This window comes from Panthera leo, chromosome B4 (assembly GCF_018350215.1).
Source record: "Panthera leo isolate Ple1 chromosome B4, P.leo_Ple1_pat1.1, whole genome shotgun sequence".
Taxonomy (NCBI): Eukaryota; Metazoa; Chordata; class Mammalia; order Carnivora; family Felidae; genus Panthera; species Panthera leo.
In genome coordinates, this window is record NC_056685.1 from 140,666,768 (window position 1) to 140,894,718 (window position 227,951).

The 227,951-nt window shown below is 53.6% G+C and overlaps 6 protein-coding genes across 22 annotated transcripts; 3 read left to right on the forward strand and 3 right to left on the reverse strand.

Moving 5' to 3' along the window:
• The first annotated feature begins 7,895 nt into the window (after positions 1 to 7,895).
• PIM3 (Pim-3 proto-oncogene, serine/threonine kinase) lies at positions 7,896 to 10,380 on the forward strand. The gene is made up of 6 exons (XM_042948162.1): positions 7,896 to 8,224; positions 8,339 to 8,448; positions 8,546 to 8,596; positions 8,680 to 9,049; positions 9,591 to 9,767; positions 9,852 to 10,380. The coding sequence occupies exons 1-6, from the start codon at positions 8,140 to 8,142 to the stop codon at positions 10,037 to 10,039; spliced, it is 981 nt and encodes a 326-aa protein (XP_042804096.1). The 5' UTR covers positions 7,896 to 8,139; the 3' UTR covers positions 10,040 to 10,380.
• Positions 10,381 to 34,866: 24,486 nt separating this feature from the next.
• On the reverse strand, positions 34,867 to 40,918 carry IL17REL (interleukin 17 receptor E like). Its single transcript, XM_042948173.1, has 13 exons — positions 40,722 to 40,918; positions 40,429 to 40,538; positions 40,084 to 40,198; positions 39,395 to 39,534; positions 39,136 to 39,207; positions 39,001 to 39,055; positions 38,376 to 38,539; positions 38,264 to 38,308; positions 37,927 to 37,984; positions 37,279 to 37,717; positions 37,035 to 37,092; positions 36,136 to 36,324; positions 34,867 to 35,862 (listed from the first exon to the last, which is right to left on the reverse strand). Exons 1-13 carry the CDS (start codon positions 40,828 to 40,830, stop codon positions 35,593 to 35,595), a joined length of 1,824 nt encoding a protein of 607 aa, XP_042804107.1. The 5' UTR covers positions 40,831 to 40,918; the 3' UTR covers positions 34,867 to 35,592.
• A 12,264-nt stretch (positions 40,919 to 53,182) lies between these two features.
• On the reverse strand, positions 53,183 to 120,166 carry TTLL8 (tubulin tyrosine ligase like 8). Of its 9 annotated transcripts, XM_042948165.1 has the most exons (15): positions 120,102 to 120,166; positions 119,430 to 119,540; positions 111,802 to 111,893; positions 108,355 to 108,493; positions 107,627 to 107,700; positions 105,723 to 105,851; positions 104,511 to 104,625; positions 102,971 to 103,078; positions 96,866 to 97,052; positions 86,695 to 86,843; positions 84,202 to 84,445; positions 81,767 to 82,202; positions 80,676 to 81,156; positions 53,578 to 53,605; positions 53,183 to 53,492 (listed from the first exon to the last, which is right to left on the reverse strand). In XM_042948165.1, exons 2-15 carry the CDS (start codon positions 119,494 to 119,496, stop codon positions 53,204 to 53,206), a joined length of 2,538 nt encoding a protein of 845 aa, XP_042804099.1. In that variant the 5' UTR covers positions 119,497 to 119,540; positions 120,102 to 120,166; the 3' UTR covers positions 53,183 to 53,203. The 9 variants fall into 9 exon arrangements, with proteins under 9 accessions (XP_042804099.1, XP_042804098.1, XP_042804097.1 ...); XM_042948164.1 differs by lacking the exon at positions 120,102 to 120,166 and having other exon boundaries at positions 53,183 to 53,435; positions 119,430 to 119,859; XM_042948163.1 differs by lacking the exon at positions 120,102 to 120,166 and having other exon boundaries at positions 119,430 to 119,859.
• A 1,102-nt stretch (positions 120,167 to 121,268) lies between these two features.
• On the reverse strand, positions 121,269 to 147,683 carry MLC1 (modulator of VRAC current 1). Of its 5 annotated transcripts, none has more exons than XM_042948175.1 (12): positions 144,823 to 147,683; positions 144,197 to 144,380; positions 142,820 to 142,909; positions 141,382 to 141,435; positions 140,899 to 141,000; positions 134,630 to 134,728; positions 134,057 to 134,128; positions 133,016 to 133,132; positions 129,715 to 129,771; positions 128,918 to 129,040; positions 124,877 to 125,029; positions 121,269 to 123,630 (listed from the first exon to the last, which is right to left on the reverse strand). In XM_042948175.1, the coding sequence occupies exons 2-12, from the start codon at positions 144,374 to 144,376 to the stop codon at positions 123,556 to 123,558; spliced, it is 1,122 nt and encodes a 373-aa protein (XP_042804109.1). In that variant the 5' UTR covers positions 144,377 to 144,380; positions 144,823 to 147,683; the 3' UTR covers positions 121,269 to 123,555. The 5 variants fall into 5 exon arrangements, with proteins under 5 accessions (XP_042804109.1, XP_042804108.1, XP_042804111.1 ...); XM_042948174.1 differs by having other exon boundaries at positions 144,197 to 144,441; XM_042948177.1 differs by lacking the exon at positions 144,197 to 144,380.
• A 259-nt stretch (positions 147,684 to 147,942) lies between these two features.
• On the forward strand, positions 147,943 to 220,205 carry MOV10L1 (Mov10 like RISC complex RNA helicase 1). Of its 5 annotated transcripts, none has more exons than XM_042948180.1 (26): positions 147,944 to 148,113; positions 149,603 to 149,787; positions 159,872 to 160,034; positions 166,734 to 166,846; positions 167,400 to 167,587; positions 169,924 to 170,067; positions 170,559 to 170,800; positions 171,214 to 171,346; positions 172,668 to 172,862; positions 175,426 to 175,540; positions 182,091 to 182,268; positions 182,546 to 182,616; positions 185,679 to 185,770; positions 192,775 to 192,833; positions 193,244 to 193,341; positions 204,796 to 204,904; positions 205,364 to 205,542; positions 206,771 to 206,917; positions 207,363 to 207,484; positions 208,870 to 208,969; positions 209,878 to 210,042; positions 212,776 to 212,949; positions 217,767 to 217,916; positions 218,740 to 218,847; positions 219,432 to 219,569; positions 219,660 to 220,205. In XM_042948180.1, the coding sequence occupies exons 1-26, from the start codon at positions 148,014 to 148,016 to the stop codon at positions 219,753 to 219,755; spliced, it is 3,564 nt and encodes a 1,187-aa protein (XP_042804114.1). In that variant the 5' UTR covers positions 147,944 to 148,013; the 3' UTR covers positions 219,756 to 220,205. The 5 variants fall into 5 exon arrangements, with proteins under 5 accessions (XP_042804118.1, XP_042804114.1, XP_042804115.1 ...); XM_042948181.1 differs by having other exon boundaries at positions 204,796 to 204,895; XM_042948182.1 differs by lacking the exon at positions 147,944 to 148,113 and adding an exon at positions 148,461 to 148,832.
• LOC122225283 (small nuclear ribonucleoprotein G-like) lies at positions 195,875 to 196,548 on the forward strand. The gene has a single exon (XM_042948185.1). The coding sequence runs from the start codon at positions 195,934 to 195,936 to the stop codon at positions 196,120 to 196,122; it is 189 nt and encodes a 62-aa protein (XP_042804119.1). The 5' UTR covers positions 195,875 to 195,933; the 3' UTR covers positions 196,123 to 196,548.
• Positions 220,206 to 227,951: the final 7,746 nt, after the last annotated feature.

Below are 227,951 nucleotides of genomic sequence, written 5' to 3' on the forward strand. Positions count from 1 at the left end.
CAGAATTCTTTCCATTTCTCTGTGGTGACTCAGTAGCTGTTCCCCCCCCTCCCCGCCCCCCCACCCCGGGTGACTGCGTCAGCCCCCGGAAGGCGCCTGACCTCTAGCGTGGGGTGAGCACCGCCCCCCCCCCTGCGCTGTGCTGCAGCCCAACTTCTCTTCCCAGTCAGGTGTGGCCTGGCCCAGCTCAGCCCCCTCCCTCCACCCTGCGCTGCTCTCCCCGTCCTGGTCCCCCACCCTGGCCACACCCATCTCCAACCCAGCCTGGACTCCAGCCTCCAGGCTTTTATAGGGTGCTGGGCCCTGGATCCCAGCGTGGGTGCCAGTGCCGGCGGGGGGGAGGGTCCACACAGGGTCTGCGAGGCCCTACCCGCAACCCCACGTGACTCAGTTGTCCTGCTTCGAGCCAGGGGGCTGCTCCACCTGCCAGGGTGCCTGAGCTGGCTGGGAAGGGGCTTGAGAAGACAGGGAGCACACGTGATGAGGAGCCCCCGTGCTGGAGTGCCCACCATGGACATCTGGACACCACCTGCCTGGTCCACACGGGCTGGCTGGCCTCAGGCACACAGACCCGTGTGCTCACCTGGTCACAGGGCTTACCTATCGTCCGAACCCTGGTGCAGGCTGACCAGCCGCTGGGGAGCTCTGTGCTGTCCTCCCAGCCAGACTGGGTCCCTCTAAGCTCCTGGGCCCCAGAATACCTGGGGAGCCCCGCGGTGGCCCAGTCCCATTTGGGGGTCAGCAGGAGTGAGCAGGGGGACGCGGGATGGGGGCATCTCCTCACCAGAGGCCTGTTCAGCTTCTGCGCTGGCTGGGGTCCTCCCTGGCCCTGCCCCCCCTTCCACTGTCACTTTCAGGAACAGGGGAGTGGCCTTGAGGTGGAAGCCAGCCCAGCTACTTCTTTTGAACCAGATGCTCTGTCCAGGTCACCTCCTGCCTGGGGACAGAGACAGGGCCTCGGTGGGCTCTCTGGCCGCCCCCAGTCTGGGTTGGAGCTTGGACTCGGGGTGGGGGGCAGAGCCACAGCAGCCCCAAACCCTTTCTCCTTTACCTGGCCTCCATTCCCCCTCCCCACAGAACAACATGATAAGCCGGGAAAGTCCTCTAGCCCAGGCTTGGGGCTCAGGGTGACCAGACCGTCCCCTTCCTCTCTCACGGGTGCGGCCAGCAGCCCCTGAATACTGACCTCCCACAGCGGGCCCACATCCCGAGCCCCCACACTCCTGCCGTACCTTGGGATCCGAATGCCCACGTGCCTCTCAGTGCCCAACCCCGGCCGGCACTGGGGACGCTCCCAGGAGCCAGACCTGGTCCCTCTGGCAGAACCCGCAGTGAGGAGGGTCTGGAAGGCTAGATGGGGCCTCCTGGGGCTCACCTGGCAGATGTGCTCCGCCCTGCCCAGCCCGGCTCCAGCCTGCGGCCCCCGGGATCCGGCCCCTGCGCACGGCCCGGGTCCACCCCCAGCGGGCACGGAAAGCAGGGGCCGGCTGAATCTCGGGTCCACGGATGCTTGTGCGCCACCCCAGGCCTCCAGGGTGCTGAGCACCTCACGGGCCTCAGCCAGTGCCCGTCTCGTCCTTCAGCCAGGAGCAGAACTTTGGGTCACACTGGACCTTCCTTGGAACCACTGACACGCCTGGGCATCGGGGGACTCGCTCCAGGCTGGCTATTTCCGAACCATTAAAGGAGAAGACCCACAGTGCTCCCCGGCTTACCGGCTCACAGCTGTGTGGGTGCTGCCTGGGGCCGGCAGGGAGGGGCCAGCCGAGGCCTGACCTGGAGTTCTCCCCAGGCCTCACCTGTTCTTGGGTGGAGCTCCTGCCCTCGCAGTGACACTCTCCTGTGCGCTCGGCTGGGCCAGTGGCCACCCGTGGGCTCATCCTTCCTGAGGCTTCCCCCTCAGTGTCCCCGAAGACCACTGCTGTCTCTGCTGTAGTATGAAAGCAATGCCCCCACAAGGGCTGCAGTGGGGGTATGCGAGTGACGGAGCACAGCAGGTATGCAGGAAGTGCTCGCTAAACGCACATATCCAGGCCATACCGTGTCCCGAGCTCATGTTTGCTGTGACCAGGCCCTCAGGGGGTCTGTGCTCTGGACACTCTGGGGGTCCACTTGCAGGGGACAGGTCCTCCACCACCTGAGTGTGGTCTGAGTGGCCTGGGCCAGTCCTGGGACTGGCCCAAGACTACATCATCACTGCTTGGGCCCCGGGGCCCCAAGGTCCCTGAATCCCTCTGGGACTCAGGACACCAGTGCCGTCCGCTCTAGAGAGACTCCCTGACCGGCTCCAAATGGCACAAGTCTGGTCCCCACACCTTTGGCCCCGCTGTTGCCCCAGCCTGGGCCCTGGCGGTCACAGGTGCTGAGAGCCCCCCACGCCCTCCCTCTGTTCTCTGTCAGCCTTGGAGACCCGGCTGAGTTGGGCCTCCTCCTCCAGGAAGATCCCACATGGGACCCACTGCCTGTGTGGATCCTGAACCCTGGCCAGTGGGAGCTTCATGCAAATCAGAGGCAAACTCAGGCAGAGCCAGCTTCTGGCTCCTTGGGGATCACCCTCATAGCTCCTGCCACACCTCACCCTTGTCTGCATGCTGGAGGTTGGAGTGGAGTGGGGCGACGGTCCCGTCCAGCCTGGACATCATCCACAGAGGCTGCAGGACTTTCCCTGGCTAGGTTCTCAGAGGCTGCACCCGGTCCTGGGGGGACAGGGTGTGGGGTCCCCGCAGAAGGTGGCACGGCCACCCTAGCCCCTGGGGCCCCAGGCCCCCAGGGCAAGCAGGAGGGATGTGGGACAGCCCTCCCCTAATCCAGGCAGGGCTCCTTGGCCTTGAGGTTCTCAGCATGGTGGGGGTGGAGCTGCCCGGGTGAACTGGGCCCGGTCCCACGTCTCCCGATCCCGGGGAAACCCCTGACTCTATCGATGAAATCCAGGGCCCGTGCCCAGGACAACAGACGGAGACCCCGCAGTCATGTCCATCGGAGGCCTCCTGCGTGCTGTGGGAAACACCTCACAGGCACCTCACTGGGTCCTCCTTCCGGACCCACACGAGGGTGATCAGAGTCCCCGCAGACGGGGAGGCCCAGGTGAGGAGAGGTTGGGGATGTGCCCATGGTCCTGGCATGGGCTGGTGGCAGAGCAGGGATTTGGCCTGAGGGGTGGGTGGAGACCAGCTGAGGCTACTCAGCTTGGGTCAGAGGGCGGTCCCAAGGGAGGGAGGAGACAGGCCCTAGCTAAGTGGCCGGGGAGCTGGTGCCCACCGTCCAGGCCCAGCCTGGTCCCCGTCGCTGGCCTGAGGGTCTCTGTGGGGAGAGGGTTCCTTTGGGCAGATGGTCACCGTTCCCATCACCGCCACCCTCAAGGCTGGGCTTGGGGTGTCCAGTCCAGCTGTGCTCGGGTCAGCTCTACTGGGGACCTGGCCCCTCCCCAGGTTAGGCCTGGACCCTCCCCCGGCTTCTTCGGTTTTTCAGGCCCTGCCGACCAGAAGCAGGGGCAGCCGTTGCCAGGCCTGAGGGGGCTCGCTGGCTAAAGGGTCCACGGTGGCGTGGGTGTGCCATCAAGAGGGGGCGACAGTTCTCGAACGCAGGCCGGCCTTGGCCGGGGGTCAGGCCAGACCGGGGCCCCCTGGGCAGGGAGGCCAGAGTTCACGCAGGCCACCGCCGCCCACTGGCTCCCACGCATTTTCACCCCACCCCAGCCAGGCCCTAGCCCTGGTTGCCTTTGGGAACTGTTACAAAACCCTGGCCCAGTCCTGCTGGCTCCCCTCCCTAGCGGGTGAGAGGCCACAACGGAGGTGAGGCGAGTGGAGGCCGGGGGGAAGGCCCTTCCGCCTCACCCAGACGCCCCTGCTGCGGCTTGTGCAGGCGCTGGAGGAGGGGCGGGGGTGCCGGGCTGTGTCACCGAGTTCTCAGGGCCCAGCTGGGGGCTGGGGCGGGAGCGGGTGCTGGTACAGAGCTGGGTGTTGTCTGGGAGCCAACAAGCCAGGTGTGCGGGCCCGGGAGAGGACAGACCCGGGAAGGCCAGGGGTTCCTGCAGCCAGAGCAGAGGCCAGAGGTGGCTTAGGGTGGTGGCTGTGACCGTGGGCCAAGTCACCGGGGTAACCCTGCCGGCCAGGGCAGTCCTGGTGACAGCATGCTGGCAGAAGGCAGGAGCTGGAAAGACGGGTTGCAGAGGAAGTAGAGACTGGGTTGGCGGAGGCTGGAAGCAGGGAGGGGGGTCCAAGGGGAGCATGGTGGGCTGGTGGGGGGCGGCTAGGGAGATGGGACAGAGGCATGGCCTAGGTTGAGGGGTATCTCGAGGCCAGGGCAGGGCCGAGCAAACCTGTGGGGTGTCAGGGACAGCTGGAAAGGGGCAGATTGAGGAGGACTTAGTTGTTGGTACGGGGACTGGGGTGGACAAGACCACCAGAGTGCAGGGAAGAGGGCCCGGGGGAGGCCTGAGGGGGCCTGGAGGCTTGGAGAGCAGCCCCCTGTGTGTGCCCTCCCTCCCCGCCCCCCCTTCTCCAGCTCTGTGGGCATGTTCAGAAGCGTGTGAGCGAATGTATGTTTGCACAAGTGTGTCTGTGTGGGGTTTGTGTGTGTGTAGGAGACATAGACTGTGAGTGACCCAGGCCATCTTCTGTCCACTTCCCTCTCCCTTCGTTGTCCCGGAGACGAGCCTGGCTCCAGTCACCATAGCAACAGTGCAGCCCTCCTGCCAGCAGGATAGGGTGACCCACGGGCCGGCTGTTTCCAGCACCAGGGGCAGGGACCCTCTCGCAGGGTGTGCCCTATGGAAGCCGGCTGTGGCTGCCACTCTCGGCAGGATGGTCCCGGGATGGAGACACCCTTAGCACGCTGGCCTGACCTCCGACGCCTTCAAGGGCCACGGGAGGCCAAGGGACAGGGCCTGGCTCTCCGTGGTCGGTGGGACAGCAGGATGAGGACCCGGCACCTCAACCCCAGTCAAGCCCACCATCTGGTGGCCTCTCCTGTCTGTGAGCAGAGTTGTCCCCAGCTCTGCTGCTCATGGAGGTCCTCGCCTGGGCCACACCTGCCTGTGGGTTCCAGAGCTATTTTTAAGGCCCACCGGGTAGGCCTTCAAGAAACCAGGAGAAAAAAAACAGCGGGGACTGACATTCTACATTGCTGGTGGTGTGGTGGGAACCAGACCTGCAGGGATGGGATGGCCTGGGGTCATCTCCAAGAGCCACACCCAGGGCAGAAGGGCAAAAGCTCCTTGACTCTGATCTGGCTTTGCACCACCCCTACCAAGGAGGACAGAGACTCCGCAACTGGGAGAATCTCTCAGAGCCTCCGTCTGCCAAGCTGAGAAAGGGGTAGGTGGTGCCCCACTGCAGGGAGGGGCGGGGAGAGGTCCCCGGCACCCTGCCAGAGTGGACCTGGGGCCCTGGGTGGCTGCACAGGCAGAAATACCGGCCCCCTGCCCACTCCTCAGGCCAGAGGGAGGCTGAAAGAGACCTTGACAGCCACGGACAGGCCCTGGTGGAGGGTCCGGGTCCAGCACGATCCCTCGCAGAGCTCCCAGTCGGGGAAGGCTACGCACACACTGGCCCACACGTGCACACACACACAGGCTCGCACGACAGCACACGGGCAACACACAGGGTGGTCTACAACGGATAAGGGCTCTGAGAAAATCCCCACCTCAGAAAAAAGGCTGCTTCCTGCTCCATCCTCTATCTCCCAGACCAGGCCAGCAACCCCTTCCCCACTCCTGGAGCCTTCCAGAGGCTTCCGCAGATGGCCCAGACCCCCCTCAGAGCTTGAGGGGCTGTAGACAGAACACACACTCATGCCACCGCTTTCTGAAGAAGTATGAGTGAACCCTGCTCTGAGTTTGGGGACACTCGAGGTTTTCAGACCAAGACCCGGGAGCTGGGGGTGGTTCTCCGCCCCTGGGATGCTGGCCTCCCAAGGCTAACTCCCAAGATGAGGGACCCACAGGGCACACGGGGCCAGGGCACGTGAGGAGGACTGGCCTGGAGATTCACACGATGGACTGGGGGCACACCAGAGAGGCCACCGGAGACATCAGCTCCTGTTGGTGGAACCGGGGCTATCTCAGAACCACACCTTGCCGTGGTTATCACCTACTCCCAGGACACCCTCCATCATTCCCACCCTCCCCAGCCCAGCGCAGGCAGAGGCCGGGTCCAGGAACCCATTACAGCCTGACCTGAGGTTTACTACGCTCTGGCGGACGGGTCCTGGGACCCTCTGCTGGTCCTCGGGAGGACCCACAAGTGGACGATAGCCCCACAACAGGTGCTGTGTGGATTTGGCTGAAGGGGAGGGCTCCTGCCCTCTACCTTGGATCTGACCCTGTGGGGCCCCCTGCCCTCACAGGCCCATGCTGCAGGAGGACGGTGGACAGAGTTCCTGCAGCAAGAATCTGAGAGCTGGATCAGTGAAGGGCCTACTTTCTGCCCTGGGGCAGTAACAGTGGCAGCGAATGGCAGTGAAGGGGGTGGCTTGGGGGAGGTTGGGTGTGCTTCAGGAGCCAGCGGGCCAGCCCAGGCCCCTGAGGCCCTTGAGTGTGCATCCTTGGGGGGCACACCTGAAGGGGACCCCAAATGGGCCCAGGGATGTGCCTGCAATGGTTAGACCCCAGGCTGGATGGCAGGGTCCACAGAGAACACCTGCAATGCCAGCGCCTCGGCCCCTTGGCTCCCCCAACCCTCAACCCTCTTCCAGACAGCGGGGTGGGGGAGTGGGAGAGGGTGGGGGTGGGGGGAGACTGCGCTACTGCTACTGTGACTGGCAGACAGCAGCTCACATGCGAGTCCTGAGCAGCTCAGGCTGGTGACCTTGGGCAGAGGTCAGCAACCTTCAAGGTTTGACCACTCCACACAGGTGATTCTGTGTGGTACTGAGGTCAGGGAACAGGCTCGGGTCCAGACTACAGCCATGTGTAGTGGTCAAGGTGGAGTCCCTCGGAAAGGTGGTCAGCAGCTGGGCCTGGAGAACAGCCAGGTGGGCGGAGGGCAGAAAAGGGTGCTCTAGGCATGGGGACAGCAGAGCAAAGGTTCCAAGCAGGGGATGCGTGGTCAGGGACCTCAGGCTGCGGGCTCGAGGTCAAATCCCGGTCAGAACAACGGCCCCGGGGTGAACCAGGGACGGGGGGGGGGGGGTGAACCGGGGACGCCGGAGACGGTCAGCGCTTCGCCCGCGCCACGGGCTGCGATCTCCCGAGCGCAGCCGCTGAGCGGGGGTCCCCGAGAGGGCGGCACTGCCTCCTCGGGCTGGGCGCGGAATGCCGGACACCTATTCGCACGGTCCGGGGCCCACGGGGGTCGCCTCCAGGACTCCCGCCTCTGCTCGGAACACTGAACCTACAGCAGCCCGCGTGGTCTAGCTGTCCGCTGGGGACGCGGCGGAGGGGGGGCGCGCGTTCTGCCGGTGACCTTCCTCGGCAAGGCCTGGGGCGGGGCTGGTGAGTCCCTGCTCCGCCCACACACCACCATTGGCCGGGGCTTCGGGGCCCTTTGAAAACCCCGACTTCTATTGGCTCCCGCGGCCCCGCCCCACACGTCTCGGCCGCCGCCCGCGCAGGAGCTGCGCGTGCGCGGTGTGTGTGTGTGTGCGCGCGCGCGCCGGAGGGGGGTGACGTGTACCGCCACGCCACTCTGTGCGCCTCCGCGGCTCCACTATAGCGAGCTAGTTCCGGGCGTCTCTCCGCGCACCCCGGCCCACCAGACCTCGCCAACCCCGAGTGGAGGCGCCCGGCCCGGCCAGGCCGTCGTCTCAGCCGCCCGCGCGCGCCCCCGGGAGCGCCCCAGGTGCTCAGACTCCGCGGAAGGGGGCGGGGTTCCGATCGCCCCGCCCCCGCGGAGGGATACGGTCGCCGCGGCCCAAAACCCCGGGGCGAGGCGGCCGGGGCGTGTGAGCCGCTCGCTGCTGCGCGCGCACGCGGTCCACGCGCGGCTCGGCCCGGGGCCCCTACGCCGCGCGGACTGCCTCGCCCGAGCGGGTCCCCGCGCTTCCCGCCTCGCCGCCGCGGCCGCCTCCGTCCGAGGCTCGGGGCTCCGCGCGGCGCCGGGAGGCCGCCCTCTCGCGTCTGCTGCCGCGCGGGGAGCCGGGCCGGGTGAGAGGCGGCGGAGAGCCCGGGGGCCGCGGGCCCGCGCCCCGCTGCCGCCCGCGATGCTGCTCTCCAAGTTCGGTTCCCTGGCGCACCTCTGCGGGCCAGGCGGCGTGGACCACCTCCCGGTGAAGATCCTACAGCCAGGTGCGCGCGGGGCCGGGGGGCGCCGGGGGCGGAGGAGCCGGGGCGCCCGGGCCGGGGGAGGGGGACCGGGACGCGCCGGGCCGCACCAACCCCACCCGCGCGCGGTCCCCACAGTTAAGGCGGACAAGGAGAGCTTCGAGAAGGTGTACCAGGTGGGCGCCGTGTTGGGCAGCGGAGGCTTCGGAACAGTCTACGCGGGCAGCCGCATCGCCGACGGACTCCCGGTGAGTCGGGCCGCCGGGCGGGTTCTCGCCCACCGCGCGCGTCGTCGCGTGTCTTCGGGCCTGACCACTCGCGTCCTCCCCCCACCCCCGTCCCCAGGTGGCCGTGAAGCACGTGGTGAAGGAGCGGGTGACCGAGTGGGGCACCATCGTAAGTGCGGGCGCCGTGGGGCGGGCCGGGGCCGGGGTCGGGGCCGCTGCGGCGCGGCGCGCGCTGACCACCGTGTCCCGCAGGGCGGCGCGGCCGTGCCCCTGGAGGTGGTGCTGCTGCGCAAGGTGGGCGCGGCGGGCGGCGCGCGCGGCGTCATCCGCCTGCTGGACTGGTTCGAACGGCCCGACGGCTTCCTGCTGGTGCTCGAGCGGCCCGAGCCGGCCCAGGACCTCTTCGACTTCATCACGGAGCGCGGCGCCCTGGACGAGCCCCTGGCGCGCCGCTTCTTCGCTCAGGTGCTGGCCGCCGTGCGCCACTGCCACGGCTGCGGGGTCGTGCACCGCGACATCAAGGACGAGAACCTGCTGGTGGACCTGCGCTCCGGCGAGCTGAAGCTCATCGACTTCGGCTCGGGCGCGCTGCTCAAGGACACGGTCTACACCGACTTCGACGGTGAGCGCGCCGGCGGCGGCGGGCGGGGGCGCCCGGAGGGGCCGGTGACTGTTGGAGGCCGCGCGCGCCGGGAGCGGGCTCGCGGCGGGCGGGGGCGGGGCGCGCGCGCGGGGGTGCGCCGGGAGTGCCGGGGCCTCCCCCTGCGCGGGGGCGGGGGCCGCGTGCGTGCCGCGCGGGGGCGGGGGCGGCGCCGCAGAAATCCCCGCATTGCGGAGCGCGGGGAAGCCGGGGCCGCCCGCCCCGCCCGCCTCCCGAGCCTCGGCTCGCATCTGTTTGTTGTGAAACCCGAGCCCTCGCTCATGTGACCCGCTCCTCCCCCGGCCGGGCGGGCCAGCTGGGGAGGCCGCGCGCCGGGTTTTTCCAGGGTGATGACGGGCAGGATTTCGAGGCCGGCTGCCTCCCTGCCTCCCGCGGCCCGGGCCTCGGAGGTGACTGGGTAGAGCGTAGAGCGCAGGGTGTCGATGCTCGTTTGGTGGGGCGCTGGCCCCCCTCCCCCCTCCCGCCCCCCGGCGGACGTCCTAACCCGCGTGCGTCCCCCCAGGCACCCGGGTGTACAGCCCCCCGGAGTGGATCCGCTACCACCGTTACCACGGGCGCTCGGCCACGGTGTGGTCCCTGGGCGTGCTGCTCTACGACATGGTGTGTGGGGACATTCCCTTCGAGCAGGACGAGGAGATCCTGCGAGGCCGCCTCTTCTTCCGGAGGAGGGTCTCCCCAGGTGCGTCCCGGCTGCGGGGAGCGCGGGCAGCCCCAGAGCCCGAGGAGCCCGCCCCCTCCTGACCGTCCTGCCTCCTCTCCGCAGAGTGCCAGCAGCTCATTCAGTGGTGTCTGTCCCTGCGGCCCTCGGAGCGGCCGTCGCTGGACCAGATCTCCGCACACCCCTGGATGCTGGGGGCGGAGGGTGGCCCCGCAGAGAGCTGTGACCTGCGGCTGCGCACGCTGGACGTGGACGACGGGGCCAGCACCACCTCCAGCAGCGAGAGCTTGTGAGGAGGGGCCCGGGCCTGGCTTGTGGAGCCAGAGGGACCCACCCCACCCGGGCTGTCTGCTTCCTGCACAGGCAGTGACCTCTGACTCCTGGTGACCTTTGCCTTCGGCACCGGGCTGTTTCCTTCGCTTTGAGTGCCTTTTCGAACGCTGCTCTCGCGGGACTCCGTCTTTTCAAGCTCTGTCTGTCCAAAGACGCTCCGGTCCAGGCGGGGTCCCGACCGGCCCGGCCTGGGCAGGTGCGGGGCCCCGAGACCGTCCCTCTCTTGTGCTGCTCCGGGAGGCAGGCCTGTTGGACTGTGTCGGACCAGGAGCATGTCCTGTGGCCTCAGCTCAAGGCGGGGGGAGGGGGGGGGGCACGAGGCCTCTGGTGCCCGCCCGCCCCCCCCCCCCCTTCCGCGCCCGCCTGTCCTCAGTGTTCGTCCGGGCACGTCTGTGCACTAGCAATGCAACGTTGGGGCCTCCGCCGCCTGTGCGCGCGCACGTCTATTTATGGTCTGACCCTGAGGAGGGCTATTTATTGTTTAATTTATTTGCGGGCGTTCCCTCCTCCCGGCGCCCCCACCTTCTGCAGGCCCCGGGGTGGGGGTGGTGGCCGTGTGTGTGGACCCCAGGTCCCGGTCCTACCTGTGTCTGTCGGAAGGTGGACTTGTACAGTGGCTGATTTGGGGGGAGAGGGTGCCTCCGCCACCTCGTGGCTCTGCGCCTCGGGCGTGGGGGGGGGTGGGGGGGGTTAAATTATTGACCTTGTACAGTCCGCTTGTTGGCTCTGGAGGCTGGGGGGGTGGGGGGACAGAGTCTCAAGCCTTTAATTTATTGTAGCAGCGGTGTCTCTGCAGTCCGGGTGCACGCGCACCGTGGGTGGGGTTTCTTTGGGTTCAAAAGTGAGATGTCTGGAGATCTTATTTTTTATACAGGTGTTTCAATTAAATCGTTTTTGTATATAACAGTCACTCCGTGTTTATGAGGCAGGGAGGCTGCGGGGAGGTTGGGAGGAAGGGGCCTGGGGTCTCTGGGCAGCCCCCTCCTCGTTCTGTGGGGAGGTAGCGCATGGTGGGCACCTAGGCTCTTTCCTTGGCCTCCTTGCCACCCCATTCTCGCCCCCCACTCCCCAGAGGGCAGGAGGCTGTGCTGTCAGGGTCTTCTGGGAGGGGGCAGGGAGCCCCGGCCTGGGATGACGCTGCCACCGCTAGTCTGGAGGCTGTGTCTGGGGGTGGCCACAAGGGGTCCTCCGGTTTCCGTTCCCGGGGATGCCTAGTCAGCCGTGGGAGGAGGAAACGGCCCTTGCTCAGGCCACGTGGGCAGAAGCGTCCAGGGAGAGCGACCGTGCTGTTCCATAGATGGAGGGAAGGGGTTCTGAAGGATAAATAGAAGTTTGTTGGGTGGAGGGTGTAAGAAGACATTCCAAGCCCAGAGCGCAGGGGTGGGTGGGGTCAGGGGGCAAGTGCTGGCTGGTTGGGCCTTGGCCTGACGGTTGAACGGTTAGGGTAGAAGCCGCGGCCAGATTCAGATGCGGAAACACGGCGAGACAACCACGCAGGGCAAGCTGAGGAGCAGGGGTCTGGTCACGTCCCGCCCCTCTGTGGGGCCATCCGCTCAGCAGCCCCTGGTGATGGGACAGCGGGGCACCTGCCGGGTGACTGTCTTGTGTCCCGGGTCCCCACACACAGCTGGAGGCCTGTCCCTGTGTCCCACAGCCCAGGTGCCAGCCATGTGCCTGTCCTCAGAGCACGCACACCGTTGCGTGCCTGCCAGTGCGTCCCTGGGAGCACAGAGTGGGATGAAGGAAGCATCTTGAGACCACAGGCAAGAGCAGACAGGAAGTTTTAGAAAGCAGAGCTAGAGAAAGTGAAGGGGGGGCGGGGGCTGTGGTGGGGCCTGGGCCCTGCAGGGATTCAGTGGGTGCTTGGGGCCTGCTGGGGCCTGGCCAGCCTTTCCTGAGGAATCATTAAGGCTCAGGGGTCCCCAGGGACCCCCGAGCAGCTGCATGAGGCAGTGGGGCGGCGTGGGGAGACCGTGCACCTGTTCCCTGGCCCTGGCGACCCCCTGACTCGCTGGGGCTCTCCGTGCTTCCCCCCACCCTCCGCGAGGACAGGGCCCCTCAGACAGCCTTGCCCGTGTGGGCTGGAGCTTGTCGGGGGAACACTCGGAGAGTTGAGCGTGGTGTCTCTGCGGCATTTGGGCCTCCGCCCTCTACTCTGGTGACAGTGACTCATGCATCCCTGTGATCCCAGCCCCCCACTTGCCAGCTGAGGATGCTGGGCCGGTCTGGGGCACCACCCCTCGCCCCTCGTCCACCCATCCTCCTCTGTCCATCCGGCCACCCAGCTAAAGCTCCAGTAATCCTTCACTGAGCTCATCTTTGTGGGGGACCCCGAGTCGAGCCCTCGTAGAGGGCCGGGGCGCTGAGTGCAGCCTGTGGGGAAGACGTAAGGTCTGGACGGCCCGAGGAAGGCCGGTCCCTGGTACAGCGGGCATCCTGCCCACAGGAGGCACCTTGTGAGGATGCTCAGGGACACGGGGTCAGAGGCACGTGTGGGTGAGTGGGGGAGGCTTGCGCTGCTTGGTGAGCGCGGAAGCCCCCGCAGGCCGGGCCCGTGCCAGGGGGACACACTGTTCTACGTCCCCGATCCCACGTGGTGAGGCTGTGCCGCTGGCCCAAGGCCACCGCCCCCTTATCTGCAAGGCCTGAACGTCCCAAGTCTCCAGGACATTCAGGAGGGGCCTGGGGGACAGTGTGTCCCTGAGTTTGCCCCTGGGACAGAGGGCACAGCGCCGTGCTGAGTTTGGGCAACGCTGCCCTCCTCAGGGTCCCTGGCGGCCAGGGGCTCTGCCAGCCTCACCCGAGGCTCCTCAGCCCTGCGGCCTGTGTGCCCAGTGACACCTCTGAAGGTGTGGCAGGCTCAGGCTGGTGCTGGGCAGACGGCCCGGAGGGTGGCCATCGATGGGCTCATGGGTGTGGCCACATGGGACGCGGCCACCTGCCTGCGGCGGGGAGGCCCCTCTGATAGAGGGGAGAGTAGGCAGGGAGAGGGTGCTGGCCTGCGTGTGTCAAGGCCAATAGGGAACGTGGCCTCGGTCTGGGGCCCGACGGTGGGCAGAAGGTGGGGGGCTGACGCCGCCCATGCGGGGCCACCCCCACTTCCTTGGCCCAGCCCTGCACCCCTCTGCCTCAGTGCTGACTGAACAAGCCCGGGCACCCCCAAAGCACCCTCCCCCCGACCTGGCCCGCCCAGTCCAGGGCTAGATGCTGTCTGTACTCCCAGTTCCCAGCTCCAGCAGGCAAGGGCTCAGCCAGGTCGTGCCTGGAGAAACTGAGGCCCAAGTGGCAGGGACCTCCTGTAGGTGCTGGAGTAGGACGCTGGCCCCACTGTTGTGTCCCTGCATGTGGTCGCCGCTGAGAGCCAGGCTGGAGGCTGGGGGGTGGGGGGGACGGTGGGCCTGGCTGCATCTGGGCCCCCAGGACCCCGGAGAGGCGGAGGGTGCAGCACTGTCTGGGGGGCTTTCCCAGCCCCTTCCCGAGATTTCCGAGAATCCACCGTGGGCAGAGCTCCGGGTCTGAGGCTCAGGCAGAAGCTCAGAGCTGCGGCTGAGGCAGGCCCTGCCCTGCCCCAACCCTGCCATCGGACCCCCGCTCTCTGTGTGGGCCCCTCACCCTCCTCCCTGCTCCTAGACACAAGCCTGGAGCTCGTCAGGACCCGAGGGGGGCCGGCCTGCCCCCTGCCCCTCCACCCCCCAGGCCCTGCACTCCTGGCCTCTCCCTGCAGAGGGAAGCGTGGCCAGTTCCCTCTGAACTGAAATGCCAGTTCCCTCTGCCCAGGGGCTTGACTGTCCTGTACTGGGCTGGTGCCCATCTTGCCGTCTTTTCATATCTTGGGTCCATTTAATGTGGAGGGTTCTTTAGAGCCACTGGGTTGAGTTCCCAGGTTCCATACTTCAGGGACTCCGCTAGGGGTGGCGTGGAACCCAGAACCCAGAAGTCCTCATGGAAGGAATGGAAACCCCGAGCGGCCACCCACCAGGTTCTGCCTTCCGCTCCTCCAGGCCCTTCCCTCCTGGAGCGCTCCCTGTGCTCTATTTGCGGGTGGCTTTGATTGGTTTGCTCATGGCCAGGCCCTCAGAGGGCGGGTGGGTGCTGGCTGTGCCCACAGGGTCGGGGGGGAGGCGTCGGAGGCCGCCCCTCCTGGCCCCTCACCCACTGGCCTGAGACCGGCCCGGCTCCCGGACGAGAGCGGCTGGGATGCAGACCCGGGTCAGAGCCGTGTTAAGTTTCTTTTCTCCGGTGCAGCCCCCCAAAACGAAACCTTCACGTGGCTTTGGTGCCAAAGCTTCACAGAAAAGGAAGTGATTCCTGGCAGGGGCCCCAGAGCCCCACCTGCCCCTTCTGGGCATGCAGACCCCAGCTGGCATGCTAACGTGGGAGTCCCCATGCTAACGGAAGCCGTGCCAGGAGGAAACGTGAAGGGGGCAGTTGGGCCTGGGGCCGGCGGTGGAGGCCTGGACGGCCACGGGCCGTGGGGCCCGGTGGCCAGGAGAGACACCCAGATCAGGGGATGCCCGCACCACACGGGGCCCCAGAGGAGGGGGCAGGGCCGTGCGCCCCCTCTGCAGGCGCCCTGGCCGCTCTGGAGGGGCCCAGCGCTGGGCATGGGCAGGCCTGAGGTCCTGGGCAAGCCGCAGGGAGGGTGTCGGCCAGGCCTGGCTCCTGTCCATGGAGCTAAGGGATGGGCCCCCGTTCATCTCCTGACGCCTGGCTGTGGGTGAGGGGGTGCAGGATGCACGGGGAAGTGCTAGCCCTGGGGTTTCTCGGTGGGCCCTTCTCCCCTCCGGAGGCCTCCGATTAGGGGGGCCGGGGGGCTCTGCCTTAGCCTCTGGCACATGACTTCCAGGCCGGCCGGCTTTCCAGGCAACCTTGGCAAAACCCCGGGCTTCGGTTACACAACTGACCCCTGGAGTTCCTGGCAGTCAGGCCTGCCGGGCAGGGTGGGGGCAGGGCCTGCCCCTCCAGCACTGGTCACTGCCCTCCTCCTGGCCTGCTCCCTGCAGGAAAGCTCTTCCCTGGAGGCTGGGCCCCAGATAGTGGCCAGGAGAAGGTGGGGAGGGTTGGGAGGTCCAGTCCTGGATCGACGAATAGGGGCCTCCTTGCGGGGTGGGTCACCCGTACCCAACACCGAATGAGCCAGGTGGGGGAAACTGGGGCTCAGGGTGGTCAGGAACCCCCAGGTGGAGGAAACCGGGGTTCAGGAGGGTTAGGAACCCCCCAAAGGCCACAAGCAGCTAAGTGGACCCATTTCATCCAGGAAGGAGGAAGAGGTCACCCTGGGGCACAACCTCGTCTTCCCAGCACGGGACTCGAAGGCGAGCGCCCTCTGATCTGGCCTCTGGCCCTGTCAGCTGTCCTGCTAGGAGGTCGCCAGCCCTGATCTGAGGCTCAGGCCAATGTCATGGGTCCCGGCCACCTGGCGGGAAGCACCCTCAGGTTTCCCTGCCTTGCCCACCCGTGCTGCCCTGAGCTCCTCACCCAGAAACGCTGTGCACAGTGACCCCACCCCACTGGCCACCTCAGTAGGGGGGAGGGGTGGAAAGCAGAGGGGCCGGTGCCCACGGCCAGGCCCAGCCCAGTGGCCTGGCTCTCCTGCTCCTGGGGCCCCTGGGGCCTCTGCCAGGGCCTGGGCTGCTGGCCCAGGGCTGGACCTTGAGGATGAGAAGGTGCTATGTCTTGCAGGTGGCGGGGTCTCTCTGGGTCGCAGATACCCCTGGTCCTGGGACCCAGAGTCCAGGAAGGGCTGGGAAGCCCCACCTACTGGGCCAGGCCAGCCAGGAGTCAGGGATCCCGGGCCCCTGGGTGCTGCTCCGGGGAGGGGGGGCGGGTAGTGTGATCCTCCACTGTCTGGGGGCCAGGAGCCCGGGAGGCCCACATCAGCACTTAGGCCACGGTGCGGCCTGCCCAGCAGACACCCCACATCCTAGGGAGCACGTGTGCTGGGGTCCACACCCTCACCCCGAGGTGCGCTCCAGAGGTGTGGTCTACCCCAGGGCTCCCGGCCTCCCCGCGTCGTCTGGTTTCTGCTCACCAGGCCTCTCCCACATGAGCTCAAAGGGACATTTTCACTCCAGAGAGAACCAGACAGTCCAGATTCCTGGGGGCTCACCTCTGCCAGAGGGGCAGTGACCCAGGCACGTGGGCATGATAGGTTTAGGATGTGACAGGGCGGTGAGTTTCTCAGGGGTCACCATCAGCTTCTCTGCAGAGATCAGGGAGAGGGGCTCTGGGAGCGGGTACAGCAGGTGCAAAGGCCCAAAGGCAGAGAGAGGAGCCCAGACCCGTTTTGCTCCACGAAGGAGCAGGAGGGCAGGCGTGGGAGGGGCTGCAGAGTTTCCTTGGGGCGCACGCGGCTCAGGGCTCCTCCCCAGGCCCGCTCCGCAGCCTGCATCCCCCCCAACAACCCGCTACAGCGGGGCCAGCTCCGGACCAGAGTCCGGGGCCAGCTGGCCCTCCTGCCGCAGCTCTGCCCCCCTCACTCCTCCCGCGGAGAGGCGGGCGCCGGCACAGAGCAGGGGTGGCAATCCTGCACGTGGGGTGCCGAGGACCCCGGCACCAGGGCCCAGAACGGCAGAGAGGGCATCCCACACCCGGGGCCCAGAGGAGGCCCCTCGGCCAGCCCGGTGACCTGGGCTAACCCGGAAGCAGGTCGGGGGCTGCTGCGGGGTCCCCGAGTCCAGTTCGGGGCAGCCCCCTCAGTCTCCCCTCTAGAAAGGGCCAGGAGCACCCATCGGGCCCCAAAAATGGTACGTGTATGCCCACGAGGGTGCGTGCAACGTGCCTGCCGTGTGCACCTGTGAGTACGCTCGTAGGTGTGTGTGCGCGTGGGTGTGGAGAGGGGGGCGCCCGTGTGTCTGTACGCGCACGTGTATGTGATGTGGCACGGTTTGTGCGCACGTGTGTCCACGTGCGTGTGCACCGGGGCGGAGCCTGCTGCCGGGACTTGGGGCGCTCTCCACCCCTAGTGACCCACACACCCCTCAGAGGCGTGGCAGCACGTGGGGGTGGGGATGCGGCGGGGGAAGGGAGGAGACAGACCAAGGGGCCAGGCCCTGCCCCCCAGGCCCCCCCTCCCCCCCCCCGCCCAGCTTTGGGTGGCAGTGCTGTCACCTGTGAACCAGGCTCCTCGACCGCCTGGAGCCCCGAAGTGTGTTCAAGAACATCCCTGGGCCCCTGCTGGGCCTCACAGAGTTCACGGCCAGGGAGCCACCGTGAGGGCATTGGGGTCATAGGAAGCAGGGGTTCCCAGAGGGCTGAGATCTGAGGAGGAGGTGGGGTCTAGGGGCCCAGGGGAGCTGCAGGGTGAGGAGGTGGGGAGTGCAGGTTTTGGGGGTGGGGCAGACCGGGCCAAGTCGCCTCGGAGGTGGGGGGGGATCTTCAGCAGCCGGGCCGCCAGTGCTCGGAGACCAAGTTGGGGTGGATTCGGGTGCTTTGGAAGGTACAAGGTCGGTGGCACCCAAGGAGGGATGGAGGCCTGAGAGGACCCCGTCCGCGCACCCAGGCAGCCCCCGCCAGCCCACAAAGGCCCGCTCTGGCTCAGGCCAGTGCAAGAGACCCGGCCCGGCCCGAGGGGGCCTCTTGCCCGTGGTGAGCAGGGACTCGAGGCCCAGGGGCAATCGGGGACTCAGAGCTATGCCCCACTGACCTCCCCACCCCCGTGCTGGTTCGTCTCTGGGACATTCTGTCCCTGTTCTCACCTCACGCGGCCACCCCGCCCGGCACCTGACCCCCATGCCTGGCTGCGGCCCGCAGCTATCAAGAGCTGATGGGCGGATTAGCCGTGGGCGCCCCGAGCCGGCCGGGGCGCTGGAACCAACAGCGGCAGCCCAGGGAAACCGGGGTCCTGCCACCACCCCGGTGTGGGGGGAGGGGGGAAACCAGGCCAGGTGTCGGAGGAGGACCAGCTGGCACACCGTCTCCGGGACCACGAACCCAGCCCCCACGAGGGCCTCCCTGGCCCCGCGACCCACAGAAAGCCTGGCTCTGGGTGCGCTGGGTTCCCCCGCCTGACTCCCGCCTGGGCAGAAAAGGGCTGGAGATGGGGAACCCCGGGGCGGGTGGGGCCCGCCAGGTTCCAGGAAGGCAGGGGCCGGCGCGCAGTAGGTTCGCGTGGCCACGCGGCCAGGATGTCTGTCGCCTCGCTCCCCGGCCCACCGCAGCGGTCCCGTCTCTGGAGGCCACGGGGCAGGAGGGGGTGAGCCCCGGCTTGGAGGCAGGCGTCCTGGGAGGGCAGAGCCCAAGGCAGCTGGGGGGGTGAGGGGGCACTTGTGGCCCAGGCCTCGGGGCCACATCCACCGCGGCCTGTGCTGCTCACCCAGCCCCACCGTGGACGATGTGCCTGGCGCCTCCCTGGGGCCACACCCCCTGGGCCCTGCTCCCCACTCCCCGCGGGCCCCCGGTTTCTGCTCCCCTCACGCCCGCCACTCAGCTGTGGCCGTCCGGGTGGGTAGCTGCCGGCAGGACCCGGTCAGACGGCCCCGACCTCCTCTGCCATCAGAGCCCAGGTGACGAGACACGGGCCCTGCCCACCGGCCGCGACCTGGGGGCCCCCCAACTTCTCTCGCCCCTCTGGTCCCACACGGGGCGGCAGGCAGGGAGCAACGGCCCAGGTCTCCATGTCTCTGAAGGCGGGCACGTCCTGGGCCTGGGGCCTTCTGCTCCCTCCAGCCGGGCCTGGCCAGCCCTGTCCTCCGCCCCTCCCCCCCTCCCCCGCGGCCTCCAAACTGGCCAAGCTCTGCGAGGTCCCTACAGAAGGAGGCCCAGTGTGCACGACAGTAGACGCACCATGTGGTGTGCATGTGTGTTTGTGTGTGTGTGTACACGGTGTCTGGTGTGCGGTGAGTGTGGTGTGTGTGGCGGGGCGGGGCGGGGTGGGGAGTGCTAAGAGGTGGTGTTGGAGCTGTGATCCAGGAGGGCCTCCCGGAGGAGGAGGTGGTGGTCCTGAAGCGGGTGGGGAGGGGCAGGAGGGCCCGCAGTCCTGGGAAAGGCGGGTGGGGAGTGCTCAGCGCTTGGTGGCCCCGCGGTGCACAGGGGGGTGGACAGGGTGCTGGGGTGGCCGCCCTGCCGGGGCGGGGGGGGGGGGGGGGGGGGGCGGGGGGGAACGTGGGAGGGACGGTCGTGGCACAGACCTCCACCAGGGCATGGCCCCAGGAGCAGGGTCCAGGTCAGGCTCTTGCTTTCAGCTAAATTTTTAATGAAAAACAAACTCCTTAAACGCATGCTCTGAGCCACTTTAAACATTGCTCAGAGAATCAAATGGAAATCTAAAAAAGAAAAACCCTGAGAAGTATTTTTAAAACAGCTTTATTGAGGTGTAATTTACATGCCATAAAATCCACCCACTTTCAACAGTTTCAATGATCCACCCCCAATCCAGTGATTTTAGTAAATTTACCCAGTTGTGCAACCACCGCCACAGTCCAACTTTAGAACGCTGCCCTCACCTCCCAGGTCTCCTGGACCATCCGCAGCCACGCCCTCTCTGTCCTCACAGACTTGCCTCTTCCGAACGTTCCACGCACACGGAATTGCGCCACGTGGAGTATATGTGCCGTCTGGCTGCTCTCACCGAGCACCATCGTCCCCAAGTTCGCCCGTGTTGGTTCCCGTCACGGTGCTTCATGGCGTGGAGACACCACACGTGGTTTGTTCACCGGTTGGCGGGTATTCGGGTCGTTTCCACAATTTGACTATTGCGAATGTAGCTGCTACGAACCTTCCTGTACGAGCTCTTGTGTGCACATATGTTGTCGTTTCTCTTGGGTAAACACCTGGGAGTGGAATCCTGGGTCGTGTGGTAAATTTATGTTCACTTTGGAAGAAATTGGCCGCGCGTTTTACGCTCCCACCAGCGACGTAGGAGGGTCCCGGTGTTTCCGTAGCTTTGTCAACACGTGAGTCGGGCCTTCCTCGTGGTACAGCCACCCTGGTGTGTGCGAGGTGGTGACGCGTTCGCTTTCAGTTTGGATTTTCGTAATAACTCCCGGTGCCGAGCATCTTTTCAAATTGGATTAGACATTTCACCAAAGAAGATACCCAGCGTTCCTCCTCCTTCCTTGATGAAACGTCTAATAACATTTTTTTTTGCCTGTTTTTTTACTTGCTTGGTTGTCTTATGATTACTGTTTTAAATTTTATATTTGGTTTCAATTGCTGTAAAATACACCTAATAACCTAGAGCGTATGTTTGTCTTATATTTGAGCTGCAAGTGTCCTAAAGACAAATCCCTTATTACATCTCACCCGCAAACATTTTATCCCAGTTTCGTTATCTTACCGTCACTTGAAGCACAGAATCTGCACTGTTGATCAACTCGGATTCATCCTTCATGGATTCCTGCTTTTGGCGTTGCACCTAAGAACGCTGCCTGTCTCAAGGTCACGAAGATTTTCTCTTCTGTGTCCTTTCAAAAATCTTACAGCTTCAGATCTTACACTCGGGTTTATGGTTGATCTCGAGTTAACTTTTGTGCAGCGTAAGGTAGGGTCCAAATTCTGTTTTTACATGGGTTTCCAATTGTCATAGCACCACTTGCTGAAAAGAGCATTTTCCCCCTCGAAAGCCGTGGCACTTTCGTCAAAAATCAATTGGCGATAAATCTATGAATCTATTTCTGGACTCTCAACGCGGTTCCATTGATCCATATGTCAGTCCTTATGCCAGAAGACACTGTGTTTATTGCTGTTACCGTGTAGTAAGTTTTCAAATTGGAACGTGTAAATTCTCCAACTTTGTTTCCTTTCAGCATTGTTCGGCTGTCCTGTGTCCTCTGCGTGTCCATGCAAGTTTTACGATCAGATTGCTGATTTTGCTCCCCAAACCCCAAAACACTCTCATTTTGACAAGGATTGCATTCAATCTATTAATCAATTTGGCGAATATTGCCACTTGAACAATAGTGAGTTCTCCAGCCCATTAACAGTGGGTGTCTCTGTATTTATCTAGATCTTCTTTAATATCACTTAGAAATGCTGTGGAGACGCCTAGGTGGCTCAGTTAACCGTCTGACTTCGGCTCAGGTGGTGATCTCATAGTCTGTGGGTTCGAGCCCTGCGTCGGGCTCTATGCTGATAGCTCGGGGCCTGGAGGCTGCCGCGGATTCTGGGTCTCCCTCCCTCTTGTTGCCCCTCCCTTGATTGTGCTCTCTCTCTCTCTCTCTCTCAAAAATAAGCAACAAAAAAAGAGAGACACTTGAGTGGCTCAGTCAACCGTCCGACTTTGGATCAGGTCATGATCTCCTGGTTCGTGGGTTCGAGCTCCACGTCGGGCTCTGTGCTGACAGCTCGGAGCCTGGAGCCTGCATCTGATTCTGTGTCCCCCTCTCTCTCTGCCCCTCCTCTCCTCTCGCTCTGTCTCTCTCAAAAATAGATCATTACAAAAAAAAAAAATGCTGCATAGTGTTCAAGTCTTACACTCCGTTTGTTAAACTGACTCCTAGTTACTTTCTTTTCAATGCTGTTGTGAATGGAATTTTTTCTCAATTTTGTCGCTGGATTGCTCATTGCTAACATAAAGAAATGTGGCTGGTTTTTGTATATTGCTCTTGGATTCTGGAACCGTGCTGAACTTGATAATTAGCAGAAGTTTTTCCTCTAAGTCCTGCCACTTGGCCCCAAATGCGTCACAAATGCAGAAGTGGACAGTTTCTGGTGGAGGAAAAAGGAACCTCAGGTAACTGGAAAGTACCAGGAAAATAATGGAGAGAAAGAAACTTAGGGAAATTAGCCCATGAGATTAAGTTTTGGAAAAACATGAAAATGTCAATTCACGTGGGTAAAGACAACAGACACCGATGATGTGATACCACCGATGTTTGAATGATCTGACAGGGACTTTCAAGCGGCTATTAAAATGCTTTAATCAGAAACTGCAAAAAGTCTTGACACAAATTGAAATAGAACGGCTCAGCAAAGGGAAAGACATAAAAAAAAAAAAAGAGGCAAATGGAAATTTTGGAATTGAAAAGTAGAATAACCTAAAGGGAAAAAGACCCTCATGGAGGGATTGAATACCAGAACTGAGATGACAAGAGAGTCAATGAACTTTGAAGACACAGCAACAGAAATTCATCTGAGCAAGAGAGAAGATTTAAAAAAATGAACCGTCTCAGGGACCCACGGGACGACAGAGCTAATGTTTGTTTCATTAGAGTCCCAGAAAGAGAGGAGAAAGACCGTGAGACTCAAAAAATATTTAAGGAGATTATGGCTGAAAGCTTCACAAGTTTGGTGAAAGACATCAACTTATAATTTAAAAAAACAGAACAAATCCCACCCAGGAAAAACTGAAAAAAATCCACACCAAGTCACTTAAAAAATTTTTTTTATGTTTATTTACTTTTGAGAGAGAAACAAAGCACAAGCAAGGAAGGGGCAGAGAGAGAGGGAGACACAGAATCCGAAGCAGGCTCCAGGCTCTGAGCTGTCAGCGCAGAGCCCGATGCGGGGCTCGAACTCGCGAACCGTGAGATCATGACCTGAGCCGAAGTCGGACGCTTACCTGATTGAGCCACCCAGGCGCCCCCACACCAAGACACTTTATACTCAAATTGCTGGAAACTAAAAACAGAGAAAAAAATCTTAAAAGCAGCCAGAGAAAAATGTGTTACCTATAGAAGAACGATGATTTGAATGCCAGACTTTGTTATCGGTAATACAGTATCTTTTTGGTGCTGAAAGAAAAGAATCATTGTTCAGATTTCTATATCCGGCAAACTTCCTTAACCTGACAAAGGGCATTGATAAAAGTCCTACAGCTAAATCGTACTTCATGTGAAAGCCTGAATGCTTCCACCTGGGAGTAGGATCACGGCAAGGGTGCCCTCCCTCAGCACTCTTACTTCACGCAGTGCTGGAAAGTCCAGCCAGTGCAATGGGGCAAGAAAAGGAAATAAAAGGCATATTGATTGGGAAGGAAGAATAAAGCCATCCTTATCTGTAGACAACGCAGCGATCTGTGTAGAAAATCCCAGGGAATCTATTTTTTAAACAGAACCAAACTCTTAGAACCAGTAAGTGAGTTTAAGCAAGGTTGCAGGATAGGAGATTGACACATCAAAATCAACTGTATGCCCAGATAGATACAAGCAATGAATAATTGGAGACCACAATTTTCAGACTATCACTTTTTGCCAAAGCTTCCCAAAACGTCCAGGTGCAAATCTAGCAAAATACGAAAAGGTTCTGAGAACTGAAAACGACAAAATGCTGTTGAAAGAAATCAGATACGATCTACATAAATAGAAAGGCTTACCATGTTCATGAATTTGAAGGCTGAGCATAGCAAAGACGTCAGTTCTCCTCAAAGTGATCTATAGACTTCACACATCACGAGGCAAAATTCCAGCAAGATTTTTTTTTTTTTTGTAGACAGAGATGGGCAAATTCTAAAATGCACACGTAAGAGCAATGGAACTAGACGTAAAACAACTGGAAAGAGAACAAAACTGCTGGAAGCCACCTGATTGGAACACTGACCACCCAGCTGCGTGAGCAACACAGGGTGGGACTGGTGTTAGAGGGACCCGGGCGCCGACCAGATGGGTGGTCCAGAAACAGAGCCACGGAAAACTCTGGCAGCCGTGTGAGCGCGGCTCAGCGTAGGACAAGCAGCTGTCTCAGCAAACGGAACTGGGCCGGTGTCAGCCACGCGCGAGGGGGGAGCCCGTACCTCCAGTCCACACCTCAGGCGAAGGTAAGCTCAAAGGGAGTCCCGGGTTTAAGTGCACAACATACACAACTTACGTAGGAGATCACGGGACGCGATCTTCACGACACGGGCTTGCTCAGTTTGGAGAGACGCCATCGGAGAAGAAACTGATAAACTGGACTTCATCCCCACGCAGACTTTTGCTCCCCCAGAGACACTGTCAAGGGAACGACAGGAAACAGGTGCTGTGAACCCCGTGTCGGAGGAGGGACGCAGAGTGTCCACACTGAGACAGCACTATCTGCAGGTAGGAAAGGTCTTCATCCAAAGCGGATGCGGGGACGACGAAGAGGCCACGAGAAGACCTCGGTGTCATTAGACGCCAGATACCCCCCCCCCCAGCCCCGACGAGGCGCCCCCAGGGCCTTCGGGAGGCCAGGGAGCAGCTGTGGAGGGAGCAGGCGGGCAGCGGCCCCCGGGCGACGGTCTCGGCTCCCGCTTCCCACCCGACACGGGATGTGGCAATCCCAGCCCTGGCCGGTCACCCGGACACGGGATGCACGTTCACACAAAAACCGGGCACGAACGTGGTAGGAGGCTTTGTGTGCAACAGGAGGCAACAACCGAACGTTCTTCAGTGCGTGAACGGCCACCCGTCTACACCGCGGGACGCCGAGGCACCGAGAGGAACAAGCTGTGGATTCACACACAAGCGCCCGGGTGAATCCCAGGCCTGCTGCTGCGGCCACCGCTTGGAGGGCGGGGCCAGGGCCCAGGGCAGACCAAGCCACCGCCGGGGGGGGGGGGGGGGGGGGGGGGGGGGGGGGGGGGACCAGAGCAGGGCTTCAGGGCGAAGGGGGTGGGGGGGTGAGGGGGGGTGAAAGGGGCGAAGGGGGTGGGGGTGGGGGTTAGGGGGGGTGAAAGGGGTGAGGGAGAGGTGAAGGAGGGATGAGGGGGTGAGGGGTGAAGGGAGAGTGAAAAAGGGGCGAAGGGTGGTAAAGAGGGGTGTGAAGGGGTGTGAAGGGGGGTGAGGGGGTGAAGGGGGTGAGGCGGAGGTGAAGGGGGGATGACGGGGGGTGAGGGAGGTGAAGGGGGGGTGAGGGGGGCGGAGCGGGGGTGGAGGGGGGCTGGGGGGGGTCTACCTGCCACAGCAGGAGGCGGTCCTTGGGGTGACGGAACTGCTCCGACCCCGGTGGAGCGACGACTCTCCAAACAGTCCACGAAACCGTCCACGCAAATAGAAGCGGCAATTTTTCAGAATGATAATTAAAAATCAGCCGAACAAAAGATTTTTCAAAGATACATTTCAGGCCTCGTTTGCGCGCGCCGGGCTTTCTCTTTGGAGCGGGTTCTCCCGGAGGGGGACGGGCGGTCACCTCCTCGGGGACCCCCTCCGCCAGGGGATCCCACCAGGGCGCAGCCGTGCGCCTGCGCCCCGCAGCTGCAACGGGGCGCGCCCGCACCCTGGGGCGGGGGCTCCCTCGCGGGTCAGGGCCGGCGCTGCGAGGGGGGGGGGGGGGGGGGCGCCGAGAGCCATTTGCGGGGGGATCCGGGGGCCGAGAAAAGCGAGACGTCCTCAAAGACGTTTCCCCGGGAAAGGCCAAAGCGGGGCTGGGGGGCAGGGGGAACCTGGAGCCACCTCCCTGGCCCCCGAGGCCCGCCCCCACAGGACTCGGGAGGGCTCACAGGGCCGCCCCCTCCCCGCGACACACGGGGCGCACGGCTCTCGCCCTCCCCGGGGCCGGAAGCCGAGCCCCAGCCCCCTCCCCCGGGACAGCTCCCTCCCCCCCCACAGCCGCTCGGGGGGCGTCCGAGGTCGCCGGGCCCAACCCCCGCAGCTGCTCCCTCGCCCCGCCCCGCCCGCGCCGGCTGCCTCCCCCGCGCCGCGCGGCGACCCTCCCCAGCCTGCCCCCGAGACCCGGGCTCAAACCGGCCCTCGGAATCGCGTTGGGGGATGGGGGGTTGGGGGGGGGCGGATGACCACGAGGTCGCCTGGCTCCGTCCCCTTCCCCGACCCAGGGACCTGAGCCCGCGCCCCACCCCCTTCCCCGGATCTGAGGCCCCCCCCCCCCACCCCCCATCTCAGCCCCCGGGCTCCGAGCACACGCCCCGCCCCCGGACCCCGATCCGAGGACACGCCCCGCCCCTGCCCCACTCCTTCCCCCCCCTCCCCCGGGTCCGCCCCGCCCCCGGACCCCGATCCGAGGACACGCCCGCCCCCGCCCCGAACCCCTCGTGCGTCCCCATCTGCAGGGCGACCCCCTGGCCTCTCGCTCCGGGTGTTGCAGCGGCTCGCATCGGCTCTGCTCTCCACGCTTCTGCGTGCCCCGCACCCCTGCTCGCGGAGTCCGAGGCCCCTCCCACAGCCTTCACGGGGGAAGAAAGCCCACTGCTTCTCAGGGGGAAGCCCGCTCTGCCCCTCCTCCTCCCCGCCCTCCTCCCTCCCTTCGGGTCCTGTGACTCTTTCCGTGTCCACCCCGGGCCTTTGCACTGACTCTTCCCTCTCCCCTAACGTTTTTCCTCTACGTGTCGTGAGCAGAATTACAAATCAAACTTGAATTTTCCTTGCTGTCAACATGGAAAAAGACTTCCCACTCCCTTCTCTTAGAGCATTTCCTATAGAAAACTAGTAAGTTCTTTCTGTCCCTTTGAGATGGATGCAAACTTTTTGAAAAGCTATAAACAAGCCTCGGGCCAGTTTTGCCTTCCAGGAACGTTTTTCTTGAGAGTCTCAGAGCGATCTCTTTGAAATGGAAACAACAGGGAAGGTACCCCTCCCCTCGGGACTTAGAAGCCTGGCCCCAAGTGGATACCAGCTGTCACAGAAATAGGGTCATTTAAAATTTGCTTGGAATGAAAGGGGACAGCCGCCGCAATGACCACCCAATCACCAGGTAAACTTACAGTGAACTGTGCCGCACAGGGCGCCAAGTCCTTTAAAGAGAGGCTTTATGGCTCTCAGTCAGGAGAGCGCGCAACTCTTGATCCCTGGGTTGGAAGGTGGAGGCCCACGCTGGGTTTAGAGAACACGTAAAAAAACAAGCCTTTGGGGGGAAAAAGTCTTATTGTGGTAAAATATACCTAAGGTAAGGTTTTCCGTTTGAACAATGTTGAAGCGGTACAACCCAGTAGCATCGGGTACGCTCACATTGTTGTGCACCCGTTACCACCATTTGTGTTTTGAGAGCGTGCACGAGTGGGGGAGGGGCGGGGGGGGGGGGGGAGAGAGAGAATCACAAGCAGAGCGCCTGCTCAGTGCAGAGCCCAACGTGATGCTCTATCCCACGACCCCGGGATCATGACCTGAGCTGAAATCAAGAGTCGGAGACTTAACGACTGAGCCACCCAGGCGCTCCTATTTCCAGAACTTTTTAATCATCCCAAACAAAAACTCTGTACCTATGAAACTCCCCACCCCTCGTCCCTCAGGCCACGGTGATCTGTGGTCTTCACGTGCCTATCTGTGCAGCTGTTACGAGTGGAATCACAGCCTGTGGCCGTTTGTGTCTGGTTTATTTCGCTGAGGGTAGTGTTTTCGAGGCTCATCCTGTTGTAGTTGTAGGCAGGTGTCAGCACCTCGTTCCTTCCAGTGCTAATATTCCACTGTGTGGATATGCAACGTTTGGTTCATCCGTCGATGGGCACACGGGGAGGGTACAACTTTACAACTTCACTCCTTTGCCTGTGGAGATCCAGTTTTCCCAGCACCGTTTGTTCAAAAGACACCCTTTCTCCCTTGAAATGGTCTTTTCACCTGTTGAAAATCAATTGACCACATATACGAGAGTTTATTTCTGGACACTCGATTCTATCCCATTGGTCTGTGTGTCTGTCCTTGAGCCAATACCACACTCCTGATTGCTGAAGCTTCGTAGTAAGTTTTGAAGTCAGGACGTGTGAGACCAACTTTGGTCTTTTTCAGTATATATTTTGTCTATTCAGTTCCCTTGTGATTCCATATGAATTTTATCTATTATTATTATCTTAAAATATTTATTTATTTTTGAAGCGCAAGTGAGGGGAGGGCAGAGAGAAAGAGAGCGAGACACAGAACCCGAAGCAGGCTCCTGGCTCTGAGCCGTCAGCACAGAGATCGACATGGGGCTCGAACTCATGAACCGGGAGATCATGACCCGAGCCTTAGTCGGACACCTAACCAACTGAGCCACCCAGGCGCCCCTTATTATTATTATTATTATTTTTAAAAGATTTGTTTTATTTAAGTAGTCTCTACACCCAGCATGGGGCTTGAACTCACAACCCTGAGATCGAGAGTCACGTGCTTTACCAGCTGAACCAGCCAGGTGCCCCTCCATATGAATTTTAAGATAGATTTTTCTGTTTCTTCAAAAACACCATGGAAGACATTGCTTCGAATCTGTAGATCACTTAGGGTAGTACTGACATCGTAACAGTATTAAACCTTCCAATCCATGAACACAGATGCCTTTCCACAGAGGCTGAAACACACTTGTAGTTTACATCGTAGGAGTCGTCCTCCTCCTTGGCTGAAGTTATTTCTAAGTATTCTTCTCTGATGCTATCGTAGATGGAATTGTTTCCTTAATTTCCCTTTGCCAGTGTTCTTTGTGAATGCATATAGATCCAACTGACTTTTTTAAAAAAGTGTTTAGTTATTTTTGAGGGGGGGAGGGGCAGAGAGAAAGAGGGGGACAGAGGATCTGAAGCAGGCTCAGTGCAGACAGCAGAGAGCCCATCGTGGGGCTTGAACTCCTGAACCATGAGATCGTGACCTGAGCCGAAGTCGGATGCTCAAACGACTGAGCCACCCAGGTCCCAAGTTGCAACTGACTTTAGTGTGTTGGTTTTGTGTCCGATTTTGAATTCATTTGTCAGTCCTAGAAGTGTTCTGGGGGGAATCTTTAGGGTTTTCTACATATCAGATCATGTCATCTGCAAATAGAGATAATTTAATTCTCCAATTTGCATGACTTTTATATCTATTTCTTGCTTAATTGCTCTGGCTAGCACTCTCGGTGCCGAGTTGAATGTTGAGAGTGAGTGTCTTTGTCTTGTTCCGGAGTAAAGTTTCCAGCCCTTCACCATTGAGTGTGATGTTAGCTGTGAACTTGTCATAGGTGACCTTTATCATGTCAAGGAAGTTCCTGTCTATTCCTAGTTTATTAAGCATTTTTATCACGAAAGAAGGATGCTTTTTCTGCACCAATTGAGATGATCGTGTGTGGTTTTTTTCCTTCATTCTGTAAATGTGGTGTATTACATTGATTGATTTCTGGATATTGAATCACCCTTGTGTTCCAGGAGTAAATCCCAATTGGTCATGGTGTGTAATCCTTTCAAGATGCTTCTGAATTCAGTTTGCTGGTATTTTGTTGAGGATTTCGACACCTATACTCACAAGGGTATTGAACTGTAGTTTTCTTTTTTTTTTTAATTTTTTTAATGTTTTTATTTATTTTTGAGACAGAGAGAGACAGAGCATAAATGGGGGAGGGGCAGAGAGAGAGGGAGACACAGAATCAGAAGTAGGCTCCAGGCTCTGAGCCATCAGCCCAGAGCCCGACGCGGGGCTCGAACTCACGGACCACGAGATCGTGACCTGGCTGAAGTCGGACGCTTAACCGACTGCGCCACCCAGGCGCCCCTGTAGTTTTCTTTTTTAAGTTTATTTGTCTTGAGAGAGAGAGAGAGTGTGAGTGGGGGAGGGGAGAGAGAGAGAGAGAGAGAGAGGGAGAGAGAATTCCAACCAGGCTCCACCTGCAGTGTGGAACCCAACACAGGGCTTGATCTCATGACCCTGAGATCATCACCTGAGCCAAAATGAGAGTCAGATGCGAAACCGACTGAGCCCCCCAGGCGCCCCTGAACTGTAGTTTTCTTATAGTGTCTTTCTGGCTTTGAAATTGGTAATGAGTTAGGATATTTCCCCTTCTATTTTTTTGGAAGAGTTGGGAAGTTAATTCTTCTTAAAATGTTTAATTGAATTCACCAGCGAAGCCCTCTCTCCTGGCCTTTTCTTTGTTGGGAGGTTTTCCATAACTGATTCAATCGCTTGCTTTTTGTCTAGTCAGATTTTCTATTTCTTCTTGACTCGGTTTTGGTAGCTTGCGTGCTGGGAGTTTGTCCATTGCATTTAGGTTACCCTGTATTTGTTGCTGTACAGTTGCCTTTAGGATGCTTTTGAAATCCTTTTCATTTCTGTAAAATTAATAGTAATATCCTCAGTTGACTTGTGATTTTAGTAATCTGAGTCTTCTCTCTTTTTTCTTAGTCAATCTGACTAAAAAGAGGTGCGTTCATTCTGTTGATGCTTTTAATGAACTAACTTTTGATTTCACCCATTTTCTCGGTTTCTGTAGTCTCCATTTCACTTATTTCCATGCTAACCTTTATTTTCCTTCCTCCTACTAGTTCTGAGTGTAGTTTTCTGGGTTTTGCCTTTTGTTCCCAATTGTGGCATCTACTGGAGGATACACATATTCACATTTAAGGAAATTTCTGTTAAGTCACCGAATGATCACAGAAATAATGGAACCAGAAATCCAATGACCACATGTAACAAGAAATAAAGACTTTGCATAAACAGTTTGGAAAAGTCACTAAACAAATGGAAGATTAGCCTTCAATATGCAAAACTCAGCAATTCATGAGGAGCGGGAGAGTGTGGTCTTTTTTTTTTTTTAAGATTTTTTATTTTTAAGTAGTCTCTGTACCCAATGTGGGACTTGAACTCACAACCCTGAGATCAAGAGTTGTGTGCTCCACTGACTGAGCCCACCAGACGCCCAGGAGAATGTGATCTGCAGAGTTACATTACGCTCAGAACGTTCAGTGTTCAACAAAAAAGTACAAAGTATTCCAAAAATAGAAAATATGGCCCGTTCTTAGGGGAAAAAGAGATTTATACAGAAACCAGCTCTGAAGAAGTCCACACACTGGAATTAATAGACACAGATGTTAAATCAACATCTTTAATTTGTGTAACAAGTTAAAGGAAATCAGGGGAACAAGGTACAAAGAGGGAATTCCAGTAAAGAGACAGAAATTGTGAAAAGCGACCAAATAGAAAATCTGGAGCTGGAAAGTACAGTGGCTGAAATGAAGAATTCACCAGGGAGATCCTACAACACGTTTAAGCACACTGGAAGATGAAGCCATTGAAATCACCCAGTTTGAGAAGCAAAAATAAAAAGAATAAAGAAAAAGGGAAGGGAGACCTAGGGAACACCATCAGGACTACTCACATGCACATCGTGGGCATCCCAGAAGGAGAAGAGAGAGAATGGGACGTACACATATTTGAAGGAATAATGGCCCCAAACTCCCCAAATGTGATGAACGATATGAATCTGTATATCCAGGAGTCTCAGCAAATTCCAAGCAGGATAAACTCAGAGGTCCCCACTAGGACACATTATAATCAAACTATCAAGGGCCAAGGTCAGAGAAAATCTTTAAAGCAGCGAGAGAGATACCGACTTGTCACATACAAGAGATCCTCAAAAAGGTTTTAGGCAGATTTCTCATTAGAAGACATGGAGACCAGAAGGCAGTAGGATGACATACTTAAAGTCATGAAAGACAAAAACAAAACCCTGTCAACCAAGAATTCTGTATCCAGAAAAACTGTCTTCCAAAAACAAAGGGGAAAGTGAGATACTTCCTGATAAGTAAGACCTGAGAGAGTTGATCGCAAGTAGATATCCTGTATGAGAAACGCTAAAGGGCCAAAATGACAGGACCCTAGACACTAACTCAAAGCTGCATGAAGAAAGACAGAACAGGTGACTACACAGAAAGATATACAAGCTGGCATTACTGCATTTTGGTTTGTAAGTCGTCCTTTTCCCCCCCTATATGATTTAGAAATGCAGGAAGCAATCTGTCAGTGGGCACACAGTTCATATCTGTGACAACAACGGGGGATAGGAGCTGAATGTCTGTACACTATTGAGACTCAATTGGTATTCTTCAAACTATGGTGTTCTAATTCTAAGATTTCAATTGTAACTTTCAAGGCAACCACTGGGAGAATACCGAAAAGAATATACAGAAAAGGAAAGGAGAAGGAACTCAAAATGGTACCATACAGAAATCAACTAAATACCAAAAACAGGCAGTAGTGGGGGAAATGAGGAAGAAAAACCATATGAGACACACAGCAAAGAAATGACTAACTGGTGGAAGTAAATCCTTTCTTTTCAGGAATCTCTTTAAACGTAAATGGATTAAACTCTCCAATTAAAAGGCAGGGATTGGCAGAGTGCATAAAACAACATGATCCATCTGCGACATGCTGTACAAGAGACTCACTTTAGATAAAAAGACACACAGAGGTGGAAAGTCAAAGGATGGAATAAGGTGCTCCATGCAGGGGCACCTGAGGGGCTCAGTTGGTTAGGCATCTGACTTCAGCTCAGGTCATGATCTCACAGTTGTGAGTTGGAGCCCCGCATCCATTCTCAGTGCAGAGCCCACTCTGGGTCCTTGTCTCCCTCCCTCTGCCCTCCCCCGCCCATGCTCTCTCTGTCAAAAATAAGTAAACATTAAAAAAAAAAGATATCCCATGCAAACTGTAATCAAAGAGAGCTGGGGTGCCTGTATTATTATCACATGAAATAGGCTGTATGTCAGGTGCCCTTTGGACAAGTTGTCATTTCTCACGATCGTGTATAGAAAGGGTTGTACCTGCCCAGCTCATGTGAGAGGGTGAGTTTTCTGCCTTGCAATCTCTTAACACTTATTCAATAGCAAAACTGTTCAATTCTTCCCAGCCTTTGTAGAGAGGACTCACCGGGTTGGCAGGAGACTGTTTTTAACCGTTGGTCCCAATGGTGTCCTCTAACTCCCTTATCTCCTTTTTGTCTTTGCATGAGACCCACCTGCCACTATGCCCCCAGGACCAGCTCCTTCCCTTATCCAGCTCTGCCTTTTCTTTCTTTTTTTAATGTCTATTTAGTTTTGAGAGACAGAGAGAGACAGTGAAAGAGCAGGGGAGGAACAGAGAGAGGGAGACACAGAATCAGAAGCAGGCTCCAGGCTCCAAGCTGTCGGCACAGAGCCCGACGCGGGGCTCGAACCCACGAACTGCGGAGATCATGACCTGAGCTGAAGTCGGTTGCTTAACCGACTGAGCCACCAGGCACCCCTCTGCCTTTTCTGAATGCCCTTTTCACATCCCAGATAATGTACTCACTGTTTTATGGGTTTTTTTTGCCTTGCTCCTCTGCCTCGGGCAGGGGCCTGTGTCTATGTTGTTCACTGAGGGAGTAGGCACACAGCAGTCACTACATAAGTCCTGGTAAATGAATGAATGTCCAATAGGCAGCTCAAACTCACCAGGGCCAAACACTATAGCTGCTGTGTCCCCTGTTCAGCCCATGGAGCTCTGCCTTCCAGTCACTGAGGCCGAAATGTTGGTCATTTTTGCTCATACCCATGGTGTCCATGCTGGACGTCCCATGGCCCCACCTGCCTGCCTGTCAGATCCCATCTCTCACCTGTCAGATCCCGTTAGAACCAGGCAGCTCATGGCCCTTCGCCTCTGCAGTCTCAGCTCACAAGGCGCCCTCTCCCATACTTCCTGTCTGCTTTCCCGCCTCGTTCTCCCCAGCCTCAGCCTGGCGCGGGGCACCCCATATAATGTATGCATTTAGTCGTCTGTCTCCCGCACGCAAAACTCAGCTCCTGGCAGGGTGATGAACGGTCCCCGTTTGCCTGGGCTTCAGGACTGAGAATCCTGACCCAATCAGGCCCTCGGTCCAGGGCAGACCCAGGCTTGGTCCCCAGTTGCAAGGGCGGGGATCTTTGTCAATGTTACTTCCTGATGCTGGGTCAGTGGGGCACCCAGTGGTACTCAGCACCTGCTTGAGAAATGGGTGAATGAATGCGTGAATGAATGAGGCACACAGATGTCCCAAAGACTCCCTGTGGGTCAAGTGAGAGCCCCGGCGGGGGTGACCTAGCCACCTGCCTTTAGCCCTTCCCATCCTGGGGCCTGAGTTCCTCGCGTCTTTCTCCTGGACAGGAGTGGCCTGGGATGGGGGAGGGTGTTACGGGTCAAAGCGGGCCTGCCAGGCCAGGGGGCGCTGGGTGTGGCCTAAGATCTTGGCTTGGAGGTTGATCCCTGAGCGCCACTGCCACTTGGTGGCAGCACACACGCGGACAGCCGGGAAGCCGTGCCCGAGGAGGCCCCTCCTCACCCCAGTCCCTACAGCCCCGAATGTCCTCGACAGGCTCGCAGTCAGAGCCTGTTTGGGCCTCGGTCTCCCCCACCCGTGGAAGGCCAGGGCTCCCGCAAGTCCTGAAGGCGCCCGCCTCTGGTCTGCTCCCGCACCCCCTCCCTGCTCCACCTCCCGGCAGGTGAGGATTTTCGGGGGTAGCCCTGGGTCCGAGCCCGGATGGTCCAGGTGAGGGGAGCAGGAACGCAGGGCAGGGGCGGCACAGCCGTAGCCAGCGCTCAGTCCCCCTCCCTGCCCTGCGCCTTGACGGGGAGGGGGCACCGCGGGCAGACGGTGTTGGGGGGGGGGGGGGTAAGAGGACCCCTCGCCTCCAAGGGCCGGGCAATGCGAAAACGTGGTGAGCGCAGACCACAGCCCGCCACCCCCGAAACCCTGACCTGGGATGGGGGTGGGTGGTCTGGGACCCGAGGGTGAGGCCTCTCTGCCCCTCCGCCCACCCCCCTTTCACCCTCCTTTCAGCTCCTGTTTGACCCGGCCTCTCACGGCCCCTTTCGGGGACCAGACGCTGGAGGGGGTTGCAGGAAAGGGCGCCCCCTTGCTCCGCCCCTTCAGTGTGGGGGGCGGATCTCCGGGCTGAGCGCCAGCAGGGGTGAACCAGCGGCACACCCCTCTCCTCCCACTGTCCCTCCCATACATGGCCCCGGGCAGGCCGCCGAGGTATTGGCATCTCCAGCCTATGGGGTGTTCTCGGGGGACAGCCTGGGGCTCGTACGTGGTGGGGGTCGCCGGGGGAGGGCAGCAGGCTCTGTCTGCGACCTGTGGTTCCGCCCTCGCCTCCTCGGCAATCCCGCCCCCCCCCCCCATTTTAACAGGTACAGCTGGGCGCCATAACCCTCCCCCACCCCACCTGCCGCAGGGCTTCCGTCGCCCTGCAGACCCCGCGTCTATCCTCAAGCGAAGAGGCGAGCTAGGCGCACAAGTGTTTACTGGTTTTGCCCACTCCTGGTCTGCTGTAGCCACCGCCCCCCACCCCCTGCAGGGCGGGAAGGGGGCCAGGCCCCGGGTGCCTGGTGGGGGGCCACTGTGGTCAGGTGGACACGAGCGGGGACTCCAGATGCAGGAGGGACAGCCTGGCAGTGCCTGTGAGCAAGCAGGACAGTTCTGTGGGGGCACATCTGCCGGGCCGGCCGCTGGGCGACCCCTGGCCTGGGTGTGGAAATCACGCTGCAGGGCCAAGGGTCCCTCTGTGGTCCTTGAGCACAGATGGCACACAGTGGCCCTTAATGACACTTCTGAGAAGGGCACATCCCTTTGGGTGGCTCCTGAGGCCACAGGAAGTGGCCAGCCTTGACCCGACTGGCTGTGCAAGGTGACCTGAGCTCTGGGAGGGTAGGTGCAGGGGGCCGGGCGGAGGCCCCGCCTGGGCAGTGGGGGGCCGCCCTGCTAGCATGTGGACAGTCAGTATGGGAGCGCTCTGGGCAGGGGCTGGGGGTGGTCCTGGGCCAACGGAGCCTGGTCAGCCGTAGCAAGTGTGGGGTCGCACTCTGCTTTCCAGCGCTCAGGCAGGGGCCAGGGATGGTGGCCGTGACCCCGGGTGGTCCGGAGGGAGCCTGCACCAAGCTGAGACAGGACAGGTCGGAGGCCAGGCCATCCAGGAGAGAGGGCAGCCCACCCAGCCATTCCGTGGCCTTCAGCAGGGGGTTCAGGGAGGGGCTGAGGGCCCTTCATCTGACCCAAAGCTCCCCGCCCAGCTTGAGGGCCCCCAGGGAGCTGTGCGCGGCTGGGGAGACGCAAGGTGGCCGGCCCCACAGCCCGTGTGCAGGCGAGCCGCCTCTAAGTTCTGAGGCCTGGCTTTTGCTGCCAGAGGCTCGGAGCCCCAGATGTGAGCCCTCTGCACCCCAGCATTCAGCCAGGGCATCTGCTTGTGCTCCGTGAGGCTCCTGGCCTCAGTCCGCTGTCCCCTGGGTGGCAGCTGGAAAGAGAGGGACGGGAGTGCTGCTTCAGTCTACACAATACCAACCTTGTCTGGGGGCACAGCCTCCTCCAGCTCACCCCCAGCTGTGTGGCCGGGGGAAGGAGAGGGAGCCGTGGGCTCCAAATGCTCCGGGCTCATTGGGCAGGCCCTTCTAGGCCCTTCCAGGCCTTTCCAGGCTGCCCGTCCTTTCTTCGGGGGCAGTCCACTTAGACCCCCAAAGCAGCCCGGTCTCTCTGCTCACAGGCCGGTCCCTGGGACCCTGGGACTCACCCGGTGTGGCATGGAGGTTCTGGCAGTGGCTGGGGTCAGCTCCCAGGTCACCTGGCTGGCAGGCGGTGGAGCCCCGCCCCAGATACGGGCCCTCAGGGGTGACCGTCGCCCCTTTGGCCTGTGATGTGCTGGAGGGGATCTTGGCTGAGGAATGGGGGCCCAGACTTGACTGAAAAGCTCCTCTGGGGGCTGGGAGGGGTTGGAAGACACGGGTGTAAGAGGCCCTGGCCAGGCCACCAGCTTTGGAAAGGGTGCGAGCCGCCCGGAGGCCTGGGTGCGAGCCCCTTCCCATCTCCCTCTCCCTCCAGGGCTCCTGCCGTCCACTCTCCGTCAGCAGCCAGAGGGCTTCCACACATGCAGGTGGCGATGCCCACTCCCACTTAACAGCCCGGTGCCCTTCTCAGGCCCCGCAGGCAGAGGCCACCCTCCTGGGCCACACCCAGGACCTACACGGTTCGCTCTGCCTCTTGCTAAGCCCGAGATCCCAGGAGTCTGGGCCTAAGTGGCTTGGGTGGGTGAAGGCGGGCTGATGGACGTCCCGAGGCCCCCGACAGTTGGAACCAGAACCCCGGCCAGGGGTGGTGGACACGCAGGGAGGAGGAAGCTGCACCGCGGGTGCCCAAGGATGGACCTCGGGGGTGGGGGTGGGGCCGGGCCCCTACCTTCCGTCCGGCCTGGCTTCGCCCTGGCTCAGAAGCCTGGCCTGACTCCAAGGCAGGTGGCCCCTCTGTCCCCCACTGGCGCCCGGTCTCCCGAGCGGCGCACACTACCCCCGCCCTGAGAGTGAGAGCCAGCGACCGGCTCTGAGCTGAGGATGGGGTCCAGCCCCGGCCTCCTGCGGCCCGTGAGCGTCCACTGCCCCCGCACCCCCGGGGTCGAGGCCCAGGCCCGGCACTCACTGCATTGAAGATCACACAGCTGCTGGGGGGTGGAGAAGTGCACATCGGTCCTCCAGCCCTGCAGGCGGAGGGGGGGCAGCTCGGTCAGCCCGCGGCCCCCTCCCTGCACCCCAACCGTGTCCCCCAGAGCGACAGCCTGGAGAGGAGCTTTGGGGGGCAGGAGTTCCCCTGTGGGCTGATGGCAGGGAAACAGGTCTGGGACTGGAGCAGGTGGGTGGGGGCGGGGTGGGGCGGCACCACCCACCTGGATGCAGGTGCTGGGGGCACAAGCCTCGTCCCTGGGGATGTCCACGAAGGCAACCGCGGAGTCAGCCATGAAGCCACCCTGGGTTGGGAGAGGGGCAGGTCGCGGGAAGTGGGGGTGGGGGGCAAGACCGGCCGTAGTGTGTCGCTGTGGCACAGGGACACAGGTGTCACACACAGCAGAGCAGCCCTGCACCCCTCCACACCGGGCGGTCTCCAGGGAAGCCAAGGGGTCAACCACCTTCCCCAGGAAGGCGCCCACCCCGCCTGGCTCACTGAGGCTGGAGGGAGAGGCGTGGCCTGGATCGCTGGGTGGCAGGCAGGGGGCCACATCTTCCTTTGGTGACACAGGTGCACCTTGAAGCTGGCAGTGCCGGGCGAGAAGAAGGTGACTCGGAGGTGGCCCTGAGACGCGGCTGGCCGGACAGTCATCTTCCAGGCTGTGGGGTGGAGCGTTGAGGCCCAGCAGCCCCCCCCTCCCCCGCCCCCCGCCACTTCCACTCCCCTTCTCACTGACCCGGCACCCTGTCATCCTGCCTGCCTGGCCACGAGGCACCTCTCGGAGCGCAGAAAAGGGCGTTATTTGCTGCAACCGCACAGCAAAAGGCGCAGGCCCCCTCCCTGCCCTGCGGCCCCATGGAGAGCTCACCTGGGAAGCCTAGTCGTTCGAAAGGGCACCTCACCCAGAAGCCCCGGCCGGTGGAGAACTGCAGAGAGGACACGAGGGGTGAGCTGTGGCAGGTGGGGGGTGGCCGGGGGCTCGGGCAGGCTGGGGCTCCTTCCCGCAGAGCCATTCAGCTGCACCCGCTGTCAGACCAGGGTTGGGGGCAGAGGGGTCACTGGGAGGCTGGGCCCCAGGGCCGGGCAAGGTCTGGAGTGAGTGTGGCTGCACGTCCCCGCCCCCACGCCCCGATCCCTCTGCCGACCCCTCTGCCGGCCTCCCTGCTGCCTCTCCCTAAGCTCCAGGCTGGCGCCGGCCCACTCACCTTCAGGCAGAGCTGGGGCTGTCTGTCCACCAGCGGGTACTGCACCTGTGGGGGGCTCGGGTCAGGCCCTGGCCGTCCGTGCCCACCCCCACCCCGCCTGGTGGCCACTCACCCTGCCCCGTGCCGACCGGCCGGAGTGCTCCAGCTCGTGGCAGAGGGCCCCTGGCTCCGGGCGCCAGCACAGGCTCACGTGGCCGCTCACGGGACAGGCGGGCTCCCAGCTCAGTGCCTGGCTTCCGGGGTGGTAGCGGATGGCGTCCCACAGTGCCTCTGTGTCTGCAGGGACCCTCCCCAGGGGCTCCAGTCAGCTGAGCCCAGCACCTGCTTCAGGGACTGCTGGGCCACGGCGAGACTCAGGTGCAGTTTCCCTGCGGGTCTCTGGGCCCTGGCCAAGTGTGTGTGTGTGTGTGTGTCCGTGTGCCTGTGCGGTGTCAGGGAGCAGAGCCCAGCGCAGGGTAACACTCCTCCACCCCCCAGAGAGCCGCTCTCGACAACACTTGCTTCTTCTTCCGGGTGAGCAGGGCCGGGGCTCGTGCACACGTGTACGCTGGGCGCGCGCACGCGGGCACACCCGTGTCTGCAGATTCTGCCACTGAAAGGGCTTGCTTGGGACACCCCTTCGGCTACGTGTTGCCCGAGGCACGCTCAAGGACCTGGGCCGGCCCGGCCCCACCCTGCCAGGCACCTTGGACGCGCTCACCTTTCCCGCCCCCTACTCCACACCACGGGGCACTTGCCATTTTCGAAGGGACAGGCCTGCATCCGCACTGCGTCAGGGGTCGCAGACCAGCCCTGCGGGAGGGGCCGGGGTCAGCGCAGGTCCTGCCCTTCCCTCGTCTCCTCCCAGCAGTGAAGGCCACACGCTCACTGACCTCAAGGCACAGGCACGGCAGCTCTCGGCTGTAGGGCAGAGAGACGGCGCGGGAGACCCTGTTCACCGTCACCTGCAGCGGAGTGGAGGGCTCAGGGGCTGGGGGCCCGGTGGGTGGGCGTGGCCTGGGCTGGGACGGGGCGGGGCGTGACGGCCCGGGGTGGGTGGGGCCTGGGGCTTGTGGGGCGGGTGGAGCCCGGGCTCGGGTGTGGGGCGGAACTTGGTCTGGGCCCGGAGGCGGTGTCCGGGGCCGGGCTCACCCGCACTGGGGCACCCACGTCCTCACAGGTGAACCACTTGAGGCAGAGCCGCACGTAGTAGTCGGAGTCCGCGCGAGCCTCGGGCACCTGTACCAGAATGACCTTGCGGCCGCGGTCTACCCAGTAGGAGAACTTCCCGGCTACAAAAAGGCGGGCGGGCGGCAGGTGGAGGCCACGCTGGGACTAGAGGTCACTGGACACAGGTCCCCACCTGTCCCGAGAGCCTCGAGGTGGTGACCCCTGCCAGCCCTAGGCACCTGGGGACCCATCGTGATCTCCCAAGTGGGGCGGGCAGAAGATCCCGGTGGGAGGGCGGTGGGTGCCCGCAGCAACCTGCGGGGCTTCCCAGGGGCTGCGGGGCTGTGGTCCCACCCGGGGAGGGGGCCTCACCAAAGCAGAAGGGCAGGTTCCTCCCCACGTCTTGGTCTCTGCAGTCTGCAAACGCATAGGCAATGGTGGGCCCAGCCACTCTGTCCCCAGGAGCCGCACACCCCGGTGGGCCTCTGCCCATGTGCTCCACAGAAAGAAGTCCCGCCTCTCCAGGGAGGCCGTGACCCCGGAGCTAAGCCAAGGCGCTTGCTGGGAGCTGTGCAGCATGGGGCCCTGCCCCCTTCCTCGCGTGTCCCACCCCGAGTCGGTCCCTAGACGCCAGGGGCAGCCGTGCCGGGGCTCGCCCCAGGGGCTCTCACCTTCCACGTGGTATTGTTGGTCCAGCCGGACCCCACAGAAGTGGGGCACTGTCCTCAGGGTGACGTAGAGGCTCTGGGCCACGCTTACTTCGAAGCATTCAAAGTGCACCTGGAGCTGGGCAGGTGCAGGTGTGAGCCAGGCGCACCTGGGGTCTCCACCTACCCACCCCCAGCCAGGCCAGCCCCGCCGGGCACAGCCGGAGCTCCGCAGAGGGGGTGCCCGTTCCTCGGGCATCGGGTCGGTCAGGTGTCGAGGAAGGGGGGGCAGCCCCGGGACAGCTGCCCCTGCCTGACAAAGGCTTGGGCTGGGTGGCCCGGCAGGTGTGGGTCAGGCCCTGGCCTCACCTGCTGCCCCACATGTAGTCGGCGGGAGGCCCTTGAGACCCGCACGCTCTGACACTGGGTCTCCTGGGTGTCGAGGCTCATGGAGCAGGCCTCCAGGCCCCGCAGGCTCTCTGGGTGAAGGGAGGGACCGGGCAGGGCTTGTCAGATGGGGCAGTGAATCCTGTCCTCCTCTCCTCTCTCCGCGATGTGCGGCTAGTGGGGCCGCCCTGCCCCACCGGGCCCGTCGGATGGTGGGGGCTAAAGGAGCCCGGAGCCCACCCCCCTCACAGTCAGCACACCCCGAGGCCTCTCACCGTGCAGCGTGAGGGAGGCCTGCACACGCAGGAGCAGGGAGCAACCGTCGTGGGGGGCACACCTCATGGCAGTGGAGAGCGTCAGGGCCTCCAGGATGGACCTGGACATGGACGAAGGGGACTGCCGGCAGAAGCTGCTAAGAATATTCCCTGAGGAGGGGAGATGAGGGTGAGTGCCACGGGGCTCTCCCCCAGCACCCCGGTTAGGCCGTGTGGGTGGCCCGGCCTGGGGGGAGCCCTCGGGCTGCATGTCTGGGGAGGGGTCCTCACCATCTCGCCCCAGAGCCATCAGGGAGCTGGCCCCCCCTGAGTAGTGGACCCGCCCCTGAGCCAACTGTCTGTTGGGGATCAGGAGTGGGGCCAGGCCCGGGAGCAGGCCACACCTGAGTGTGGGTAGCTGCTGCCCTGCCTGGGGTGCAGGGGTGAATGGAGCCTGCCTTCCCATAAGCTGGCAAGCCCCATCGCCCGTCTTCAAAGATGAGCAACAGAAAAGGCCTGCTAGGGGCCCCTGGGTCATGACCCCAATGTCATGCAGCCTCGGGCTCTGTTCACAGGCCAGCGGCTGCCCTAGTGCAGGCAGGACTGGCCCGGAGGCCTTGGCGGGGCTGGGGCTGGGGCAGGCCCTAGGGCTGAGCAGCAGTCGTGGCCTTCACTTGGCCGGGCTTGCAGCTGGGGACTTGGGGGACAGTGGAGTTGGTTCCACACGAGCCGTGGAGCGCTGGGGAGGCCTGTGCCCCCCAGAGTCAGCGGCCCGGGTGCCCTCCTGCGTGCAGGGCTGTGGCTCGTCTGCAGGCATGAGAAGTGGCGTTCAGGCCTGGTGCCACGTGAGGTGGAGGGAGCAACCCCGCGGTGGGACCATGTGTCCAGGGAGGGGAAGGTGCACGTGCTCGGTGGGTGCTTCGGGGGCTCAGAACCCCCAGGGTCCCCACGGGGCATATGAGGAGGACGTCACTGGGGACAGAACTCAGGGGAAGTGCAGGCACCACAGCCTGTCAGACCAGGCTGAGGCGCTGACATGCAAATCAAGGGGGAGGCAGAGGAAGATGGCGACCAGACGCCTCTGCGGTGAGACCGAGGCGGGAACGGACGCTCCTCAAAGGCCCTAGCGCTCGAGGCCTGAGGCGCTGACCTGAAGGCACAGAGCAGCCATCTGTCCCCAAGCCTGGGGCCACAGGCTGCTTCTGCTCAGGGACCTTCTCCAGATGGAATGCAAGCAGATGGTCTATGGAGAAGGCAGGTCTTTGCAGGAGGGCAGTGGCCCGACCACGGGGGCACGGACAAACATGCTGTGGTAGCCTGTCACTCAACAGGGCCCATACTGACTGGCTTCAGAAACAGACTCCATGAGATCTGAATACGTTCATGGGAAAGAAGTCCGGCTCCGTGGATCCCACTGTGGCCAAGATGGAGTCACGGTGGTGAGGTTTACCCTCCTGCCCGACACAGCCTGGAAAACCAGACGAAATATGTGGAGCGGTGGTTTCACGACATGACACGAGGAAGAGAAGGAGAGCGATGTCCTTGGCACAGGGGACACATACGTGAGTTCCGCACGTGCGCCAGTGTCTCGAGAGCGTTTTCAGGCTGTGGTGGAGGGAGGGGATCCAGAGGAGCCCGGCACTCTCCCTGAGTCGAGGAAACGGGCAGAGAGCCTGGGCCGACCAAAGCACCAGCACTAGCAGGACGGAGTGTGAGACAGGAGAGAAGGCTTCGGAGAGAACCGCGAAGAACGTCCACCCTGCCAGGCACAGGTCAGCACACGCACGTGAGGGAACTACCGGAGGCAGGGGAGGAACCGGCCCAGAGGATCTGAGGGAAGAGTGTCCTGCACTCGTACGGGGCCGAGAATAGTTCCCGTTCTCAGCCGGGCACTGGGTAGGTGCCACCCACGCGAGTCTTGCCTCAGTAGGGGATAATTAGCCTCAGACTGATTGCTGCTCTCATCCCGCCCAACGTGTCTTAAAAGCGAGACCCCAGAAAGTTTAAGCTGTTTGCAAGTAACTTAACTGTATTCCAGGAAAGCCTCAACAATATTTGTACGAACAAAAATACATATCCAGAACATAACGGGGTAAAATTCATGGTGTCTGCCATCCAATAAAAAATTACAAGACATGCAAGGAACCAGGAAAATACAGTCTATAATGAGAAGAATCGATTAATTGAAACTGATACAGGTATTAGAATTGTTAGTCAAGAACATTAAAACAATTATTATAATTGTATTCCGTATGTTTGAAAAGTTCATTATAGATATGGAAAATTAGATAGATGGGTAGATAGATCTCAAATCCAACTTCTAGAGAAAGACTATAATGTCTGAGATGAAAAAATACATCAAATGGGATTAATAGCGGATGAGATATTAAAAGAAAAGAAGACCGGGGAAGCTAACATGGCAATAGAAAGCATCCAAAAGTAAATGGAAAGAGATAACGATGATGATGGTATAACAGTAGAAGCTTTGGCAGGACAACTTCAGTGACTTAATGCATGTGTAATTAGAATCCCCAGAGGAAGGGGGGATGAAACAAAATCTTGAAGAAGTGATAGATATCTCCCCAACTTGATGAAAACTGTAAACTCGCAGATCCAGGAAGCTTGGTGAGTGCCAAGTGTAAGAAAGATGAAAAAAATCATGAGGGGGAGAAGGTGTGACTACAACAGCACAAATGCCCAGAGGGCAGAAGTGGAGCTGCCAAGGGTAGGATCGTAGGCTATTTGTGAGGTGCTGCGTTACCACTTGAAGGGAGACTCGAAGGAGTTAAAGATGTATATTATAAATGCCAAAAAAAAAAAAAAAAATCCAAAAAGCAAAACAAAAAAAACACCAAAGCAATCACTAAAATAACAGTTTGAACTAATAAGTCAACTAAGAAGATAAAATGAAATCACACACACACACACACACACACAGAGAAATAACTAATAAGGCAGAACAAGAAAAGGTTAATGAAGAAGAGATGGAACAAAACACAAATAGGAAGAAGATCAGTTAAACCTAACCGTCTCGGGGCACCTGGGTGGCTCAGTCAGTTGAGCATCCGACTTCAGCTCAGGTCATGATCTCGCGGTGAGTTCGAGCCCCGCATAGGGCTGTGCGCTGACAGCTCGGAGACTGGAGCCCGCTTCGGATTCTGTGTCTCCCTCTCTCTCCGCCCCTCCCCTGCTCATGCTCTGTCTCTCTCTGTCTCAAAAATAAATAAAAACATTTAAAAAATTTAAAAAACCTAACCATCTCAATAATCATATTAAGCGTAAATGTTTAATACCACAGTTAGGCAAAGATTTTCAGACTGTACAGAAAAGCAACACCCAACTGTAAACTGCTTATAAGGCATACACTTTAAATAGAAAGACACAAATGCAAAAAGACACAACATGCTAAGGCTAATCAAAAGAAAGCTGGAGTAGCTGTTACCAGACAACATGGATTTCATGGCAAAGAATGGGATATTATCAGGGATACGGATATTCATTTCACAGTAACAGAGGGAACCATTCATCAGGAGGACACAACATCCAGAACTGATATTATGCACATAATATCATAGTTTCACAGTGCGTAAAACGAAACTGATAAAAATATAGGGGGGAAGAGACGAGCCCACAACTATAGTTGGCTGCAATAGTCTTTCCTCTATACTTGACAGAACTAGCAGGTGGAAAACCGGAAAGAATAGAGTGACCTTGTATAACACAACCTACCAGCTTGACTTGATTGGCATTTACAGAACACCCCACCAATGACAGCAGAGTCTGCATGCTTTTCAAATGGAACATTTATCAAGAGAGACTATATTCTGGCACATAAAAGTCTCAGTAAATTCACAAGGATTCAGATCAAACAAACCATCTTCTCTGATCAAAATGGAATTAGAAATCAATAAAATATTCCTGGAAAATTTCCCAACATTTGAAAACTAAACAATACACTTCTACATAACCCTTGGGACAAAGAAGACACGAAAAGGGAAATAAGAAATTACTTTGAACTGAATGAAAATGAAAAAACAACGTGTAAAAACATTTGGATGCCTGCCAAAGATTCATCTTTGAAAGATGCTGGTAAGAGAATGAAAAGACGAGTCACAGACTGAGGGAAAATACTTGCAGATCATATACCTGGTAAGGAACTTGTATTCAGAACGTGTGAAGAGCTCTCCAAATTTAATAACAAGGAAACCAACAACCCAGTAAAGAGTAATATTGAACAGATTCTTCACCACGGAAGATAAAAGTGGGAGAGAAGCCCGTGAGGAAAGGCTCAACATCGACAGACGTTAGGGAAATGCAAACTTAAGCCACAATGAGCTAGTGTTACCTTGTAGAACGGCTCAGATGGAAAGGACCGACCACACCAAGTGTAGACAAGGATGTCCAGGCATAAGAATCCTCGCACACTGCTGGCGGGAACAGAAAATGTCACAACCACTTTACAAAACGATTTGGCAATTTTTTAGAAGGTAAGTATACACCTGCTGTACGATGCAGACATTCCATGCCTTGATATTCACCCCAGAGTGATGAGAAAGGCTTGCCCATGAATGTTGATTGTGGTTTCGTTTTTAGAAGCCAAAACCTGGAGACAGCCCAAATGTTCATCAGCAGGTGAGTGGGCAAACAGACCGTGGCATAGCCATCCAGTGCGACGGGCTTTTGACACACGCCACACGCGGATGAATCCAGATATGATTATGCCGAGCGAAAGAATGCAGACACAAGAGTACCCACTGCCTGATTCCATGCATCTAAAGTTTGAGAAAATGTGAGCTAATCGCTATGGAAAGAAAGCAGATATGTGGTTGTCCACTATCCTGACGGAGGTAATGGTTTCACAGGTTTCACGTAAAACCTTAGCAAACTGGATATTTAAAATATATACAGTTTGTTTTAGGTCGGCCGTATGTCAATAATGCCATAAAGCAATTTCCTCCTTCCTGCTCGTCTACAATGTGCACAAGAGGCAGGTGGTGTCCTTGGCGAGATGCGGTGCTGAGCTTGCCCCAGAGGAGCGGGTTTCTCCCAGCCCAGTTTAAAGTTGTACAAGACCATGGGGCGCCTGGGTGGCTCAGTCAGCTAGGTGTCCGACTTCCGCTCAGGTCATGATCTTGCAGTTCGTGGGTTTGAGCCCCATGTCGGGCTCTGTGCTGACAGCTCGGGGCTCAGAGCCTGGAGCCTGCTTTGGATTCTGTGTGTGTGTGTCTCTCTCTCTCCCTCCCCCACTCACTCTCTCTCTCAAAAATAAATAAACATTTAAAAAATTTTTAATTTATACAAGACCAGAAGTGGGAAAAATAAAGCAATAATTTTTTTTTTTAATTTTTTTTTTCAACGTTTATTTTATTTTTGGGACAGAGAGAGACAGAGCATGAACGGGGGAGGGACAGAGAGAGAGGGAGACACAGAATCGGAAACAGGCCCCAGGCTCCGAGCCATCAGCCCAGAGCCCAACGCGGGGCTCGAACTCACGGACCGTGAGATCATGACCTGGCTGAAGTCGGACGCTTAACCGACTGCGCCACCCAGGCGCCCCAAAGCAATAATTTTTTTAAAAAGGCTTGGGGCGCCTGGCTGGCTCAGTTGGAGGAGCGCGTGACTCTTGATCTGGGGGTTGGGAGTTCGAATCCCACGCTGGGTGTAGAGATTACTGAAAAATAAAATCTTAAAAAAAAAAAGGTAGAGCCATTGAAAAGAAAGGCTCGTGGTCAGCGTGGAAAATAGTGAACTATATGGATGGAAATCTGCTTATTTAAAAAAAATTTTTTTTACATATATTCATTTTTGAGAGACAGAGCACAAGTGGGGGAAGGGCAGAGAGAGGAGACACAGAATCCGAAGCAGGCTCCAGGCTCCGAGCCATCAGCACAGAGCCCGATGTGGGTCTCGAACCCACGAACTTTGAGATCATGACCCGAGCAGAAGTCGGACGCTTAACTGACCGAGCCACCCAGGCACCCCGGACAGCTGCTTATTTAAAATAAAATGTCTAAGAGTAGGCTCTTGTCCCAAATTAGCTGACAAAATGGGGAGAGAGTATGTAGAGGAAAGGCGAAGAGATCCAGGCATGCTCGACTATTTGTGGTGCAAAACCGGAAAACAAGACACTGTCGTTCTGTGGATTTCATCGTGAACCCCAAGTCTGTCACGAAGACCCAGGGAGAAGTAAACACACTTGGTCTCTAAACGGTTTTCAGAACTGCCGCAAGGCCTTACTAGAAGAAGGCCTAACAGATGTATTTTAAAAAGCAGAAATAGGACCCCAAAAGGAAGAAGTAGGTTACAAAAGGGAACAGGGAACACAGGAGTTGGTCAAACACGATGGTGAATTCAAATGCATATTGACAAAGGAAGAGGGGGAGAAAGAAAGCTTCTGTGTGTTTAAAAACAAGCGGAGGTTCGCTTCCCGCGACGCGGTGGACCCGGCCCTTTGGGCCAGCCTGCTGCTGAAGACAGCGACCGCTGGACGAAAAGCCGTACATATAAAAAGCCTCCCCAAAGCTTGTGGAAGGTGATGAAAGAATCAGGATCCTCAGGCCACAGTCTGAGAAAGGGCAGAGGGATGCAGTGCACAGGAAGCCACGTCTGCTGAGGGCATCACAGAGCTGCCCCCGTGTCGCCCTGGGTGGGGGGAGCCGGGAGGGACACCCCAACCCTTGGCCCCGAGTGGCGGTGGCTGGTCTGAGCAGGCAGGGAGGAAGAGAGAGCTTCCCGGAACCTCTGGTGGGTTAGGGTGCTGGTTCCCAGCCCTGGTTTGCATCTCTAGGAAGGTCCGTGAGACCTCAACCTGTTTTTCAATTCAAAATGGTCCCGATGGCCCTGACAGTCAGGCACTACCCCTGGGTACTGCTCAGAAACAGACGTGAATCTGGGCTGGAGAAGCCCCTTCATCCTAGGCCTCGGAGAATGCCAAGAATCATTTCTCAAGGGCACTGAGCACACAAATTATTTTCTAAGTTTATTTATCTTGAGAGAGAGAGAGAGACAGCGAGAGCCCTAGAGGCAGTGAGCACACGTGGGGGAGGGGCAGAGAGAGAGAACCCCAAGCAGTCTCCTCCCTGTCAGCGCAGAGCCCCACACGGGGCCTTGAACTCGTGAACCATGAGATCATGAGCTGAGCCAAAATCAAGAGTTGGATGCTTAACTGACTGCGCCACCCAGGCGGGAGCAGACATATTTAAAGATAAATAGGCCAGAAAACAAAGTGCCAAGAGGGAGAACCAGCAGAAACAGGCTTTGGACAACCCCCCAGAGCCTTCCGGTGACGGGTACCTCGGATGTGAGCCACAGACCAACCATGCTGAGACAAGCTTGAAAAAACGTGCAGTGGGGAAAACTACAAAGAGGGACCAAGCACATTCCAAAGAAACAAACAGAATTTCTAGAAATGAAGCCCACAGAAATAGAAATTAAAAATGCAACAAACGATTTTAAGAGCGGACTGGACCTCAGCAAACAGAGACTTAGAGAAGTGAATGATCACAGCAAATGATCCAGAGGGCGGCAGAGAGAAAAAAGGTGGGGGTGGGGTGTGGGGGGAACACAGCAGACACATGAAGAAATGTGAAGAAGTAAAATGGCCAAGATGAGTCTGAGGGCGTCCCAGAAGGGGAGGGAAGGGGCAGGACAGAGGTCACAGCTAGCTCTGAAAAGGCTCACACAATAAAGTAAAAGTCTCCCTTATGAACATGGTTGCAAATCCTAAATAAAATTTTAGCAACTTGATTTAATAATTTAGTAGACATGACCAGATAGGATTTGTTTCAGGACTGTAAGTGTGGTCAACATGAGAAAATCTATCAGGACAATTCACCTCATTAAAAGATTAAAGGAGGAAAACTATATGATTATCTTCACAGATGCACAAAGTTTAAAAAGAATGTTTAAAAAACTAGGAAAAGGAAGGCACCTCCTTGTCTAGATCAAGGCCGTCTACTTCAAAGGCCTCATACACCTGATATTTGATGGTAAGCCTGGGGAGTCGTTGCCATAAATATCAGAACTAAGACAAGGGTTCCCCATTCAACATTGTCTTGGTGATTGGAGCCAGGGCCATAAGACCAGAAACAAACAAAAACCATACGTTTATAAACTGTCATCATTCGTAGAATATGCAATTACTTATACATAAAAACTTAAGAGACTCAACGGGAAATTTATTAGAAATAACAGAGGTGTTTTGTTTTGTTTTGTTTTTTGGGAGAGAGAGAGAGAGCTGGGGAGGGGCAGAGAGAGGGAAGAGAGGAGAATCCTAAGCAGGCTCCATGCTGCCAGCACTAAGCCCAACGTGGGGGTCGAATTCATGAACTGTGAGATCATGACCTGAGCTGAAATCTAGAGTCGGGCGCTTACCCAACTGAGCCACCCAGGCATCCCTGAAATAACAAAGAGTTTTTAACAAATGTGTTGGACACAAGATCAATATACAAAAACAGCATTGCTCTACACAAGCAAAACCAACCTGAAAATACAATAAAATAAGGAAACCGTTTACAGTATCCTTCTGCCTCTAAAGACCATAAATGAATGTTTTGAGGAAGACGTAAATAAGTGGAAAGGCATACCATGTTCATGGTTGGAAGACTCAACTCTGATGTCATTTCTGTTTCAAATTAAGTAATAAATTCAATGCAATTCCTATCAAAATGTGTAATGTTGTAACTAATAATAAATATATATTGGTCTGTGCCCATTATCTGGTGCAGAGATCCTAAAACCCTTGGAATTTCCCAAGAGATAAGAGCCTGGAAGGTGTCTTTGGTCCTTTATAACAAACCACTTTCAACCACACCTGAATTTATGTTAATGAGGTAAGCCCCCCTAACCTGGGGGCTCTGAGGCTAAACTGATGGTCCAGGTAACATGGAACTGAGTTAATTGTTCGGTAATATTAAAAAATACACACATTGGAAAATACCTACTGATATTTTCAGTAAATTTGACAAATAATCAAAAATTCATATTGGAGGAGTGAGAGCGTATAAAATGTTAGGACCCTTTTTTTAAAGCTTTTTAATGTAAAAATGAAAATTAGATACCGAAAAGCTCACCCCAAAAAACAGCTTTGTGAATTATCACAGAGCAGATGGCCTGATCATCACCAGACGGCCAGTCCCCAGCCCATCAAACCCCGTCATTCACTCCAGAACCAGCACGCTGACTTCCGTCGTAACGATTTTGCATTTCTTTATGGTTTGATCACACTCTTCACACACTATACCTGAGGCTTGTCCATTTGTCAAACTTGGCTTATCCAGGCTGTCTACGTGTCTCCTCCCCTTTGCCGAATCAGCCTCCCGGCCAGGCGCCCTCAGGGGTGCAGCCTAGCACCCGTCTTGAGGCCCTTGTATTCCTGGCAAATCAGCAGCAGGACCCAGAGGTCTGGTTGCTCTCAGGGTCTAGATCTTTAGCAGGCTAGAGCTGGTGTTGAATGCCATCACAAGGAGGCATGCTGTGTCTGGACCTCGGCCACATGTGACATGTGACAGTGCTAGCTGTCACCAGCACTTCTGTCACTGGGAGATGCAAAATGGTGATCGAATTCTACGGTTTTGTTTCCACTTATGAGCTGGAATACCTACTTACTCCAAGGTGGCATTCACACAAGGCAGAATCAAGGCTTGATTCTTTCCTTTTATTTTCCCAGTTTTCAAGATGATGAATTGATTCCCTGTCCTCCAGAGAGGATGAAGAGTTCCTTTTTTGTTTTTTTTTTAACGGTATCATTATGAATACATGGGTTTACACATGGGTTGCAATTTATTGCGATTCTTGTTCTTTTTTTAAAGCTCAAATAATATCCACTTGGCGAATAGGGTCTTCAGGATGTCTCCCAAGTACCTTTGACAAGCACCACAGTCTTTGATAGCTTCCCTGCTCTCTGGTATGACAAGATGTCCCAGGTTCTTCCATACTCATTCTGCCCCAGACTGGGAATCAGCCACTTCTCTCAGAAGCCCTGCCTGGTTCCTTCTGGTGGGAAATGGTATTTTAAGACCACAGTCTGGGCACTAGGGAGGCTCATGGCTATGCATTGGTCACTGGTTCTAGAATTTTTCTGTGGAAAGAGTGGCAATATATTTATATAAATGTAAGTATGACTCACAAGGTCATACTTATGCTACCAATTCAGAGTAAAGGTTTTACTTCACCTTTTCTATATGACATCTGCCTCTCCTTTCTTCCATGCTGAAATGTGGATGCTCAGGGACACTAGATAATACAAGGCAAACCCGTCCTAACTGTCGTTGGCTGTATCCAAACAACGTTACAGGCGCCAAGTCTTAGTCACGGCGCCAACAGTCAGGATGATGAGAAAACGGTAAAAACATGTCTTGGCATATACTTTTCTCATCTTTCCCCATTTTTCATGGTTGTTCCCTACCTACATCATCAGAACATAAAGCCGTGACATTCCGTACTGTCTCTCTTGTCACATACAGTCTCGCAAATAGCCGCGTATGTAATTTACACACCTAATTCCCACGTTCGTCTCATCAGGCGGCTTGGCTGTTCCTCATGGGAACAGATTCCTAGCAGGTGCCTCATAGGGGCCCCTGGGGGAAATATTCCGGGTGTCCCTGCTTGTTGTGCTGTACGTGAACGTTGGCTGTTCTTTCATTGAAATATACTTGACACACAACATTGTGTAAATTTAAGATACACAACCCGTCGATCTGACACATTTATACATTACAATGTGGCTGATGTGTCCACCGCACCTCTACCGGGTCACATAATTATCTTTACTTTTTTGAGTTTGGGATAATTAAGATCCAGTCCCTTAGCAAGTCTGATGACTGGAATACAATATTGTGGTAATATTCACTGCACCGTGCGTTAGGGTTTGACCGTCCTTCTGGTGGAAAATGTTGAAAAGTCTGATCTAATATGCTTTTCTTTCCACTGTAAGTTGTCTGCTCTTTTTGCCTACCTGCCCAAAAGATTTCTCTCTTTTTATGATCCAGTAAGTTTACCAGAATACGTTTTGGTGTTAGATATTCAGAATCCATATTCTTGGGTTCATGGTTTGCCTTTTCAATAGCTAGTTTCAAGAAAAATTTTTTTTGAAATCTTCCGGGAAGTGTAGTTCTTAGTATCTGTTCTGTGGCCTTGGTTTGCTTCTTCAGAAAGAAGAAATGCACATCAGCTGTATTTTGGACATTCTCTGCCAACCTACGACACATACCATCTATTCACACATCATTTTAACCTCTCTTTCAGTTCTTTATTTTTGTAAATTTCCCCTTTTCACCTTGTATCCCTTCTGGGTGTTTAGTATCGGGTCTGTTCACGCAGGTTCTTCTACTGTAAGTCTTCATTTCTAAAATTATTTTTCCTTTATTTCTCATTCTGTGTGCTGTCACCTCGCTTCCGAGAATTTCTAATTTTGAAATAAAAGTTTACAGTTCGCGTGCCTTTCTGGTGCACCTCCATTATCTGTTGGGACGTTGTTACATTCCTTATACCCTTTTATGTCACCGTGAGGGGTCTGGCCTCTGTCCCTGACACCAGTTTTCCTGAGTTTCCCGCAGGAGGCGCAGCTCCGGCCACACAGCGCCCTCTCCTGTCGTGTTGGTGCAGCGTTTGGAAGCGGGGTGACGGTTTTCCCCCGCCCCCCGCCCGGTCCACGTCCTCTGCGGTCCTCGCTCTGTTCGGCCTCAAGCTCCCCGGTGTGGGGCCGTCTCACGAGGGGTCCTGGCACTGGGGGGGGCGCCGACAGCCGGCTCCCGCCGCGGGTCTGGGGGCGGGGGGTGGGGGGGGGAAACAGGTGAGCCTTCCCGCTCCCGCCGCGGGTCTGGGGGCCGGGGTGGGGGGCAGGTGCGCCTTCCCGCGGGGGGTCATCAATGGCTGGGACCCCCTGCCCCCCCCACCCCCGCCATCGGGGGCGCAGCCGCAGATAAGCCAGCTCACCCGGGGCCACGCCCCCGTGTCACCCCCACCGCCCAGTTTGCACCTGCGGGTTCAGGGACGCGGGCGCGCACCGCCACCGCATCTCGCGGCACAGGTGAGGAAAGAAAGGAACGAGGGAGACTCGCTCGTCTCGTCGGGAACCAGCTGGGATCAGAGGCAGCCACCCCCTCCCCCCGCTGGAAAAGCGGACCCCGCGTGGGCGCAGTAAGCGCACAACCTGAGCGGTAAGTGGTCGGGCCGCTGATGGAGCCCCGGCGGCAAACAGACCCCAGGGAATTAAAGAGCTAAAGGAAAACGACACTTTTAAACCCTTAGAAACACAGCAAAGCAGGAAACCGGGAGACGGTGTCACCACCTCAGGACCGGGAAGAATTTCTTGCAAGATCCCCCCAGATCCACAAAACCCATTAAGAGGAGACTGGTAAACGAGACCGCATCAAACTGGAAAACTCGTCCGCGGCCTTACGGGTCAAAGGGAAACGGGGAAGCGCTCTGGTGGGAGGGGCACCCCAGGGACACGCGGGACCTCACCCATGCGGCCAAGGCCGTGACTGACAACGAAGCTATATTTAAATGGGGGCCATTTTGCACTGGACAAAACTGGACAAGTTGACAAGAGGAAATGGAGGTTTCCAGATACTCCTGCTGGGGCGGCAACTCGCGTGGCCCCTTTGGAAGGTGGCCTCGTCCAACGAAGCAGGAAGGGGCGACTTGTGTCTGCAGGCACACCGCTGTCGTGAGCTGGGGGCCTTGCCCACGTGCGCCAGGTGGTGGGCAGGGACATCCGGGGGACGCTCTGTCCTGTGAGGCAGGCAGGGAAGGCCCGTGCAGAGCAGGAAGGCCTCCCTGCTCTGGCCCCTGGGAGGGGACAGGGGACCCTGGTGACCTGGGTGGATGAGGGCCGGAAAGGCAGCCAGTCCCCCTCTGCCTGAGATGTACTCACGGTTCACTCGGTTCTTGCAGGCGAAGCCCTGAGGACAGAACGAGAGAGGGTGACAGGTCAGCCCGGCCGCTTGCTGTCCCGCCCCCTGAACCCAGCCCCGAAGGGCCAGGAGAGTCACCCGGCCCCTCGCTCTCTGCAGGGGCCTGGGGGTGCCACAGTCCCCCATTCCTCCTCCGTGTCCACGTGTTCTGGCTCCGCAGAAGCCCAGCCCAAGGCCTCGCATTCAGTGGTCAGTCAGGAAACTGTGGGGCCCGGACCCGACAGACCGGCCCCGAGCCAACTACTTCCCAACTTCTGCTGCTGGTGCCGGAAGCTCCCCAGTTCGTTCTTTTTTTTATTATTAAAAATTTTAATGTTTATTTTTGAGAGAGACAGAGACCCCTCCCCCCTCCCCCCTCCCCAGTTCGTTCTTTTTTTTATTATTAAAAATTTTAATGTTTATTTTTGAGACAGAGACCGAATGCGAGTGGGGGAGGGGCAGAGAGGGAGGGAGACACAGAATCCGAAGCAGGCTCCAGGCTCCCAGCTGTCAGCGCAGAGCCCGACGCAGAGCCTGACACGGGACTCGACGTGGGGCTCGAACTCACGAGCTGTGAGATCATGACCTGGGCTGAAGTCAGATGCTCAACCGATTGAGCCACCCAGGCATCCCTACCCCCCAGTTCATTCTTCAGGCGAACCTTGGTTGAGTACCTCCTAGGCACTGATTAGGTGCTGGGGTTCGTGAATGAAAGAAAATGGGGAAGCACCCTGCCTTCGAGGAGCCCGCATTCTGAGGCCGGGGACACAACCCAGACTGTGAGACATCGGCAAACTACACTTTAGGTTAGATGTTGAGGAAGGGTGTGGGGGACCCCAGAGGAATCAGGAAATCTGCAGGCGTGCTCAGGGCCTCGTGGGCCTCGGGAATACGCCGAGCAAGGGCCGCTGAGAGCACGTGAACACTCCCCGTCCAGGCTGGCCTCCCCCCTCCGCGGCTCCTACCCCCACCAGACCGCTGCCTGACGGAGGGGCCCGTGAACAGGGGGTGTCTGAACTGGGCACCGGATTCACGCGGGGCCCGTGGGGGGAGGTGGCTGGACGTCCAGGCTGCGGACCTCACTGTGACGGGTGGGCCGTGACGCCCCAGGGCGGAGCTGGGGAGAGTGCCGGCGGGGGTGCGGCGGGGTGGCTGGGGCCCCGGGGCGCCGCGCTGCGCGGGGCCTGTGCGCCACGGCCCCCACACGTGGCAGCGAGGAGCGGCGGCCCTCTGCTCCCTTCCGGGAGAGCTGACCTTCCGCGGACCCAGGAAGCACGGACAGCTGGGGGGCTCAGGACGGAGCCCCGGCACTTGCCTCTGGTAGCACAGGTGGGGAAATGGAGACTACAAGCCACGCCCAGTCCTGCCCCTTGGATCCGTGGAGACGCGGCTACTGGCGGCTGCATCGCCCGCTCCGCCCCCAGTCCAAATACACTTTCTAGCTTGGGACAGTGCTAGATGTACAGGAAAGCTGTGAAGGTGGCCCCAACAGTTTGCCCCTGATATCAATATCCTCCGCCACGATGGTGCATTTGTAAAAGCCAGGGAGTCGGCTCAACTCGTTTTCCACCAACACCTGTTTTCTGTGTGATGCTGTACTCGGCCTTCCCCGCCCTTCTTCACCCTGCTGTCACCACCCCCATTTTCTGGCCACCGTTATCTCCCTGGAGGCTGCTGATGTGTCCCCCCACCCCCAATCTCCAGTTCCCCCAAAACCTGCCAAGGTCAGAGGAGCAGACCAGACTGGATGCCTTGACCCCGGCAGCCCTGCCCATGGCCCCCTGGTGAGGAGCAGAACCCCGACGGCCGGACCCCAAGGGCACTGACCCAGGGGGTGGCAAGAGGGCTCTGCTCAGATGGAAAGGCTGAGCCAACCGGGGTGCTCTCTCCAGAATGGGACGGAGTGGTCCCCGGGGCACGGCAGCCCAGGAGAGGGAGGGTAGGAGTGGGCCCTGGAGATGGGACAAGGGAGAGCAGGAGCAGGGCCCCATCTGCAGCCCCAGGGGGATGAGGGAGGGGCAGTGGCTTGGGCCCTTGGCCACCCTCGCTGCCTGCCTCAGCCTCAGATGCTGGGAATCTCTCCTTGGCATGCACGGTCTTACCTGTGACCTGAGCCTAAAACCGCCCCCCACCCCTACCCCGGAGCTCCAAGAGGGAGAGGGGCCCGGGTGTTGCCCCAGAGGTGGAATGCCTGTGTCCTGGCCATTGGGCACCTCCTGCCCTCTGGGGACTGCCTGTTTGCCCCTGTGTCTTAAACAACATCCCCCCACCCTCCCCACCCCACCCCCACTTCCCCGCTGGTGGCTGCCGTCTGCCGGTGGGCCCTTCAGCGCCCAGACCCTCTCCCCTCTGAGACACAGAAAGAGGGACGAGCAGGGACAAAGGTCAGGCCAGAAAAGCACCTGTGGGCAATGCGGCCCAGGGTCGCTGGTGTACCAGGAACTCCAGTGGGGCAGGGAGTGGGGCGTGGGGGGGGGGTTGCTGGCTGAGAGCCCCAGGGCCCTGCCGTGGGTGGGGTGGGGACGGAGAAGTAGCCGCGCCCCAACCTCCCCGGGGTTTTCCGTCGGACTTCTCGGGGCTTCCCTGGCCAGGCTGGGGGCTGTCTGCACGCAGGGACCCTCCCTCCAGGAGCATGTCTTTGGGGCGGGATCTGCGTCTCTCCCCTCCCCCCAAGCTGCCCCCACCGGCCCCGAGCTCCAGCCCCAGCCGGAGGACAGGACCTTGTCCTGGGTTCCACCGGCCCCGGCGGGTCTGCTCTGCGCAGCCCACGGTGCCGTGACCCCAAGCACCAGGGCGCATTCAGCACCGATGCCCCTGCCCCGCGCCGCGGGCATCGCTGGCTCTGGGGTCCTCTGCTTCTGTCCCCCCAGCTCTCGAAGTCAGCTCAGCAAGGACGGTTTTCACGGAACGCTTCCCGAGGCCCCGGAACAGTCTTCCCGTGGGAACTTGTGGGCTGGAAGGGTCTGGGCGCAGGCGCAGGGGTCGCCAGAGGCTGCCCCCCTCTCCCTGCTCGCCTCCTTTCTCGAGCAAACCCCTCCTCTGAGCCCGCTGCGGGCCCCTCCCCCACCACTCACCTGCCCCCTCACCCCCTCTTCCCCCAACCCCGCCCCCATCCGGGCACCCAGGTGGCCGCGGGGCCTGGCTGAGTGCGCAGTGACCCCCTTTCCCCGCGCTGCGTACCCTGCCCCCTCCGGGCCCCCGCTCTCCCCTTACCCCTCCTCCCTTTTTCTCCAGGATTTTTTCTCCTCTCACAGCCGCTGGGTCGAAGGGGCTAAGTCCTACCCCATCCTGTCCCCATGTGGGACCTGGCTGGGGCCCAGCGCGGCCTCCACTCACACCCAGCTGCCCTCACCCTCAGCTCTCCATGTCTGATGGCAAAACCAAGGTTCCTTCCCCGAAACCTGCCCCCCTCCCCCGGGCCTCCCACTTCAGGAAACATCTCCAGCAGCCAAGAAGCTGAAGTCGGGTTCTAGGGTCCACTTTGATGTCACCTTGTGCACGGGATCCTCCCCCCCCCCTCACCAAGCCAGCTCCCTGTGGGTGGGGCCCAGACCACCATCCCCCCCACCTGGGCCCAGCTGTCTCCTCTGCACCCACCGGTCCCACCAGCAGCCAGAGGGAGACTGTCCTGGGCACTCACGGGTCCCTGCACCTCGGATCTGAGCCCGGTGCCCCTGCCTGGCCCCCTGCTCTCCCCCCCCCACCCCACAAGCCCCTCGCTGAGCTCCCCGGATCCTCTGCTGGATACACTCCCAGGGCTTGTGAGGCTGCTGTTCCTCCCAGAAGAGGGAACTCGTCCTCAAGTGCCTCCAGGGTGGCCTGGGCACCGCCCCTGGAGGCCACCCCAGTCCTCTTCACAGTCAGCACCACCGACATCTTCTGTTGTGCGCTGTACCAGTTAGAACACAAATCCCCAAGGTCACAGGGCACGCAGTGGGCCCTCAGACTTCCCTCCGCCCCATGTTCATGTCCTTTCTGTGCGCATGTCCCTGCTGCATCGCCCACTGTTCCCACGACACCTTCTAGGCTGCGTCCCCACCGCGCCGAGACCAGTGGTGGGCCCGGGGGCACCGCCTGGGTCACGGTGCTGCTGAACGCCTCCCTCAGGTAAGGCTGAGTCAGCTGGCCCATGCGAAAGTCCCGGGCCGCCACGGCCGCCACCCTTCCTGAGCTGCATCATTGCCCCGCGGCTCCCTCCGGTCCAGGGGGGCACACTCCCGCAGCCTTCCCTGAGCGGGCTGTGCGCGCAAGCCCCGCACCGTGGATGCCGAAACATGCTTTGCCGAGGCCACGGGAGGCTCCTGGCAGAGGGACGGCTCGCAGGTGCGCCAGCCTGCCCCCACCCCGGGGCTCTCAGCAAACGTTTCCTAGGGCAGCGCTGCAGGCTGGGCCCGGCACCCCGCAGGGGCTCCCAGGCCCCCCTCGGCCCCCTCATCGCCCAGGGCCTCCCGCGCCCCTTGCCTGCCGCCCGTGTTCGTGTGGGGGTGCCGGGCCAGTGCCCCCCTGTGGAGGAACCGACGCCCTCGCACCGCACCGGAGAGCAGGGGAGGCCACCTGACCATGCACAGCATGGGGGGGGGGGGGGCCGGGGCTCACCTGAGAACAGGAGAGGCCACATTCTGCAATCTGGGGGATGGCCAGGCTCTGGTAAGTGCTCCAGGTCAGGGCCAGGAGCGCCACAGCGTGCCCAGCGGGCATCCGGCCCGAGTGACAGCTGCCAGGGAGCACGGTGTGCGCGCGCATGGGGCGAGCCTGCGGGAGGTCCTGTGAAGCTGCCGCTTGCCTGTGCAGCCTGCACTCCAGCCCCAGAGACAAACGGGAGAGTCTTGAGTGAGTTTGCTCCCTGGGGCAGACACTCCCCATCCTGGTGGAAAGGAGCCCAAGTGGGCTGGCTGAAACCACAGCCCCATAGCTTCCTGCCAGGTCCTGGCTCAGGCTGTGGGGCCTTCGGACTCTGGCCAGAGGCCCACGCAGTTTTAGGGTGCCAAAGGAGGCATCTGGAACCTCGAGTCTTTGGGGTTTCAGGTTACTGGGTGCCCCTCGGGGCTAGTCTCTGGATCAGGGCTGGCTGTGGGCCCATGGGGTTGGGGAGCTGTCCCCCGTGCCCCGTGGCTCCTGGGTGTACCCCCATTTCTCAGGCACTCATCTTGACGGTGGGGGATGGATGGGGGGCCGATGGCCGCGGTTGTTACGCTTGGCTGGGTCTTCCCAGGTGCCAAGAGCCAACCGTGCAGGAGAACTCTCTCCCGGAGCGGGACCTGGGACCCCACGCCACTTCCAGGGCGTCACCCCTCAGACGCGAGAGGCTGCGCCCTCCGCTGAGCCCTCAGCCCAGAGGACGACACCCGGGGCCTGGCTTCTGCTCAGGAATCACCCTGTGCCTTTTTTTCTCATCGGAATCCTTCTGTGTGTGGACGTTTCCAGGCAGAAGCTCACGGCACCTAGTTTGCTCCAGCCTTCGTTCAGGGCAGCAGGAAGGAAAGAACGGAGGCATGGCTCTGGGACCCCTGTGTCTCCTCCCCGCCTGGGCAGGCCCAGACTCCGTGTCCGGGCTCCTTCCTGCATCTGGTGGGCAGGCGTGAGCGTCTCCGGCCCTGGGGGGGCATCATGCTCCGAGTGGGGGCACGTGAAGCGATAGACGGCTGGGGATCTGCCTGGAACCCCAACAGGGCACCCCAGGTTTGGAGGGGAGCTGACTCTGAGTGGCACCATCCCCAGGCTGGACGCCCTGCACGGGTGGGCCCCTGGGACGGTGCAGCTGCACTGGCCCACGTGCCCCATGAAGTGGACCCAGGATGAAGGAGCCTCGGCCCCAAGGATAGCACCTGCCAATGAACATCGCCCAAGGCCGTGGTCCCTGCCCTCCTGCAACCCTGGCCCAGTCTCCAGAGCCCACAACGCAGCCTCCCTCCATGCTGGGCCGGGGCCTCACCTCTGCCCCACCTGGTTTATAGCATGCACGGGTTGGGACTTCCGTGGTCCCTGCTGGGCTGGGCACCCCACCGCACGCTGCTGGTGAGGCAGAGCGAACGGAGAAGGGGCTCCTATCCTATCGTGTGCTCCCCTGTGGCCACGATGCCCAGGAGAGGGAGAGCCCGACGCCAGCCACTGTGCTGAGTAGCAGAGTGGCAGCAGGCTGGCATGTCTGGGGGTCACCGAGGAAGGCCAGGCATTGGTCTTCCCACTGTCCCTGGTCTAGCCCGCCTCCGGCACCTTCGGCCTCTGGGTCAGCCAGATGGGGTGAGTCAGAAGAAAATGTGCTTCCCCAAGGGGCTCACGCTGCGTGGACTCAAGTGGGAACTGGGGTACCACGTGACTTCAAGGGCACAGGCTTTCCTCCAGCGAGGCCATATGGCCACTCAGGCCCCAAGTCCCTGCTCTGTGGCTGCCCCAGGATGGGCCCACCTGCTAGGTGACCACGTGGCACCCTGAATGCGCCATCCCAGTGCCAAAGGGATGCAGGTGACCAGAAGTGGATGGAGGGTCCAACCAACCACATGCCATCACGGTCGGGGGTGGGGGTGTGGAGAAGCATGGTGGGGATCCCCCCCTCCATCCCCCCCACTCCCCCCTCCCCCCCAACCCCCCACTCCCTCTCCCCTCCCCCCTCCATCCCCCTCCCCCCCACTCCCCCACTCCCTCCCCCCTCCCCCCCACTCCCCCACTCCCTCCCCCCTTCCCCCCCCCCTCCTGTCTTGGGGGGAAGGGCAGGCTATGGACTCTCTCTGTGTCCACAAAGTGCTGATCCTGGTTCTTCCTCACAAGCCCCACTGTTGCATGTAGCCTTGGGGGGCTGAGACACCCAGCCTGAGCCCAGAGAGGATGCAGGGGCCCACCCTCCTAGGAGCTTCTGTAGCCGGAGTGGCCCCCTGATGACCAGATGGCCCAGAAGTCCAACTGTGGTTGTACCTGAGGGTTCTGACCCAGGGAGGGCACCCCCTTCACGCCAGGTTGGTGCAAAGAGCCTGGACCAGCACAGCGAGATTTTTGTTGAATAAATGAGTGAATAAATAACGCCTTCCCTGAGACCTCCGGCTGGGACACGGGGGGGGGGGGGGGGGGGGGGAGGCGGGGGTGGGGTGCCTTCCAGCAAGGAGGAGCTCCAGAGGAGGGGGCTCCTTGGAGGAGCCCGGGACGCCAGGGGGCTGTTTGTGTTCCTCTGCCCAGGGCGGCGCGGGGCGTCCTCCTCTGGCGGAGGAGGGGTACGTGGGTGTATGGATGTGGGGCGCAGGCGCCGCGGTGGGGTGGGGGTCCGTAAGAAATACCATGCTGAAGTCGCACAATTTCGCTAAAATAGCTCCGTATACAAGGTCTCACATCTATGTGTCGGTTTCCAGAAAAACCAGCCACACTCTAGGGGCCGCGGGGCCAGGGCGCGTCTGTCCCATCCCAGTCCTCGGCGTCCTGGTCCTCGGCGTCACGGGGTCGACGCGCCGCCGCCCCGCCCGCCGCCCAAGGGCACGAAGGAGGCGCCCTGCAGGACCGCGGCGCAGAAGGAGCGGCAGCGCTTGCAGGGCCGGGCGGGCGGCAGCGAGCCGCGGCACACGAGGCAGGGCGCTGGGAGGTCCCGGGGCAGCCCTTGGGGAGAGAGAGAGGCCCTGAGACCGCGCCCACCTGCCCCGGCCACGCCCGCTCGCCGCCGGCCACGCCCACCCGCCCCGGCCACGCCCGCCCGCCGCCGACCACGCCCGCCCGCCGAGCCCCAGGCCCTACGGCCGGAAGTCAGGCCCACCACCCCGGCGCAGGCCCGCTGGCCCCAGAGACCTGTTGCCCTAAGACCACGCCCTGGCCACACTCGCTGGTTGCTGACGCTGCTCCCTAGGGCGCGCCTACCTCATGGCCACCCCGGGCAAGGCCAGGGTCTAGTCCAGTCCCAGCCGGCTCCCAAGTCCACCCACTTCCACAGAGACCCCAGCCTTCTTTCCCGGGCTTTCAGAAAACCCCAGACTTACACTCAAGGCCAAGGGGGCCGTGTCCAGGGGCATCCCTGGAGTGAAGGCTGTGGGGACTGGGGATTGTCCCCTTTGCCCTGCTCATCTGCCCTCACAACCCTCTGCCTGTTCTCCCCTCCCGAGGGGTGGGTGGCCCTAGCCAGGTAGACTAGGCGCCCCCTCAGCGGCCCTGGCCCTCCACCTGTAGGGAGGCAAGCGGAGGGCTTGCTGTAGAGGTCATGAGCACATTTAAAGTCCGTGGAGCCCACAGCCCCATTATCACCCATGACCCTGCTCCCCATAGCCAGCCTTGGTGTCCGCCCCTTGGAGCAGGGCCCAGGAGCACGTGCCTAGTGCCCCCAGAATGTCCCGCAGCCCTTGCTTAGGAGGCCAGGGAGGAGCCTGCTTGCGAAGGGTGGAGGTTCCCGGGCCATGTGGGCATGGAGGGGGCCGCGGGAACCCCAGACCTCTGGCCCTCTTCCCCCGAACTCTCCCACTGGTGCCTGAAGAGGGGCCACTGTCTCCGGCTTGTCCTCTAGCCTCCTTAGTCCCCCCAGCCCTCCTCACCACAGGCTGTGCCCAGAAGGACCCAGCTCCACTCGCCCTGGCAGGTCTGAGCTCAGACCCTGTCCCCTCTGGGCCTGGACCAAGATGGGCTGTGGGCATGCAATTGGGTGTCAAGAGGTGAGGGCCGGGTGGCAGCCACCCTTGCCCACTGCCAGTGGCTCTGGGTCAGGACCCGGAGCCCCGGGCAGCCCAGTGGCTGGAGGGGCTCCGATGGGAGGCTGGGATGTTGGGGCCGGGGGCTGCCAGAGCTGACAGATGAGGCCTGGTCTCAGTGCTGCTGTTCTGCCCACTGGCTGCCTGGGGGTGGGGGCACTGGCCCCCCGGGGGAGCCGTCCACCTCACAGGCAGGCTGGTCTCTGTGCTGGCCCCCGCCCCCCGGACACCAGTGCGCTGGCCCAGGAGGTGGTGACCTTGTCGGGTGAGGGTGCTGTGGCCAGCAGGGCCGCGGACGGTGGCCCGGCAGCGTCCGTGACAGGTGAGGGTGGGCAGGCTGGCCGTCTGGAGAGGTCATCCCCCTGTGCTGAAGCTGCTGCTTCAGGATAACCACACAGCTACTCTGACACCCCAGGATGGGGGAGGCCAGCAGGCAAGTGACATCGTGTGCCCTTCGTGGGGGGGGGGGGCAGTCAAGGTCTCCAAGAAGCTGAAACCTTGGCCAGGCTCCCTCTGCCTTTGTCCTCCGGGCCTCCAGCCTTTGATCCGAGGTTGCCCCCAGGGGTCTGGCTGGCCCTCTTTAGGGCGTGGGGTGGGCCTGGGCCAAGCTCCTTCCGTTCCCCCGCTGTGCTGAGGCCCAGTCAGCCTTTGGGCTGCCCGTAGCCCAGAAACCCAGCTGGCAAGCGTGCAGGGGCAGGGCAGGGCTCCCCAGGCTTTCCTGGCCTGGGGGCCAGGGGACTCCCCAGCCAGCAGCCGCCCAGCCCAGGAGTGCCACGGGCCTGGACGCCACGCCTATCAGAGTCACCCACCACCAATGGCCGGTGCTGAGTCACTCCTCCGGGGGTCTGGGCGGGGTGTGTGGGAGCAGGGCCACCCAGCCCCTATGCAAAGCAGCCGACGGCTTCCTGGAGCCTCGAGCAGATACTGAGCCAGAGCCCGGGAACGATGCCACCCTGAGGGGCTGGGACAAGCCTGTCCCACAGGACACGCCAGGGCCTGCGTGGGGCACGAGGGTGTGAGAGGCGGGGGTGCAGGCAGGCACATTGGCCAAGGACAGCAGCTCTGCCCACCAACGCACCCCAGGGCCAAACAGAGCCCGCCCTGGGGCCAGAAGGGACAGAGGCCAGGCCAGCTTCAAGCCAAGGAGGACGGGGCCAGGGACTGGTAGCCAGAGGTGGGTGGAGGGAGTGGGATTTGGAAGGAGAGGCCTTGACCCTGAGCCCTGGGCCCGGCTGGGGGGAGGGCTAAGGAGCAGGACAGGCGCGCCTCAGGCATCTTGCGGGTGTGAAAGGGAAGGTGGGGGGCGCTGGATGGGGGTGCACTCAGGAACGGGTGGTCTGGGGTCCAGACCACCCTTGCGGTGGAAACCACCGGACCCGGGGCATAAAATATGAAAAGCATTTTCTTAAAAGCAACAAAACATTGGCAAAAAGCAAGGAATTCTCTGAACAAGGCTGCGGGCAGGTGGGCCTTTCTCTGGGGCTTTGCCAGCCAGGGTCATCAGGAGCCCAAGGTTCCAAGGCCTCATGGGGTGTGGAGGACAGAAGAGGGGTGAGAGACACCCACCCTAGGTGCAAAGGTGAACGAACATATCCCGCCCTGCCCTGCCCTGCGCCCCGGGGACTTTGAGAGTGCCACGTGGTGCTGAGCAGTGCCGTGGAAATCCCAGAGGAAACGGACCCTGAGCTAGCCTCTGAACAGATTCTCATGACAACTTCTTGTCCCTGGGCTGGGGTGAGGGTCCCAGAGCATCAGGCTTTGGACTTGAAACGAGCGGCCTTCCTGGGGGCAGCGGGGGCACCAGTCCCCAATCCCCACAAGTAATTTATTTTAAGAAAATGAGACATTTGTAATAAAATGTGAGCGAGCCTCAGGAAGCGTATGAGAGCCTGACCCCAAACTTCAAGTGTGAGAATTACGGGCCATCAGCCGACAGGCTGCGAGCTACATGCTTTTGGGTGGGTTCGGGGCTCACCGGCAGGGAAAGGAGCCACAAATATATGACCAAATAGCTTTATCAGAAAGCAGAACTTCTCAAAAGTGAAGCTATAAGGTAACTAAAATTAGAATTTCTGGGGCGGGATCACAGAGTACCAGACACTGATGAGACATGTCGGGAGACCGCTCCAGAGACCAAACAAGCGAGGGACGGGAGGTCTGGAGGTCGGCGAGCCACAGGGCTTCACAAACACCATGGAGCCACCAGGGAAGGAGGCAATGGCTTCGGAGTTTCCCGTAACTGATTAGGGCACCAGTATGCAGATTAAGGAAGTTCCAGTTACGAGGATAAAAAAGGACAACACAGCTGGACGCAGCGGGCGGGCGGAACGGAGGGCTCTCCTGGGGAGGAAGGCAGCCGCCAGGCCCGGGGAGCGAGCGAGGGTGGGGGGACCCCACGGCAGAGGAGGAGCCGTCTCGGGAGCGCCGGCCAGAAAGACCTCTGCAGCCCCAAAAGGAGGGTGCGCGTGCCGCCCCCAGGCCCCGCCCGAGGGACATTCTAGAGCTGACTTGAGCAGAGTCCATGTTGAAAGTCTGAGACGCGTGGAGGCATGAAGGGCGGGAGGAATGTAGGTGGGTAGGTACAGAAAGACACAGACGGTGTAAGCAGTGATAAGAACAACACCCAGTGGGATTAAAATAAAGACAGGATTAAACTGTAAGACGACAGCTGCAAGAAACCAGGGGTGTGGCACCTGCCGGGCTGGAGGGTCACCGTTTGGGCTGGGCGGGGGTAGAGGACGATTTTCTTAACTTCAGACTCTGGTAACTAGTAATTCGAGGCAGCCCCCGAAAGAGCAGAAATAGAGCGGATCACCTCCAAACTGGAAGAAGGAACAGCTAAAGAAAAAAACAATCCAAGCAGGTAAGTGACGTTGTCGGCCTCCAGGTTCCTGCCTGCTGTGCCCTCGGACCAGCAGGACGCCGTCACTTTGCACTCCCTACGGCCTGCTCTCCCAGCTCACCCATTCTGGAGGAAGCTTGCCGCCGTGTTCGGAGGCCCCGTGGCAAGGCGCTGAGGCCCCCAGCCGCGTGAGTGGGCCTTCGTGGAGGTGGGCCCGGCCTCCGTCAAGCCTGCAGATACAGCCCCCGCCAGCATCTGATCCCGTGAGAGAGACTGGGGAGCCAGCCCTGCACAGTTAGGCCACCCTTGGATTCCTGACCCCCAGAAACTCACGGGATAGTGTTTGTTGCTTTAACTTTTTAAAAAACGTTTGTTTATTTTGAGAGAGAGAGAGCAGGTGGGGGAGGGGTAGAGAGAGAGAGGGAGAGAGAGGCTCCCAAGCAGGCTCCCCACTGTCAGCGAAGAGCCCGACGAGGCTCGATCCCGTGAACTGTGAGATCACGACCCGAGCCGAAACCAAGAGTCAGACACTCAACCACTTAACCGACTGAGCCCCCCAGGGGCCCTGTTGCTTAACTTCTGGATTAGTCTGTTATGCAATAATAGATTACTACAGAATATACAGGTACTCGTGTGTAAATGATCACAGAAAACGTCAATATTAAATGCATCACTTAAAAGAGTGTTGTCGATATCTGGATTAAAAAAATCAAATTTTAGGGGCGCCTGGGTGGCTCAGTAGATTAAGCATCCGACTTCAGCTCAGGTATTGATCTTGCCGTTCCCGAGTTCAAGCCCCGCCTCAGGCTCTATGCTGACAGCTCAGAGCCTGGAGCCTGTTTCAGATTCTGTGTCTCCCTCTCTCTCTGCCCTTTTGCCACTCACAGTCGGTCTCTCTCAAAAGTAAACATTAAAAAAAATTAAGAAGTCAAATTTTATGTAGAGAAATAGGTAAAATATAAGGTTAGAGAATGGTTGAAAGGAAGAGATACACCAGGCAAATTCTAACCAAAATAAAATCAATCACAGTCCAAAAAATATAAACCAAAAGTGGACAGAATTATGAGAGACAGATACGTTCCCCAAAATTCTTATTGTACTTTGCTTAGCAGTTGATAGAAAAAGCAGACCAAAAAAAAAAAACAAACAAAAAAACCAAACAAACAGAAAAACAACTCGGTTAATAATACAAAAGATTTGAACAACACAATGAATAAACCTGATCCCACTTTACCCGACAATTGCAGGGTTCACATTATTTTTGAGCACTGAGCAGCACTGACAAAAAATGACCACACAAAGCAACTTACCACAAATGCCCGAGTATTGTAGTGAGACAGACCATAGTCTCTGGTCAAGATACAGTTACGCTAACAAGAAAACAAAAGCTAACTATAAAACCAGATGCTAACACATTGATGGGAAACCAATTTCTAAATTATGAAGGATTAAAGAAATAATTGTAATGGAGATCAGAAAATACTGAACCAAACAGTACAAAAAATACTATATTCAAAAATTTTCAGATGCAGTTACAGTAGAAAATAAAGAGAAACAGATTCTTAAATGCATGTATTGAAAACAAACATTGAAAATTAATGAGCCACCTGTCCAGCTAAAGTTACTAAAAGAACAAATCGGATAGTAAAGGTAAAAACAAAAGTAAGCAAAATGGGAAATACAAAGTTGAACAAAACACCGGTTCTCTGAAAAAGCCGAGTGAAAGCTGACAAAACCCTGGCCAATGAGGGCAGGGGCGGGTAACCAGTGTCAGGAACAAAGGTGGCAGTGGCATCATCCCGCTATAGACAGGAAGGGCTGGGAAGGGGGAAGGTTTGTTTCACATTCCTGGATCCATCAGTGCCATTTGCCACATCAGCAGAATACTAAGATCGTCTCAACAGAAGCAGGGAGATCACCTGATACATTCTGTGTCATTCATGAGGGAAGGGAGGGAGAAAGGGAGGAGGGAGGAAGGAGGGAGGGAGGGAGGGAGGGAGGAAGGAGGGAGGGAGGAAAGGAGGAAGGAAGGGAGGGAGAAAGGGAGGAAGGAAGGGAGGAAGGAAGGAAAGGAAGGAAGGGGGAAGGAAGAAAGAAGGGAAGGAAGGGGGAAGGGAGGGAGGAAGGAAGGAAAGGAAGGAAGGGAGGGAGGAAGGAAGGGAGGGAGGGAAGGAAGGGAGAGAGAAAGGAAGGGGGAAGGAAGAAGGAAGGAAGGAAGGAAGGAAGGAAGGAAGGAAGGAAGGAAAGGAAGAAGGAAGGGAAGGAAGGAGGGAGGGAGTAAGGAAGGAAGGAAGGGAGGAAGGAAGGAAAGGAAGGAAGGGGGAAGGAAGAAAGAAGGGAAGGAAGGGGGAAGGAAAGGAAAGAAGGGGGAAGGAAGAAAGAAGGGAAGGAAGGGGGAAGGGAGGGAGGAAGGAAGGAAAGGAAGGAAGGGAGGGAGGAAGGAAGGAAGGAAAGGAAGGAAGGGAGGGAGGAAGGAAGGGAGGAAAAAGGGAGGGAGGGAGGGAAGGAAGGGAGAGAGAAAGGAAGGGGGAAGGAAGAAGGAAGGAAGGGAAGGAAGGAAGGAAGGAAGAAGGAAGGGAAGGAAGAAGGAAGGGAAGGAAGGGGGAAGGAAGGAGGGAAGGAGGGAGGGAGGAGGGAAGGAGGGAGGGAGGGAGGAAGGAATGAAGGAAGAAAAGGAGGAAGGGAGGAAGGAAGGGAGGGAGGAAGGAAGGGAGGAAGGAAGGGAGGGAGGAAGGGAGGGAGGAAGAAGGGAGGGAGGGAAGGAAGGAAGGGAGAGAGAAAGGAAGGAGGAAGGAAAGGAAGGAAGGAAGGAAGGAAGGAAGGAAGGAAGGAAAGGAAGAAGGAAGGGAAGGAAGGAGGGAGGGAGTAAGGAAGGAAGAAGGAAGGAAGGGAAGGAAGGAAGGAAGGAAAGGAAAGGAAGAAGGAAGGGAAGGAAGGAGGGAGGGAGTAAGGAAGGAAGAAGGAAGGGAAGGAAGGAGGGAGGGAGGGAGGGAGTAAGGAAGGAAGAAGGAAGGAAAGGAAGGAAGGGGGGAAGGGAGGAAGGAGGGAGGGAGGGAGGAAGCCAAGAGGGAGGGCGGGGGCAGGATGGAGGAAGGAGGGGAAGACCACTCAGCAAACAAGGGGGTGGCGGGAGCCGCGTCTGACTGACGTGACGAGGTGTGCATGGAGACTCCGCGGCTGGCCCCCGGGTGGGTTCGTGCCCACTCTCACTACCGGAGGTTCTCAGTGCAACGAGGCAAGAACGAGAAACAAAGGCCTAAAGACGAGAAAGGAAGACACGGGGTGATGTGGTTCTGTGGAAAATCCAAAGGCATCTACAAACTACTAGAACCAAGAAGTGAATTTACCAGCACTTTGGGCTATAGTGTCGATGTACAAAAAACAATGGAATATTCTATACCTTGGCGCAAGGAATTGGAAAATAAAATTTAAAACGCCATTTGTAACACTTGCGAGTGGAATCTCAAAAGAAAAAGTCAAAGTCCCAGAAACAGAGCAGAAAAGTGGCTGCCAGGGGCTGGGTGCAGGGGACACAGGGAGAGGCTGGGCAAAGGGTCCACACACAGATGACTACGGTCTGAGGACGTCGTGTAAGACACGGTGACTACAGCTGAGAACGCTGTATGGAATAACTGAAATTTGTCAGAGAGTAGATTTTATATATTCTCACCAAAAAATAAAAAAGATAAAAAAGCACCATTTATAAAAGTATCAAAATTTATAGAATACATTTATAAAAGTATCAAGAATATATCAAATACATCTGAGTAAGTTTGACTTAAAAAACTCTGAGCTGAGACGTCGCAGAGGAAAGCCAAGGAGCACGTGGGTGGCCTGGGACGCGTCGCGCCTCACGCTGGACGTCTCCGTACCGAAATGACCTGCAGATTTGAGGGAATCGCAGTCAAAAGCCCACCAGGTCTTTCTTGGAGCGATGTGCAAGCGGGTGGCCAAATTTATATGAAAACTCAAAAGACAGAGGATAGCTTTCTTTTAAATGTTAAAATAAAGATTTTTGTAGAGAAAACAACAAAGCAGAAAAACCCAAAGACGCGGAACAGCCAGGGCAACCTTGAGGAGGAAATCGTGCGGGAGAACTTGCCCCGTCGCATTCCAGAGCAGTTTTCCAAGGTACTGGAGACAGTGATGGAGCGGGGTGTTGGTACAAGGAAAGGTGAGCTGAAACAGAACACAGCACAGAGGAGCCAGAATTCGTTCCGGAGAGTCTGTTTCTGACGAGGCGCCAAGCAGTTCAGGGCGGAGAAGCCAGCCCTTTCGGGAACGGCGCCGGGTCCGCTGGCCGTCGCTACGAAAACCACATGGACCTCGGCGCCTTCCCGCCATGCGCGAAAATTAACTCGGGATGGATGACAGATCAAACTGTGAAGGTCCAAGCCACAGGGCTTCCAGAAGGAGCCACTGGAGAGCGTCTCTATGACTTGGGCGTGGGCGAAGCCATTTCAGACGAGAGGCCAAGGGCCCTGTCACAAAAGGAAAAGCTGACAAATTAGGCTCCGTGAAATACTTCTAGCCTTCAAACGGCGTCACCAAGAAAGCGAAAGGGCAGGCCACTGACTCAGAGAAACGATTCTCAATACGCAGACCTGACAGCCTGTATGAAAAGCGCCAAATAAATAATAAGGAGACAAACGACCTGATTTAAAAGCGGGCAGACGGCGGGGCGCCTGGGTGGCTCAGTCGGTTGAGCGTCCGACCTCGGCTCAGGTCACGATCTCACAGTCCGTGAGTTCGAGCCCCGCGTCGGGCTCTGTGCTGACAGCTCGGAGACTGGAGCCCGCTTCGGATTCTGTGTCTCCCTCTCTCTCTGACCCTCCCCCGTTCATGCTCTGTCTCTCTCTGTCTCAAAAATAAATAAACATTAAAAAAAAAATAAATTTAAAAATAAAGGTCGAAAAAGTACAAAGATTTAAAAAAGAAAAAGTGGGCAGACGGCAGCCACGGGCACGTCACAAGGACGCCTGTGGAGCCAGCAAACACAGGGCGACGTGTCCAGCGTGATTTGTCGTCAGGGGAACACAAATTAAAGCACGCCTACCAGAGCGGCCGCAAACCTAAGGGTCACGATACCGAGGTGGGCGAGGAAGCGCGGCAGCCAGAACTCACAGACGTGGGAGGGAGCCCGGAACGTCGGGCCCACGGCGGAAAACGGGCGGTTTCTTCCAAAGCCAAAGGTGAGCCTCGCGGTGGCCGGCAAAGCAGGAGGACCGGCCTCTGGCGTCCACACAGACCGGCGCCCTCACGGCCGCACCGAGCGGGACGCAAGCCCCCGGCCGTCGCAGGCGCAGCGGGCAGACCCCCGGACGTCTGCGGGGACAGCGAGCGCACGACAGGCCGGGTGCGACAGGCGGTGTGAGCGCGCGGTGGGAAGCCATCCGTGCTGACCAGCGGGTAGCGGTTGTCGCCGACGGCCGGAGTACAGAACGGGGCGCGGGGGCTTCCCGCAGCGGGGACCCCTCACCCGGGCGGGGGTGGTGCAGGTGTCTGCGCAAGACCTGCTCTCACTGTGTGCATGCCGTGCCTCGAGAGCATGGTGTAAAAAGAGGTCCCATTTGCTACGGCGTTAAAGCCACCGATGCCCAGGGAAAGAACCCTGGCGAAGTATGTGCCAGACCCCTACCGCCAACACACAAAACACAGCCGAGAGGAGAAGCCTCAGTTAAAAGGAGCAGATCGTGATCACGGTCTGAAAGACGCAATATGAGAAAGGCATCAATTCTCCCCAGAGTGACCTGCAGATTCAAGGTGATCCCAGACAAAACCCCAGCAACTTCTCTCCCCTTCCTTCCTTCCTTCCTTCCTTCCTTCCTTCCTTCCTTCCTTCCTTCCTTCCTTCAGAGTCGATAGGCTGATTCTGAGATCTCTGCGGAAATGCAGGGGACTGAGAATAGCTCCTGAACACAACGTGCTTCCCGCCTGCTGGGGACCTGCCGTGGCCCAGGGTCGCGGTGCAGCGAAGGCTCCAGGCACACCGCTCGGCTGGCCGGCTGGCTGGGAACACAGACCTGCCGGGAGGACGAGGGGTCTCGTGGAGCTGGCCGGTGGCCCGGCTGGTGGCCCGGAAGCCCGGGGCTAGCCTGCACAGAGCCCTCCTGGCGCAGCCGATCTGCCGCCCCGTGGCAGGGACACGCTGGCTTCTGTCCCGCGAGCCGGAGCCCTTGGCCGCGTGGGATGCTCACAGCGGACTCCTGGCTCACTCTGCGGTGCCCGGAACGGAGAGAAGCCCCGGACAGGTGGCGCTGGCCTGGGGACAGCCGGCGGGCGGTGGGGACGTGTCCTGCCCTGGAAGGGACACCTGTGCTTTGGTGGCAAAGCGTGAGGCTCGGCTGCGGTGACTCAGGAGGCAGAAGATCCCCTTGATCCGTTTGTGGCACCGGCAGGAGTGCTTGGGGGCAGCAAGCTGGGTTTCGGTCGCCATCTGTGGAGGGGGCAGCAGACGCCGTGACAGGGACAGAGGGAAGTCTGTCGCCTCTTTGCTCTTGTATTTATTTTTTTACAACCCTTTACAAAGGTAAAGACCACTCCTGGCCCACAGGCCACATGGAAACAGGCTGCGGTTTGCCGACCCCTGACCCAGCATGCGGTGGTGTGCCTTTTGTCGCCTTGGCAACCAGCAACAGGTGACTGTTGGGGTGTTCGGTGGCACCCCAGGCCGCCTGCCACCCGTGTGGTACTGTGCAGTCAGTGCTGGGCCCGCGCCCTGCTTCCTCGCCCCCTCCGGGGGACGCGGCCATCTCCTCGCTGCTGGGCACGGAGCTTGCCCCAGACCGCCGGGTCTCTGCACCCTCCGCTGGCAGCTGGGCCCCAGGAGGGCTTAGTTCTGGCTCTGCCACCTGGATTCTCCTGTGGGGGCGGCAGGGTCCTTGAGCACCAAAACAGGGTCCATCCCCAGTAGCCCTGGCCCTTCAGATGAATGTTCCAGAAGGGAGTAAGGGATGGTGGAAGAAAAGGAGAACTGATTTTGTGGCCATGGATGGGGGACAGGAGCATGCACCTGCGGGGAGCTCTTAGAGCCTGGAGGTGCAGGATGGGGCCGTCTGGTGCTGTCCGTCCTGCAGACCCGGCATGCGGCCCAGAGGCACCGTCTAGCAGCGGCTGTGACTGGGTCTGACCCGCCACTGGGTCTCCCACCTCCATCCGTGGGCTGTGAAACCAGCTGGGTTATGGCAGGCACGGCCACCAAGGTGCAGCGTCTCAGCCACACGGCCCATGTGGCACAGCCGAAGCAAGTTTAACAGCAAAGCCCAACTGGAGAGACCTGTGCTCTCCAGGCCGTGCGCGAAGGGTGGGAGCCGAGCGGACAGAAGCTTCTCCGGGGGCGTGGGGGGGCTGCTTTTCAGCCCGTCTATTGCACCCCATGTTGGCAATGACATCAAAGATCAGAGGTCAGTCTCAACTCTGTCGTGTGGGTCTTCGTGAGTAACAGGTCTGCCACGGACTGTGCCCTGATTGTCCGAAATAAGACCCGCCAGTGCCCCCTGGGACCCACCGCATGCGAGTCCTGGGTGTGGAGGACACGGCTGAGGTCAGTGCCGCAGGCTGACCTCTTCCCGCCACCTGGAGCCTGACGACGGCAGCCTTGAACACACACGTACCAGACAAGCTGAACGGATTTGGTGTCCGTGTCTGTCGGCCAGACGAATCTGAGCGGCCAGTAGAGTGGACACTCGTGTCAAAACTCGCCAGAGGCCGAGGACCGATGGGGGGATTGTTGGGAGGGACGGTCCTCCACGGTCTTTTGAGCACCCTACACGCTTTGTGGGGTGTGCCAAGAATGCAAGGCCCTGACTGCCCTTTACCCGGGCCATTTCTCAGGGTCATGTTTGCAGTGAGCAGTCCTGAGGGATGAGATGCTCTCTCCCTCCAGACCGAGAGCAGGCTTGCTTACTGCTTGCTAGTAAAGCAGCAGGGGCGCCGGGGTGGCTCAGCGGGCTCAGGTCATGATCTCACGCTCGGTGGGATCTAACCCCACGTGGGGCTCTGCGCTGACAGCACAGAGCCTGCTTGGGATTCTCTCTCTCCCTCTCTTTGCCCCTCCCCGACTCACTTGCACACGTGCATTCTGTCTCAAAATAAACAAACATTAAAAAAACTAAAGTGGCGCAACAAACACACTGTGTGTAGCACACACCTGGGCCATATCACATCATCTTCATGGGACTGTCATAGACGTGCTGCTACCCGTGCTGTGCAACGAATAATAATGTCCTTTGTCTCTGATCTAGGAATCTCACGTCTTCTGCCAGCATCCATGAAACAGCCACAGGCCAAGTGAATCCCAGACCAGATCTGTCTTTGTGGCCCATGGCTATCCGGAGGAAGGAGAGAGGATGTAGAATCCAGAAGATGTAGGATCGTCACGTCTGGGACTTGGAGCCTGACACCGTGATTGGGACACTTTTGGAGCAGGAGGCGGTGAGCGTATCTTTTCTGTAGAAGGTAAGTGAACACTGGTGACCAAGACATTGGATTGCTGTACGTTTGGTTATTGTTCAGAACATATTCGCTCCTCTCCTCCTCCTCCTCCTTGTCGTGTCCTTCCTCGCGTACTGACTTGAGTCTGGCCGGTGCCATGTGCGCAGCTGTGATAGAAGCTTCCAGGTGCCTGCATGGTTTGGCTTGCTCTCTCACGCTGATACCACCTGCCGCGTGAAGAAGACGCCCTGGGGAGCCACGGATCCCAGGAGGAGGAGACACGTGGAGCAAATCTGAACCAACCTGCAGGCTGGAGCCCAGATCAGCGTTCCCCAGCTGAACCCAGCATTGCTGCAGCTGACCCGAAGACACGTGAAAAATAAATGCTTGCTGGATAAATGCCAGTGGGGTAGGGGAGAAAGGTGCCTTTGCTATGTAGCGTGATTCCCGCAGAAACCTCATTAAAAAACCAGGGGTTGGGGCGCCTGGGTGGCTCGGTCGGTGAAGCGTCCGACTTCGGCTCAGGTCACGATCTCACGGTCCGTGGGTTCGAGCCCCGCGTCGGGCTCTGTGCTGACGGCTCAGAGCCTGGAGCCTGTTTCAGATTCTGTGTCTCCCTCTCTCTGTGACCCTCCCCCATTCATGCTTTGTCTCTCTCTGTCTCAAAAATAAATAAACGTTAAAAAAAAAAATTAAAAAAAAAAAAACAAAAACCAGGGGCGCCTGGGGGGCTCCGTCGGTTAAGCGTCCGACTTCGGCTCAGGTCATGATCTCACGGTCTGTGGGTTCGAGCCCCACGTCGGGCTCTGTGCTGACAGCTCGGAGCCTGGAGTCGCTTCGGATTCTGTGTCTCCCTCTCTCTCTGCCCCTCCCCTGCTTGCGCTCTGTCTCTGTCTCTCAAAAGTAAATAAACATTAAAAAAAAAAAAAAGATTCTCTCTCCCTCTGCCCCTCTTCCCTGCTCGTGCTCTTTCTCTCAAAAAATAAAAATAAAATAAATGGAACAACAATAACAAAAGACGTTATTTTCTTTAAGTGATTTCTACACCCAACGTGGGACTCAAAACCCTGAGATGGAGAGTCACATGGGCTACAGACTGAGCCACGCAGGTGCCTTGAAGATCTTTTTAAGAGATGAACCCACCAAGGAACTTGCATCTGGACTATCCAGAGAAGTCCTGCAAGCCAATAGGAATAGAATAACCAAAACCATTGTCCAAATGCAAAAATGGCACTTCACCAGAGTATGTTCAAATGGAACATAAATAGCGAAAGGTGCCGAACTTCATTAGTCATCAGGGAAGGCAAACCGAAGCTACGATGTGAAGCCACTGCCTGTCTACAGAATGGCCCAAATCGAAAGACAACAGCTAGTGTTGGTAGGAGCACGGAGCCACGGGAATGCCCTCACGTTGCTGTGGATGTAAACTGGCACACTCACTCTGGGAAATCCCTTAGCAGCGCCTGCCAAAGCTGAATCCGAGACTCCGCGTCCCATTGCTACGGAACGGGGTAGATGTGTGTCCTCCGAGCTGGAGAGCAGTCACAGCAGCGCTATCTGTAATCGTCTGGATCAGAAATGACGTAAATGCCGAGAAATAGTAGTGTGAATAAATTCTGGTTGAGAATGAATTTTAACTACACGGGAGAAAAAAAAAATCCAGCCGTATGTCAAATCCAACGTCAAACAAAGTTAAAAAACCAATCGATGTCGTCACTACTTTAATGGTACGAAGGAGAAAAAGCTGACGATAACTCATAGGTGCAAAAAATGGTTTTGAGAAAATTCATTACATACAATACAAATTTGAAAGAAATTAGAATAATTATAAAGAATTAGAGTAATAATTGGTAAGAATTAGAAACTTCTTTAACATGCTAGAGTGTCGAATCATTTACATTTATATCCATGACTTACAAAGACCTAGGAAAAACGTCACTATCAATGAGGAAATGTTAGAAACATTCACTTTAAAATCAGGAATTCAAAAATAATACCCAATACTGTATAGGAAGTTCTAGCCAGGACAATATGACAAGACAAAGGAATTACAGACAAGGGTGGAATGGAAGGAAGGAAGCTATTTGCACGTGATATAAAATTACTTATGTAGAAAACTCAGAATATACATACGCATTTTTAGAAACCGTGAGAGAGTTTAGAAATGTGGCAGTATAGAAAATTAAAATATGAAAGGCAGTTACATCCTACATACCAGCAGCAAGCAATGAGAAAATTACACCACACGCAGCTACAACACTATCAGGGTACTAAGAATAACCCTAATGAAAGATGTACACAATCTCCATCGGGTAAGTTGTGAAACTTAAAGAAGACGTAAGTAAATGGAGACATATATCACGCTCATTGGCAGGAAGATAAGATTTCATTAATTTGTCAATTTCCCCCCAATTGATCTAGGGATTCAATGCAAATCCAATCAAAATCTCAATAGGATTTGTTGTGGAACTTGATAAAAACAATTATGATATTTATATAGAAGGGAATGAATCCAAGAAGGACCAGAACCCTTAGGAAGATGGGCAGAGAGGCAAATTGTCCCTCAGATGTGAAGACAGTACAGCCTTGGGGTGGGGGTGGGGGTGCAGATTCATCTGTGGAACAGAACAGACACTCCAGAGACAGACACATGCATGTACAGAGTGAGATGTCAGTTCACAGTGGGAAAGAAAGGCATTTTTCAACAAATAAATGAAACAAAGTTGTTATTCCTATGGAGAAAGATAAAATTTTTCAAATAAATTTTTTTAATTAAAAATTTTTTAAATGTTTATTTATATTTGAGAGAGAGAGAGTGTGGGAGGGGTAGAAAGAGAGGGAGACACAGAATCTGAAGCAGGCTCCAGGCCCGATGCAGGGCTCAAACTCATGAGCTGTGAGATCATGACCTGAGCCGAAATCAGACGCTCAACCGACTGAGCCACCCAGGCGCCCCAAAGATAAAATTTGATTGTTACCACACCATAGTCAAACATCAACTCCAGATAGGTTAGGACTTATATGTCAAAGATAAAATTTGAAACTCTTAATAATAAACGTAGATAAATAATCTTTTAAACCTCACGGTAAGGAAAATTATCTTTTTTCTTTAAAAAAGTTTATTTATTTCTTTTGAGAGAGAGAGAGAGAGAATGAGAGTAGGGGAGGAGCAGAGAGAGAGGGAGAGAGAGAATCCCAACCAGCCATCCAGGTTCCCTAAGGAAAAGTTTCTTTCTTTCTTTCTTTCTTTCTTTCTTTCTTTCTTTCTTAACGTTTATTTATTTTTGAGACAGAGAGAGAGAGCATGAACAGGGGAGGGTCAGAGAAAGAGGGAGACACAGAATCTGAAACAGGCTCCAGGCTCTGAGCCGTCAGCACAGAGCCCGACGTGGGGCTCGAACTCACAGACCGCGAGATCATGACCTGAGCCGAAGTCGGACGCTTAACCGACTGAGCCACCCAGGCACCCCTGAGTTTCTTGAGACAAAAGTAGCACTGACTTTTAAAAATACATATTGATAGCTTTGGCCACATTAAAATTCACAGTTTTCATCAAAAGATACCTTTAAAACACTGAAAATGCAGTTACAAACTGGGAGAAACTGTTCACAATAGATACAACGAGCGTAACAACCCTACAGAAAAACAGGCAAAAGAGATGAACAGATATTTCCCAGAAGAGGAATCTACATAATTAACAAACGCACACTGAGATATTTAACACAACCAGTGAAATGTAAATCAAGATCGCAACAAGGCTGCTTTCTTAGGTCTATTTGGCTGGTGACAATGAGCTAGCAATCCCGCTCTGAAGCATCTACTCACAAGAAACGCTCACCTGTGCACAAGAGACACATGCAAGAATGTTCCAAGAGTCATCGATCACAACAGCGAAGCCTGGAAACGATCTAAATACACAACACAGGACCACGGAAGAATAATCGTGAGACAGTCGCACAAAGAAATGAGCTACAGTAAAGATGCAGGAGCACAGATGAATTTTAGCAAAACTTGATAATTTGGTGAACGTGTAAGCGCGATGCCCTTCTTAAAGAAGTAAAAACAGCTTAAAGGAAAAGTCTTTGAAGAATAGCTATAGATGCAACAAAAGGAGAATTGTCCCCTCAGGGGTGGTGCAGGGAGACAGGGGTGCCAGAGACGGGTGGGTGCAGATACTGTTTGGTTCTAAACATGTTTTTAAGACAATCTGAATAAGAACGGGCCATGTAAGGACAAACAACGAAACTATGCCATGAGCCAAGGATTATGACCAACCAGAGCATATGCACCTGAGATGCAGTGAATGAAGGAAGTTGTACACAGTGCAATAAAGTAAGAAAAAGACACAAAAGGTATAATGATGGCAAGGAAAAAGAAAACTCTTCAGATGACATAACTGTGTATGTGAGAAATAATAATAATCTTCAGATTATTCAGAAGAAATAAAATTATTCCGAGAAATAAACATAATCTTCAGCTATATTAACAGAATTGATAGAAATGTTAGCCAGATGGCTGGATTAAAAAGAAATCAGTTCATAAAAATCAATCCCATTTCTATCAACCAGCCACAATCTGTAGAAAAAACACAAATTTTAATAGTACTTACCCTAGAATAAAAAATAAAAACACATATAAGACTAAATCTAACTTTAAAAAAGTGCAAACAGGGGCTCCTGGGTGGCTCAGTCGGTTGAGCGTCCGACTTCGGCTCAGGTCACGATCTCGCGGTCTGTGAGTTCGAGCCCCACGTCAGGCTCTGTGCTGACAGCTCGGATCTGGAGCCTGCTTCCGATTCTGTGTCTCCCTCTCTCTCTGCCCCTCTCCCACTCACATCTGTCTCTCAAAAATAAGTAAAATGTAAAAATCCTTGAAACATGTTTGTAAAACTCTTTTTGGTGCGTCTTGACAAGCTGGCTCTGTAACTGGTATTGAAGTAAAGGGGTCAAGAGTCCAGAAGAGCGGAGTCGTTTCTGAGGAAGAAAAACAAGATCGTGGGACTTGCCTGACCAGCCCAGCGACGCCCTAGTGGGCTGCAGTGACGAGGACATTGCGGCACCGGCCCAGGGCAGACGGACAGACCGACGGAGCTCACCAGAAAGTCCAGGGACACCGTCCGTGACAGCAGCAAGCTGCAGGCAGGTGGGGAGGGCCTTTCCACGGTGGGGAGCCCCGTAAAACTGCGATCAAACCCATCTCACGCCACACGCCAAATCAACTCCAGGAGCATCAAAGACCGAAACGCACGAGCAAGCGGCACTTACAGAAGAAGCCGCCACTGGAGCCTGTCTTCACGAGCTCAGGGTAAGGGTACCAGCCACAAAAATCACCAACCGTAGAGGAAAAGGCTGACCAGCTTGGGTTTATCAAAATCAAGGTGGTTCTGCATGTCATAAGGAAGCAAAAAGACAAATCACAAAGTGGGGACAGTATTTGCAACAGTCAACGGAAAAGGAGAATCCAGAATAGACGTCACTCCTCCAAGTCGAGAAGAAAGAGACCCTTCCGGAAGAAGAGTCTACGGACAATTGGACGGAAGGCTCAGGTGGGTACTTCTCAGGAGGGGAAACACACGTCTGAAAATGGGCCATCTGACTGGTAAGCAGCAAAATGCAAATGAGCGCCATCGCGCTGTCTCCAGAGGCGAACACGAAGACGCGTGCTGACACCAAGTGTCGGCAGCAGCAGGAGGCACGGCCCCGGTGTGAATGCAGTCAGAGTGCAGCCCCTTTGGCTGCGCTCATAAGGCCCAGTGTACCGGGTTCAAGACCCCCTCCCCATGAGGTCACGTCCACTTGGAACCTGTGAATCTGCCATTGTTTAGAAACAGCCTTTGCAGATGTCATCAGGTTAAGATGTCACCCTGGAGGGAGGGGGTGGGCCCCAATCCAACAGCAGTGTCCTTACAAGAGCGAACTCTGGACACAGAGACACAGAGAAAGAACACCACGTCAGGACGGGGCGCAGCCTGGAGTGGCCCAAGGACAAGCCAAGGAGCCCCAACATTACGAGCAGCCAGCAGGAGCTGGACGAGACAAGGAGGGATTCTTCCCTACAGCCTTGAGAGCACGGCCCTGCGAACACCTTGACTCCTTCAGGCTCCAGGACGTTCACAGAACACCTTTCTGCCATTAAGCCAGCCGTCGGCAGTGCTGTGTTACCGCAGCTAAGTTGAGGCTGTGTGCACCCCTCAACGCTACGCTTCTAGAAAGATGCCTGTGGAAAGGTGCACGCTGTGTTTTTGGTAACAGCAAACAACCCGGAAAGAGGCGAGATGCTGAGCGGGAGGGCCGAGCGGCCTCAGTGGCAGACTGGACATGAGGTGAGGAGAGTGGGCAGGACTGGGGGTGTCCTCCCGCCTGAGGCCGGCCAGCGCTGAGGACAACCCGTGCCTTCGCCCCACAGACACTTACTGGGCACTGCCCGTGGGCCCCCGCACAGCCCCAGCTGCTGGGGTGAGCGGTGAAGACAGCAGAAGATCGCCGCCATCGGGGACCTGCACTCCAGGGGAGAGAGCCAGCCGGCAGACGGACGGACGGACGGCAAGGACGCTCTGGTGCCAGGGAGGGAGGGGTGGGGTGAAAGGGGGGGAGAAAGGGAGGGAGGTGTGGGGAGAGAGACAGACAGAGACCCAGGCGGGTGGAGGGAACAGCAGGTGTGTTTCAGGAGGAGCTGAACCAGGCAGGGGTGTGGCAGCCGCCGGGCTCCCGCCTTTTCCTCACGCATACCTTCCGGCCACTCTGGGGAAGGGCACTGAGGTACAGACCCGGCAGGGCCACCCCCAGAGACTCGGGGCTGCCCCACACCTGTCTTGTGCCCTGAGCCCGGGCCCAGGACAGGCTGGCAGGCCACGCAGGGTCAGCTCCGTCGGGAACCTCGGAAAACTGAATGCGGGAGCCCAGTGGCCCGCTGGCGCCCGGCCCGACCCGATGCGCACCACACCGCACACAGAGCGACACAGAGGCCACCCACTCGCTCCTGTGCGGGGCCCCGGGAACTGCTGCTGCGGGGACCCCGCGACCCCAACAGCCCGGCCAGTCCCAGGCCCGGGCCGGTGCCCCCACGGCACACACTCCCCGCCCCCGCCTCGCCCTGGAGGCCACGGAGCAGGCCACCCCAGCAGCCCGCGGTGTCAGCGCCCCCGCAGCGCTACCTGGTGGCGTGAGCGGCTGAAACAGGGCGCCCTCCGGTGTCTTCACGCTCGGGAGCACGGCCGGCCGAGCCCGCGCGCTGACCGTGTCGGCCCCCGAGCGTCTGTCGGACTCGGCTTTGGGAAGGCGGATTTTCGGGGCCTGACCGTCCGCGAGTTGAAAGTCACGAGTGGGGACCGCTGACTTCCTGGCGGACTGCGCCTCGCAGCGTCTCTCGGCCGGCCTCTTGAGGGGCGCGGGCAGGGTGCAAGCGAGCGCCTGTGCGTCGTCCGGCCTCAAGTCCCCGCGCACAGCCGTCGGGGGGCGGCCCGGAGCCGGGCCTGGCACGGCCGAGGGGGACCGCACCTTCAGCGGCTGAGGGTCCAGGAGCGCGGATGGACAGTTAGCGCCGGAAATGGGCGGCATCTGCTTCCCGGCTCTGCGCACACCAACGCCTTCCACACACAGGTCGGACCCGTGGAAGGGCGGAGGCTCCACAGCAGGCTGGGAGGAGGAGGGCCGCGTTGGGGGTGCGGCTGGCCCTGCCCAGAGGCCCGTGCTCCCCTCTCCCGCACCTGCTGGCCGGCCCGCTGGCTGGAGAAGCGCGGGCCGCGCTTCTCTGTGGCTGGGCTGCCCACCAGCCCCCCTCCCCCCGCCCGCCCCCTGCTCCGAGGAGGCTGGGACACGGGGTCCTCCCCAGGCAGCCAGAGGGCCCGGCGAAGTGAACACCCAGCCCGGTGGCCTGGCCGGCAGGAAGACTCCCGGCAGGGAGTGGGTGTCGGAAAGACCCCTGAAGGAGGACTCGGTTTTCATCAGGGGGGAGGAGGGGGGACACCGCAGGCCTGGAAAGGAACAGCCTAGTATTCGGAGTCTGGACACCGTGGACCTCCCACGAGTCCAGGCAGGGGGCCTCCCTGTGGTGGCCGCAGAGCGGGGGGATGGCTGCGGAGGAGCGGAGCAAAGGTGGCTGGAGCCGGGGGAGTCTCCCCTGGGGGTGGGGGGCGTCCGGAGTCACTGCCCAGTTTGCCTGAAGTGGCTGCAGCCACGGAGGGACAGGCAGCAGCAGGTGCGGCGGCACCCCCCCCCCCCCCCCCCCCGTCCCGCCCCCACTCACCTGTCTCCACAGCAACTCAAAGTTGCCGACGTCGCAGTTGCGGTCAACCTTGCGACCCACCACCACCTTGATGGTGTCCTCCTGCACCTGGGCGCACAGCTGTGCCGTGACGGGCGTGGACGCGTGCATGGTGGGGCTGGAGTTGATCTCGATCAGCCAGGGCTGGAAGTCGCGGCCCAGGATGAAGTCGGCCCCGTACAGCTCGAAGCTGTTCTTGCGTGGCTCCACGTGGTCCTGCACCCCCCTCATGGTGTTGGCGACGGCCCGCTTCATGGCCGGGTAGATGACGCTGGCCCACACGGCCCCGCGGCCCCTCTTCTGCAGGTACTCCTGGAACCTGGTGCTGGTCCACATGTTGTGGTAGGGCAGCAGCGGGCTGCGTTCCTCGTCGTTCTTCAGGTGCTTCTGGATGGAGTTGTTGCACAGGTGGATGGCGCTGCGAGCCGGGGCCGCGGTCAGGCCGTGGCCCCGGGGACTCTGGACCTGCGACCCGGACCCTGCCACCCAGGCCCCCAAAACCCTTATGCCCCACCGACCCTGACGCCCGCGCAGACACCTCCCCCAACGGGCCCCAACGCCACCGCCCACCCCCCCTCCGGGACTCAGCTCTCGTGGCCCCGCCCCCTGGCTCAGGGCGGCTGCAGGAGGGGCTCAGAGAGCTCCCAGAGCCTCAGTTTCCCCATCTGCACCTGGCAATGGACACGGGGCCCTTGAAAAGCTGGTCGGGTGAGACAAAGTGAGAAAGCGTCTCTGTAAAAGTTTCTCGCCTCGTTGCAAACAGGTTTTGAAACAGATACCCTGGCCTAGATGAACCGTCTGGATCTGGATGGTGAAGCCTGTCCTGTGACCCCGGATAGGTCGTACTTCCATGGGACAGACAGAAGAAACAAGATATAGGCACACGGAAGGGTCTAGCAACCCGAAAACAGTGGAGTTTGGGTGGTGGGCCGACCCACAGTGCCAACGCTGATTTTTGCCGCCATGTCCCAGGCTGGGCGATGCCCAGTCAGAACGACTTCGGGGAATCTCCTTCTGCCTGGGGCGAGGGCTATGGTCCCAGATGGAGAAATGGGGCTCAGAGAGGGCAAGAGTTCTGCCAGGCACTCCCTCAGGGCTCGGTGGGGCCAGGTGGCCTCGGGCGGGAGGGCTGGAAGGGCCTCCGTGGGCCTCTCGCTGCCCAGGAGGCTCTTGTGCACAGTGAGCTCAACTCGCCTGTGCAGGAGCCCCTGGCCCGGCAGAGACAAACTCGCTCCGTGAGCGGCCAGCCAGAACCTCCACTCCCCACAGCCCCTAGCCTGGGGGCCCCGTTTAGTAGCTGAACAGCGGTCAGTCCTCCCAATTCTCGACGGCTCCCCTGTAAAGCCCCCGGTCAGGACGCCTAGGCACCCAGCCCCACACGCCCGACGGGGTCACAAAGCAGGACAGGGAACCCTTGGTTTGGACAGAGTCCATGGAAATTCTCCGCCTTGAGGATAGCGTGTTCCTGAGGCTTTGCCAAGAGGCCCTGACCATCCCTGACACACACACATCCTGCCCGCTTGGAGATCCCGGCGAGTGTGGGGTCACCGACCCCTGGCACCCCATTCCTGGATGTCGGAGCCTCTGCCCAGCACCTCTATGTGACACCCTCCCCAGCACCCTGCCCCCGGGGGCCTTGACATCTGAGGTGCTGCTCACACTGTTCTGGCCTTTTCTGGCTCAGGTGCTCCCACTCGCCTGGCACGGCCGGGGGCCTCAGAGGACCCCTCAGGCATTGTCACATCCCACAGGCTGCCCCGTCAGGGGCTGCACCCCTACCTCCCCCGCAGCTCCAGTAAGCCCCCCTACCCATCTGCAGGACCCCCCACCCCCCACCCCAGGGCTTCTGGGACTCACAAAGAGGAGGCACGGCAGGGACTACTGAAGGGGCTTGAGGGGCTGGCACAAGCACACGTGCCCTGGGAACCTCCAAAAGTGCCCCGGCCTGCGTGTCGGGCGGATCCAGAGAGAGAAGGCAAGCGAGGCGGCAGGGTATGCACACCCAGATGGCCAGCTGGGGGTGTGCGTGGGAACACGGCCGGCCACCCAGCCCTCCTAGCAGAGGGTGCAGCCACCGCCACGAGGGTGGCTCTGGACCCGCTGTGGAGACGCCATGCCCAGGCCGGCTGGCACCTCTGGGCACACGGCAATGGTGCTTTTAGGATTTTCTGGAGAAGACACCCACATCACGGGGGTGCAGAGCACTGGCTCTGAAGGACAGTCGGCCTGGGCCTGCCCCTTGGGGATGGAGATCACTTCACCTACCCGAGCCTCGGTTTCCTCAGTGGTGCCTCAGGTGGTGACGGGTGCCGGCAAACGTGGCCTGGCGCCCCGCCCATCTCCCGCGGGTGTTGGCGGGAGCGCACCGCGCACCCCTTGCGCCCCACGCGCCCCCTTGGGCTGACGCTCCGACTGACCTGTCCAGGTTGTCCAGGGAGAAGCGCTGTGTTGAAAACCGCAGGTAGCTTTCCTTGTAGAACCAGATGGTCAGGGGGTTCCAGTCGGTGACCAGGAACCACTGCCTGATGTCAAACTTGGTGTCGTAGATGAGCAGCGGCGTCTCGATGTACTTCTGCACCACCCACTTGTTATCCTTGGCGGACGGGTGGTCTGTGGTCACCAGCTGCAAGATGTCTTCCACTCGGTTCATGCACACTATGTCTGCAAGAGGTCCGCGCTCAGCCCGGGGGCACGGCACACGTGGTCGCGGTTCAGCCCCGAGACCCAAGACGGCTTTGATCCGGGACCAGGAGACAGCACAGCTGGGCCGCCAGGCAGGCTCTGTCCTCACGCGGAGGCCACAACCAGAGCATCCCCCGCGCTCTCCCAGCAGGGGGCCAGCCCAACAGAGGACACAAGACTCAACGGAGGACACAAGAGTGGGGAGGGGCAGGGATGGGGACAGAGGCACTTTTATTTTTATTTTTTTTATCACAGTGACAAAGATAATCTGTCACCATTTGTTGTCTTTTTATTTGAAAGAGAGAGAAAGCAAGTGAGTGGGGGAAATGGAGAAAGCGACAGAGACAGAGACAGAGAGACAGAGAGACAGAGAGAATCCCAAGCAGGCTCCACGCTCTACAGTGGGAGGAAGGTCGGGCCTGATGGACTGGAGGGAGCAGAGAGGTGCTAGTGGCAAGAGGATCAGGCTCAGGATAGAGCCCGAGGAGGAGCCCCTGGGCCAGCCCGGAGGGGAGGGGCCAGCCTGGAGGGGAGGAGCCCCTGGGCCAGCCTGGAGGGGAGGGGCCAGCCTGGAGGGGAGGAGCCCTTGGGCCAGCCTGGAGGGGAGGGGCCAGCCCAGAGGGGAGGGGCCAGCCTGGAGGGGAGGAGCCCCTGGGCCAGCCTGGAGGGGAGGGGCCAGCCTGGAGGGGAGGGGCCAGCCCGGAGGGGAGGCCAGCCTGGAGGGGAGGGGCCAACCCGGAGGGGAGGAGCCCGTGGGCCAGCCTGGAGGGGAGGGGCCAGCCTGGAGGGGAGGGGCCAGCCCGGAGGGGAGGCCAGCCTGGAGGGGAGGGGCCAACCCGGAGGGGAGGAGCCCGTGGGCCAGCCTGGAGGAGAGGGGCCAGCCCGGAAGGGAGGGACCAGCACGGAGGGGAGGAGCCTTTGGGCCAGCCTGGAGGAGAGGAGTCCCTAGGCCAGCCTGGAGGGGAGGGGCCAGCCCGGAGGGGAGGGGCCAGCGCGGAGGGGAGGAGCCCTTGGGCCAGCCTGGAGGGGAGGGGCCATCCCGGAGGGGAGGGCCCAGCCTGGAGGGGAGGAGGCCCTCCGGGAGAGTGGGCGCAGGCCCAGAGGTGCAGGACCAAATGCAGTAGCATCACAAATTAATGAAACTTTTTAAGTCTCATAAAAATTAACCACTTATGAATTTGAAACAAAACTCAAGGGGAAAATGAAATATCCAAACAAAAAAGGGAAGTCTACTTAGACACTCAGGAGAGTGAGAACACCCTACAACACTAACAAGATGGGGGTTGCAGCGAGCACCATCTTTGGAGGAAATTTCATAGACTTAAGGCTTTTATTGTACAAGAAAGACTGGAAATAAATAGGCGTACCATTAAAGTCAGAGCCAAGGGGGTAAAAAATCCCTCACAGGAAATTGGAAAACTGCAACCTAAGGTTGGTTCTCTGCAAGCACAATTAATATTTAAAAACCTTGAAAATCTGTTTTTAAAAAAGAACACACAGTATTCACCATTAGGAATAAAGAGAACACAGTCATAGCTACAACACAAAATGAGGTGCAAAACCTGAGCCCATCGGACAAAAACCACAGACAAAAGTTACAGGCGTTAAGGACGTGTCTCCAACAGAGACGGGTGCTCACAGGTGAGTTTTAAAAAATAACCAAGTGACAGGAGTTCCACTGTTGTTTGACATGGAAGTCCTCAAGCTGTCCTAGCAGCTGGCACATTGGGAGAGGTGATATAAAAAAAGAAACTCCAGCTCAGTTTAACTTCGGAACATCCTAGTTAATGCGCAAAACTCGGAACCCAGGCGTGAAGACCAGTGTCATGGAGCCGTCTGCCCTGCTTCGAGCCTGCAGCGGCACACCTGCGCACCTGTGCACCTGCACCTGAGCACCTGTGCACCTGCACACCTGCCCCTGAGCACTTGCCCTGTGCACCTGCACCGTGCACCTGAGCACCCGCACCTGCGTGCTTGTACCTGAGCACCTGTGCACCTGCACACCTGCACCATGCACCTGTGCACTTGTGCACCTGCACCTGAACACTTGCCCTGTGCACCTGCACCTGCGCCCTGAGCACCCGCACCCGTGAACCTGCATCTGAGCACCTGCACACCTGCACCATGCACCTGCACCCCTGAGCACCTTCACCCGCACACCTGCACCCGCACACCTGCACCTGGCGCACCGTGTTCTGGCTGGGTGGCGGCCCTCAGCCTCCACTCACCTCGGCCGCGGGACTTGGCTGCGGGCTTGATGATCCAGACGTTCCGAAGCCCGTCGATCTCCGTCTGAGGGTTCACAGACGTGATTTTGTTCAGCAGGGCCTGGCACTGCGAAAAGTGATTTCTCGAATTGGAGATGAAAGCACCACCGCTACAAGGCAAGATCCAGAGAGTCCGTGAGGTTCGTGAGACCTCTGTCACGTATGCATGTGGTCAGCATATTCCTCCACTTTGTGACATGTCTGTCCATTCTCTTTGCAGTGTTTCTTGATAAACAGCATTTTTCGTGTCAACAAAATGCAATTTATCAACTTTCTCTATTACGATTAGTGCTCTTGGTGAACTATTTAAGAAACCTTTGCTTCCTTGTGGTCATGAAAATATACTCCAATGTTTTTTTTTAACTTTCACATATCACATGATACATCTCAAATTAATCTTTGCGGATTTATGAGACAGGACTCAAGATACACTTTTTTTGTTTGTAAGGATGCTCATTGCTCCAGTGCCATTTGGTGGAAGGACTGACTCTTCCTTGTGGATCTGCAGGTGGCACCTTGATCTTAAGTGACCATGTGCACGAGGATCTGCTTCCAGACTCTGTTCAGTTACACGGTCTGTTAGTGCAGGCAGCCCAATGCCACCCTGTCGCGATTACTGTAGATTTATAGTAAGTCTTGAAATATGGGTAGAAGTCCTCGAACTTTGTTTTTCTTGATCAAGGTTTTCTGGCTTTTCTTAAATCATTTATATTTCCAAATAAATTTCGGAATCAGTTTGTCAATTCCTTCTACCTCAGCCCTCAAGGAAAATCCCTGCATAGATTTTGACTAGGATTACACTGAATCCACAGATTGGAAAATCTATAGTTTGGGAAGAAAACAATCTCTATACCACTGAGTTTTCTAATTCGCAAACATGGTTTTATACACACACACACACACACACACGTTAGGACATTAATTTCTCTGTTTAATTTTATAATGTGTTTAGGGTCTTCAATATATTTTATTATATTTTTTCTGGATATTTGCTGTTATTGTAGGTTGTATTTTAAAATCCCATTTCATGGTTGTATGCATACAAACACAATGGAATTCTGTATATTGACTTGGCAAAACTCACATAATTATGAACTTTCTGCATGAGTTTTAAATTTTTCTATGCACATAATCAGGTCATCAGTATTTGCTTCTTTCTGACCTTAAGCCTCTTATTTCTTTTTTCTGTACTAAACAGAAACATTATTTAAACTAAACAGACCAGCCAATACTGAGGAGTTGTGATAGTGGACATCTCATTCTGATTTCCAGGGACACTTTCATTTAAGTGTGCTAACAATTTCATTATGAAAGATATTAACTTCAGGATTTTTGTAGATAAACTTGTCAAATTAAGGAAGTTTCTTTCTTTTTCCAGTTTGTTAAAAAAACAAGGTATTTCACAGGTATTGAATTTCATCAATGTTTTGCATCTATTGGAATTATTATATGGTTTTCTTCTTCTGTAAATGTAATAAAATCTACCAATTGACTTTTTTCAAAAATTTTTCATTATGGAAAAATACATATAAAATTTACCATCTTAACCATTTTAAGGGTACAGTTCAATAGTATTAAGAATATGTTTGTTGTTGTGCAATCATCACCCCCATGCGTCTCCAGGAGTCTTCTGTCTTCCCAAACTGAAACTGTGTCCCCATTAAATACTCACTCCCGTTCTCCCTCCCCGAGACCACAGTAACCACCATCTACCTTCTGTCTCTATGATTCTGGCTTCTCTAAGTACTTCAAACAAGTGAAATCACACCATATTTGTATTTTTTGACTGGCTTATTTCACTTATAATGTCCTCAAGATTCATTCATATTGTAGCAGAAATCAGAACTTCGTTAAACCAATTTTGAGTTCCTGGAACTTAAGTTGAATATAAAGAAATAAAACTGCTTTTATTCACAGATGACATATCCTTCCCATATGTAGGAAATCCTAAGGAATACACACACACACACACACACACACATACACACACACACACACACACACACAGTACAAACTACTAGAAATAATAAATGGGTTCAGCAAAGTCATAGTTACAAGACCAATATAAAAAAATCGATTGTATTTTTATATTCTGCCAATAAAAAAATTCTAGAACAAAATTAAGAAAACAGTTCCATTCATAAGAGTATCAAAAAGAATAAAATACATAGGCATGCATTTAACAAAAGAAATGCACAATTTGAAAACCACAAAACATTGTTGACATCCATGTTAAAAAACCTAAACAAGAGGAGAAACAAATTTGTGGAAATTAACAGATTCCTTTTTTTTAATGTTTATTTTTGTGAGAGTCAGAGAGAGTGCACAGGCATGCATGAGCAGGGAAGGGGCAGAGAGAGAGGTGCACAGAGGAGCTCTGACAGCAGACAGCCCGACATGGGGCTTGATCTCACAAATCATGAGATCATGACTTGAGCCAAAGTCAGACACTTAACCAACTGAGCACCCAGGAGCTCCTTAACACATTCTTAACCAATGGGTAGAAATCACAAGGAAATTAGAAAATACTTAGAGGGGCACGTGGGTGGCTTAGTTGGTTAAGCATCTGACTCTTTGATTTCAGCTCAGGTCATGATGTCAAGATTCACGGGATGAAGCCCTGCATCGGGCTCTACACTGATAGTGTGGAGCCTGCTTGGGACTCTCTCTCTCTCCCTCTCTCTCTCTCTGCCCCTCCACAGCTAGTGTCCTCTCTCTCCCTCTCTCTCAAAATTAATAAACATTTTTTTAGAAGAGAGAAACTAGACAAAGAAACTAGACCCAAAGCTAGCATAATGAAGTAATCAATAAAGATTAGAGCAGAATTAACGAAAAAAGAGAAAATTAGACTAAAAGTTGACTCTTTGAAAAGATCAACAAAATGGACAAACTTTTAGCTCGATGGACTTAGAAAAGAAAGAATACACAAATTGCTAAAATAAAAAAATGATATTGGGGACATTACTACTGATTTTACAGGAATAAAAAAGATTATAAGGGAGTACTATGAAGAGTTGTACACCAACGAATGGAATAATCTAGATGAAATGGGAAAATCCCCAAGAAATACAAAACCTACCAAGATTCAATCATGAAGAAACAGAAAACATGAATAGATTTATAACTACTAAGGGGACTGAATCAGTAATCAAAAATCTCCCAACAAAGAAAAGCCCAGGACCTGATGGCTTTGCTGGTGAATTCTATCAAACATTTAGAGAAGCCCCATACCATCCCTTCTCAAATTTTCCCTAAAAACTGAAGAGGAGGGAACACTTTCTAAATCATTCCATGAGGGAGGCCACCAGCACTGCCTTGATACCAAAGCCAGACAAAGACACTATAAGAAAAGTACACACCAATACCCCTTATGAGCACTGATGCAAAAACACTTTAACAAAATGCTAGCAAACCAAACTTGGCAGCATATTAAAAGATTATACACCACGACCAAGTGGGATTTATTCCTGGAACGTAAGGATGGTTCGACATGTGAAAACTGATTGAGTTAATATATCAACTTAACAGGAGAAGGGGAGGGGCACCTGAGTGGCTTACTTGGTTGAGCGCCTGACTCTTGAATTCGGCTCAGGTCATGATCCCAGGGTTGTGGGACTGAGCCCCACACTGGGCTCTGTGCTGAGTGTAGAGCCTGCTTAAGATTCTCTTGCTCTCTCTCCTCCTCTACCCCACCCTGCTTGTACACTCTCTCTCTAAAAATAAAATAAAATAAAATAAAATAAAATAAAATAAAATAAAATAAAATAAAGTAAAGTAAAATGAAATAAAATAAAATAATTAAAAAACAGGTGAAGGGAAAAAACCTACATGATCATGTTGATGCAGAAAAAATATTTGACAAAATTTAACAACCTTTCCTAATAAAAACACTCAACAAACTAGGAATAGAAGGAAACTACCTCAATGTAGTAAAGGCTGTGTATGAAAACGTCAGCAATCATTATCCTCAGTGGTGACAGACTGGAATCTTTCCTTTAAGACTGAGAATAGGACAAGAATGCCTACTTTCAACATTCAACACACTGATGGAAGTGTTAGCAAGAGCAGTCAGGCAAGGAAAAGAAATAAATGGCATTCAAACAGGACAAGGAGAAGTAAAATGACCTGTTTGTAGATGATATGATTGTATATGCAGAAAATCCTAAAAAGTCCACCACAAAAAAACCCTGTTACAGCTAATAAATGAAATGCAAAGTAGTAAGATACAACGTCAACAGCAACAACGCAATCAGCTGTGTATCTATACACTAGCAAGGAACAATCTGGAAAGGAAAAAAAGGAAACTACGTAAACAATTCCACTTATAACCACATCAAGAAGAATAACACACAGTGTGTAGGAACCAACCAAGGAAGTGAAAGGCACAACGAAAACAAAAAATTGCTGGAAGACTTGAAAGAAGACAGAAATAAATGGAAACACATCCATGTTTATGGATTAAAAGATTTAATTTTGTTTAAGGTGTTAACAGTTTCCAAAATGATCTACAAATTCCATACAATATCAAAATACCAGTGGTATTTTTCACAGAAATAAAAAAAAAAACCCATCCTAAAATTCAAACAGAATCTCAAGGGACCCAAATAGCCAAAAATAATCTTGAAACAGAAGAGCAAATGTGGGTGACACACACTTTTTGATATCAAAACTTACTACAAAGCTACAGGAATCAAGATAGTGTGTTACTAGCATAAAGACAGACATAAGACCAATGAAATAGAACAGAGAGCCCAGTGACAGGGGAGCCAAGACTATTCAACGGGGAAGGGACAGACTCTTCAACGATGGTGCTGGGAAAACTGGATATCCAGGTGCAAAAGAATGAATTTGGGCCCTTACCTAAAACCATATGAAAAAATTAATTCAAAATGGATCAAAGACCTAAATGTAAGATTAAAAAAAACTATGAAAGTCTTAGAAAAAAACGCAGGGCAAAATCTTCAAAACATTGAATTTCACAGTGATTTCTCTGACATCATTTGACAGCAGTTTCTATGACAGCAAAGCACAGGCGACGACGAGAGAAAAAACAGACAAATTGGACCTCATGAAAAGTTTTAAATGTGTGCATTAAAGATATGATCAACAGAATAAAAAGGCAACCCATGAAATGAAAGTGTTTGCAAGTCATGTATCTGATAGGGGCTATTAGATGCATCTCTGTATGTCCATAACAGAGAACTCAACAACTAAACAAACTGATTCACAAATGGGCAAAGGGCTTGAACAGACACTTCTCCAAAGAAGACCTACAAATGGCCAATAAGAGGGGTACCCGGGTGGCTCAGTCTGTTGAGCGTCCGACTTCGGCTCAGGTCATGATCTCGTGGTTTGTGAGTTCGAGCCCCGCATTGGGCTCTGTGCTGACAGCTCGGAGTCTGGAGCCTGCTTCAGATTCTGTGTCTCCCTCTCTCTCTGCCCCTCCCCCTCTCTCGGTCTCTCAAAATAAGTAACTAAACATAAAAAAAATTAGTCAGTGGGGGTGCCTGCGTGGTTCAGCCCGGGGAGTGTCTGACTTTGGCTCAGGTCATGATCTGACGGTTCGTGGGTTCAAGCCCCGCGTCGGGCTCTGTGCTGATGGCTTGGAGCCTGGAGCTGCTTTGGATTCTGTGTCTCCCTCTCTCTCTGCCCCTCCTCTGCTCATGCTCTGTCTCTCTCTGTCTCTCCAAAACAAATAAGCGTTTAAAAAACAACAATCATGGGGCTTTCCATTCCTTTCTGCGATTATGTGATTCTCTCTGAGATGATTTCTTTCAGGGTGACAAAATTCCTTTAATATTTGTTACAGTCATGTTCTGCTGCTGAAGAACCCTCCGGTTTTAGTTTGTCTTCATTTTCAAAGGTCCTTCCGCTGGTGTAGAGTTGTAGCGGCAGCTCCCCACTCCCCCACCCCCGCCCCTCCCCCCAGCACTCTGGAGATGATATTCCATCGTCTTTGAGCGTTCATGGTTTCTGTTGAAAATTAGCTGTCGCCCTCAGTCTTACCACCGCTGCTCTGAAACACTGATTTTATCCCCTCAAGCTGCCTTTTAAGATGTCTTTTGTTTCTTTTTTCTTTTTTTAGAAGTCTGACTTTACGGTGCCTCAATGTGGTTTTCTTTGTATGTCCTCTGCCTAGAGTTTTCAGAGTTTTTCAATCTGTGTGTTGGGGTCTTTTATCAATTTGGAAAAGTTCTCAGCCATTATCTTCAACTGTTCCTTCTGTAACGAGGAAAAGGTCCGACCACAGGAAGACAAAACAGTCCTGAGTTGGATGTAGTGAATAATCACACAGCTAAAAGCAGAAATGCAAGAACATCAAACGTATGTGGAGATTTTAATTCTGTTCTCTCAGTAACTCAGAGAACAAGCAGGCAACATTATCAGCGAAGATACAGATTTTAGAAACTTGACTCAATTGACTTTTCAGAACACACTACTAGTCCTCAAGTCTGCATGAGAGGTTTGCTAAAACACAACACATGCTGGGCCAAAAGCAAGTTTCAACAAAACTCATGTTTCTCCTTCTTCTAAGTGATGGGCCCGAGGCCACACTTCAATAGAACTAGGGTTTGAATTCAGGCCTACTGCCCCGGAAACCCATGTCCATTTAATTATGCTAATGGCCTCTCATGTTTATTGTTTATCAGTGGTGGATGTCTGTATATAGAAAACAGAACATTGATCTTTATCCCTTACCATACACAAAACTTAATTTAAGATTAATTAATCGTAAAAGGCTAAAAGTGAAAGAAAAAACACTAAAGCATCTAGAAGAACTCAGAGGAGAACATTTTCATGACATTGGATAAGTAAAGGTTTCTTAAACAGGACTCTTAAAAGCCCTACCATAATAGAAAAACTCAAAACACTGGGCTTCATAAAAAAAAAAAAAAAAAAAAAAAATCATTGAGAGGTAAAAAGACAAGGCACACACTAAGAGGGGGTATTCTTTTTTTATATAGTATAGTTAATCAATCTTTATTTTATTTATTTATCTTTTTTTTTTTTTAATTTTTTTTCAACGTTTTTTATTTATTTTTGGGACAGAGAGAGACAGAGCATGAACGGGGGAGGGGCAGAGAGAGAGGGAGACACAGAATCGGAAACAGGCTCCAGGCTCCGAGCCATCAGCCCAGAGCCTGACGCGGGGCTCGAACTCACAGACCGCGAGATCGTGACCTGGCTGAAGTCGGACGCTTAACCGACTGCGCCACCCAGGCGCCCCTATTTATTTATCTTAATGTTTAGTTTTGAGAGAGAGAGAGAGAGACAAAACATGACATGAGTCGGGGTGGGGCAGAGACAGAAGGAGACACAGACTCCAAAGCAGGCTCCAGACTGAGCTGTCAGCACAGAGCCCGACGCAGGGCTTGAACCCATGAACTGTGAGATCATGACCTGAGCCGAAGTCAGATGCTCAACTGACTGAGACACCCAGGCACCCTGGGAGAGTATTCTTTATTTTATTTTGTTTTTTTTTTATTTTTTTAAATATGAAATTTATTGTCAAATTGGTTTCCCATACAACACCCAGTGCTCATCCCAAAAGGTGCCCTCCTCAATACCCATCACCCACCCTCCCCTCCTTCCCACCCCCCAACAATCCCTGAAAGGGTATTCTTAATGCACATATCCAACAAAGGACTCAATGAGGAATGCTTAGAGTACTCTTAGAAATCCATTTAAAGATGTGACGACCACTCTTGAGGCCAGGAAAATGGAAGCAAAAATAAACTACTGGGACCACATCAAATAAAAAGCTCCTGCACAGTGAAGGAAACCACCAAAAAAACTAAAAGGCAACCTTTGGAATGGGAGAAGGTATTTGCAAGTGACATATCCAATAAAGGATCCATATCCAAAATATATAAAGAAATTATACAACTCAACACCCAAAAAAACAAATAATCCAATTTAAAAATGGGCAGAAGACATGAACAGACATTTCCCCATAGAAGACACCCAGATGGCCAACAGACACATGAAAAGATGCTCCACATCACTCATCAGGGCGGAAATACAAACCAAAACCATGATGGGATACCACCTCACACCTGTCAGAATAGCTACAAGAAGTAACAGGTGTTGGTGAGGATGTGGAGAAAGGGGAACCACCTTGCACTGCCGGCGGGAACGTAACCTGGCGAAGCCACTCTGGAAAACAGTGTGGAGGTTCCTCCGAAAGTTAAAAATGGTAATTGCACTACTGAGTATTTACCCAAGGAATACAAAAACACTAATGCGAAAGGATACGTGCATCCCTATGTTTACTGCAGCATTTTCTACAATAGCCAAATTATGGAAACAGCCCAAGTGTTCATTGACAGATGAGTGGATAAAGAAGATGCTGTATGTATACATATACACGGTGGAATACTACTCAGTGATGAAAAAGAATGAAATCTCACCATTTGCGATAACATGGATGGAGCTAGAGAGTATAATGCTAAGCAAAATAAGTCAGAAAAAGACAAATACCACGTGATTTCACTCAACAAACAAAACAAATGAGCAAAGGGGAAAAAATGAGGGAAACAAACCAAGAAACAGACTCAACTACAGAGAAGACACCGATGGTCACCGGAGAGGAGGCGGGGGATGGGAGAAACAGGTGATCAGGATTAAGGGGTGCACCTGTTGGGCTGAGCGCTGGGTGACGGATAGAAGCGTTGAGTCACCAGATTGCCCACCTGAACTAATATCACACTGTATGCCAACTATACTGGACTTTAAAAAGGACACAGAGAACATTTTAAAAAGACTGCCAAGCTAATAGGAAAGTGACAGTGATAATACAAACATTAACAACGACAAGAAAATAATCAATAAAAATTGTTTAATTAATACGATTTAAAAAGACACAACCAACCTGATTTTCAAATACATGAGAGACGCGGACAAGCACCTCCCAAAAGAAGATACTCAAATGACTGACAAGCATCTGAAGCGATATCCAACCGCCCGGTCGTCAGAGGAGTGCAAGCGAAGAACAAGAAGAGAGAACTGAAAAGACTCGTGGTGACAAGGCTGCCTGCCACGTGCAGGAAGCGTAGCCCACGTTCAATGCTGCTGGCATCTGGATACGTGGAACCACTCTGGAAAATGTTCAAACACCGGGGGTAACCCAGCTGCTCACCCACGTCAGGAGGGAAAGTTCTGTGCCCTGTGGATACCAGAAAACTCGGCTGCGCGCACAGTGTGGATGAACCCCACAGATTCCGTGTCAAGCGAAAGTCACAAAGCAGAGAGCACAGCCTGCGTGAGTCCGTGACCGTGAAATCCCGCAACAAAACTGGTTACGGCGGTAGCAGTCGGGAGCGACCTCTGTGGGGTCTCCGCCTGGGAAGGTGCCTAGGGGGCCTGATGGGGGCTGCAAATGGTTTTCATCCCGAGCTGGGTGGTGGTCTCGCCGGGTGGGTACACGTGCAGAAGTACATCCGGCTGGACAGACAGCAGCACACGCAGCTGTACTCGATCCAAAGGAAAAGAAGATACTCGACTGATCCAAAAGAAGTAAAGAAGGAAGGAAAGAACAACAGTGTCCCTGGGGTGGTGGGGGCGGGGGGCTCTGGGCAGACCCTCCTCACAGTCCTGCTCCTGCTGCAGGGGCGCCTGGGTCACCTCTGCCCCAGCTCCTCTGTTGGCCGCTGTTCAGGGGGTCCTGGGTCTCCGCCCGTCCCCCGGGAAGGACTCGGCCTTCCCTTCGGGAGACGGGGAGGAGAGCCAAGCTCGGCCTCTGGATTCCCATGTGGCAGGGAGCCCTGAAGGCCGTGGAGAGTCAGCTGGGCTGGGCCGAGGAAGCATTCTGCTCTGTCCAGAGCCCACTCGTGGGGTTCAAATGAGGTAAAAGACAAGAACCGTGTGGAAGATGCTTTAGGCGACGTTACCCAAAGGAGCCCCCGAGGGAGTGTCATCCTTTTATGAGCCAACAGGGACTTGGTGGGATCTGCGTACCCCAGCACCCTGACAGGAGCCCCAACCCCGGACAGGCGCTCCAGGTGTCCCAGGGCGGGACTTCCCTGGACAGCTCCTGAAGCCCCCGCCCCCCCAGACACCCCCGCCCCCCCGTGTAGGTGAGCCTTGCTGCCCAGCGCTTCTTACTGAACGGGGGACACGGGGCGCGTCTTACTCAACGAGGGAGTAGTATTGCTGCGTCAGGTCCTTCCACTCGTCCTCCGTGAGGTCCTGGGTGGCGTCCTTGGAGACGTCGATGTCCTCGTGCTCCAGCTGACCCAGGTAGGCCTGGCACACCTTGCATGCGGTGTCCACGAGCTCCCCCGAGAGGCCCATGGGCTTGGATTCCGCATTCTCGGGAACTGAAACCCAAACACAGGCTCGTGGAGGGGGGACCACCTGGGGCACCGGACACAGGCCGCCCCAGCCCGGCCAACCTGGGCACCACGCCTGCGTCTGGCCTTCCCGCTGCTCTGCCCTCCGGCCACACTCAGCACCCACGAACGCGACACTACTTCCTGACTTGCTACAAAAGCCCGGCTTTCCTGAGCCCGCGCTGGTGGGCCGGTAAGTACTTGGTGAGCAGTCCTGCCTGACGCCCACGAGCCACTGTGAGCTTACCCACTCTTACCCAGCATCTCACTCTCCTGGAACCCCAGAGTCAAGCTGGACCCCTGGGTCTCAGGAAGCATGGGGAGCTCCCCCGGCAAGGCGAAAGCGACCCTCGAGAGGCCGAGCTCCCACGCGAGGCAGCCCGGGCCTGGGCCCCCCCACCCCCAAGCCACTGAGGGAGAGGGAGCTCACAGCCAGCATCTGTCTGCGCGCACTTATGGGGAAGGAGCCTGAAGAAAGGTAAACCCAGGGACCAGGAGGCTTGTTGGGATGAAAACAACTCCACAAACTGGGGCAGGGTGGGCATGGGGGTCAGGCCCTGCATGGGCCGAGGCCTCACAGACCCCGGCAGTGCTGGGCCCGGGAGAAAGAGCTGCATTCACACGGCTGTTGTAGACATTACAATGTGCGTTTTTAACCTGTATTGTGGTGAAATTCACAGAACATAAAAATAACCATTTTCAAGGGGAAAACTGCACTTCTGTTTTCTGATCAGGCACACAAGGGACCTGGAAGTTGTCAACCTGGCCTGACAACAAGTAAAAAGAATCAACAACTCTTCTTTGCTGCTTCAGAGCTGAGGTCGCCGGACAAACCATCGTCCCCGAAATTTGCAGAGACAGTCAGGTGGATATAGCGAACCGCACCTCACCAGGTCAGAACCCCCCAGCCGCCAACACCCGGACAGGAAACCTGAACTGTAATTGATGAAGGCTCCGTGTGGACAGATCTGAGGGTTAAAAGTTCCAGGACAGTCTGGCTCAGGGGGCCCCCATGCTTTCGTCAGTCTTACCTCTGGCAACTTGACCTGGTTTTCACAGTGAGTATGGGAGAAAAATCCCCTCCTGCTTCTGGCAAGGAAAGGGAAAAGGGACCATCTTGCAAATTGCCAGAGCATTCTGTTCTTCAGGAGGCCCGCCCTCAGGAGAAAGAGTTGCCCAGAGCCTGACCTGCTGGGAGAAGGCAAAGACCCAACTCCAGCCCCCGCTAGCCCTCTGTCCCGCCAAAGGGGGTAAAAACTGAGAAGCACAGTGACGTTCATAGTCCGGGGGCACAGGTTCACTAAAGACTGAGACCTAATCATGAGATTATAGAACACTCTTTCAGACAAAATTTTTTAAAAAAATTGAGGAAATTTTTTTTGCCAGTAGACCTGCCAAGAAATGTCAAGTTTTTCAAAGAGAAGGAAAATAACATAGGTCGGTTCCACAAGAAAGGAAGAGTGTTAGGAAAGGAATGAATGAAGGTAAAGTACAAACTTTTACTTTTCTTATTCTTGATATTTTATTTTTCTTATTCTTATTTTTAATAAGAATATTTTTATTATTCTTGGGGTGCCTGGGTGGCTCAGTCACTTAAGCGTCAGACTCGATTTCGGCTCAGGTCATGATCCCATGCTCATGGGACAGATCCCCGCATCAGGCTCTGCACTGAAGGTGAGGAGCCTGCTTCAGATTCTGTGTCTCCCCATCTCTCTGCTCCTCCCCTGCTCGCTCTCTGTCTCTCTCCCTCAAAATAAGTACATTTTTTTAAAAAAGAGAAGACATCATTATAGATCTCATGGACATTGAAAAGATAGTAAAGAAATACGATGAACTCTCTGCACACAAATTTGATAATCTAGATGAAATGGACCAATTTATTGAAAGACACGACCTGTCAAAATTCACACAAAAAGAAATAGATCATCTGAAGAGACCTATATCTATTAAATAAACTGAATCAGCAATTAATAACCTTCTAAAACAGAAAGCACCAGGTCCAAATGGGTTCACTGGTGAATTCTACCATTTAAAGAAGAAATTATAGCAATTTTCCACAATCTCAGTAGATAGAAACAGGGAATACTTCCTTCCTTGTTCTATGAAGCCAGCATTACCCTATCACCAAAACCAGAGAAAGACATGAGAAAAGAAAACTAAAGACTAAAATCTCTCATGAATAATAATACAGAAATCCTCACTAAAATATTAGCAAGTCAAATCCACAATGTATAAAAAGAATTATACACCATAATCAAATCTTATTTGATAATCAAATAAGATTTATCTTAGGTATGCAAAACTGGTTCAACATTTGAAAATCAATTAATGTAATCTATTATACATCAAAAGGCTAAAGAAGAAAAATTACGTGATCGTATCGATACAGAAAAACATTTGACAAAATTCAACTCACATTCATGATAGAAGCTCTCAGCAAGCTAGGAATAGAGAGGAACTTCCTCAACTTGATAAAGAATATATACAAAAACCCCCTATAGCTAACATTATACTTAATGGTGAGATATGAGAAATTTACACTCTAAAATCAAGTGCAAGGCAGGGACCTCCTCCCTCTCACCACTGTTTTTCCAACATCATACTGGAAATCCTAGCTAATGCAATGAGACAAGAAAATAAGAGGCACACAAATTGAGCAGGAAATAAAACTGTCTTTATTCATAGATAACATGATTATCTATGTAGAAAATCTGAAAGAATTGACAAAAAACTCCTAGAACTAATAAGTGATTAATCACTTTCCCACATACCAGAAATGAATTATTGGAATTTGAAATTAAAAACACAACACCATTTACATTAGCACCCAAAAACTTAAATATATATATAAATAAATAAATCTAACAAAATACGTTCAAGATCTATATGAGGAAAACTACAAAACTCTGATAAATGAAATCAAAGAAGAATGAAATTAATAGTGAGATATCCCATGTTCACGAATAGGAAAGATTTATTGTCAAGATGTCAGTTCTTGGGGTGCCTGGGTGGCTTGGTTAGTTGAGCATCAGACTTTTGATTTCAGTTCAGGTCATAATCTCACAGTTTGTGGGATCAGACCCCGCGTCGGGCTCCATGCTGACAGCATAAAGCCTGCTTGGCATTCTCTCTCTCTCCCCTCTCTCTGCCCCTCCTCCCCTTGTACTGTCTTTGTCTCTCTCAAAATAAATAAACTTAAAAAAAAAAGATGTCAGTTCTTCCCTACTCAGCCTATAAATTCAATGCAATCCCAATCAAAATCCCACAAGGCAGCTTATGGATACTGACAAGTTGATTCTAAAATTTACATGGAGAGGCAAAGGATACAGAATAGCCAACCCAATATTGAAGGAGAAGGATAAATTGGAGAATTGATACTATTCAACTTCAAGTCTTACCACAAGTCTATGTAATCGAGATAGTGTGGTACTGGTGAAATAACTGACAAATAGATCCCTGGACCCGAATAAAGAGCCCAGAAACAGACCCACAAAAATATGGTCAACTGATCCATGACAAAGGCGCAAAGGCTATACAACAGAAAAAAAGTGGTCTTTTCAACAAATCATGCTGAAACAGGTGCAAAAAAATGCACACAAAAAAGAATTTAGATACAGATTTTACACCCTTCATAGAAATTAACTCAAAATGGATCATACACCCAAGTGTGAAACACGAAAGTACAGAACTCCTAGAAGACAGCATGGGAAACCACCAAGATGAACCTGGGTGCAGTGATAAGTTTTTAGACACATTCCCAAAGGCACAGTCTATGAAAGAAATACTTGATAAGCTGGACTCGATACTGTCAGGAGGATGAGAAGATAAGTCATGGACTTGGAGAAAATATTTGCAAAAGACACATCTGGTAAAGGGCTGTTATCCGAAATACACACACACACACACACACACACACACACACACACACACACACACATCACACACACAAAACCCCTCTTAAACCTCAACCATAAACATTTTCAAATGGTAGGGAAGCTGAACAGATTTCTCATCAAAGACTATATTTACAGATGGCAAGAAGTATATTAAAAGATACACAGGGCGCCTGGGTGGCTCAGTCGGTTGAGAGTCTGACTCTTGATTTCAGCTCAGGTCATGATCCCAGGGTCGTGGGCTAGAGCCCCACATCAGGCTCCACACGGAGCATGGAGCCTGCTTAAGATTCTCTCTCTCTCCCTCTGCCCATCTTTCCTGCTTTCTCTAAGAAATAAAAAACTTTAAAAAAAAAATTCTCTCTCTCTCTCTCTCCCTCTGTCCCTCTCCCCAATTCACACACTCTCTCTCTAAAAACATATAAATAAATAAGTAAACAAATGAATAAGTAAATAAATAAAAATAGTGTATTTTAAAAAGCAAAAAAAGATGCTCAATGCCACGTGTCATTGGGGAACTTTACGTGAAAACAACAAGGGACACTACACACCTGCCACAACGGCCCAAATCCGGACCACGGACGCCACGCGCGCTGGGAGGACGCGAAGCACTCATTGCTGGTGGGGTGCAAAATGGTGTGGCCACTGTGGAGGACAGCTTGGTGGTGTCTTCCCAAACTAAGCACACTCTTTTTTTTTTTTTTTTTTTTTTTTTTTTTAACGTTTATTTGTTTTTGAGACAGAGAGAGAGAGCATGAACGGGGGAGGGTCAGAGAGAGAGGGAGACACAGAATCCGAAGTAGCTCCAGGTTTCGAGCTGTCAGCACAGAGCCCGACGCGGGGCTCAAACTCACGGACCGCGAGATCATGACCTGAGCCGAAGTCGGACGCTTCACCGACTGAGCCACCCAGGCGCCCCAAAGCACACTCTTACCATCGTGTCCAGCGATCAGGCTCTGTGGTAGTCAAACGAGTTGAAAACTTACGGTTGTACAAAAACCTGCACCCAGATCATAACTGCCCAAACTTGGAAGCAGCCAACATGCCCTTCAGTAGGTGATGGAGAAGTCAGCCACACGGTGGGCCATCCACACAATGGAGTGTGATGTGGCACTAAAAGGAAATGAGCTACCAAGCCATGATGCAGTTGGAGGGACCTTAGCTGCACATCACTGAGTGAAAGAGGCCAGAAAAGGCCACGTCTGGGGGCGCCCGGGGGGCTCAGTCGTTAAGCGTCCAGCTCTGGATTTCAGCTCGGGTCATGATCTCACGGTTTGAGCGTTCGAGCCCCACGGCGGGCTCCGTGCTGACAGCGTGGAGCCCGCTTGGGATTCTCTCTCCCTCTCCGTCTGCCCTCCCCCACTCTCCCTCTCCTCCTCCTCCTCCCCTGCTCATGTGGGAGCCCCCTCTCTCTCTGTCTCTCTCAAAATAAGTAAATAAACTTAAAAAGGAAAAGAAAAGGAAGGCTACATATGTATGCTTTCAGCCATAGGACATCTGCAAAAGGCGGAATGACCGCGACAGCGAAAGGACCAGTGGTGGCCAGGGGCGGGGCCAGGGGCGCGTCCCCAGGTGGGGACGTCAGGGCACCGGAAGCACTGTGTCTGGTACGTGACGGCGGGCCCGCGCCCTGACGCAGCTGTCCCAACCCACCCCGCGTGCAAGACCGCAGCTCGCTACAAACGCCGTGAGAACGACGTGTCCACACGGGGGCATCCGTCACAGCAAAGGCACCAGCCGGTGGGGACGCTGAGGGCGGAGGGGGCTCTGGGGGCCTATGGGAAATCCCTGCACCTTCTGCGCAAGTGCGCTGCAAACCGAAAGCTGCTTTATCAAAATCAACAACAACAACTTCTTTGGGTTTCGTAGGCCTAACGCCACGGTGGCTCTGCACCACGTGGGAAAGCCACCCCCGTCTCCCTCTTCTGCAGGGAGGGAGGACGCCTGGACGCACGGCCCGCTGCCCCTCCTGCACCGTTCTCCCCGCACGGTGCAGCCTCGGGCCCCACACACCTTTCTTGCTGCCGGGGCCGCGGTCGCCGGCCTCCCCGCTGCTGCCGCACTTGTGGTGCCTGACCACCCACTTGAGGATGCTGGAGGCCACCGTCCGCCGGAAGTCGTCTGAAAGGACACCCAGGCCTCGCCCCCTCTCCGGCCGGGGACCAGGGACCTCGGCCAGCACCAGCTGTCCTCGGCCCAGGCGCCCCACAGGCCTCACCTCCCCCTCGCTGCCTTCGAGGGGGCCGTTCCCTCTACCCCGGCCCCTCGTGGGCCCTGTCAACAGGCCCAGAAGCAGAACCCGCGCACTGCCTCTCTCCTGCTCGCCCCACCCCCCTGGGGCCACAGTGCATGGACGCCCTCACCACCTCCCCCTGCTCCTGTGCCCTCAGCCCCGCACAGAGGACAGAAGACCCCCGCAGACACACCAGGACCCTGACCACCCCAGGAGCCCGTCCGCACCTCCCTGGACATGCTGGCTCCCACAGCTCCTGGCGTGCATGGACCGAGGGGCTGGGCACAGGGGACAGCTCTGGGGATGCAGAGCTGGGGGCTGGCCTGGCTCGGAGCGCTGGCTCGTGCCCAGAGAGGCGGCCGGCACCCCCGTGAGCCAGCCCATACTCACCTCCCACCCGTGCCCTCGGGGAGGTCCGCAAGAGACTCCCACACCTTCTCACCAAAACTTGCCCTTCCTCATTGCAGAGGAAGCTGCCCCCCACCCCAACCCCACCCGCCCACCCGGCAGCTGCTGCCACATGGGAAACATCCGGAACCTGAGCTCCCTTCCCCAGCTTCCCCAGGACCTCAGAGCTTCTCTCCTGAGCCTCCTCTGTCCACCGGAACAAAGACCCTGAGCTCGCCTGCTGACCCGTAGCCCCTCTGCCCGTCACACTCAGGCACACTGCCCTCTGCGGCCCGGTCCCCTCCGAGCTCCTGCCCTCCGGGTCTCTCTGAGAGGCCCCTCCTCACCACTCTCTCCTCCCCTGCACCTCTCACCTCCAGCCCGCACAGACCCCACCTTGTCCTGCCTGTAGCCATCTGCTCCTGGGAGCTGCAGGGTGGGGTCAGATCACACGGCAGGGCAATGCCGTATCTCCATGGCCCCAGGCCCGTGCTCAGGAAACACAAGTTACCCCCAAAAGGGCAGTGCTCACCTGCCCTGACCTTCCCCTTCTCTCTCCTCCCTTGGCGGGTCAATCCAAGAGTCCTCCCTCTGTCCCCAGGCCAGAGCCTGTCACCCACAGGACCAGCCCCACGCCAGCCTCTCCCAGAAGCCCAGTCAGAACCAAGCTGCTGACGCTCGGCTCCACAGCCCCCGTCAGCCTCCTGCTTCCACCCTGCAGCTGCGGCCCATGGAAACGTCTGGACCGGCCCTCACCACGTGAGACGGAGCTGAGCCCCCGGGCCTTGGGACGGGACCGGTCCAGCCCTGCAGCTGCGGCCCAGCCCCCCCTCCCTTCCAAAGGCTTCCGCAGCCACCTCAGCGAGAAAGTGGGCCACAGAGGGGCCCTGGCCGCCTGACGCCCGGTGGCCTCGCCTCCAGCCACGGACTCACCCAGGAATTCTTGCTTCTCGTTCTCGGTGCAGAGGCCGTAGCAACGTGGGAAGAAGGAGTCAGGGTCGGCCTGGACGTACCACGGTAGGTTCCTCATGTTGACACACAGCCCGATCTCCAGAGACAGCGGCACGTCAGGCCCCCGCGGGCCGTGTGCTGGTCCACTCAGACCAGCCTGAACGCCCACCGGCCGGCAGCACCAGCTCCAAGGGGCTCTCGGGAGGCGGGGGTGCCCCCCCACCGGCCTCCCAGTCCCTCCTGCCCCCCGGTCAGCTGGTTGTGCTGGCCGACGTGCAGGCCAGGAGGAGACAGGGGTGGTAGGTCCTGTGCTCCCCTCCCAGGTGCCTAGATGGTGCTGGGCCCAGGCCCCAGGAAGGAGGGAGTGGGCTCGCTCATGGGCACACTCACGGCTGCCCCACAAAGGTAACACTGGCTGTTACACAGGCTTGGCAGTTTTGCACCCCACGGTCCGGCTCATTGCCCCACTTGGAAAAGAGTGCCAAGGGGCCGGGAAATGCAGCGCCCACTGGCTGCTGGGCACGCTGGTGGCTACTCTGCCAGGGGGTCTTTGTGGGGTTTCTGGCCTGACTGTGCCACCTGCGGGCACGGCCCACACCCCAGAGGAGGTCACCAGGAGGCCTGGCGAGGGTGTGTAGGGGCCAGACCCCCACGGGGAGCACTGGTGGCAGTGTCAGCCTCACCCCTGAGCCTCCGGGTTATCCCTGTTGCCAGGAAGCCCCTCTACCCAGCCTCTCCCGAGAGGATACATGCAGGCCTGTCCACCCTGGGCGGACCTCAGGCCCCTGAAGTAGCAGGGAGGGGGCCGTGGGACTGAAAGGGGGTGACAGGAGGGGCCGGAAGCCCCAGGGCAGGGGCGGTGGCCTGGCTCTCCCTCAGACCCAGAGCCCCTCCGGGGTGCAAAGCCCAGGTGGGGCTGTGCCGGTAACCCCCACCGCCCTGCCTGGGGTTTGGCCTGCGTGCCCAGAGGACAGTCACAGGCCAAAGGGCACTTGGGGCCCTGGGAGCAGCAGTGGGGCTGCTGAGGTGCTGAGGGACTCTGGACACCGAGACCGCATGGTGTGGCCTCTGACCAGGCAGCGGTCCCAGGGAGGAGCCCGGAGGTGACCAGTCCACGTGTCGTCCTCCCAGCCTCAGGGCCCTGGTGCCTGGGGCTCCTGTCCCGCCAGCCTCCCCGCCAGCCCTCCCACTCACCTTGGTGGTGAAGGAAGCCGTCTTCCCATAGTGATTCAGCATCTGGTCACAGCTCAAGCTGTGATAGTCAACGACATCCCTTTTGATGGTCCAGAGGAAGTACGGCATTTCGTTTTTGACCAACCTGGACTGGCAAGAAAAAAAAACCCTCATCAAAACCCAACATCCAAGGTTCATATCTTTGGGTGTTGGGGTGTCAGTAAGAGTGAAGGAAATCAGATTTTAAATGACACTTAAAGTGTGTATTCTGTGATTCTCGTCTGGAAAGCTAGAGACACCTGTTCCCTGAGGGCCTACTATGTGCTGTGCTGGGAGCAACCAGCACACAGGGGCCCTGCTCTCAAGAAACAAGTGCGGGGCTCTGGCTGGCAGCTGCAGGGGCACCAAAAGTGTGCGGCTGAGTGAGGTGTGAGCTGCCTGCCCATGGATGCCCACGTGAGGTTTGGGGACATGCCACACGTGGGCACGGGGTGAACTCTCTGCTTCGTGGCCTGGGTGACCATGGGAGACGGCCTCCCCCCCTCCTCCCCACTCCCGCCGAGCAAGAGGCAGGGCCACTGAGCTAGACCCAGGGTGGCCTTGGCGGCTATGCTTTTGTTCACAAGTAGAAGCACCTGTTTGGTCAAAATATCTCACCAACGAGATACAAGGAAAGGAAAACATTGTCCAAAATTCTGACACCCTCAAGACCCTTCAGGGTCATTCCGAGCAGACCAGCATTTGAGGGCACACCTAATGTTCTGCAACGCAGCCTGGCCTGCCTGGACCCCATGTGAGGGCAGGACCGGGCTCCCCCCACCCCAATGCCAACACGAGCGCCCAGAGGGAGCCGGGAGCTGGCCAGCAGCATCAGTTCCTAAAACCCATCCCAGTGCTGGACGCATGGCCTTCCCTCCTACTCCAGAGTGACGGCTAGCTTTTGTTGCCACTTTCTGGTGCAAGTCCCATTTGTTGTTCAAATGTGGGACGGACTGTCTTAGCAGGGCGTGGACCTTCAGCCCCCTGACTCCACACGGCGCCTCCTCGGGGTTCCCCGAGTCAACTCTGGAGCTTAGTGTCTGCATCCGGGGCTGGGCCCACTTCCCCGTGTGTCCGTTCACTGCTCCTCTGTGAGCCCTGCACACGTTCTGGACCTTAGATCTCCCCAGGTCCGTGGAGTGCCCCGCTCTGGCTGGCCTCCCGGCCGCCCTCAGGGGTCTTCCGGGGACCCAGAAGACCTGTCCTCCTTCCAACCGTGGGAGGTATCAGCTGTCTTCCTTGTGGAGCTGTTGGGCAGGGTTTTACCTTTCTCCCCTCCCCCACATCAGGCAACTTGCAACGTCCCCCCCTCGCCCCCCACCCCGGCAGGTGCACGGTCTCCCAGTGCTGTCTCCAGGAGCCGCTGCTTCTTCAGCGCTGACCTTGCTCGTTGACCTGGGTGAGGCCCCACAAGCCCGGCCCTGCTCTGCACCTGACTCCGCCTCCCGCCTGCGCACCCCTGTCCGCACCATCGCGGCCTCACCAAGTGGCCTGTGTGCCCTCCTGCCTGCTCTGGTCCTTTCCCACGGCTTCCACAGAGTTGTAGCCACAGCTTGTCTCCTTGCACGCATGCGCACACATGGACACACGCAAGCACGTGCACGGGGCACACACAAGCACATGAACAAGGGCATGTACAGACGAACACGAGCACGCACACAGGTACACACATACACACGGGAGAGCAGGAGCATACGGACACACAGGAGAAGGCGCGCACATGCCCCGCCCCCCCCCCCCCCCCCCCCCCCCCCCGCAATGAGCCCGTGCACGGATGCACACCAGCAAGCGCACGCATATGTGTCCTGCAGCCTGGCCTGCCTGGCCTTGTCGCCTGTCCCCAGGACACCCGGAAGGTGACAGTGTGAGGAGGCGGGGGGACCTACCATCACATCGTGGATGTCATCTGTCTTCTCCGAAGCCGCTTCTTGGTTTTCTCTGCCTTCCGCACGTTTCTGTTCTGCAAACACGACACCCGGAGAGTCGTCAGCACGGCAGGGCCCCGCGGCCACAGCGCACTCTCGACTCCTCAGCAACCTTCCGGGGCCCGGGCCACTTCCGCCCGTCTGAGCTGAGCGTCAGCCGCACGAACCCTCCACCGGGGGCTCAGCGCCAGGGTCGCGGACCGGCGTGGGGCGGGGCGGCCTTCGTGGCGCAGAGGGGCTCGGGGAGCGGGCAGGGGGCCTGGGCTTTGATGTGCAGAGCGGGCCTGCGCAGACCCCAGGGACTGAGGGTGCACCTGCCGTCTGCGGAGCGGAGCGGGAGGCGGGGCCTCGGGCAGGGCGAGCCGGGGAGAGGCCAGAGGAGGGCCGGGCAGGGCGGGGTGGGGGCGGGTGCTGAAGGAGCCTGGCAACTGGGCAGACCCGGGAGGACGACGCCTGGCATGGGCAGTGGGACACTGAGAAGCAAGCAGACCAGGGCGTGAGAGCACACGCGCAGTGCGTGGTCACCTGCGGAAGGCAGGCCAGGAGGGTGACGGGGACACATGGGGCGGAGGCCCAGGACACAGGCCCTGCGGCCAGAACAGCATCTCCGGGGCAGTGTGACTCATCTGGTCCTCTGACAGACACACACGTGCCTTACTCCGAGAGACATGACGCCTTCGATACTCTACCTGTCACCCCCACACCGTCATCGTCCACATTCAGGAGGACCTTGGGCAGAAAGTGGTACTTCTTCTCCACCCAGCCCTTTCTTCGGAGGGCGGCCCGTATCACTGGGTAGTGCCCGTAGATGGAGAAAATCTTCTTTTCCTCAAATTGCAAGAGCATATTTTAAATGAAAGAATCGAAAGACAAGGCAGCTAATTCTCTGAGAGGAGCCTTCAGAGCAGGAGGGACAGACAGACTGCACCAGCAGGTGGGATGACACTCACGTCCTGCTCCAAGGAAACACCCGGAAACACCCAGAACGCACACACACGGGCATGGGGCTGGGTCCTCCTCTGTGGTGTGTGTCCACTTCGTGGGCCTTGCACACATGGGCCTCACACGCACAAAGGCTCAGAGGTGCAGCACAAGCAGGACCAGGGGTGTAGCCTCAGCTCAGGGCAGGTCTGGGTCTGGAAGGTGGGCCTGGGGCGGCAGAACCTGGAGGGGGTGCGATCCACACTCTCTCTTCTCGACGAAGGCAACAGTCCCTCATGCTTGGGGGTGAGAGGATGGGTGCCTGAGGTTTAAGGAGGGATGAGGGGGAGGAGTCGTTCATCCACCCAGGAAGGGCCTGAGGGACAGGAGTGCCAGCACCAGGACGGCTGGGGACTCCTCCAGTCACTGTGGGAATGAACGCAGATGCCTGGGCACCAGGCAGGCAGCTGGCAGCTGGTGGAGTGTACCTAGGCTTTCGCAGCTGGGGGATGGGAGAGTAATGGTCATGCTGGAGCCCCTGGGTCTCATGCTGCTGAGGGCACAGCCTGGACACATTCACCTGCGTTAGGGTCACAGAGGGTGACAGCTGCAGGGCAGTCAGGAAACAGGTGCATAGTCAGCAGTGAGCTTAGGGCCTTGCGAGTTTGTGGGAGCAGGCAGAGAGGGCAAGTGGCTCAAGCTCACTGGTGTCCCTGATTAGCTGACTGAATTGACCAGAAGACAGACTATCCTGGGTGGGCCTGACCTAATCAGATGCACCTCTTAAAAGGGGGTCCAGGGCTTCCCTGAAGTTGGAGATTCAAAGCAGGAGAGACCTTGCCCCATTGCTAGCTCTGAAGAAGCCAGTTCTACGGCCACAAGGGAATGAATCCTGCCAACAAGCCCAGGGAGCCCGGAGGTAGGTCCTTCTCCAGTTGAGACTCCGGATGAGACCCCGGCCCAGCTGATGCCTCATTTCAGCCTTGAGAGACCCTAAGCGGAGGACCCCACAGAAGCTGTGAGATAACAAATGTTTAAGCGGCTAAGTTCACAGTGATTTGTTACACAGCCCTGATAGCTAACACATGCTAGGATGTGTCCACACCCGGGAACACATACGATAAAGCGTGTGCCTGGGACTAGAAGCCGTGAGTTCAAGTTCCAGCACCCACGTGACAGACCCAGCAGGTCAGAGGGCCTCTCCGAGCCTCCTTCCACTCAGAAAATCTGTCCAAAGTCTGTCCTCGCCGCCCACAGGACTGTGCACCAGGACAGAGGGATGTGGACAAACTTGGCCACAGAGGGGCTGCCCTGATGGAGAGGTGGGCAGGGAACATGACCACTGACCACCTGCGAGAGTGTCAGCACCCTGTGCCCCAGCAAGACCTCCTGGCCACCCCAACACCTGGCTTGCTTATAGTTAAATTGAACAACTTTAGGAAAGCTAATTAATTTTAATCGACAGAATACAGTTCCTCGGGGAACTACAGAGTATAAGACCTGTAACATGTAAGAGAGGGGAAATGGAATTTTAAAAGTCATCGGTCTACAAGGAGGCACACAATGAGGGGGAAGCCGGGCAGCCAGGAAAAACTGAGTGGGTCAAGGAGACGGGACACATGGGGATGCCTGAGGACAGCAGGACCGCACTTACAGATACACGCAGCAAAGGCTCCGTGTTTAAGGAGTTTTAAAAATCTCAATCAATGCTGTTTACAAGAGAAAATCAAAAGCCTGAGCCTACAGACAGGTAGAACATAAAAGGATCTAAATATGAGACAAAACATCCTTAGGGACAAATAAACCACTAAAGAAAATCATCCCATAATTTACCAAAAGAGTCACCTCACCAGGAAGGTACTTCTGTACGCAGCCACTCAGAGGGCTGTAACGGCATAAAGCCAAAACTGACCTTCCCACAAAGTGAAGGAATCCACGGTTATCACCGGGCGTTGACCAGCTTCTCTCCCGGACCAGAGATTGCAACAAGACTCCAAGACCTGAGCACATAACCATCTCGGCCCTGACGACTCTGAATGGAGAACCCGCACCGGCCTTCACGTGAACGCACACGATGCCGGGCACACAGCGAGTCGGAACCCACGTCAACGGAATAGCACTATGCAGATGACATTCTCACCCACGGCGCGCCCGTGCTAGAAATCAGCAACAAAATACATAGAAAAGCCTCACAAGGATGGACATTAACTATGCTTTTAAGTAACCCACAATCAAGGGAAAGGAATCTATGAATTACAGAATACTTTGAACTACATCTCAACAAGAGTACTATGAAAACTTGAGAAATCAGGGGCGCCTGATTGATTGAGCGTCTGACTTGGGCTCAGGTCACGATCTTGAGGTTCGTGAGCTCCAGCGCCACATCGGGCTCCCTGCTGTCAGCATGGAGCCTGGAGCCTGCTTCTAAGATCCTCTGTCTCCCTCTCTCTCTCTCACACTGTCTCAAAAATAAATATTAAAAAAAAAAAAAAAAGCTTGTGAAATCAGCTAACGCAATACTTAAAGGGATATTTGTAGCCCAAATGTTCACATGTTTTTAGGTTTCGGTAGAAAACCTGAAAATTAATGAGCTGGCATGGTTCCATTGGCATGAAACCCCAGAGAGCACGCCAGGCGGCCACCAGGACCAGGCCGGTGGCGGCAGGCGCCCCGTCACAGTGCAGTGGCTGTGGTCTGGCTGCGCACACTCGGTGCACCCAGCCGGTCACACGCGGGCCGTGCGTTCACACTTTGGAAGCACATTTTGTGTGTGATGTGCTGAGCTCCTCTGAGCTCCTGTGTGCCCAGCCTTCTGAGCTGGGCAGGGTAAAGCCAGAGAACGCAGGCTTTTCCCCAGCGAGGGCAGCCCTCTGCCCCCACAAAAGATCACCAGCAGTTTCCTCAATCCCAGCCACCTGGGGGCTGGCACTGGGGAGCCAGGGCAGAACCAAGGCTGGTGGAGGCGAGGGCAGCAGGGGAGCCGAGGGCCTCAAAGGCGACCCAGTCCCTCTCCAAATTCCTAAGTAAATCTCCGTGTTTAAGAAGTACCCCCGCCTCGGGGCGCCCGGCTGGCTCAGTCCGAAGAGCATGGGACTCTTGATCTCAGGGTGGTGAGTTCGAGCCCCTCTCCGGGTGTAGAGCTTACTTACATCAATGAAACTTTAAAAAAAGGTGCTCCCCACCCCCAGCCCCCCCAGCCCCAAAGCGCATTTTACCTTGATGGCCTTTTCTGTTAATTGTCTTGCTATTTTGTATCTGTCTGATTTAGGGGAAGATGTCAAGTCTTGGGAAATTCCTCGTTTTAATTCTGCAGAAGAGAAACAGGCGTCAAGGCAAAGGTAAAAGCACACAGGTGACACTTGGGAAGGAGCCCTAATCATAGAAGCCCCACCCCCACCCCCGTGGCCCTCCTCCCAGCCCGCCTCCCCCCCCAACCCTGGCCCCCACACCCTCCTCCTGCAACTCCTCAGCCCCTCCCCAGGCTGCACTGTGGGCAGCTCTGGCTGGGGCACCCTCTCTCCTTCTGGAGACCATGACCCCAACTCACCCTAACCCCACCCCCAACCCCCACCTGTCCAGGTCAGCCCTACCTTCCACCAGCCCCTCCCTGCTCCTGTCCCTGACTCTGGCCACCAGACTCCCATCAGCACACACCCAGTTTTAGTGCAAACGCCTTAAAAATTCAAATGAAAACCTTCCTCTCTGCAGGCCACCGTCCTGCACACTCCTGCCTTCAGCCTCCCTCCACACCCTCACCTTCTGGGCTCCACCATGGACACGGCTCGTGCAAAAGTCACACACACACAAGCTGGTCCCATGGTCACTCCCCTGGGCCCCCCTTCCCCTCCTCACTGTGGCCCCTCCTCTCTCTCCACACCCTAACCTTGGAGGTGCCCAGGCCTGGGCCTCAGACTCCATGCTGTGCTGTCCCTACCCACTCCCTGGGCCATCTCATCCTGTCTGGTGGCTTTAAATTCCAGTGTCCCCAGGCCCCTGGAATGTGTGCCTTCCATGCAGACCACCCGGCCTCCTGAACCCTCCTGGACGCCTGGTGCCTGGATATCCCAGGAGCATCGGAGGCGGGGCTAGCCAGCAGCAGACATCCACCCACCCCCCACCCCCCATCCTTCGCCCTGTGGAGCCACGCGGCCCATCAATACAGACAAAAGCAGCAGAGCCATTCGGTGGGGATGCTGTTCTAACAACTACACGTCCACGTGGAGAAAGCAAATCCCACCCCCACCTGACAACACACACAATTAATTTGAAGTCGATCACGGGCCTCAGTGTGAATGCTGGGCACAAAGCGGCCGGCAGAAAGCACCGCCCTGGGTCAGGCAAAAATCCCTGAGAGGTACACAGAAAGCACTAACTGTAAAAGTTGAAATTGGTGAAGTGAAAACGTTCGGCTGTGTTAAGGAAGTGGAAAGATAGAAAGCATGGATCGGGGGAAAAATATTCACAATGTGTCTATCAGACGAAGCCCGACACAAAAGGCGACAATGAGTGGTTCCGTCTACGTGAGGTTCCGGAGCAAGATTAACCCATGGAGACAAAAGCCAGAACAGGGGAGGGAGTGGGGGGGAGGGGGAGGGCACGAGGAAACTGCCCGTGGCACCAACAGTCCAACAGCATCGCCTTGGAACGCGCGACGCCAGGCTCAGCAGAACGACAGGCAAGAAACGGAAGCCACGGAAGCCACGGAAGCCACAGGCACACGTCGTGCAGGCACAGCCACCAGGAACTGACAGAAACTCAAGCTAGGGGCAGTGAGGACTAAGATCTTCAGGACAGCGCCTCGTGAACACACACGGGGCCCCTGCTCAACAGCTGACACGCACGCGACCTCCAGGACGCAGGGAGCGTGGGTTAAAATAGACCGTAGAGAGGCTCTGGTTTGTCCTCTGGCCACAGAGCAATGAACTGAGGAGTCAGCGACAGAACAGAATGTCTCAGAAAACTCCTGCGCGTTTAATACACAGATCCTAATACACACGTGTCAGGGAGGCAGAGGGGAAAGGGCTGCATAGTGTTGCCCAAATGATAATTAAAACACCAAGTATCAAACCTCATGGGCTGAACTTAAGTTGTATTTACAGACGTTTTTAGCTGCAGATGCATATATTCAAAAATAATAAAAGCTAAAAGGAATGAGTTAAAAGCATCCATCTGAAGACCTTAGAAAGAATGCTAAATTTAAGCCCAAAGATATTACAAGAAAATGAATAGAAAGGAGACGTTAATAAATTATTTTTTTAAATCCAATAAAGAGGATGGGGGCGACTGGGTGGCTCAGCTGGTTAAGCATCCGACTTGGGCTCAGTTCATGATCTCGTGGTTCGTAAGTTCGAGCCCCACATCAGGCTCTGTGCTGACAGCTCGGAGCCTGGAGCCTGCTTCGGATTCTGGGTCTCCCTCTCTCTCTGCCCCTCCCCTGTTCACACTCTGTCTCTCTCTCTCTCTCTCTCTCTCAAATAAGGATTAAAAAATATTTTTTTAATCCAATAAAGAGGCTTAATCAAGCCAAAGGTTTAAAACTAACAAAATTAATAAACAATTGGTGAGATCAACTAATAAAAAAGAGAAAAGGCATAAAAATGTAATTAAAAACCTTCCCATAAGTAAAACTCCAGGGCTAATGGCTTCATGGGTGAATGCTACCCAACACTTAATCTTGTACAACTCGTTTCGAGAGGAGAAAAAGTGTGGCCGTGCCTTACTTGTTTTGTGAGGCCAGCGTGTTACAGGCCAGTGTGACTGAAACCACAGATGACAGAATCATACACAAACGAGGAGCAAACTGCACCCAGCGATGCAGAGCACAGTCACTACGTCACGGCCACGGCCATGCAGTCTCAAGGCTGCGTGAGAAAAGCAAACCCTGATTCACCAAGTGAAGAGAGGAAGAAAAATCATAAATCCCATCCCAACAGACACGGAAAGGTCTTCATAGGCCCTGATTTCCCTTCAGGCTGCAAGCTCTTGGTGGACTAAGACACCCACAATCGGCCTGGCAGTGACCCTCGTGGCACCGGCCTTTGGTTTCTAAGCGCGCCCGGCCCTGAACCCGAGGGCCCGGGCCCCAGGAGAGCTGGGATTCCCGGTCGGGGACACCGGACGCCCCAGGCGATACAGGGCATCTTGACGCACTTACAGCCTGGATGGAGGGACAGCAAAGAGATGTAGAAGGGGAACACAGAGGCAGGGGGCTGAGTGTGGACCGCCAGAGTATCACAAAACGTGATGGTGACCGGCCAGACATGGTGCAGACGTCCGGAAAGATTCTCAGAGGTGAGAAAGCCACAACAGAACCCTCACCTGAGGCCGTCAGGGAGGCCTGGCATTCCAGCGGCTTCCCTGGGAACCCATAACTGCCGGGCACAAACAGGCACCGAAGCAGACCTTCTGGAAGGACACGGACTTCGCAGAGGCCAAGGAGGCCTGCCCGTGAGGGAAGCACTTCTCACAGACCGCAGCTCATCACCTCCTCGATGCGGAGAAACGGCCATTCACGCGAGGGCCACCAAGGGCAGCTGGAGCCAGGGGGAAGGTGAGCGGGTGCCAGAGCTGGGGCCGGGGCCGCCACAGCCCACAGCATCGTCATGGTGCCCCTCCTACCCCCTGCCCAGGCCTCCTTCCCTCAGGACTTTGCAGGCACTGATCCAGGAGACCTCGGCCCAGTCCCACCTCAGAGGGATTCGCTAGGGAACCCCCCCACCCCCACCCCCACCCCACACAGGGGACGTGGACAGTCACCAGGTGCCATAGCACCACCCCTCCTGTGGCCTCGCGGAAGGCTGCTCTACGAGGGAGGGGTGCGGACGGCACTGCTCCAGTGACTGGTGGGGGCACTGCTGACGGGGCAGCCAGACACGGTGGGCAAATCAGGGGCACAGCGCCACCCCCAAAGGAGCCTTGACAAAATACTCAACCCAAATCTCATCAAGCCTCCGGAGCTCATCTCCAGATCACGAGGGTCATGCCGGCGACAGAGGAGGAGAGGAGACCACCATGCGGCAACAGCCGGACAAGTCCCAAAGGTAGGACTGTCTACACAACAAGAGGCTATTCTATTCAGTAAGTCTAGCTCTTGAAAGCACAAGGCAAGAGAAGGGTAAAAGATAGTTGAGAGACAGGACTGCCTAATGCAGTGGGTGGCCCTTGACCAGATCCTGATTTGAACAAACCAGCTCTGGGCCTTGCTGGGGAAATACAAATATATTCTGGGCATTGGATTTTATTAAGGAATTATTGTCCCTCTTATCAAATGGGAAAAAAGAGTTTAGTTATGTAAAAAATGTCATTTCTAGAGACACTTAGTGAATATTTAGATACATACTAATGTTTACTTATCAATAATAAGAAAACTTAATAAAATCATTATTAAAAACAAAAGAGAGACGGTCTCTAATATCAAGAGGATCAATTTGTCAGGAAGAAATAAAAGTTCCAAATGGGCATAAACTTCACTGTATATAAAAATATAAGTAGGCAAGGCTAAAAAAAAAGACATAGAAAATCCACAATCATATTGATATTGGACCTACTTCTCAGTAAATGAAAGATTAAACAAAGAATCAGTAGACTGTAGCAGGTTTGAACATCATGATCAACCAGCTGCATTTAAATGATGTACATAGACACCATGTTCCACAACTTGAGACACATATTTTCTTCCCTTAACGTGTCTTCCAATATAGATTGCATCCTAGACCATAGAGTCTCAATAAATTTCAAAGGATTGAAATGATATAGATTAAGTTCTCTGAAAACTCTTAAATCAAACTAGAAATTAATAACAAAACATAACCAGAATTTTCTCAAATGTTCAAGTTAAGTGGTACACTTTAAAAATTAAACATAGACCAAAGGAGAAATCAAGTGAAAACTCAAAAATGACTTGAGTTGAATGATAATAAAAATATGACATTTCAAAGCACTATAATGCAGCTAAAACAGGGATTAGAGAGAAATTTATAAATTTAAACTCATATATTAGAAAACAAATTGAAAACTATCTAATCTACCATCCCAAGAGGCTAGCAAGAACAATTAAACAAAAAGAACGAAGACAGAAACAATGAAGAACAGAATTCAATTAAACAAAAAACCTAAGTGCCCTAGAGAAAATTATTAATAAACCAAAAGTTGGATCTTTGAAACAATTTTTAAATTGACAAATATCTAAATAGCTCAAGAAAAAAGAAAACACAAATTATCAATATCAAGAATTAAAAAGGGGACATCATTACTTATTGTACAGATATTAAAATGATAATAAGATATTATAAACATCCCCATGCCAATAATTTGACAGTTCATATGAAATAAACATTTTCCTTGAAAAATACAGCTTTATCAAAACTGACATAAAATGGGAAATCCAGGTAAGCTTATTTCTGATAAAGAAATTAATTCCATAATTAAAAAGTTTCCTACAATGAGAACTCCAGGTCTATATGGCATCACAGATCAATCTTTCCAAACATTGGGAGGTGAAATACCTTATATAAGCCATTTCATTGACTAGGGAAATAAGAAACCCTTTCAACTCTTTTTAGGTGGTCATAAATTTAACACCAAAACCTAACAAGGACATTACAAGAAAAGAATAGTACAGCCAATCTCATTAATAAAAATAGGAGTATAAGTCTTAAAAATTTGTACATCAAATCCAGTGACATATAAAATACATGACCACGTGAAGTTTATTCCAGGAATACAAAGTTGGTTTATATTTGAAAATTCATGAACATAATCCACCACATTAACAGACTAAAAGAAAAAAAACATATATCATCATCTAAACAGATGAAGAAATCATGTGATAAAATGTAATAACTATTCATTTTATCACATGTAATAATTCTTCATTTTAAAATTCTCAGTAAGCCAGGAATAAAAGGGAAATTCCTTTAAAGTTTGTAGCAACATCATACTTCGTGGTGAAATACTGAGCACTTTTCCCCTCAGTGTGGGAACAAAAAAAAGACGTCCAGTATATTATTTCTATTCAACATCATACTGAAAGTACTAGCCAATGCAATAATGCAAGAAAAGGAAATAAAAGGTATAAAGACTGAAAAGATTTGTAGATGATGATTGTATACCTAAGAAATCTAAATGAATCTACTACCTATTAGAATTAGTAAGCAAAGTCACCAAATGCCAAGTCCGTATATCAGAGTTAATTGTGTTCCTATATACTGGGAACAATTAGAAAATGAAACTCAATAATGTGATCTCTAAAAAAACATCAAGTATCTAGGAGTAAATTTAACACAAGAGATCTTCCATTCCTGTACCCTGACGACTACAAAATACTATTGATAAGAATTAAAGAACTAAATGTTCTTGGGTTGGAAGACTCAATATTGATAAAATGTTAATTTTCACCCAGATTGATCCATAGATTCATTGTAACCAAAATTAAATCCTAGCAGGATTTGTGTGTGTGTGTGTGTGTGTGTGTGTGTGTGTGTGTGTGTGTGTGTGTAGGGGGTGGGGGTTAAATTAACAATTTAATTCTAAAACTTACATGGTGTGTAAGAAAACCTTAACAAGTCTTGAATGATGAAGTCATACTATGAAATATTATGACTTATTATGAAGCTACTGGAATTAAAACAGGGTAGTATGGACTCAGGATAGGCAGAGAGATCAATGAAACAGAATGGAGAACAAAAAGTAGGACTATGTCTGATTTTCCACAAAGATGACATTGTTTACAGGGCACAAACTGGGTCAATTAGATAGTCATATGGGGGAAGAGTGAACATTTGCCCTCTGACCCTTACCTCACTCCATACAATATAGTGAATCCCTATGAATTGTGGAGGTAGAGGTGAAATGTAACATTATAAGGTTTCTAAAGGAAAACATGGGATGCTATTTTCTGGACAATGGAGTGAGTACAGATTTCCTAGTAAGATTCAAAAACCACTAACTATAGAAGAAAAGATCGACAGTTACACTTCCTTACAATTAAGAGGTTCTGATTCTCAAAAGTAATCAAGTGGCTGAAAACACCAGCCACGGGCTACCAGAAAGTATTTATGTCTAGCTGAGAAAGAACTGGTATCCTGAATAGACGAGGCATTCCTACAACTCAGTAAGACCCACAACCCAATCTAATAATGGCCAAAAAACTGGAAAAGGCACTCCACAAAAGAGCCCCACATGGCGAGCAAGCACATGAAAAGAGCTTGATATCTCTTTGGGAGATGTAAAATTGAGCTTGACCCTCTTTGGGAGGGTAAAATTGAAACCACGGTGAGGTGCCATTACACACCCACCCGATGTCCAAAATGAACAGGACAATATCTATTACTGGCCTGGATGTGGAGCCACTTGGCCTCTTCTCCCCCGCGGGTTAACATAAAGCTACACACGGGCCTGGACGCAGGGGTTCCACCCCGAGGCATTTACCAACAGGAACGAGCACATGCACAGGGATTCACTCGGGCCCAGGAAAGGGCTCGCCACTACTCAGTCGTCCAGGATAGCGCCTCAACGTGAGCGTTGGACTTTGCACCAGTTTCCCAAGAGTAGCTCTGAGGTCGGCCAGTTTGGAGGGCAGCAAGGTGGAGGGCAGGGGGCTGGAAGATGAGGGGGCGTCTGGAGCAGGGGTGGAGGGGGCAGGGAGGCGGAGGAGGGGTCCGGGGAAGGTGGGTCCTCAGCACACTCTCTGCGGCCCGTCTCCCCGACCGCCCTCGCGGAGCTTCACGTCCCTGGACGCCCTTAGTCCACACAGCGCCCTGCGCTTTGCGCCTGAGCCCTTTGCCCCCACCCCGTTCGCGCCTTAAACCGCGGGCGGCCAGAAGGGGGAGAGCACGACACTGACTATTTTCTTCTCTCAGGTCTCCTTCCAGGGAGGCGGATGAGAGCCTCCTCCTTTCGCCGGGCTCCATTCCGACCTCCGGCAGCTCGCCCCTCCTCGCATCCGCTCGCGCCCCTGCAAGGAGAGGGGGCGTCAGGGAGGGCATCCCCGCGGGGCGGGGCGGGCCTGGGCCTGGGCTCGGAAGCCAGGTTGAGGGGAGGGAAGGTGTAGCGTCGGGCCGGTCTTGGGGGGAGAGGGGGACAGGGTAAGTCTAGATTTGTAAGGGCAGGTCGGGGTCCGGGGAGGGGGGCAAGTCTAGACTTCCGGGGTGGGTCTGGGCTCCCGAGGACTGAAGGGGTGGGCAAGGCTGGAGCTCCAAGGGGAGCGGGAGGGCGGGCCGAGGGGTTGGGAATCAGGTCTGGGCTCCCGAGGGTAGCGTGGACAGGTGGAGGGGTGGTGGGTAGGTCTGGGGTGGGGTGGAAGGTCTGGCGTTCCACGGCAGAGTCGTTCTGGGGTTCCGACGGGGGTGTCTAGAATCCTGGGGGCGGGGGTGGGGTGGGGGGGATGGTCTGGAGTCCCGGGACGGGGGAGGGCGGGTCAGGGATTGCAAGGGCAAGAGGGGCGGGGCACGGGGTCCTGTCTGGCATCCGCGGGGGCACAGGTCGGGATTCCGCGCGGAGGGGGCCGCGTGCTCACCCGGGACCGACCCGGTGGCGCAAGCCGCGCCCCCGCCCCCCGCCGCGCCGCCCGGCGTCCCGCGGTTGCCCGGGGCAACGGGTCGGGGCGGTGCGGCGCATTGTGCAACCCCGGCGCTTGGGGTGCTCGGCCCGCGGGGCCCTGGGGGCGCGGCGCGGCGGCCGGCGCGGGGCGTGGGGCTGCGCGGGCGCGCGGGCGGCGGGGGGCGCCGGGAGCAGCTGCGGCGGCGTTGGCGCGGACGGCGGCGCGCGGGGGGCGCTGATCCCCGCGGGCCGGGGTCAGTGGCGCGCGCGCTGGGACCGAGGCCCGGGCTGCGGTCCGAGACGCGGGGGCGGGGGCCGGGGCTCCGGGCCATGGTGTCCACGGGGAGGAGTGGCCGCGCCGCCCCCGCTCGGGGTCACGCGGCCCCGCCCGGCGCGGGTTGTCGGGGTCACACAGACCCGCCCTGGCAATCAGAGGCCCCCCAAGTCATAAAGACTCGAAAGAGTCACAACCGGCCCTGGACCCCACCCCAGGTCTCCCTCGGACCCTCACTCCCGTTGGGCCTAGAGGCCCGCGCTTGGGGAGCAGAGGTGGAGATCATAGTCCCCAGGGTGGACACGCAGGGCTGGGGGGCTGCACACTGGCTGTCCCTTCCTGGGCTGTGGGGAATCGGGGTGGTCAGGACGGCTTCTCCATCCCGCAGAAGAACCTGAGGTGGCCTTGGTGTCCCCAGGTTCACTCGTGGGGGCCTGTGCCGTCACCCCACGTGTTCCAAGTGTGCCCAGTATCCCACGCCACCCAATCGCTCCACAGCCTTCTGTGTCCTCCTTCCTCCCGCCTTTATGGAGGGAGGGGGGAGTAGGAAAGACCCACCCATCCAATCAATGGTCTTTGCTGGCAGGGAATTTCTGAAACATCATCTTTTTTTGGTTTTAAAGCTTCTTAAAATTTTTTTTTTTTCAACGTTTTTTATTTATTTTTGGGACAGAGAGAGACAGAGCATGAACGGGGGAGGGGCAGAGAGAGAGGGAGACACAGAATCGGAAACAGGCTCCAGGCTCCGAGCCATCAGCCCAGAGCCTGACGCGGGGCTCGAACTCACAGACCGCGAGATCGTGACCTGGCTGAAGTCGGACGCTTAACCGACTGCGCCACCCAGGCGCCCCAAAGCTTCTTTATTTTGCACTTAACTTCCCAGGATAACCCAAAAGTGAGGTTCTGCTCCCATTTTGCATGAGCTCTGGCCAACTCAGTGCCGGCAGGCAGTTCCCCTGAGTGGGGAGGGGTCTTTGTGCCCCTTCCCAGTCTTCACCACTCAAGCCACTAGGCTCTCAGGGGTCCCCACCTCCACCTGGCCTCAGGGATTACATAAATCACGGACAAATTAAAAAGTGGCCCTTACCTCCACCAGCCCTCCTATACTTTCCTCTCAGTTCAAGCCCTGGACAAAGAGATCCCTAAGGGACTCAAAATAACATAGGCCACGTTTACATGTTAGCATTTATTCAGGAGTCATTAAACTGTATCAAACAAATGTAAATTGACAGAAAAGGAATCGTACATTTTTAAAACCCCATTTGTCTGGATTTCTCAAGCTCTATCTGAAATAAAGTGCAAGCCAGTACCAAGCCCTAGGTGCCTAATTCCAGCTCTAAGACTCAGACTTCTGGGACATCCAAGGAAATATCAGAGTGGCCTGTGCTGTCTCTGTGGCTCCCGTCCCAGGCTCCTGAGCAGATCCCCCTGCTGGCCTCCTTGCCTGGGAGCTGTAGGAAGGGCAGGTGACCTCGACTGCGGCTGGGGGGCCTGCATGTGTGCAGGAAAGAGCCATCTCCCCTGCTCTTGCTTATTTGGGGACATGGCCAAGGACAGCAGACAGGGGCTGGCTGGCTGAGGACAATGCCTCCTCGGCTGGCACTCTCCCCCTTTCCCATGTCTCTTCTGCCTTCTTCCCGACCCAACCTGCCGTGAATGCTGTGAAGACACCCTGGCAGCCAGTCACTCGTGCTGAGCAATGAGAAACCGGGGAGGATCCCTGAATCCCCCCCCCCCCCCCACCAGGTCTATACCCAGTCAGCCCGCCAATCCTCACTAACAAGCTACAGGAAAGAGCAAACGTCAGCACCTTCCCGCACAACGCCGCTGAGCTCCTCACGTGAAGCAGACAGACACAACCACTTGCACGTGCAGCCTTGTGAATGCAGATACTGGCCCCAAGACAGTTCCTGAAACCATGAACGTTTCCATTTTCAGAAGGTGCTCCCCGCCCACTGGAGACTTACCAGTGCCCATGTCAACTGAGAAAAGCTAATCGTTCTTCCAGAAAATTCCAGGTATACTCAGGGGACAAGGAGACAGCACACAATTCTTGGCGGTGATTTTAACTGAAGCAAATGTTATCCTCACACCCAAACCGTCTTCGCTGTCTGGCAGGAGGGGCAGTGACAGATGGGAGAGACCCGTGGCCTGGGCTGGACCTCAGGTAAGTGAGGTCAGGAAATGGAGGGAGCCGGAGAATGCCCAGTGATGACCCCCATGAGGGTTCTGGGGGGCATCTGTCTCGCGTCTTGAGAATGGTAATGGGAGTGCCAGCAGAACCCATGAGAGGAGGTAGGGGGCCCAGCCCCACCTGCATCACCAAAGCCAACGAGACCCAGAAATGTGGCCCAAGTTTCTACCTTTGGCCCCACCCCAAAGAACACTGAGCTGTCACAGTGGCCAGGGTCACTCTTAGTGTGGGTGTTGACAAAAGGGCTCAGGAGCTGGGTACCACCCAGCACAAGTGCAGACAGCCCCTGCTGACCTGGGCTCTGCATACCACGCATGACACGGACAACACCGGCACCAGTGAGCGGGCAGGGTCCTTCTGGAACGGCTCGGTCTAAGACAGAGGGCAGAAGTTCGGGCACGTGAGCGCCACACAGGCACAGCCGTGGGTGTGGGGGCTGCCTGCGACCACGGTCCTGCAGAGAAGGGGCTCCCCACACAGCTCTGCTCCGTGGTCAGAGACGGTGCTTGGCAGACACGTCTCCAGAGAGAAACGCCCGAGTCGTTAAGACCCACGTGGAGCCGTCCACAGCCCGGCTGTCGTCTGCTTAAGGTAAGTGCTCGACAAGAATGGGCCCGGGAAGCCAGCGAGGTGCAGGAGGAGCAGATGGGCGGCTGGCCGCACGTGCAAGGCCTGCCTAGGTGTCGGTGCCGGGAGGGTCTGGCTCCAGCACGAGCCCCTTCCTCACCCGAGAGCCCCGCACCACGGTGTGTGCGGTGGCGCCTTGGGGGTGAGGAACTGAAAGACTCCTAAGCACAAAATGGTCAACACTTGCCTATTTAACAACTAAACTGCTAAAAGAAATGAAGACTCCACCTTGCAGCCTGGCCTGGACGAAGGTGAAGGGCAAGTTAGAAAGTGGTAGCTTCAAGACAACTAGCCAGGCAGGGGCCCTGCTCCTGCCTCGGTCTCCCCGCCCCACGGTCACTGGGCCATCTGCACCACGACGGCCCTCCACGCTTTCTCCTTGTCGAACTCCTTCAGGGGGCTTCTGGACACCTGTGGCCAAACAGGCAAAGTGTTATTTCTTCCGGGGGCCACCCGAGTGCAGGAGGCAGGTGGGAAAGCTCTGTTAACTCGAGAGCTTTTCTCAGCCTGTGAAAAAAGGACAGGAAACAGCCCTGGAGCCCCGAGGGGACACGGAGGTCCCCGTTCCTCCACCCTCCCACAGACCAGCCCCTCTGTCCCGGTCCCCGCAGAAACACAGCCTGGGCAGGGGTGGGCTGTGGGGGGGGGGGGCGGGGGGGCAGGCTGCCATGGGGTGAGCACCTGCCTGACAGCTGACGGGACGTGGCCTGCATCCCAGCATCGGGCAGAGCAAGCAACTACATACAGGGGGTGCCCAAAACATACCCACAGATGGTGCCATCGATCTAAGGGACGGGTGCCCCCACACAGAAGGCCCCGGGTCCGGCCGTGCGTGTATGCAGGCACCATCGGGGGTGGGACACCCAGGGAAGGAGGGCACTTGAGGCAAAGGTGACCAAACACCTCCAGAAACAGGGAGGGCAGCTGCAGTCCCCAGAGCCTCTAGAACCTTCTGTTCTGGAACCCGGTGGGAGCACGCATTCACCAGACTTGGTGCCCCCACAAAGAACCAGGTGGGTCTCTCAAAGGGCCTGGGGGCCAAGCCATCCCCACAGGAGACCCAGCCTAACTGGTAAAAACAAGGAAATGACCCCATCTGCAGGTTTCAATGAAGGAAAGCGCAGGAGAGGATGAAGGCCAGGGTTGCTGAGGAAGAGCTGATGGCGGGAACACAGGCACACTCGCACAAAGGCCCCGTGGTCGGTAGTACCAGGTGGGAGGAGGGTCTGGTCCACCCACGGCGTCCCTGGTGGACCCTGTGGCAGCCTCCCCAGTACACAGCGTAAACACCTCTGGGCCAGCAGCTCCTGGGGAGGAGACACTGGCCCCCTCAGCCCTCCAACTGTGGGGGGTGGGCAAGACCCGGTGGCCTGGAGACTGGCAGAGGGGCTTGCATGACCCTCCAGAGCCTGCCGGACAGAGGTCACTGAGGCCACATCTATAGGGAGCTCAGTGGGCACCCCTTCCCATCAGAGCCGCGCCCCTGAGAGGGGCCAGAGAAGGAACTTCTGTGGCTTCTGTGGATCCTGGCCAGCTTCCTATCCATGTTTGCAGGAGTAAAACTGAAGGCATTCAGTCTATACCGTTTTCAGGACTGGATCTGTGTTTAGGGCCACCCCACAAGGACGGGGAGATCACCGTGTTGAAGGCCACTCACCTCCCCTGCTGGGCGCTCCTGCTGGCCGGTCTGCGCAGCATCCCAGGACGCGCCCAGCTTGAAGCTCACGCACTGGATGACGGTGCCAGTGTTGAGGCCGGCTTGCAGCAGCAGCTGCAGCATCAGAAGCAACCGCAGCACGTCGTAGGATTGCTGGTGGGAGACAAGGCGGTGAGCTCACGGCCTGCCCCGGGCCCGCCACCTGCACCGGAGACGCCACGCCCTCCAGCCCAGGCAGCCGTGCAGGCAGCTCCCGTCCTCCCACACACCCCCCTCCTCCCCAGGACCTTCCCAGAGCACTTGAGTGAGTTGGTGTGAATCGATTTCAGGTTTTCAGGTACGTACACTTCTGCTGATTTCAGGAACCTGAGCAGTAATCATTCTGTCTCGTGAGTGGGAGTCAAAGAAATCAATTCTGTAAGTTGTCATCCTGGGTTTAACAGATGCCATAAAAATGGCCCACAAGCAGCGGAGCCCTGTGGGTAGCCTGGGGGCTCACAGTCAAGTCTCCCACATCCTGTAACCACCACCAATAGAGCCGGTGACACAGAGGGTGTCCGTATGGGGTGAAGTGATCGGTTACGAGGGCTCTGAGCCGGAGACGGGGCCCCTGGGCACCGGTGCACAGACACCATCAGCAGATTCTCTTGGAGCTCAGGCTGGCAGCTGTTGGAGGGAAGGGGGCTGAGGAGTGCCTGGGGTCAGAGGGGGTGATGGGGGCGTGGGGGAGCCTTGGCGAGCAAAGGGTCCAGTGAGCACCCAGCCCTCCCAGGCGCAGGCATCCTTCAGCAGAGACACAAAGCAACCACGTGATAACACAAAACCCCCAGCTCCATACTGTGTCACTGTTGAGAGAGAGAGAGGGAGGGAGGGAGGGAACAGAAACACCTCTCCTCAAGCTAATGTAGAAGTTTAGCCACAAGCCCCATTTGAAAAAAAAAAAAAAAAACAACACTGTTTCCTGGAGCCAGGGAAGTTGATTCTAAAACTTACATAAAAAACACGCAACAAAAGTGAGGTAACCCTGAAGAGCAGAGTGATCAGGAACTGGGCATCCAGCCCGCCAGCTGGCGAAGCCTGTTCGAAAGCTTCCATAATCAGGACAGGGCGGCACCAGACAGCAGATGTAGGAGAACGACAGGTGCAGACACAGACAGAAGCTTAACGTGTGATACGGGCAGCATCTCAGATGACCGAGGAAAACGATGGGTGTTTGAAGCCCCGAAGAGGAAAGGGGAGTTCCTTATGCTCCAGGATAAACTCCCACTGGACACACAAGTAGTCGTCTTTTTCTTTTTTAACGTTTATTTATTTTGAGACAGAGAGTAAGAGAGAGCAGGGGAGGGGCAGAGAGAGGGAGACAGACTCCCAAGTGGGCTCTGCACTGAGGCTCAATCCCGCAAACCGTGAGATCATGACCTGAGCCAAAATCAAGTAGTAGCCTTTCTAGTTGCGGCTTAAAATCCCAAAGCAACAAATGAGTATGTTGATAAATTTGACCACAAAGAACAAACAAACAAAAAACTTCCTCACGACAAAAATCACGAGTGGAACGAAAGCCAGCTGGCCCGTGGGAGCCACTATCCAAATCTTCTGTTATAGAGAAGACACCCAAATACTGGTGAAGCTCAAAGTCCACTAGACAGTGAGCAAAAGACAGGACAGAGCTTACTGGAGAAGAAATGCCAAAACCACCAGGCACAAAAGCCCAGAGTCTCGTGTCCAGACCAGAGACATGCACACTGCAGCCCCACCACGCACGCTGGCTCACCCACGTGACAACGCTGGGTGACAACACTCTGTGCTGGGCTGGTGCTCGTACCAGTGGTGGGACGGAAAATAGGGCCTTCCGTGAGGGGGACTCGTCACCATTTCCCCAGACCAGAGATGTGTCTGCCCTCTGGCCCAGCAACCCCTCTCCGAGCTCACTGTCCTAATGTCGCACCACACAGACTCCAAACCAGGCGTGGGCACTGAGTAATTCGTAACAACAGCAGAAACCGGGAGCAATCTGTCTCCACCCTTTGGGGACAGGCTGGGAAAACTGTGTGGCGTCACAATGTGCGTGTATAATTAAAGGACACAGAAAAGCTCCTGTCCTCGATGTGAACAATGCAAACAGAAAATATTGAAGTCGACCACGTATCAAATCAATACTACAAACACACGCAGAAAGGGGGCTATTTCTCTCCTGAGTGGGGTGAAAGCGAGCTGTAATCTCTCTCGGCAGGTGTGCTGCTGGTGGTAACATTGGTGGTGCAATTGTGACAATTTTTACATACAAGATAAAATAATACCTACCCTCAGTATTATCAGGAAACAAGATTTTGGAATAAAAAGAATACTAACACAAAACAACAGAAGTTAACAACAACAACAAAAAATCCAGCGTGTAATTCTGAACTGGAAATACAATATAAACTCAGGATCTTGACGGAGGCTGAGAAGCAATGATGCCCCCGTATGAATGAGCACACGCAGCCCTCAGATCTTGAGGTCTATGTACGCCTCCCTCTGAGGGGCCTGCGTGGGTCTGGGGCGAGGCGGGATGAGGTGAGCCTGGGTCACCCCCCACGTCTGCAAGGAGAGGCTGACGGGTTACTGCAGGGAGCACCGGGCTGCAAGGTGCTCCCTCCGGCCACAGCTGGGCCAACATGAGCATCAGAGAATAATGACAGCAGCACTGTGCAGATAACAAAAACCCGTGAGTCCCTGGCGGTGCTCGGAAGGGAAGAGGGACAGGAGAGCTGGGCGTCTATCACCTCTCTTCACCCCTAGGTGTGACACAAGCGCTCAGGCCGGGGCCGGCCACCAGGGCCCACCAGGGCCGGCCCCGCACAAGGTGTCGGGACAAGGCACCCGCAGGTGTCTGGCTGACACAATAGCTGTCTCCCTCCTGTGAAAGCCCCACCCACCGCCACCACCAAGAACACTCTGGCGGCTGCCGCCCAACCAGGCGGGGGGTGACAGCACGTGCTCTTGACCTCACTCCCACTGGTGTCACAGGAAACAGATCCACAAGTGGGACCTTCTCCCAGACCACTGGCCAGGACTCCAAAGTATCAGGGCCACAGGTGGGGACTGTCTGGACTCGAGGGAGACTCGACGGCAAGTTGTGCCCCTCAGCGGGTCCTGCTCTGCGAGCTTCAGCCTATGAGGCACGTTCTTGGGACGGTCTGTGAACACTGAACGTGACATTGCATGATTTTGGGCCTCTCACATGCCTTGGTGGGATTGCGCGTGTGTAAGAGGCAGTCCTTCTAGAAAAGTTAAAGTATTTAAGGTAAAGGGTCCTGCTGTCCCACACCCGCCACTCACTTTCAGATGCTCCCGAGAAATGGTCCCACCCATCAGTATGAACACACATGTACACACAACACATAAAGCACTTAGAATCTTGGTGTTTACTGCGGTGTTCTTTCAACTTTTCTGTACATTGGAAATGGCCCACGAAAAACACCTGGGAGCAAATACCACGCATGCTGGTGACAACGTAAGGCATCTAAGAAACCAGCCTAGTGACGTGTGTCTGAGCCTGTGGAGACAATGAAGTGCTGAGAGACCCCAGCCAAGTTCTAGTTAGAGGCACACTGTATGTGCAAAGAGACCCAACTCTCCTCACGTTTATCTATAAACTTGTGATTCCAACGGAAATTCCAACAAGGTCTCTCGTACAACTGGATGAAGGATAGCTTCCAAAGTGACAACGGAAGGAAGGAGGGCTGAGAAAATCCAACAGCATCGTGAAGGAGGGGTGTCTAGGTGGGACGCAGGGCCGCCTGAGACCAGGCAGAATCGCCCGAAGTTAGAAGAAGAGGCAGCCTGCACGGAACAAGACTGCGTGGGCATCAGAGAAGGGAGTGCAGACACCTGGCTGCCCACGCAGAGAAGCAAATTAGACATGGCCTCGTGCCACATGCAGAAGCAGCTGCATGCAGGTCAGATGCTCACGCGGGCCACCTGTCCCTTGGGACTCTCCTCCCACACAGCCTCTGGCAGCAACACCAGGTTCCCACAGGGTTCTGACAGAGCAACGCATACCTTGATGGCTGGCGGGTAGTCTTTGAAGATCTCCAGGATTCTCATGATGCTGAACGACAGGTACCCAGAGGCAGTGAACAGCAGCGGGGACGTGAGGCTGCAGATGGCAATCAGCACCTCCACCTGACGGGAAGGAGGTGAGAACGCGGGTCTGGCCGGCCCGAGGGGCCCGGGAGCCGCTGTCTGCATAGGCAGGGGTGGACGTCTGCCAAAATGTGCAGGGAGGGTGGACGTGGCTCTGGGCTCAGCACGAGGCCCTCGCCAGGCTCTCTGCACTTGGTCACCATGAGCTCCACGCGTGGCCTGTGTCCCACCAGATCCCCTGCCTCGCGCACAACTAACCACTGTGTTCAAAGAGCAACACAAACGAACGGCCGGCCTTCCCGCTGCCCTAAACCCTGTTCTTTTAAAACCCCACCCACATCAGAGGACGATGCCTGGGTTGTCTCGGAGGCCGCACAGCCGCGTGCAGGTGCTGATAAAGCACGAACTCAGGTGTCACTGTCAAACAACAGACCTGGCAAGACTCAGGATGGGCCGGAAGGACCAGGTGTCGTCCTTCCTATGCTGAGTCACAGGACTCTCCTGACTTTCACACCAGATGCGCTCACTTCCAGCCCTCAGAGTGCCACACAGCCCTCGCCAGGCCGCCCCTGGCTCGGCACCCTCTCAGGCTCAGCCCTGCAGCCCTATCACCGTGGGGGAGAGCCCTGTCACATGGCAGCCCGGGAAGGGGTGAGCCAGGCCCTAGCAGTGCACAGCAGGTCCCTGGCACCTGGGGACAGGGCCTCACTTACCAGACACTTGCTTGGACACTCAGCTGTGACGTGACTGGCAATGGCGCTTGGAAAACACTAAGAGAAAACAAAACACAAAGATTTCAGAGGTGACAGTCAAGGAAGTTAATTCCAATCACGTGCTCCTGTTTCGAGGGGCACATCCTTGTGGCCAGTAGAGCCGAAGGCTGCCTTCCTGGCTAGGGGACTGGCAGGGCTGGAAAGGGCCGGGGGGAAGTGGGGTGGCCTCTCCGAGGCCTCATGTGCTCTGTTCCATGGCTGCAACGCACGTCTGCAAAGAAGCTGCAAGAGCCACACCAGGAGTGGCCTGGACGTCCCGGAATTGCTGCCTGTGACATTTTGCCACCTCGGCTGAGATCGGGGACACCTGCCCTGAGTATGCGTGCGTGTGCCTGCTGAAACTGAGGCCATTCTCCTGAACCATCTCAATTTAGCATCACACTGAGGAAATGTCATACGGATTATGTGTGTCACCTGTGTTCAGATTCTCCCAACTACCCCAGTAATGTCCTGTCGTAGGTGTTCTTTGTTCCTGGTTTAGGATGCAATCAGTGATCACAATGTGCTTATGAGTCCCCTTGACCAGGGAGACCTAGGTCATTGTCAGATGCAGAGGTCCTGAAGAGCACACAAGCTAGCTGCAGACGGGCATTAGCTGGGGCCAGTCTGGTGCTTCCTCATCATCAGACTCAGGGAGCCCCAGGAGACATGGCTCCCCGCCAGGCCACCCACCACACTATGACCTAGCGGTTAGGTGGGCTCTTCGGTGGCTCTCCTCCACTGAGAGGGCCCTTTCCTCTTTATACTCAATAAACGTCTTTTTCCACTTATTTTAAGAAGCTTGACTTAGTTTCATGCCATTCCAGCAGAGAGGGAAGCATAGCAGGGCACGTCCTTCCCAAGGTGCCGAGTGCTGAGCCTATTAAACCCACTGAGCCCATGGGCCCAGGTGCATCCAAGGTCTAGTTACCTGGCCACACGCACAGCAAAGGAAATGACCACATGCTGGGTGGCAGCAGACTCCTCCCCTTCGTGGGAGTATCTCAGCACCCTGGACACTGGGGGGACATCTATACTTGTTCAGGAATCTGGCCTGAGGGTGAGTGGGACAGAGGCAGGCTTGAGGCCACGAGATCCCCGGCAGCAGCTAGAGGGCTGAGAGGGGAGCAGGCCAAGGATGGCGGGGAGAGCAGCACTTTGGAGGCCCTGGTGTGGGTGCGACAGATAAGCTCATTATGGACAGGGGTGTGGGCCTGGCCCAGGGAGTCTGCTGCTCTAAGGAATGCGAGAGGTGAAGGTGTCCATGCGGGAACCTCCCCCCAGATTGGTGTTTCTATCAGGGCTCTATGGCTGTAAGCAGAGGAGGGGCTGCGGATGTGGAACAGCCACTCAGGAAGTGACTGGAGTGGTCCCAACAAACATGGCGGGGTGAGGGCACAAGGTTGCTTACCAGCCCCTGGACTGGCAGGAAACTGGCCCATGGGGAGGAGGGCAGGTGATACACACCCGCTCGTATACAGATACATACCAGGCCTAGGGAGGCTGCAGGGACAGGCTCTCGGCCAGGCCCCAAGCCCTGGACCCCCGCCTGGTCTACGTCCTTGGCCTCTCCACGGGACTGGGGCAGGTAGAGCTGTCTGACCCTCCCACCCCGGGGCAGAGAGGGAGGAGCATCTGCAGACAAAGGGCTAGGGAGGCCGGGTGTGGGGGAGACGGCCACAGCCTCTGTGGTGGATGTTCAGGCAAGTAGCTCTGCACTATAAGCTTTAGGGCAATATTGGGTCTCCGTCCTCAGTAACTCAAGGACATAATTCCAAGTGCTTCCACGTCACCTCAGAAGTTAAACATGCAGACGCGCCTTTTTCACAGCCTCACTCACTGGGGCAGGCACAGAGGCAAGCGCCCTGTAAGTCCCACCTGCGCACTGGCAGCGGGTGACCAGGTGCGTGACCCCATCCCACGGCCTCCTTGCCTGCTCTCTCTCCCCAGGCTCCAGTCCTTGGGGAGTACCTAGGGCTCGGCAAGGTTGGGCACGGGCACCCCCAGTGTTGCTGAGCCCCAGGACGCAGCAGGAGTCCAGCCCCAGCACCCGACACGGGCTGCTGCGGCCCAGCCACGCCAGTCTCGGCCTTCCCGCAGCTGAATGCACATGTGGTCGGGACAAAGACCACCCTCTCGAGGCAGCATCAGGAAGAAGAGCATGTGGAGGAGCTGCATATGCTGTGTCTCAGTCGTTCATCCAGGATGACCCCGGACAGCAGGGTGGGACAAACCAGGCCCTTCCCGCAGGCATCACCATGTGACACAGTGACACTGCAAAATAGTCATGGGATGACGATGTCCGGAAGCACAGGGTGCAGGTGTTTGGGATGTGTCACTTGACTGTAGGATTTCAGGCACGCAGGGGTTGATTTGAACTGTTCCATGCAGATGGGAGGAGCCCACACCAGCCAAGGCCCCTACCCAAATGGGAGGCACTGGGTCAGATGCTCCACGGGCTGCGTTTCCGTTAAACGCTAAACGACATTAACTTGTGTAAACAAACTTAGTCGCTCATAAAATGATGAACGAGCCATATGTAACACAGTGACCCCATATATCAGGCACTTATCATGCACGCACGAAGCGTTGTGCTGGGAGTTTACCACAGCAGTATTTAACATAAAATAATAGCATAAATATATTACATTTTACAAAACACACATTGGGAAACATGTTATGTATTCTAGACCTGATGTAAAATAATGTAAAATAATCATTCTTCGTTCTTCAAGAAAAAGTAACATAAAAACATGAAACAATATCGATTCACATAAAAACAATTAACAGGGGTGCCTGGGTGGCTCAGTTGGTTGAGCATCTAACTTCAGCTCAGGTCATGATCTCACGGTCTGTGAGTTCAAGGCCGCATCGGGCTCTGTGCTGAGAGCTCTGAGCCTGGAGCCTGCTTCAGATTCTGTGTCCCTCTCTCGCTCTGCCCCTCCCCAGCTCATTCTCATTCTTTCAAAAATAAATAAACATTTAAAAAAAAAAAAGTTAAGCTTCTGACCCATTTTATCTTTGATTCTCAAATTCCTCCAATTGTGGGGCCAGCAAGGACCCTGGCGCGGCAGCCAAGAAGCGTCCTGCTTGGCCTGCCAGCAGCCACCTTCCACCCTCTTCTCTTCCAGCTGCTCCCTTGCCTGAAATCCACCAAAGCTGAGCTCCAAGACTGGCAGTGACTGTCTTGGGGACAGTAGCCAGGGCTCGGCCAGTGGCGGGGTGACCCGCGCACATATGAGGGCCACAAGGGTGTACTCACGGCCACTAAGATCCAAAAGAACGTCACGGAGAGGTGTGGTCCCGAGACAGCATCATCCACGTTCAGAGCGATGACCCCACCCAGGACGGCAGAGACGCCAGCAATCACCTCGATGACCTGGAGGGACAGAGCACATAGGCAGGGCCACGAGGCAGTGTCTCTCATGCTGCAGGTGGGCAGGGGGACATGAAGAGGATGTTCTAAAGAGCTCAGGGCAAAGTAGCCATAGGCCCTATGTTGAAATGTTGAGGATGATCTCTAAAAGAACACCAAAAAATGCGTAGCTCCCAACTCAAAATTACTGGAAAAGGAAAAAAGTGGGAGAAGAAAGGACGAAGCTCCCACCAATTCAAAGGAAGGCGGGAAAAGTAAGAGAAGGCATGGAAACTAGGAAACAGAAAGGTGGCAAAACGAAGTACAGACGTGGCAGTGCAGGCCACAGACTCACAGGTGAGGCCACCGAGAGGGTGACAGATGGGGGAAGGATGAGACGCAGTCCCATGCTGTGACAGCAGCATCCCGAACACAAGGACGAGACAAGCTGATAGTCAGGGCAGGAAGACACAGCCCGCCCGTGCTAACCAAAAGAGAGCTGTGCACTTGACCAGTCAACACAGACTTTATGGCAAAAGCCATCAGCAAGGGCAGATGTGCTAAGTAATCGTGAGAATAGGAAACAACTGTGAACTTGTACATGACAAAGCCCCCAAAAACCCATGGCAAACAGCTACGGAACCACACACAGAAATCATGAGCACTATGCTCAGAGCAGGGGGCTTAACACATCTTCCACAGTATTAGGACAAGTGAACTAAAGAAACAAGCTAGAAACACATAAAAGACTTGCAATACAGTTTACAAGAGAGGGCAGCCACATGATCTATCCTTCAAACCAGGACAATTCCGAGTGACAGGGTGACCTTAAGAATTCCTTGTGGATGGCAGATGTCACTCAGGACAGTGTGTCACCATGGACCTTTCCCAAATAAAATAAAATAAAATAAAATAAAATAAGAAGGAAAAATTTAAAGTTTATCTTACTGAATAGGATTTCAGGACCCGAGCAGGAAATGCCACTTCATACAAAATGTTGGTGCTATCTGACATGGAACCCTAAAGAGAGACAGACAAAATGTTTGGCCCGGTGACTTTACATGTGCTGTGGCAGGGGGGTGAGGGGGGGGGTGGGGAGGGAGAGGTGCACCCTCGCAGCCCACTGCCCAGGCTGTTGGCACTGGCTGGCCACGTCCAGGCTGTCACTTTGGCCGCGTTCTAAACTACTAGCGTGTGGGAGCCACTGGTGGCTCTTTAGACTTGAGATATTCCTTGCATGTGAAAACAGAATCAGCTGCTGTGACCCCAGTTTCCAAGGTGACACTTTTCGCAGACCTGGTCTCTCGACGGGAAATGATGGGGCACCAGTACTTGACCAGAATCACACCATGGGGAAGTTGTGTGGCATCTTCTACGTTGCCTTCCTGAGGCCATCGGCCTCATGAGACCCTGGCGGGCTGGGGCTGCATGCGGTGCCCTGGGGCAGCCTACCCTCGTGTGCATGGGTGAGTGTTCTGGGGGGCCTGCTGCATGCCCCATGCAGCGCAGGGCTGGACCCACCTTCTGCTTACAATACGCCTCGCTCGACCGTGCCGAGATGATCACCGTGGCTGCCATGAAAAGCTCCAACAGAAGGAGAAGAATCAGATTAAAATTTATCTGCCAAAAAAGAACACATAGGTCTGTAAGACTAGTTCTCTTCACTTTTCCTTCTGTAAATGTAGACAAAGGCTTAGACACCTGTTTAAAGTTCTGGGCATCTTTTTCTGTCAAAGGCCAGATGCTAGGCACAGGGGCCATACATCCCCTCTGACTCATGTGTGTCTGTTTTGTTTTGTTTAAACCACTCTTAGCTCAAGGGCTTGCTGTGGCCATTGAGCTGGAGGCTACTCACCCGATCTAAACCTTCCTTAGTGGTTTGCCCCCTGGGTGTTTGAGGACGTTTCGAAAACCAGCACACCTTTACATAGCCCTATGCATAACTGCCAAAAACTGAACAGGGCCTTAGAGGTGACAAAACTGTTCCATGTCTTAATTGTGTTGGCAATTAAAGGAATCCATCTCTGTATTCATAACCAATGAATAAAAAACTAAAAAAAGTAAATTTAACTATAGGATTTGCAAACCAGCCAATATGGAGCCCTGGCCCAGCACCCCCTCTGTGGGGCTCCCACACTCAGGGCCTCCCTCACCTGCCCCCACCACCCCGGGCAGGTGCCCGACAACTAGGGGATCCCTGGGGCCCAGGGACGTGATTCACACGAGCCAGTTCTAAACCTGCACCTGCCTCACCCACAGGAAAGGCTCCCTCTCTCGTTCCCATTCTGCCTCCTGACTGCCTGGTGCTTCCCCCTGTGGCCCCCAGCCTGGGCACGTCGTGCCCCCTCCCCTTGGGACCTGTGAGTGATGAGCTGTCTTTCCAATGGCAGTTGTCCCCTGATCTGTTGGCCTCCCCAGACCACAGTGATAATAAAACCTATGTTTAAAATCAAATGAAATTCATTATTTGATCTATAGAACTCTACCTGCAAAATTGAGAACAGAGAATCATCATTCTTTTATAGTACTTGGTGGAACACTAACAAAAACTGACCGTCTATCAGGCCACAAAACAAGCCTTGGTAAATTCCAAAGAACCTATACTACAGGTTGGGCATTCTGACTGTAACATAATCAGAAAAACCACCACCAATGGAAGACTGTGAAAGATAGTCCCGTATGTCTGTTTTATCAGGGTCCTGGTGAGAAAGAGAGGGACACCCAAGAGGAGGGGCTAGAGGAGATTTAATCAGAGGACAGCTCTCAAGTCTGGGCCAGGGTGAAGGGAAACCTGGAAGGGTAGTGGTGACTACTGAGGACAAGAGCAGTGAAGGAGTGGCCGAGAGAGAGGACCCAGCCTCCATCCAACTACACCCCCAAAAGGCTCAGAGCCAGGGGAAGGGACAGCCTAAGCACTCTCAAATGTCCCATCTGAATGAGTCTCTCATGGGCTGACCCCAAAGGAGGCCAGAAGGCAAAATGCTAGGGGAACCAGCCCACATATGCCACCTCCTGGACAGTCAGGGAGACAGTGGGTGGGAAGTAGGTTTGGAGGGACCAAAAGGGAAATCTGCAAACACGTAGGACCAAACAACGATGAAAATCCATGTCATGTCAAATCTGGGATGCACCTAAGCTGGAGCTGAGAGACGGGGCCAGAGGCACCCCCGCTGGGCTGGGCTTTCAGCTCATGACAGGTATAGCACACTGACCGACCCACCGACCGACCGACCAAGGAGCAGCCCCAAAAACACAGGGAGCAAGGACATGACAGACACCAGGAAAGAAAATGGCAACCAGAAACAAACCAAAGGAGGTTCCACAAGAGCTAGTTCTTGGAAAAGAATGAGATACAATAAAGACACAAATTAAATTCGGGGGGGGGGGGGAAGGGGTGGGGGGGAGAGAAGGAAAGAACTAAAAACGGAGCACATTTAAAATAGGGGGCTATTGGGGCACCTGGGTGGCTCAGTCGGTTAAGCGTCCGACTTCGGCTCAGGTCATGATCTCGCGGTCTGTGAGTTCGAGCCCCGCATCGGGCTCTGTGCTGACAGCTCAGAGCCTGGAGCCTGTTTCGGATTCTGTGACTCCCTCTCTCTGACCCTTCCCCGTTCATGCTCTGTCTCTATCTCAAAAATAAATAAACGTTAAAAAAATAAAATAAAATAGGGAGCTATATCACTATCTACTACGTGCCAGTAATTTTGAAAAACTGGATGATATTGGAGAAACTTTTAATAAAATAGAAAATCTGACACAAGACAACACAGAACACATCGATACTAATAATGAAGCCCTCCCTCAGCAGCAGCTCTGGGTGGAGAGGACTTCACAGGTAAGTTCTACCCAACTTTCAAGAAGCAGTTCATTCTATCAAGTCGTTCTGAAACACAAGAAATCAGTGCTGCTTCGCTTACTTTATGAGCCCAGTGTAGCCTTGACTCTAAAACCAGATGAAGGAAATCTAGGCCCATTTCATCCAGGAGATGCAGAAAACCTGAACACAATACCAGCTAGTCACCCTGTCAAGACTATCTAAAATAATACTGTTGTGTTTGAGTAAGGTTTATTCCAGGAAAGAAAGGCTCAACACCAGAAAAATCTGTCAATCTAATAAAGTGAGGAAAGGTCATCTTAACATATGCAAAAACAAACTATTAAAATTCAACACATAATTGTATTTTTAAAATGAAAATCTCATGACAAACCAGGACTTGAAGAGAACATTTTTAACTTGGCAAAAGTTATATATCAAGAACTTAACAGAGACTCTTTCGATGCAACTCATTTAAAGTCAGGAATAAGACAGAGACGCCCCACTGGTTCCCACTGCGGTGGGAACCCTGCCACAGCTACAGAGAAAGAGAAAGAGAAAGATGGCAGGACTGAAGTGGAAGTTCGCACGGTCATTGTTTGCGGAGGATGTAATCACCTGCACAGAAGAACCAATACAAAACTATGAAGAATAAGAGAGTTCAGCAAGGTTTCCAAACACAAAATCTACTGACAAAATGCCCTTTTTATTTAAAAACTGGTACAGTCTGAATAGGTTTGTACTTAAGTGAATATATAGCAGCAACGTCAATCTCCTGGTTTTCACATATTCTGATTATGTAAGATGCTGTCATTTGGGGAAGCTGGGTGAAGGGCACACAGGAACTCTCTGTATTTGTGCAAATTATTGAGTCTTAAAATATTGCAAAATAAAAAATTAAATCAATACCCTCTCTCTGCATTCTGATAATTCATCTGAAAACATAACTTAAAAAATAAGCACCATTCATACTGGCAACAAAATCTGTAAATGATCTAGGGATTACTTAACCAAGAATAAACAGAACATTAAGACCCTAATACAGGACACAGAAGATGATTTGAGTGAGTACAGACCATCTATGCTCCTGGGTAGAATGATTTAACATAACGAAGATGTCAAGTTTCACAAAATTACTATATCAACTTAAAATCATCATAGCATAATCCCAGGTGCAGCTGTTGAGGAACTCAATAAACCTATTCTAAAACCTATTTAAAGTCAGAGAGGCCAGCTGTGAAGGGGGGGGGGGGGCGGTGTGTGGCTCTCCCACAGGACATTAAGGCCTGCCCAGGGCATCCTCATAAAAAGCATGGTGTTGCCCAGTAACAGACAAACTGGTGACAAACAGTGGCAAGATCACTTCTGCGTGGGAATTTGACACAGTGTGTGTGTGGGGGGAAGCAAGTTCTGTGACTCAAGGAGAGAAAGACAACCTCCATCTTCAGATGAGCCGATGTTAAGGGCAGGCAACTAGCAGCAAAGGAAGCTAGGAGACAAAAGCAGAGGAAGGGGTGCTCAGAAGCATCAGTGATGAGAAAACATGAAGGGAAGTAACAAGCAGCTCCCGCTGTAGTCATCTGACTGGACACAGTAGAAAATCGGTGACACCAAACGTAGGGAAGGTTTGGGCCCTGAGAAGCCTGCGCACGCAGTGAGGGTGAGAACAGGGCCCCGTTCTTGAACAAGTGAGTCCAGGGAGACGGAACCTCTTGGTATATGAGACCCCTGCAGACACGTGTCTGCACCTGCTCCTGGCAGTGGGGCATCAGAGGTGACCCTCTGGATCTACCCCTAAAGAATGCTGGGTAGATGGGGGAACCCACAGTGGATGTGGCACAGTGTTAACGGTGAGCAGCCTCACCGTGAGCTGGATGGACCCCCAAGTGCAGGCAGAACGGCAGGAACAGATAAGCTCCCCCGTGTACATCGTGTGGGGGAGGAGGGCTCCCCTGCATACATCGTGTGGGGAAGCTGGGTGGAGGCTGAAGATCCAGGGCCCGGCACGAGCAGGGAGAAGGGGTGTGGGAGCCACAGTCCCAAGTGTCCCATCCTATGTATGGTTTTCTATTTCCCCATGTGTACGTGCGCACGCGCCCCCAGACACCGGTGGTTCGGACGTTGGAGTCACGCGTCCTTAGTGCCACAAACAGCACTTTCAGCGCTGTGTGGCTTGACCTTCACGTGACAGGAACTATCTGAGGGCCTGGTTACCCATGGATTCTGGCACAGTGGCCTGGGCAGGGTGGAGACTGGAGTTCTAGCTTCAGGAGAGGTGGCGCTGTGGCCACGGCCACACTTGAGGAGAAGGCCTGGTGGCATGCGGCTTCACCCACCTTTCAGCATTTATTTACCTGTTTGCGGTCTTCGGGGGCACTGCCCTAGGCAACGTGCACATTCGACTGTGTGTTCTGGTTTGGGGTTTTTGCCACGATGCCCAGTGCTGCTAGGAGCCACACTTTCTGGCCGAGCATGCAAGTGTTACCTCCAAGGCCTGCACTGTCGGGGGTGTGTACACAGAGTCACAGCGCGTGTGCTTCTTCGGAACGTACCTGCAGATGCGGGACTGTTTCCAAAGGGTGTAAAAGCTGCCCCAGACGGGAGGCAAGCACCTGGGGCTTCTGCCCATCTGATGTTTGAAATGGCAACTCTTTACGGTTTTCATTTACCTCCTCTTGATTATAGTGAGGCTGAGAGTCACTCCAGCTGCCTGGCGGCACTGGGCTTTCCTCCTCGGCGAGTGCCCGAGGCAGCCCGGTGCCCTAGATCTGCAGCGGGAGCTCCCCACACACCCTGGGACAGGTCCTCCTTCCAGCGTGTGCCCCTGCGTCTCCCCTGGCTAGGCTCCAACACGAGGGCGCAGTACCACTATGCTGTAAGTCCAGGACTATGGTTGGTGCACGCGGGGTGGCTTCAGGCTAGCCTGGTCCAGGAGGGCTCCCCTGCCTTCCTGGACCGCTGTTTAGTAACCCCTGGCTATGGGCTGAGTTCCCAGCCTGCTGTCAAGGGGCTGCCTTCCCTGGCCCTTGGTCACTAAACGTGTCGGGTCCTGCTGACAGGTGCTATTGCTCTGGACCCACTGAGAGGCGCCCTCACCGGCCCTCGGCTGGGACTTTAACGAAGTCCTGGCTTAATGAAGGTTTAATGAAGAAGTACCGGTTCTCAGTAAGGCTTCATGATTTTCTACAAAACAGCCTCACAAAACTTTTGCTTCATTTATTCCCAGGAACTTCACAGGCTTGTCTCTATAAAATAATGTCTGTATTTAAATTACATTTCCAAAGTCTTCTGTTGCTAGCACAATTGTTTTACTCTGATTTTCACACCTTGCAACCTTGCTACACGTGCTCAATTCTAAGGTGGAGTCAGTGGGAACCCTCTTCTGCAGACAACGTCAGTGTGAGTGTCCCTTCCGGGTCCACGTGTGTTCATGTTTCTGCCTTACAGGCCTGGCTGAGACTTCCTCGGGCCCCCCATCCTTTTCCTGATCTTGAAAATAGTGAGTTCAACATTTCCCACAAAACAGAGGCTTTTTTTTTTTTTTTTTTGAGGTATCTCTGATGAGTCTTCGTTTCTTAGGAAACTAGAATTCTCTTCTGGCATCATAATCTAAATAGTAAGGTTTTTCCGTTTTTCTTAGTGGTTCATAAAGTAACCGTGTAACTTCCAATCAACAGCATCACAGATTTGATGAAATACGTTGCCAAAGAGACATTAGAAATACTATCAATAAATCCATCTGCTGTAGTCAATGCAAGAATCAAATACAGACAATTCTCAAAAGCATAAATTAAATTCTCAGAATTTGTTAGACTCCAGAGCTATGACACACATGTACTGTGTCAACCCAATGACAGCACTGTCTCAGGCCCAGACTCAGTGGGACCAGAACCCCTGGTATCTGCATCAGCAGGAAGACATGTCCAGGAGAAAACAGGAAAACGTTTGGGACCCACGGCACTACCCAGTGACTCACGTCTATTGCTGAGGGGTTCACAACCAGTTTGCATCCAAACCAGATTAAACATGTAGTGGTGATGGCAAACGTGGACACAAACAGGATCTGAAAGTTGGGGATCTGGAAAAAAAACAGGGGTTCACTATTTTTTGCATAACTAAAATAAAGGTATCACTGAATCAAATTCTAGGTAATTAAAAACCCCAAGATTACGACACATACACATAAGGATTAGCCAGGGAGGGTCCCTTGCAGCCCCTCAGTGGCAGGAGGCAGGGTATTCCAGGAAGCCCTGCAGTGGGGGGCACAAGGGCTACGGGCAGTGGAGGCACATCCCAGCATGCACACGCGCACAGGTGCCCCTCAGCCCTGCAGGTGGCCTGGGCCTGCCTCCTGGGTCCACAGACTGCTGGTGCATTCTGCCATCCGAGGCTCTTCCATGGCCCAAAGCCACACTGCTGCCCCCACATCTGCAGAGACCGCACAGAAAGCCGGACTCACCGCATTGATGTTTCTCCTTGAAACGGCAAAGCTCACAATTGCTGAGGGAAGGCACTGAAAAGAAATCAGAGCTCCGTGAGCCGGGGGCGAATCACCTAGACATCTGTACTTGCACTGCAAGGCTTAAGCTTCCAGAACGACCCAAGACATGCCAGCCAAACAAGTGCCACCAGTCAACTGGGCACAGGAGTGTTGGCAATGGTGAAAGGTCCCGTGACTTTCAAAATGACTTATTCTGGAAAATGTTTTTCTGAAGAGATGAAAGAGACAGATAGTGAAACCTATTCTCACTAAATGTACTTAGACGTCGAACTGTCACCTCTACCAATTGCACAAGAGCAGACTTCATCTTACCTCAAGAATTACCCCAAAGGGAAAAACATCTACATGTGAAGAATGTGGAAACAGGGGTCTCAGAGTCTTTAGGAGGCTTGATCCCCACAGAAGTAAAGAAAGAGGCAAGAGTGAAGGTGTCAGGGCAGTGGGGAGGTGAAGGGAAGGGCATCAGCTCGGGCCTTGTGGGCCATGCCAGGTGTTGCCCCTGTGGGTGACACAACCCCTGCAGACCCCGCAGTGAGCACAGCACAAGCCATGGAAACGGATCCCAGAGACTGCAGGACGCAGAGCATAAGTTGGATGAGGGGGTCCCAGGGACTAGGCTTCCAAGAGCGGAGGGGAAGCTGGTGGGACCATGTGACCTGCTTCCCTAGCCTGTCCCTTCTGAAGGTAAAGGGCACCACCAAGGACTTGGCTGAGATACCCATCCCAGGTCAGTGTTGCCCTGGAGCATGGGGGTCAGAAATCACTGTGACCCCCCCCCCCAAGGAGGACTGCTCCAGTAGTGACAAGGGACCACCTAGAAGGTTCCAGAGAGAACAGTAGGAAATGGGTCAAATTTCTGCAAGGACTTTTGTACTAAGAGGGCAGAAGCCAGGTTCCCTGCCAGCCCACAGGACAGCCCGAAGCGACACGCAGCTGTAAGTTAGAAATCAAAGTGCTGTTTCTTGCGTGGGACTCTATGGAGTGACATTCAGACTTGCTACATCAATCATTTTCAAAAGTAACAAATCTCATTTAAAACTAAAGTCAGATAAGGACATTTTTTTTTAATTTTTTAAACGTTTTTATTTATTTTTGAGACAGAGAGAGACAGAGCATGAGCAGGGGAGGGGCAGAGAGAGAGGGAGACACAGACTTCAAAGCAGGCTCCAGGCTCTGAGCCGTCAGCACAGAGCCCGACACTGGGCTCGAGCTCATGGAGTGTGAGATCATGACCTGAGCCGAAGTCAGATGCTTAACCGACTGAGCCACCCAGGTGCCCCAGATGAGGACATTCTTAATGAGGAGTAAGGGACAGCCAACTAGCAAATTTTGGAGCAAAGAAACTCAGAACCTCAAATTTCGGTACTAAAAGATGCAACTGAGGAACGATGCTTACCGATCCTGCAGCACAACGTAAGTAATCCATTTCGGAAGGAAACACATTTCCCAGATAAAGCGAAAACCCCGAAGTCACAAGCAGACAGCTCTGCAAAATAGGAGCACAATTCAGGTTATAACACAGGCACATTGGAAAATCAGACAGCGAAACAACTAGTCTTCTGACTGCCTCCTGGGTCAAACTCAACAGTTTGTACAATGCCAACTTTGATGCCTGGCTCCCGCCAGACCTGACTCCTCCCTGAAGAATGGCCATGGCCCACTCTTCCCTCCAGCACCAGACTAAGGGCCTCAACATTTATTTGGGGGAGAGAGGGAGAGGTCTCTGGTGAAATTTAAAGCAAAAAATGGCACTTCTCCCCAGGACACACCCTTACCCCAATACGTACAATTTCAGGGGGTTTAGGATAACCCCCCCACACTCAGGGCCAGCCTCGGGGGCTGGCAAACAGCCCCACCCCATGCTCTCTGCAAAGCTAATCCAAGTGGACAGCTGGAAAATGCTCAAGTCAGGGGCTGCAGGCCCAAGAGACACCCAGGCCTCAGGTCACGTCTGAGAGATAGAAACTCACTACAGAGGCTGAGGCTGTGGGGCAGGGGTCAGTGTTAAACGACTCAGACAAAGGGTCTGGACTGGGGGGAAGTCATGAATGTCCCACTGTGACGGGAGCACTGGGACACAAGGGCCTGGGGAGCCAAGGAGACCATGGGACACACCTAAGTGAGGAGGAGAGGAGCAAGATTAAGTACCCTGGCTACAGGCAGCTGGGGGCAGCGCACAGAGTCCAGAGCCCTGGGACTGCGAGGAGGCTGAGCAGCTGTGTGATGTCAGCCCCAGGAACAAGGACGAGGAACTTCCTCTGCACCCCAGGCAGATGGGGGTTCCAGTCTCAGTAGGACAGGGTCACAGCTCAGGGAGAGGGTGGGCAGGACCACTGGGGGTGCTGCAGGCTGGCCTGGGGAAGCCCAGTGAGGGGCGAGGTCCCCACCAGGATCTTGGCTCTCAGCCTGGGTCGCACAGGAGACCTGGGGTCCTGCCTAAAGAGAGGTGCATCCAATGGTCCAACCCCAGGCAAGCCTGCACTCAGGCTGAAATGACCCCTTCAGTGGTCAAGTGGACACCCAAGCATGTCTGAAGGCAAATGTCCTGACACCAGGTCTGCCCCCAGCTCTCTGCTGACCCTGTCCCTCCAGCCCCTGGGCTTTCTCCTGCTCCATGGCCCTGACTTCCCATCCTGGGACACTGACCCACTGTTCAGTCTGCCAGAGGTCTGCCCTAAGAGCACAGCCCCTCCTCCCATCTTTGCAGGGCAACTCCAGACCATGGCACCCAAAGCAGAAGACACCTCGTGGTGGATGGTGAAGAGCTACTCACCCCCATCAACACAGAGAGAACCCATGTCTTGTGATTGAAGCATGGAGGCAGCCTTGTCGACAGCTGAAGGTCGTTGGGCTTGGCGTCTGAGGTGTAGCTCCCGGCCTCCGGCCTTCCCCGCTCCAGGGTGGGCATCCGGTCATAACTGAGCTCCTCCCTGCACTGCTCATCCCGTGCCATGGTGCTCAGGGGACAGAAGCCACACAACAGATGCACTTGGAGCTCTGGAGTCACCTCTGCTGCCGCTTATTTACCAGTAACAAAATTATCATTTATTTTCAACAACTGAATAAACAACTCTAATTAAAGCACGCGGTTTCCAGCAAAAGAAACACCACCCATACCAAGATGCTACAACTTTGAAGAAAAAATTAGCACCGAAGTTTATAAGTAAGTAAAACCACTTTCCCAGTAAAACAACCCTGAACGGTCTGGATTCAGGGTGGAATTTTAGATTTTAAGTGCCTCACTGTTCTGGGCTCTCCAGAACATTTCAAGCTTCACGCTCATTAGCAGCTTCACTTACGAGTTCCATGACGTGCTGGTTATCAAAGAACATTAAATTGCTCAAGGTGAGATCACAAAATACACACACACACTTAGCGATTTAACGTGGGCACGCTTACCTCCGGTGGTTTCTGGCGTTGGGAGTGCTGGTCTCTGGGTGAGGGGCCGTTACCAAGTCATCCTGCCCAGGGCTTCCAGCAAGAACTATTCACAAATGGAACAAAAGCCCAGCAAAACTGCACTTAAGCCAGGGGAAGGAGTGCCGCTTCCTGAATTTCAATGAGATGAAGAGAGTGACCCTGGAAAGTTCCGCGGTGGTTGTGTAACTGCTGGCTCAGAGCACTGCTCTGTGCCGTCTCAACTCTGCCAAAAATTAAGGGGTCCCTCAGTTCCACTGATGGCAGCTGGGTCACACACAGGTGCCATGGCAGGCATCTCACAGGAAGGAAGTGTACCTAAGAGTAGCACAACCAGAAGCACCCAGTCCGGGCAGGGTGGAGTGCTGGGTGTCCGTTTCTGAAACACCTTACTAACCAAACACCTTGTCATACACCCTTCAAAGCAGCTTTCTTCCATCGATGCTCTGAGATCACAGAGGAAACCTTCTTCACGAGGTCACATGCACATTTGCAGGTTTAACATGGCTGGCGTGGCCCTTGAACTGCTTGGAATTCTGACTCATTGGTTCTCATGGGCAGCCCTAGCAGTCCTGCTGTGCCTTTTATTTCTGCTGAAGAAAAAGGACGGGAGTATGCTTCGCCCAGAGACACTGGCGCCCTGACAGTTACAGCGACAGTTTCTTTGTTGACATGGGAGCCATAAAGTAGCTCGAATCAAAGCATTCTGAAAAACCAGCTCCTCAAACTGCAAATCCACATAAAGCTTGAGCAAAGGCATTGGTTTTGAATAATGGGATGCTCTGTTGTCTTAGCTTTTCCACCAAGCAAAGAATAGAGTTTTCACAAACTATAACCCGGGAAGTTAAGAAGGGATTTTGAACCGATTGAAAAACCTCCCAAACTTCTTTACGGACTCCCTTTTAAATGATAACTGAATTAGTAGGAATTGGTGTGGCGAGATTGAACCCTTGGTGTTTCTTCTTGTTTGAAGAAAACGTCAAGCAAATTTCACCATTTCTGTGCCTTTCCAAGGTTGTTCTACTCCTAAGAAATGCAAGCTGCCTTGAATCAGAAATTGTGGAGCAAACTCCTCAAGGCCCTGGAGTCCTAGTCACTTGAGAAATGCTTCCTCGTTTCCATTGGCAATACCAACGTTCAGAACAAATCCTGTGTTTCCACGGTATCTTCACATACACTACTGTTCCTAAAACGTCTTTCCTCCTTTTCCTGCCTCCTCAGATCCTACTCATGTTTCAACGTTTCCCTTGTCCTTCAATGAATGCTTACAGAAGGAACAGAGCAGTCCACAGTCCCTCCCGCCTGGAGTTTACATTCTAATGGCCGGACAGAAGCACACAAGATAAGTAGTGTGCTTTATGGCGGGGGAGGGAAGGAATGGGGGTTGCTGCTTGGGGGAGTCAGGGCAGGCCTCACTGAGGAGGCATCTGAGCAAAGACATGCAGAAGGCAAAGAGGGGAGTCTCGCAGAGAGCTGGAGCAAGGGTGCCACGGATGCAAAGGTCCTGAGGTGACCAGGCTGGAGGACGATGGACAAAGCAATCATATGAGGTGAAGCATCCAGATAGGAGGCACCTGTGGGCATGGAGACAACCTTGGCTTGGACTCTGAGATGGACGTGCCGGAAGGTTCTGCGTGGAGGAGCAAGCGGCTGCTGGGTGGACAACAGGCCACAAGAGAGCAGGTGCTGGCCGGGACTGAGGTGGGGCACAGAGGCGGTTTCGAGGAGTGGCCAGGTTTTGGGGAGAGCTTGAAAAGCCAACACGATCTGCAGTCAGCAAGACGTGGGGCGAGAGGGTCAGTAGTTCAGCGGGGCGGAAGGCTTCAGTCTGAGCAGGGCAGGTGCAGCTGTCCCACCTGATGTGCACAAGACTGGGAGAAGCAGGTGTGGAGGGAGGGTCCGCAGCGTCCTTGTCGCCATGAGACCGAAGGCTCTGCTGGGCATCCAGGTGGTCGCACTGAAAAGCTGGGGTGGAGAGTCCCGAATCCAGGCTGGCGGACACACGGGGAACAGTCCTAGGAAGCGGAAACTCCTGCTGCGCGTCACCCTCGCTCTAGAAGCCCGTCCGCGGCGCCCCCCGGCGGGCAGCATGCGCTGCACACCCCGCGCACCCGCGGGGGGCCCTGGCGCCCTTCCGTGCTCATGGGTGTCCCCAGCGCCGAGCGCACGGCCAGGACTCGGCAGGGCTTCCTTCAGGCTCCGGGCGCGGGGTCCTCACCGCCCGGACGAGGAACCCCGCTCACACCGCGCTCGGGCGGAACCACGAGGGCCGTCCCGAGCCGCCAGTGCCCCGGTTCCCCGACCCCGGCACGAAGGCCGGCAACACCCGGAAGGCAACCACTGCTCCTGCAGACAAGGAAGCCCCAGGACTCGAAGCAACACCCACAAAGGCAGCGAGAAGCCAAACAAAACTACGGGTCACATTCTGGAGGATGCGGCCGAATTCGAGCTGAGACACGCTTACGGTCCGAAATGCCTAGGTTTGAGCGAAAGAAAGTTCCAGAACTCCGTGTCACCTCAAAAAGTTAGAAAAACACAAATTAAATGGGAAAAAAGACAAAAGGCAGGAAATAATAACAGTTCGCACCGACACCGAGACGCAAGCTTTCTGAAGAGACAGATGAAGTCGGGGAACCTCTGGCCCGGAGGCGCAGGGGGCGGCCGGCGCGGCAGAGTCAGGGACGCCGGCTCCTACCAGCAGCCCCAGACTGGAGAAGGGCGCGGCCACCAGCATTCGAGAAAACTCCACCGGCGGCACACGACAGACTCCGGAAGGTCGGAAACAGAACCTACCCCCGCGGTGGAGAGGTGCGCGCTGAAGGGAGGCGGACGGACACGTACGCCGCGCGCACGCAAGAGGCCCCGCCCACCGCACGACAGCGCGTGGCGCTCTCGCCCACCTGGCACCTCGCCTGGCTGAGCCGCGTGTCAACGATCGTCAACGGCCAACCACCGACTACTAACGGTCGTGGCGCACGCAGCAACCCCATTGGCCGAGACGGCGGGCGCCTGCGCAGGCGCGGGCGGAGAGAGCCCATTGGTCGAAGTCTCAAAGCGGGGGGGGGGGGGTGGGGGTGAGAGAGCGGGTGCGCAGGCGCAGGCGCGACAAGTCCATTGGTCCTGGGCAGCGGACCGCTTGCCCGCGTGAGGACACCTACAGAGGTGGCAGGGCCATGTTGCGCCTCGCGGCCAAGCTGGTGGCGTTCTTCTGGAGGAGGGCGGACGGCTCCGAGGGGGAGGAGGCCGGGCAGCCGGGGCCCGAGCTCGCGGAAGGTGCCTGGGGGTAGGGCCCGGGGCTCTACCCGGGTGCCCCGGGGTGTTGCTCGAGCCGCCGGAGCCTGAGGCCAAACAGAATGCAGGGCTGTTCGGAAGTGGGAGGAGGGGGACGGGAGCCGGAGGTCGTGAGGTCGTGGTCCCGGGGTCCCTGATGGAGTTTCCGGCCGCGAGCCGCTGTGCATCGTGAGCGCGCTCTGAGAGATGCTGCCGCCTATCGTTCGCTCTTTGAGGTCAAAGCGAAGGTGTGGCCGTAGCTGAGCAAGGCCTCGTGTGGACTAGGATTTAGGGCGTTGGTCTTCCTTTGGGTTTGCGCCGCCTCCGGATCCTTCTTGTTTCCGCTTTGAAGTGTTAAGCGCGGCGGGCTTTCTCGTTTCTGTCGTCGCTGCCACTTGCGGTTGCGTGTTTGGAAAGCTCTGCAAAGGGCAGCCCGAGCTGTCCCAGGTTGTCCTTTCGCAGTTCCGCCTGAGCTGTCGCAGTTGTCCTTTCGCAGTCCTGTGTTGCCCTGCCTTTCCTCTCGAGAAGGCCTTTGAGGCTCTCTTGGTCCGGTCTGGACTGTGTTGGGACTCTGGTGCCTGGTGACCTTGAGCTGACTGGACCCAGGGTGCTGATTGTGCAGTCGCTCTCTTTGTCCTCTGAAGACGTGACGTGCTCCTGAGAAGGGCCCGAAGCCGCAGCCGGCGCGTTAGGAGTTGAGGGCAGCGCGCTGCGAACCGTATGTACGCAGACCTGCTGACGCCCGCATCGCCGTCTATAACCTGGAGCCAGTCCCTTCAATCAGCCCGGGCCTGCCGGTTAAATCCGGGCTGGGAACCTCGACTGGAGCTCCCGCGCCGGGCTTGCTGGCGGTGGTGGGGAGGCGCGCCGCGTGCACGGGCGTGTGCCCTGTCTCTGGGCCAGACTTCACCCCAAGCCCGGAATCTCCTGGAGCACCTCGTTTGGGGAGGGGACACAGAATCTGCTGACGCCCTTGCCGGCGGGATTGGAGAGGCGGGAGGGTGGTAATCCCAGCACGGGGCGATGGCTCTCCAGACGCCAGCGTAGGACAGTGGTGCTTTATAACCTGCGCCGGCCGCTCAGAAATCTGTGCACTGGACCGCTCGCCGCCGCCACCCAGACAGCTGTCTTGGGTGGAGACTGTAACTGCCTCCACTTTACAATTGGGAAGAGGCCCAGCACGGTTAACGGGGAAGGACCTAGCCCAGAGATAAAGTGGCAGCAGGAGAGCTGGGATTCAGACCCCGGTGGCGTGGCTCTCGAGTCTGAGCTCCCCGCACTGAGTCTGCTGCCTGTGACACCCCTCAGAGGAACCTGGGCAGTCTGCCTCGAAAACCCTGCTTTCTGAAGCCTACCCCTCCCCCCCCCCTACTGCAGAGGGTTCCAAACTTCCTGGATGCGCCTGTCCTCCACCTTTCTCTGGTGCGGCTTAATTATAGGGTGGGCTTGCTTTACTCATGGGCCTTGTAACGTCTTTGTTTATGCATCTCAGGTGACGCCAAGCTGAAAACCGTCCAGGGTGTGGTGACAAGGTACTGCGGCGATTATGGCATGATTGATGATTTGATCTACTTCTCCAGTGAGGCTGTGACTAGCAAAGTGCTTCTGAATGTTGGACAGGAAGTTATTGCACTTGTGCAAGAAGATAAAGTGTCGAGTGGACTGAAAGCAATTAGGGTAAGGCCTGAGTTGTTTGTGAAGTCTCTCTTCACCATGGGGCTTTATGTTTCCATCCTTTTTTTTTTTTTTTTTTTCAATTAAAAAAATTTTTCATGTTTATTTATTTTTGAGACAGAGACAGAGCGCAAGGGGGGAGGGGCAGAGAGAGGGAGACAGATTCCGAAGCAGGCTTCAGCTCTGAGCTTCCACACAGAGCCTGACACAGGGCTCTAACCCGCGAACAATCATGACCTGAGCCAAAGTCAGATGCTTAATCAACTGAGCCACCCAGGTGCCCATCCATCCTTCTGTTTAGTTAACCTCTTACAACGTGGGAGAGACAGGGAGTGGAATGTACCTTCTTGGGGCTGCTTTTGTTTTTATAATGATTTCTGCCTTAAAAAACCAATGGTGGTCATCATATGTTTTTCAGACTACAGAAATTTGTAATTTAGGAAGTAAAGCTCGTTGGTAATTTTATGCTGTGGAAAAGAACACTTAACATTTCTATTTCTTTTTTTAATGCTTATTTATTTTGAGAGAGCGTGCACGCGCATGCACAAGTGAGGGAGGGGCAGAAAGAAAGAGAGAATGAATCCCAGGTGGGCTCTGCACCATTATTAGTGCAGAGCCAGATTCAGGGCTCAATCCCACAAACCGTGAGATCGTGACCTGAGCCGAAGTCAGACGCCCAACCGACTGAGCCACCCAGGCGCCCCAGCAACATGAGTATTTCTTATAGTCTTTTAAAAATTTGTTAAAAATGTTAATCATTAGGGTGCCTGGCTGGCTCGGTCAGTGGAGAGTGCAACTCTTTTTGTTGTTGTTGTTGTTACTTTCTATAATTTACATATTTTTTATAATGTACATCCAAGTTAGCACGTGATTTCAGGAGTAGATTCCTTAAGCCCCTTACCTATTTAGCCCACCCCCCCACAACCCCTCCAGCAACCTCTGTTTGTTCTCTGTATTTGAGTCTCTTATGTTTTGTTTTTATATTTTTGCTTCCCTTCCCTTATGTTCATCTGTTTTGTATCTTAAAGTCTTCATACGAGTGAAGTCACATGATACTTGTCTTCCTCTGACTAATTTCGCTTAGCATAATATCCTCTGGTTCCATCCTTGTAGTTACAAATGGCAAGATTTCGTTCTTTTTTATTGCCAGTACTCCATTGTATATATATACCACATCTTCTTTATCCGTTCATCCATCAATGGACATTTGGGCTCTTTCCACACTTTGGCTATTGTTGATAGTGGTGCTATAAACATTGGGGTGCATCTGCCCCTTCAAAACAGCATCCCTGGATCCCTTTGGTAAATACCTAGTAGTGTAATTGCTGGGTCATAGGGTAGTTCTATTTTTAATTTTTTGAGAACCTCCATGCTGTTTTCCAGAGTGGCTGCACCAGTTTGCATTCCCACCAGCAGCGCAAAAGAGATCTCTTTCTCCGCATCCTCCCGGACATCTGTTGTTGCCTGAGTTGTTAATGTTAGCCATTCTCAGGTGTGAGGTGGTATCTCATTGTGGTTTTGATTTGTATTTCCCTGATGATGAGTGATGTTGAGCATTTTTTTCATGAGTCGGTTGGCCATCTGGATGTCTTTGGAGAAGTGTCTATGTCTTTTGCCCATTTCATCACTGGATTAGTTGTTTTTTGGGTGTTGGGTTTGATAAGTTCTTTATAGGTTTTGGATACTAACCCTTTATCTGATATGTCATTTGCACATATCTTTTCCCATTCCAGTGGTTGCCTTTTAGTTTTGCTGATTGTTTCCTTCTCTGTGCAGAAGCTTTTATTTTGATGAGGTCCCAATAGTTCATTTTTGCTTTGGTTTCCCTTGCCTCTGGAGACGTGTTGAGTAAGAAGTTGCTGCGGTCAACGTCAAAGAGGTTTTTGCCCGCTTTCTCCTTGAGGATTTTGATGGCTTTCTGTCTTACATTGAGGTCTTTCATCCATTTTGAGTTTATTTTTGTGTCTGGTGTAAGAAAGTGGTCCAGCTTCATTTTTCTGCCTGTCGCTGTCCTGTTTTCCCAGCACTATTTGCTGAAGAGACTGTCTTTATTTCATTGGATATTCTTTCCTGCTTTGTCAAAGATTAGGTGGTCACATGTTTCTGGGTCCATTTCTGGGTTCTCTATTCTGTTCCATTGATCTGAGTATCTGTTTTTGTGCCAGTACCATACTGTCTTGATGATTACAGCTTTGTAGTATAGCTTGAAGTCTGGGATTGTGATGCCTCCTGCTTTGGTTTTCTTTTTCAAGATTGCTTTGGCTAATTGGGGTCTTTTGTGGTTCCATACAAATTTAGGATTGTTTGTTCTAGTTCTGTGAGGAATATGTTATTTTGATATGTAGATTGTTTTGGGTAGTGTTGACATTTTAACTATATTTGTTCTTCCTATGCAGGAGCTTGGAATATTTTTCCATTTTTTGTGTCTTTTTCAATTTCTTTCATAAGTTTTCTATAGTTTTCAGTGTGTAGATTTTTCACTTCTTTGGTTGGATTTATTCTTAGGTATTTTATGGGTTTTAGTACAATTATAAATGGGATCAGTTCCTTGATTTGTCTTTCTATTGCTTCATTATTGGTGTATAGGAATGCAACTGATTTTTTGTGCATTGATTTTATATTTTGTGACTTTGCTGAATTCGTTGATTACTTCTAGCAGTTTATTGGTGGAATTTTTTGGGTTTTCCATATAGAGTATTATGTCATCTGTGAAGAGTGAAAGTCTGACCCCCTCCTGGCCAATTTGGATGCCTTTTATTTCTTTGTGTTGTCTGATTGCTGAGGCTAAGGCTTCCAATACTATGTTGAATAACAGTGGCGGGAGTGGACATCCCTGTCTTGTTTCTGACCTTAGGGGGAAAGCTCTCAGTTTTTCTCCATTGAGAATATTAGCAGTGGGTCTTTCATATATGGCTTTTATGATCTTGAGGTATGATCTTTCTGTTCTTACTTTCTTGAGAGTTTTTACCAAGAAAGGATGCTGTATTTTGTCGAATGCTTTCTCTGCATCTGTTGAGAGTATCATGTGGTTCTTGTCCTTTCTTTTATTGATGTGATGAACCAGCCCTGCATCCCAGGTATAAATCCCACTTGATCCTAGTGAATAATTTTTTTAATGTATTATTTGATCCAGTTGGCTAGTATTTTGTTGAGGATTTTTGCATCCATGTTCATCAGGGAAATTGGTCTATGGTTCTCCTTTTTTAGGTGTCCTTTTAGGGAATCAAGGTAATGCTGGCTTCATAGAAAGAGTTTGAAAGTTTTCCTTCCGTTTCTGTTTCTTGCAACAGCTTCAAGAGAATAGGTGTTAACTCTTCTTTAAATGTTTGGTAGAATTCCCCTGGAAAGGCATCTGGCCCTGGACCCTTGTTTTTTGGGACATTTTTTATTACTAATTCAATTTCTTTACTGGTTGTGGGTCTGTTCAAATTTTCTATTTCTTCCTGTTTCAGTGGTTTATATGTTTCTAGGAATTTGTCCATTTCTTCCAGATTGCCTATTTTGTTGGCATAAAATTCTTCGTAATATTCTCTTACTTTGTATTTCTGCCATGTTGATGTGATCTCTCCTCTTTCGTTCTTGATTTTATTTATTTGGGTCCTTTTCCTTTCTGATCAAACTGGCTAGTGGTTTATCAATTTTGTTGATTCTTTCAAAGAACCAGCTTCTGGTTTCGTTGATCTGTTCTACTGGTTTTGTTTTGTTTTGTTTTGTTGTTGTTTTGGGTTTTTTTTTGGTTTAGATAGCATTGATTTCTGCTCTGACCTTTATTATTTCCTGTCTTCTGCTGGTTTGGGGTTTTATTTGCTGTTCTTTTTCCAGCTCTTTTTTTTTTTAATGTGTTTTTTATTTTTTATTTATTTTTGGAGGAGAGAGAGAGACACAGAGCATGAGCAGAGGAGTAGCAGAGAGAGAGGGAGACACAGAGTCCGAAGCAGGCTCCAGGCTCTAAGCTGTCAGCACAGAGCCTGATGTGGGGCTCGAACTCACTAACTGTGAGATCATGACCTGAGCCAAAGTCGGACGCTTAACCGGCTGAGCTACCCAGGCACCCCTTTTTCCAGCTCTTTAAGACGTAAGGTTAGGTTGTGTATCTGACCTACCTTCCTTCCTTAGGAAGGCCTGGATTGCTATATACTTCCCTCATATGACCACCTTTGCTGCATCCTGGAGGTTTGGGGCTGTGGTGTTATCGTTTTCATTGGTTTCTATGTACTTTTTAATTTCCTCTTTAACTTTTTGGTTAGCCCATTCATTCTTTAGCAGGATGGTCTTTAGTCTCCAAGTATTTATCTTTCTACATTTTTTCTTGTGGTTGATTTTGAGTTTCATAGCATTGTGGTCTGAAAATATGCATGGTATGATTTTGATCTTTTTGTACTTGTTGAGGGCTGATTTGTGTCCCAGTATGTGATCTATTTTGGAGAACGTTCCATGTGCACTGGAGAAGAATGTGTATTCTGCTGCTTTAGGATGAAATGTTCTAAATAAATCTGTTAAGTCCATCTGGTCAGTGTATCATTTAAAGTCATTGTTTCATTGTTGATTTTCTGTTTAGATGATCTATACATTGCGGTAAGTGGGGTGTTGAAGTACCTGAGAGTGCAACTCTTGATCTCAGAGTTGTGGGTTTGAAAATGTCCTACATTGGGTGTAGAGATTACTTAAAAATAAAATTTTTTTAAAAAAAGAATCATTGGACCCCTTTTTCTAAATACAAGAGAACAAATCTACACCTGTATTTATTTACTTTCCAGTTATTTTAAATTCTCAAGGGGTACAGCATCCCATGGATTCTGTGCCCAGTGGCTTTACAGGAAGGTTGCTTCAGAATTTGGCAAGAACCATGCCGCTGATTCCATGAGCATGAGCATAACTTTTCACCAGATTACTCTATCTGGTTTTGTTTGATTTGCCACCAGGAGTCACTGTATTGTTCTTTGCCTTGTACATGTAAGCATATCTCTTGCCTAAGTAGAAATCAGTTTCATCTGGAGCATAAACACCTTCACTTTTAAGAAGAGCTTTTTAAGAAGTGCTCTCTCTGGTTCCAGAGACCAAGCTGCAGCCAGCAAAAATGACTTTGGACCACAGCTTTCCAGACGTATTTGTCACTTTCAGAGTCCTGTTCCCAGCAGACCTGCACAGGCTCCACGATGGTGGAAAGAGTAGACCCTTTGTTATCCAGTTAGCAAATATAAGTGGATTCTTTCGTTCATTTTTTTCCATTTAAAAATGGTATTTTTGTGCTATAATGTTTAGAAGTGGAATTGTTAAGTCAAAGGATATACACACCCAACATTTCAGTGGTTATCAGATTATCATCCAGTAATATACAAATTAATTTATACTCACAGGAGCAGAATGAGAGACTGCTTGTTATTCAGAGTTGTCAAGGATGTGTATATTATCAGTCTCTGAAATCTTTGCCACTCTAATAATAAGTGAAAAGTGACCTCATAAATTTACCTTGAATTTAAGCCTTAAAGCAGATTAATTTTTTACATTTTTCCCATGAGTTATTTTTATGTTCTTTATCCCTTTTTTGTTGGGTTCAGCTTTTTTAAATTAAAGTTTCTATATGGGGAAATTAGAGTTTTCTTTTTGGTAAGAGTTTTATTGAGATGTAATTAATATTGTACAGTTCACCCATTTAAAGTGTACAATTCGGTGTTTTAATAGATTCAGAGAGTTTTGCAACTGTTGCCACAATCTGCCATAAGCTTTTAAAACAGGAACTTTTTCTCTGGGCAGAATTTTCTGCATAGCTTCTTTTTCAGGCATGATCTCACCTCATCAGCCTGTCCAGTCTTCATTTCTCCCACTCCCCATGGAGTGGCTTGCTCCACTTGGCTTGCTGTACCTTTAGCAGAGACACTACTAGGATTCAAGTGTCATTTGCATTTTTATTTAATTTTTTAAACTTTAATTCCCATCACCTATTTCACCTATCCCCCCCACCACCCACCTCCCACCTGGTAACCATCAGTTTTTTTGGTATAGTTATGAGTCTTCTATTTTGGTTTGTCTCTCCTTTTTTCCCCCTTAGCTCATTTGTTTTGTGTTTTAAATTCTGCATATGAGTGAAATCATATTGTATGTCTTTTCCTAGGTGACTTCTTTTATTTACCGTTATGCCGTATCTTTACCCATGTTGTTGCGAATGACAAGATTTCATTTTTTAATGGCTGAGTAAATTTTCGCTGTATATATTTACTACATCTTTACATGTTCATCGGTCAGTGGACACTTGAGCTCCTTCCATGTTTTGGCTCTTGTAGCTAATGCTGCTATAAAGCTGGGGGATGCGTGTATCCCTTTAAATTAGGGTATTTGTGTTTTGGGGGTAAATACCCAGTAGTGTGATTCCTGGATCATGGGGTAATTCTGTTTTTAACTTTTCGAGGAACCTTCACACTGTCTTCTACGGTGGCTGCACCAGTTTCCATTCCGACCAACAATGCAAGAAGGGTTCCCATTTCTCCACAGCCTCGCCAACACCTTTTGTTTCTTGTGCTGTTGATTTTAGCCATTCTGGTAGGTGTGAGGTGGTATCTCATGGTTTTGATTTGTATTTCCCTGACGATGAGTGATGTTGAGCATCTTTTCAAGTGTCTGTTGGCCATCCGGATGTCTTCTCTGGGGAAATGTCTTTTCTTGGTTTCTGTTCTTAGCTCATCAGTAGATTCCTGATTCACTTGAACAATATGCTCACACCTTTGCTTGATTTACCAATGTTAGGTAATATTGACTGATTTCATGAAGGATGTGCAATTTCTTTGCATATTTTTATGTAGGTTTTATTGTGGCAAAATATACATACATTTACCATTTTAATCATCTTTAGGTGTACAGTCCAGTGACATTAAGAACATTCATGTTGTGCACCCATTACCACTATTTTCACACCTTTTTCATCATCCCTAAAACAAGAATTTGCTATTCTACTTCCTGTCTCTGAATTTGACACTTCTAGTATCTAAGTGGAAGCATGTGATTGTTGCCCCTTTGTGTTTGCATTATCAAACTTTGCATAATATTTTCAAGGTTTATCCATGTAACATGTATCAGAATTTCATTACTTTTGATGGTTGGATAATATTCCATTGTGTGTATATACTACACTTTGTACACTCATCTGTTGTATTTTAATTTTATGATATTTATTTATTTTTGAGAGAGACAGAGCATGAGCAGGGGAGGGGCAGAGAGAGAGGGAGACACAGAATCGGAAGCAGGCTCCAGGCTCCGAGCTGTCAGCACAGAGCCCGAAGCGGGGCTCGAACTCCCAGACCGTGAGATCATGACCTGAGCCGAAGTCGGACGCCTAACTGACTGAGCCACCCAGGCGCCCCTGTACACCCACCTGTTGATGAACACTTGGGATGTTTCTACCTTTTGGTTATTCTGAATAGTGCTGCTGTGAACAGGTGTCTTAGAGTCCTTGTTCTCTTTTGGGTATATACCTTGGAGTGGAATTGCAGAGTCATATGGTAACTTTGTGTTTAGCTTTTTGAGGCAACTAAACTTTCCGTAGTAGAGACACCATTTTATATTCCCCCCAGTAATGTACAGGGATTACAGTTACTTTACATTCTTTTGACAGTAGCCATCCTAGTGGATACAAAGTGGTATCTTATTGTGGTTTTGACTTACCTTTCCCTAATAATCATTGATGTTGAACATCTTTTCATATGCTTATTGGCCATTTATCTGTCATCTTTCGAGAAATGTTTATTTAAATCCTTTAACCATATTTTAATTGTCTTGTTTATTTTCTTGTTCAGTTAGAGAAGTTCTTTACAGGGGTTCCTGGGTGGTTCAGTCAGTTAAGCGTCCGACTTTGGTTCAGGTCCTGATCTCATGATTCATGAGTTCAAGCCCCGCATCAGGGTCTGTGCTGACAGCTCAGAGCCTGAAGCCTGTTTCAGATTCTGTGTCTCCCTCTCTCTCTGCCCCTCCTCTGCTCACGCACACGTGCTCTCTCTCTCTCTCTCTTTCAAATACAAAAGCAAAAAAACTAAAAAAAAAAAAAAAAAGAATTTACATATTCTGGATGTTAATCTCTTAACAGATAAGTGATTTACAAAATATTTTTCATATTCTGTGGGTTAGTTTTCCAGTATTTCTTGATAGTATCCTTCAGTACACCGAGGTTTTAAATTTTGGTGAAATCCAATTTATCCTTTTTTTAATTGCCTTTGCTTTTTTTTTTTTTAATGTTTATTTATTTTTGAGAGAGAGAGAGAGAGACAGAGTGTGAGGGGGGAAGGGCAGAGAGAGAGGGAGACACAGAATCTGAAGCAGGCTCCAGGCTCTGAGCTGTCAGCATAAGGGCCCAACGTGGGGCTCGAACTCACAAATTGAGATCATGACCTGAACCGAAGTCAGACACCTAACCAGCTGAGCCACTCAGGTGCCCCTGGTCAACTTTATTTCTAAGTGTTTTACTCTTTTTGATGGTATTGTAAATGGAATTGTTTTCTCTTTTTTAAGTTTATTTTGAGAGAGAGAGAGCACACGTGCATGGGGGAGGGGTGAAGAGAGAGGCAGGGAAAGAGAGAATCCCAAGCAGGCTCTGTGCTGCCAGTGCAGAGCCTGACACGGGGCTCGAACTCAAAACCATGATATCATGACCTGAGCCAAAGTTGGACACTTAACTGACTGAGCCACCCAGGTGCCCCATGGAATTGTTGTCTTAATTTCCTTTTTTGGAATGATCATTGCAAATGCATACAGATACAACTGATTTTTGTAGCCCTTTATCTGTTATGCCATTTGCAAATATCTTTTCTCATTCCATCAGTTGCCTTTTAGTTTTTTTGACTGTTTCCCTTGCAGTGCAGAAGCTTTTTATCTTGATGAGGTCCCAATAGTTCATTTTTGCTTTTAATTCCCTTGCCTTTGGAGAGGTGTTGAGTAAGAAATTGCTGCACTGAGGTCAAAGAGGTTTTTTTCCTGCTTTCTCCTCTGGGGTTTTGATGGTTTCCTGTCTCACATTCAGGTCTTTCATCCATTTGGAGTTTATTTTTGTGAATGATGTAAGAAAGCGGTCTAGTTTCATCCTTTTGCATGCTGCTGTCCAGTTCTCCCACCATTTGCCAAAGAGACTGTCTTTTTTCCATTGGGTACTCTTTCCTGCTTTGTCAAAGATTAGTTGGCCATACATTTGTGGGTCCAGTTCTGGGGTCCCTGTTCTATTCCATTGGTCTATGTGTCTGTTTTTGTGCCAATACCATGCTGTCTTGATGATTACAGCTTTGTAGTAGAGGCTAAGGTCTGAGATTGTGACGCCTCCTGCTTTGGTTTTCTTCTTCGAAATTACTTTGGCTGTTCGGGGTCTTTTGTGGTTCCATACAAATTTTAGGATGGTTTGTTCTAGCTTTGAGAAGAATGCTGGTACAATTTTGATTGGGATTGCATTGAATGTGTAGATTGCTTTGGGTTGCATTGGTATACACCAATAATGAAGCAACAGAAAGAAATAAAGAAACTGATCCCATTCCCAATTGCACCAAGAATCATAAAATACCTAGGAATAAACCTAACCAAAGATGTAAAAGCTCTGTACACTGGAAACTATAGAAAGTTTATGAAGGAAATGAAAGAAGATACAAAGAAATGGAAGAACATTCCGTGCTCATGGATTGGAAGACGAAATATCGTTCAACACTTTTTTTAAACAGAGGTAGCAAAATCCTTGCCTAGTTCCTTATCCTAGGGAGAAAGCTTTTAGTCTTACCATCATTGAGTGTGATGCTAGTTGTGGGTTTTTCACACATGGGCTTTATTATGTTGAGGAAGTCTTACGTTCCTGGTTTGAGTGTTCTCTCGTGAGAGGATTTTGTTTTGTCAAATGCCTACCCAGTGTGAGGTGTATTATATCGACTGGTATGTTGAACTGTCTTTGCATTCTGAATAAACCCGCCTTGATTGTGGTGTGTGACCCTTTTAAAACACTGCCATATTTGGTTTGCTGGTATTTGATGGAGCATTTTTAATACTTACGTCCTGAGAGATACTGGCCTGCAGTTTGCTTTTCTCGTGGTCCTCTTATGGTTTGAATAGTGGTTCGCTTGTCTTACAGGTGGAAGCTGTCTCCGATAAATGGGAAGATGACGGCAAAAACCACAGCAGAGGGCTGTCAGACTCCAGCCCCCGAGTGCTGATTGGCTGTGTGACGTCGCTGATGGAAGGGGCTGGCTACATCAGTCAGACCACGTACTTCTCTCTGGAGAGTGTTTGTGAAGGTACGTCAGATGGGTTTCTACTTAAATTCAAGGTTAGGTTTTGCGGGTTTTTTTTTAATTTTATGACTGAGATTTGAGATGGCTGTACATATTGAAAGGGTCAAATTTGAGCATGCTTTGTTTGTTGAGAGGGTTTTAGACTAGAACGGCTTCACCAGGCACCGGCTCCAAGTGGTGTAGGTGGTATAGACTGCTGTGATTTGTTTTGTGTCATTTGTTGAATGGAGTCACAATCTTCCGGGTAATTGTTCTCTCCACAGAAGTATTGTTCCTGCCGTAAGTCAACAGTGTTGCAGACATATAAGGGGACTGTTGTTCTCACAGTACTTCAAATGGGTTCACACAGGGCTTGGGGATAACTTTGTACCTCTCCACCAGTATGTGTCGGGTTGGTTTTTTTTTTTTTAGCTGAACTCAAATTTTGTTTTTATATCTAAATGAATAATTTGTTAATGCCAGTTTTGAGTTTGACTCAACAACCATTTATTGTGTACCTGCTGTCTCGCAAGGAGAGACAGACCTGTCCGCGTCTTGGAATTGGGCAGGAATTGGAAAAGCTGCCTGGAGGAGGTGCTTCTTGAGCTGAATTCCAGCTGCTCACCCTGCCAGCCCCACATGGAGACATGGAGAAGAGCCGGAATTCTCTCCCACCTTGGCTGCCAGGGAGCCCAGTGCAGGAGGGCAGTTAGGTCAGCCCACCAGGCAGCTTGCTTGTCTGCTTTCCTCGGATGTAAAAGCCGGGACTCTGACCTTTATTGATAACCCTAGGAGTTTCTGGAATGAAATTGTTAGGGGGCTGGGATTTAAAATTTTCTGTTCTGTCAGAGAAACTCTCAGTTCTGGAAAAACTGATCCTACAGTTGCTCAGCTCCAAAGGGAATCCCTAGGTCCCTGTAACTATGCCAATAGGAAGTCACTCCCAGACTGGGACATGGTTCATGCTGCAGCGATTGCTGGAAGGTACAGAAATAGTTCACCACGAGGACTGGCACCTGAGGCATAGGTGGAGGGATTTCCCAGCACAGTCTCCCGTCTTCTTGAGCTGAGAGAGTCCAAATTGTTGATGACCTGCCATAGACAGCAAGAAGAACATTCTTGAAAGAGAAAACACGACATGAAAAAAGGTAACGGGAGTCCGAAGCAGAGGTTGCAGACCTTTTCTGGGTAAGGCCAGGTGGTAGAGCTCGTGGGCCACGTGCTCTCTGCTAGCTCCTCACCTCTGGCTTGGTGCTAGCGTGGACACAGCGGTCAGCAGCGCCCGAGTGGAAAGGTGCAGCTTTATTTACGAGAACAGGAGGCAGGCTGCCATGCGAATGTCTGATCTGGAGGTAAGAAGAGGAAGAATTGGGCTAGGTGTTTTGTTCCCCTAAGGGAGAGTCAATATGCTGTCTCTTTCTTGGCAGCCATTCAGCAGATGTTGGAAGGCCGTCTCCCGACCCACTGCTCGTAGAATCTGTTCTGGTGGGAGGGGGAGTCGACAGTACGGTGTTCTCTGCTCTGCGAGAACTGCGTGAGTGATGTGATGGGACAGGAGGCGGACCGGCTTGGGGTGCCTCTAGGGCACGGGAAGGCTCAGCCTCCCTGAGGGCAGAGCAGACCAAGGGCTCTGTGGGGAGGGTCCAGGTGAAGCACAGATGATGTCCCAAACCTTCCAAGGTAACCTGGGTGAGTCAGTTCAGTTATGTACAGTACCTTGAGCAGAGGAGGACGACAAGATGTGACTGAGGAAGGGGTGTCACTGGGGAGAGGTGGGAACCTGTGAATATTGAACAGTGAAGGTGGGAGGTAGGGTCTCAGGATCGCTGGCTCCCCGAAGTCTCGGACTACAGGGGTAGTGGTGGCCATCAGCCCAGTTTTGTGGATGACATTTCAGATCTAGGCCCAAAAATAACACTCATGGGAATTCTTTTTCATTTTCTTTTTCTTTTTTTTAATATAAACTCTGCCCTCTGTATGGGGCTTGAACTTACAACCTCAAGATCAAGAGTCACATTCTTTACCCATTGAGCCAGCCAGGTGCCCTATTTTCTACTCATAGGAATTCCTAACATCAGTAGTAGGGCTCAAGCCGTTTTACACATGAATATCCATTGAATCCTTAACCGTTTTGGCCAAGGCAGAAAGGGAGTTAAACACTCAGCCTAAAGCAGGCTCTGTCGTTCTCTGTCCTGTAACATTTGAGGCCGGTCACTCGGTTGTGGTGACCGGCCTGTGACTTATGCAATGTGTTTAGCAGCATCCCTGACCTCTGCCCGCTAGATGCAAGTAACTGCCATCCCAACCCCCGGCTATGACACTCCAGAACGTCTGCAGACACGGCTGCCACATGGCCCCTGGGAGACACGATGGCCCTGGGTGGGAATCACTGGCCTAATGGGGTCTAAAGTCTGTACGACGGATCTGCTTCTTTCTTCTTTATTTCCAGGGTAAGCACTGGTCAGCCCAATGGCACCTGCATATCCACATAACCAGTGTGGCCTGAGCTCTCAGCCTGGGTCATTAGTCAGGTTGTTTCTTTACTTTCGCATTAAACTGATTTACGGACCCACTTGTGAGATAAAGAGTGAATCCCTTGGATCCCTTCTGAGATCTTTCACTAGGCCCAAGAACCCAATGCCACACACGTCATACAGGGTGCTGTGCCCTGCGTCAGGGTGCTCTTTAGTGACCAGTGTGCCTCTACAGGGACTGCTCTTCATCTGCAACGTCCCTGAGGTCCTCAGATGTTCTGTCTGAAAACCTCTACCCAATCGCTGGCACCCCTCCTTCCTGGGTCGAAACAGATCTCTGACACCCACCCTCTCCCTTGGCCAGAGTTCTTTATCCTTTGGAACCACACGGTCTCTGATGCCTTTCTGCAACCACCCCACTCTGCCCCTAGGCCTGCCCAGTATGGACTGCCCAGCCTGGCCCTCTGGCTTCTGGTTGGGATTAGCCAGCACCCACCAGTTGGCAGAAGAGAGGGGAGCGAGGCTAGGATCACACTCCCACCTCACGCTGTGACTGTGGCTGTATTCCTCTCCAGTGGCCAGAGCTATAGCCAGGGTGACCAGATAAGTTAGGATCAAGATTGGTACACAGGTGAGCTGTAGAAAAGGGCGTTAAAATTAATTAAAATTAAATCATTTTTGAAATAGTTGCGTATCAATTAACAGATTGATCTTACTATAGTGGTGGACCTTTAAAGTAGCATAATTTGGAAATTGCAAAACCTGAAATTCTTTTTAGAAAAAAAATACTTGGGTCCATTAAAACAGCTTAATATTTATTACTCGGTCATTGCATTCTTGGTACATAATATCTTAGTTTCTCGGTGTTTGTAACACCATGTCACTGGTATTCTAAAAAATAATACGTATTTTTCAGTGTCTTAATTTTATTTTTTTATACAGTGGTCTGGAATCTTCTTCAAAGTGGTATTGTATGGTTGATGAATGTGAAACTGAAACCTTTGATTGGCTCTCCCTGTAGCCCGTAACGTTTTTAATTGAGGAAATACTAGTAAGCTCAGAACAAGTTCTGCTAAATGTAAGATACAAGTCCAGGGTTTTTTCTTTTGAAATGTATAACTATCTCAGGCCAGATGTTTTCACAGGTACTGGTTTTTTGTTTTTTCTTGTTTGCCTTTATGAGTACAAAGGTCTTCAAATATTATCATAAGCTAAAACCTATCAAATAAGTTGTCTCTATGATTTTTTTGAATGCTACACCAAATTTGGATATTGTAAATTCATAGGCCTCACCAATTTCATTCATTCCATCGCAGAATATCCACTTACCCAATAAAAAGTAAAGGGCTTTGGGGTGCCTGGGTGGCTCAGTCGGTTGAGTGTCCAATTCTTGATGTTGGCTCAGGTCATAATCTCATGGTTCGTGAGTTCAAGCCCCGTTTCAGGCTCTGTGCTGCAGTGAGGAGCCTGCTTGGGATTTCTTTTCCTCTCTCTCTTCCCCTTCCCCCCACGTGTGCTTGCTCTGTCTCAAAATAAATAAACTTTTCTTTTTTTAAGTAAAGGGCTTTGTTAGAAGACTCTTTTTTAAAATTTTTTTTTAATGTTTATTTTTGATAGAGAGAGAGCATGAGCTAGGGAGGGGCAGAGAGAGAGGGAGACACAGAATCCGAAGCAGGCTCCAGGCTCCGAGCTGTCAGCACAGAGCCCAACGCAGGGCCCGAACCCACAAACCACGAGATCATGCCTGAGCCGAAGTGGGACGCTCAACCAACTGAGCCACCCAGGTGCCCCTAGAAGACTCTTTTGACACAAGTTGGGATAGTGTTGAATCCAATCATAAGACTTCAGCTTTAATCTGCGTGTGCCATGCAGGCTCCTGGGATCTCATTGTTTCATTTCCTCCGTTGCTTTGGTGCAGATCAGTGTCACTGTCTTCCTGTTTACAAGCTTTATCTCCTTTTTTCTTTTTCTTTCTTTCTTTCTTTCTTTCTTTCTTTCTTTCTTTCTTTCTTTCTTTCTGTCTTTTTCTTTCTTCCATTCATTCTTTCTTTCTCTCTTTCTCTCTCTCTTCCTTTCTTTCTCTCTTCCTTCCTTCCTGCAAGAGAACACGAGCTGGGGGATGGGGGAGAGAATCTTAAGCAGGCTCCACGCTCAGTGCGGAGCCCAGTACAGGGCTCGATCCCACAACCCCAGGACCATGACCTCAGCCAAAATCAAGAGTCGGATGCTCAACCGACTAAGACACCCAGGCCACCTCAAGCTGTATTTTCAATAACTGCAATTTACAAAAGACTTCAAAAGCTGAAAATTTTTGGTTCCACATTTTATTCAGTACTTGGATTAAATATTCCCAACTGATTTTGAACAAAGCGTAACCGAACTTTAGAGGTCTCACTTAAAAAACGAAAAGGAGCACCATCGTAGGTTGGGTTGATTTGCAAAGAGTATCTGCAAAGGTTCAAACATCTGTGAAATTCAATGGTGGAGCAGCAGACACACCAGGGCTCTAGACCCAGCGGTGTTGATTGTTTTGTGAAAATGAGTTTTGTCATAGAAGTTTTATGGTTTGGCTGCCTTTATGTGTCTGTGAATGCATCTAAATCTCAACTGCTACAGCTTGTGTCCCAGCTCATTGGACACCGCGGCACGTGTGGAAGCAAGCGTGACTTTACACACCACGGTTCCAAGTACATTTCTGCCCGGTAGCTTTTTTAACGTGTCAGGATCTTGTTTGTGTGATGGTGCTTTACTACTGTTTTATCAAAACTTGTATTCATGTTGTACTATAGAAACAAATAACGTTACCTCCAGTGTGGAATTTCTAAACTGAATTCACAGTGACATCAGAAATTTTTCCTTCAACAGAGTGATCTTCCACAGTCTTTACTTTGATTCCATAATTCTGATGGGGAAAGAAAATCAAACTGTCACTTGAATTTGCTTCACTGTTTTCGCTTTGAAGTAACTTTTATCCAACTGACACATGGCTCCATTTTTCACGTGTGTCTAAGAGATTTGGAATAAAAATTTAGCAGAATTGTATTAAACAGTTATTTGATAAGTGAAGCCGTGGTTTATCAAACAGCGTATGAACGCGTCTCTACGGTCTGTTAAATTGTGCTTCTGGGACTGTCCTCTTAAAATACCACCTCACGTGGAAGCCGGCGCTCCAGCACGTTTGTCTCTTCTGGCTTCTTACCGCCAGTGCTGCCCCCGTGGCCCTCGTGCTGATCCGTAGATGTCAGCAGATGTTTGGGCTCTAGGTGTTGATCACCAGCTTTCTTGAGAAACAAAGTCAGTTTTAAATTATGCACTTTTGTTTTTTAAACTGATTGCTGTCGAAAGTATTTATCGCGGGGGCACCTGGCTGGCTCAGTCGGTAGAGCGTGTGACTCTTGATCTTGGGGTCATGAGTTTGAACCCCACGTTGGGGGTGGAGCCTACTTAAAAAAATGAAATATTTTTTAAAAGAAGTACTTATTGCAAAGTAACAAAAAGGTTCTAATCGGTAGTAGCTTTACACCAAGCATCATAGCAAACCTGTTCAGACCACTTGTGTTTTACCTCAGGAAGGTTAAGCCATGTCATGTCACTGAACCTACAGTTCCCCAGCATTCCCACCCACCCTGCCAGTTGTGGCCCAGTGGCACCTTGCATCCTGCAGGCCACAGCACAGCTACCTGGCACACCCGGGATCTGGCAGGGGCACAGAGTGCTCCCCAACTCTCAGGTCTGAGCACACTTCCCTTTGTCACCGAGTACTCTGTGTGTACCTGACGGGGAGGGGACTCACACTGTTTCTGGAAAGAGTTGGCACAGAGGCGTGCCCACCTACTAGAGAAACCACACATGTGCCTGCCCTCCCTAGAAGCTGGAGGTGTAAGAAATCTGCTGCTCAGCTTGTTTTGCTGCAGTCATTACTAATACTTCTGAAAACAGTGGGCGCCATCTGAAAGCAGATAGGATCCTGAGACCGTACGGCCCAGGTGTGTGACCGCGCTGGCCACAGCCCTCCCCGATTTCCCTGCCCTCGCCCTCGCAGGCAAGAGAAGGTAAAGCTGCGGAAAGGTTGGTCTTGTAACATTGTCTGCTCCGTTCAAGTGGGTGAACCTAGATGAGAACTGAGATTGGTAAACTGCTCGTTAGAGAGGACGGAACTGGTTTCAGTGAATCAGAACTTCAGAATGAATTGCACACATTGATAATTACCAGCATTACTGAGTAAGCACCATGGTTTCCCTGCTTGCAGGTTTCGAGCCCTGCAAGGGAGACTGGGTGGAGGCAGAGTACTGGATCCGGCCAGGCACATGGATCAGCGAGGCCATCTCCGTGAAGCCGCTGAGGTACAAGCGCGTGGACAGGGTAGGTGTTGGCCCTCGCTTGCCCTCATCTTCCTGCGTTTCCACAGCCCAGGCTTCTCCTGGGTGCGTTGGGAAGTCAAGCTAAGTAAGGCTCAGTCTTGGCCAAAAAGCCCCCGTTTCCCTGCCGAGAGCACTGGTTTCCGCGGGGACGTAATTGGAGGTCGCCTGGCTCACTCATCCCGTGAAACTCTGAGCTCTGTAGTTGACACAGCATGTGAAAGTGTGACCGCTGGGACTGAGTGGGGTGGGTGCGGGACTGGCGCCTGCCCGTGACAGCGGGTGTGCTTGGCCACTGGACGCTGGGGCTGAGGGTGCTGCCTGACACGCTCCCACCGTGCTGCCTCGGCCTTGGCTCCGGGGTCCTTCCACGTTCATGAAATCATCATGGCTTTGCTTCTCTGAGACCAGCCCCCCCACCCCTGCCAGAGGTTGGACTTGGTCTACAGTGGGGTCCAGGGAAGGTGTTGCCCCTCGGTTCAACAAGTGTTTCTGGTCTTGGAGGGAGGCCCCCGGCACGCACACGTCTGAACAGCTGTCTGCTGCTGTGCTCACAGGTCTGCATTTCCAGCCTCTGTGGGAAAAACGGGGTGATAGACGACAGCGTCTTTTTCACCTTGGACTCTCTGAAACTTGCTGAAGGATATGTGCCTCGAAGACATGACATGGTCAGTGCCGTGGTGGTGGAGAGCAGCCAGTCATGCTACGTCTGGAGAGCCCTGTGCATGACCCCAGTGAAAAGACGGTAATGGGGAAATGGCTTTCTTCTCTGGGAAGGGAGAGGCCCAATATAAGTGTATTTTAAGAGTTGCTTGAATAACCTCAGGTCATAGCCTGTCCAAATCCTGAAGTGGGTAGTTAAAGGGAGAGTATCTTCTGGAAGGTTTTCAGCGGTCTCTGTGTCTGATTGAAGTTCGAGTTAATGGTTCCTTCTTAACTCTTAGTCTTATTGGCAGTGTTCACATTCTGGTGGGTTCTTAAATCTTTTGTTCGTCTTTCACAGGTTGGCGTTTTTTTTTTTTAAAGTGTTGAACATAGTAGGTTCTTAGAATTGTTGAATTTCTTTCATTCTATGGCCCCAGTAACCTCCCACCTTGTCCACGTGTGTGTATGACACACAGTGGGGCCTCCCCTGAGCTCCCAGTGTAAATGGCAGCCCTGCCCTGCCTCCTGCCCTGTCCTCTGGCCGCTTTCTCTCCTTAGCACTTAACCTCCAGTGAGCTTGCTCTACGTGTCCCTTAGTGATTCTGTTTATCCTCTCTTAGAGTATAAACTTAGAATGCAGGTTTTATGCCGGAAGGAATTTGTGTCCTGTGTCCTGCTCTGCGCTGAGCACCTGCCTCTGTCCGGGCACCTCGGGAGTGGGGCACATGTGGGGACTGTGAGGAGCAGCACCGCGGGAGTGCCACTGGGTCACGGATGGCACGTGGCACTCAGGAGGATGGACCGCCTGGCTCAAGGCTGTGGAGATGTGTGGGGTGGGGAGACTCCGCCATGTGGGAACCTTGCCCCACCCTATCTAGCAGTCACTGTCACCCTTGGCCGCTCAGTGCCCCCCCCCCGTTCCCCTGCCCCACCGGACCCTGCTTCCCGCTGGAGAATGGCTCAGGCCCACCTGCGGGGCAGTGAAGCCAGACGCATTGCCCTCACCTCCTCTCACAGCCCAAGAAGGCCTGGGAGGCACAGGAGTTCTAGTGTCAGCTCCCTCTGATGGACCCGGTGGTGCGAGCATGAGACAGGCAGGACTCGCTGCCTGGGGTCGGTGCCACGAGAAGAGAGCGGTTCCCGCCCGCATCTGAGTTGGGCTCTCGGGCCTCCTGCTCGCTCTGTCCTGCTCCCACCAGGCAGCAGCCCAAAGCCCTGGGGCAGGAGTGGGCAACTGGTCACTTGGAGCCACCGCCCAATTTAAGGAAACACCCATATCGTGAAAACAGGCGCTTCCCTGGCTCTTCGTTTAAGCTCAGAAATGCTTGAAAACAACACTGCATTGAACTAGGCTCCTGATTGCCCTGGGCACAGGAGGGTTGTAGGATGGTGACCGGTCCGGCCCACGACTGATCGTCGACAGAAAGCAGTTGCCATCTTAGGCCTCAGGGTCAAGTATATTCATTGCAGTGACTTACGGTTTGTCTCTTCTTCTAGATTCTTATTGCCCAATCTGGGTTTTTTTTAAACATTTACTTTTTAACATGCCCTGTGGCTTACCGATTTGCTCTGTTTTGGAGGGGAGTGGTGGCTCACAGTGGGTGTGGACTAGCATCGTTGAGTGGGCAGGGGCACCACCAGTGGGCTCCCCGGCTGTGGGTGGTCAGTTTCTGGGGAGTCTCCTCAAGTGACCCCCAGGCTGCAGTGGACTCAGATGTAGGTCTGGGGGTGCTCATTCTCCTTGGGGAGGGTCCCTCTAATCCCAGACGGATCGCGTGAGGCTTCTCCCTTGAGCGTTGACCTCCTCAAATAGTCATCTTCATAGGCAAGGGAAGTGTCCCCCCTTCGTTGATGACGCTGGTCAGAGCGGGGGGTCAGCAGGTGAGCGGTGGATGAAGGGAATTTGCTGGATCCCAGGGAACTCACAGCCAGTGGGCAGTCAGTGCCCGTTTCCCGAGTTTGTAACAGACGAATGTCCCGCCCTTCACAAGCTCAACAAATGCCCTCTGTGTGCCCAGCTCTGTTCTAGCCCCAGGAGTACTGCCTTGGACAGAGAAGACCTGTGTTTCTGCCCTGGGAGAGTTGGGAGAGTTTAGGTGCTGTCACCCCACTCAGGTTTCCTGTGCCCAGAGAAGAGGCTGCTGGGGGCAGCACGGGGCATCAAGGCTCTGTGTGTGTGGGTTCCCTCCGTGAGCTGGACCCCATTCCACAGCGCTGGCCCCGTGTGGGCTCCCCACTCACACCCACAGTCTGCCTGCCCAGTTGAATGTCCAAAAGACAGTCCCAGTTGATGAGCGCAAAGGCCGAGCTTTGCTCTCCGGATGCAGCTCCTCCTGCTGTCTTCCCCATCCCAGTTCCCTGGGTGCTGGGGAGAAGGGGGAATGGTGCTTCAGGACGCCTGCCACAGTGATGCTGTTCTATGGGTGCTCTCTGCAGGGACTCCTCTGCCTTTGAAGAGACTGCCGAGGAGTTCTGTGGAACACTTTTACTGAAGAACAAAGGTGACATCGAAGTCACGAGGTTGACAAATTTTGGAACGTTAAAAGAAGGAGAAAGTAAAAATATGGTGATCTGGATAGAGTAAGTTTAGCGCTCAAATAAAATTACGTTTAACGGGTTTTAAATTGTGATTTAAGAATTTCTGTAGAATAGGGGCGCTTGGGTGGCTCATTTGGTTAAGCATCTGACTTCGGCTCAGGTTATGATCTCATGGTTCGTGAGTTCAAGCCCCACGTCGTGCTCTGTGCTGTCAGCGTGGAGCCCATTTCAGATCCGCTGTCTCCCAATCTCTCTGCCCCTCCCCTGCTCCCCCGCCCCCCGACTCATGTGCTGTCTCTCAAAAATAAATATTTAAAAAAATTTTTTTAAAGGATTTCGGTAGAACCAACTTTACTTTGTTCATTTTTTCCTTTATGGAAATCTTTTAGTTTTTCAGCCTAAAATGTTCTTTTTACTTTCAAAGGTATTTACAGTCATCTCTCATCCATCAGATTGAATTCTGTGTCTTATGGTAGCTGATTATTTTAGCTTCAGGATCTTATCTGTATTCATGGCTCATTTTCTTTTTCCAGGAATAAAGGAGACATTCCTCAAAACTTAGTCAGCTGTAAACTGGCTGGCTGGGATAAAGCTAAACAATTCAGATTTGAAATGCTGGATAAAGGCCAGACATGCCCGGCAGGGTCTCTTGTTCCTATTCCTGAGAAGAAGAATTTTTCAGATAAATATATTACGTTTCTAGACAGCCACCAAAAAAACAAAACCTCTCAGGCATCAGAGAGCAGTTTGGTGAACAACGGAGACATCTCTCCAGGTAGACGTTTCCCCTGTTACCGTGTTTGGCCGGCTGGGGCTTGGCTGCCTGTGTCCCCTGCTGGGCCCGCGTGACAGTGAAGCTGCTCTTGGGGGGGCCAGGGGCCTGAGTGGCCAGAGCACTCCAGCCGGTGCAACGGATTATACTGCGAGCTTTTTGGTTCTGGGCTCTTCTCTGATGTTTTGTGGCTGAGGAGAAGAGCAGAAATAGCTCGACAGATCCCACAAGTGCTTCAGACGTGCTGGTTCCCGTGAATGGTTCTGAACTCGGGAAAGGCTGCCCGCTGTCCGCTGCTGTCTGGTGCTTTGGCTGTGTGCGTGCCTGTCTGTGGGTGAGCGTTCGTTTCCGCGAGCACCTGCTGTCAGGAGCAGCCTACCCCTTGATCTAATTTTGGTTTAAATTCCATCTCCCAGATGACTGTACCTGTAAAGGAGAAAACGGAGACAAAGAAAAGGCAATACCAAGGAAGCAGGCGACGGAGCTGGAACCCGGAGGGCTCATCCCTCCAGGTGGAAAAACCCTCATCGTGATTATATGTGATGCAAAGTATGTGGCTGGAGGGTTGGGAGGGAGTTTACTTTGGGAACATTTGTACATTCGTCTCTGTAGATTTCTTGTGTGATACTTCTAGGTTGGAGGTTATAGAATATTCCTAACTATTTTGATGAGACAAAACCTTGAGAAAAATCAGTGGGGAGAAAATGGCTTTAGTGAGTTCACCGACCCGAGGAGTTGCTCCCCAAGCCTGACCCGCTGCCCCCACCCCATTCACCCGGCTTCTGACCCTCGGTCCTGTTGTGCACTCTCAGCCTCTGCTCCTCCCCTCCCCTCACACTCCTGCTCCCTCGGCTGAGGCCTTCTTGCCCTCCACCTCCACCTCCACCTGGGCAGCTGGCCCCGATGCAGGCTCCTGGGGCAGGGGGCTGAGGCCTCCCTCCCTGTGCAGGCTGCATGCAGCAGGCAGGCGAGCCTGAGGGTCCTTCTCCTCCTCTGCCTCCTTTCCCTAATCCTGAGCTCCCCAACCCTGCCTGCTTGCTCCCCACCGCCCGCTGGTCCCACCAGCTGGGCATCTGGGCTGCAGGCCTCTTCCTTTCTCAGTAGTCCTCTACGTTGCTAATTCTAAATCTTTTCTAAAATGGAACTCTGGGAGCACCTGGGTGGGTCAGTGAGTTAAGCGTCCAACGCTTGATCTAAGCTCAGGTCACAATCCCAGGATCGTGAGATCAAGCCCCGCATAGGGCTCTGCGCCAACGGCCTGGAGCCTGCTTGGGATTCTCTCTCTCCCTGTCTCTCTGCCCTTCCCCACTGTGCGTGTGCAGTCTCTCTTAAAATAAATAAATCATCATCGTCGTCATTAAAATGTGACTCTGATTAAACCGCCACCTTGCTTCAAACCCATGGATGACTGACCATTCACACAGATTGCCCTTCAGTCAGCGGTATGTGGTGCCACCACTTTAAGGGATCCCTTTAATGTGACGATGAGGGACCTGTGAAAAGGGAGTAGGTGAGCACAATGTGTGGAGCGTCCAGTAGAACCTGAATTACAGCAGCAGGAGGAAATTGGGCAGAAAGCAGAGTGAAAACAAGATTGCTGGTAACATTGTACGTGTTCTGATTAAAACTTGACGACACTGTCTTTCCTGTTGTTCTCAAGTTTGAGAATTACAGCTTATGTGGCTGATTTGATCATAGGAAAACGATATGTTCCTTTCTTCTGAAAGTTCCTTTTTTCCTTTGAGAAGAATTAGTAAAAACTAGGGGTGACCATGGTTTCGTAGCCCGTGTCACACACGCGCACGAAGGGAAACTCCGTCAGGCCCGCTTGTCTCCTGAGCACAACCCTGATGCGTTTTGTCTTCTCAAGGAGCCCAGGCCGCTGCAGGGAGCTCCTCCTGCTCTGCTTCTCCAGCTTCACGATCGGGCGGTTCCTGGAGGTGAACGTGGTCAGCGGGGAGGAGTCTCTAATAGCCGTCCGAGAACCGTTTTCCTGGAAGAAGTCTAAAACTTCTCCCACGTTAACATCCACAAAAACTACAGTTGTTGTGACCACACAGAAGAGGTACCGTGAGCAGAAAAGGCCTCAGGATCCACAGTGCGCTCGTGGGGTGTGAGAGACGCGTGTGGCTGCTGTGTTGTTGGAGAGAGGCGGTGGGGGGGGGGGGGGGAGGGGGGCACTGTGGCGGGCGCCTCTTTCAGTCGCCTTACTTGGGGGAGGGGTGTGTTTCCGCGATGCTCTTCAAGTTTTGCCTGCGGAATGGCTCTACAGTGTGAGGACAGAGTAGTAGGCTGTGCCCCCCTCTGCCCCCAACTCCACCCCGGCTGCTCCCCACCCCCCCAGCTTCCTCTGTTCCCAGCAGCCCAGCCTGGCTGCTGAGACATCCCGCATCCCACACGGGCACCCAGAGGCACCCGTCAGCAAGGGGGCCACAAGGTGTGGCTGGTGGGCGACCGCCCAGGCAGGGACTGGGGGAGACGCTTCCAGAAAGTGCTACGGGACAGCGTGCTCCGTCTGCTGCTGCTGGACCCAGAAATCTCCACAAAGCAGATTGTTTTGAAGTTTGGTGCCAGGAAATCGGACTGGGATGTGAGGACGATTCCCGACTCTGCTCAGTGATGTGAAGACTCCCCCCCCCACCCCCCACCTGCTGTAGGAACTGACAGGTTTAACCTCGGTCCTGCCCAGAGTTCCTGGAGTAACGGGTATTTCCCTTCTAATATTAGAAAACCCTGAATTTCAGGTCACATTTTTGCCCAGTAACAATTTAAGGTAAGGTGTTAAGGATGTTGCTAATTTGCAGACTAAAGAAAAAAACTATTAGAGTAGTATGTGGTTGGCTTTGGGGTTCTATCATTATTTGAATCCAGCACTGCCACCAAGGTGCTGTGTGACCTTGGGCTCGTTTCTTAGCCTTTCTGAACCTCAGTCTCATTCATAAAACGATAGTCTCTCCCTCACTTGGTTACAAAGATTAAATGAGGTGAGATATGTAAAAGACATAGTTTCCAACATGGAGTGATCAGTAGCGATCAGTAAGGAGTAAGAACCATTGGTCGTGGAAAGGACATGTTCTGGGGATGGAACGTGGAACACGAGAGCAGTTACCATAGCCTACAGCCTACAGGCAGGAAAACATCCTGAATGATAGGGCCTTAATTATAGGAACATCTAAGAACCCCAGATTGTCACATAGTGGTACGCCAGGCAACTTTCTAGTTATCATTTGGCTTTAACTAGAGGAATGAACTAGACCAACAGTCCCCTGATCAGCTGCTTCCCTGTTTGCTATGTGGGAGTGTCTCTAAACCAGGAGACACTGGTTTCCTGTTGGCAAGGTAGTGACCCAGAGTGTCCTGGTTGGCGTGGGCCTCCTGGAACTCCCAGTACCTGCACCTGCCCACCACCCCACCACGCACGTCCTGCCACCTTTGCTCCCCGCCCAGAATGGCATTGTCTGTGTTTGCTTAGCCAGTCTGTTGAGGGCCTCTTTGTGCCAGGACCTTCTCAGCGGAGTTCCCAACCGTTTTAGGCTGTAAACAGACATGTTTTGTTAACTCAGCGTGCATTTTGAGGCCAAGTCGTGACACTGTTCAGGCCTTTTATCTAAATGTGTGTGTGGTGAGGATCCTGTCCCCTTTATGCTGTCCGTGTGCGTAGTTAATCCTTTGCTGTCACTTACCGAACGCCTCCACTTTTGACGTGTACTTCGCACCGTGCTTTGATGGAGCTCCTGCCACAACCCGTGTCTCAGCTGGGAGGTGGCGGCCCTTTCCGGTGCTGCTGCTGGTGGCTCTGGCGCTTCCAGGGGCCTTTCGGCCACGGAGCTTCTCTCTAAGCAGCCTTCCCGTCCAGAGCCTAGCTACAGGGACGTACAACCGAGGTGACCGTTTGTGGAGTAAGGAGGCAGGGGTACGGGTGTCCCACCCTCTGCGCTCAGGCCTGAGCTGGAAGCAGGACTTGGAATGAGGGAGGAGTGCCCAGTGCCTTTCTTCACTTCACGCAGCTGGACAGCCTGGCATCGAAGATTCACCGGACCTCCCGTGTGACCCTGTCTTCTTTCCAACTGTCCCTTCTTCCAGCTGCTTCCTTCCTGGTCATTCTCTATCAGACTCCCCTATGGCAGCAGTGATGTTCCTCATCCTGGCGGTGGCCGGCTTCGGTGACACCTGCGCACCGCCCTCTCCGGGACGAGCCGAGGCTTGTTTCCCCAGAGAAGCTCCAGGCTGAAACCAGAAAGGCGGGGCCCATCAGAGCAGCCTCTGCCGAACGTGTGGTCCTGCAGCAGTGCGGGGGTGGTTCTGGCGTTGACAGGCTCGAGTGGCAGAAGAGCTAGCTGAGTGGAAGCTTAAGAGTGGCTGTTTTCAGACTCACGGGATCCGAGGGGCCCTTGGGTGCTGCAGCCCCTCTCCTCTTGAGGACAAGAGAGGGCCCAGGGAGAGAAAGGGCCCCAAAGCAGCTGAGTTTGCAGACTACAGATGGACACCAGCAGTCCACGTGTTAGTTTCGGTTACTGAATGACCTTTAGCCTTTCTGAAGTGGACAAGGGCGTCTAGTGAAAAGGGCTGGTGGAAAACGTGTGGGTGATTAAGAATTACTTTTGACTTGGGAATTTTTTTTTTTTAAGGAACTCAAGACGACAACTTCCAAGTTTCCTTCCACAGTATCCAATACCAGATAGACTTAAGAAATGTGTGGAACAAAAAATCGACATTCTGACTTTTCAGCCATTACTCGCAGAGGTAGGGAAAGGGTCTGAGAAAATACTCTTCACTGAGAAAAAACTTGAGTTTTCTGATGGAATCAGGGGGAGCCCTACCCGGGTTCATTTTCTGCCACAGTTGGCTGGGAATTTCCAGTTCATGGGAGACAGGTCCCCCTGCCGCCGACACTAGTTGTGGGGACGCCGGCAGCCCAGCCTGTCTCTGCTTGGCGTGGCTTTCCCTCAGGGTCAGACTCTCAGCAGCTGGGAGGGCGTCACGTGTGGGAAGGCCCTGCAGCCATCGGGACCAGGGCGGGGGGACCAGAGCCGGGACGGCAGGGCCACACAGCTGCCGCCCTTGCCAGGTGCCGTGGTGCTGCCTTGTGCTCAGGCCCATTGGTGGCTCCCGGAGGAAGTCTTGTCCAGCCTGTCCACTGTTAGAGGTGGTGGCTGAAGCCAGACCCGGAGCGGGGCCCCTGCAGGGGAGGGGTGGCACCGAGGAGCCCAGGGACAGGGGACACATGCCTGTGAGCACATGGAAACCAAATCCAGGCAAAAGGAAAGTGTCCCATCTGCTTGGTGGGGAGAGCACTTGCCCGGTGTACAGGAGGGCACTTCCCATGGGGTTCGGGGGTCCACGAGGCTGTGCGGTGTCCAGGTGATGATGGGGAGACCAGACAGCAGCCGGAGGGCGCCCTTATGTGCGCTGAGCACGTGCAGCAGGGGAGGACAGGTGGACGTGGGGCTGTGCGCAGAGGAAAGAAGGTTTAGGGGGAAGCACGGACCTGGGGAGCGGTTGTCTGAACCAGAGCAGATGCCCCTAGGGGTAGTGGGCCCTTCCTTCCCGCGAGGCTCTGGGCCCCCATTGGCCGGGCAGGGGAGGCTCCCGCGGTGCCGTGGCGTGCGTTCGGGAGGCACAGGTCGGAGGGGCCCCCCCTCCCAGACTTGCTAGCCTTCTGGAAGAGGGAGAGAGAGGCCATATATGGTGAGTAGCACATGGAGACACCGGGGCAGGTGGGACAGCCCTGCGTGGCTGGGCCGCTGGCATGGCCGCTTGGAGGGGCCGGTGTTGCAGAGCGTGGATGGAGCGGGCCGCAAACTGGAAGCGGGGAAGCTTGTTAGGAAGGCGTTGTAGTATCCGTAATGAGTTCCGGGTCTGAACTAGGTTCCGTGGCAGCAGGCTGGCCGTAGAAATAGTTGGGGGGAGGGGGCACACCCTGAAGCCAAGTGACTGGACCATCATGAGAGCCTGTGTGTCCCTGACTCCCCTTCACGTGAGCCTGGGCACCGGGAAGGGACCTTCCTCATGAAGGCAGAAGTTCGCAGATGAAAATACACGCGATAACATTGATGGTACCAGTTGTGAAAAGTGCTGTGAGGCTGAAGGTTCCAGACTTGTGTCGCGGGTGTGGTCTGTTTAGTCATGTAACTGCCCGTGAGACGTGCCCTTGGTCAGCGTCCCCGCAGCCCGCGTGAGTGTGGGCACATGCTCCGATGAGCACACGGTGTCACCGCGGTCCAGATGAGGGATGCGTCTGTCCCCCCAGCATTTCTGTGTGCCCCCACCCCATCTCTCTGCTTCACGTGCTCCACTTTCTGTCGCCAGATTTTTGTTTCCTTTTTGGAATTCTAGAAACAGAATCCTAGTATTCTTTTTCTTTGGCCCTTTAACTCGGCGTAGTTATTTTGGTTTGAGATCCGTCTGTGTGGTAGACAGAAGAACGGCTCCCGAAAGATGTCCACGATTCACACTGGCACCTCTGACCTGGGTCACCTCACATGGTCGAGGGGACTCGGCAGGTGGGGGAGATGACCTTGGATTTTCCAGGTGACCCAGTGGAGCCCAGGGGTCCTTGTGGGAGGACACCAGGAGGGTCGGACCCCGGGAGGTGGACGGGCCGGTTGGCCCGTGATGGCGGGGATGTGGCGCTTCTCGGAGAAGAACGGGCAGGAGGACATGCTTCTCCCCGGGGGGCCTCCAGGAGGAAGCGGCCATACCCACACCTGGGATTCAGCGCCGTGAGGTGAGGTCACATCTGTCACAGTTGGTACTGCTGTGTCCCTTTTTCTTAGGGCTGTGTCGTCGCCATGTGAGCGTGTTCCTCAGCTCACCTACTGATGCTACACAGGAGGAGTCCCACACTGCGTGGCTGTGTGTCACAAGACACCTGGCCACGGAGGCTGGTGGGCTGCCTTCCAGCCAGGGGCCGGAAGAAGGGGGCCGCGGGGGCAGTGCCGACCGGGTCAGGGTGTCATTACAGGTGGCCGCACCACACCGTGAATGTGCTCGGTGCGCTAACTTGTCCGCCTGAAAATGGTCCATCTCGTGAGTTTCAGCTGCTTTTTCTGCCTCTGTTGCGAGGATCGTGTGGTTTTCTTTCTTCAGTCTGTTCACGTGGTGAATTCCTTTGATTTTCCAGACGTTAGATCAGCCTTCTGTTCCTCTGATAGCACTCACGTGTGTGCACACGCGTTCATCTGTGTTCACGAGGCACGTTGGTCTGTAGTGTGGTTTTCTTGTGACGCTTTTGTCCTGTGTTGATTCGCGTGTAGTGTGAGCCTCCTGGAATGGGTTGGGGTGTCCCCTCCTCTTTATTTTCCTACGAGTGTGTATGTAGGAGTGGTACTACTCATTCCTTAAATCTCTGACAGAATTTACCAGCAAGGCGATCAGGTCAGTTTTCTTTGTGGGAAGATTTTTTTATTAGGAATTCTATTTCTTTAGTAGTGATAGGGCAAATCAGCTTCTTCCTTGAGTGAGCTTTTGTGGGTTTTTTTTTTTTTAAAGGACTTTGTTACTATTTAAGCTAATTTATTTGCATGAAGTTGTTTATAGTGTAATTTGCACCTCTTTTTTCCTGATCATTCTGGTTAGAAGTTTATAAATTTTTACTAATCTTTTCAGAGAGTCAGCTTTTAATTTTATTGTTTCTATTTTTTTTTCATTGATATCTGCTCTGATTCTTACTATCTTCTTTTCTCTGCTTACTTGGTTTCATTTGTTCTCTTTTATGTTTATTGACATTTGTTTCATAGCTTAAAATATCTATTTTGCTAAGTATTCTTGCACACTTGAAAAGAACATGCTTTGTGCCATTAGTAGTGGGTTATTCTGTAAAAATCAGGGTGTGTTGGTCAGTAGTGTTGTTGAGATCTTCTGTGTCCTAATTGACGTCTGTCTCCTGTCCCACCACTTCTGGAGAGGCAAGTCTCACTCATAGCCGTAGACACGTGTCTGTTTGTCCATGCCAGGCCATCGGTCTTTACTTCCTGTATCGCAGCTCTGTAATTAGGGGCAGAAATATTCATGGTTATCATGTCATCTTCATTGGTTAGCCCCTTTTTCGGCATGAAACGTCTCACTTTATTCCTGGTGTTCTTGGTTCTGGAATCTACTCTGTGTGATACTCGTGTAGCTTATGCAACTTGTTTCTGATCAGTGTTAACATGGTGTTTCTTTTGTCCTACTTTTAACCTGTTTATGATTTTACCTTTTTTTTTTTTTAAGTCTTTTTTAAAAAAAAAATTTTTAATGTTTATTTTCAAGGAAGAGAGAGAGAGTGAGTGGGGGGTGGGGGGGGAGGGGCAGAGAGAGAGACACAGAATCCAAAGCACGCTCCAGGCTCTGAGCTGTCAGCACAGAGCCCGATAATGGGGCTCGAACTCACGAACTGCAAGATCATGACCTGAGCTGAAGTCGGACACCCAACCAACTGAGCCCCCCCAGGTACCCCATTTATGACTTTATCTTTAAAGTGTGTTCCTCGGGGCACCTGGGCTCAGTCGGTTGACCGTCCGACTTCAGCTCAGGTCATGATCTCATTGTTCGTGAGTTTGAGCCCCACGTCGGGCTCTGTGCTGACAGCTCAGAGCCTGGAGCCTGCTTCGGATTCTGTGTCTCCCTCTCTCTCTCTGCCCCTCCCCTGTTCACACTCTGTCTCTCTCTCAAGAATAAATAAATATTTAAAAAATTTTGTCAATAAAATGTGTTTCTCGTAGGAAGCACTCAGTTGGTTCTTGCTCTTTCACCTATTTGACAGTCTCTGCCTTAATCGTGGTGTTTTTACTTTTGCGTTTGTGTGGTTACTAATACGACTTTGTTTAAATCTATCATTTGGCTATTTGTATTTGTTCATTGTTTCCTTTTTTTTTCTTTTTCTGCTTTTATTTTTTAATTCCGTTTATCTCCTCTCTTGGCTGGTAACTTTTCTTTTGCAGCGTGTGTACTGTTGCTTCAGGGTTTCTGACAGCGCTACGCACTAGAACTTTCTGCTGTGATAGACATGTTCTGTATCTGTGTTCTCTGACATGGCAGTCGCTGGCCACAGGTGGCTGTTGAAGCATCTGAAATGTGGCTGCGGCACCAGGGGAATGGAGTCTTCAGTTCTCTTTAACTTTACTTCAGTGTAGCGTTGAGTAGCTGCGTGTGGAAGGTGGTGTCGTGTCGGCGTAGCACAAGCTTGAAGCATCTAGAGGTCTAGTGTGTCCCACATGGTGAGACCCCCATGGCAGCACCTTCCCGGTCTCTTTTCTTGGACATTTTGCTGATGCCATAAATACGGCTTCTACATACGCTCTGAGATTCATGCTGTGTTTTACCATGTTTACTTTACATACATATCGTCCGTTATCTTTTAAAAGCATTTTAAAAGAGAAGTCTTTTCTGACGCCTACCATGTAATTCCCATTCTTGGTCCACTGCTTTGCGTGGACCCAGACCCCCCCATGGGGTCCTTGTTCTGCTAAACAAAGGGAACGTCTTTGGTGCTCATCTGCGAGTGAGCGGTTCTTTCGGCCCTTGTATGTCTGGAAGAGTGTTTCACCTCCATTCTTGAAAGATATTTTTGCTGGGTCTCGAATTCTAGGCTGGAGCTTTGCAGAGGCCGCTCTGCTGTCTTCTGGCTCGCTGCTTTCCTTCTTATCTTTTGTTCTTTTGCATGTAATGTGCACTTTTTTCTAGCAGCTTTTAAGATTTTCTCTTTATCACTAGTTGTAAAAAAAAATAATTTACAACATGCCTTGGTACAGTTTTCTTCCAATTTCTGGGCTTGGGGTTCCTTGAACTTCTTGGATATACGGACTTACAGTTTTCCTCAAATTTGGGTATTTTTTGGCCATTCTGTCTTCAGATAGCCTTTCTGCTGAGCCCCTTCTTCAGATTCCCGTTGCTCCTTGGAGCCGCCCCGCAGCTCAGAGATGCTCTGCTCAGATGTCTTCAGGACTTGCCTCTGCATTTGGGAAGGTTCGTATTGCCAGTCCTCAAGTTCACTAGTCCTTTTTTTTTTTTCTTTTTTTTGCAACGTGTAGTCTGATCCGGTGTGCTTTAACGTCACACATGATAGTTCTCCTCTCCACCGGTTCAGTTGGCTCTTTTTTAGATCTTCTGTGTGTCTACGTCACATGCTCAGTCTTTTCTGGTTCTTCAAAGAACAGCTATTTCAGTGTCCTTATCTGCAGATTCTGTCATACATGTCATATCTGGTTCTGTTGAGAGGTTTTTCTCCCCGTTGTAAGTTGTAGTTTCTGTTTCTTTCTAAGTCTGCTGACCATTTTTTTTAAATGTTATATTGATTTTTGAGAGAGAGCTGGTTTGTTTGTTTGTTTTTTTCTCACAAGAGTGGGAAGGGCATAGAGAGAGGGAGACAGAGAATTCAAAGCAGGCTGTGCACTCAGAGCAGTGAGCCCGACGTGGGGCTCAGACTCACGACATCATGACCTGAGCTGAAGTCGGACACTCCACCGACTGAGCCACCCAGGCACCCCTAAGCCTCGTAAGTTTTCAATGCCAGACACTCTGGATTTTATCTTGTCAGCTGTTGGATATTTTTCCGTTCCTGAAAATATTTTTAAGTTTGTTCTGGGACGCAGTTAAGTTACTTGGAAACAAATACTTTCAAGCCTGGCTTTAAGGCTTTGTTAGGTGGGTCCAATACCTTTTGGAATGCTCGGTCTGATATCTCGTCTATTACAAGCCTTTCCGTTGGGGCTGATGGGAACCACGCTGTTCTTGATCCTGTGTGAGCTCTAGGAATTATTCCATCTAATCCAGTGGCTCTCAGCCCTGGAGACATTTTTGGCTGTCATGACGGGGGGGGGGGGGGGGGGTGCGAGTACCAGCAAGTGGGTGGGGGCCAGGAATGCTGGTAAGTGCCCGACGACGCACAGAACGGCCCCCACCCCAGAGAATGGTGGCAGCCCGGGTGCTGGTCGAGCCCTGCTCTTATCCCATTAGTTGGGTGTCCCAACATGACATGGTTTCCTATACTCGTGCACTGACCAGTGCTTGGCTGACAGCCCGGAGGGGACCCCAGTTCCATGCCCTCAATGCAGAGACCACACAGCTCCCCTGGCCCTCTGCGCCAGGGCCTGGCAGCTCTCAGGTGGCAGCCGGGGCCGTCGCGAGGCTCCCTGGGGTGCACGGGCCACTGTCCCATGCTGGTGGTGGTCAGTGTCTGAAAGCTGCCTTCTCCCCAGTCCGCTGAGTTTCAGCAGCTTGGACACAGCGGCTCCAGTGCCTGCCACTTTCCTGGATACGGGCGTGTCGGACATGTGACTCTGCTCTCACTAACTTGCTGGGGTTTTTTTTTCAGCTTTTGAACATGTCAAACTACAAGGAGAAGTTTTCGACTTTGCTCTGGCTTGAGGAGATTCATGCAGAAATGGAACTGAAAGAGTATAACATGAGTGGGGTCACCTTGAAAAGAAATGGGGATTTGCTGGTTCTGGAGGTCCCAGGACTGGCTGAAAGCAGGCCTTCTCTGTACGCAGGTGCGTTTGTTACGTGTCCTGTTTTCTAGAGGGACCGCAGACGCTGACCCCCTTTGGGGGAGAACGTGTGAACCGCAATACTGCAGTCCCGTCGTCTCCCTTCCTTTGCTTTGGCTCAGAGTTTTCCGTGCACCCAGCCCTGCGCTTTGGCCGTGGTGACACGATTCCTAAGCAGCTGACCCCCGCTGACGTTTGTTCACAGCGTTTGATTTTATAGTACAGCAGCAAAGCTCTGTGATTTTATCGTTTTACATGTCGTGCTATGTTTTTTAACTAGGTGATAAGCTGGTCTTAAAAAGCCAAGAGTACAGCGGACATGTCATCGAGTACATCGGCTATGTGATTGAGGTGAGAGGCGCGCCTGCTCCGCTAGTGCTGGGCCAGCCCTTCCGGCCAGTCGGGGGTCACCTGCCCACCCTGGCTGGGGCAGAGGCGCTTTTTCAGGCTTTGACAGTACTTCAGAAGATGCAGGATAAAGTAAATACTTAAATAAATTTGATGCAGAAAGAGAACTTAATAGCTTTTTAAAAATTACGTACTTTTTGGGGTGCCTGTGTGGCTCTGTTAGTTAAGTGTCTGACTCTGGATTTGGGCTCAGCTTGTGATCTCACAGTTCTATGAGTTCGAGCCCCACGTTGGGCTCTTGGGCTCTGTGCTGACAGCTCAAAGCCTGCTTGGGTGGGATTCTCTCTCTCTATCTCTCTCTCCCCACCCCCCCCCAACCCCTTGCACACGTGCTCTCAAAATAAATAAAAAAATTTTTTAAGTCCTATAATTTTCAATCACGTAAGCCGTATAGCCATATTTACCTTTTAAATATATCATGTGTAAGTTGTGATGTTTGCATTTAGTCAAATTTGGGCATCCTGAATGTGCTCCAGAAGAGAGAGCCTCGGAAGGAAAAATGCACTTAAAAGTCTGCAGCTCTTACTGCTTCTGTGGAGATTTGTCGGCTCTTCTAGCCCCTCCTGGCCCACCGCAAGGTTGTGTGACTCGGCAGCTGGTCTCCATTGCCACCCTGCTCGTAGCACTGCCGCGAAGGGTCAGGGGAAGCCTGCTCGCTGCCTCAGGCAGAAAACTAACTGAGGACGCACCAGAGCCCTGCCTCTGGAGTGGGGATGGGCTGCGGGGACTAGAAGGGTCTGGTAAGGATTTGCAAGAGGGGCGACATCCGGCCTCCGCAGGCACGCTAGCCGCATTCTGCACCAGCACACCAGCGCCAGCCCTGGCCAGTGCGGCTGGTCGTGAAACCAGTGCTGTAGGACGACGGGGGAGGGAGCCGACCCTTGGCGCCCTGCCAGCTGCTCCCGCTGACTGTCTTCAGGGATGTGGCAGCACAGCGAGCTGCCCTCTCTCCCCCTGCAGAGTGGTGGCCACTTAGCCTGAACCTCCCCAGCTGTAACCACTCTGGCTCTCGACCAAGAGGTATGAGGAGCCCATTATGGCCAACTGGCAGTCTTAGCTTCCAAAGAGTAGACCCGATTGTGCCCCTCAGGGAGGAAGCCCTGGGGACTAAAGCCTCAGAAGCAGCAGGGCCAGAGATTGAAGGTACAAGGCCCCCTTGGGTCCTGAACACTGGTTGGGGGGGCGCCAGCACCATAAGCTGACAAACCCACACTGAAGCCTTGGGGGTGTCGAGCACCCTTACTCATCCTTCGGTGGGATATTCCACAAAGTCATCTGCCTCTGAGTGATGGAATTCATGGTCGAGTTAGTAAACTCTACAGGCCTCAGCCCATCGCTGTACTTGATTCTCTAGAATTTCATTTTTGGCCAGTGCAGTGGCATAGGAAACCATGATGGTTCAGGAGCCCCTCAGGAGAGCCCCACAGGTGGTGTGGTGGGCAGAGGACACGCATCCAGGATGAGCACTTACTTACTCCGTTGATGTCAGATTGGTTCTTCCTTGACAGGCGGCCCAGTGTTCTCACCCTGGCAGCAGCTGGTGGGGACATTCCAGAGTGAGGCCACTGTGCATCTGGCAGGTTGTGTACTCATGCTGGTCCGGGGGGCCCCAGCACTGACCCCTGCCACCAAAGTCACCTCCACAGAGGGGCCTCCTGGTCGCCAGGAGCATGTGCCTGGAAACAGACATGGTCATGTTCTCCTTTCCTGCTTAGTTTATCTCATTGAGCATGATTTTCATCTCCAAGCACTCTGCTTGATTTATTAAGGTGCCCTGGATTTTTTTTTTGGAGGGAGAGAGGTGTGAGTTTTTTTGTTTTATTATTTTAGAGATAGCATGAGTGGGGGTGGGGGGGGTGCAGGGGCAAAGTGGCAGAGAGAGAGAGAGAATGAGAATCCTGAGCAGGCTCCATGCTCAGTGCAGAGCCATCTTGGGGCTCTATCCCCATGGCCCTGGGATCATGACCTGAGCTGAAATCAAGAGTGGACGCTCGACCGCGAGCCACCCGGGTATCCTGCCCTCTTAGTTTTTATATTAGGTTTGTTTATCTTTTTCTTTATGGATTTTTTAAAAAATTTCATATGTAGTATTTCAGGTTTCTAGAAATAACTGTGTCAGTGTGTGAAGTCCTTCAGGCCCAGATCTGTGATGGCTGTTTTTGCTGACCCTCACTCTTGGTGATTTGCTTCCTTGTGTGCTTGGTGATCTTTAATTACAGATTCATTTTCATCTGTCTCCATCCCTGGGAAACCTGGGGACCTGTGCCGGGCTCCCCCTCCGTCCACAGGGATTGTGGCTTCTGCTCTGCTGCAGGGAGGGGCCCTGCTGACGGGGCAGCTCCACCACCCGTGTGCCTGCCGGCCTCCTGTCACAAACTACAGCCGGCTCCGGTCACCTGGCCTCCGTGAAGCCCGCGCTGCCTGGCAGCCCTCATTCAGTTTGCACCCCTTTTCAACTCAGGGCTTGCCTTCCTGTTTTTTTTGTTTGTTTGTTTCCTCCCGTGCTCCCTTAGAAATTCCCTTTCTGCCCCGCCTGTCCAGGAACAGCTTTGTGCAGGCGTTAGTTTTGGCTGGAGGGTCCCAGGATGCGTAGTTCCCTATTCTGGAAGGGGAAGTCTTGGAATGACCTCTTTACGGAGGTGCTTTTGCGGCAGGTACCCCTCGCTGCATTGGTCATTGTTTGCTTTCTCGTCTCCTTCAGAGACATGGCCTGTGTGGCACACTGTTTCCCCAGAGCCCAGATCTCTAGGGTGCAGCCAGTGAGAAGCTCAGTAAGTGTGCTGGTGTGGGTGCGTCCACCGACCAGGTCCTCCCGTGTGGACAGTGTAACGACACCAAACAACACTGTGATTTAATCCTCTTGATTATTTTTGCAGGGATTTAAAATGCCCAAGTGTAGCTCAAATCTGTAAAGGTTTCACGATGTGTTGCTAGATAAACATAGAAGATTGTCCCAACGAATCCAATGTAAAGTATGGAAATTAAATTGTTTGTTTCCTTTTTAGATTCACGAAGAAGAAGTAACTCTTAAACTTAACCCAGAATTTGAACAAGCATATAACTTTGAACCCATGGATGTGGAATTCACATATAACCGGTGAGGCTTTCGGTGTCTCTTCCTGCAAGCGCGTTTTTGCTGTTGATGGCAGCGGCCTCTTCCGTCCGTCTCTCCACCCGGAAGTGCCGGGGTGGGGGAGGCAGCGTGGGCTGTTCGTGTTTCTAGGTCACGACTCCAAAGTTGCAAACATTTTCTCTTCCTTCGTTTCTGGACTTTAAGTACGCTGACATCTTGTCATTTACCACATTGCAAGCGTGGAGCAGTGGCCCTGCCAACCTGCCGTCCCCTCCTTTTCATCCATTGCACCCCCCCCCCCCCGCTAACTGGGATTTTGTATTTGTTTCTCCCTTGCTTTAAAAAAAAAAAAACAACAGTTTGTGCATCTTTATACACACACATACACCCACACACAGGAAAAATGTATTTAAAAAAAATTTTTTTAACGTGTATTCATTTTTTGAGAGAGAGAAAGTGTGCGCAAGCAGGGGAGGGTCAGAGAGCAAGGGAGACACAGAATCCGAAGCAGGCTCCAGGCTCTGAGCTGTCAGCACAGAGCCCAACGCGGGGCTCGAACTCACGAACCGCGAGATCGTGACCTGAGCTGAAGTCGGACACTCCACCGACTGAGCCACCCAGGCGCCCCGAGTATTTTTTGGGTTTGTTTTGAGCTTGCGGTCCCTAGTGTCTAGGAGGGTTTCACTGGCATGTTACCAGGATTCTCCATGTTGTGTGTCACTGTTCAGTGTCACCTACTTCTTCCCCCCCCAGGTGAGTCCACTACTCGTGTGGACGGGCATCGGCCCTGTCTCTGCTCTGAAGGTTTTCTGTGGGCACCTTCTCCCTCCTTGTGCACAGACACTCATGTTTTCTGGGCCGTACGCTTAGAAGTGAGACTGTGGTTTGGGGATGTACATTTCAGCTTTTACCTGTGGTGACATCGGAGATCCCCAGAACCGGCATCTGTAAGAACCTCTTGATCCATGCCAGCCCAAACCTGGCCTCGTTAGCCTTCTAAATTTGTGCCAGCTTGCTAGGTATATAATGTCTCCTTATGGTCTGGAGGTGCATTTCTCTGACTGCATATAAAGTTCAGAATTTCCATGTTTCTTGGCCACAAGATTTCTTCCTCTCTGAAATACTGGCTCATATCTTTTCCTTCTGAGTAATTTGGTTTTTGATATTTGTAGGAGTCCTTTCTGTGTCCTTTGTGCCGTGCTTTTCCTGGGTAGGCGTGCTACAGAGAACTTCTCTAGATCTGTTGCTTGTTGTTTCATTGTATCTTTTAAGTATGAGAAGGTGCTAATTTTAAGATAGATCGGAGATTTTTTTTTTATATTAGTTTTATTTAAGGAACATTTGGGTGTTGGGACTGCCACCAGCTCGAAGTGTGTTGGGCGTGAATGGGTTGAGGGTCAGCAGGGAGAGGCCGTTACTGGCCGTGGAAGCAGAGCAGGTGGAGTGGGAGCTAGGTGAGGTCCAGGAAGGGGACGGTTCTTGAAATGAGAGAAACCAGCTCAGTAGAGCCCCTGCAATGGCAGGGGTTACAGGGGTGAGGAAGCATGTGTGGGAGGAGGTGGACCTGGCCAGGTGGGACAGGGGTCCTTGGCAGGACGAAAGAGCCAATTTGTCCGTGGACATTTCTGACTGAGTGTCCCCCTGGCCCGTACGGTGGGCCCACTGAAAGGGAGGAGGAGGCGGGGAGGGAGAAGAGAGCTAGCACGGGCGGAAGGCGGTGCACGAGTTGGCCTGCAGAAGGACGCGGGACAGAGGGCAGGTGTGACAGGCCGTGGGGCTGAGCCAGAGAGAAGGTGTCCAAGAGCCAGAGGGTCTGTGGGCCTGGTACCGGCAGCAAGGGGCTGCTGGAAGGCAGCGATCTCGAACGGACGGACAGACACGGGCCCAGGTCTTGAGTAGGCTGGTGGGCGGCCAGGCGGAGGGTGGAAGAAATAAGAGACCGGGTGGGAGCGGCGGGCACCTCAGCACGAGCCCGGCTGCCACCTCTGACAGCCTGGAGCTGTCTGCCTCTGGAGCCTCTGCCCATCCCGGTTAGGGTTTAGGTTGCTTGCTTGTGTTAAGTTACGGAAAACCAGAATTCTCACTTCAAAAAAAATGTATGTTCCCCACTTGTTAAGAAAGACGGGAAGATGGGCAGCACCACTGCTCCGCGGGTTGAACAGAGCTGAGGGGGGGGGCCTCTGAACAGGGCAGGTGGGCCGCACGTCTCTGTGAGTGCTTACTTCCCATAGGAAGTTTCCTGTTTGAAAAGAAGTGGGCCGGGGCGCCTGGGTGGCGCAGTCGGTTAAGCGTCCGACTTCAGCCAGGTCACGATCTCGCGGTCCGTGAGTTCGAGCCCCGCGTCAGGCTCTGGGCTGATGGCTCGGAGCCTGGAGCCTGTTTCCGATTCTGTGTCTCCCTCTCTCTCTGCCCCTCCCCCGTTCATGCTCTGTCTCTCTCTGTCCCAAAAATAAAAAACGTTGAAAAAAAATTTTTTTTTAAAAAGAAAAGAAGTGGGCCTACGGAGATACAACGTACGTGTGGTCACCTGTGCCTGATGAAACGTACGGTTTGAGGATTTGGACATGTGTACATCCCATGAAAGAGCACGTCCACCACCGCAGACACTTCCCTGTGCCCCTTCCTTGTTCCTTCTCCGCCCACCGTTCCCGGGCCACGGGCAGCACTTTCTGTCGCTAATTTGTTTGCACTTTGTACAGTTTTACATAAATGGAAACGTACAGGACCTACTGTGTTTTGCCTGGCATCTTTCTTTCCCTTAGCAGAATTATTTTGAGATTTGACCGTACTGTTACATGACTTTGTTGCCTTTTTGAAAGTGATAGTTGTCAGATGTATAACAGTGATTCTGATTTGGCTCCTTTTGAGGCCTGAGTAGTGCGTGTCGTTAGAGGGATCTGCCACAGCTCACCTGTCCAGTCACCTGTGGGTGGACATTGGGTTTTTCCATATGTCGGTCATTCCAAAGAGAGCTGCTGTGAACGTCTGCGTACAGGTGTTTGGATGGACACAGGTCCCTTTCTCTTGGGTGGGGCGGTGTGATGGCTGGGTCCTGTGGTGCGGGGGCACTCAGCTTCTTAAAGAAGTGCCAAACGGTTTTCTAAAGCAGCTACACCATTTGCATTTCCAGCAGCTTGTGCCAGGGTCCCGTCGCCCCACCTGCTCACAACCCTTGGGCCGGTCAGTCTGTTAATTTCGGTCCTTCTGTTAGTTGGGAGGTGGTGTCTCTCTGTGGCCTGGGTGCACGTTTCCCTCCTGAGTCAAGCTGAGCACCTCTCCATGTGCTCGTTTCCATTCATGCGTGTTCTCGTGCTGCTGAGTCTTGAGCCCAGGCAGTAGAAGCCCTCCTCTTGGTCCTCCTCCTCTCGTCTGCCAGGCTGTGGGGGCCCTTTGGGGTCTTTGGTGTTCCCGCAACACCTGTTGAGATTCTGATTGGGATTACGTTGAATTTTTAGGTCCGTTTACGGGAGAATTGACACCTTAATATCGAGACTTCCAACCCTTGAAAACGGTCCCTCTCTCCATCTAGTCAGGCTGTGTTTCATTTCTCTGACCAGTGTCTGTACTGCTCCCTGGGAGTGTTTTGCTTATCTTCTGTCAGACTTTTCCAGCCCTCAAAAAAATGTAATGCTGTGGTAAACAGTAAGTAATTTTAACCTAAAATTGCTTCTAGCTACTGTTCACGAATGCAGTTTATTTTTGTATGTTAGTTTAGTATCCTGAGAGCTTGTTAAATGCATCTGATGGTTCTAGTAGCTTTTACAGATTACGTGGGATTTTCTACATAGACCGTCTTTTTGTTCAAGTAAAGAGCTTTACTGCTTCCTTTCCCATCTGAATGCATTGTTTTTCCTTGCCTGACGGCACTGGCTAGAATAGCATTCCACGGAAGTGGCCTTGTTCCCGACCTGAGGGTGTAGCGTTCATTCAGTCTTGAACGTCAGGCACCACGTGAGCTGGATGTAAGCCGTTTGTATTCAGCCCTCCCTCAGGTTGAGGAGATGGCCTCAAGTTTTCTGCGAGCGTTCGGTCATAACTGGGTATGGGGTTTTGTCAGAAGCTCTTTCTGTATCCGGGTGGTCATGTGGTTTTCCTTTTTTTTTGCTATTAAGACCATTATGCTGAGTGGTTTTCTAATGTAAAATCAACTTTGCATTTTTGGAATAAGCCTCACTTGGCCCTAATGTAATTTCCTTTAATATATCGTTTGATATGATGTGCCAGAATTTTATTAATTTTTGCATCTGTGCTTATGTGGTGTGTTGGTCTGTGGTTTCTTGAAATTATCTTTTTTCTGATTTTGGTATTAGGATAATGTTGGCCTCACAATAAGTTAAAAATCATCACTTTCTCCTCCGTTTTGGGGGCTAGTTTGTGTAGAGTATGTAGAATTGGTCTTCTTCCTTAAACGTTCAGTGCAATTTGCCAGTAAAGCCTTCTCGGTTTGGAGCTTTCTTTGCAGGAAACTTTCTGACTACAAATTTGATTTCTTTAATAAATCAGTAACTATTTAGGTTACCAATTGTGTGTGGAGTGAGCTTTGGCAGTATGTGTCTTATAAAAAAAGAATTTGTGCATTTCATCCAAGTAATGTATTTACGTGAAATATCCTAGTATTTCCTTAGTAGTAGTACTTTCCGAATCCGTACTGATGATGTCCCCCTCTCTCGTGCCTGACAGTGGGAATACCTACCTTCTTTGGTCTGGCTCCAGGCTTCTCAGTTCAGCCTTATGAGGGAAGAGGGAATCAACTTTTGATTTCATTCGTATTTTGCAGGCTCTCTCTACTTGTTATTTCATTGACTTCTGCTTTGGTCTTTATTTATTTGGGGTTCCATCTGCTCTCCTTTTTCTAGTTTCTGGTGGTGGAGGTCGAGGTCATTGACTTGAGACCTTTCTTCCTTTGTGATTTTGGAGTTTGGTGCTGGGTGAGTGCTGAGTGCTGTCCTGTGGAAGGTCGGAGCACAAGTCACCCAGCCAGGGTCCAGTTCGGTTCCCAGGTGTTTGCTGTTAGGAAGGAACAGTGAGGCAGGAGATCGTCTTCCGTGTCTGCACAGTGATGTGGATGTAGGGAGAATTGGCATCTTGGCAGCGTGGAGTCTCTTTTTCACCTGTAGGCTGCACTTAGCGAAGCTTTCTGTGTTTTTTCCTTTTGTTCTTTGTCCTCCTTTGGAATTCTTGTCTAGTGTTTTCCTCATGGTTTTCCACCTCTAACTCGTTTCATGTTTTAGTGCAAATAAATACCTCTAGGATTTTACCGCTTAGTATCTTGCTGTTTTTCAGATCAGTCAGGTTGGGAAATGATTCATCGGTCTCCACTTTAAGCTATTACGCTCATTGCCTTTTTGGCATTTCTGGAGATCATTATTGCTTACCTTCGGCGTGCTCATGAGATGAAGTATTTCCACTGGATAACTTCGGATCAGACCTTTCTTGTCTGTGTAGGATGAAAAACATGTTACTTTTATTTTGGTGAATTCCTCCTGTGGTGTGCTTCTGGGATCTGTTGAGAAACAGTTTATTCCCGTTTGGCGTGCTCTTTAGAAGGAAGGCCGTGATCCTGCAGGGTGACCAGCTTGTCTAGTTTGCCTGGCGCTACCTTTGTTACATGTCCCAGTCTTCTGTGCCCTTTGAAAGGTGTCGGAAGCTCCCCTCCTGCCTCTCGGGCAGAGGCGGAATGGCCCCGGCTCGCCAGGCACGGAGCTTGGAAAGCCTCCCCCGGGAAGGCCTGGCCGTTCCTCCATTTCTTCCCCTTTAATTGATCTGCTCGAGTGCCTTGTATCCCAGGTAACTGTGTGTGAAGACTCCTTGCGGGGACAGAGCGGGGCTGCCAGGAGCCTCGTGCCCGGGGCCCCAGAGGAAGGGCCTCTGAGGGCTGTGCTTGTGCATTTGGTTTTGCCGGCTTCACACCCCCACCCACCCACCCACCCCCTACCCACGACTCACCGGAGGGCGACCGTGAAGTGTCTGCTCTACACCTCATGATTCAGGTGAGAAACAATCACCTGGTCCTTGGGCTCACAAGTCTGAATTTTCCAGAAACCTGTATGCGGCCCGATTTCTGAGCTGGTATGGAGCAGCTCTTGTACCTTTGCTTCTTTGAAGGCCAGATGTTCTTTCTGGAACAGACGTCCATCTTCAACTGTGCCTTGGAGCTTTGGTCATCTCATTTCATTGAAGATGAGGTTTTATTTTACGTTTTTAATTCTGTTTGTTGTGTTAAGAAACAAGACAGGCCCACAACGGAGTGGCGTATGCTGAGTGCCACGTCACCAAACTGGGAGGCGATTACAGGTTTGGCTCCCCCCGAAACGGAATCTTAGGCTGGTCGGTCGGGAACTGCCTGGTCAGGACTGCTCAGGACTGGTGAGGCTCCGCCTGCCGGACCCCTGCCCGCCCCCGCGGAAAGCGAGCTGGGGGGAGCCGGCCCCCTGTTTTTCCGGGGATAACTCCCTCGTGCCGTGCCCGCTGCCTTCTGGCTGCGGGAGTCCTTCGCGTCGGACAGCTCCTCGGAGCCCCTCTGTCCGCTGCCTGGGATGCTGCCTGGTTCGGATCAGTTTTTGCTCAGAGTCTTAAAACTGTTAATAAGCCTCAGTTTACGTTTTAACTTTGAGTTGTGGATTTCGGAGGTTTAAATCTTTACAATAAAAATTACTTTGTTGCTGAGGTAGTGGTATTAATATTTTAGGCTGTTTTTCCATTTTTTCCCCCTACTTGTTCTCTTTATATATTTAAAAGAGGAATACTCCCAGAAAGGAAGGAGTCCCTGCTGTCCCCATACATGGGAGGTCTCTGTTTAAAGTTCTTCTGTAAAACTCCTAATGTTGTCATGTTGTGTATAGACAGACACCCACTGAAAAGTGAGCCCCTGCGCTCCAGACTCCCTGGCGGGGCCTCTGAGAACCTCGGGGGCTCTGACTCTAAGACGGCCCCTCTATAAGTATTCGTACAGGTTAGATTTCCACGACCAGTACTAGGCTAGTATTTCTAAACTGGAGGTGACTTGTTTGATATTCTCTCTCTGGCAGGACCACGAGCAGACGGTGTCACTTTGCGCTTGAACACGTCATCCACTTAGGTGTCAAAGGTATTATTTTTGTGGAACGATAGTTCACTTCTTCCCAGAGTATTTTTACAAGTTCCGTGTAAAGTTTTGTGTCAAACACAGTCTCTTCGGTCGTGTATGACAAGTAAAATTATGTGATATCCAACGTTTTTCTTTGCCACTGGCAAGTTTCAGTGTCTCTTTACTATTTAATCTGTGTGGAAATTACTGAAACTGAAGCCGTTGCCCTGTGCTTGTCCCTTCGTAACGTAATTAACTTCTGTGCCTCCAAATGGGCACATGGCTCCGTTGTGAGCAGTACCCAGAACTGCTGTTCTGCCGTAGCCGAGAAACCAAGTACGGGACCCAGACGGGAAAAGCCTAGGTTGCTGCCGTTCATTCATCGTTTTCAAGCTTTCAGTAACACCTACCTTCTTATCTCATTTTAAAAGTGTTGTTTCCAGAAGAAGTCATTTTACAGTCTCCCCAAGTGACGGTAAACTGGAACTACGTACAAGACACCAAACGCGATGGACAGCCCACCAGCAAGGTATTGCTTCGGTGACTTTGAAATATTTCGTAGACGGTACGTCAGTTCTCAATGGCCTGGGATTTGAGAGGGGTGTCGTTCAAATATAGCCCAAGATCACAGCTCAAATAAAACTAGGATATTCGGGGGCGGCTGGGGTGGCTCAGTTGGTCTGACTCTTGATTTTGACTCAGGTCATGAACTTGTGGTTTGTGGGATCGAGCCCCGTGTTGGGCTCTGTGATGACAGCACGGAGCCTACTTGGGATTCTCTGTCTCCCTCTCTCTGCCGCTCCCCCACTCACATGCATGTGCGCGCATTTGTTCTGTCTCACGATAAATAAGTAAAACCTAAGATATTCATACAACAGATTTAGTGTTAAGTTTATATACAGTTACACGGTACAGTAAGTGGAGAAAACCAAGGTGCAGATCTGTTCATATGAGCTTATCATTTAATTTTAAAAGTATATGCTTTTCTTGTACACTCAGGCACAGGCACATTTATATGATTATATATGCATAGAAAATGTCTGGAAGAACATGCGTCCACCAAATGATTAACATTTGTAATCTTTGTTTTTTTGTGGGTTTTTTTTTTAAGTTTATTTATTATGAGAGCAAGAGGGAGCATATGCACATGCATGCAGGGGAGGGGTGGGGGGGCAGAGATAGAGAGAATCCCAACGTGGGGCCCAGACTCACAAGGCCTGAGCTCATGACCTGAGCCAAGATCAGGAGTCAGACATTTAATGGACTGGGCCACCCAGGCACCCCAACATTTGTAATCTTTATGAAGATTATAAAGATAGTTTATTTTTCACTTATGGAAGCCAGTTCCATAAATAGCTACATAGTGCCTGTTTTGTGCCAGCTATCGTCTAGGCTGTCCAAATGTTTATATGAGTAAAACAGAAATGGTTTTATTTATCATTGTGTTTCCAGTAATGAGAAAAACTCTCCATGTCTGTGGTGGGGGTTGTAACCTATAGTACTGTCCTGTTCGAATTTGCTTTTTTGAACATGCTTTAAATATATAAAAAATACAAAATTTTAATTCTAATATTTAGAAGCTCTTTCACCATTTTGTAGCCCCTCTCCAAAAATGCAAAACTGATAGTTTTAGAATACTTACCTACATATTCACAGAAAATCCTATGAAGGAAACATTAAAAAGTTTCCATTAAAATCACCTTTCTTTCTTACCTGATCTAAAAGTAGCAAAGGATCTTCAGTGGAACAGACACAGTGTCACCTACAGCACCCCGCTCGCCGGTCCACCCGGTGGCCTGATTCTCAGGGAGGGTCTGTCACCCCGATGGGGACTCGGTGCCAGGTGGGGGAGGTGGTGCTGTTTGTGTGGGTCACATTCCTCATCAGCTGAACCTCAATATGTTTAAATGCAGAACATGATCTTCTTATGGATAAGCTAGGTCGCAAATGAACTTGAGGTCATTCCACACATCAACCAAGATGCAGTTACAGAGACTGAATCTGCCTTCCTACCTTAACTAATCAAAACTCAGACAAAGCACACAACACAACAGTTTCAGATACTTGTGTATCGCATGTCCTAGGACAGTGATTTCGGACAGAGGAAGCAAATGAGGTGACCCTGTGATTGCCCCAGCTTACGATCTTCAGAGCTCCCGGGCCAGGGAGCAGAAAGGGAGGCCAGTGGTCTACAGAATTGAGGAGACACACCTGGTGGCAGCGTAAGGACAAGGTGGATGGCATTCACAGGGCAGAGGACTGGGGGAGAGCACAGGACAAGAAGGGTCTGCAGAGACACACCCCCCCCCCCCGGAGTTGTGTCACGAATGCATGCCTGGGAAAGAAGCCCTGGAAAGCAGAGAGGAAGCCCGAACCCACCCCCACCCTTCCCCCAGTGCCGGAACGACTGGTTCCCAAAGCCAGAGAATTCACAGGGCGACAGGTAGAGTCCTCAGAGGGTGTTGCCTGCGGGTGGGCAGAGTCTAGCCCTACACTGCCTGCCAGCCCCACCCATCCACGGGCCCAGCGGAGAGTGGCCCTCCAAGCAGTGCAGCCACATCCCACAGCCAAGGTCAAGGAGAGTTGCGGGAGTACATACACACGAGGTGTAAAATTCACAACATCTGGTATCTAATCCAGAAATAAACTGAAAAACACTATCCATAATAAGGAATTTCAGGGGCGCCTGGGTGCCTCATTTGGTTGAGCGTCCAACTTCAGCTCAGGTCATGATCTCACGGTTTGTAGGTTCGAAGCTCCACGTTGGGTTGCCCTGATAACACGCAGAGCCTGCTTCAGATTCTCTGTCCCCACCCTCTCTCTGCCCTTTCCCAGCTTGTGCTCTTTAAAAAAAAAAAAAAAAAAATTATTTTTTTAAGGACTTAACATTGCTGCTTTATTTATTTTAATATGAAATTTATTGTCAAATTGGTTTCCATACCAAAAAAAAAATTTTTTTTTTAAATTCCATCAGTTGAAATCGACTAAAGAAAATAATAGTAGTATGCCAGGCCTAATAATGCAGGAGCGTGAAGGATGCCACGAATTCCATCTGGGAGCATCTTTGAGCTTGCCGAGTAGACACCATTAACAAAGCTCACCCTCCTAAGTTGAAAAATTTATGGACAAGAAATTATCATTGAGATTAAATGGTGGCAGGCATGTCCAGGGAATATTGCGGGGGTTCAGTCCCTTCATGAATCTTGGGAAGGATGGACGTGTGGAGATGGTAACTAGTGGGCGACAGAACGACATTGGAATGGTGGTAATTCCAGGAAATTGTGTCATCCTGTTAGAAGCCTTGGAATGAGCATTGTTAACAACGGGTGTGTTATGGAAGAAACCAGTGGCTTCCACATGTCCCCTCTCGATAGCTCCCACTATATAAACATTTTCCTACTATATAAAAATCAGGTTGTGCATTTTCATATTGAACTTTCTTGTTAAGTAAACTTCTGTAATAGTCAAAAAAGTAATAACAGTGGTAGTAATTAGCAGACATGGACGTTAAAACAGTTATTATAATTATACTCCGTATGCTCCACATTCAGTGGAGATATAAACAATAAAAGATAAATTTCTAGAGACAAAAACTCAAGGTCTTAAGATGAAAAGTATATCAGACAACTAACAGACTAGAGACTACAGTCATAAATATTAGTGAATTTGAACACGGATAGAAACTCAGCAAAGCAAGGGGCGCTTGGGTGGCTCAGTCGGTTGGGCAGCCGACTTCGGCTCAGGTCATGATCTCACGGTCCGTGAGTTCTAGCCCCGCGTCGGGCTCTGTGCTGACAGCTCAGAGCCTGGAGCCTGCTTCCGATTCTGTGTCTCCCTCTCTCTCTGCCCCTCCCCTGTTCATGCTCTGTCTCTCCCTGTCTCAAAAATAAATAAACGTTAAAAAAAAAAAAAAAAAAGCCTTAAAAAAGAAACTCAGCAAAGCGAAACAATAAAGAAGAATCTTAAAAAAATAAATCAATCAATCAATCCAAAAAAGCATCAGCGAGCTGTGGGACAAGTACCCACAGCCTTGCATCCACACAATTAGAGTCCCAGAGAGGGGAGTGTAAGAAATACTAGAAAAAACGGTGGAAACTTTCCTGATTCGATGAAAACTATAAACCTACATACATATCCAGGAAATTTAACAGACCTGAAGTACAAGAAATCTGGAGAAAACTGCACCAAGACACATGACAATCAAATGCCTGAAAGTTGCTTAGAAAGAACTTCTAAACCTTAGAAACAAAGTCTCATTATAAGCAGGGGAGCAGAAAAAGGAACGGCAGCAGATTTCCTGTTGATAGCAGTGGGGTGGCTCTGGAAGGTGCTGCCAGGACACACTGTCCGCCTGGAACTCTGTGCCCAACCTACACTTCAGAAATGAAGAGGATGTACACAATTATCCAGACGTGCCTGAGCTGAAGGATGGGGCAGGAGTTACTGCTGACCTATACCACCAGCCGCGAGAGCCCTAACAGCACACGGAAACTGCCCTAGAGGGACACGATGGCCTCCCTGGAGGAGCAAAAAGGACCAGAAATGATAAGTGGGTATGGACATGTAAAGAATTTTTTGTTACAGAAAAAAATCCTCTTTAAAAGATAACTGAGTTTTTAACTTACTTTTTAATTCATTTAAAAGCGAGCACAGGGGCGCCTGGGTGGCGCAGTCGGTTAAGCGTCCGACTTCAGCCAGGTCACGATCTCGCGGTCCGTGAGTTCGAGCGCCGCGTCAGGCTCTGGGCTGATGGCTCGGAGCCCGGAGCCTGTTTCCGATTCTGTGTCTCCCTCTCTCTCTGACCCTCCCCCGTTCATGCTCTGTCTCTCTCTCTGTCCCAAAAATAAATAAAAAACGTTGATAAAAGCGAGCACACACACGGCAAAGAGGGGCAGAGGGAAAGTGAGAGAGTCTCAGGCAGGCTCCGTATTTGGCACAGAGCCTGATGCGGGGCTCAGTCACAACTGTGAGATCGTGACCTGAGCTGGAACCAAGAGTCAGATGCTCAACCAGCTGAGCCACCCAGGCGCTCAGTAACTGACTTTTTAAACAGAAGGAAATCCTATAAAACGTGATGACATGGGTGGACCTGGAGGACATTATACTCAGAGAAATAAGCCACGTCCTACAGGATCCATCTCATATGAGATCTCTTTTTTAATTTTTTTTTTAATGTTTATTTATTTTTGAGACAGAGTCAGAGCATGAGCAGGGGAGGGGCAGAGAGAGAGGGAGACACAGAATCCGAAGCAGGCTCCAGGCTCTGCGCTGTCAGCACAGAGCCCGACGCGGGGCTCGAACTCACGGACTATGAGATCGTGACCTGAGCCGAAGCCGGATGCGTAACCGACTGAGCCACCCAGGCGCCCCATCATATGAGATCTCTAAAATGATAAGACCCACGGGGAGCCTGGTGGCTCGGTTGGTTGAGCGTCCGACTTCGGCTCAGGTCATGATCTCGTGGTTCGTGAGTTCCAGCCCCGTGTCAGTCTCTGTGCTGACAGCTCGGAGCCTGGAGCCTGCTCCAGGGGCTGGGGGAAGGGAATGGAGAGCTGCTGACAAGTGAGCACGAAGTCTCAGTCCTACAGGGGGGCAAGCTCTGGGGGTCTGCTCTACAGCTCTGACCTGCATTACATGCTATACTGTACATAGGAACGTTTTTAAGAGGGAAGATCTGAAGTGAAATGTTCTTACTGTGGTAACATTTTTAAGTGATACTTAAATAATTTTTAAAAAGATAATTGATTTTTTAAGTTCTTGAACTAGTAGCAACGTATTACGTAGTTTGTAACGTACGTAGGTCTAAACAAGGGATGGGAAAAGAGAGTATCACTTCTCTTATACCATATCAGTGTAATTTACTTGAAGTAAATTGTGATCAGTTAAAGATATATACTCTAAATCCTAGAGCAACTACTGAAATAACAAATATAAAGAGCTAGACCCACAAAGGAGATAAAATGGAATTATAAAAACAATTCAGAAGTAGCCAGAAAAAGACGGACACATGGACAGTTGTACCATGACCTGACTTAATTCCCACCCACCTGTGCCGTGATTTACTTAGAGTGGGCGTTGACATCTCTGGCTACAATTGTGTGTCTAGAACAGTTGAGGCACAGAGAAAACAAATGGCAAAGTGAGAGAGTTACATGTAACGGCATCAGTAATCACATCATGTGTTCGCAGTCCAAACACGGCAGTTAAGACGCAGAGATTGCCGGCTTGGATAAAAAGGAAAGACCCAACTATATGCTGCCTATAAGAAACACATTTTAATGTTTTTTTAATTTATTTTTGAGACAGACAGACAGTGTGAGCAGGGGAGGGGCAGAGAGAGAGGAAGACACAGAATCGGAAGCAGGCTCCAGGCTCTGAGCTGTCAGCACAGAGCCCGATGTGGGGCCCGAACTCACAAACCGTGAGATCGTGACCTGAGCTGAAGTAGGACGCTCAACCGACTGAGCCACCCAGGCGCCCCACTAAGAAACACATTTTAAATATAAAGACACAAATAAGTTAAAAGTAAAGGATGGGAAGAGGTATCAACAAGAAAGTAACAGTCACAGGATGGGGTGGCTGTGTGAATGTCAGAGTAGGTTTCGGAACATAGGGAGGATAAAGGTGGTGTCACAGTATCTCAGGAGTGCCTAACAAGCCTAGGCACTTCTGCACCTAATAACAGACTCAGGGCACACGAAGCAGAAACTGATAAAACTGCGGGGAGAACCAGACAAGTTCCGTGTGCTAGTCGGTGATGTCAGCACCCCTCCCTCTGTTACTAACAGAACAGACTGACTGAAAGTGATCAGTGCAAGGGAGCAGAACAGTAGTCAGCCTCTGTGATCTGAGGGATGTTTGTTTTAATTTTTTTAATGTTTATTTTTGAGAGAGAGAGAGACCGAGCACAAGAGGGGGAGGGGCAGAGTGAGAGGGAGACACAGAACCGAAGCAGGCTTCAGGCTCTGAGCTGTCAGCACAACGCCCGACGCGGGACTCGAACTCACGAGCTGTGAGATCACGACCTGAACCGAAGTTGGACATCCAACCGACAGAGCCACCCAGGTGCCCCTAAAATTTTTTTTAATGTTTATTTTTGAAGGAGAGACAGAACACAAGTGGGGAGGGGCAGAGAGAGAGGGAGACACAGAATCCCAAGCAAGCTCCAGGCTCTGAGCCGTCAGCACAGAGCCCCCAGTGTGGGGCTCAAAACCACAAACCGTGAGATCATGACCTGAGCCTAAGTCAGACGCCCCACCGACTGAGCCCACCCAGGCGCCCCAGGGGGATGTTTATAGAGCACCCCACCTGGAAAGAACTGAATACATACACTTTGTGTGGAGGTGGACACAGAACACTCACTACTGTTGACCTTATTTGGGGCCATAGAACAAGGCCACCAAATGCAAAGGATGAAAGCGATACGAGATACATCGTCTAACCGCGTGGACTCAAGTTAGAAATCCATAGCAGAGGGATCTCCAGAAAACCCCCAAATCTCAAGAAACCAAAAACACACTCCTATGCAACCCACTGATCACAGAAGAAATCAGTAGATAAGCGAGTGTTTTTCCCAGTGTGAAAGTGACGGTACAGCACCTCAAACGCTAAGGGGCCGCCAGAGCCCTCGTTAGGCAGGTTTACAGTGCTGAGTGACCAGGCTTCAAGTCAGTGACCTCAGCTTCCTCCTCAGAAAACTAGAAAAATAAGAACAAATAAAATGCAAACTAAGCAAAAGAGAGAAAATAATAAACATTGGTACAGGAATCAGTGGAATAGAAAACAGAAGAACGGTAGAGGAATCAGTGAACCCAAAAGCTGGCTCTCAGAGAAGATCGGTAAAATTGATAAACCTCAAAGACTGATGGGGGAAAAGCGTGAAGACGCAGGTCACCGGAATCCGGGAGGAGATAGGTGACGTCACTGCAGGCTGCAGATTTTGAAGAAGATTGAGGAAGAGTCCTGGGGACTCTTGACGTTTGACGTGTCAGCTGGCCTGGGGCCCAGGGTGTTTGATACCTAGTTCAGTCGTGTTTCTGGGCAGGATTGATTCAGGTGGGTGGGTACACTGGGTGGGGGCCGGGGGGGGGGGGTGGTAATCCCTCCTGGGAGGCCTGAATGGAGCAGGCAGGCCCGGAGGGACACCTGCTGCCTCTAGTGGGAACATCGTCCTGTCCTGCCTTTGGACTCGGACCATCAGTTCTGTGTCTCCAGCGTGCCGGAGGCACACCCCGGACTTCTCAGGCTCTGTCAACACATGAGCCAGTTTCTTCTAAGAAATCTCTTTTTAGCTTATACATGTATGTCCTGTTGATTGTTTCTCTAGAGAACTCAGAGAGAGAGAACTCATATACATATGTGTGGGTGTGTATATGAAAGAGACCAGGAGAATGGTTCATCCCAGGAATGAGAAGCCGGTTTAACATTCCAAAGTCAGTCCGTGATATTCATCATGTTAACAAACCAAAAAGGAAAAACCATCATCTCCATAGATACAGAAAAGGCATCTGACAAAACCCAACATCCATTCCTGATCAAAAGGCTTATTAGCAAACTAGAAATGGAAGGGAATGTCCTTTACCTACAAAAAACCCACACGGTGAGAGACAAAATGCACTTTTCCCATGAGGATCAAGACACGTCCACTCCTGCCACTAACATTCGACACTACAGGAGGTCGTAGACCAGCACTGCAGCAAGAAAAATAAATACCACCCGTATTGTGTGTAAAATCTGATGGACTCTGAAAAGAAGCTAGTGGAATTAGTAAGTGAGTAGCAAACTTGCAAGATACAAGGTCAGTATACAAAAATAAATTGTGTGTGTGTGTGTGTGTATACACACTAGCAGTAAACACCCAGAATCAAAGTTTTAATACTATATAAGGTAGCATCCAAATGTTCTTCAACATTGGAGGTAAATGTGACAAAAGATGTGCAAGACTGTACCCCTGGAGTCCCCACAACACTGATGAGAGAAACTTCATGTATCAGAAAACCCAAACCGACCTCCAGACTCTGTGCCAGTCAGGTCCAAATCTCACCAGACATTTTTGTGGAAACTGACAAGCCAACTCCAAAGTCTGTATGGAAATGCAAAAGGCCTAGAATTTTCAGAACAACTTTGAAAAAGAACACAAACTGGAGAACTCACCCTGCCTGATCTGGAGACTTGTTACAAAGTTACAACAATCGATACAGTGTGCCACTGGCATCAAGATAAACAAATGTATCCGTGGAACAGAATGGAATGCCTGGAAATAGACCGGGAATTTGGACAATTGACTTTGTACAGACGTGCAAAGGTGGTCAAAGTAGGGAAGGGATAACCTTTAACAAAAGGTGCTATGACAGTCGGTGTCTGTGTACAGAGGTATGATACCTCACAGCCTGCACAGAGATTAACTTAAAACAGATCGTAGCCCTAAATATAAAGCCTGAAACCATAAAATTTCTAGAAAAGCACGTGATAGAAAATCTTAATATATTTAGGTAAGATAAAGAGTTTTTAGATAAGATGCTAAGAATGTGATCCATAAAGAAAAAATACTGATAAATTTGGACTCCAATGAAGTAAGTTTTGCTGTTCAAAAGACCTGGTTAAAGACAATGAAAAGACAGATGACAAGACTGAAAATCTTTGCAAATCACATATCTGAGGAAAGACGTATTGAGAACAAAGAAGTGTGTACACTCAGTAATTGAAGAAATGCTCAATTGAAAACAACTACAAAGTGCCCAGCCAGCTTGTCGCCAGAGCATGAGGCTCTTAAAACTGAACCAAAGACGTGAACACATACTTCACCAAAGAATATACAGATCTTACTCCGCTGACAGTGGAGTCACGTCTTGTTAAACTCAGCGTAGGTTGAAAATACCGTAAGTTGACGGTGCAAACACCTAACCTACCAAACATCACAGCTCAGCCTAGCTTTCCTCAGACGCGCTCATAACAGTGGGGTGGAATCCGCTAAAAGCCTGTTGATGATACAGTGAACACCTCGTGTAACGTACTGAGTGCTACACTCTCAGTGACAAACAGTGGCTGTCTGGGTACAGGATGGTTGTTGACCTCGTGATCGTGGGCTGACCGGGGGCCGAGGCCGCCGCCCAGCGACACAGGAGGATCGCACCACACATACCGCTAGCCCAGGAAAAGATCCAAATTCAAAACCCCGAGTACAGTTTTTACAGAACGTGTACCACTTTCACACCATCACAAGACAAACCACTGTCAGGGACTGTCTGTATGCAAATGATAAATCATGAAAAGATAACGTTAGTCCCTAGGGAGCACAGGTTATAAAACACAGTGAACTCTGCTACTACACCCGTATTGAAATGGCGAAAATGGAATTAACGGGACCGACCACGCTAAGGGTCGTGCGCGTGTGCAACAGCTGGAGCCCGGCACGGGCCGGTGGGGATGCAGAGTGGCCTGGCCGCTTTTGAAGAGAATTCCTGAAGAAAGCTAGGCCTGCACTTGCCATACGGTCCCAGCGCTTCACTCGTGGCGCTGGCCCCGGCGACGCACGTGCGAGGGGTGACGCACAAGCGTTGACAGCGGCGCTGTCAGTCATGGCCAACGCGGGACCAGCCCAGCGTCCGTTCCCGTGCAAGTGGGTAGAGGAGTTGCGTGACGTTCTCCTGGCGCAGTGGTTCTCAGCAGTGAGAGGGGTGGCACAGGTGGGCCTCAGGACGGTTCGTCACACTGGAGAGATGTCAAAAAGTGCATGATCGAGGCTTCCGCGTACAAAGCATTCTAGGAACTGTAAGCGCTCTGTTGACAGCGGGGGACGTTTTATGAGCCCAGGAGTGTTTGTCGAATTGTGATAGTGTCGTGTGTACGTGTGACACAACTTGTCCATACTTGTCATGCCACTTTAGAGGCATACACCGCATGGGAAGGTAAATTGCTGTGTCCTTCTGGACAAAAATTTGGCAACGTGTGTATAATTTCTAAGTGAAACTTTTACTTTTTAAATTTTTTTAGTGTTTGCATTTTGAGAGAGAGTGAACGAGCGAACGTGAGTGGGGGAGGGGCAGAGAGAGAGAGGGAGACAGAATCCGAAGCAGGCTCCAGGCTGTGAGCTGTCAGCACAGAGCCCGGTGTGGGGCTTGAACCCACGTGCTGCGAGATCATGACCTGAGCTGAAGTCAGGCACTTCACTGACTCAGCCACCCAGGCGCCCCTAAGTGAAATTTTTAGTAACAATTTTCCTTGCAGGATTTGTCCTAGGAAAGTGATCCTGTGAGGCAGTCCTGTGATCAATGTGCCAAGCTGTGTGTTACAGCATTGTATGTAACGGGGGAAATTTGAAAACCAGTTCCCTCAGTCCAGGACAGACTCAGTTTATGTTTCAATTCACCCAGAACCGGTTCTCCTATAGGATTTGGAACACCACTGGTAGAGAAGCACCGCCAGCCGTTGGTGGTGCCTGAGAGGCGCGTGGTGCTCAGAGTGAGTTCTAACCTGAGCTGTCCTTGGGAGGGCTTGTTTACATTGTAGAGAAAAGGGTTTTGCCTGAGGGGTTCCACGGGAGCAAGGGACCCCAGGACTTGCCTTCAGCCGCTGCGGGATCTCCCTGGTAGGTGAGCAGGTGCAGCGGGGAGGATGCAGAAAAAAAATACACCTTAGTCAGATACGTGTAACCCTTTGTTCTGGAGTCGCCATCACAGGATTTAGTCTGTTATGTTTATTTTTGTAAGGGGATTTAAAAAAACATACGCCTTTTTGGCAGCTTTTTTATCAGATGCTGTGTGTTTTTATTATGTTTTGAAACTACGTGACCTGTGATCCACGCAAAGACCTGTTAAATAAATGAAACAAGTAGAATGGGGGATCCGGGCAAAAAGCAAAAAAAAGAAATGAAAAAAGAAAAAAAAAAGTAGAAGGTCAGCAAGTGCTCACGTTCACTCTTCAAAGCTGTGTAAACAAACACGAGGGGTTTTTTAAGGCCGTTTTTCTGCGTGATTATTTCTAGAATCGGAAACCCACGAAGGACCAAAGTAAGCACACAGCAAAGGAGAGGCAAGCTGGTGCCCAGGACGCACCGGGGCTGGCAGCCTTTGCCGGAAAGCCAGGTAACCTGGGTGTGTATTGCGAGGGGCTGCCTGCGGGCCGACCCCTGGCGCGGCCCGCTCCTGCAGAAGCGAGACGGGTCGGGAGGTGTGTGCGGTCTGACCGCAGCCAGAGCAATGAACGCTTGTGTCCACTGGAGACTGGGGACGTGAGGTTTCAGGTTAGGTCCTCGACCTGAGATGTGATGATGGGCCATTTTCGTTGACCTTTTCCAGAGTGCGTCTCCCAACGTGCTAGGTGACGCTGCACGTGTAAAGCAGAAAAATGAATTAAGTGGCCGGTGGTCTTGCCCTCGGCTAAGCTGATTTTCCCAACTCTGCCTGACCGAGTTGAGGCTGTTAGAAAGAGCGCCTCAGCAGTGGGCTCTGAGGAGCCCCCCCGCCTGACTGGCAGTGCCCGGGCTGTCATGGTGGCCCGTTCTGACCCGTGCTCCGGCTGTGCCTAACTCCATTTCTCCACTCTGAATCCAGTAAGTGAAGCCCAGATCCCCAAGGCGAGAGAAAAGGAATTTTTCAATCCCGTGCTCAATGAAAACCAGAAGTTAGCGGTTCGAAGAATTCTCAGTGGCGACTGCCGCCCGCTGCCGTACATTCTGTTTGGGCCTCCTGGAACCGGGAAGACAGTGACAATAATAGAGGCTGTTTTACAGGTAACCACAGGTGGTGACACGGCCACCAGTAAACTCGGCTCTACACTGGGCCTTCACGTCCTTGGGAAGTGCCGGCTCCTGCAGAGTCAGAAAGGGGGACGGGCTCAAAAACCCGTTACTTCGCGTTTAGCTGAGTCTGTTCTGTATTGTTTATGGGAGCATGTAGGGTTTTCAAAGCTTATTTCATCAGTTTAGAAAGGACTCTGTTGCACGCATATGTGAAATTTAAGGTACAAAAACAGATGAACGGAAGGGAAGGGAAGCGAATATAATATAAAAACAGGGAGAGACTCTTAAACACAGAGAAAAAACGGGGTTGCTGGAGGGGTTGTGGGAGGGGGGATGGGCCAAATGGGCTAGGGGCATTAAGAAGAAAACTTGTTGGGATGAGCACTGGGTGTTATACGTAGGGGATGAGCCTCTGGAGTCTGCTCCTGAAATCATTATTGCACTGTATGCTAACTAACTTGGATGTAAACAAATAGGTAAGTAAGCAAATAAATAAAACAAAATTTAAAAAATAAAGTGTAGCCTATCATTCCAGGCACTTAAAGATGGAAATTGTTCAGGTGGAAATAATGAGTAAATAAACATATACGTATATGGAATGTAGAAAGGACTCTATTCTTAGAACGGTCAGTCGCTCTGGGGTGCCCAGCTGGCTCGGTCAGGGGAGCATACGACTCTTGGTGTTGGAGGTTGTGGGATGTCTGAGCCCCATGGTGGGGGTAGAGATTACTTTAAAAAAAAGAATCATCATTGACTCATCACATCATGAAATTTTGCTGCAGAAAATAAGTTCCCGTTACAGTAGCTCAGCCACCGTACTGCAGAAGTTTCTGGTATTTCCATTATTTAAAAGTTGAATTGGTGGAGATCGCGTGTAGTATTTTTGTGTCATTCGGGATTCAGATCAGCAGGTGTGTGCTGAGTGTCCAGCTGGCACCGTACCGCGAGCCGTGCACACGAGAATAATCTGACACTGTGTCTGCCTTGGGAGGGTAGCCTGGGGTCTGGGAGGACAGAGAACTCCCTCGCCTGCCCTCGTGTCTTGCTGGCACGTGCACCCGATGGGAAGAATCATCCCTGCGTGAGTCTGAGCCCACACAGCCCACACGGCCAAACCCGCGTAGTGAGCTCGCGCACGTTGGCGTCAGCCTCCCGACCCGTGTCCGTACTTGGCAGGTTGACATTTACCACCTCTGTTTCTCCTGTGTCCTGGTTAAAGGTGCACCACGCTCTGCCGGACAGTCGGATATTGGTGTGTGCGCCCTCCAACAGTGCGGCCGACCTCGTGTGTCTGCGACTGCATGAGAGCCAGGTGCTGCGGCTGGGCGCCATGGTGCGGGTGAATGCCACCTGCAGGTTCGAGGAGGTGAGCCGTCCCCGCCTGCTGCCATGGAGGCCCTCCCACCCGCACCCAACTCGAAGTCCTTTCTCCTGCTGCTTCTGCGAGATGAGCATTTGCAGCTTATTAAATAGCAGCACTTCTGCTGTCCCTTTGGAAAATTAGAAATTCCTGGTTTGCTTAACAAAAGAAACTGAATCTAGAAAACGTACGCACTTGTTTTGGGGAAGGATCTCCAGGATGTTGTGTTATATTCATGGCTCCAGAGTCTGTAGAACATGGACTAAGTGGGTATGAAAATATAAAATATTTGATTTAAGAAAACGATCTTCAGTCATTTACTTAGTTTTAATTAAGAAGTGGGACTAGGACAACATCATCTGTTAGAATTGTTTTCAGCTCTGTGACTATGTGCAGTTGAAAGAAACACTTAACTCTCTGGAAAGTAAACTGACCCCCCCCCCCCCTCCAGACGATCGTTGATGCTATCAAAGCGTATTGCAAAGATGGAGAAGACATCTGGAAGGCCTCGCGCTTCAGGATAATAATCACAACGTGCAGCAGTGCGGGGCTCTTTTACCAAATAGGAGTGAGGTAGGCACTAGGCACGGCCGGGGTCTCTGGCCTCCCAGAGCTTCTGTCTGAGGGGAGGCTGGCCATACGGGGGGTGCCTGCTGGGCGGGGGCGCAGGGAAGCCACACTCGTGCCGAGACCCCAGCGGCGAGAGGGGCCCAAGGCTGTCCCGAGGGGGGAAAGCATAAGGAAGGAGCCTGTGGCAGCTGGGGCTGCAGGAGGCTTGCAGGTAAAAAGGAACAGTACCGACTGATGAAAGTAACTTTCAGTAGGGGCGCCTGGGTGGCTCAGTCGGTTAAGCGTCCGACTCTTGATTTCGGCTCATGTCATGATCTCACGGTCCGTGAGTTCGAGCCCCACTTAGGGCTCTAGGACTCTGTACTGACAGCTCGGAGCCCGGAGCCTGCTTCGGATTCTAGGTCTCCCTCTCTCTGCTCTTCCCCTGCTCACACTCTGTCTCTCTCTCAAAAATAAAGATTAAAAACAATTTTTAAGTAACTTTAAATAACTGAGGAACGCAATTGAAAACTTAAGTGCTGCTTATATTCTAAGAAAGGTACATAACGTTGCGTTTCTTCAGCAGGAATTGGGACATGGGGTAGAAAACCGGAAGCATGCGATTGCCCCCTTTGGTCGGGAGGGACCTGTGGGTGTTGCTGTGGGGCTGCAGCCTGACTCCCAGCAGGAGGAGAAAGTCCGGGTCCAGCTCTACTTGACCGCACACCACTGGGCTCTGATGGCGGCTCTTTGGTCTCGGCCCAAAGTTTGTCCTGTCGCCAGTGGCTCTGTGGCTCCCGGCACCGTGTCTCTGCCGCAGATCTTTTCTGCAGGCTGCCTGGGGCCCAGGGCACACGTGCTCTGCGCTATCCCCTGGCCCCTCCCCTCCCCCCCCCCCACCCCCATCGGCTTGGAAGGTTGGGGTATTGTCCTGGCCGAGAGCACGCTTATGAGGGTGAGTCGGGGAGGGCAGCAGTCACGTGGGGGAAACTGAGGCACAGGTTCACACGGTCCGTGAGTAGAGGAGCAGCGTTCCAACCAGGCTTTCCCGCTCCCCGCGTGCTGTCAATCCGAGCCTCAAGGGACCGAGGAGGGCCTGCTGTGCTGTGAGCCCCGTCGTGGAGCTGCCCACCCCAGCCTCTCCTCAGTTGTTCCTTCCCACCCTCATCCTCTGTCCCCCTGCGTCTGTTTACACACACACCTACGTCCTGTAGAGTCCCAGGTGCAGACAGGACTTCATTCAGGTCTCCTGACAGGCCCGTGGCCTGTAGTTAATCTGCCCAGGTGACACCCACCTTCCTGGCCCCACTGCCAGGCCCTGGGGCAGACGTGGCCCTGCCATGTGAGTCGGGTGTCGCTGGCTAAGACACTTAGACAGAAATGACCATTCAGTACACCTTTGGTTCTAGAGTCGGACATTTCACACACGTGTTTGTGGACGAAGCAGGACAGGCCAGTGAGCCGGAATGCCTTATTCCTCTGGGGCTGGTCTCAGACGCCAACGGCCAGGTGAGGCCTGCTTGCTGTGGGGTTCTCATCCCGTTCCCCTGCTCTGGCATGCGCTCTGCACACCCCAGCACAGGGTGAGACAGGTGTCACAGGGGTGACGGGCTCAGGTGAGGCACCACGGACCCCGAGGCTCCGTGACGCTAGGGCCTTGCGTGGACAAGGAAGAAAGGGCTGCTTGGGAAACAGACTCCAAGAGTCTTTGTGCAGCCAGACAGGGACATCCAGGCACTTCCCGGCTCACCGCCTGCGGTTCTGACCCCTCTGCTCCCCTCCCCTGCCCCTTGCTGCTAACCCCGTTTATCCCAGGCTGATGCTTTGGCTCTTGCCTACCCAACACCTGTTGCTTCCTCCAGCACTCCCCCTGATGGTGACCCAGGGTCCTCTCAGGCTTCCCTTGGCCCTCTCCTCTGCACACGTCTGTCACTCAGGAGGGCCCTTCCTAGCTTCTCCTGGTCCCCTACACACCTGCCTCCTCCCATCCTGATTGCCTGGTGTGGGGGCAGCACAGAGAGCAGGGAGAAGACCTGGTTCAGCTGCAGCGTGGGCCGTGGGCGGTGGGCATGGGCCAGGGCCTGCAGGCAGAAGGGGAAGGGGCACGGCGTGCACTTCCAGGGGACAGGGACAGAGGCCACCCAGCCACTTTGTTCCTTCCCATCCTGCCGCCCTCATCTGAGCTTCTGCCACCTTGCTCGGGCAGCCGTGCTGTGTCCCCCGTCTTCTGGAGCCCAAGTGATGGTGGGGGCCAGCCGCCTCCCAGCCTGCCCTCAGGGAGCCTCAGCCAGCCCGGCCACCAGAAGGCGGAGGCCAGCCTGGTGCACACGTGGCTGACCCACTTCCCAAACCTCTCCCAGCTGTGGTTGTGAGTCTGTGTCCCTGCACTAGTGTGGGTGCCCGCCTGTGTGCCACAGATTGTCCTTGCCGGAGACCCCATGCAGCTCGGCCCGGTTATTAAGTCCAGACTCGCCATGGCCTATGGGCTGAATGTGTCTATGCTGGAAAGACTGATGTCTCGGCCGGTGTATATGAGGGACGAAGACGCTTTCGGTGCCTGTGGCGCCTACAACCCCTTGTTGGTAAGCACAGACTCCCCGTGGCACGTGGTTCCTCATGGCCTTCCACCCCAGTCCCCGTGCGCACTGAGCTCACACTCCCCTCCCCCATCCCAGAAGGGACTTTGCCAGCACCTCTGTCCCAGTAGCTCAGCCGTTCCAGGCAGTCCCGTCTGAGGCTGATGGCTGAGGTTCTGTGGGGCCAAACACGAGAAGAGTTAAATCTGGGTTAATGTGGGAAAACGGGAAAGAGCCTTCTAGTTCGTAGTCTGAAAGAAGAGGCTGTGTCTCCTTCCTGTGGTGCTAGTTTGCTGGTTAACCTGCAGATTCCCTTCTCAGCCAGACTGTGACCGCTTCAGAGGGATGGGCCTTGGAATCTGCATTTTACCCCCTCCCCCGCAGGAACACTGGAGTTTGGGAGCCTTGGGTCTCTGGGGTCCCTCGTTAAAGTGAGCCAAGTAGCACATTCTGTAAGTTCCCGCAGCACAAAAGGAGAGTTCCTTCTAAACTTTAACAGTAAACAGAAAGGAGGTGTGGTGATCATGGGCAGGTTTTCCTGGAAATGGCTTGGGACCTGTGCCAGGCAATGGGCCCTCAGGCCCTTTACCCACCTGGAGAACAGAGGGGGCAAGACAGCATGGGAAGTGGCATGGGCTGGGGAGAGCTGGACCCTCCGGAGGTGCTGAGGGCCGCGGAAGACTGCCCCAAGGCAAGCCCAGGGCAGCAGTGGGCTCGTGCCAGCCCAGACTGGGCAGCCAAGAGCGCCCTGCCTGTGGGAGACGCATGTGCTCCCCCTGGCATCCACATCCCCGGGGCTGACAGGCAGCAAAGCCTCCTCTGCCTGACAGCGCGGCACCTTCCTTCTCCCCAGGGTGCCTGAAGCTGCAGCGAGTTTCTGGGGGCAGAGGGCCTCTCTCGCCAGGTGCTCTACAGGCCGACACAGGGCCTGGCTTGGGGTGCAAGGAGCTGAGATGCCAAATTGAGTTTGAGTTTGGGGCTTTGATTAGCATTTTGGAGGCTGAACACGTAGTTGCGGAGCTGAAATTTGTCACTGTGGATCAACAGAAAAGTCCTGGGGCCTACCGGGTTCTCACCCCGGAACGAGGGAAGACCCCCTCCACCAATGAGGCCCCAGGCCAGTTGGAGGCAGGACACAGGTCACTCTCGCTCTGTGTGCTGGTGACGTCACCAGCGGCTCTCAACAAGGTCCCAACCAGGCTTCAAGCTGGCTGTGGGTTAGGGGGATGTGCCCTTAGCCACGAGGGCCCCACGGCCCAGGAGCCAGTGGCTGCCTGCAACTGACATGAGACCAGGCTTCATGGGTTCGTAGAAATACCGGGGCTGCGGGACAGCGGCTATAGAGGGGAGCGTGCGGCCGGATGCACAACCAGCCCCTCCACCCCTGAGGGAGACCCCTCAGCTGTCTGGACTCGGGGGACCATTGAGAAGCTTTCTCCTCTCCTCTTTTCCTGACGTTCACCTTCTCTGTGAGAGCAGGCCCTTGAGCCTACCCATGGGTTCAGAGGGGCTCGCTCACGAGCACTGCACTTCTCAGCAAACCCGTGTCATCAGGTCCGTAGGTCCTGGGGCTTTGCAGTCCAGAACGCGTTTTCCAGGTGAAGAGCTCTCCTGGAAGGGGTGGTGCATGCCTTTCGAGTGGTGGACACTAAAACCCTTGGGACAGAGGACGCATTTTTCATGCTTAGTGCCAGTGAGGAGTCCAGTGGGGGCACGGGCGCCTCGGTGGCCAGTGGGGAGCCCAGGCTGGGCACTGAGCACAGCCACAGGCAGGCGTCACAGGCAGCACTGAGCATGTTCCTGCCTCACTATCAGGTCCCAGTCACGGCCACAGCCACCACAGCTGTGGGAGCCTCCAACCGTGCTGCGGAGCCACACAGATGCCAGCAGGCCACCAGGTGTGGTTGGCCTCCCCTCCCAGCAGCTGCCCTACCACCTGATTTGCCAGGGAGCCTCCCTCCCTCTTGCCGGGCCCTGGCAAGCAGGGCAGGATGGCGGTGCGCCCACCGCCTGCGGCGTGGTGGTGGGATCAAAGCACGGGGGGCCGGGTGGGAGACTGAGATGGCGAGCAGGCGATGCCTTGCGGGGAAAGCGGCGACACCCGGGAAGCTGTTGGGCCCAGAGACGGGGGAGCCACAAAGAAGAGGAGGTGGGTCGAGAAGCCTTGAGCCAAAGCAGTCCAGGGGGCTGGGGCAGGGAGGGGGCGAGAAGAGCAGGTTAAGCGTCTGACTTCAGCTCAGGTCACGATCTCACAGTTTGTGAGTTCGAGCCCTGCGACGGGCTCAGTGCTGATGGCTCGGAGCCTGGAGCCCGCTTCAGATTCTGTCTCCCTCTCTCTCTGCCCCTCCCCTACTCGCATTTTGTCTCTCCGCCCCCCTTCCCCCCCCCCCCCCCCGCCGGAAAACATACACTTAAAAAAAGAATGCATGCACTCTTCCTAACGAGCCCTGAGAAACGTAGGAAACTGTCAAATCGTTATATTGTACACCTGAGATTAATATAACACCGTACATTGATTATATTTCAATTAAAAGAAACCAAACCCTCTGTTCAAAAAGTCGTTAGAGGTGCGAGAGCACTTCCTGATGAGGTGACAGGCCAGGAGAGGGAGGACAGGCAGAAGCAGGCGCCCCCCAGGGCTACGATCTGAGATGGGTCTCGGCATTTCTCCTTTTGACAGGAGTGTGACACGCGTGTGCCAGTTTGGCTCTGGACCCGTTTCCAGCTCTCTCTTTGCAGGTTACAAAGCTCGTGAACAACTACAGATCCCACCCAGCTCTGCTGGCACTGCCATCCAGGCTGTTCTACCACAGAGAGCTCGAAGTGTGCGCAGACCCCAAGGTGGTGACCTCCCTGCTGGGCTGGGAGAAGTTACCGAAGAAAGGCTTCCCGCTCATATTCCACGGCGTGAGGGTGAGTCGTGCACCGAGAGTGGTCTAGTGGCCGCGTGAGCCCTCAGTGCTGTTCGTGGGTCTGTGCGTGTTCATCACGTGTGTTTTGTTCAAGTCCGTTGTTAGTGGGGCATTCACCAGTTGCCAGTGGGCAGATGGCCACGCTGATGCCGAAGAGCAGAACCAGTAAGGAGGGCTTCTCCCCCTGCAAGGCCGGCCCGCCGGCCACTCGGGTGACTGCACACAGAACAGGCTCGGAAGTGCTGGCCCAAGTGGGCACTGGAGGGAGGAGGGGCCTGAAGGCGTCGTGTGACTGAGGGGGAGGCTGGGGCGATGTGGAGCTGGGGGAGCTGGGTACCAGGAGGCCCCGTGCCCACCAAGAAGGACCGCACCCCTTGTGAGCCTGTGTCAGGCGAGGGGACTGCTGTGGGGTGGGGACACCTGCCCGTCACCATGGCCTCACCAGGTGGGGGGCTCCCCAGTAGGAAAGAGCTAGATGCTCAGTAGCCCAAAAAGTGACAACTGTGCCCTAACATCAGAGACTCCATATTGAAATTTGGTTGTTAGAACCAGAAGTCATCTTTTGCATTAACTGCCCCCGAGTTCTCATCCAGAATTGGGGCTGCGCCCCAACCCCGGGACAGGAGGCGCCGGTGGGGCTGGGGGTGCGTGAATGCAGGTGACGGTGCCACTGCCGTGTGCTCTCTCAGAAGTGGATGGAAGGGGGTAGAGTTGCATGTTCAGCTGTGGCTGTGGAGGGGCTACCCTTTGGACGAAAGAGAATTCAAGGAAAGAGACCAGTCCCTCTCAGCTTGAGACACTCGCCACAGAGCCCTGTTGACCGGTGCTTTCTCCCAACCTCGTACGCCGTCCCCCTTCCCGGGACCGTCCTGCCCCTGTTCTGTCCATCCTCAGAAGCTTCCCTGTATATCAGAAAAACACGTTAGAAAATGTAGCAGGGGATCGGAGATCTCCCTGACATTCGCTAGACTTCAGCCTAAGGAGAAGTAAGCAAGATTGCTGCAGGGAGAAAACTGGACCCGAGCGTGTGAAGTGAGACAGGTGATGGTCATGAACAGACAGGCCAGTGTTGTTCTGCCTAAATTAATTCCTATATTTAATGCGGTCTACATAGAAGTCACAATGGGTTTTTTCATGAGAAATGGATTATAAACGTGCAGATGTGTTTTAAATGTGCAAAAAGTGTTTGTAGCAGAATGAGATACGAAACCAGTTAGATATACTACAAGCAATAGCCAACAGAAGCATACTTGTAGACTCAAAAAAAAAAAAACAAAACCCAAAAAACAAAAAACATAGGCAGTGAAACAAAGTCCAAAAACATTTATTTAGTAAGAATTTTTCAAGGGCCTACTTGTGTCCCAGGCTCCACTCTGGGCCCTGAGCATAAAATGGGTGATGAGGCCTCGGGCTGGGTTGCAGAGAACAGTCGACTGCCATCTTTTGAGCAAAAAGGGTTTGGCCTCAGGGCTGCTGTCAAGGCCTGCCCCTTGCACTCCCTCTGCACCCTCACCCGTGGCTCCTGCAGGCCGCTCCAGTCCCCGAGATGCGACGGCAGGCCCCCTCCCTGGCAGGTGCCCCCCTCGTTGAAGTGTTACCTTGACTGACAGCTTCCCCTGCGGAGGCTCTGGAAGGACCTCTGTCTGCCTCCTGCTCCGTTCCCGTGCCCAGCACATCTCAGCAGAAGGAGCACGGCAGAACGTGCCGCGTGAACATTGTGGGGCAGGGCTGAGCCCCGGGGCGGCCCAGGAGGAGCCACCAAGGCAGCTGTGGTCTTGTCCTCCTAGAGAAACGGTCGGAAGCCTGCACCGCGGTGGACAGGTGGCTGATGCCATGGCAGAGTGGAGTAGGACAGCGTAGCCCTGTCAGGGCCTGGGATACTTTCTGGTCCCTGACAGGAGAGATGTGACAAGCCAACTTCGGACTGACTTGCATTTTCTCCGCTTTGTTTCGTTGCTTCGTTAATCTTGCTTTGTCTTTAATCATCCCCCTGCTAACGTGCTTATCTGTTTTGTTTGTTGTAACTCCTCATCCTCTGAATTAGGAAGACGCCGGGGATGCCGACCTGTACCTTCCTTTCCACGTGTGTCTGCTGAGGGATCTCCTTTCACAACTTTCTGGACATTTATAACTTTCTCTTTCTTCTCTTTTTTTTGATCCAAGGGTTACAGAGAAGTATTTTTTTCTTAATTTTCAAGTGGCTAAGAATTCTTTGGCCACCTCTTTTTTTTTGTTTCTAATTTTATGAGGTGGTCAAGAACAACGGCCTGTAAACTCTCTGCTTTTAAAAATTTGCGGCCAACTAGGTATCAGGTTGGGTACATATTCTAAGGACATACCCCCGAAAGGTATAGTCTCTGTTTGAGGGATGTAAGTTCCGTGCATATTTTTTTTTTTTTTTTTTTAATTTATTTTTGGGACAGAGAGAGACAGAGCATTAACGGGGGAGGGGCAGAGAGAGAGGGAGACACAGAATCGGAAACAGGCTCCAGGCTCCGAGCCATCAGCCCAGAACCTGACGCGGGGCTCGAACTCACGGACCGCGAGATCGTGACCTGGCTGAAGTCGGACGCTCAACCGACTGCGCCACCCAGGCGCCCCGTCCGTGCATATTTTTAAGCAAACGTTTGGAGTCTGTGCTTCGGCTCCCCTGTGTCCTGATGTCGGCACGCCCGCGGAGGGAGAGGCGCGGTGAGGTCTCACATTATAGGTGTGCTTTTTTATCAAATCCTCTGTGAATTCCAGTTGCTTCTGCCTTAGGGACTCAACTGCCGAGGTGTTTCCTGCATACGAGTTATGATTGTCTTCCTCCTCGTGTTACGTTCTCCCTGCTGTTTCTTGTTTCTCGCCTTAAATTCCATCTGGCCGTTGCTTGTTTCTTTCTATCTAGTATCGTAGCCCTTCTTTTTCTTTCTTCATCATCTTACCGTACGTGTCTTTCTTAGAACAGCTCATTTTCATGTTTAACCCAGTTTGAGAGTCTCTGATTTTAATGAGATGAGTCAGTCCAACCTATGCTTTCTTACCTTTATTCCTTCCTTTTCACCTTTATTACCAATTTTCATGGTTTCTTCCTTTTCCTTATTTTTTGTAGGTGATTGGTCGCTATTCAGCGTTTTTTCTCTTTGAGTAAGTTCTTCCCTAAGCACCATCACGCTGAAATTGTTTGTAGTTCTCTATTGTCAATCTCAAAGATAAATTACAGGGCAGCTGGCTGGCTCTGTCAGAAGAGCATGCAACTCTTGATCTCGGGGTTGTGAGTTCAAGCCCCATGTTGAGTGTAGAGATTACAAAATAAACTTTAAAAAAAAATTAAAAAGGCACCTGGGTGGCTCAGTCGGTTGAGCGTCCGACTTCAGCTCAGGTCACGATGCCACGGTTCGTGAGTTCAAGCCCCGCACCGGGCTTTGCGCTGACGGTGCGGAGCCTGGAGCCTGCTTCGGATTCTGTGTCTCCCTCTCCTTCTGCCCCAGGTAAATTACGTACGGCTTAACAACAGCAAAAAACATCCTCAAGGTTAATACATTCCAATTGCTGTGTCTGGTATTCTCTTTTTTTTTTTAATTGTGCCAAAATAACATGTGACATAAAATTTAGCCATTTTCAAATGTACAGTTCAGTAGTGTTAAACGTATTCACATTGTTTTGCATCCAGTTATTAGAACTTTTCCATCTTTCCAGACCGAAACTCTGTCCCCATTAAACACTCACTGCCCCTCCTGCTCCCAGGCCCCTGGCGCCCACCACCTACTTTCTGGCTCCGTGAATCTGACTCCTGTAGGTGCCTCCTATGAGTGGAGTCTTCCAGTATTGTCTTCTGTGATGGCTTATTTCACTCAGCACAAGGTCCTCAGGACACGGGTGTGAGAAGTTCCTTTCTTCTTAAGGCCGAATAACATTCCATTGTCCGGACGGACCGTCTTTGGTTTATCTGTCCATCCACTCGCGGACACTTGGGTCGCCTGCACGTTGTAGCTGTTGTTCGGAATGCTGCAAAGTACAGGCATACGGTATGTCTCTGAGACCCTCGAGTGGGATTGCTGGATCACATCGGATTTCCGGTGTCGTTGTTGGAGAAGCCGCCACACCGTCTTCCACAGTGACCGTGCCGATTTACATTCCCGTCGGCCGAGCACAGGGGTCCGGTTTCTCCACATCCTCCCCAACGCTTGTTTCGTTTCTTCGTAGAAACCGTGTGTGAGGCGGGACCTTGTGGCCCTCACCTGTGTCTCCCTGATTATCGGTGACGCTGAGCACCTGTGCGTGCGTGTGTGTCGGAGGCACGCTCCTTTGATGGCTGGCTGAGAGGGCCCAGGCCTACACGTGGGGAGGGAGGGGGGCCCCGAGTGCGCGCTCACCTGCCTGACTGCAGCCGGCCGCCGCCCTGCTCTGGCCCCGGCTCCCCTCCCGAGGTTTGGGCCGCACCGGTTGCTTGTTCCTGTTTGTAGCACGCCCTGTGGCTCCCCGGCAGGGCCCGCGTCCCCACCCTCGCCAAGCACCCTGCTCTCTGCCTGGCAATTCCTGCACGTGCATCACCGCCCATCCACTCCTGTCAGTGAATCGCAGGCCGCCCCCAAGCAGCCCTTCTCCGCCGGGGCCCTTGCTGCCGCCGTGGCGGACGTGACCGTGACTGAAGTTAGCCTGCCCAGCGGAGTGTGAGGTCTGCAGGAGCACGGGCGTCCTTTCTGCCTCACGCGTGCCGTATCCCGACACCTGCTCTGCTCCTTCCTTGTTCGTAGCCCCCTTCGCAGCACCTGTTGAGGAAACGAAGTCTGGGGGCTGGGTGTGCCATTCTCTTATCTCCGAATTGTAACTCAGGGCGGTGAAGCTCGTGAAGGCAGGAGCCCGTCCTGGTTCAACGCGGCCGAAGCCGTCCAGGTCATGCGCTACTGCTGCCTCCTGGCCAGGGGCATCTCCAGCCAGGTGTCTGCGAGTGACATTGGTGTGATCACACCCTACCGGAAGCAGGTATGGACCCGCCCACCGCCGCGTTCACAGGGTCCGGGAGGCGGGTGGAGACCAGCTCCCTCAGGGGGCACCAAGTCCCTCCACAGCCGCTGCACCCCCGGCACTAACCCGCTCCCTGCCCCGCGAGCCTGCCCCACACCCGTGTCCTGGTGCTCGGACCCTCAGACCCTGCTCCCGGGGGCCGGGGCGCTCCATCTGTGGTTACCTGGCAGTGGGAGCGGGCAGTGGGCCACCATCCGCGTCCTCCTGGGGGACAGTCAAGCTTCCCCCTAGCACTGAGCTTCCGTCTTCTGCGCACTTTTCTCCAAGGTTGCAAACTGGTTTTTACTTCAGCAGCACCCATTGGAGACCTTGGTCTCTAGACACACAATCCAGAACCCGGCATCCTGCTTCTGTGACAGCCGTTCCCATTCCCCCAGGAGCTGGCTCTTTCACAAAGACGTCTGTCCCTGCCTTCCGGCTGCTGTTGTGCAGAGCCTGCTTCCAGGCCTCTGTCCAGCCCCTCGGGCCCCTGGGGTGTGGCGCTCTGGAGCCTGCCCGGCTGTGGGTCCCAGCGCCGTCCCCACTGAGATGGCCAGGCCCGCCCAGCAGCAGGCATGTGCACCTGTGGGGAGAGGGAGACGTCACTCCAGACACTCTGCCCCCTCTCCTTTCCCCAGTGCACCGTGTCTGAAATCAGAATTTGTGTCCTAATCGACTTAGATGAAATACGATTTGGAAGTGATAAGTAACAGTGCATGTTGGCTAATATCTGGCTTATGCTTAAATATGTAAAGAGATGGTCAAATTTGTAAAGTTCTGTCCTTTTTTGTCTGCTTCAAAGGTGGAAAAAATCAAAATTCTTTTGCGAAATGTTGATCTGATGGACATAAAGGTTGGATCAGTAGAGGAGTTTCAAGGGCAAGAATATTTGGTCGTCATCATCTCCACCGTAGGTATTCCTGTTTTGAGTGGGGGTGACGGTGTGTGTGACACCACCTGATGTTCATGTCCTTCGGGTCAAAAGCGGCGGAGGCTGGTCGGTAGCACAGACGACCACTTGCAGGATGGAGATGTTCCGGAGCCCTGTCAAGCCGTAACTGCAGGGAGCTCTTTAGAAGACGCGACACCTGCAGACAAAAAAATAACTGAAATCCAGCGAGAAGCAGTAAACGCGCTGGGAAAGGTCCCTCACGCGGGCCACGGTGGCTCGATGCTGCCGCCCCAGGAGAACCCGCTGTGACTGTCAAAACTCCATGTTTTGTACAGAACGTGTGAGCAGCAGATAAGTTAGGAAAGTCAGACATGACGATGAAAGTCAGAATCGCCTACAACTCTACACCCAGAGATAGAGGGTCTCCTGTGTAGACGATGGTGACGAGGCTCCCTCCACACCACTGGTGTTTTTTTCCTTCTTTAACTAAAAATGGGGTTCTGCTGATGTTTAATAGTTTTAAATGCTTTTAAATACCGAGTTTCTTTCCATGCCAAAAAAATGGATATGATACCACCTTTATTCATTTTCGTGTTTTTTAGGTGCGGTCAAACGAAGACAGATTTGAAGACGATAGATATTTTTTGGGTTTCTTGTCCAACTCAAAAAGATTTAATGTTGCAATCACCAGACCCAAAGCCTTGTTGATTGTGCTGGGAAACCCTCACGTTCTGGTCAAAGTGAGTCTGCCGAGGAGGGAAGGGCCTGGGTAGAAGGTGCCGCTTGGGACGGCTTGGGGTTTTGAGGCGGGCTCTTCGGTGTTTCAACAGGACCCCTGTTTTGGTGCATTACTGGAATACAGCATTACGAACGGTGTCTACACGGGGTGCGATCTACCTCCCGAACTGCAGTCGCTGCCAGAGTGAGCTCTGTGTCTGTCCTCCAGTTTTTGCCCTGCCCCTCCCTGCCAGCCCACCTCATTCACCTGCTTTCTGTCCAGTGTTGGGATAATGCGGATCGCTTGGGGTCCCTGCAAGAGGCCACAGCCCCCAGCCCTCCAGCCTGAGCTGCTGTGGGGATCCCAGCTCACTGGCCCCCTCCCCTTTCCCCACGTGCAGCTGTGGCTAGACACGCGCCCCCAGGACCGGATCCACAGCCACAGTTGGTGAGGCAGGGCTGGTGGGCCTGGCGCCACACCACAGGGAGCTGCTGTCCCCATCTCTGTGCTGGGGCCCCTGCAGCCTGCCTTGTACCCTAGCCTTGGCCGTGAGCGTAGGGGCCACGGGGTCCGATGGAACCTGCTATTCCCACACCAGCCCATTCCTGCCACTGGACGGTTACTACAACCCATCACCAAAATAAATGTGCACATGGGACACCTGGTGTGGCTTTCCGGCTCGAAATGCACCGGGTGCTGGGAAGCAATTGTGCTTCCGTGTGGCCTCTGATCCCTTCAGGCTCACAGACATTCTCCGGGTCCTTGAGCCAGTGTTCCCTTCACCTGCCAGCCGTGTAGAGCCCGAGGCCTCTATGGGGGCTCTGTCTGGGGATGGGTGGCCATGCAGAAGTGGGGTCAGCATCCCACTCACCCAGAACCCTGGTACAGCTCGGTGGGACCCGTCCCCTCTGGCCAAGAAGGTGGCCCATCTGTGCAAATCCTCGGGGACCCATTTCTAGGAAGGGCAGGCAGCATTTACACATTGGGGTCTGCGCCTGTGTGAACAGCACCAGGCTTGGGGACCCACATACCCAGGAGCCCAGTGAAGGCATGAAGTCTCTGGCCGTGCCTCCCAGTGAAGTTGGGGGGTGGGGGGAGGGGTGCACAGCAGCCTACACAGGAGACGGGATGAGCCCTGGGTTCCGAGATGCCCAGACAGACACCCTTACCGTCCATGAGAAGCAGACCCTGAGACACTGAGGCCCATGACCCCCAGCCCTCGTGCCCAAGAGGACTCCCCATGTGAAGACACAGACCACTGCGTAGACACGGGGGCCTGCGGTGGCTGTACCACTCCTTACCGAGGCTCCGAGTCCCCCTTGTGTTTAGAATACATGACTGCTTCCTCCGGGAAGGCAGCTAGGATGATGCCCTGCACGGGGAGTGTGTGGAGGCCCAGGCAGGGCCCACCCCACGCACACCAGACATGAGGCCAGCTGTTCCCAGGAAGAGTCAGACATGACAGGGCAGCAAGCAGCCCAGGGGCAGGTGGGGTGGGGGTGGGGTTGCTGCTCAGCTGTCCTGCCCAGGCCAGAGGCCAGCAGTGCAGGTCCCAGGGCCAGGCCTTGTCGCTAGAACATGAGGTTCTTGGGTGCTCACCGCCCCTCCCGGGGACACCTACTTCCAAACTCCCCCTTCCCACGGTTCAGGGGCCTGCCCTATTGCGGCGTCTGCTCCTGGAGGCAGATGGGGATACTCCTCTGGCTGCGTGAGGGCTCCTGCTCCCTCCCAGACCTTCACATCTGCCTCCTGAGGGTCTGGGCCTTGGGCGGGTCCTCTGCTCACTCCCAGGGTCTTTTGCCCAGGCAGAGCACTCCGGAAGGGTCTGTGTGTCTTTTCTCAACTTTGGCTTCAGGATCTGGGGAAGGTGCCCTGGGAGCTGGTCGCTGGTGGTGGTTCTGGAACCCTGGATGCTCCTGAATAAACCAAGAGCAAACAGCTGTTTGGGAGTGGAGGCAGCCTGACCAGAAACTGCCTTGCACACTCACTTCTCGGGCAGGGCAGGGATCACATGCATAAAACACACTGAGAGCTGGTCTGAGCGAGGGACCGAGTTCTCTGGTCATGGAGCACATCTTCACAGGGCGGGAGCAGAGGCCAGGCCTCGGGGACGTCTGGGACTTGTCCCTGATGCTCTGTGTGGAGGCCCCACCGTGGGGAGGCGAGCCTGGGGTTCAGACCTCTGTGCGTGCCTGCCTGTGACAGCCCCACACGCTGACCCCCTGCGGCCTGTGGAAGGGGCTTACTTGGGGCCCGTGCGGCCCCACGATGCCACCCAGAGTTGTCCTAGAAATGGGATATGGGCGCACAGGCCCCTGTCCCGCACTGCTCCTGCTACTCCAGGGGCAAAAGGGGCAGCGGTGAACGCGTGGGACCCAGTGCCCTTCTCTGGGCCTCAGGGACCACTGTTCCACAGGAGCGGCCAGAGCCTCACCAAGCAAGCAGTTGGAAACCTTCGTGGGTCAGTGAGAATTCTCTGCTCTCAGGCAACACGGGGCAACGACCTCATGTACAAAGTGCCATCAGGGATAAAACGATCAAGGATTTCTGGTGGCAACAACAGCATCGGGCCCAGCTGGGGCCTGTGCGGCGGCTCGAGTCCCCCCACCCCCCATGTCCTCTCGCCCCCTCCCCCCACCACCAGCCAGAGCCCAAGGCTGTGGCAGGAAGAGGGAGTCATGCAGCGGGAAGAAAAGGGAACCGGCCATGGGGAGCCCGAGCTGTGTCTGCCGCAGACCCAAACCAGCCTTGCCAGAGACACGCCCTTCCTCTGGAATCATTGAACTCAGACCCACGTGAGACACCAGCCCCTCAGAGGCTGCAGGTGGGCAAATGAGAATTGTCGGTCCTGCAACGGACAAGGACAGGGCGGGAGGGGAGGAGGATAAGACCTTGCCCACATTGGGGGTCCCAAGGTCACCTCAGGACCTCAGGGCACTAATCAAGGCTCTGTCCCTCAGCCCACTGCTGCCGCCCTGGAGATCCCATCCTCCCGCTTTACAGGTGGGGACAGGAGCCCCAGTGGTGCAGCCCAGAGCCCATGCTGGCGCCCTGCCCGAGGATGGGGCTTTCCTGACCCCAGACCCCTCACACTTGCGTGCTGTGGGTCAGCTGGTGGCAAAGGGGCTGCACCCAGGAACAAAGCTGTCACGACAGGAGAACGTGCTGGTATTGCTGCTTCAAGAAATACCCACTTGTGGGGGTGCCTGGGTGGCTCAGTCGGTTGAGCGTCCGACTTTGGTTCAGGTCATGGTCCCACCGTTCATGGGTTCAAGCCCCATGCGGGCTCTGTGATGACAGCTCGGAGCCTGGAGCCTGCTTCGGATTCTGTGTCTCCCTCTGCCCCTACCTGCCCCCTCTCAAATGTAAATAAACAGAAAAAAAAAAAAAAAAAAAAAAAAACACTTTTGGCCTCCTGCACTGGCTGCCCCAGAGCCAGGCACTCTGAGTGGCCTCATGGGACAGCTGCAGGAGTCCCAGTGCCACTGCCCCCTGGCCCCACCCCCACAGAAATCACACCCACTGGGCCTCACCCTTGCCCCTCCTCGCCGAGGGGCTGCGTTTTCCTCTGTTGCGTCCCCACCCCCAAGACTGTGGGCCCAGAACTGACCCTTCGCTCCCACCCACACTGCGTCCCAGGGCTGCAACCCCTTGCCGCCCCTCCCCCCGCCAAAGGTCTGCACCTGCTCAGCCCTGCCCGGCTCTGCGGTGACCGGATGTCCACGCTTGCAAGAGGCCACAGGTGCGGGGCTCGTACTGTGGAGAGGCAGGCGCCAGAGCAATCAGGGTCCTGCAGGCAGCCAGGAGCCGGGCTGGCGTCTCGGAGGGCGGGTGTCCCAGGCCAGGATGCTCTTCAGCAACGGTCCAGAGGGGTTATCGGGGGTGGTGGGAGACCAGGTGGGGCCATTCTGCAGAGGACTCGGTGCACCTGGGCAGGAGGGCACCGAGTGCAGCTTCGCTGGGCCTGGAGCAGGCAGGAGACGGGGTGGGAGGCCAGGTCCGGTGACCAAGCCGGAGGCTCTGCTGAGCACAGGATAAAGCGCACGGGGTCTGCCCTTGACAGAGTCCCCGCCTACAGGAGGCCAGGCCACCTACAGCAGCGAGGACTCCTGGGGAAACTGAGCGAAGAGGTTCCTGCAGGCAGGTGTGGCCTGCACTGGGTTTAAGTTCTGTGCTTGGGGATCCTGGAAAGGAAATTTGGAAGCCGTGTACTGTCACTTACTTTAAGTTGCCTACCGTTTTTCTTCTTGTTTAAAACTACTGGTTCCCAGCACGTGGTAAGTGCCCCGGTCCACTTAAGAAAGACCCAGCAAGTTGACCCTTTGTGGCTGGATGCTCTGCCTTATTCCCCCTTCCCGTAGAACTTTGCCCGCCCAAGTATATCCATTGCAAAATGTACTGGGTTGAACGTTGAGGGCATCACAGACCGTCTTCTCCGGGGCACGCGGTGTGTGTGCCAGCCGCCCACACCCCACAGATGCCCCAGGCATGAGCTTTGGCTCCTGAAGAATGAGCAGAAATGACAGAGGTGTGAAGCTGTACCCCTGGGACGGTGGCTGCTAGTCCCCAGAATGAGGGGACAGACGGGAACAGAGCTCCCAGCCAGCCCATGGTCAGTGTGGGGTAGAATGACCCTGTGCTGTTTTGTTGGTTCCTACCTGGCCTCTTGCTCACTCTCTGCTTCTTCTCCAGACCAAGTATGTGTATTGAGGCAGCCATTTGTGGGTTTTTTTAATGCTTATTAACTTTTTTTTTTTTTTTTTTTTTTTTTTTTTTAAAGCTGAAACACCACAGCATCAGCCCACTGAATTTTTTTTTTTTTTTTAATTTTTTTTTCAACGTTTTTTTATTTATTTTTGGGACAGAGAGAGACAGAGCATGAACGGGGGAGGGGCAGAGAGAGAAGGAGACACAGAATAGGAAAGAGGCTCCAGGCTCCGAGCTGTCAGCCCAGAGCCCGACGCGGGGCTCGAACCCACGGACCGCGAGATCGCGACCTGGCTGAAGTCGGACGCTTAACCGACTGCGCCACCCAGGCGCCCCAATGCTTATTAACTTTTGAGAGAGAGTGGGGGAGGGAGCAGAGAGAAGGAGACAGAGGATCCGAAGCAGGCTCTGCGCCTGACAGCCCAGCGCGGGCCTTGAACTCACGTGCGGTCAGATCATGACCTGAGCCCAAGTCAGATGCTCAACCGACAAAGCCACCCAGGCGCCCCCCCAGCCATTTGTTTTCAAGTTAATTTTTCTTAGTAATCTTTACACCCAACGTGGGCTCCGACTCTGAGCCCCGAGATCAAGAGCTGTGCACTCTTCTGACTGAGCCACCCAGGTGCCCTGAGGGAAACACTAGTTTTGATCCGTGAAACCGTAAGACTGAACCTGGTAACGAGAAATTCACCAGGATTCTTGTTCTTTAGTTACCGTAAGTACTTAATCAAAATGACACACGTGTGTTGTAGGTGCTCGTGAGTAAACGCAGAAGTAAACTTGCACTGGGAAGGCATCGGTTAACACACTGTCCGTGTTTGTGGCAGAGCACGGCTTACAGCTGCAGTAAGGGTCCATCATTCCTTCGGTTTCTGGTTTTGCCTTTACAGAGATGAGTGGATTAAACGTTTGCCACAGTACTGTCACTCGATCTCTCAGAATCCCTCCGTGTGTGAAAAGCCACATGCTAATGTCTCACCACAAGCCGGGCGAGCTGTTCCCCAGTGTGGTCCTCCCTGGAGACAGGATTGTGGAGCACGATCCCTCCAGTTCAGCCTGGCCGAGCCAGCTCGGGGCGAGGACAGCAGTAGCCCCTGGTCCCCAGTGCTTCCTGCACATTCTCCTGGGGAGAGAACAAAGGAGGGCTGGGCTCCAAGTCTCTGCAGGGTTTGAGCCCAGCCCGGGGTATCATCCCCGGACACTCTGCTCTGGCCCCCACCCCAGCCCCATCCAGGCTGGGGAGCGAGGACAGCAGTAAGACAGCTGCTGCCATGGGGCGGTGGGGGGTGGCCTCAGCTTGCCTGGGTGCCCCTCCCATGATGTCCAGACGCTCCCCCGCTGGATGGGAGGACAGCAGCCTAGCCTTTCTCACAGCATGCAGGGTCACCCCCACGACTGCACTCCACAACCTGCTGATGCCCACAGGCCAACTCAGCGATCACACCGAGGTCAGCAGCGTTCCTCTGCACCAGATTAACCAGCTAAAACACATCGCAGAAAATGGGATACCGTGTACAGAGGAACAAAAACTATGTCTAGGACATGACCTAACAAACCCATGCAACAATATTTACAGAGAAATGATTATAATTTTATGACAGTATATGAAGAAGATCTAAATAAATGAAGAAACATACTATGTTCATAGATAGGAGAACTTAACAATTGTACACATTTCAGTCGTCCCCAAGTTAGTATACCTTCAAGGCAATCTCAGTATTCCAGCTAGATTTCCTTTCTGGAAACTTGACAAAGTCTTTCTGAGACGTATATGTGGAAAAGTAAAGGTCATGAGTACCTAAATTGTCATTGAGAAGGAGTAAAGGGGTACCTGCCGGTCCATATATTTGGTATATGACAAAGCCATCACAAGGACAAACCCATTCCAGATGTGGTGATGACACCTGGTGGTCTGAGAAAGGATATATTGCTTAGTCAACAGTGTGGGGAAAACCAGCTTATTTTATGGAGAAAATCTGAGCTGCATTTCTACCTCCACACATGGTCTTCCGGCTAAAAATGTATCTGCTAAAGGAGTAATACTACCTATGGAATTTGCTTGGGTTGCAATCTTCTGGTACAGTCATCTGAAATCTCCAGATTATAGATTACTTCACCAATTCACGACAACACCGAAATGAAGCACATTTCAACATATCTGCTTGAAGGCCATGGAAGAATGAGTGTGGAGGGTAAGCTGTCCTGCTCCTAGAGGGACACTGGGATGCCTCTGAGGTCTCACAAAGAAAAAAAACTACAAACCATAAAACAAACAAATAAAACAGTGGTCTTGACTACATCCAGATCGAGGATTCCTATCCAGATCCCATGGATAGACCCAACAGACAGGCTTGAAGAAGGCCTTACAATGGGTTAACCAAAAGGCTGATATAAGTCCAAGACCTCTTCCAAATGAACCACAGACAGGGACTCTCGATGTGCAGAAGGCTTGACCAGGCGATAACCCCACTGGTAACCAGAAAAAGGCAAACTGAAAACACTGAAACCACATTCCAGCCCTTAGGGTGGCAGATACCAGAAAGCAAATAATGACAAGAGCTGGGAATGTTAGGGGACAGAACCTCTTTTTTCTGGGGAAGAGTGTGGTCCAGCCTTTCTGGAAAGCAACCTAGTAAGTGCCCAGCAGGACCACTGGCAGGGGGAGGGGGGAGGGGGAGGGGGGAGGAGGGGGAGGGAGAGGAGGGGGGAGGGGGGGTGTCCCAGAGGGCTGTAGGGATGTCCATGCCATTATCCAGGGCCACCTGGGTTAGATGGGGAGTTTTTGGGATATCTAGGGACCATCTAGGTTATTTTTGAGGGTGTCTGGCTTATCTGGGGGGGAGGTCTGGATTATCTGGGGGATGTGAGGGTTATGCGGGGGGCATCAGGGGTTTGGGGGGGTGTGGCTGGGTTATCCAGGGGCAGCTGGGCTTTAAGGGAGTTGGGTTGTATGTGGGTGTCTGGGTTGCAGGGGGTGGGTGCCCGTGTTACTGGAGGGATGGGAAATTGAAGGCAGCCCCCTCAGTAAGTAGTAGACAAGTAAAACGGGCTGGAAGCCAAGGGTGGGCATCCATCGCTCAGAAACATAATCTTGGAAAGCGCAGAGACCCTCAAGAAAGGTGGAAACATGCAGTGTGGACAGAGTGCAGGCTTGGTGCCTGGCGCCCCCCCTGTCAGCCCCCACGCGGGTCTGTGGGCTGACTGGCTCACCGCAGTGGCCCGGTACCTGTGAACATTGGTGCCCAGGACACAGGAACTACAGAAGCAAGTTAAAGCTGCGACCAGAAGTATCTCACAAAGGCAGCACGTGTGTGTCCCAAAATAGTGGGAAGGGGACCGGCCATGAAAGAATGGAAGGAAACACTGACGAACCGCCGCGGGTCTTGCAGGCAGCGGGGCAGACCCCGAAGTGTGCGCGCAGTTGTTCGGGAGGACGCCCAGGGAGTGGGGGGGGCGGGGGGGGGGGGGGGGAGGTGGCGGGGACGAAGGTCAGGAAGGGGTGCCAGCACCCCAGAGCCTCCCCCGGGAGCTGGCACAGGCCGGCCCCCAGCGTGTCTGTCGAATGAGGCAAAGGGACAAGTGGCTGGGGCGGGTGACGGGGAGGAGGTGCAGGGCAGTGTAGGAAGCGGGGCCGCGGGAGGTGATGCGGGGCGGGCGGGAAAGACGCCCCGCAGTGTCCGCGGGCCGCGGCCCCAGA

Excerpts from the sequence above, each read along its gene's own strand:
- TTLL8 (XM_042948163.1), bottom strand. The coding sequence starts at position 119,571 with ATGCCCTCCCTGACGCCCCCTCTCCTTGCAGGGGCGCGAGCGGATGCG. Across the intron at positions 107,701-108,354 it reads TGACGGTGTGGGGGTGACAG|AACAGAAACGTGCGGAAGGC; the intron begins GTAGAGTATCGA and ends TCGTGTTTGCAG. Across the intron at positions 103,079-104,510 it reads CGAGAAGCAAGAATTCCTGG|ACGACTTCCGGCGGACGGTG; the intron begins GTGAGTCCGTGG and ends GTGTCCTTTCAG.
- PIM3 (XM_042948162.1), top strand. The coding sequence starts at position 8,140 with ATGCTGCTCTCCAAGTTCGGTTCCCTGGCGCACCTCTGCGGGCCAGGC. Across the intron at positions 8,225-8,338 it reads GGTGAAGATCCTACAGCCAG|TTAAGGCGGACAAGGAGAGC; the intron begins GTGCGCGCGGGG and ends CGGTCCCCACAG. Across the intron at positions 9,050-9,590 it reads GGTCTACACCGACTTCGACG|GCACCCGGGTGTACAGCCCC; the intron begins GTGAGCGCGCCG and ends GCGTCCCCCCAG.
- IL17REL (XM_042948173.1), bottom strand. The coding sequence starts at position 40,830 with ATGTCCAGGTCCATCCTGGAGGCCCTGACGCTCTCCACTGCCATGAGG. Across the intron at positions 40,199-40,428 it reads GACTACATGTGGGGCAGCAG|CTCCAGGTGCACTTTGAATG; the intron begins GTGAGGCCAGGG and ends GCACCTGCCCAG. Across the intron at positions 37,093-37,278 it reads CCCCCAGCACCTGCATCCAG|GGCTGGAGGACCGATGTGCA; the intron begins GTGGGTGGTGCC and ends CTCCGCCTGCAG.
- MLC1 (XM_042948175.1), bottom strand. The coding sequence starts at position 144,376 with ATGGCACGGGATGAGCAGTGCAGGGAGGAGCTCAGTTATGACCGGATG. Across the intron at positions 141,436-142,819 it reads TACGTTGTGCTGCAGGATCG|TGCCTTCCCTCAGCAATTGT; the intron begins GTAAGCATCGTT and ends ATTTCTTTTCAG. Across the intron at positions 123,631-124,876 it reads AGGAGCGCCCAGCAGGGGAG|GTGTCCAGAAGCCCCCTGAA; the intron begins GTGAGTGGCCTT and ends GTTTGGCCACAG.
- LOC122225283 (XM_042948185.1), top strand. The coding sequence starts at position 195,934 with ATGGACAAGAAATTATCATTGAGATTAAATGGTGGCAGGCATGTCCAG.
- MOV10L1 (XM_042948180.1), top strand. The coding sequence starts at position 148,014 with ATGTTGCGCCTCGCGGCCAAGCTGGTGGCGTTCTTCTGGAGGAGGGCG. Across the intron at positions 185,771-192,774 it reads GTGGAATTCACATATAACCG|GACCACGAGCAGACGGTGTC; the intron begins GTGAGGCTTTCG and ends TCTCTCTGGCAG. Across the intron at positions 210,043-212,775 it reads GCGCCTACAACCCCTTGTTG|GTTACAAAGCTCGTGAACAA; the intron begins GTAAGCACAGAC and ends CTCTCTTTGCAG.